This window comes from Dendropsophus ebraccatus, chromosome 7, assembly GCF_027789765.1.
Source record: "Dendropsophus ebraccatus isolate aDenEbr1 chromosome 7, aDenEbr1.pat, whole genome shotgun sequence".
Taxonomy (NCBI): Eukaryota; Metazoa; Chordata; class Amphibia; order Anura; family Hylidae; genus Dendropsophus; species Dendropsophus ebraccatus.
Window position 1 is genome coordinate 77,273,350 of NC_091460.1, and position 288,358 is coordinate 77,561,707.

Here is a 288,358-nt window from a genome sequence, read left to right on the forward strand (position 1 = left end):
GATTGTGGGAAAGTGTGTGCTCTGTTGCATGGCAACGACAGGGTCACAGTTTAGAGAGGAAACAAGTAAGTGATTAGACCCATGGGAAGAACAGTACAGGGATGTAAATTATTTTACTGTAGGTCAGCGCTTAAACTTTTTCTACTCAAGCCTCACCCAGCAGAGCAAAGTAATTCCTGGGCCTCACCAGCAATTACTTCTGTTAATACTGCCTCCCCAGCTGAGCCTCACCAACAGCTAGGGGGCGCCTCACAGGTCGAGAAGCAAAGATTTAGGGTTATGTCCCCTCTACGGGAACAGGACAGAATTTATTAGGAAAAAACGGACATTTATTGATAATGATGGCTGCAAATAATGATCATGATGATTATTTGCGGCCATCATTATTAATAGATGGTCGCCTTTTTCCAATAAAATCGTGTCATGGGAACATAGCCTAAAACAGTACATTTGCATTCCTTTATGTAGATGGATGTGGTAGACATCTGATTTTACAAATTTTGGAACATCCTCTTAAACTTAGGGAAAAAAAATTGGCCATATTTGATCTCAACACATCTGATCCTATGTTCCTGAGTAAGATAAACCACTGCCATAGGTGTCTGGCAGCAACTTACTGCATGCTTAGGTGAAGCAAAGGTGCATGACTATGGAGGAGTTAGTTAAAATAGATATCAACCCACATGTGGACAGCCACCTTCACTGTTTGGCTATGTACACACATTGTAAAATAAAGGTAAAGTACAGACGTAATGTTGAGGTAAAAATGCCATATTTTCAATATAATAATGTGCTGCATTGAAGTCAATGGGAAATGTGCAAACAGTGCACACTGTCGGAGGTCTCTTACTTTCCTCCATTCAGTCAGGTCTTCACTCTTCTGATACAGTCTGCCATAGGCAGAAGATCGCCGATGACACTGATCCCTGGTATGCTATGGCATAGCAGTGATCAGTGTGTTCAATCTAACGTATGTATGAAAGAGTCTTCTAAGGGGACTTAAAAAGTGTAAAAAAAAATTAATAAAAGTTTTAAAAAATGTCCCGAAGCCCCTCCCCCAATAAAAGTGAAAATCACCCCCCCTTCCCATCTTATACATAAAACACATAAAAATAATAAAGTTAATTAACATATAATACACCGTAGCAAGCGTAATTGTCCGATCTATTAAAATAAAACAATACTATTTCCCCACGGTGAACGGTTTGAACAAAAAGCGGTAGAAAAACAGAGATTGGTTTTTTTTTTATGACATTTTATGTATAAAAAAATTAATAAAAAGAGATCAATACGTTTGATCTAAAAAAAAATTTTTACTAATAAAAACTAAAGATAATGACGCAAAAAATAACACCCCATACAACCTCGAAGGTGAAAATATAAGAGTCACAATAGGGCCATTTTAAATATGCCTATTTGCAAAAAAAAAAAAGGTTTAACTGCTAATAAAAATAGTAAAATGTTATAAAACCTAGTAAACATGCATGTCGCAGAGTTCAGACTGACCCATAGAATAAAGAAAAAATGTCAGTTTTACTGTAAATTGCATTACGTAAACATGGAAGCTCCCCCAAAATTTGCGTAATCAAATTTTTTGACCCAAGTACACCTCATAAATGATATTTTGGCATTCTGTTATTCATTTTATGGCAGATTGAAAGATGCCATTACAAAGTACAGGCCCACACATGGCCCTGTAGGTGGAAAAATGAAAGAGTTATGGGTCTTAGAAGGTGAGGAGGAAAAAACCAAAATGCAAAAGTGACAATTGGCCCAGTTCTTAAGGACAAATAAGAACTTATTAGCACACTCATCTGATTAATTAAAAAAGGCAAGTGAAATATATTCTTATTTTTAGAGAAAACAGGCATTTCGGGTGATGCACTCGTCATTTATAAAATGTCACCAATAGATGGTACTGTAGCAGTAATGGTATTATACTTGCATAAATTAAGGATTTATACAGATGCACAAATAATCAGCCATTATTTCCCAACTGCTTGGCCTCCTTGCTCACCTGATCATACCATTTGTGATGTCTGATTATGGGGCTTCTTGAAGGACCAAGTTTATCATGATCTGAAGGGCAGCATTGGTTGGTATGTTATCGTGATTATTGCTATTGCTGCTTTCAGTCAGTGGTAGAAATGGAGGGAAATGTTGAAAAACAATGGTGGCATATTGATCATTTATAGCGTGATTTGCCTAGCTATCAGCAACTTTTGATATTAACATTTCTTTTAGGGTGAGCGCAAACTGTAAAGAACCCTTTGTCTGATTTGGAGCAGAACAGTCTTCAGAGCCCTCTGAGTTGGGAAAGTTTAATCTTGCTAAGGCTAGGTTCACACTGCGTTTTCAGCATCCGTTTTTTGCAAAAAACGCATGAAAAACGGATTGCAAAAAACGGATTCATTTGTGTGCATCCGTTTTTCCATTGACTTCCATTATAAAAAAAACGGATCCGTTTTTTTTGGCGGACCAAAACGGACCAAAAAATGTTGCTGACCCTATTTTTCTGGACGTTAAAAAAAACGGATCCGTTAAACGGATGCTGAAAACGCAGTGTGAACCTAGCCTAACCCTGTTTTTTCTACAACTGTTGAATATAGCCATCTCGTCTTTTCAATACCAGATTGAAGGAATTTTGCTGTACTGTATAAATGCAGTGTGGAACATTGTACAACTTTGTAATACTAGGTCATGTAGCATGTAATAAAGTAATAACAATTGGCAGTCATATACATATTGCAATTACATGCCACCATTGTGTTAGTGAAGTATATGCAGAATATACACAAAGCAGCAGCATCATGTGATTTTGGCATAATAAAGGTATGCCATTCTTACACATTGCTATCGTCTCTACTTAGTAATGATTGTGCAGTGAAATACTTTCACAATCCTTCTGAAAGTACATTATTTCTGTGGTCCCTAAAAGCTTTTGAAAGCTTCTAGGTACTAGCTGTTCCTTTACATTGGCAGTAAGACGCTTGGAGGTCAGAGCCCAATTAATCTGTACTGAGCAGCAAAACGCTATGTACTTAGGAGGATTACCTTTTGAAGCTTGCAGCTGATTAAAGGATAGAATTACATTTTTGTGAGATGCTGGTCCCCAGGAGTGGGTAAAATTTGTATTCATTTATTTTCACAGGCCTACAAACAGTCTTACATCTGATTCATTAGTCATTGCCAATTCAGCTCTGACCTGAAATAGATAAGATGTTACCTTTATAACTGACCCGGAGGCATCAGGCAGCTAAGTTACATTTTCTACAGTGCATTATAAAGAATCTAATAGTTTACTTAACTTATCTTTGTTGGAGTTAGGGTACTATTACACCAAGCAATTTTTCGACGACTACCGATTAACGATAAACGATCTTAAACGACCGCTATGGCAAACGACCTGAAATCGTTCGCCCAATTACATGGAACGATGATCGTTATTTATGATCGTTCTTGCGGTCGTTTAGTCATCGGTATTGTGTACATTTCAGCTGCGAATTCTTATTCCACCGAACAATATGCGAACATTGTGCGAACGATCAAACGATAAAAATAGGTCCGGATCCTATTAAACGATCAACAATTTCTCGTTGGTCGTTTAATCGTTGCCTGCTATTACATGAAACGATTATCGTTCAAATCCGAACGATTTAACGATTTTTAGAACGATAATCGCTCCGTGTAATACCAGCCTTAGGGCCTATTCATAACACTTTAAAGGGTTGTTATAATTTTGGAAATGCCCATCTGATTTTTTTTTTGTTTAAATGAATCTGTTGACAGATCCATAGGCTTTTATTGGGGCTTCTGTCATGGTCTGCATCACATCAGGGGTTCCGTTAGGAGCCTTTGTTGGAGATTCTATTATATACAGTGCTATGTTCACTGGTAGAATGACAAGACCATGATGTAACCCATTATAGGTCAGAGGGATCTGTCGAGTGCCGCTGTTGAAGGAGCAGAAAAACTGAATTAATAACGTAGATGTGAACCTAGCCTAAAAGAATCTAAAAAAAAATGTTCTGAAACAGCTAAACAGCTGGAAGGGATTTATCCCAGCTCCTTATTGTGTCAGAGCTTCCCTTTACAGGCAGGACATTTCAATGGGATCTAAAAATATGTGGACATAGCCGTACCAGATCTAGTCAGATCTTATTATTCCTGCTATTGAGCTGAAATCCCCTATAAACCCCTACTGTTCTAAGGCAGGTCTAGTCAGTTTTATTCTGGCTTCCTCTGTTATTACATCAGGTGCCGTACAGTGATTTAATGCGTTAGGCTATGTTTACACAACGTAAAAGTACGGCCGTTGTCACTTTTTATTTATTTTTTTTATATATAATGTACCAAAAAATCTGCAATCCTGGCACTTTTTTTCTTCTTTTCGTTTACGCCGTTCGCAATGACAATTGTTATATTTTAATAGAACAGACAATTACGCACGCTACTGTATAGAATGTTTATTTATTTTTATATGTTTTATTTATATTATAGGATAGGGAGGCGATTTTTAATTTTTATTGGGGGAGGGGCTTTAACTTTTTTTTTTTATACACATTTTAAGTCCCCCTGTAGGACTTTTACATGCAATCATTAGATTGCATACACTGATCATTGCCACTGATCACTGGTGCGCTTACACAGAGAGATTTATCTGACAGATTTTTTCAAGCCAAAGCCAGGAATGGATTTGAAAAGAGGATACATCCCAGTTTTTCCTTTATGACCTGTTATCTGTTTATAGTCTGATTCTGGCTTTGGCTTCAAAGATCTGTCAGATAAATCTTTCTGTGTAAATGCACCAAAAGGCATAGCATTGATAAGTGTTTTAGGCGCTCTGCTGATTGAGCCTGGCTGTGGCAGACTCATCAGCAGAGCGACGAACGGACCGAACAGAGAAAGGTAAAAGACCTCCAGTGGTCCGTGAAAGTGATCGATCACACTGCAGGGGTCCCGATCGATAAGTTACAGGAGCTGCTCCTGTCACTTACACTTAAATGCTTAAGGGGTTAATGACACTTAGGGGTTAATGACAGGCTGCAGCCTGTCATTAATGGTGAGGGCCCGGCTGCTGACTGCTGACCCCTACCTGCTATGAAGCGCGCTCCTGCTCCGGAGCGCTTTTCATAGCTCCCTAGAGACCCAGGACGTACAGTTACATCCAGGATCGTCTGGTGACAGACTTCCAGGATGTAACTGTACGTCCAGGGGTTAAAGAAGTTATCGAGGCTTAGAAAAACACAGATGCTTTCTTCCAGAAACACCACCACTCTTCTCATCAATTTGGTGTGATTTTGCAGCTCAGTTCCATTAAAGTGAATGGAGGTAAATTGTAATACCAAACACAAATTTGGGACAGGTGTTGTATTGTTTTTGCAAGAAAGCAGCTGTGTTTTCTTATCCTGGATAACCCCTTAGGCTATGTTCAGACACTGTATGAGACCGGCCGTTCCTTGACCCGGCTAGATCACGGAACGGCTGGTCTCAGAAAAGATCATCCCGGCCAGTACTGCAGTACCGGCCGGATGATCTTTAGCGCCACTGAGTTCTGATGCGGGCGCATCCATGCATGGCCGCATTAGAACTCTTCACTGCACACAATGGAGCATGCGGCTGGAGCCTCACACTCCATAGTGTGCACTGACAGGGTTTTCTGCGCTCGTTATTCGTTGAATAGCGGCCGCAGAAAACTGACAGAAAACGGAGTGTTAACTATGTGTATACACTCCCGCCGGGCTTCCCTCAGCCTGCAACACAAAATAAGTACCACAGAAATCACGGCCGTGATTATTAAAAACGTCCGTGATTGTAAAACGGCTGTGATTATTGTGGGACTTGCGTTGTGTGAACATAGCCTTAAGGTGCGTTCCCACATAGCAAGTTTTCAGGGGATTTCACAGAGTTGTACAGCAAATTGGTAACTGCAATACTTGGTAACATTATCGTCTATGGCCCTGCCTATGATGGCCATATTTAACTATTTAGAATAATTGACATGGGGGTTCCGCTCAGAATTTTCACCTGTTTTACTGAATGTGAATGTACCCATAGACTGGAATATTTCTTTGCTACTCCTCCCATAATTATATGTGTATCTCTGTAATGTCTCATTTTTGTCTACGAATGTATTCCCTAAGGCTATGTTCACACTGCGTATGTTTCCGTCTGTAGTGCGAACCGCGAATATACGCACATAGTTTTGAGGTTGATGCGTTCGCTTGAAAGTATATGATATACGCCCGCACAGTGCACACTACGTATGAGCTTACGGCCGGATCGTATACGGTGCCGTGAAAAATGAACAAGACCATTGTTTGAGGACGGAAATGTTCCAACTCACGGCCGTGGATTTCCATGCGGTCCCGTACGGAGTACTTATTTCAGCCAAATTGAACTTGATTTTTCGATCCAAAAGGTTCTGTGTGGTTTATTGGGCTGGGTGAAGATTTCCAAGTAAATGACCTGCCTCAGATCACTTTGAATCAAGCTAGGGAAGCATAACTCTACTAAGGCGTATGTTCACGGTTCGTACACATCCAGCCGCATGTCGATTTTTCCCACGCCCGTAGTTTCAGCCGCACATGTACGGCGGCGTACGAACTACGGACGGAAACATACGCAGTGTGAACATAGCCTAAATTTGTAAAGTGCTGCGTAACCTGTTGGCTCTATATATATATAAAAATTAATCATTATTATTATCCAACTTCCAACAGGTCAAAGAAGGTTGGAGAATGTTGAATTTAATAACTGTTACTTTTGTTCTCCCTGGAGTGGGCGACTTATATCCTTCTCCCTATTAAAAGAATGTGGACGATCAGACATAAGCTGTAGATGGTATATGTGCACTGTAAAACCAGTTTGAGGAAAGTGTGTGTGTGTTAACACATATTGGGTGAAGACAAAAAAGTGTGTTTCCACCATCCCCCATAAGCCCATCTTTACACAGCATTGTTTAATGCAATTTTTGTTCATTTTCTGCACTTTTGCAAAACTTGCCCACCATGATGTGCTGCCTAGTCAATGAACATTCAGATGGTTATTGGCAACATTTCAGTAATGTGTATGGAAGCCGTAAATATATCTGAACACATTATTCATTTACCATGTAATGTTTTTCGTGTTGATTTTTATATATTTTACTCATGCATGCATATACTGCAAGGGTCTTTCCATTTCCAGTACAATGACTTTAGCCAGTAGAGGGAGCCCCTTGAGCTTTGACTATTCCAGATCCCTCTATAAGCCTTTTGTCTTTGTGCTATGTTGCTGTGGTGTGGGGCTCGTGAGTTTATGTCTAGTCTTGTCATGGTCTTTTCCATAAGATACTAATTACGTGCACTATTTAGTTACGCTGTTTATTCTTTTATTATCACTAAGGAGAAAACATAGAGCTTACAGAGTCTATTTAGCCTGAGGAACATTTATACAATTCAGCTGCAGAGACATATAGGCAGTATAAATTCGAACCAGGCCAAATTTATTATAATGACTTTTATGGAGCCTTTTTGTCTAACTCTATATCACCTACTTACTTTACGGCAAAATGTTTGGTGCAGGTTTCGCACCCCATGTCGGACCACACCTGTTAAGTAAAACACAAACTGTGTCTAGAACAAAAAATTGGGCTAGGTTCACACACAGCTTCTTATTTTTAATGTTTTTCTCGCCTTACTACGCTGCCCCGGTGTCCTCCTAAATCATCTTCAGATCCCAGTGGAACATTCCAAACCTATACTTCGAAGACAGATGCGGAAAGGTAAGAATAGGCTATTTGTTATGTTCTTCCCAAGGGCAGCAGTATATTAAAAGTTTAATTTGAGCTGCATACTCTTTAAAGGCCCTTTTACATGAGCCGGTCATTGGCTGACAGAAACGCTAATTGTTCCATGTAAAAGGATCAGCAATCAGCTAAAAATTGGATGATCGCATCTTTTCTGCAACCAATAATGCCATTGCTAGATGGACGCACATCTTCTAGTGTAAACTGACTGACTATGATGAAATTACTGGCTGCACTTTAGATTGAGCCTTGTAAAGCTTTTGCAAACAAGTAGCCATCTCGCTGATTGGCGATCCTTTGCAGCCTCAGGTCAGGCCACGTGAAATGGTCCTAAACTACAAGTCTTTGGTTTATTATTGCTAATATATACAACCCCTGCAAAAATTATGGAATCATTACATTAAACAACCCTTCATGAAACAACCCGCAAACAATTAGGTAGTGACATATCGCAGATCAAGTAGAGGAGACTATTTTAGGGTTTACTCAATTATGAGGAAAAAATTATAGTATAATAAAATAAAAAGATAAATTCTAGGTTTATTGCTTGTCCTTGGGATTTTATCACAGTGTGAATTCTTTGAGGCATGGACATTGCTAACGATAAATGATTTTCTAGATCAAGCTTGTTCCAATGTCAAAGAATGGTTAGCAGATCAATCATGTAGCACAGAGCAATTCCTTGGACTATTTTTATCATAAACTATCAATTAGATTGAGATCTAGACTATGATGGTGAAGTTGTTGACTTGATATGCTATTCCTGAAGAAAAGCGTGTCTTCAACAAACCTATTTTCTACCAATGTAGTAAAAAAAATAAACATTTAAAATTTCTATATTCACCTGTGAACTGAGGTCATTATTGTAATTTTTCCTGGCCCTTTACCTGACATGTAACCCCATATCATAAATAAGAGAAGAATGATTATGTTTTCTTCCATCAATCATGTTGATATATTTTATTACAATGGCACCAGACAAGACTTCCCACATTATCTTCTTGGCCAATGCAGATTGGTAACTAATCACTGAATTTCTCTTTCCTTCAACCCTTCACACTACACGATTGCCTCTCTTTATTCCCCGGTAACCTAGTTTACTTCTCTTTAGGTGTTAGTGTTGGTTTTTGTCTGGCTTTTTGATATGTAAATTCCTTTTCATTCAGCCGATTTCTTACAGCTCTGTCAAAAACATTGATGCACCCATTTGTTTTTCATTTGTTTTGTTATGCACTTTCCACTTTCAATGCATATTGCCTTGAATTTTCTATCCAGATGTATGTTGTCTTCATTGGTCTACAATAAAACCTACAAAAAGGCACCACAATACCACAATATAAAAGCCAAAAAAAGGGAAGGCTGTGTGCTGATACTTGATTAATTTGTCACCTGAGGGCTGAGTCACTTAATAAATCTTGTTGATCGGCCCTCATTTATACAGCTCAGTAATGGTACTTTTACACGGGACGACTGATCGTTCGTTTTTGCACGATAACGGTCGAATTCGAACGATAAACATACGTGTAAACGCAGCGAACGATCAAACGACCAGCAAAAAATCGTTCATTTTGATCTTTCAACATGTTCTCAAATCATCGTTGATCGTTCGCCAAAAATTCGCAGATCGTTCCGTGTAAACATTCTTTCAGCGATTTCCCCTATGTGTGAGATAGGCTTAAACGATCGCAAAACGATCGCATAGCGAATTTTCCGTACGATGTATTGTTCCGTCTAAACGCTGATCGTTATAAAAAAAACATTGTTCATTCAAAATCGTTAATCGTGCGATCAGGCGAATTATCGCACCGTGTAAAAGTACCATAAGTCTGTGTATACACATACTGCTGTTTCTTTGCAGTACTGTTGTGGTACTGCCATGTTTTTTACTGAAATGATGCAGTATTGCATCAGTACACAACAGTAACAAAAAATTGCATTGTGTGAACACACCCTAAACACTAGATTACATAGTTACATAGTTAATACGGTTGAAAAAAGACACTTGTCCATCAAGTTTAACCAAGGAGGGGACGGATACAGGGAAGGGGGAGGGGTGATAGGTTCTATACATATGCATTTATATTATTTTGCTCTAAGAACTTGTCTAGGCCGGTTTTGAAGCCCTCTACTGTTGTTGCTGTGACCAGATCCTGTGGTAGACTGTTCCACAGATTCACAGTTCTCATGGTAAAGAAGACTTGTCGCCCCCGGAGATTGAACCTTTTTTTCTCCAGCCGGAGGCAGTGCCCCCTTGTCCTTTGAGGGGGTTTTACCTGGAACATCTTTTTCCCATATTTCTTGTAGGGGCCATTTATATATTTAAATAAATTAATCATATCGCCCCTTAAACGTCTCTTCTCCAGACTGAACAAATGTAATTCTTTTAATCTCTCCTCATAACTAAGATGCTCCATTCCCCTTATTAGTTTAGTTGCCCGTCTTTGTACCCTCTCCAGCTCTAGAACATCCTTTTTATGAATCGGATTCCAAAACTGGACTGCACACTCCAGATGAGGCCGCACCAAAGCTTTATAAAGCGGTAATATTATATCCCTGTCCCGTGAGTCCATGCCTGTTTTAATGCATGACAATATCCTGCTGGCCTTAGAAGCAGCTGACTGACATTGTGTGCTGTTCTGTAGTCTATTATCTACAAGTACACCCAGATCCTTCTCTCCCAGAGTAACTCCCCCCAGGACATATGATGCATGCGGGTTATTAGTACCCAGGTGCATAACTTTACATTTATCCACATTGAACCTCATTTGTTTGTGTTAAAGTGTACCTGTCTTGACATATACAGTAACCCCAGTAAATCTATAGGCAATGCTTGCCTAGTGTATGTTTTTAGTTTTGAATTTATTATTGCAGCTTCTGTGGGCCGTTTAGTGGCCCATGATGCTGCTCATGCTTCTGCATTTCCCTCTGAGCCGGTAAGCAGGCTTTTTTTATAAATTACATTGGCTGGGATGAGTTTACTCAGCTGATAAAGTGTACAGGGACGAGCATGGCCGCTGGCCAATCAGCATTCACATGCACTGAGCCAGTCTGTGTAGAGCAGAGGGATGGCTGGCATCACTTCCTGTATTTGGTCTTTCTTTTTGCTTTTGCTTTACCAAAGGGTCTTAATGTCTCAATTGCAGTAAGATACTTAGCAGATAATTTTTTAGTACTTTCATATTGAAAACAGGCAACAAATAAGAACATTGCAAAGATGTAGTATATCAACTCCCCTGCTGATTTAACATTATTTATTGGTAATGATATGGCCCATTTAATAAGCCATCAACCTTTTCTTTAATCAGACATCGCCCTCACACCCCTATTACACAGGGAAATGTTTGGCCAACGGCTAAGGATTTTTAAATGTTAGCATTGATCAGTCAGCTCGATCAGCAAACGCTCGTTGTTTGGAAAATCACTGGCGCTATTACACAGTGAGATATAAGCCTATATAATATAATAAGCCCATGTAATAAGGCCTTGAATCTTGGTAAGGTCCAGACAATGCAAGGAAAAAGAGCCATGCTGGTCGTGCTAAGGATTCAGCACTAGAGATGTTGTCTTTACACACCACAACAACTTCATCACAAAATTATACCTTAATAAGGTGTTACATAGTTAAAAAGACAAATAATTTTAAACAAAGCATCATTCACAAAGAAGCAGAAAACACAGGGCCAAAAATGTATTCATTGTACAGACAGTTTATAAAAGGACAAGTGTTACATTCAAGTACAGATAAAATGTAATTGAAACAATCTAACAATGAATTTGGCAAAACGTTTCATAAATTGTTACAAAATCAGATGGGACAAGAATACAAAAAGGTTCAAAAAGGATCAGCCCTTAAAGGTCCCCATACACTTAATACTTTTGTTGGCTGTACCCGCCGATCACGTCAATATAAAGTATATGGGGCTCTCTCACCAGTCCACAGACACATGATGGAGATGGCCATAGGGATCGGGCATAATGGAAAAATCACCCTGACCCCTTTGTTCTAGGAAAGATAAGCCGTAGGAAGAGCTCTTTCACTGTGGCCAACCCTCTCTCTATAGAGAACACAGGAATACTCAGTGACACCGAACATAACTGTATAGGGGGGGCAGGACAGGAGAGATAACTGACGGCTTAATAATCATTCAGCTGTCAGTTATTGAAGGTGTTCGGGAGGCGTTAAAATTTTTTGTACACTGCTCGGAAAAAATAAAAGGGACACTTAAAGGGAACCTGTCACCCCCTGTGCCAGGGCAGAGCCCGACCTCCTGTAAGAGACTCTTATACTTACCCCGGAGAACGAAGTCCCGCTCCTGGAACCGCTCCCGCTGCCGAGATATCGCCGTCAGAAGCCCGGCGCGTGCGCATCAGAGATGAGTCCGATGCCCATAGAGAATGACGGCTCTATTCATTCTCTATGGGCATCGGCAGTGGCGGATTACAATAAGGGCGGATTGGGCGGCCGCCAGAGGCTCCGGGGGGGCCCATGCCACGCCGCCCCCCCCCCCCCCTCGCCACTGCACTCTCTGTGACCGCAAGCATTGTTTTGCTTGCGGTTACAAGAGTCTGGCTCTTACTGTCCCCGGCTGATGCGCGCGCTGCCGGGGATAGGACGGGACACCCCCGGCAGCCGCGCATCAGAGAGCTCCCCGTGCGCCTGTGGCTTTGATAGGACGGGACACCACCGGCAGCCACGCATCACTCGGGGACAGACCAGGAGGCGAGAGGCTCGACGGGGGAATGGATGGCAGGTGAGTTGTGTTTTGTTTTTTGTGTTATCTGCAGTGCACGGGGGGGGGGGGAGAGGGGGTCATCTATAAGGGGGAAAGAGGGGGACCTTCTATATGGGGGGAAGAGGGGGCCATCTATATGGGGGGAAGAGGGGGACCATCTATAAGGGGGGGGAAGAGGGGGACCATCTATAAGGGGGGGGGAAGAGGGGGACCATCTATAAGGGGGAAGAGGGAAAAGGGGGACCATCTATAAGGGGGGGAAGAGGGGGACCATCTATAAGGGGGGAAGAGGGGGACCATCTATAAGGGGGGAAGAGGGGGCAATCTATAAGGGGGAAAGAGGGGGACCATCTATAAGTGGGGAAGAGAGGGTCAGCTATAAGGGGAGAAGAGGGGGACCATCTATAAGGGAGGAAGAGGGGGCCAGCTATAAAGGGGGAAGAGGGGGCCAGTTAACATCCTCTGTGCTGCTGTGACCTCCCCTATAGATCAGCACCCTCCTCTCCTGATATCCTCTGTGCTGCTGGGACATCTCCTACAGGATTAGCCCCCTCCTCTCCTGACATCCTCTGTGCTGCTGTGACCTCCCCTATAAGATCAGCACCCTCCTCTCCTGACATCCTCTGTGCTGCTGGGCCCCTGTGACCTCCCCTATAAGATCAGCCCCCTCCTCTCCTGACATCCTCTGAGCAGCTGTGACCTTGGGGGGGGGGGGCAACAGCAGGGGACCGGGTGAGGTGGAAAGATGTTTATTGGTGGCAACAACAGGAAACCAGGTGGCAATATGTTTATTGGGGGCAACAGCAGGGGAACAAGTGGCAATATGTTTTTGGGGGCAGTGGCGGTGGGGTGGACAATGCTTACTGGAGGTAGCAGCAAGGGACCAAACATTATGTTTATTGGGGCCAGCAGGGAGGGGAGGCAGGCAGTGTTTATTGGGGACAGCGTGGGGGGGGGCAGTAGCGGATTATAATGTGAGCGGTTTGGGCAGATTGACCAGGGGGGGCAGGTTGGGTGGACAGCCCGGGGCCCAGTGTACATTTAATCCGCCACTGGGCATCGGACTCATCTCTGGGCTTCCGAGAGTGACATCTCGGCAGCGGAAGCAGCTCCAGGAGCAGGACTTCGTTCTCCAGGGTAAGTATAAGGGTCTCTAGTGGGGGGTCGGCCGGGCTGTGCCCCGTCACAGGGGGTGACAGGTTCCCTTTAAAGATAACTAATCAGTACTACTGTGCTGTTATGATTCCCAGCAGTACAGTATAGATTGGAGAGCTCCTTGAGCATACCAGCAGCACCTGCAGTGGAAGCTTTACCTCGGGAAGAAAGGTGTTTTATTCCAGCGCGCAGAGCCAGGAGAGGGGCAGCAACTAGTCATCTGGGTGGGGTTCCACCCACTAGCAGTGTCGGGACCACTTATGGGTCTCTCTGTCAATCTTCCCCGCAGAGCACCCTGACAGGCACAAAGCTGTGACTTGTCACGGGCGGCTCCCTGCCCAGATGACTAGTTGCATGCCTCTCTCCCGACCTTGCGTGTCGGAAAAAAAAAATCTTTTTCCCTTGTAAAGCAACTCTGCAGACATGGCTGGTATGCTAGGGGAGCTGCATAATAGAGTGTGCAGCTGGGAACAGGTCTGTGAAATCAACGTGTCCAGTTATAAAGCAAAACTGACTGTGAATCAATTTTTCCTGATAGAATGATAGAAAATTAGCAAGGCAACCCCTAAAAAGGAGTAGTTCTGCAGGTGGTGACCACAGACCATTTCTCTGTTCTCAACCGTTTGGTTGTTGTTTTGGTTACTTTTCCATTTTGTCATTGCTCTCATAGAGGTGGCATGAGGTGGTGTCTACAACCCACAGAAGTTGCAAAGGTATTGCAGCTCATCCAGGATTGCACATCAATGCGACCTGTGATACAAAGGTTAGATGTATCTGTCAGCATAGTGTTCATAGCATGGAGCAGATACCAGGAGACAGACCAGTACATCAAGAGATGTGGAGTGGGCCATAAGAGGGCAACAACCCAGCAGCAGGACCTCTACCTCTACAGGAGGAGCAGTGCCAGAGCCCTGCAAATGACCTTCAGCAGGCCACTAATTTCTGTCAGAAACAGACTCCATGAGGGTGGTATGAGGGCCCGACATTCACACAAGTTGTTGCTAATAGCCCATACAGACCGTGCATGGTGATTAGTATTTGCCAGAGAACACCATGATTGGCAGATTCAACATTGGCACCCTGTGCTCTTTACGGATGAGAGCAGGTTCACACTGAGCACATGTGAGATGCCATGGAGAATTTTCTGCTGCCTGCAACATCCACCAGCATGACCAGTTTGGCAGTGGGTCAGTAATAGTGTGATGAGGCATTACTTTGGAGGGCCGCACAGCCCTTCATGTTCTAGTCAGAGGTACCCTGACTGCCGTTAGGTATTGAAATGAGATCCTCAGACCCCTTGTGAAAAAATATGCAGGTGCAGTGGGCCCTGGGTTCCCTCTGATGCATGACAATGCTAGGCCTCATGTGGCTGGAGTGTGTCAGCAGTTCCTGCATGATGAAGACTGTCCTGCCCTTTCCCCAGACCTGGATCTGATTGGTACAACATGTCTCATTCCATCCACCAATGCCACGTTACACCACAGACTGTCCAGGAGTTGACTGATGCTTTAATCCAGGTCCCTTAGGAGACCATCCACCGCCTCATCAGGTGAATGCGCAGACGTTGTGGGGAGGTCATACAGACACACAACTAAAGGCCCTAATCCACCAACAGATCTGACGACAGATTATCTGCCAAAGATTTGAAGCCAAACCCAGGAACAGACTATAATCAGAGAACAGGTCATAAAGGAAAGACTGGATTTCACCTCTTTTCAAATCCACTCCTGGGTTTGGCTTCAAATCTTTGGAAGATAATCTGTCATCAGATCTGTTGGTGGAATATGGCCTTATTAGCCTTATTTCCTTGTCTTCAGGCATTTCTACTGAAGTTGGATCATGCTGGTTTCATACATGGAAGTTTGTTTTTTTTTGAAAACTGCCACTGCAGCTTTTGTGCCAAAACCAGAAGAGGATCCAACAGGAACGAGAAGTATAATCCTCCCTTTATATTTTCCATTCCATTGGAATCCACTGGCTTGGCTTAAAAACTGCAATAGCAGTTTAAAAAAAAAAAAAAACAGCCATGTGTGAAACTGGCATCAGCCTGTATTTTGACTTTCCACTTTAATTTTGAGTATAATTTCAAATCCAGACTTCTATAGGATAATAATTTTGATTTACAGTGATTATTTTTATGCATTATCATTCTCAATCAATAAACATTTGTAACATTTCATTCATTGAGATCTAGGATGTGGTCTTTAATAGGCCCCGCCCCCTTTTCCCCTGGCAGGATTCACTAAGAGGCTGGCCGAGCGCCCGAACCTGCGCCCGGCTTCCAGCAGGTGTAGATTTGGATCATGATTTACGCCTGCGATAGCATTTTCATGCAGTGCTAGTATTTGTTTTACAAATGCTAATTACAAAATGATTCCACAATTTCCTCAATATTCAGTGATTCTCTAATGTTTCCCCCATAATGTGAAAAAACATATGATTCTCAAATAATTTACTTCTCTGTGCCAGACGTTTGTATCACAAAACTATTAAACATTGTTTGTGTCATATCTGTGATTCATGCTTTTGAGGCGAACATCGTATATGTCTGGTGGGCTAGGAAGCAAGCTAAGTGGAGTAACAAGCAGAGGAATGTAGAATATGTGACTATTATCAAGCACTGAGTCAATGCGGCAGGCAGGGCTAATGATGACCTGGACATGGCTCTGGATTTAAGAGAAAGGATCATTAACTCTCCATCCATCACTATGTTCCTATTGATCCATCTCTGAAAGGAGTGGGGTGTATTACCTTGGCTTTCCTGTGTAAGATGGAAGTTACCATATGTGTGTTTGGGTAAAAACTGCCATCTAAGTCACACAATTTAATAATCTTAAAGGGGTAGTGCGGCAGTAAAAAATTATTCACAGAATAACAAACATTACAAAGTTATACAACTTTGTAATGTATGTTATGTCTGTGAATGGCCCCCTTCCCCGTGTCCCACCACTCCCACCCGTGTACCCGGAAGTGTAGTGCATTATACATTACCTGATCCGTGCCGACACACGTCCGCCATCTTGTGCCAAACGTCATCTTCGGCTGGCCGCCCGAACACCTTCGATCTTCCCGAGTGCCGGCCGCGTCATCAGCTGCTCAGCCGCGATTGGCTGAGCATAACTGTGGCCTATAAAAACAGATATTCACCGACTCTAAACCTTATCAAATACTTGTTACAATTGTGTCTATTAGGGTCCATTTACACAGAAAGATTATCTGACAAAGATTTAAAGCCAAAGCCAGGAATAGATTTGAAAAGAGGAAAAATCTCAGGCTTTCCTTTATCACCTAATCTCTGTTTATCGTGTGTCACTGGCTTTGGCTTCAAATCTTTGGCAGATAATATGTCAGATAATCTTTCTGTGTAAATGGACCCTTATAGTGGGTTTACACAGACAGATTATCTGACAGATTTTTGCAACAAAAGCCAGGAACAGACTATAAACAGAGATCAGGTCATAAAGGAAAGACTGAGATTTTTCCCCTTTTCAAATCCATTCCTGGCTTTGGCTTCAAAAATCTGTCAGATAAATCTCTCTGTGTAAACACACCATTAATCTCAGTAATAACCAGCATGTAACACACATGATCATAAAGTGTAAAACAAAATAGCATGATAACATGTTCGCACACTGTAAAATTGACTGCGTTTTAGCCATAAAACAGTTATTACAGTTAGAAAATTGGTTAAAAATTTGCAGATTTTCCATTGTTGTCAATGGAAAATTGTCTATTAGTTCACATGATGGGAAAATTTTCAATGGTCATTAAACTATTTAGCACATCCTTCCCTTTTGGGCCATTTTGGGTATAAAATAAAATGGAAAATAATGTACTGGCTGTAGAAAGATAAAAAAGGTTAAAAAAAAAAAAAAAAAAAGCCAAAAGAACTTTTAAAAATTGGTAGATGTTTTTAACAATTTGTATAAAGTAGCTTGTATAAAAAGTCTTTTTTGCAACTATAAAAAACAGACAAAAAAAACTGTGTACATACAGCCTTAAATCTAAAATAGGGCTGGGTTTACACCACGTTGTGTGTTTACATTTCACTAATTTCTGCTTATATAGAATAGTACAATCTGTAATGTATATGTTCTGACTTTCATAGGTCTTGTTTTCTACTCTCCAAGTAGGCAGGAAGTGGCATGGCATTTGCAAGGTAAGGGTCCCTTTATACACAAATTATTTGGCAGATTTTTGCAGCCAAAGCCAGGAATGGATTTGAAAAGAAGAGAAATCTTAGTCTTTCCTTTATGACCTGTTCTCTGTTTATAATCTGTTCCTGTTTATAACTGCCATTATAAATCTGTTTATAATCCGCGCTTAATTTCCTGCTGATTGCGCTTGAAATTTCACCCTTAAAATATGAACAGAGCAATGTCCCATTGTGTTTGATGGGATTTCCGCTCTGTTAATCTTACGGCTGAATTTTTCCACAGAATTTTCTGGCGAGGATCCGCTTTCTGCCCAAATTATTGACATGTCAATTTTTTGGGTGGATTCCGCTAGATAAATCCTGTAGAAGTCAATTCTTTGGGCGGACGGCAGATTGAGCTTTAGAATATCATTGAGTCTATAGGACAGGCGCTTGAAGTTCCACCTGTCCCACAGACTCAATTTCCGCCTAAATTCCATAGTGTGCACATACCCGAAATCTGCTTGAATTCCGCTACAGCTGAATAAGCAAAGAATTTAAAGCCAAAAACTTTTCTCCTTAATTCTTTGCCTCAGTGTGAACATACCCTTTGGCTGCAAAAATCTGTCAGACATTGTCAGATAATCTGTGTGTAAGGGCCCTATTACACAGAGTAATAATCGTCCGAATCAGGTCAATTCGGCTGATTATCGCTCTGTGTCATAGAGACAATGATCAGCTGATGAAACGATCATCGGCTGATTGTTTCTTTAGGTCCACACCTAAAATCATCGACCACTGACAGCGCATTGCTGTCTGTAATAGTGATGTGCGGCCGACAGCTCATGACTGAATAAATTGTTCATACATTAACTCTCCATGCTCCTGGTCTCCTCCTGCCTTCTGCTCCCTTCCCAGCCCCGCATGTTGCAGCTTCTCTGAGCTGCCAGGCCACTCAGCCAATCATTGTCCGGGACCGACGCGGTCAGTGATCGGCTGAGCAGCCTGTCAGCTCAGAGAAGCTGCAGTGTGCATTGTTGGGAAGCAAGCAGAGGGCAGGAGAAGACCGGGAGCATGGAGAGTTAATGTATGAACAGTTTAGGACAAGGGCTGCACAAACATCACTAACGCAGCCCTTGGTAAACAATAATTGAGTTGTGTAATAGACTCAGTATATGATACTAGAAGATATAGATACACCCGTGGCTTTGTCAGTACAGTAGGGCAAACTTTGAAACTGTTTCCGAGCTCCTTGCATTATAATAAATAATCATGCTGGAAGCTCCGAGGTCCGGTACACAGAATATTATTTGTGCACGGACAGTATTTGGTGGACATGTCAATGCATCCAACCTCTGGAGCCACCGCTAATTAAATACCACACGCTTAATTTCGGATGTACCGGAGCATGCTCGAGATTCATTTATCCCTATAGACCAGACCACCATTTATTGTGTGTTCACACATTCTGGTTTTAATTGCAATTAATAAAAACAAAGCCAGGAATGGATTTGAAAAAGAAAGAAGTCTAGTCTTTTCTTTATTACCTGTCCTTCACTTATAATCTGTCCCTGGCTTTAGTATTATAATTGTAATTGAAAACATGACTGTGTGAACTTAGCCTAAATCTTCCCTGATGAGAGATGTCAGGGGATTTCAACATGCCTGATTTTTTTGTTCTAACACATGCATGTCACATGTGTAATGCTGGGTTTACACGAAACGATAATTGGCCCGATCGTACGATTAATGATGTCGGAGTAACGATTTTTTTTCATAACGATCAGCGTACACGGTACAATATATTGTATGGAAAAATCTTTTGCGATCGTTTTGCGGCCCCACGGTCAACCGCAGCCCCCTGCGCTGCCCCGATCGCCACCCCCGACGCCGCTCCGATCGCCACCCCCGACGCCGCTGCTCCGATCGCCCCCGCCGCCCCGGCCACGAGCATACGTTACCTGCTCCGCGTAGCAGGTCTTCGAAATCCCCGGCTCCCCTCTTCAGTGCATTGATTGGCTGAAGAGGTGAGCCGGGAATTTCAAACGGCTCCTCTTCAGCCAATCAGTGCTCCTCTTCAGCACTGATTGGCTGAAGAGGAGCCGTTTGAAATTCCCGACTCCCCTCTTCAGCCAATCAATGCAAGGCAGCACTGATTGGCTGAAGACGAGTCATTTGAAATTCCCGGCTCCCCTCTTCAGCCAATCAGTGCTGCCGTGCATTGATTGGCTGAAGAGGGGAGCCGGGAATTTCAAACGGCTCCTCTTCAGCCAATCAGTGCTGAAGAGGAGCCGTTTAAAATTCCCGGCTCACCTCTTCAGCCAATCACTAAAGAGGGGAGCCGGGGATTTCGAAGACCTGCTACGCGGAGCAGGTAACGTATGCTCGTGGCCGGGGCGGTGATGGGAGCGATCGGAGCAGCGGCGGCGGTCGGGGCGGCGGGGGTGGCGATAGAGCCGGCGCAGGGGGCTGCAGATGAGCGGGGGGCCGGGCTGCGGATGAGCGGGGGGCCAGGCTGCGAGCGGAGGGCCGGGCTGCGGGTGGCCGGACTTTCACGCGACAACTGTTTACACGTCCGTTTACACAGAAAGATTATCTGACAGATTATCTGCCAAAGATTTGAAGCCAAAGCCAGGAACGGACTATAAACAGAGATCAGGTCATAAAGGAAAGCCTGAGATTTCTTCTCTTTTCAAATCCATTCCTGGTTTTGGCTTCAAATCTTTGGCAGATAATCTGTCAGATAATCTTTCTGTGTAAACGCACCATTAGAACGGGGGTAATGCATGTTCTGGCATTGTTTAAATTGAGTGGATGGCCGCCATTTAATGGCAAATAACGTCTGTTTTTTTAAAATAGAGGCAATTATTTGCCATTAAATGACGGTCATCCACAAAATTTCAAATGTGTGAACATAGGGCGACATGTATCATCCGGCGTACGGATGATTTTCGGCAGAAAGTGCCGATTTGCGTATTTTTTTATTCGCAAATGGCCGATTTGCGAATAAAATATTCGCATATAGGCACTTTCTGCCGAGTACGCCGGGGGGCGGGGAGGGGGTGTGGAGGGGGCGTTACGGGGGGCGCAGACTCAGAGTCCGCGCGATTTATCATTTTTTCAGCGCAAATATACGTCGAAAACCTACTCCACCTTTCAGGTGGCGTAGGTTTTCGGCTGTGCGCACCGACGCGCACGGGATTTATGTAGAGGCGGTCCGCCTATACATAAATCTCCGTAGCGCCGGAGATGCGGGGACATTTATAAGTCCGGCGTAAAAAACGCCGGACTTAATAAATGTCCCCCATAGTCTTTCTGTGTTTTCAATCCACTCCTGGTTTGGGTTGCAAAATACTGACCAAAATACTGTGTGTGAACATAGCCTAAAGGGTTTTTTCAGGCAAAATAGACTGAGCTATACACAAATAGCTCATCAGTCATTAATAGGCCCTGTCTCCCTGACTACCAGTTGTTTGGCGCTCACACTAAACAGTCAGTGGGGCCAGAAGCAGTTGTCTCCATTCACTGTGTAGTGATCGGACCTGGTTACTGCAACTCAGCTGCTGTTCACTTAAAGGGGTTATCCAGCGTGGGGACACTTTTTTGGGGGGACCGGGGAGGAGCAGGCTGAAATAAAAGACGTCCACTTCCCGGCCGCTTCCTGGTGTCTGATGCCGCCCGAGACGCTACGTCTCAGGGCCGCTCAGCCACTCAATGAAGGAGGCGGGATCCGTTTGAAGTCCGCTCGGATCCCGCCTCCTTCACTGAGTGGCTGAGCGGCCCTGAGACGTAGCATCTCGGGCTGCGTCAGACACCAGGAAGCGGCCGGGAACCGGGCACTGGAGTGTCGTGATGCGGGACCCGGCGCTTGAACCGGGGAGGTAAGTGGACGTCTTTTATTTCAGCCATCTCCTCCCCGGTCCCCCCAAAAAAGTGCCCCCACGCTGGATAACCCCTTTAAGCTGCAGCTAAGTTAAAGGTCATCACTAGAGATGAGCGAATTTACATCATTAACAAAGTGCTTCCTTAGCTGGGCAGGCGGCTTATCAGCTGGCTGCCTTTGAACTGCATGCCACTCCGCTCTGGGTGCCTGGAAAAGCTGGACCTAGTCTTGGGAAACTGAGAGACATTTCCCAGGACTGGATCAAGCTTTTCCGAACACCTTCGCTTTGTTAATACTGTAAATTCAGCCATCTATAATCACCACTGCTATACAGTAAACAGAGCCAACTACTTAAGGTCCCATTCACTGTGTAGTACAGGCGTCAAACAGCTGATTGATGGGGGTGCAGTGTCGGCACCCTGTGGATCAGTCTCTTTTGCCTAGAAATTGTCACTTATCTATATATGTTTGAAGTCTGCCTGAACTAGTGTGAACTACGGTGTGCATTTCTATTGAAAACAATATCACATGTATTGCAGATGCATTTATTGACACATAATATATGCTAAAATGTATGAAGAAATGCTTCTGAAATACATGTGTACTACACGCTTATTTTACACATTTTTTCGTATTCAAATATAATTATTTGAAGCATATTTTTATGCATTAAATGCATTTATTTTTTTCTTAAAGTGAATGTACCACTTCGCTTACTGGTCAGTGCTAGCACATATTTCACAGGTTCCCGCAATCTGCAGTTTTTTAATGTGCACTTTGGCCCGCTTTATGCACTGGAGGCAGGCCCGACACCCCCATTGTACAGTTATTTCCTCCCCTCAGTGATCCGGCCAGACTTGATTGTGATGGAGGCACGTCATCAAAGGTAGGGGATATCAGTACACTGGGGGTGCTGGGCCAACTTCCAGCACATACAGTGGACTGAAGTGCACATAAAAAACCTGAGCGGAATTTGGCAGTTGTTTAAAAAATGGGGCGCACCACCGTGATGTACGTGCTGATGAACAGGTAGTATAAAAAAACCAGCCGCAAAATGGTCAAAAAAGGATGTTAGGTGAACATAGCCAAAGAATGCAGCCAAATACATTATGCATGTAATACTCATGAAAAGAAGTGACATGCTACCTCTTTGACTGGTGTTTGGACTAATTGGCCTTTGGGTGTGGCCTAATTGAAAAGTCCATTGAATTTAATAGTAAAAACGAAGAAAGAACAGTGACAAAAGAAACTGTGTGTGAACAACTAAAGACAAAAAAAAATAATGATCATGTTCATTATTTTGACGTCAGCGGTAAAAACATCCGTTATTCAATACATTGTGTGCACTGGATGTCCATCTTTCCATTGACTTCAATGCATTGCCATTGCAGTCAGTTAAATCGTGGCAATAACGGACGTTATTTTAAATTTCAAAACTGTCCGCCTTTTCTCTACTTTTGACGTTGTGTGAACATAGCCTATGTCTGTAAAAATTTAAAAATGAAAACAACATTTAAACAGTAAAGTGTTTTCCAATTGAGCTCAATATAATTCTATAGGAAATGTATCATGGATGTAAAATACGTGTACAGTGGTACCTTATAAGTAACTTGGTTTAAGAGCGTTTTGCTAGAAGAGCTCACAGTTTTTCAAAATTGTAACTTGGTTTAAGAGCGTTGCTTTGGTTTAAGAGCTCCCTGTACTGGGTGGGAGGGAGAGTGGAGAAGGGGCATGGTCTGCATAGCGGGATCTACAGCACTGTACTCTGACCCAGGAAGTCTTCCTCACCTTCCAAATCATAGCAGATCCACTTCAGGCTGGGGCTTGCATCAGGGGACAGGACTGTGGAGGTAATCTCTCCATAGCTGTAACCCCTGTCTCCCTAGACCAGGGGTGGGGAACCTTTTCCATGTCGAGGGCTGGTCGGGCCTTAATAAAATCATTCGAGGGCCGCACTCAATGTTATACCGTGCGCGGCAGTTAGTAGCGGGGGTTTGCAGCACCCGAACAAGGCAAAGTATTGTTCCCCTAATGCCCCTGCTATTGTAGTTAACCCTCTGTGATGCCCCTTGTACCTGATTTGAATCCTTAGTGATGCCCCTGGTAGCCTAGTTAACCCCCCAGCCATGTCCCTGGTGGCCTAGTTAACCCCCCCAGTCATGTCCCTGGTAGCCTAGTTAACTCCTCAGTCATGTCCCTGGTGGCCTAGTTAACCCCTCAGTCATGTCCCTGGTAGCCTAGTTAACTCCTCAGTCATGTCCCTGGTAGCCTAGTTAACTCCTCAGTCATGTCCCTGGTGGCCTAGTTAACCCCTCAGTCATGTCCCTGGTAGCCTAGTTAACTCCTCAGTCATGTCCCTGGTGGCCTAGTTAACCCCCCCAGTCATGTCCCTGGTAGCCTAGTTAACTCCTCAGTCATGTCCCTGGTGGCCTAGTTAACTCCTCAGTCATGTCCCTGGTGGCCTAGTTAACTCCTCGGTCATGTCCCTGGTGGCCTAGTTAACTCCTCAGTCATGTCCCTGGTAGCCTAGTTAACTCCTCAGTCATGTCCCTGGTGGCCTAGTTAACCTCCCCAGTCATGTCCCTGGTAGCCTAGTTAACCCCCCAGTCATGTCCCTGGTGGCCTAGTTAACCCCCCAGTCATGTCCCTTGTGGCCTAGTTAACCCCCCAGTCATGTCCCTGGTAGCCTAGTTAACCCCCAGTGTCTGCCCCAAATGAAAAAAATAAACATCCCACTCACCTTTCCTCCGCTCCCACGCTGTCCAGGTCCTCTTCTCCTTCCTCTCTTCTGTGCCGGTCTTCTCCTGCAGGCGGCGCGCAATGAAATGACGTCATCGCGCGCGGCCCGCAGGAGTCAGAAGACGTGCGCCGCTCTGCGCCGCGCTGGTGAGGCAGGAGCCGGCATACAACACATCTTCCTGTGTCTGTGCCAGCTCCTGCCTCACCAGCGCGGCGCACGTCACAGGAGGGCAGGAGTCAGAAGATGTACACCGCTCTGAGGGGAAGGAGCCGGCACTCACAGCATCCTCCTGGCAGCTGTCACAGACACAGGAGGATGCCGTGTGTGTCGGCTCCTTCTCCTCCAGAGCGGCGCATGTCACAGGGGAGCCGCGGGCCACATCCGGAGGTGTTAGGGGCCGGATGCGGCCCGCGGGCCGGAGGTTCCCCACCCCTGCCCTAGACAGACTGCTTCTATACTGTGCCCACATCTACCCTGCTCATTTCTTCATGCTCCCTGCAGTCTCTGTCAGCCCTTGGTCCTGTGACATTGGGGTTGCAGGGCCATTCCATGGCCTCCCTTCCCTGTTTGTGCACGCTTTGCAGGGTTAGCGGTCGCTGACCGACACAGTTTGGAATTAGTGTAGGGACCCATGTTAACCAGGAGACCGGCACGTGGTACATGGGGCAATATGGTTTAATCAAATTATATACCAACATAATGGCGTTGGTTTTTATATATATCGGAGTGGCATTATGTCATCCATAGGTGTGATGTGCAACAGCTCCTTTCTCTCCATGTCGGCTGCTATAATGTGCCTGCACTTACACTAAGCTATACACACTGCTGTTATAATGTGCCTGCACTTACATTCACTCATTACAGCCATTCACACTGCTGTATATAAAAGTTTTTGTCACTGTTCTCCTGCACAGCTCTGTGATTCTCACTTCCTGACTGGTTCATGCTGAACACACCCCTTCCCCATTGCTGTCATGTGACCACACAGACCTCCGACAGCCCTGCCTCTCTATTCTCTGCCTCTCTATTGTACTACGCTACTGCATTATGTAGATCTGCAGTTTCATGCTGTAACAACAAACTGTTGCTGTTTTTTCTGGTTTATGCACTTACTGTACATTATACATATTGTTCAGTAACTTATAATATAAAATAATCAGCTGTTTCTGATGTTTGTTTCACGTTATTCAAAGTAAAAAAAAAATCATTATTTTTGGGGTATGGAACCAATTTTCTGCATTTCAATAATTTCTTATGGGAAAATTTGCTTTGGTTTAATATCTGGATTACAAGCATGGTCCTGGAACCAATTATGTTCGTAATCCAAGGCACCACTGTATTTTGAGTTGTAATGTGAGTGTTTTATGCACAGTGATTACCTTATATAATATTATAATATTATGTACTGGGGCGGCAGCAGGCTGGTAAGATTTAGGCTGGGGAGGGCCTAAACCAATGGCTCTTCCCACCCTGGTGTTACCAGGCTGCTGTCGCTTGGTTTTTAACCCGGCTGGTTATAAAAATAGGGGGGACCCTATGCGGGTTTTTTTTTAAATAAATAATTTAAAAAAAACGCATAGGGTCCCCCCTATTTTTATAACCAGCCAGGGTTGGGAAGAGCCATTGGTTTAGGCCCTCCCCAGCCTAAATCTTACCAGCCTGCTGCCGCCCCAGTCCAGGAGCGCCAATTTTGACGCTTCGGGACCACTGGCACCCGGCTCTTCCCAGTACCTCTGGTGGCATTGGGTACTGGGGTAATAATGGGGGGTTAGTGTTAGCCATTTTATACCGGCTAACACTAGGCCCCAACTTAGTAATGGATTTCGTATATTAGACGGCTTCCACTACTAAGTCTATAAAGTAAAGAAATAAAGACAACACACAAGTGAAAAAAATCTTTTATTCAAATAAAAACACCCCAAACTCCTCATTGACCATTTTATTAAAAAAAAAAAAAAAAAAAAAAACAACCGCTGGTCATCGACGTAGTCCACGGAATCCGACGTAATCCCCAGGATACCGATATCTGAAAAACAAAAAGGGAGAAACACACAAAAAACACACAAACAGGAGCACAACACCCATCATTGTGAGCGGTGTTGTGCACCTTACAGTATGCAGCATCTTTACAGATCGCTGCTTACAGTCTGGCCCCCAAGGGGTTAAGGGAGGATGTATTGCATCCCCCTTAAACCCCTTGGGGGCCAGACTGATGTCAGACTGCACCCATCCCAGCAAGGAAGGGGTTAAGTGACCCCCCTTCCTTGCTGGGAGGGGTGCAGTGCTGGGGAGGGGGTGGGGAGAGCTCTATACTCACCCCGATGTGTCCTCTTCGCTGGCCCGCAGCACAATGAAGTCACTGTACTGCGGACCGGCTCATTATATGTGCGCTCAGCCGAACAGCCAATCAGCTGAGCGCACATATAATTCTAAATGTTTCTTCTAATAATGTTATTGTCATAACATAATTAGAAGAAACATTTGATGTTTTAATTAAAGTAAAGTGATGATTAGTACAGAATGCTCTATTACCGGGAATATGAATTAACGGCTTAATAGAGCTTTCTGTAATAATTAATATTTAATTAATAATAAAACACTTTTTTTTGTTGTAATAAAATCAGTTTCGTTGTTCAATAATTTAATTCTAACGAATCCATCATTGTGCAATTAAATATACTGTCAAAAAATAAATATATATATATAAATATACATTTATTTATATATATATATATATATATATATATATATATTTATTTTAACAGTATATTTAATTGCACAATGATGGATTCGTTAGAATTAAATTATTGAACAACGAAAGGGACTTTATTACAAAGAAAATGTGTTCTATTAATTTAATATATTAACTATTAGAGGCATCGGCATTCGGCATTATTGCCGGCTATTTTTGAAGTACTCCGTACGGACCGCCTGTCAATCCACGGCCGTGAATTTGCACAGTTCCAGCCGCAAACAATGGTCTTGTTCATTTTTTACGGGTCCGTTTACGATCGGGCCGTAGGCTCATACATAGTGTGCACTGTGCAGCCGTATATCGTATACTTTCCAGCGTACACATAAACTGGAAAAATACGGCCGATGATTTACAGCCCGCAATACAGACGCACAGATACATAGTGTGAACATAGCCTTAATGGATAACAACCAAAATACAACAAAATATATGCTGTTACATGGTGAGCTAGCAGTGTAGACAGTTTTTGTCACTGTTAGGTGTTTTATATATATATATATATATATATATGTTCCAATTTTCGCCATGTAACATCATATACAGTGGTACCTTGGTTTAAGAGCTCACAGTTTTTCAAAATTGTGACCTGGTTTAAGAGCATTGCTTTGGTTTAAGAGCTCCCTGTTCTGGGTGGGAGCACGAGTGGAGGAGGGACATGGTCTGCACAGCGTGGTCTACAGCCAAATCATAGCAGATCCACTTCAGGCTTGGGCTTACATCAGGGGAAAGGACTGTGGGGGTAATCTCTTCATAGCTGTAACCTCTCTCTCCCCGGACAGAGAGAGCTGCATGTATGTGCCCACATCTGCCCTGCTAATTCCTTCATGCTCCCTGCAGTCTCTGTCAGCCCTTGTGTTTCCCATCCGCTCCATTACTGTACAGTAACTTATATCACATATTCTGCTGTTTCTGAATGTTTGTTTCATCTGTTTTACATGTTATTCAGAATAATAAATCATTATATTTGAGGTGTGGAACTAATTGTCTGTATTTCTTTGGTTTCTTATGGGAAAATTTGCTTTGGTATAAGAGTGGATTTGGATTACAAACACAGTCCTGGAACGAATTGTGCTCGTAATCCAAGGCATCACTGTATTTAGTTTTATTTTTGTTCGCCATTAAAAGGTATCATATCTGCAAGACTGCTATTTTGGCAATTAACTTTTTTTATAACTGGCTTAGGGGGAATTCACACGTCCACAAAATACTGTCCATGCACGTGTCCACGTCTGTACAGCAGCACAAACTTTTTGGAGCTCCAAGCATCATAATAAATCATGATGCCGGGAGCTTTGAGGCCGATCTACAGAATACTGTCCATGCACAGGCAGTATTTTGCGGATGTGTGAATGCCCCCTAGCAAGGAACCAAACCCTTGTCCTTTCAACTAAAGTGTGAAAAAAGCCAAAAAGAAAAAAATGCATTTTTTTAATTTTTAAAATAAAATGTCAAGTGTGGTATCCTGATTTGGTCATGTTGGTATTTTAGCCAAAACCAGGAGTAAAGGTGTAAATTGTTTCCATTATAGTTTTTCGATTCCACTACTGGTTTTATTTAAAAATACAGTAAATTCAATTTGCTGCTTCTATAATATGTTTTTCTGTGTGCAAGTAGCCTAAGGACAAGTACAGGACAACTGATTTTCCAGGTCTGACTTTAGATCACTCCTGCTGGCAGCACAAATGATCCTGTTCACAACCTAATGTAAGTTCAAAGCAGGGGGGCTCTTCAGATATGTGCATATAAGCTCAGTGCTATTACAGGTTGTAGATATTTCCTGAGTCATCTTTACCTGGCCTATGAATAGTTGGAACCTTTCAGAAATGCTCCTGAATAAACCAGATAACTGTATTATACACCTATACAAATGATTTCACCGCTGTGTGTTTATAAATAAACGCTACGTGTTGTGTGCATATTGGTTTTCATTGTGTCTCTTGAGTGGAAACTAGGTCTGTCCTGGAGACAATGCACAGTGGGAGACTCAGGAACACTGTGAAGAGAAGGGTGTGTTTGTTAGGTGTGGACTTGAGGATGCAGACTCATATGCAGTTCAATGAAAATGTAAAGCTGAAATGCTAAAAAGGGAACAAGGTAGGATGCAAAAGAAATCTGCAAGGCTAAGGCTTTATTCACACGTCTGTTGCTCTGTCCGCAATTGCTGGCAAGCAATTGCAGACATAACATAAAACCAATGTTATTTAATAGCCCCGTTCACACGTCCGTACGTGTATACAGCGCCGCGATCCGCTACGCTAATGAAGTGGGAATATAGTGCTCCGTGAAGCATGGAGCACTACAGATGCACATTCGTAGAGCAGGCCGCGGTCGTCACGGGCTGATGTGTGAATCCAGCCTCAGGGCTCTATTACACAGGACAATTATGCTGAGAATTATCATTATATTGTTTAAATTTAAACAATAATCGCTTTGTGTAAATGCAGACAGCGATCAAATGAACGAGAAATTGTTCACTTTCCGTTTGGTTCTGACACCAAATTCATTGTTAATCATTTGCTAATCGCTCACCGTAATTTTACATTCATTTGCTGTATTTCCGCATTAGTTCATTGTAAGTATACAGCCTTTAAGAGTAAGGGCCATATTACACCAAAGGATTATCAGTCGTACTTAGCCTTTTACTGGTCGATAATCGTTTGGTGTAATAGAACATGTTTTAAGACAACCATCAGCCGACATTGTGCATGTTGTCTTAATACATGTTCTATTTAAATGACAATAGCGACAAGTCGGTGCTCACTTGCCTACTTATTATTGGCCTGTTTAATAAGGCCCTAAGCTAGTTTTTATGGGAAAAAGAAGAAGCATTTTTTTAGATAGCTATTGTAGATAAAAAAATTTTCTTTCTTTTTATTGGCTTGTAAAAAAACACCATGCATTTCAGGTATTTTTCATTGTGTTTTTTACTAATGTTTTGCTGGTGTTCAGCTTTTCCTGCCACTTTTAATGTTCTATAGAGAAGCATATACTTTTTTTTTATTCCCTTAAATGTTCTGTTTTAAGTTCTACAGGACTAGGGCTACACAGTGATTTTAGCCTTTTTTTCCATTTGTTATGTGATTCTTTGATTGTTTATTGTATTGTTCTTTGGAACAATCTTGCAAAAAAAGCCACACAAAAATGCAAGCGCACATTTGCTCTTTTATTTAATGTGTTCTTTTTACACCTATGGAGACAAATAGGAGGAAAATGCCACAAACAAGGTGACAAAAGGCCATAAGGTATAGCATGCTGCATTTTAGAAAAACTACCCAAAAGACGCCAGTCAAGGGAGAAAAAAAATCGCCACTATTAAAAATGCATTGTAGGTATAGTACTAAGGTGGTGAGAACAATGCCTTCCTAGAATAAAGAGACGCGTTCACCTAAGTGGGTTATGCACAAGGCACAACGTTTAGAAGGTAGAAGGTCTCTAGATAGCTGCAGCCTCTAATCCAGTTCAGTAAATTGGGAGAACCACCACAAGAAATCCAAAAGTACAAAAATGTAAAAAAAAAAAAAAAAAAAAAAAAAAAAAGATCAGTGAGGGCACTGCTATATAATCTTGATCTATTTTTTTACATTTGTACTTTTGGATTTCTTGTGGTGGTTCTCCCGCGCCATCACTGATCTTTACAAAAAAAAAACACATTGCGCCTGGTACCGTGATTAGTTACACTATGTGAGTTTTATCCAACAGATTAATTTAAAATCTTCCATAAATGATGGAAAAAGCGTGAATAAAACTGCCATTTCCAGAGAAAGCGCTAACCATTTAGAGAGACTCTCTGTCTGTTGGAGTACAGAAGAAATTCAGTTGTCCGGCTTTATGTATTTGGAGAGATAAGCTCCTGAACTTTCATGTGTTAGCTAAAATCAGTTAAACAAATGGTCTACAGTTACTGACTTTAAAGCAGAAAAAATGGACAAGTAAAGCTGGTCATACACCTTCTAGGCTATGTTCACACTGCGTATAAGTCCGGCCGCATTTCTTACGCCGCCGTACATGTGCGGCTGAAACTACGGGCGTGGAAAAATAGACATGCGGCCGGATGCGTACGAACCGCGAACATACGCCCGTAGTACAGTTATGCTTCCCTAGCTTGTTTGGAAGTGATCTGAGGCAGGTCATTTACTTGGATATCTTCACCCAGCCCAATAAAACACACAGAACCTTTTGGATCGAAAAATCAAGTTCAATTTGGCTGAAATAAGTACTCCGTACGGGACCGCATGGGAATCCACGGCCGTTTCAACATTTCCGTCCTCAAACAATGGTCTTATTCATTTTTCACGGCGCCGTATACGATCCGGCCGTAAGCCCATACGTAGTGTGCATTGTGCGGCCGTATATCGTATACTTTCAAGCGAACGCATCAACCTCAAAACTACGTGCGTATATTCGCGGTTCGCACTACGGCCCGAAACATACGCAGTGTGAACATAGCCTCAATAAGTGAGAGACAAACGATCTTTCGTCTGTCAGTTGTCTTTCCTGCCTGTTCACCCCATACACAGAAATGTTTGGCATGGCGGAGCTCTCTAGCCGCAACTTACCCCATAGAAAACAGAGACTTAGGGCCTCATTACACGGGACGATTATCGTTCAAACAATCGTTAGATTGTTCAGATTTGAATGATAATCGTTTAGTGTAACAATTATACCAATGAACTCCCAGATCATAACCAAAAACATCTTATATTTTATTCAACAAAAGAACATATAAAATACATAAAAACTAAAAGGAAACAACACTCCAGTACTTGATCATGTGACTTGCATGGTGGGTATCTATATATTACTTGTATTACAAGTAATATATAGATACCCACCATGGAAGTCACATGATCAAGTACAGGGGTGTTGTTTCCTTTTAGTTTTTAGGTATTTTATATGTTCTTTTGTTGAATAAAATATATGATGTTTTTGCCTATGATCTGGGAGTTCATTGGTATAATTGTTATAGATAGATCGCCTTAAGTGATGTATTTGGTGGACTAGATATATAAAATAGGCACAGCCCTATACATTTTTACTGTTTGTGTTGTCCACTGGAACTGCTGTATATAATCGTTTAGTGTAATAGCAGACAACGATTAAACAATCAACGAGAAACCGTTAATCATTTGAATTTGGACCTATTTTTATCATTGATTGTTCGCATGGAATAAGACGTCATTCGCAGTAGTGACGAACGCAATTGCGACGACAAGACGATCATAAGTAACAATCATCATTCCGTGTAATTGGTGAACGATTTCAGGTCATTCGCCATAGCTGTTGTTTGAGATTGTTTCTCGTCGAAAAATCGCTTTGTGTAATATTACCCTTAGACTGACAACTGAACCCACTACAAGCAATGGGTACGGCTGACTAAAGTGTAAGGTGTATGGGGACCTTAAAGGCCTATTCTGGTAAAAATTTACTTTTCCCCTATTAACAGAATAGGGGAAAAGCAGGAGATCGTAGGGGTCCGACCCCTGAACCCCCCGGCGATCTCCATATCGGACCCCGCTGGCTCTGTTATGAATAGAGCCCTGGGTTGGCTCACGACCCGCGGCTCTATTCATTCCTATGGAGTGACAAAAAGAGTACAGCACTCTTCCGGCGTACTCAGCTCTTTCATTTAAGGGTTTGAGAGATTTTGGCAAGGGCCAAATGAGTATGAACAAAAATTGTGGCAGAGCAGCTACAAAATGATAACGTAAGACCCACCAAAGAAGAAGGAGCAATAAACTGAGGATAGAGGCATGGGTGCCCAAAGCTTATTGATGCACAAGGGGAGCAAAGCTAGCTGTGTATATTCTAATCATCACAGTCATAGAGTTATTTCTATTAGGATAAAACTCTTTATAATAAAAAAATATATACAGTATACTATATACCACATGTCTCTCTCATTTCAGGTTTGTTCAGGAAATGTAGGAACGCATCCAAGACAGGAGGAGGATCAAGCTTTCCAAATGAGAAATGGGAAGAGAGCATATAGTTATGTCTTTTACAATCCTGAACAGACGTACACTATAAATTCTATACATGTACATACAAGTTTGTTTCCCTTCTATATAAGGACAGTAATGGTGTTGAATTAACATGAGGGAAATACTGTATTTTTTTCCCTATGGTTGGATTTTTTTTTTCTTACACAGCAATAGAAATGACTTGCATGAAGCCAACTCCCTGCTTGTGTCTGTGGACACGAGTGAGCAGGAAATGTGCTGGGTTTCAGTTTACACAATTGTAAGTCAATGAAGAGAGTAACACAAGCCTGGGGGGAGGAGTAAGGAACAAAGAAACAGGAAAAGCAGCTGTGAGCTCCACATTGGAGACATTCCCAGAGTTTGCAAACATCTTCACTAGAGTCGGGGCCAGACTTTTAAAATAAAATATGACATATTTCCCCACAACACATTAACTAATGCTTGAATATTACATGCTAGATAGAATAGGGGCTACTGTAGGTGAATTCTCTGTAAACACATTTTTTCTGCATTTCCCTTCTTTCTCTACTACTATTCCTATAGGAAGCATTCCTAATAATATTAGTTTCAGTAAATTACATGTAGGCTCCAGACTGAACAAGATAGAGGAGGTTTCTCCCTTGTCCGGGCCACATGAGACTACACTGCTTTCAGTTTATCACCATATGGTATGCACAGTCCAACAAACATTGGTCACATTGTATTCAACATGGTGAATTGTTTAGGCCCTGCACTGCAGAAAATGACATGTTTCCAGTACAAGTAGGACAAGCCTGCATTGGAAAGCTTCCTGTATTTCCATGTCATGATTCATCGTGCTGTGTCATTCATTCGGAAAACATTTAATGAGAATTGCTGTGGATATCATTGCAATCGCTGCAGTTGCAACTTTTGATTTTGAGATTTTGCGACAACATTTTAAACAAAGCAGGAAGCACCAGCTTGGGTTTTCCACTATTGTAACTTATCATCTGATCACAGTTAAAGGGTATAAACCCACACACCGTATATGCAGCGTATTTACTGCTGCGATACGCAGCAAACTCGCAACAGATTAGATCTAAATAACTGAACACAGCATCAAATCTGTACCAACAAATCTGCTGCGTATTTGTTGCGTATCTGCTACATATACGGTGTGTGGGTTTATACCCTAAGTCATAAACCTCTTATTGGTGGGGTCTGATGGCTGAACCCAACAAAAATGAGGTTTCCTTGATCTACGAGTGAATAGAGCAGAAGTGAAGTATTCTCTTACTATGGTACTTTCAGCACTCGGTTATCTTCAGCAGTCCCATAGTTAGTGCTACTCCATTCTTTCTGGAACAAGGGAATCCCATTCTGGTGATCAGTGGGAGTCCCAGCAGGGATACTTACCACTATTCTGTGGATAGATGATGTTAGAATTCTGAAATAACCCTGTAGGGTACAAACACACACACCGTATACGCAACAGATACGCAGCAAATATGCAGCAGATCTGCAGCAGATTTGATGGTGCAGATTTGACGCTGTGTTCAGTTATTTAGATCTAATCTGCTGCGTGTTTGTTGCGTGTTTGTTGCGTATTTGCTGCGTATCGCAGCAGTAAATACGCTGCGTATACGGTGTGTGTGTTTATACCCTTAATGTTAGTAAGAAATCAGTCCCATCCTATCCTTATTGTATTGGAAGTGTGATGCCATGAAGAATAGGATCATATAAACGCCTCAACATTCAAGGGCAATGGTCAGAAATATTACTGTAGTCATTCAGATCTTATTTTACGACCAATGGGAGGTCACAGTTTAAAAACGATCTATATATTTTCTATAGGACAGGTATGGTTGCACCGAACATGGGGTGCTGTCAAATGTTTTAAGTATAATACAAATCTTTTAAATGCATAGGACCTCATGCAAATGCAGGGAGTTTGCAAGACAGTCCCCACTCAGCCCTGTACTACAAAGACATAGAAGACTTTGTATGCCAGCGTACTATGCCCTATACCCCATTTAGCTGCAAAGACGTTTATCTTTACAGAGTGAGATAAATTAGGGCATTAGATACCAATGGAGCTACGTATCTCAGAGAGAACAATAAGATCAGAAGGGTTAACAAAATAACCATCCCTGATCATCTTCAGTTCTTAAAGACTGCCATACATTTTCAAAAACTGTTCAACGAACAGTCATCTTTCCTGACCTCCCCAGAGACATGACTGTCCAACATAGCTGAGCATTTCTGTGTCCCTTATGGGGTAAGCTGCAGTGAAACAGCTCTGGTGGTGGCTTATCTCTCCCTAAGCAATAGGGCTGGATGTTAAAAATTCAAACTGCCCAACCCTTCTCTACACCAACATCATCTGTCAGTGGAGAATCAGAAAGCTGCCATCCACCTTATACATATTTCCGTTCTTACCCATGTGGGCATTATTACCATTGATTAGGGCCCTATTACACAGACAGATTATTGAAGCCAAAGGCAGGAATGGATTTGTATAAAGGAGAAATCTCAGTTTTTCCTTTATGTCCTGTTCTCTGTTTAGTCTGTTCCTGGCTTTGGCTTCGGAAATCTGTCAGATAAATCTGTGTTATAGGGCCTTTAGAAAAAAACTATGCAAGCAATGTTTTCTTGGTTATTCCTGATAAACATGTAAATTATATTGTTTAATAAACTTTAGTTAAGGATAAATTTACGCATTGAAAAGCACACAAACAACGCTTCATGCGGATGTTTTCCATTATATTTAAAATGTAATAAATGGACTAAATGTGAGAAACACTAGTCATTCACCAGTCTTGCTAATATAGGGTGGGTTCACACTACGGAATTCTCGCGGATAAACTCTGTGGAATTCCGCCGGCTGTACGCGCGCCTTTTCGCCGGCTCCGTAGACACCATTCTATGGGCCGGCTGATTCCGCATTGACATGTCAATTCTTTCGGCGGAATGCAGAAGCAGCCGGCTCATAGAATGGTGTCTATGGAGCCGGCAGAAAGGCACAAGTCCATAAGCGCGTACAGCCGGCGGAATTCATCCGCGAGAATTCCGTAGTGTGAACCCACCCATAGGGTGGTCCTGATCTGGGGTCTCTCATCTATTACATCAGATCTCTTTGCTATGTATTCATGCACAGCAGCGCCCCCAGCCATCTGGTTGTGCAGGGAACTGCAGCCAGTATTTACTTGAATTGCCAGTGCTGTGGTTCCCCTTCATAGTGGGTTGTTGGGATCACCTCTGTACTGCAGCGCCTTGTATCTTAGGATCACTGGGGTCCCAGAGTCTATATTACTAGTTATAAATTGATAACATATGGTAAAGCCGTCTTCCCCAACCTGTGGCTCTCCAGCTGTTGAAGAACTACAACATCCATCCTGCCCTGACAACATTCAGCTGGACAGCTACTGAGCCGCCGGTTAGGGAACACTGCTTTAGGATATGCCATCATTTTATGAGGCAACAGATCCCAATTTTAGCCTCCATTGTCTTATACAAGGGAACTATTGCTTCATAATATGCGATTCATGAAGATTTGCTGATCTCTTTAGGAGATATACTGGCATGAAACAGGCTAGGGCTACATAGTGACTGGTCGCGTAACAAGATGACAATGTGGCACTGCGTCTTATGACGGTTGATGTGGCCATGGCGTGACTGGGACTCCTACAAGATGTAACTTGGATGGATTTCTGCATGCAGGCTGCATGTTTGCCAGATAAAGCTTTAATGCAAGCGCATGCTACGTCTATGTGACCTGGCTAGCAAATACCTTGGTGGTGTGACTTTAGGTGCGATAGGGCCCCTAAGGCCAAGAGCATATCGCACCTAAAGGCCCTATTCCACCAACAGATCTGACGACAGATTATCTGCCAAAGATTTGAAGCCAAACCCAGGAACAGACTATAAACAGAGAACAGGTCATAAGGGAAAGACTGGATTTCTCCTCTTTTCAAATCCACTCCTGGGTTTGGCTTCAAATCTTTGGCAGATAATCTGTCGTCAGATCTGTTGGTGGAATAGGGCCTTTAGGTGCGATAGGGCCCCTAAGGCCAAGAGCATATCGCACCTAAAGGCCCTATTCCACCAACAGATCTGACTACAGATTATCTGCCAAAGATTTGAAGCCAAACCCAGGAGTGGATTTGAAAAGAGGAGAAATCCAGTCTTTCCTTTATGACCTGTTCTGTTTATAGTCTATTCCTGGGTTTGGCTTCAAATCTTTGTCAGATCTGTTGGTGGAATAGGGCCTTTAGGTGCGATATGCTCTTGGCCTTAGGGGCCCTTTCTGGGTTTCACCAGAGCCCCCATATAGTGGGACGTGACCCCATGGCTGGACCCCACATATTGTCTGAAATTATTAACCAAAATCCCTCAATGTTACTTCGGCCAATATGAGGCAGATTATATCCTGCTGCATCTGCCCTCACTACAGCAGAGAGGAGGAAGGGACAAGATGGAGGTCATTATATATAGTAGCTGCGGTAAAAATATACCCGAGGGCAAAATCTCCTCCCCAGAGCTGAGGGGGCTCCTATAGTGGCTGCATGTCTTCTGCTTTGGGCTTATAATGGACATAAAACGCACTGGTTACCGCAGATATTACTGCGCTCACACACGCTCTGCGTTTGTTATATTCCTGTACCACATGTAAGACATCCGAGTGCCCGCCATAGCGGCAGGAAGTTGCCGTGGTGATCGCACATAGAGCGGCGGCGGCCCGTGTGATCAGGTCGCTATGGAGGCGCCGACAGCCGAATGATACCACGGCAGTCACTATAGGACGCAGGAGGCGCCGAGCCGCAGCACACGCTCTTTGTTTGGCCACAGCTTTTATCATTTGTAGTTTTTCGAAAAGCGCGGCCAAGTCCGACTCCAGCCAATCAGCAGCCGGATACATTACAACGTCCAATCATCGAAGCACCCGCGAATTTTCAAACCTACACGCACAGCCAATCAGATTAAGGGAGTCCGCCCCGGCTCCCTTTAACCGGTTTTAACTAGAGGAGACCTCGGCCGTTTCTGCTCCTCCTACAGCTAAGGGGATGTGGGCGGGATCAGGGGGAGAAACTTGCTAGTGTTTACTGCCAACCTTTTTGATGACGCATTAAACATTTTCATCCAATAGCGTTAGGGGGGGCGTATCCGCTGTGCTTCCGAAACGAACTGTGAGGCCAATCAGCGTGCGGGGGCGGGTGTAATTGCTGTGCTCAGCAGGTTGGGCTGAGAGGTACAAGTGTGGAAAACAAGAGTCTGTATTGCGTCCCAGTTAAAGCATTCGAGTGCAGGAACACACCCGGAGCAGTCACCCTCTACTGCCTCACAGCTCAGGTAAGTTGGCGCGCTTTTCTCTCTGTTCACCTTTCCTTGTGTTCCCCTTCTTCTCTTATCCCGACGTAACTTTATTGTACAATCCCCTCACAGTGTGACTTGCTATTACTGTGTAATTCCCTCACAGTGTGACTTGCTATTATTGTGTAATTCCCTCACAGTGTGACTTGCTATTATTGTGTAATTCCCTCACAGTGTGACTTGCTGTTATTGCCTCGTTTGTTGCTACTTTTTGCGCTTTCCCTCGCCCATGAATGACCCCGTGTCTTCTTCTGTGACTTTCACTGAGGGACATTTCTCCACTACGCAGTGCGCTGCCGGGCCTGGCTCTCGGCGCTGTGACGCCACTGGGCGGGAGCGCTCCTAAGGGCCGTGTGCCCGATCAGTAATGCGCAGTATTGAGGTCAGGGCCGTGTAGGGTTATGTGGCGGGTTGGTTGTCACGAGGCGGGAGGGGCGGGTCACGTGTCGTCCTCCCCCGGCGGCTCGCGCTGCCAGTCCCGTGCCGGCCGCCTGTAACTCCTCCGGGCCCGGAGCACGCTGCCCCCTCCCCCAGCGCTCGGTTGTATGGCGGGGAGCCGCTGCCATTTGGGCGGGAAGCCAGTGTTATGTGAGCGCGCCTCTGCTGGGGCAGCCATGCCTATTACAGGAACTTCCTAGTGCGGCTCCTCCCCCTTCCCGCCCTCACACTTTCCCGGGTTTTGTACTCGGTTACTGATCCCTCGTCTTCTCCTCATCCAGGTACAACATGGGTAAAGGAGATCCCAACAAGCCTCGGGGGAAGATGTCCTCCTATGCCTACTTCGTGCAGACCTGCAGGGAGGAGCACAAGAAGAAACACCCGGACTCCTCGGTCAACTTTGCTGAGTTCTCTAAGAAGTGCTCAGAGAGGTGGAAGGTGAGGATGGGGGGCCTGATGTGTAGCGCTGAGGATGGGGGGGCCTGATGTGTAGCGCTGAGGATGGGGGGGCCTGATGTGTAGCGCTGAGGATGGGGGGGCCTGATGTGTAGCGCTGAGGATGGGGGGGCCTGATGTGTAGCGCTGAGGATGGGGGGGCCTGATGTGTAGCGCTGAGGATGGGGGGGCCTGATGTGTAGGTCTCCAGGCCTGGGATACAACTGTGTCTGACTCTTATCACTTTGTATTTTCCTTCCTTAGACCATGTCTGGCAAGGAAAAGGGCAAGTTTGAAGATATGGCGAAGGGTGACAAAGCCCGCTACGAAAGGGAAATGAAGAACTACGTGCCACCAAAGGGCGATAAGAAGGTGGGCAAGAAGAAGAAGGATCCCAATGCACCAAAGCGACCACCGTAAGTATCCCATACAGTGTGAAATATGGCAGCCTGGGGTATGATAGAACTACAACTCCCGTAGTGCTGAATTTCTGCCTTAGGTTGGGGATCAATAACCTATAGCATCTGAAGGGTCCCTGGTAGTGGCCATATTGGACTGTATAATGTGCAACATAATCACTTGTGACCTATAAAAGTGCATCATAGCTGCCTTTCCTAGAACTGTGTGTGGTATATGTGGTTTCGGTTAATAAAGCAATCTTAACTTTTTTTTTTTTTTCTAATCACTTTGCAGCTCTGCCTTCTTCCTCTTCTGTTCAGAGCATCGACCCCAGATAAAGAGTGAAACTCCCGGTCTGTCAATCGGTGATACTGCAAAGAAACTGGGAGAGCTGTGGGCTGAGCAGACACCGAAGGACAAGCAGCCATACGAGCAGAAAGCTGCTAAACTAAAAGAGAAATATGAGAAGGTGGGTTTAACTTTTATTCCGTTGTAATTTAATGAAGTCATTATAGTTGACTATAGTAACACTGCGTGGAAACCTCATAGTAGAAGCCTACCTTGTGCAACTACTTTGCTGTAGGAAGGCATGACTGACTTGTAATAAACCTGAAGCCAGACGTTTCACAATCTCCTATCTTGTTGTAGGATGTTGCTGCATATCGGTCAAAAGGCAACAGTGATGCCGGAAAGAAAGTTCCTAGTAGGTCAGGAGGATCCAAAAAGAAGCCAGAGCCTGAAGATGATGATGACGAGGATGAAGAAGATGAAGACGAAGATGAGGAGGAAGAGGATGACGATGATGAGTGAATGCTTTGCCCCCTGTAAAATTTGTGTTGAAGCTTTGTTTTGTTTTTTTTGCTAAGAATGTGAACTCAAGTGCAGCTCATTTTGTTAGCTTGGTTATAAAAACTGTACAGAATTGTGTATAGGTAATGTGATTCTTTAGGGAAAACCTATATTTTATTATAAGGAGTAGTTGGAGGGCTGTTAGAGTTTAAAGCTTCTTATGTGGGATGTTTCTGCATATTTAAAGGTTTCTAAGGGTAGCCCAATGTTAGTTATGAGACCCTATATACTTTAGTCCTGTAGACCTGGTGCATTGTACTTTTTCTAACTTTTTTAGCAACTTTTTTTGTAATAAAATTATATATAATGTTAAGGTGTCTTATTTTATTTATGGTGGTTATGTAGATTATACACTAGCTACTAATCCAAAACTGGATCAGTGGCATTGCTTTGGGTTCAAAACACTAGCATTCAACATTACTTCTAACCTACGTGTAAACTGGGGATTTATGAGTGTGTAAACTGCCCACAACAGCCAATCACAGTTCAGCTTTTATTCTACTAGAGCTGAAAGCTGAGCTGTGATTGGTTGCTGGGGGCAATTTATACCAGGTGTATATTTACACACTTTCATAAATCTCCCCCCTTTTGTTTAACAGGCAGCTATCTCTGGTAGTTATTGCCAGGTAGGGTGGTTAACAAAAACAAACCAGTCCCCGGGTTGTATGGTATTGCATCTCAGCTGCACTACCATATGCAAGCAGGGCAAGAGTGGTGCTGGCAATAAATCCTGCCTAACAACTTAAGAGAGTCACTGTCAAAAGTGTTAATTGCAGCATGTCCCGCTGCCGTCAGTTGATCCAGACTGGCAGAGCTCAGAGGCCTTGCCATCCACTCCTCAGCTGCATCTCCTCATTGACTAATTCAAACAATGTAAGGCAGCGTTCACACATTGTGTGTTCTGCAGGTAAGGGTCCTTTTTACACAGATTATCTGCAAAAGATTTGAAGCCAAAGGCCAAAACAGACTAAACTGGGATCAGGTCATAAAGGAAAGCCTGAGATTCCTCCTATTCAAATCCATTCCTGGCTTTGGCTTCAAATCTTTAGCAGATAATCTTTCTGTGTAAACGGACTCTTAGGGCCCTATTCCACGGAACTATTATTGGCCGCTATGGACGATAATCATCCTGTGGAATAGATTGCAACGATCAGCTGACATCGCTCATATCGGCTGATCGTTGCAGTCGCTTGTTTTTCAACATGTTGAAAAACAAGCGACTGATATAGCAGCGATGTTGAATAGGAGCGTCAGCAGCAGACGCTGCTATATTCTATGGGCTGCCCGGACGATCAGCGATTCCCCTGGGAAGCTCCCCGCTGCCCCCTCCCTCACTCACCAGCTTGCTGCAGCCGCGTGGAATAGCGGCGGCAGAGAGCGGGGTACGAGGAGCAAACAAGTGCTGAGAGCGCTCGTTTGCTCCTCTTAACGACCCGTGGAATAGGGGCTTTACACATGGAATGCCTGTAATGGAGTTTCCCGCCCGGGCAGCATCTGAGATAAGATGCTAGCAGCGAGGGGACCTATATGAATATGCACAGTGCTGTAATGAAGTAGTGGTGCATACAGTTCCCCTGCTCCCAGCATTTTATTACTTGTTGGGATAAATGATCGGTTGAGGGGTGTCTGGCTGTATCTACTGATCATAACAGTGGAGCTCATTATAGAATCCATGGGGGATATTTATCAAACATGGTGAAAAGAGCAACTTGCTCAGTTGCCCCTAGCAACCAATCAGATTCCACCTTTCATTCCTCTCAGAGTCTTTGGAAAATGAAAAGTGGCACTGAGCAAGTTTCACTTTACACCATCTTTGATAAGTCTCCCCTATGTGGTCAATATTTCTTGACATACCTGATATGTCATTAGTTATTTCTCATGACAGGTACTATGTAAAGGGAAGGTCAGCTGCACTTAGGTTCCAAACTGCTGGTACGGTTAGGACATGGAGACACCCATTGTACCTTTTCATGTGTGTCTGTGATTCCCAAACTATTTTACAGTAAGAAGAAATGGATTCCTTCATCTTATAAAAATTCAGTCAACTTTATTTCAAATCTTTAAAATTAACTTATTTTACAGTAAGGCAGGTTTTACTCTGCGCTTTTGCAGTGTGCTAAAATATGCTTTTTGATTTTTTTTTTTTAAATATAATTCAAGTCAATGGAAAAAAACAAAACAAAAAAAAAACGATGCACACAAATGCATCAGGTTTTTTTTATTTGGGGGGGGGGGGCAGCATAAAATGGATGAAAATGCTGGTTTTCAAAAAAATGCGGTGTGAACCCAGCCTTAAAGTCGGAGGCTTGCCTGAGCTTCCAAGCGCTAACACCTGCTTACTCACCTGTTAAAGATGCAATTCTGGTATTTTTTGTATATATCCTGTATAGGATCATTAATTTTACAATTCTGCATGTGGTAACTTTTATTGTAAGACTGGGTGATCAAATCTCTTAATGACAACCAATTTTAACCCTTAGTGGCCAAGCTATTTTCCTACTTTCATTGCTGCTCTGTCAGTTTTGCTAATGAAGCCATACAAGGGCATGTTTTTTTCTTGAAAAAATTCAAGTGTTTTTGAATTTTGGGATTCGTGTAACTTATTTTTATTAACCCTTTTTTGGGCGGAAGGAGAAGCAAAAATTATTGTGTTAATTTGTTTTCCCTGAGACCCATTGGCATCACAACGTATGGGGTAAAATCGCCCCTGGGACTAAGGAATATTTTAATGAACATGATTTAGATACGTTTTAATCCCCTCCTACGGAAGTATAAATAGGCCCCGCCTCCCCACATCATCAGTCAAATAACAAGAACATAATAAAGGAGGGAGCCTTGTGATGCCAATGGGTCTCAGGGAAAACAAATTAACAATAATTTTTGCTTTCCTATCGTCCCATTGCAATCACAACGTATGGGGAACTAGCAAGATATCTAAATTCTAATTGTCCTAGAGACATCCAAGAGAGATAGATCCACATCATCTTGGGATTGACTTGTAGGAGAAAAAACTTGAAGTACCACCGGTTCATTTAGGTTTACAAATGAAGGTACTTTAGGTAGGAAGCCTGGGAGGAATCTGAGGATTACCTTGTCTTCTGCAAAAACAACATAAGGAGGAGCTGAACCAAGAGCCTGAAGCTCCCCTACCCGCTGATAGAGCTGCAATTTGGACTTTGATGGAATTTGGCATCAATCCCTTATCAAATCCTTACTGTAAAAACTCCAACACCTGGGGAGTAGAAGGCTTTAGAGTATTAATCTGCCTTGCAGAACACCATGATTGGAAAATGTTCTATATACGGGTATAGGATTTGTTTGTGGCATCGCTACTAGCATGAGATAGTGTATGCAATACTTTTTTAGAAAATTGTTCTGATCCTAATAGGATCCCCTCAGTCTCCATGCTGTGAAACTGAGACTGGCTAGGTCCTGGCAAAGATACTCCCCCTGTGAAATCAGGTTCGGATCCAATAGTAGTCTCCAGAACTTCCCCCTGCTCATATTCATGAGCAGGGTGAACCAGGCCCTCTTCGGCCAGTATGGTGTGATTATTATCACTGATGCCTGGTCCAACCTGATCTTCATGAGAACCCTCGGAATCATGAAGATTGGAGGAAAAATGTAGGCCAGTTGGAAATTCCATTGTATTGACATGGCATCCACGATCGACGGTCTGTCTGTTGTATACAGGGAACAAAAATTCCTCAGTTTGGCATTCTCTGCTGATGACATGAGATCTATCTAAGGGAAGTCCCCATCTCCGGGTTAATTGAATGAATACTGTTCTCGACAGAGACCATTCTCCCTGAACCGTCAATCCTCGACTCAACCGATCTGCCAGAGTGGTGTGGATGCCCCTGATGTGCATGGCCATTAATCTGGACACTCTGGGTTCCGCCCATCTGAAGATACATTCCACTTCTCTGAGAAGTAGAGATGATCTGGTACCTCCCTGCTTGTTGATGTATGCCACACAAGCAGTGTTGTCCGTCCTTATTCTCACTGCCTTCTGAGATAACATTGGAGAGAAATGTAGAAGAGCTAACGAAGTAAAAAAAGACTGATGATGTGGGGAGGCGGGGCCTATTTATACTTTCGTAGGAGGAGATTAAAAGCTTATCTAAATTATGTTCATTAAAATAGGGGGCGATTTTACCCCATACGTTGTGATGCCAATGGGACGATAGGGAAATGTCATTGTATTCTCAAGGTCACAACAATTACAGTGAAACCAAATTTTCTTTTTTTTTTTTCAACCATTACTGCTTTGGCACAAAAGAAACTATTATCCTAAAAAAAACTTAAAGGGACAGTGTCATGTTTTTGAATTTTTTTTAATAAAAGGTAGTAAGAAAAAGTAAGTGTGTTCTATTTTTATTTTATTTTTTTACATAGGGCTTAAGTGTTTTTTAATTACATTGATGTCTTCACAGGGGGCTGCCATGTTTATAGTGTCTGTGTGTGACGTCATTTCGCGACACACACACAGACACTATACGGCACCTCCAGAACATTGAAGTGAACCGACGGAGTCCGTCTGATCACTTGCACTGGAGGCTCCGTCACTGTACTGCGCATGTGCATGGACATGCGCAATACACAGCTGAAGTACATGGGGCAGGGTGGCGGCGCCATTTTCCTGAAGTCCCAGCCCGGCAAGAGGCACAAGAACGTGGGAGAAGAGAGACCGCACAGTGAGTTGGCAGGAGAACTGTGTGCAGCTCTCTCCCCTCCCCCAGTGTCAGACTGGCCCCCCTCCCACCCCACTCACCGTCCAGCAGACCGCAGGCCAGCCAGGGCCCATCCAGTACAGCTACAGGGCCGGAGTGAGCTTCGGGCACACACAGGCTGTAATACACCAGCCCAGAAGCTCCCAGCTGCAGCTCCTCGGTGCCCGGACTTCTCCCCTGTCTCCTTCTCACATGTCCTCCGCCGAACAGGAGGGAAGTCCGGGCACCGAGGAGCTGCAGCTGTGAGCTTCCGGGCCGGTGAATTACAGCCTGTCCGTGCCGGAAGCTCACTGCCGTCCTGTAACTTTACTATACCAGTCTTCCGCTGCCGCGGCTTATCCCTGTGTGCCCCGCTATTTCCCGTGCCCCCCCCAATTGCTCCTTCTGTCACCCCAGCCTCCCTCCCCCTGCAACATCAGCCTGTCCCCCATCACCCCAGCCTCTCTCCCCCGTCACCCCAGCCTCTCTCCCTCCTGTCACCCCAGCCTCTCTCCCTCCTGTCACCCCAGCCTCTCTCCCTCCTGCCACCCCAGCCTCTCTCCCCCCTGTCACCCCAGCCTCTCCCCCATCACCCCAGCCTTTCTCCCTCCTGTCACCCCAGCCTCTCTCCCTCCTGCCACCCCAGCCTCTCTCCCTCCTGCCACCCCAGCCTCCCTCCCCCCTGTCACCCCAGCCTCTATCCCCCCTGTCACCCCAGCCTCTATCCCCCTGTCACCCCAGCCTCTATCCCCCTGTCACCCCAGCCTCTATCCCTCCTGCCACCACAGCCTCCCTCCCCCCTGTCACCCCAGCATCTATCCCCCTGTCACCCCAGCCTTTCTCCCTCCTGTCACCCCAGCCCCTTTCCCTCCTGCCACCCCAGCCTCTCTCCCTCCTGCCACCCCAGCCTCTCTCCCCCCTGTCACCCCAGCCTCTATCCCCCTGTCACCCCAGCCTCTCTCCCTCCTGCCACCACAGCCTCCCTCCCCCCTGTCACCCCAGCATCTATCCCCCTGTCACCCCAGCCTCTCTCCCTCCTGCCACCCCAGCCTCTCTTCCCCCTGTCACCCCAGCATCTATTCCCCTGCCACCCCAGCCTCACTCCCTCCTGCCACCCCAGCCTCTCTCCCCCCTGTCACCCCAACATCTATCCCCCTGTCACCCCAGCCTCTCCCCTTCCTGTCACCCCAGCATCTATCCCCCTGTCACCCCAGCCTCTCTCCCTCCTGCCACCCCAGCCTCTCTCCCTCCTGCCACCCCAGCCTCTCTCCCTCCTGCCACCCCAGCCTCTCTCCCTTCTGCCAACCCAACGTCCCCCCGTCACCCCAGCCTCTCTCTCCCCTGCCACCCCACCCTCTCTCCCTCCTGCCACCTTAGCCTCTCTCCCTCCTGCCACCCCAGCCTCTCTCCCCCCTGTCACCCCAGCATCTATTCCCCTGCCACCCAGCCTCACTCCCTCCTGCCACCCCAGCCTCTCTCCCCCCTGTCACCCCAGCCTCTCTCTCCCCTGCCACCCCACCCTCTCTCCCTCCTGCCACCTTAGCCTCTCTCCCTCCTGCCACCACAGCCTCTCTCCCTCCTGCCACCCCAGCCTCTCTCCCTCCTGCCACCCCAGCCTCTCTCCCTCCTGTCACCCCAGCATCTATCTCCCTGTCACCCCAACCTCTCTCCCTCCTGCCACCCCAGCCTCTCTCCCTCCTGCCACCCCAGCCTCTCTCCCTCCTGCCACCCTAGCCTCTCTCCCTCCTGCCACCCCAGCCTCTCTTCCCCCTGTCTCCCCAGCATCTATCCCCCTGTCACCCCACTCTTTCTCCCTCCTGTCACCCCTGCCTCTCTCCCTCCTGCCACCCCAGCCCTTCTCCCCCCTGCCACATCAGCCTGTCTCTCCATCACCCCAGCCTCTCTCCCCCGTCACCCCAGCCTCTCTCCCTCCTGCCACCCCAGCCTCTCTCCCTTCTGCCACCCCAGCCTCTCTCCCTCCTGCCACCACAGCCTCTCTCCCCCGTCACCCCAGCCTCTCTCCCTTCTGCCACCCCAGCCTCTCTCCCTCCTGACACCACAGCCTCTCTCCCCCCTGTCACCCAAGCCTCTCTCCCTCCTGCCACCCCAGCCTCTCTCCCTCCTGCCACCCCAGCCTCTCTCCCCCCTGTCATCCCAGCATCTATCCCCCTGTCACCCCACTCTTTCTCCCTCCTGTCACCCCTGCCTCTCTCCCCCCTTCCACATCAGCCTGTGTTTCAATCACCTCAGACTCTCTCCCCCGTCACCCCAGCCTCTCTCCCTTCTGCCACCCCAGCCTCTCTCCCTCCTGCCACCACAGCCTCTATCCCCCGTCACCCCAGCCTCTCTCCCTTCTGCCACCCCAGCCTCTTTCCCTCCTGCCACCACAGCCTCTCTCCCCCCTGTCACCACAGCCTCTCTACCCCCTGTCACCCCAGCCTCTCTCCCTCCTGACACCCCAGCCTCTCTCCCCCTGCCACCCCAGCATCTATCCCCCTGCCACCCCAGCATCTATCCCCCTGTCACCCCAGCATCTATCCCCCTGTCACCCCAGCATCTATCCCCCTGTCACCCTAGCCTCTCTCCCTCCTGCCACCCCAGCCTCTCTCCCCCCTGTCATCCCAGCATCTATCCCCCTGTCACCCCACTTTTCTCCCTCCTGTCACCCCTGCCCCTCTCCCCCCTTCCACATCAGCCTGTCTCTCCATCACCCCAGCCTCTTTTTCCCGTCACCCCAGCCTCTCTCCCCCCTTCCACATCAGCCTGTCTCTCCCCCGTCACCCCAGCCCCTCTCCCCCCTGCCACATCAGACTGTCCCTCCATCACCCCAGCCTCTCCCTCCCCAATAGCCTGTACTCTCCTGTTTATGTATATATATATATATACTGTATGTATATATATATATATATATATATACTGTATGTATATATATATATATATATATATATATATATATATATATATATATATATATATACATACACACACACACACAGTGGTACCTTGGTTTAAGAGTGACTTGGTTTGAGAGATCACAGTTTTTCAAAATAGTGACTTGGTGTAAGAGCATTGCTTTGGTGTAAGAGCTCCCTGTACTGGATGGGAGCGTGAGTGAAGGAGGGGCATGGTCTGCATAGCGGGGTCTACAGCCCTGTACTCTGACCCAGTAAGTCTCCCTCACCTTCCATATCATAGCTGATCCACTTCAGGCTGGGGCTTACATCAGGGGACAGGACTGTGGAGGTAATCTCTTCATAGCTGTAACCCCTCTCTCCGCAGACAGAGTGCTGCTATACTGTGCCCACATCTGCCCTGCTCATTCCCTCATACTTCCTGCAGTCTCTGTCAGCCCTTGTGTTTCCCATTCTCTCCATTACTGTACAGTAACTTATAATATAACATATTCTGCTGTTTCTGAATGTTTGTTTCATCTGTTTTACATGTTATTCAGAATAATAAATCATTATTTTTGGGGTGTGGAACCAATTTTCTGCAGATCAGAGATTTCTTATGGGAAAATTTGCCTTGGTTTAAGAGTGGATTTGTATTACAAGCGCGGTCCCGGAACGAATTATGCTCGTAATCCAAGGCACCACTGTGTGTATATATATATATATATATATATATATACACACCTCCTACCTGTGTAATGTATGTACACTGCTGAAACCAGAGAGCAATAGCCTGTGTACATATATATATATATATATATATATATATATATATATATATATATATATACACATACACACACACACGCACACATATACACACACATCCTCTACCTGTGTAATGTATGACATGAGCTGTCTGTACGAGTGTAACAACAATACTATGTGCATGCGGGGGATGGGGGGTGAGAAGTGCGGGAGGTGTATGTGGGCAGGCGAACTTTATATGGTTCTGCAGCAAGTTGAGGTGTATTAGGTTCTGCAGCAGCTGAGGTGTATTATGAAAGAATAGGGACATGTTTCTTCTATCTGTACTGCTGTGCAGACAACAACAAAATGGCGCTGCCCTACAGTACACATAATATCACCTTTCCCCTCTTTGTTCTCCTGTGAAAAGAGGGGGGAGGTGATGATGTCACAGCAGTTGAGCAGAGACTGCCTCTTTTTTTCAGCAGCCGGGTTTCAGGCTGCTTTTACCAGCAGTTTCCTGCTGGAGCTCCCCCTGGTGGCCATCACTGGGAAATATGAAAAATTAGATTGTTAATTTTTCATATTTCCTTACATGTAAAAAAAATGAAAAACACATATAAATTAACAAAAAAATAAATAAATTCAGTTTTAACACTTTAAAAATTTTTTTTTTACTTGGCGACAGATTCCCTTTAAAGAACTACACATTCCAAGATCCATAGCATTGTTATTGTTCTTGTGACTGGGCTGGTGTTGGCTTATTTTTTTGCAGCAAGATGTTTAGTTTTTACTGATGTATTTTTCTTTATCGCGTGCACTCTGCTGTATAAATTATGGTATAGTTTAATAGCTTGGGTCCTTAAGGACAGCTGTCGTTTTGAGGCCAAATAATGGTTAATATTTTAAAAGATGATCGTCAAATGGCCAAATGAAGTGGGGTCCATAACCTGTGAAACAGCTGTAGCCTGCCCACATGACTTACAGGTTACTCACTTCCCTGCCCTGTTGTGCATGCCTTTTATTTTGGAATAAAGAACATTAAAGAAGTCCGGCGAAAATTTTTATTAAAGTATTGTATTGCCCCCCCCCCCCCCAAAAAAAAAAAAAAGTTATACGAATCTCCAATATACACTTATTACGTGAAATTCTTATAAAGTGCTTTTTTCCCTGCACTTACTACTGCATCAAGGTTTCACTTCCTGGATAAAATGGTGATGTCACGACCCGACTCCCAGAGCTGTGCGGGCTGTGGCTGCTGGAAAGGATGATGGCAGAGGGATGCTCAGTGTCCCTCCAGTGCCCTGCGTCCCTCAGTGTCCCTCTGCCATCATCCTCTCCAGCAGCCACAGCCCGCACGGCTCTGGGAGTCGGGTCATGACATCACCATTTTATCCAGGAAGTGAAGCCTTGATGCAGTAGGAAGTGCAGGGAAAAATCACTTATTGCATTTCCTATAATAAGTGTATAATGGTTATTTGTATAACTTTTGGGGGGCAATACAATACTTTAACCACTAGACGACCCAGGACGTAGGGTTACGTCATGGAAGTCTGTCACCAGACGACCCTGGACGTAACTGTACTGTAACTGCAGTGAGCAGCCGGGATCTCACCGGTAATGACACGCTGCAGCGAACGCCGCGACGTTTAAGTGTAAGTGACAGGGGGAGTCCCCTGTCACTTACCGATCGGGACCCCCGCAGTGTGACTGCGGGGGTCCCGATTGGTAAAACGGACTGCCGGAGGTCTCTCACCTGCCTCCGTGCGGTCCGATCGGCGATCTGCTACACTGAGCCTGCACAGGCAGGCTCAATGAGCAGATCACCGATAACACTGATCAATGCTATGCCTATGGCATAGCAATCATCAGTGTAGAAATCAAACTAGTGAATGTAAAAGTCCCCCAAAGGGACTTCAAATGTGTAAAAAAAAAAAAAAGTTCAAAACACTATTACACTACCCCAAAACCCCTCCCCCAATAAAAGTTGAAATAACCCCCCCATCCCATTATATAAATAAAACATATAAAAATAAATAAATAGATAAACATATAATATACCGTAGCGTGCGTAATTGTCCGATCTATTAAACTATAACAAGCGTCATTGTGAACGGCGTAGACGAAAAGAGGGTAAAAAGTGCGCGGATTACCGATTTTATGTTACATTATATATTTAAAAAAATCAATAAAAAGTGATCAAAATGTCCGATCTTCACAAATATGGTATTAATAAAAACTAGAGATCATACATAGTAACAGTAACATAGTAAATAAGGTTGAAAGAAGACAAGAGTCCATCAGGTTCAACCTAGGAGAATCCTACTGTGTTGATCCAGGAAGGCGAAAAACCCCTATGGGGCAGAAGACAACCGCCCCACCACAGGGAGAAACTCCCCCCCCCCCCCCCCGACTGCAATGGCAACAAGAACAATCCCCGGATCAACGTATCACCAGAAATCTAATGCCCATAACTTGTAATATTATATTGTTCAAGAAAAGTATCAAGGCCTCCCTTGAACTTATTTAATGAATCGGCCATGACAACCTCATGTGGCAGAGAGTTCCACAGTCTTACCGCTCGTACAGTAAAGAACCCGCGTCGATGATGATGATGAAATCTTCTTTCCTCTAGACGTAGAGGATGCCCCCTTGTCATTGTTACAGACCTAGGAGTAAAAAGACCACTACAAAGATCTCTGTACTGTCCATTCATATATTTGTACATTGTGATCAGATCGTCGCCCCTAAGACGTCTTTTTTCTAGCGTAAATAACCCCAAGCTTGATAACCTGTCCTGGTAATGTAACCCACCCATTCCCTTAATGACCTTTGTTGCCCTCCTCTGCACCCGCTCCAGTTCACCTATGTCCTTCTTATATACCGGTGCCCAAAACTGTACACAGTATTCCGTATGTGGTCTGACTAGTGATTTATAAAGAGGCAAAACTATGTTCTCATCTTTAGCATCTATACCTCTTTTGATGCATCCCATTATTTTATTAGCCTTGGCAGCTGCTGCCTGGCACTGATCACTAAAGTTGAGTTTACTGTCCACCAATACCCCCAGGTCCTTTTCGGAAGTAGTTTTACCCAGTGTTTTATTATTTAGCACATAACTGTACTTATTATTTCTATGGCCCAAATGCATAACCTTACATTTATCCACATTAAACTTCATTTGCCATTTCTCCGCCCAAGCCTCTAGCTTCTCCAAATCCCTCTGTAATATGATATTATCCTCCTCTGTACTGATTACTTTACCCAGTTTAGTATCATCTGCAAAAATGGAGATTCTACTCTGTAGCCCCTCTACAAGATCATTAATAAAAATATTAAAAAGAAGTGGACCCAACACTGACCCCTGTGGTACCCCACTAGTAACTAAAACCCAATCTGAATATTTTCCATCAATGACCACCCTCTGTTTTCTATCACACAACCAGTTACTTACCCATTTGCATAATTTTTCCCCAAGTCCCAGCATCCTCATTTTGTAGACCAACCTTTCATGCGGCACAGTATCAAATGCCTTTGAAAAGTCCAGATACACAACATCCACAGCCTCCCCCAGGTCCAGTCTATAACTTACCTCTTCATAGAAGCCGATCAGATTAGTCTGACAGGACCGATCCCTCATAAATCCATGCTGGTGCTGCGTCATAAGATTATTTTCATTAAGATACTTCAGTATAGCATCTCTTACAAACCCCTCAAATACTTTACCTACTATAGATGTTAGACTTACGGGCCTGTAGTTTCCAGGATCACTCCTTGACCCCTTCTTGAATATTGGTACCACATTAGCTATGCGCCAGTCCTGTGGAACAATCCCTGTTGTAATAGAATCTTTAAATAATAGGAATAACGGTCTGTCCAACACAGTATTTAATTCTTGCAAAACCCTAGGATGGATACCTTCTGGGCCCGGTGACTTATGGATTTTAATGTTTTTAAGGCGTTTCCCCACTTCTTGTTGTGTTAGGCAGGTGAGATTTATGGGAGGATTAACATTATCCCTAGTCATGTCGTCTGTTATGGGATTCTCCTCTGTGAATACAGTAGAGAAGAATGTATTTAGTAGATTGGCCTTTTCCTCTTCCCCCTCCACCATTACACCCAGATTATTTTTGAGGGGACCAACATTTTCGGTTTTAAGTCTTTTGTTATTTATATAGGTGAAGAACATTTTGGGATTCGTTTTACTTTCTGTGGCTATCCTTCTTTCTGTTGCTATTTTTGCTTCTTTTATTTGCGTTTTACACATTCTATTCTTCTGTCTATAGTTGCTCAATGCTTCCCCACTACCTTCTTGTTTTAGTAGTCTGAATGCTTGTTTCTTATCATTTATTGCACCCCTTACAGCTGTAGTTAACCACATTGGATTTCTCTTATTTCTACTACGTTTATTCCCATATGGCGGAAAAAATGACACACCAAACAGCCCCAAAGGTAAAAAAATAAAACTGTTATAAGTGTCACAATAGGCCCATTTTATTAATATTTAATTGCCAAAAAAAAGGATTTCATAAAAAAATATATATATAACATTAGAGAATCTGTGTAACCTGCATATGGTTGTGTTCGAACTGACCTATAGAGTAATAATATCATATCGCTTTTACCATATAGTGCATTACGTAGACACAGGAACCCCCCAAATGTTACCATATTGCATTCTTTTTTACGATTTCACCAATTTATATCTTCATAAATAATATATTTGGAATTCCATCATACATGTTATGGTAAAATGAAAGACACCATTACACAGTACAACTATTCCTGTACAAAACAAGCACTTACATGGCCTTGTAGATAGAAAACTGAAAGTGCTAGAGCTCTTAGAATGGGAGGAGGGAAAAACGAAAACACTAAGATCAAAATTTGCGCGGTCCACTGGGTAATTTTGGGCCTGGTCCCAAAGGGTTAATCATCACTGGTGAGTGCCACAATTTTTCCTTCATTCTTGCAAGTTTGGGATACAATACACTGCACTACCACTCAAGTGCAGTGTATTGTATATGTTAAGCTTCAGGAAGCCCGAGGTATTGCCATGGACACAGAACAGGAGGCGAACCTTATTGCTGGGCTTCTGTTTAGTAAGCATAACTGCATTAAATCATCTGAACCCCCCCGCCAATGTCATGATTTGATTGTGCAGTGTTGTCATTTGGCTGTTCTCCCTGAGTTCAGCAATCTGTTTCTCTTATGGCTCTACTAGGCATTGCTCCCACCTAGCCAGAATCCTGTTTCACACTGATGAGGGGCAACACCTCGAAACAGCTGTCTGTGGATGGTTACCTAGCCTTGGTTTATCCCTTGTCATTACACTGACTTATATGTCCACTTAATATGGTGGATTTGGTGGTTTCCTAACAGGAGCTGCCACTTGGCTGGGTCCTTCACGGAGGGATATCTGGCTAGTCCTGTGTTTTGAGACTCTTCAATGAGGCTCCACGGACTCCTCTTTTGCATACTCATGTTTCCCAGGGGGCAATGCACCTAGGACTTCACTGCATTGAGCGCTTTCATTAGCAGCCGGCAGTGTTGTCATTTGGCGGTTCTCCCTGAGTTCAGCAATCTGTTTCTCTTATGATTTGATTGTGGCATGTAACGGGTTAAACTACCTGGAGTAGTAGTTACAGCAGGAGCCAGGTTGTCATACTGACAGCTGATCTGCAGCAGGAGTGCAGCATAGGGCTATTTCCCTTAATTTAGTCGATCAGGCAGGCTTAAGGTGCGTTTAGACGAAACGATAATTGGCCCGATCGTACGATTAACGATGTCGGAGTACCGATTTTTGTTTCATAACGATCAGCGTTTAGACGGTACGATATATCGTACGGAAAAATCGTTTTGCGATCGCGCGCCTGCAGCCCGGCCCGCTCGCAGCCCGGCCCCTTGCGCCGGCTCGATCGCCACCCCCGCCACCGCTCTGATCACCGCCGCTCCGATCGCCCCCCCCCCCCACCGTTCCGATCGCCCCCCCGCTGCTCCGGTTGCCCCCCCGCCGCCACCGCTCCGATCGCCCCCACCGGCCCGCGAGCATACTTTACCTGCTCCGCAGCAGGTCTGCCGACATCCCCGACTCCGCTCTTCAGTGCACTGATTGGCTGAAGAGGGGAGTCGGGAATTTCAAACGCCTCCTCTTCAGCCAATCAGTGCTCCTCTTCAGCACTGATTGGCTGAAGAGGAGCCGTTTGAAATTCCCGGTTCCCCTCTTCAGCCAATCAATGCAAGGCAGCACTGATTGGCTGAAGAGGAGCCGTTTGAAATTTGCAATGTGCGACCAATGCGGTCGCACAGGGCTTCGGCCACCAGCCTGTCAGGGTGGAGCGCCATGGATGAGTAATCTACTTACCCATCCATGGCGCCCCCTGCAGGGCCCCCCCGTCCGCCGCTGCCCCCTCCGCCCGCTGCTGCGCTTCAGCAGGAGCAGCGGTACTGACAGAGAGAGAGCGCCATTGGCTCCCTCCCTGTCAGTCACTCTTGTGGCCGCACTTCCTGCGGTCACAAGAGGCAGCACTCTTCCTCTGGCGCCCGACGTCACTGGAGCGTCGGCGCGAGGGTAAGGGGAGTGCAGCCTCTTCAGTGCTGCAGTGCGGCCACAAGAGGGAAGAGAAGAGGAACGCGTGGACCCGGGTGAGTATAACTGATTTTTTTTTTTTGTTATATGGGAGGGGGAGCAGGAGCGAACGGGGGGGGGGGGGGGGGTGCACACAGCAAGGGGGCTATATTCTGTTGGGGAGAGCCCAGGGGGGTATATACTGTTGGGAAGAGCACAGCGGGCTATATACTGTTAGTGAGAGCAAAGGGGGGGGGGCTATATACTATTAAGGAGAGCCCGGGGGGGCCTATACACTATTGGGGAGAGCACAGGGGGACTATATACTGTTGGGGAGAGCACATGGGGGCTATATACTATTGGGGAGAGCACATGGGGGGCTATATACTGTTGGGGAGAGCACATGGGGGCTATATACTGTTGGGGAGAGCACATGGGGGCTATATACTGTTGGGGAGAGCACAGGGGGGGTTATATACTGTTGGGGAGAGCACATGGGGCTATTTACTACTGGGGAGCGCACAGGGGGGCTTTATACTACTGGGGAGTACACAGGGGGGCTATATACTACTGGGGATAGCACACAGGGGGCTATATACTACTGGGGCGAGCGCACAGGGGGGCTATATACTACTGGGGAGAGCGGACAGGGGGGCTATATACTACTGGGGAGAGCACACAGGGGGCTGTATACTTCTGGGGGAGTGCACAGAGGGGCTATAGACGACTGGGGAGCGCACAGGGGGCTATATACTACTGGGGAGTGCACGGGGGGCTATATACTACTGGGGATAGCGCACAGGGGGGCTATAATCTACTGGGGTAGCACACGGGGGGTCTATATACTACTGGGGAGAGCACACAGGGGGCTATAATCTACTGGGGGAGCACACGGGGGGTCTATATACTAATGGGGGGGCAGACAGGAGGGCTGTATATAACTGGAGGAGCACACAAGGGTCTATATACTACAGGGACACCTTAAAACTATGGAGGCCAGAGGGGTGTAACTATAGGGGTACGGAGGGGTGTAACTACTATATAGGGGTACAGGGGACCTAACTACTGTATGTGTTGGAGCCTAAAATATTTCTCTGGCAGATTCTGGAGAGAAGATTCACAGCCAGGAGAAGACTTCAAGGTGGCCCAGGCTGGATGGAGAGAAAAAGAAAAGGTAACAGACTCTGATCGGAGAAGACTCCCCCTGTGAGTCACTGGATGTAACTGCACTCTGTTATAGGGTCTGTAGTGATAGGGCTCATGGTGTGACGGTATTATGTAATGGTATCATTGGCGATATCTTTGTTTTGTTCAGTGCAGTTTTCATGTAATATGTAATCACTGTATGGTGGAAATAGTGTTATAAGGTAACTACTGTATGTATTGGGGCTCTTAATACAGTGTGGGGGTAAATTTAGTACATTATACCATGTGCCGAAAGGGAAGAGGAGGGCCTACACTTGAGGGCTGTGCACCGGGCCCACCAATGTATTAAAACGGCCCTGGTGGCAGATACACAGCACTTCCATGCCCCGCTGCGGCAGATACACAGCCACGGGGCACGAAGGTGCTGTGTATCTGCCACCGAGGCTCAGAGTGGACGGGCACGGGCAATTGCTAGGGAGAAGCAGAAGATGCAGCAGTGCTCACCCGGTGCTGGCGGTGTGAGCGCTGCTGCATAGGACAGGGCGGCTATGGACCAGACCTGACCACGGGCATGGGCAGCTGGAGGAGTGCAGGAACGCTCACCCCATCGGGACCGGGAAGGGTTGAGCGCTCCTGCATGGGACCAGGCAGCGGTGTGAGCGCTCAGGGGCTATGAGCGCTCGAGCAGCTAGTCAGACCGGTGCAGGAGGGGCCCTCTGCAGCGGGGTGAGCGGCAGAAGAGGAGCGCTCACCCCGCTGCATGGGACCGGGTGTATTAGGACCAGGCAGCACAAAGGGAGACAGGCAGTGGGGTGAGACAGAGGAACATTACAAGCACGGGGAGGGAAAGGCACTGATTCATCTACGTCTAATTCTATACTTCTACATGCGCCCCCTGCTGGTGCACACACTTGAGATGTGACGTCACATTTTTTTTGAGGAACTAACCTTATATAATACCATATAAAAAAATACATTTTGCTCGGAGTACCCCTTTAAGGTCCTAAAATTATTTTCCTATTCTGAGTGTTTGCTTGATTGCTTATAGGGAACAATGTAATACTATAGTATTACATTAGTCCTTCAGATTGACACTGCCTTAGTACATGACTGTTCCTCTATATTATTAGGCATTTACAATGTTTAAATGTGGGTAGTAATAATGCTTTTCCTGTAGCTAGATGCATTGCTTCTTGTAGCCTGATATGACACCTTCGGACAGAAAGGCCCCAGTAGCCAGGTATGGCTTTTACAGCCAGCTATGCCCCCTTCAGCCAGACATGACACATACAACCAAGTACCTCCCCATAGCCATATACCTCTCCTTGCAGCCACCTAACCCCCTTCCCCTTGTAGCCAGATACATGGCCATGGCAATGTACACACACCTTGTACAAAGCCAGATACATGTCCCCTAGTAGGTTGATACATTTTTACTTGCAGTCAGGGTTGTGCAGCAGTTGCTGTAGCAGGAAAGATGAGGGAGGACCAATTAGTGACGCTCCTGAGGCTGTGCGCCTTGAAAAAATCAAATTGATTCTCATATTCTGGGCAAATTAATCACCCAGAAGTGTAAACAAAAATGATATAGTCCTCTAAGTCACAGCAGCCCTATGTGATATGGTAAAGAAACATAATAAAATAACAATATAAAATGCTGATTTAATTAGAATGTATAAAACCACATATAATGATCATGGATTCTGCAATGCATTCTGGAACCTGTAGTAATTGGTGATGTCCGAACAGCAATAGGCAGAGTAGCTATAGATTAATAGGCAGCTATGTGCCACGGAGTTTGCTGGTTACAGTAGTTCAGATGCAGTCACCTAGTTGTGGCAGTTTGTGCTCCACAAGGTAGCAACCTTGTATCAATCAGCAACAATGAATGTTATGCTGGATAAACAGATAGCAATCCACTGATGTAGGAGTGAACCTGACACTCTGAAACACGTATGGCTAAACATTATGCTCCCACACATGTGTAAGAGCAAGTCCTATACACCCACACATGTGTAAGAGCAAGTCCTATACACCCACACATGTGTAAGAGCAAGTCCTATACACCCACACATGTGTAAGAGCAGGGCCGGCCTTAGGGTAGATGGCGCCCTGTGCGAAACTTTCTTTTGGCGCCCCCCCCCCCCCCCCGCCCCTGTTGATACCCCCTAATGGTGACATAGACTAAATCTCACAGCCTCCCATCCCTCCAGACAACCCCCCACAATAAAACCACAAACGGGACAGGAGGCTGTAGGATTTAGATACAATATACTAAATCCTACTACAACAAGCTCCACCCCTAAACCCCAGCCCCCCCAAACCCCCCTACCCCTATAGAAGTATCATCTATGTATGTATCTATCAATCATCTACCCCCCCCCCCCCCCCCCGTTATATATGTGACCTTTTAATCACTTTTTGAAATTTTCTCTGGGATGTGACTTCACTAAAAAACCAGCAAATTTGGACTTGGCCTATTTGGCAATTACACTGTTTACCGTGGGGGCAGTAGTTAGGCACTGTTTAGCTGTTGGGGTATGCTGGGGGTAGTAGTTATGCACTGTTTAGCTGTTGGGTATGCTGGGGGCAGTAGTTATGCTGGGGGCAGTAGTTATGTACTGTTTAGCTGTTGGGGTATGCTGGGGGCAGTAGTTATGTACTGTTTAGCTGTTTGGTATGATGGGGGCAGTAGTTATGCACTGTTTAGCTGTTGGGTATGCTGGGGGTAGTAGTTATGCACTGTTTAGCTGTTGGGGTATGCTGGGGGCAGTAGTTATGCACTGTTTAGCTGTTGGGGTATGCTGGGGGTAGTAGTTATGCACTGTTTAGCTGTTGGGTATGCTGGGGGTAGTAGTTATGCACTGTTTAGCTGTTGGGGTATGCTGGGGGCAGTAGTTATGCACTGTTTAGCTGTTGGGGTATGCTGGGGGTAGTAGTTATGCACTGTTTAGCTGTTGGGGTATGCTGGGGGCAGTAGTTATGTACTGTTTAGCTGTTGGGTATGCTGGGGGCAGTAGTTATGCACTGTTTAGCTGTTGGGTATGCTGGGGGTAGTAGTTATGCACTGTTTAGCTGTTGGGTATGCTGGGGGCAGTAGTTATGTACTGTTTAGCTGTTGGGGTATGCTGGGGGCAGTAGTTATGCACTGTTTAGCTGTTGGGGTATGCTGGGGGTAGTAGTTATGCACTGTTTAGCTGTTGGGTATGCTGGGGGCAGTAGTTATGTACTGTTTAGCTGTTGGGGTATGCTGGGGGCAGTAGTTATGCACTGTTTAGCTGTTGGGTATGCTGGGGGTAGTAGTTATGCACTGTTTAGCTGTTGGGGAATGCTGGGGGTAGTAGTTATGCACTGTTTAGCTGTTGGGGTATGCTGGGGCAGTAGTTATGCACTGTTTAGCTGTTGGGTATGCTGGGGGTAGTAGTTATGCACTGTTTAGCTGTTGGGTATGCTGGGGGCACTAGTTATGCACTGTTTAGCTGTTGGGGTATGCTGGGGGTAGTAGTTATGCACTGTTTAGCTGTTGGGGTATGCTGGGGGCAGTAGTTGTGCACTGTTTAGCTGTTGGGTATGCTGGGGCAGTAGTTATGCACTGTTTAGCTGTTGGGGTATGCTGGGGGCAGTAGTTGTGCACTGTTCAGCTGTTGGGGTATGTTGGGGGTAGTAGTTATGCACTGTTCAGCTGTTGGGGTATGCTGGGGGCAGTAGTTATGCACTGTTTAGCTGTTGGGTATGCTGGGGGCAGTAGTTATGCACTGTTTAGCTGTTGGGGTATGCCGGGGCAGTAGTTATGCACTGTTTAGCTGTTGGGTATGCTGGGGGGCAGTAGTTATGCACTGTTTAGCTGTTGGGGTATGCTGGGGGCAGTAGTTATGCACTGTTTAGCTGTTGGGGTATGCTGGGGGTAGTAGTTATGCACTGTTTAGCTGTTGGGGTATGCTGGGGGCAGTAGTTGTGCACTGTTTAGCTGTTGGGGTATGCTGGGGGCAGTAGTTGTGCACTGTTTAGCTGTTGGGGTATGCTGGGGGCAGTAGTTGTGCACTGTTTAGCTGTTGGGGTATGCTGGGGGCAGTAGTTATGCACTGTTTAGCTGTTGGGGTATGCTGGGGGTAGTAGTTATGCACTGTTTAGCTGTTGGGTATGCTGGGGGCAGTAGTTATGCACTGTTTAGCTGTTGGGGTATGCTGGGGGCAGTAGTTATGCACTGTTTAGCTGTTGGGGTATGCTGGGGGTATTAGTTATGCACTGTTTAGCTGTTGGGGTATGCTGGGGGCAGTAGTTATGCACTGTTTAGCTGTTGGGGTATGCTGGGGGTAGTAGTTATGCACTGTTTAGCTGTTGGGTATGCTGGGGGTAGTAGTTATGCACTGTTTAGCTGTTGGGGTATGCTGGGGGCAGTAGTTATGCACTGTTTAGCTGTTGGGGTATGCTGGGGGCAGTAGTTGTGCACTGTTTAGCTGTTGGGGTATGCTGGGGGCAGTAGTTATGTACTGTTTAGCTGTTGGGTATGCTGGGGGCAGTAGTTATGCACTGTTTAGCTGTTGGGTATGCTGGGGGCAGTAGTTATGCACTGTTTCAGCTGATATATAGATAGATAGAGATAGAAAGATAGAAGGGAAAGAGGTAGAGAGACAGAGGAGAGAGAATCATGAGACTTACAGCAGGGGCCCAGGATCCTGGAGGCTGCAGCATTGCTGAGGAGGAGGAGGGAGGACGCACATGGCTGGGCAGAGGTCACAGGTCACCACACTGATGGGACCTGAGCACCCTGCAGGCTGCAATGTGGCAAGAAAAAAGTCAGCCTCCCACATGTGGTGGGTGCCGGGGGCGGGGCTTGTCGACGGGGGCGGAGCTTACCGGGATCAACCCGGAACATTACTTTGCCAGGTCCCTAGCTCGTCTATCTTCTGGAGCGCCCAAACCAACTATGTAAGGAGGGCAGGCGGCCAGCTAGAGGGGCGCTCTGGCAGACAGACAGAACGTCTGTCTGCCAGACCAGTTAAGTGTGCAGCTGACTGCCGGAGCGCCCCCTAGCTGGCCAGGAGTGGTGCGCCCTGTGCAACCGCACAGCTCGCACACCCCAAAGGCCGGCCCTGTGTAAGAGCAAGTCCTATACACCCACACACGTGTAACAGCAAGTCCTATACACCCACACGTGTAACAGCAAGTCCTATACACTATTTTAACTCAACTTATGCCATTTTCTCCAAACTGCTGGTTATACCTGAATATTGCTGCATCAGACACTGACAGCAAGAGGACGGTGAGAGCATCCAGAGTGCGGCCGTGTGTGAATTGCTCCTGCCACTACACAAGGACGCATTGCCACAGACTGGCCCTGATCGCTTCTGCTGCTGTATCTCCATCGGGACGGGTGAGAGGTGTCACACACACCAGACGCTTTCCTTACTACTACACAACCTCCACCCTAGACAAATAAGCATGTGCCTGTAGAATGCACTTGGACTGGCACTGTATAGTACTACAGATCCCAGCAATCCCGATCATTCCAGTACTGGTATACTGACACACTACAGATCCCACTCATTTCAGTACCAGTATCCTGACAAACTTACTACAGATACTCACTAACTCATGTGTTAGGATTGGGACAGGGAGACACAAGGACAGGTGAGCCCTGAAGCTGGCACCCGCCCTGCTGTCCCTACCTGCTTGCCCCAGATGCTCTAGCAGCAAACAGACAAGTTAAAGGCAATCCCTGATCTTACTAAAGTGGATACACAGAACAATACACACACAATAAGGAAAAGTCAGAGAACCAAGTCAAAACCAGCCGAGCAATGAAGTACCAAGTTGTGTCCAAGGGGATAGTCAAATAGTCAAACCAGAGGTCAGGTAACCAGAATATGAAATGCAGGGAATGCTAGCTCAAGTATCACCAGACAAGCCAGGAACTCTCACAGGCGAGGCAGAGTAGACTGGGGAGGATACTTAGAGGCCCCAGACTCAAGATTACTGACAGCTGATTGACAGTGTCAGCTGTCAATCTACAATCAGCTAACACATACAACACCTATGCTGCTCAGCCAACATGAGAAGCAGTCCAGCTCCTATGCGCGCCATCGTCGCGCCCCTAGCAACCGGCCTGAGCGGTTATGTATGTATTGACCGCATGCATCGGCAGTGCCAGGAGCCGAACGCACGGCCCGAGTCGTAACATCATGTCTCCAGAGCAGTTTTTGGCACATCTTATTATTAAGAATCCTAGAAAAAATCTACAGTTTGTGATTTTCTATCTGTTATAGACTACCTATGGATTGCTATCTGTTTATCCAGCATAACATTCATTGTTGCTGATTGATACAAGGTTGCCACCTTGGGAAGCACAAACTGCCACAACTACGTGATTGCATATGAACTACTGTACACAGCAAGCTCTGTGGCACATAGCTGCATATTAGTCTATAGCTACTCTGCCTATTGCTGTTCGGACATCACCCATTACAGACTTAACCAGCAGTGCTGGTACCTTTACTCATTCATCCAAATATTTATTTATTTATTTTCCCCCCAGGACCCGGCTGCATTTTTACTAGTATCTTTGTCCTTTAATTGTACTTTATTGTTTCCATGATCATTATATGTGATTTTATACATTCTAATTAAATCAGCATTTTATATTATTATTTTGTTATGTTTCTTTACCATATTACATATTGTCCATATTTGCCCGCACATCTCCACAATTCTTTTCATCTCCATGCACATATTATTATCAAGCATCTTTTATCTTTGAGGTTAAGGCCCACAAAAAGGACTTTATCCGATATTATCTTACATGGGATATACTGTTTATGCCTTGTTTTTTTGCAGGTGGGATTGGCAGTGCCGGCTCGGATTCTCTGCCGTTTAGCATCATTTAATTGTGTTACTGCATCATTTTTGTGAAGACGCTGCAGTACTGCAATGAAACCCCAACATGTGTGAACCCAGCCCTAATTTCACTGTAGACTTTTGCAAAATCAGTGAAGTTGCTGTACCTGCTTCTGGCTGGTCAGAGATGGTGATGTGGATTGGCACATAAGCCAGTTTTCTTCACTTCCTGGTTGTCAATCAGCTACCAGTGTGGCAAAACCGCACAGATATGTTAATACATTATATAGACACATCTATATAACCTTTAATATAAAAACTGTTTTCCTTATGTGGAGTTCCCCTTTAAGGACCAGAGCACAGATCAGGGGCGTTGCTAGGGTCCTAAAACATCTGGAACATTGACCCTATGAGTTGCAAAGGCACAGAGAGCGCGTGGGCAGAGAGTGTGGCTGGGACGTACTCAGGGCCCTGGACACAGTGCAATCAGAATCTCGTAATCAACAAGATATGAGGCCAGAAAGTATACAAGGAGTGTGGTTGGACACTGTGTAGGCAGTGCACTGACAATAATTTTTATTGGTCACATAAACCCTTTTAAGGGCACACACTAAGTCTCCCCACACAATATAATGCCTCCTTTAGTGCTCTACACACAGTATGATACCCTCATAGTGCTCTGCTGCAATATCAAGTACCCTAATACATAGTTATGTTTTAACATTATTACCACAATAAAGTGATCACATATTGCCTACATACTGTTGCTGAAAAAAACGAAGACATTACCAATAATACCTGACAAACATTCAGTTTGATTTTTAGACAATTTTCTAGAACTGTAGAGTCACAGCTAAGAATTTGTTTGTAGATTTTTACTCCCCTATTACAGTCTATGGTGAAAACCTACAACAGACCTTAAAATCTTCACAGGTCCATATTTAGGCTATGTTCACACCTTGTAAGAGACCGGCTATTCCGTGTCAGCGCTGCTAATTTCTGATGCGGGCGCATCCGTGCACACCCACATCAGAACTCTTCACTGCACACAGTGAAGCGTGTGGCCGGAGTCGCACGCTCCATAGTGTGCACTTACAGGGTTTTCAGTGAATAGCTGCCGTCGAAAACTGACATGTCAGTTTCTCACGACGCAGTTAGGGATCCCGTCCGGAGTGTATACCATGTGTATACACTCCGGCCGGGATTTCCTCAGCCTGCAGCACAACGTAAGTTCCATACTAATCACGGCCATTGCAACAACGGCCGTGATTACCACAGCACTTACGTTGTGTGAACATGGCCTTACAATGTGTAGATGTGCTCTATACTCCAACTCCCCCTTCAGGAATATAGCCACATGTAGGGAGTGGATGTCAGACAACATAGTGCACTGCCTGTATTGGAGCCCTGTAGAACATGCCCTTCTCTGCCTGTGCATCTCTTATACAGGGGGTACTAACAGGATCTACAATAGCAATTATCATCAATCTAAGACTCTCCAGCTGTTGGAAAACTGAAACTCCCAGCATGCCCAGAGTTGTCCCTTTGCAAACTACTAGCTTTGTGACCACTGTACTACAGGTACAATAATGTTACACACGCAAAATAAAACGAAATCCAGCTTACCACTTCCAGTGAGTTTCACAGCACTGGCTCCTATTTCAACATGTGTAGTTAATAGATCCAACAGTGAGTCCAGTTCCCAGTAAGTGGTTTTAGAAACAGCTTTACCTCTTTACATCCTCCACCGTACACACATTGCGGCATGCCCCAAAATAGACGCCAATACGTTTCAGCTACATAATGCAGCCTTAATAATGGCCACCACTTTGCTGGAAGCTGGACTCCTTCATTAACTGTGGGAATAGTAACGTTTCACAGACGTCAGGGCAGATCTGTCTCCTAATGGACATTAGAGTAAGGACTTGGGATCTCGGCACATGGTCTGCTTGGTGCTCAGGAAGTACATATCGTCCACGTTGAGTCATACCCACTTTCCTCCTGTTCTGCCAGGGGCTCAGAGGAGCAGAGCAAGACAGGCCAAGACTTTTCAGTCTGCTGTGGGTATAGGCAGGCAATTATACCTAGTGACACCCCTGCAGGACATTCTGCTTTACTAGCTTTTTGCACTGATGAACCTCAGACTCACACCGTCCCGCAGCTTGCCGGCAGCCTCAGAATAAAGGTTATCAGTGGAGAAGCAGAGAGGATTAAAGACCAGAACACAGGACATCTGTGCCTTATCGGCTTCCGCACTAATAACCTCATACCTCCATAGTAAAGCTGCAGGACTTCGGTGTGCGTGCCCAATAGAGATGAGCAAACCGGGTTCGGGTTCGAATCGATTCGAACCCGAACGTTCGGTATTTGATTAGCTGGGGATGGTGAACTTGGATAAAGTTCTAAGGTTGTCTGGAAAACATGGATACAGCCAATGACTATATCCATGTTTTCCACATAGCCTTAGGGCTTTATCCAAGTTCAGCAGCCACCGCTAATCAAATGCCGAAAGTTCGGATTCGGATCGACTCGAGCATGCTCCAGGTTCGCTCATCTCTAGTGCCCAAGGTTCATCAGTGCAGGAAGCTAGTAAGACAGCCCTTCCTCCCATGTACCCCCTGGTCTAGGCAACTTTCCTGGTTGTGTCTTTCATGTCTTCAGTTCATATGAGGTGTACCCTTCATCTCTATCACCTGTTCCACAGACTCTGCCAGGCCTCCCCTTGTAATATGCATTACAATTAGAGATGAGCGAACCAGGTTCGGTTTCGAGTTGATCCGAACCCGATCGTTCGGCATTTGATTAGTGGTGGCTGCTGAATTTAGATAAAGCTCTAAGGTTGTCTGGAAAACATGGATACAGCCAATGACTATATCCATGTTTTCCACATAGCCTTAGGGCTTTATCCAAATTCAGCAGCCACCGCTAATCAAATGCCGAAAGTTCGGGTTCGGATAGACTTGAGCATGCTCGAGGTTCGCTCATCTTTAATTACAATATCCGCATTGACCTTCAAATCGAACAAAACTATAAGAACTGTCAACACATTCCAAAGTGCACAGTATTTTTTTTCTTGTGATACAGCTGTGTATGATCTAATTTTTTTGCGGGAAGGTATATTTGTAAATATCATTTAGTTTTACATATATTTGACTTTTGATCATCATTTATGTCATTTTTCCGAGGTGGATTGACAAGATACAACAATGCTGACTTTTTTTTTTTAACAGCATGCACCGTGCTGTATATATAAGAAATGTTTATTTATTTTTTATAAAAAGCGATAAACTCACATTTGCACCAATATGTCACCTATAAAAACTATAGATCATGGCACAAAAATGAGCTCCCAACCAGCCCTGTAAGTTAAAAAAAAAAGTGTTAGGCCCCATTCACACGTCCGTGTCAGTTTTTACTGTCAGGAAACCTCAAATGTCATCAGGAAAGTATCAGGATTTCCTGACAGTAATCTGTTTTTACCATCAGGAAACCATCAGGAAAAACCTTCAGGATTTCCTGATGAGAGAAAAAAAAGTGTTCTCAATATGGTCTAGTATGCCAACATACATCACAGGTACCCACACAGCCCCTAATGCACCTGGATGGCCACAGGCTGCAGAAGTACAACTCCCATCATGACCTGTCAGTAGGGAATGATGGGAGTTGTACTTCTGCAACCTGGATGGCCACAGGCTGCAGAAGTACAACTCCCATCATGACCTGTCAGCAGGGGTCGGGCGGCGGACAGCTGATGTCCGGCGGGGGCGGCGGGAGTATCGGGCCGCTGGCATCCCTGTCCCAATGTCCGTGCAGAGGGGAGGGGGTTGGGGTCGGGCGGCGGCTGATGTACGGTCAGGGGGGGGAGGGGGCAACGCAGCGCGGTGATCGGGCGGCGGGCAGCCCTGTGCCGATGCCCGTGCGTGGTGGGGAGGGGGAGGGGGGTGCCGGCGAGCTCTCAGTCATCCGGAATCTTGTTCCAGCTCACCTGTTCTGACCCAGCACTGTTACACACACAGTACTACAGATATGCATACATATTATTAGAATATACAGTGTGTGTGTGTGTGTGTGTGTGTGTGTGGGCGGGGGGGGGGGCTCTGTATCTTTAGTACCATGTGTGCAGCAGTTCTGGCTCTGAACAGCCTTACCCCTTTTAAAGAGACTAAATGGACATGGATCCAGTCTATTTCTTCTGTAAAGCATTAAGCAACTGCATTGAAACCATGTTTTGTCACTCTTGCTTTACGTGTCTGCAGTTTTCTTTAGTTAACCTCTTAAGGACGGAGCCCAAAATGGCTTTAAAGGGGTTATCCAGAGCTACAAAAACATGGCCACTTTTCCCCCTACTGTTGTCTCCAGTTCAGGTGTGGTTTGCAATTAAGCTTCATTTACTTCAATGGAACTGAGTTTCAAAACCCCACCCAAACTGGAGACAACAGTAGGGGGAAAGTGGTCATGTTTTTGTAGTGCTGGATAACCCCTTTAGGGACCGGAGCAAATTGCAGGAATATGACATGTGTCACTTTATCCATTAATAACTTTGGGATGCTTTTACCTATCCGGCTGATTCTGAGATTGTTTTCTCGTGACATGTTATACTTTATATTTCTGGAAAAATTGAATCGATACTTACAGCCTATCTTTTTAAAAAAAAACCAAATAATGTGAAAAATTGCATTTTTCTAACTTTGAAATTTTGTTTGGTTTTGCCACATAAATTAGATATTAAATGGCATTAGCAATATGTATACTTTATATTGGCGGCATTTATTAAACTTTTGTTCAATTGTTTAAGACAATAGAAAGCTTCAAAGTTTAGCAGCATTTTTCCAAATTTTCACAAGAATTTCAAAATCTGATTTTTTTAAGGGACCAGTTCATGTTTGAAGTGGATTTGAGGGGACTGTATTTTATGAAGTCCCACAAAGCACCCCATTTCAGAAACTGCATCCCCCAAACTGTTCAAAATCAATTCCAGAAAGTTTTTTTAACCCTTTAGGTGAGTCACAAAAATAAAAGCTAAGTGTGTGAGAAAATTTAAAATTTCAATTTTCTTTGCAGAAATTATATTGTGATCCAATATCTCGCATAATAGAAAACCTATTTCCAGAGAAATGCACCAACATTTTTATTGCCCCATTTCTGCAGTTTATAGAAATATATGATATGTGGCCCTATTGCACTATTTGACGCAACCACAAGCCTCAGATACAAAGGAGCGCCTAGTGAATTTTGAAGCCTCCTTACAAATGGCCAATTTTCAAAGTACCAATTCTGGTTGGCAGAGGCTCAGGCAGTGGCGTAGCTATAGGGGTCGCAGGGGTCACCATGGTGACCGGGCCCCTATGCTTTTTGGGCCCGCACGGCCCCCCTTGCCACTTGTCTCTGACCATCCCGAGAAGCTGCGGCCGCGCAGCTTCTCTGGATGCACAGATCGCTTTGATGTTCCGCCTGCACAGTGAGCAGGCGGAACATTAAAGCGAGCAGAATGCAGGAGCAGGACCTGTCAGCGTCCTGCTCCTGCATTCCCTCCCATAGGCTGCCGGCACTTCATACCAGCAGCCTATGGGACGCCGGGACGTGACCTCTCTGGCAGGCATAATGATGTGACATCATCACGCCTGCCGGAGGTCCCGTCCCTGCGGCTCGCAAGATGGAGCCAGAAGAGGAGGAGAGCTGCTTCCTGCACAGCGTGGATTAGGTGAGTAGAATGTTTGTTTTTTTAGGGGCACCTCTGGGGGCATTTTTAGTTCATAGGGGCACCTCTGGGGGCATTATTAGTTCATAGGGGGCACCTCTGGGGGCATTATTAGTTCATGGGGGCACCTCTGGGGCATTATTAGTTCATAGGGGGCACCTCTGGTGGCATTATTAATTCATGGGGGAACCTCTGGGGGCTTTATTAGTTCATGGGGGGACCTCTTGGGGCATAATTAGCTCATGGGGGAACCTCTGGGGGCATTATTAGTTCATGGGGGAACCTCTGGGGGCATTATTAGCTCATGGGGCACCTCTGGAGGCATTATTAGCTCATGGGGCACCTCTGGGGGCATTATGAGTTCATGGGGGCACCTCTGGGGGCATTATTAGTTCATGGGGGAACCTCTGGGGCATTATTAGTTCATGGGGGCACCTCTGGGGGCATTATTAGTTCATGGGGGCACCTCTGGGGGTATTATTAGTTCATAGCGGGCACCTCTGGGGGCTTTATTAGTTCATGGGGGAACCTCTGGGGGCATTATTAGTTCATGGGGGCACCTCTGGGGGCATTATTAGTTCATGGGGGCCACTATTAGTTCATGGGGGAACCTCTGGGGGCATTATTAGCTCATGGGGGCACAGCAGGGGGCATTATTAGCTCATGGGGGCATTATTAGCTCATGGGGGCCACCTCTGGGGTCATTATTAGCTCATGGGGGCACAGCAGGGGATCCTACATACAGGGGGCATCCCACATTCCTACTCGCTTTACCGCACATAACACCAAACAGCGCAGTTACTTTGGGAGCCTACAGGAGGGAGAAAGGAAAGGAAGTTGCTAGAATTGTGTGGAGCCTAAATGGTTTGTCTCGCAGGTTCCGAAAAGATGAAACGTATCTGGAAGGAATCATCATGGAGGACTGGACTGGATGGAGAGGAAAAGGGAAAGTGACGCCTCAGATCAAAGAAGACGTCACCTGTGAGTAACTGTATGACAGTTTTCCTATTTTGTAGAACATTATTTAGTAGGGGTGCCCCGAGCTAATTTTTTTTCCCAAGGGGTGCCCCGAGGTGGAAAAGGTTGGGAAGCACTGCACTAATCTGTCCTGCTGCGCCCGCTGGCTCATGCTGTCATCTGATTGGGCCTCTTACCTAATCAGATGACAGCAAGTACCAGCGCCCCCTCCTCCAGACATCTGCATTGGCGGCCCAAGCTGTGTCCTATGGCCGTACCTTTACGGTGTTGAGCTCCAGCTTGTGCTGCAATCCACCTCTCCTCAGCGTTGAGGCCCCTCCCCCAGGTCAGGTGACATCACTGTACAGCCAGCAAGTAACATCAGAGAGTACAGCAATGTTGTGATCCGGTGGGGGGGAGCCTCAACCCTGCGGGAACTACTTACACCAGTGGGGAGAGGAGAAATGGATTGCAGGTGACTACTACATTATCTGTACTCAGAGATATCACTGTATTATCTGTGCTGTTACATAGGACTGCAGGTGACATCTACTACATTATCTGTACTTAAGAGATATCATTGTGTTATCTGTGGTGTTATATAGGACTGCAGGTGACATCTACTACATTATCTGTACTCAGAGATACAACTGTGTTATCTGTGGTGTTACATAGGACTGCAGGTGACTACTACATTATCTGTACTCAGAGGGATACCACTGTGTTATCTGTGGTGTTACATAGGACTGCAGGTGACATCAGGTAACTTCTCCAGGTTGCAGAAGTTCAAACTTCATCGTGCCCTGCTGACAGTTTATTATGGGAGTTGTAGTTTTGCAGCATGTGGCTCTTCAGGTTGCAGCACTACAACCCCCATCGTTTCCAACTGGCAGTTCATGATGAGAGTTGTAGTTTTTCAGCTGGGGAGTCAAAGATTGGAATACAATGATTAGACAATGACAGAGTACAGTCCATTAATTTATAGGGGGCAGTAGTGCAGTACATGAGGTGGAGGCAGTGACAGTGCATTAGAACATGGTGGCACATTAGAGTAATTGGATATAACGTTAGATATAACTTTGCCTGATCGGGTGAGATGGGGGGGGCCATAAGCTAAAATTTTGCACCAGGGCCCATCAGCCTTTAGCTACGCCCCTGGGCTCAGGGGTGCCAAAACCTAACAAACACCCCTAAGGTGACACCATTTAGGAAACTACACCCCTCAAGAAATGTAACAAGGGCTATAGTGAGCATATGGTCCCCACTGGTGAGACACAATGTGCCGTGAAATTGAAAAATTTTATTTTTATAAACTAAAACCCTTAAATTTGTCAGGTTGACAAGGGGTTAAAAGGAAAAAAAAACAAAACATAAAACTTGTAGAGAAATTTCCCCCGAGTACAAAAATTGACATCCCGCTGCGTGTATGTAAGTTAACCCCCGTTGGCCGGAGTATGCATCACCTGCTCCCCACTCCGGCTTGATTCGGGGCTCCCGGCACCTGCTCATCCCACGCAGCCAATCAGTGTACTGCCCCCGCAGCAGCCACTGATTGGCTGAGCGTGACATCCTGCCGAGAACCCCTTAAGCAAACCGGAGCGGGAAGGAGGTTATGTATGCTCCGGCCAGCGGGGGGTTAACCTACATACATGCAGCAGGATGTTAAGCCCGCTGCGTATACTTATTCTCATAGGGATGTACTGACACTGGATCCGCAGTAGATTTCGCTGCCAATCCGCAACGTGAAATCTGCTGCGGATCCGGTTTGTGAAGGTATCTTTAGTGTGGGGGGGGGGGGGGGGGGTGTAGGTGTTATGCTTTTACACGTGTTAGTGTGTGTTTTATGTATTGTTTTTACGTTTTGTGCGTGTGTGGGGGGGGGGGGGGTAAAGAAAAAAAAAAAAACGGCAGAGGCAGGGGACACTATATCACCACCGATCCAGGGGAGAGGGTGACAGGAGAGGGTAAAAGGAGAGGGGATAGGTTGGCAGGAGAGGGTGGCAAGAGGAGAGGGTGGCAGGAAAAAAAAAGGGTGGCAGGAGAAAGGAGAGGGTGGCAGGAGAGAGTAGAGGGTGGCAGGAGAGGGGAGAGGGTGACAAGAGAGGAGAGAAATGCGGCAGCATGGAGGGGAGAGGGTGGCAGGAGAGGGGAGAAGGTAAGAGAAGAGAGTGGCAGCGGAGAGGGGATAGGTTGGCAGGAAATGGAAGAGGGTGGCAGGACAGAGGAGAGGGTGGCAGGAAAAAGGAAAGGGTGGCAGGACGGAGGGTGGGATGACAGAGGGTAGAAGGAGAAAAGAGAGGGTGGCAAGAGAGTAGAGGGCGGCAGGAGAGGGTGACAGGAAGGAGGTGAGAGGGTGGCAGGAGAGAGGAGAGGGTGGCAGGACAGAGAGGAGGAGGGTGGCAGGACAGAAGGGAGCAGCATGGCAGGACAAGAGGGGAGCAGCGTGGCAGGACGACAGAGGGGAGCAGCGTGGCAGGACGACAGAGGGGAGCAGCGTGGCATGACGACAGGGGAGCAGGATAGATGGACGAGAGGGGAGCAGGATGGATGGATGACAGGAGGAGAGGAGCAAGGTGGATGGTGAGGGGGGTGCTGGTGACAGGAGGGGGAGGCAGAGGAAATGCAGGGAGACTGCTAGAAGCACTCTAGCAGGATCCCCCTGCATCCACTGTGCCACCAACGACATCGGCGGCACGGGAGCACATGGGGGCAGCACGGGGACGGTGGGAACTGTTACCAGGCAATGTAATTCATGGATCCTTCCCTGCTCGCCTCAGGATCGGCGAGCAGGAAGGGATCAATGAATCACATTGCCAAGTTCACCAGAGATTGACCGGCCGGTGGCAACTGGCCAATTGGGCACCCCGCAGACCGGCAACTCACCCCCTCCAGGCATGATGGTGATTGGCAGTGTCACGGACGCGCCAATCAACGCTGAATTCCGGGTCAGCAGCATCACATGACCCAGAATTCACATGCATAGCCGTGATTGGCTATCTGCCAATGACGGCGATCTGCGTTACGTGGGGGAGGGGGGGGTGTCAAACTTCCCCCTTTGTGTAAAGGGAAGATGGCCTGCTGTAGAAAACGCGATTGTTTAAAGGACCCGCGTACGGGTACATCATGGGTCCTTAAGTGACAGGGATCCATGACGTATCGGTACGACATGGGTCCCCAAGAGGTTAAAGGAGAAGTCCGGCAAAAATTTTTATTAAAGTATTGTATTGACCCACAAAAGTTATACAAATCACCAAAATACACTTATTACGGGAAATACACAAAGTGCTTTTTTCACTGCACTTACTACTGCATCAAGGCTTCACTCCTGGATAAAATGGTGATGTCACGGCCCAACTCCCAGAGCTGTGTGGGCTGTGGCTGCTGGAGAGGATGATGGCAGAGGGATGCTCAGTGTCCCTCCAGTGCCCTTTGTCCCTCAGTGTCCCTCTGCCATCATCCTCTCCAGCAGCCACAGCCCGCACAGCTCTGGGAGTCGGGTCGTGACATCACCATGTTGTTCAGGAAGTGAAGCCTTGATGCAGTAGTAAGTGCAGGGGAAAAAAGCACTTCATGTGCATTTCCCGTAATGAGTGTATATTGGTGATTTGTATAACTTTTGGGGGGCAATACAATACTTTATCAAATATTTTCGTCGGCTTCTCCTTTAAGTCTGAAGCAAATATTCAGTTCACTACCCTAGCACTGCATCTTAAAAAGGCTTAAAGGGGTTGTCGATTACGTATTAGTTAATCCTTAATAAAAATATTCTGTAATAGTTGATAAGCCGAGTGGCAAAACTCACTGCTTGATCAGAGCAGGAACCAGGGCATAAACATCTCAGATGGCTCAGACATGAAAAAGCAATTAAATTATATACATACACACATATATGTAAATATATCATATACACACACATTTTATATATATATATATATATATATATATATATATATATATATATATATATATTTTTTTTTTTTTTTTTTTTTTTTTTTTCCCCCCTTTTTTCTTTTCTGGAGGGTAACAAAATTCTAAGGAAACAATCTTAGGTCTTAATAAATCTGGGCCTATCTGCTACGTAGTGAATGATATATGTTATGTACATAATCTTTTTATTTCATTGGGGATATAAAGCGGCTCACCCCATTATTATGTAAAAAAGCCCTCAATTTATTAACTTTTCCCATGAATATATGTTTCAATGAAAACAACAACAAAAAATTAGAATGTTTATTCTTGCACCTAGAAAAACAAGCAACCCCGAAATTAACAGGAATACCCCAATACCCACTGTAAAATGCATCAGTATCTGTACAATTTCTACAGAAACATACAGTGTATCAAAAATCTGCATAAATCAAACTGAAACATGAAGAAAATGCATAGTGGTGTTATCATCAAATTAAGCAAAAAAGCATGATCATTTTTCCAAACAGGAGATTATTAAAATAAAGTAGGGTTTTTGCAACCTCTGACACTCTTATGAAACTACAACTAGCACACAGTTTGTCAGGGCATGCTGGAAATTGTAGTTTCACAAACATTAGGCTATGAGCTGCAGACTAATGCAATACATAATTCACTCAGTGGATTTATGAGAATGGAGACTGTCTCAATATACAAATTTAATTCACAGATTGCTTTAATTGCACACAATACCCAAGTAACGTGGAACTACATTACCTGCACAATGTGTTCCTTTCATCTAGCAAGAATGTATAGTGCATTGTTTATGGAAAGAACACAAGGACATTCAGAGCCATAGTAAATATCTGATATTTTACCAACAAAACATGAAATTAGCATTCTATGACACTGCCTATCTCTTCATTTAAGCTCCGTCCATGCTGGTTCCTTACAGGCTCCAAATAAGTAGTGTTGGGCTAAATGATGGATTTTACAAAACCCATCCACATGGTGCAAAGTTTTTTAGCATCTAAACAAGTGGTGTGGATTTTAAAATTTTTGTTGATGAATATACTCTTTTTAATGTAAGGGGAGAAATCCATGGTGTATCAGCTTCAAAATCTGCATAATATTCTGCTGCATGTGGACTTACATCCTGGGTGTTTTGTAGAGCTTCATCCTCAGGGATGCATGTGGTCAACGCTGCTCAAGTTCAAAGGGATTTTGGTGCCAAAGGACTACTGAACAATACACATTTATATAAAATCCATCCTAATATTTGCCATTAATAATCATGCACTATTTGAATGACACAGTCATTAGTAAGTTAAGCCAGCACAGAAATGTGCAGTCATAGCAGTAGCCATTGTGTTAAATATGCGCCATCACAAAGGCTAGCCATGTTATCTCACCAGTCACACAAATCTTTAAAGATCTTTGGTTTTCTTGTTTGACATAAGACAAGATAATTATTGTATTGCTTTCAATCAACTATGTAGATTGGGGGTAAGGTAGTAGTCCCATGTATGCCGTATGATTCAATACAAGTTATATGCTTTAGTATCCCATGTTTCCTTGTAATCAGTGTCAGCTTTTGGATAAAATGTGTCTACAACACTGTTGTGGTTACACTGTCAACAGAGAATATTTTATAACTTATAATAAAGTGCACCTTCAAGCAGATTGTATCATCTGAAATACTTCTAAGGTGGCTGCTAATTCATTGGGGGGTCACAATCAGAGATGAGTGCAACTCCAGTCGAGTCCAAATGTTTGGCATTTAAATACCGGTGGCTGAGGAAGTTGGATGCAACCCTAGGGAGCTCTGGAAAACATGGATACAGCCTCTACTCACAATGCTTATTTACTCTATGTACAACTCCCATTCAGGTCAATTGATCCTTACACACAGCAAACAGACTGTGGCCTGTGGTGGAAAACAAAAAGTGTTCAATTTCTTTAGCAGTATATTGGCTTATTACGCCAAGTGGTAAGTGGAGGTACACTTTTACATTTTACAATTATTTGAATACAGGCTGGAGCAAAGAGTTTGGCAATTGTGGTGTTTTTAGCCCTGGCATCTGAGAACCTGTTCATATTCATAGAACAGTTTTAACAATTGTGTACAGTAAATGGTGAAACTGATTTTTTTTTTGTTTTTTTTACCGTGAAAAACCCCTTAATAAATAAATAAATTACAAGCACAATACATTGCCATGGATATTTACCTATTACATCTGACTTGCTAGCTGGATTTATTAAATATTACTTATTTACAAAGCAACAATATTGGATGGTACCGTTTCTGTTGGCACACAGTGGATCACTGTATTGTAATGGCCATTTCATTACATCTATAGAGGCATCATAAAATTCACTGTTACATGGAGATCAAACACACACACTGCAACTGCTGTAAGATCTCACTGTATAACATTAACTAGTTTTACAGATCTGAGCTACTGTGATTGTATATCATTAGACTGCCCTATTGTGATGATCCTGTTATTTGTGCTACAAAACATTATGTGACAAGGGAGTCGAAGTTACAAGGCAAACCTTTCCTATACACTAAATGTGTATATTGCTTGTGTTGAGACTGGCTTCGCTGCATAACAAGCACATATGGCAAAATGTGGACCAGGAACAATAAGAAATGAGATAAACGACAGGTACAATATTGAAGTACAATTACCTCTGACAATATAGCTGTTTTAGTACAAAATATAGCATAGGCCTGGAGTTACATAAAAAATGTTATTGGCAAAATATCTGGTGACATTCACAATACAGAAAAAAATTGACTGGACATGTTTTATTATCTTAAAGATATGGCTGTATATCATTGTGGAACTAAGGTGCTGGAATCCAATAGGATACAGCACATACTCTGCTCTACCCCCACCTTCATTGACTTGTCATGAGCAGAAGCATTTACCTTTGGAGAGTAGATGACTATTAGTCTGTCTACACCATTCATGCCTCCATCAGTTATCAGCAGCTTTTTCCTTCTAGGCAAAGTATACCTGTGTCTTTAGAATACACTAAGCAGCATTGCACCCCATCCCCAGAAACGTTAATAAGGATGTGACCTCAATGGGAGAAGCAGATAACAAATCAAATGAGAGAAAGCCATACAGCTGCTGTTACTCTAGGATTATTTGGACCGCTTCAGAACACTACAAGCAGCATGTGTCGCTTCGGGTAACCCAAGCTCTCCGCATATCATGATGTAATAGTTTGTGCATGGACAATTACAATGACTGATCCTGTGGTCACTCCAATGTATTTACCTAAGAGACAGTTTAACCTGAGATTAGTTGAAGCTCAAAACCTCAACCTTTCCAGTGTCATAAAACACCACAATAGGAATATGATATTCTATCACTAACCAGAACATTGTGCCACATCTGGTTTTTGCACTAATTGGAGTGTGAAGACACCTTCGGAGTGTGGGTAGTAGACTTGGCAAGGCTATGCCATTTACATAAACCAAAAATATAAAAAAAATTGCACCTTTAAAGGATGTCAATGATGACTGTTTACAGGTGATCCCAAGTGAGACTTGACTTATCCTCCTAAAAGAATCAGTATGAATGAATGAAGGTGCATTACAATAAGAATTATGGCCTTATCGTGTGGCTAGGGCACCTAGCCAATAGAAGGTTCTCTTAAACTCTCTATGCGTCCTTATATTCATTACTAACCCATTGGCTTCCACCGATAACACATGGTCATATATATCTACTATACACAGGAAATAAAGAGGCACTAAGATTTTTCAGATTTTCCCATTCAAAACAGCAGCACAGACAAATGCCACCATTGCAAAACAAATGGTGGCAGTGCTTTGGAAAAGAAAATGAAAAGAAAATTCAAATGGAGATCTAGATAATCACCGAGACACATAAATGATTTTCAAGTGTGTTTTAAAAACTACCTTCCAGCCCCTGAGTATAATCCCAAAAAATTATTGTCTTTAGCTTTGTTCCTACAAACAGAGCTAGAAGCACTTTTACAAACATTATCTTGAATCAAGATGATGTAAACGTGTAAAAAGTTTAAGGTAAAAGCAGTCTTGTAAACATTAACTGCAGGATGATCCCATTCTAATCCTGTAGGTCTTTCGTTCTCCTTCTTTATGTCTAGAAGGGGGATTGCTGCATACTGTTCTTAACTGCAACAAGTTCCAGGCTGTCTTCAGCCATGTTCATCTTTGCACGTTGGTTGGTCTTTACACACTAAGGATGTTGTTCATTTCCCACTTTTGTGATGATTTGCTGGAGTCACAGTCTGACAAGAACACTTTGTGAAGAACCTCTGAGCGATCCAAGCACTTTCCAGATGGGATATGGGTAAATCTGTTCATATTCTAGGGGACACAAAGATTTATTTTGGGGTCAGTTCTAACAACTTCCAATTAGAGCACTTCTGTTTTGTTTTATATTAGAAGCAAACATTTTCTTTATATCTACATATTGTGGAGCTTGAATTAGGTGATCTATAAGTGAGCCAGGAACAAGGCACATGTAATGTCTGGAGGACCCCCACAACAGTTAAAGGGGTTAGTCTGTGCCCCTAGTTGTGTGTGGTATCACTTGGACATGAGTGGCACTGTTTGTGGAATCCTATTCTGGATAACTCCTTTTAAGGCCCGGGTCGGGGACACGGGGGATGGGGGGGTTAGACGGGCTCTGTGACCGCGTTCCCAGTGACAGGTTTCCTTTAAAAAGCCTTATGCACCAGCTCATGCACACTGCATGGAGAAGAGAAGATTGCTTGTCCAACTGTTGGCATTACAAGCATCTGCTGTTTACACCTTGAGAGATGTGATACTAACCAACAAGTCTTTTTATACCCGTATAACAACTGGATCAGCCAGCAAACTAAAGTATTCACACAGGGCAATAATCATCCAAACAAACATTAGTTCCTGATCATCACCCTGTGTAAATGTACCTTAAGTGGTATGTTATACTTAAAATCATGCATTCACCTTACACTACTATGCTCTTCTTTCTGTTCTATACTAGCTAGTAGTACATCAGATGTCAGGCAGCTTGTGAAACCCAGCATAGCTTATAAGCTGGTCAAGACTTATTAGTCTAAATGTGATTCAACAAAAAGCTTTCTACTTAAAAAGGATGGTGACATACACTACAACAACTACGTTACCTTACTGGATATAGCACTAAGCTGTGAACAAACTGGTGGCTTAATATCAAGCCCTATTGGCCTCCACTGAGGTCTACTGTTTGACTGTATAAGTCAGTAATGGCTAAATACTAAATGTTTATTATTAAACCCAGACCTTTACTAACAGCATTTTAAACTATATTTAAACTATAATTTATTAATTTTTAATTAAGGAGGGCGGTTTGGGAGAGAACTAGGGGTGTTATTTTTACCCATCTAAAAGTTACCCATCTAAAAGTTACTGATCACACCGGGTCTCATTCTGGACACCTGTTATAACAGATTAATCGAGGTTAGTGCAGTAAGTCCTTCACCCACCTTAAAATATTGCCATTCCTTGTATTCATTCAGATTACAATGTGTGATCATAACTGCTGTGCCGTCCTGTCCTTTAGTCAGACACTGGTCATATTGCATCAACTGGTTGGCTTCATTAATCCGGAAAAGCTAAAAGGGCAAAACAACATTTTAGTAATCAGACACACATTAAAGTAAAATGGTGAAAATCTAGTATTACACATAACTACACATAATATATTTTTAACCTTATATAACCAATATATATTGAGATAATCATTATGAAGCAGTCTATAGGGAATTTCTTATTTAACGGATTTCACTAACATCTGCGCCATGTTTTCTTCACAGTCAAGGACAAGCCCTATAACACCTGCTGCTCAGTGCTTCAGACTGAGAACTAGATTTCACTTATTCCACTGGTGTACACGGACATTTAATTCTGTTACAGGGCTTTGTACAGTAATGACAAATAATGTCACGATTGATCAGTTAAATTTTTTACGATAAGGCATATTGTATAGAAAATATAGGTTTATAGATGCTTTGGAAGATGTAATTTAATTCTATAGATTTATCTTACCTGATTACCACCCATTCTGTGGCAGGGACCAAGTTCCACCAGGCCTCCATTTGTATGACCCATGCTGTCTATGCAATAATTGGAATCCAAGCCTCTTATCTATAATAAAATAAATGCAATTTGAACCTTTTTAATAATAATTTAGCAATTAAAATCGTAGCAAATAATATTTCAATGGTTTATTAGTTTCACACATTAGGAAAGCGAGTTAATATTACAATATAGAAAAGAATGTATGCTTTACGTCATATGATTCCAGTGTATACTATTGTACTATATATTATAGCTACCTGTCCATAAGTAACATAATAATATGTCTCTGCTACTTAAGGCCGTATTACACGGCCAAACATTTAATGAGAGCACTGATTTATTAGATTGGGCTCACTTACCAAGCCTATTAGAAGGCTTGATGATAGTGAGGCAAAGGCTGCGCGAATATTGTTAGTGAAGTCTGTGCAGCCCTTGCTGTATATAGTAAATGATAAAGGATATACTTTACCCCTCCACACTCCTTGGTGTCCCTCTAGCTTTTCCCCACTCACCACCACCACTTATGAAGCTTCTGAAGCAGTCTCTAAAGTGAAAGGCCGCTCAGCCAATCACTGAGCAAGATGGCACAGTGCTGTTTTCAGTGATTGGCTGAGTGGCCTGTCAGATGGCTTCAGATGTGCCAGCGCTGGGAAGCACGAAGAGGTAAGTATAATAGTATTTATTAGAAGTTACACATTTCTCAGCCATCAAATTTTAAACATATTAAAAGACAACAATGAGCCGATGATTGTTTCTTTTGCTGTTCGTTGTCTTCATTACACAGTGTGATAATCTGCCAAAGAATCGGCCTGATTCAGCATATCAGAATATCGCTCTATGTGATAGGGCCCTTACAGGAATGCATTTGCTGCTCACCAACTTTACGCACCTATACATATTACAAAAAAAGCAGGCTGAACCTGACAATTTGGATGGGATTTTTATCTTTGTTCCCTCTCTATGGGGGAGGGGGTAACTGTTAGAGGTTTACTTTTCTCTCCCCATTGAGGACACATGCTCAGGGGACCATTGGAAGGAGTATGTCATCCAAACAGTTTGTCTCACAGCAAAAAAGACGCATCCGTTTTGATCCGTTTTTTTTTTTTATATATATAATGGCAGTCAATAGAAAACGGAGGACACACAATTGCATCCGTTTTTTCCATAAAACGTATGTTAAACGGATTGCAAAAATGCAGTGTGAACCTAGCCTTACTAGCTGTTCCTGTAGGATTATTTTTATCTCATAACATACACCTAGTGTATATCACTCTAGACCTGTACATGGCACATGATGTAGTAATTTGTGCATAAATAATTATAACGATTAAAGAGTTTTAAAGGCTTTCCGTTACATATTTATAGGGGAATTCTATATCTATCTATCTATGGTGTAACACCTTTTGTTTAACAAATCCTATTGTTTACATATGGACGATGCAAAAGATAAAACAATCAATGGAATATCAGGAAAAGCCTCTGGACCAATAATTCTGAGATTTATGCTCATAATAATAATAATCATCTTTATTTATGTAGTGCCAGCATATTCTGCTCCAATTACAATTCAAAAGGCTTTTTAGTCATCACAAAAAATGATCTTGACGGTATTATATGCTAATCTCCTGACAGTGAAATCTTGTGAATAATACATTCCACTAGAGGTCAGAGCTAGAAAAGTCTTTTGCAACAAAGATTCTGCAAAGTGAACTGCCAAGGATTGTGCTTGTCATGTCCACAGGAGTAAATCAATAGATAAACCGCAGCTAATTGAACACCGGGACTGAACCCAAATAACGGATGTGTGGAGCACAACACTGGGTGTAGAGAAGGGGTAAACACCAACTGGTCAATTGCTTTCATGTAGGAAGAGGAATCTCAGAAAAATATTTACATTGTAGTGACTCTTTTAAAATCTGGGGCGACATGGGACAAAACAGAGAAAGTAAAATGTAATATCTTTAAACTGACTTCTTACAGCGCAAACAGTATAAGGCTGGGTTCACACTACGTATATTTCAGTCAGTATTGTGGTCCTCATATTGCAACCAAAACCAGGAGTGGATTAAAAACACAGAAAGGATCTGTTCACACAATGTTGAAAGTGAGTGGATGGCCGCCATATAACAGTAAATAACGGCCATTATTTCAATATAACACCCGTTGTTTTAAAATAACAGCAAATATTTGCCATTAAATGGCGGCCATCCACTCAATTTCAACATTATGTGAACAAAGCCTTTCTGTGTTTTTAATCCACTCCTGGTTTTGGTTGCAATATGAGGACCCCAATACTGACTGAAATATACGTAGTGTGAACCCAGCCTAAAATAGCACAGAACTGCTATATAAATGGTAATGTCACATTACCAATAAGGACTGAGTAGCAGCTATGTGACATGAAATATAAAATAATTCAACACCAAAGTTGGAGCACATGGAACCCATAAGCCAGTGCACTGTGCCAGTCTGTAGTTTTACCTAATAGGGCACAGTACAACTTTACCATACTGCTTTACAGGCTCTGTATGTTCACTTGAAGCAATACTTTTAACAGAGACAATGACACATGCTGCAATTTCTTTCCTGTTAGGTTCATAGGAAACTGGGCAGTAAAGAAAAAACAAAACAACAACTCTGTTTCTATTTGAAACTGAAGGGATATAGTAAAAGCCTAATGTACCTCTACGGTGGCCCTATTACAGCTCTAGAAATAATGGAACCATAATACAAAGACACTCTGAGATCTATCAGGTCAAGGTTATGCCGGACAAGAAGGATTTTACTATATAAAGTTACTGTATACATTTTTAAAGTTAATTTATAATGATTGTTAAAACAAATTATTGGAAATTCTCCTATCATATGTAGATAAATTCTATCATTGTATATTGAACAACGTTCTAAGACAATTGTGGCGTAGGGATATACCTTAAAGGCGTTATCCGGGTAACAAAAACAATATTCTAAACAATTCCCCTTCTCCATACCACCCTATGTCTAACATACATGTAAAACCTATCTTTCACCCTTTCCCTGTTTTTTTCTCATTCTTATTTGCTCTGGATGTCTAAAATCCTTTACTCTGGGTTCACTCTGCCCATGCTCAGCTCCCTCTTCCCCCTCCCTTTGTAATGACAGGACATGTAATCTCCTCTCTGGGGGGCAGGGATAGCTGTCTATTGACCCGAACCCCTGGAGACATCATCTGCATCATCTCCATGCACCTGTTTACTACTGAAAGTGCTGGTTCCATAGACTTACATGGGTCACTGAGCCTAGGTTTATGTAATATGAAAAGTTATAGTGCTATGTCTGCTTGCTGTCAGTGAATGCAGGCATATGTACCTGTCTTTGTGTCTCAGCTCTGCATATTGTAAGTGTTATAGATGTTCTTAGAGTCTGGATGGAACTAGAATGTTACACTACACTATGCACGTGTCAGCTGTGCTACATCAGCTTGTAAGGAATACATACTACTTGGGTGATGTGATGCAGAATCAGTAATAAAAAAACAGTCCTGTGTTTACTGTGCGATAGTAATGACGGAAGTGGACAGGAAAGAAAGCTAGTGGGGCGAGTACACAAATGGACCAATCAGTCCAACAGACCGCCAGTGAACAGGCATGCTGAATTTCTGAAGTGGTGCACACCTCTGCATAAATCCAGGAGCATGTCAGCTGCCCATACGCTCTTATTGAAATGTACCCCCGCCCCCAACCCCGACACACACACACACACACACACTCTTCATCTTCTCCAAACAATACAGTTGTGTGTTAGATGTAAAAATAATAAAATAAAATCTTGTTTGATCTTACATGGTACATGGAGCCATATGACCACTGTGTGAAGTATTGCATTCTTATGAGATCTTGTTCTCTTTATCATCACTTGGACTTGATCAGGACAAGGGTTTCCTTTTACTGACTGCATGTAAAAATCTAACATCAGGTACATAGCTATTTTTTTTGTACCTAAGCCGCTAGGCCCCAGCGCAGGGATCCGGTGGTGTGGTCTTTTTTTGAAACCCCACCAACTTCCCATTAGAATCAATGGAGCCACATCACAGAGGGGATATGGTCCCACTAGGGGGTGGTGGGCCTGCCCCCCAGTGCTCTGAATTGGGCCGGTGCTCGGGAGAAGACCTGCGGGACGGGAACTGGGCAGCGGTAAAAAAAAAAAAAAAAAGGACTGTGCCACTGGGATCAGCAGCGCTGCGAGGCTATGATAACAAAAAAAAAATGATGGTACATTCACTTTAAAAATGTATAAACTAGATAAAAACATATATATCTTAAATCGGAGTACGTAGTAAAAAGAAGCTTGATGCCTCTGAAGTGTCAGGATTAAACAAAAGAAATTATGTCAATGCATTATTACTTTAATATTGTTGCATGTTTGTTTTTAACGTGTTCTGTTTTACTTTGTTTGCACTTGTGTTCACATTAATGACCACCTGTTATAAAACACACCTCTACTGGTGTGACGTACGCCAGACCTGACAAAGCGCTACAGCAGCGAGAAAAAGTTTGTCTGATTGTCATTCGCTTTTCCACCTTTCCCCTTCCTTGCTCAAGTTTGCCGTGTGAATACAATTAAAGATTTCATCGGCTAATCTGTGGTGAGTGACCGCTTCTTTCTACTACGCACTCTGATTTGGTTCACATATCTGTTGGCGAGGAGCACCTCCACTAGCCTATTCCTACAGACTGTGTTAGTGGACTGTATTGGCCAGTTTCAGCCCTTACCGTCTGATTACTTCATTGTAGTGCCGGCTGTTCGCCTTTTTCATCTTATATATATCTTCTATACTACTAAAGTTACATGCAACAACTGAGAATTTTAAATTTAAAAACATCCACAACACCCTTCCACCTTTCCATTCAGAACAGAACTTTATAGTAGTTATCAGCTAATGGTTAAAATGCTGTCATAAAGTCAGCACACAGTCTGAAGGTGAAGGGGCAGCATGATTGTTGTGCTCTGCAACATGGGATGTTTACATCTGACCATACACATTTGACATATCAACCAACCTGTCACCATCCGACCATCAAACTGGTATTGTTGTCTCCTGACACTCACCCTACAGGTTAGTTATGTCAGGGGAGAGAAGGATGGGGGACCACCTGGTCTATCAAGTCTGCTTTTACATCATTCATATCCTTCTTATTTTTTAGTACGGATAAATGTATTTTTATTTCAGACAGGAACAGGTCTGATGTACCATAGTTCTGATAAAATGTGATTCCTCATAACAGGTTACAGACAATGTTTCAGAAAAGTAAGTAATAAGTAAGTAAGTAGTAAGAGCAGGGGAGAGACACTGGCCAAGGTGAGAGGGAATTGCGTCATTAGTGCAGGTGGTGGAGTAAGAGGAGGAGAGGAGTCTGGAGACTTCTTCCTCTGTCACTGGTTTGAAGGCTAAGAGGGATGAGGAGGAAATGTGTGAGGGAATGGGATCAACACTACTTGGGGACTGGGAGATTATGTCCTGAAGTATTTTATCTTGTTAACTTTATCATCTTGTCTTTGAAGTAGGAGGCCAAGTCTTCAGCACAAAGGTCAGTGGTAGGTGTCTGTATTTTGGGTTTAAGGAGAGAGTTAAGGGTGTTTTGGGTTATGGGACAGAGAAGAGATGACAGTGGTAAAGTAGGATTGCTTAGCAGAGTGAACAGCAGAGTAGTAGCTTCTGAGCTCAAACTTATAATATAGAAGCTCTTCTAATGTCTTGGATTTCCTCCACAGAAGTTCGGCCCACCTAGAGCACCATCGAAGAAAACAAGTTCTAGATGTGTGCCAGGGTTGTGGCTGTCTGTGTCAAAATGTTTGGGGTATGGGTGGTGCAAGTCTGTCCATGGTGGTTTTGATGGTGTCGTGGTAGTGTTCGACAGACAGATTAGGACAGAAGAGGGAGGGGGGGGGGGAGCAGCGATGACTGTACAGTGTCTAAGAATTGATTGGTGTCGATGGCACATAGGTTCCGGTATGTGAGTGAGGTCGGGGTGTCAAGAGGAGGACAAGAATTTGTGACCAAGAAGGGAAAGGGTTACGGTCTGAAAGCTCAATAGTAGAGTTAGTAAAGTGGGAAACTGGGCAAATTCTGGACCAGGTCCAGGATATTCCCGCCCATGTGGGTTAGAGAGTTAAGGCCCTATTACATACACAGATTTATCTGACAGATCATTGAAGCCAAAGCCAGGAACAGACTATAAACAGAGAACAGGTTTCAGGGCGTCTAGCTTTCTCCTCTTTACAAATCCATTCCTAGCATTGTCTTCAAAAATCTGTCAGATAAATCTGTGTTTGCTATAGGGCCTTTAGAATACTGAGGGAGGCCAAGGGAGGAGGTTAGCAGAAAAGTCAGGTAGAGAAGTGATCAAGAAACTTAAGTAGGTGAGCCAGAGGGGCAATAGATGACTGCAACTCTCAGGGAAAATAGACGGAAGGGACATATGATGTGAACCTCAAAATAGCAAAATAAGAGGGAGAGTACAGCGGGAATTACCTGGAAAGAGGAGCAGTCTGGGGAGAGAATACAACCACTCCTCTACTATGCTTGTTCTCAAGTCAAGGGGTATGGAAAAGGTGTAAGCCATCATAGGTCAGAGTGGCGGGTGAGGCTGTGTCCGACTCTTGTAGCCATGTTTACATGAGGAGAACAGCAGGGAGCATGGACAGGTATGTATACAGTTTCATTTTTTACACTTAAAGGCAAGGACTGCACAGACATTGCTAATGATGTCCGTGCAGCCCTTGCTGTAAGATTATAAAGCCGTGTAATAGGCTCAGAAAGACTGCCGATCTAGCATATCGACGCTTGCTTCCACTAGGCATCAGGCCTTGTAATATGGCCTTTAGTGTAAACAAGGCCCTGCGAGAATGAAAAGATTACACCCATAATCTCTGAATAAAAGCTGCATTTTATCAGAAACTCTGTTGCCTCTGACCCACTTACTTTAAAAGCTTTGTAACCAATGGGAAGACCACACTAAGGCGTGAAGGACTACAGCTGGTGCACAGGACAAACACTATGTAATGTAACTACCACATGTGATGAAAATCTGTTCCAAGCCTCTAATACTCTTTTAGTAGGATATGATAAAGTAATATTTTGATGCGGCTGTACTCACCTCTCCCCAATCCACATTTTTAGGTGGAAGTGGATAGTGTGCAGGTATATCATATGCTATCTCTTCCATGAACCATTTAAAGCTTTTGCAGTTGTGGTCCTCTCTGAATTTTTTCAGCTCACTTATGTCTCCATAAGCCAGAGCTTTTGTTTCAGGGCGGCTGGCGTAGAAATAGTCTTTGTATTCATCCCACCAAACTTCTACAACTCTAACATAGTTCTAAAAAAAAGAAGTGAATTATTTTAAAAGTGGCAGTGATATTAGGAAAATATATTATATTTATATATAATATATATATAATATATTATATAAATATATTCAGTACAAAGAAAAAAATATTAAAATAGGTATAATGCTGCAGTCCCCATTCCAGTGAAATCAAGGCTTTCTTCCAAATGGACACTGGGTCATCCCATTACTTCTTTAACATAAATGGCAACAAAGGCTGTTGTGATGGATTTCAGTGCTACTGAAGTGAATGAAGTTTTAATACCACATTCAACACGAGGACAGGTGTGGCGCTGTTTAAGAAGAAAGCAGCTACGTTTTTTTAATCTTGAAAGGGAGAGAGCATTGAGGCTAGAAAAGCAGTAGCACTTTAGTGATTCTTCTTAAAGGGGGACTCCAGGTAGAGGTTAAAAAAAAGAAACTTCTGCAGAAGCATAAATCATTACTTACCTATCTATTCCATTTTTGAAACAACAAAAAATCCATTTGTTTTGGGGGGTTTTGTTCTGTTTTGTGTTTCTGCACTTCCTGGTTTATCAGTTGTACACAGTACTACAGGTTCCAGAATGCAATGCTTTCCCTCAGCTGTTCATCACAGTCCTCCCCCCTGCCTATTTCCAGCCCCAAAGTGGCAGAACATCTAGGCTGTGTTCACACATTGCAGTTTCATTGTGTTACTGAATTATTTGCAGTAATTTATGATTTCATTGTGGTCCCACTCACACAGCACGCTGTATTCTCTACCTGTAACGCTGATATTGGATTAAAGTAAAGAATTTTGAATATTTTTTTCTTTTCATTTCCACGCACATATTATGATCTAGCATCTGTTATCCTTGAAGTTGAGCCCCACAATAAAGGCTCTGATCCTCTCTCCGTTTAGCATCATTTACTTGTGTTACTGCATCATTTTTGTGAATACGCTGCAGTATTGCAATGACACTCCAACATGTGTGAACACAGCCCTAATTTCACTGCACACTTCTGCACAATTAGAGAAAATCAGTGCAACAGCTGCTTCTGGCTGGTGAGAGATGGTGAATCACTCAGGGGATTGGGGGATCCAGCCAAGCCTCCTGGGACATCACACCCTGCCCCCTGTCTGCATCATCAGTCTGATCTCAGCAAACACACACAATGTGAGACAGAGGCATGGAAGATTTGTCTCCTAAGGGGGATAGCAGAAGGAGCAGGAGACAATGTGGATTTGCACAGGAGCCATTTTTTTTCACTTCCTGGATTTCTATCAGCTACCAGTGTGGCAGAACCGTACAGATACGGTAATACATTGTATAGACACATATATTTAACTTTTAATGTACTTTTATTAGAAAACAAGTTTTTCTTATCCGGAGTTCCCCTTTAAAGCTGCACACCCACCAGACTTGCCAGCAGGGGAGGGGCAAAATCAGTTCCAAAAATGTTGAAAAACAACACTATGCATCAAAAAGAGAAACAATGGAAACCAAAGCCCAGTCCCTAATATCATGTTTCTAAACATTTAAGCACAGCATTTTTAACAAATTTGGTTTTTGAATCATACAATAATATGAACAATGTGCAGAAAGTGTCTTTAAGCAAAACATTTTCCTGCCATATAACGCCTCCTACTTCCATGAAAAATATATATGACACTATGTGTATGGGCCACACCAGGAGCGTCTGATGTATTTCATACTAAGCCAGTGTTTGCAAGACCCTATACAATTACCTATGAGATCTCTGGAATGACAGGTTGTGGCAGGATAAATACCTCTGGCTCTTGTTTTTATAGGAAATAAATGTGGATTAAAGAGATGTCCAATTATCCTGCCACAACCTGCCATGTATCTCAAAACTATCTTCACTCTGCTGAACAAAGTGTAAAAGGGAACTACACAGGTCTTTAAACATATGCAATTCAGTCCTTTAAACATACCCCAACAGAAAAGTATGTATATATTGACCATGTAATAGAAGCACAGGCTGGGTCAGTCAGAACAACTATTTGTGAGCGTCTGATTTCATTGGACTAGAACAAAATGTCTGAGCGGAGAAAACCAATTAAGAGGCAGCGGCGGCTCCTCTGATCAGAATACAGAGAGAGAGCTGGGTATATTCTATTGGCATTTTATTCTGGGCTGTCTTCCATAAGGCCACCTAGTAACTTTTATACACTGCACCTTTTCTATAATATCCAGAAAATTTGCTAAACCTACACCAACCAGATCTATTAAGCGGGTTATCCGGCGGTCAGCCTTTTTTTATATATTGCTGCTGGTGTATATATTGCAGTGAAATGATAGAATCCAGGGATTCGATCAAATCACTAGAGATTTGATGAAATCCCGGGAAATGATTTCCCTAGGGATTTGATCAAATGCCTGACCCCTTTCAAGGAAATGATGGAATGAACAATCGAGGAGTCGCTCGGCTCTATATTTGGCGGCGGAGGTGGACGGGGGAGCAGAATGGCACACCTACAGGCAGGTATATGGCGGAGGGGGAAGACGGGAACTCCCAGCAGGCACAGCGGCAAAGGCAGACAGGGGAGCAGAGCGGCACACCTCCCTGGCAGGCATATGGCGGTGGGGCGGGCGGGGAGCACAGCAGCACGCCTCCCAGCAGGCATATGGCGGCGGGGCGGACGGGACCGGGGGCAGACAGGAAGCAGAGCGCCACACCTCCTGGCAGGCATAAGGCGTTGGGGTGTAGGCATGTTGCAGGGCAGGGCAGACAGGACCAGAGGCAGATGGGGAACAGAGCAGCACACCTCCCGGCAGGCATATAGCGTCGCAGGCAGACAGGGAGTGGAGCGAATAGACCGGGAGAGCAGGAGGCGTGTAGCAGGGGAAATGAGCGGAATGTGGAGCAGAGAGGCGGCGGAGGCACATGGGTAATTTCATAATTTCCCAGGATTTGATCAAATCCCTGATTCTATCATTTCACTGCAACATATATAAAACAACAGACAAATTATTGTTACCTGTCCTTGCTCCCTCAGTGTCCTGCCCTGGTGTCGCCTGTGTCCCCCGCTGACTGTAAAGCCTCCACTTCTGAGAAGAACTTAGGAGTTCAGCCAATCACTGGCCACAGGGCTGTGGGCTGTCACTCCCAAAGCAAGTTAGTCTCAGAAGTGGAGGCTCTGCAGTCAGCGGGCGACACTGGTGACACCAGACAGAGGGAGCATGGACAGGTAAGGATAATGGGGGAGATTTATGAAAGGGTGTAAATATACACTTGGTGTAAACTGGCCACAGCAAGTAATCACAGCTCAGCTTTCAGCTCTGGTAAAATATAGAAGGAGCTGTGATTGGCTGCTGTGGGCAGTTTACACCAGGTGTATATTTAAACCCTTTCATAAATCTCCCCCAATCTCCCCCAACCATGTTTATGGTTTTATATGCACCAGCAACAATATATTAAAAAAGGTTGACCTCTGGACAACCCAATTAATGTTAGAGGACAAGAATTATTATATATTTTCATGTGTCTTTTTATCCCAATTTTTTTTCTTAATTATTGCTGCAAAACAAGATTACATCAAAATTACATTTACCTTCAGTGTTGGTGATGATCCCACATAAACCGGTGGTGGGTTTCCCTGCCACCCATGCAAACGGTAGATGTGCCCTACACGTGAACAAGGTGTGAACAGTAACTTTCCTCCACACTGCCAGATCTATGAGAAAAAATGGAAAAGTCAACATATTATACTCTATGGAAATATACAATACTACAATACTTTAGTGCAGTAAATTTTACCTGAAAAACCATACATATATTTTTCCATTCACTCAGACCCAAATTCATCAAAGGTGGTGTAATTTTAGCCAACTTATATCTAGTCTAATTTATTGACTTATTTTGCCACAGATTTATGACTGCAGTTGACTTGATAAATTGTTCACAGCATACAATAACTTTTACATCAGTTAACAGTATATCCCTTTTATATTGGAGAGTGTGAGGAATAGGGATGCATGGTTTTCATTTGCAACTTTTTTAAAAAGCTGCATTTATTATTATTATTACTACTACTACTACTACTACTACTACTACTACTACTACTACTACTATTATTATTATTATTATTATTATTTACTTATTTATTTATAAAGCGCCCTTAATTCCAGAGCACTATACAAGCATTAGCGATAACAAACAGGAACAATACAAGAGCAAAACACCTTACATGAAGGCAAGTGGCAGACTGGTACATGGGGGTAGAGGACCTTGCCCGCAAGGGCTTACAATCTATTTCATTAATGTGTCTAAATCTTGGCCAGGCACCAAACACTTTTCACTCCTTTTTAATGTATTCTTGTCATTTCTCTTACTGTAGCTGGGTCATGTCACTAGCAGTCAGACCAACAGTAAATGACATGGCATATTTCATCTAGGAAGTGGTGTATCCTGGGTCAGCTGACTATGTGATGTCATCATCAACTATCATATCCCTTCTAGCAGCTCCTAGAACCCTTACCTCACGGCTCTATATGTATGTTGCGGTTATCTCTATGAGATCAGAATATACAGCAAATATATACCACCCCTGAGGCAAGTTGAGTTTTTTCTGCATTTCTGTCATGATTTTTTTCTAAAATTTCAGCTCAAGTAGGGTTATTGCACAAATAGTAGCAGAAACACAATCTTTACTGTGTTTTTAGAAAACTGTAACAAAAACACAATTGCAATGCAATGCGTGAACAAAGCTTGAAGACTTATATTCTTCATTAACCCTCTCAGTTGTGATTATAGGTAAATCACTTTTTCCTCATGGCAATATTTCTTAGAAGAAACAACACTTTGAATAAGAAAACACATCAATACTGCATATGGTGTGAACTGAGTCTCAGCAGTTCATCTGGCTAGACTCCAGCTACCCATTTAGGCAGGTCTGATTGGGTGAACTGCAGTGAGGAAGCTCCACCTCTTTCTCTCTGCAAAGCTAGAGGATTCATGGGAAATGTAGTCAGTATCAGGAAATTATAGGAATATAGTGGAAAAATAGGAATCAATAAGGCTGACTTATTGCCTGCCACATCAGCTAAACAGATAAAAACAAGGCATACACAAGAACCTCTACATTAATCTCTAACAATAAGCTATACACCACTTCCTAGAGTGCTTTGTTAGGCGGTTTACTCCCTAGCTTGATGTCTTTCCCATCTTGCATAGTTGCATAGTGGATAGATAATGGAGCTCGTCTTGTGCAGCGAGATGGGGATCACAGTCAGCATAACCTCAAGTTTTTCCCTGTTTGCTTTACAGATCGACAGGGGTCTGAGCACTCAGTTCATAACTGATCAAAACTTGTCTCTGGTGCATGTCAAGTGTTTTTCTTTTATTACTGACATATTAACAAACTGGTGCAAATGGCCCAATATTCTGGAACAAATGGATAACCAATAGCGATTAGCAAGTTTTGCCATGTCTTGTATAAGTAGTTCTGCTTTCCGTGTTCTCTGATTACCTCGAAAGGCCATATCAGACTTTTAAAGGGAATTGAAACACTTAAAAAGAATTTCAACTTTTCAGGACTAACTGAATTGAGGCCCATTTAGGAATAAGATTCCCTTAATCATCAGGTAGATTTTGTAACCTCTATTAATAAATATGTCATCTGGTAGACTAGACATTATTATGGTGTTAAATGTGTCAAATAAAAGCACAAAAACAATGATATATGTGTCCCACTGTCTTTTTATGTACACTACAATAGAAGTGAAAGGGGTTTTATAACAGTGTGGATTCGAGGTCACACTGCATGCGTTATCTCTTCATACATGCAGATTTTAAAGAGGTTATTTTATTAGACAAACCCCTAGCTATATGCCTTATTAGAGAGACTTTACAGAGAAAAGGCACAAAATTCAGAGGCTGACAGTGAAATACTATAAGAGCAGACCAACGAGCTAGGTCAATATCAGGGCTAACCATGAACAAGCTATGGTGAATATTTTAAGGGCATAATAATTTTTAGGCTGCATTCACACGTCCATATATTTTGCGGACCTACCGATGGTGAATAGCTGTCCTGGATTGTTTCCCAGCCCAGCATGATGTATCAACATCATGCCAGCAGCGGGGAAATGGTTTGAATCACTACACTACTCACTACTGAGAGTCAAACATTTTCCCTACTGCCGGCATGATATTGATACATTATGCTGGGTGGGGAAACAATCCCAGACAGCTATTCAGCGTCCGTAGGTCTGCAAAATATACATGTGTGTGAATGCTGCCTTAGTGCTAACATTTTCAACTTTATTAATTAAACAATAATAGAAAAATGCTGAGAGCAATCTCATTTTCAAGATTACTCAAATAAAATAATAGTTAATATATATAAATAAATATAAAAATTGATTTTTTTTTTTCAAATTTTTTTATTTTTTTTTTCATTTTAGAAAACAAAGGGCTGATATAATATCCATGATATGTATAACTTTCCTAAAATAAATAGTTTAGTCACTAACAAAAACAACTTTATAAGCTGACGTCAACAAACTGCAGAACAAGCAATCTACCCTAGCTGCTGTGCGGTACATCTTGTATAAATGACATGCTTCACAGCACAGCACTTGTTTCAGGCGTAGTCTTGAATTTAACTGATAAGTAAGAACCCAAGCAGCATAATTACAACATTGTTTTCCACGCCTCGCTGATACTCACAAGTGAAAGCCAAGTCACTAAGGACTGGCACCACCCATCACTAAGTTAATAATACAATAGTTTAGCTCCATCCTTAATGAATGTACAGATAATGGAGATTGTTTTAATTAACCCTGATACAATTCAGGCGTCTGGTGAAAAGGTGCCTATACACCATCAATAACTGCTGGCCAAATGATCATTCAGCCGAGAGTTCTCTCTCGCATCCTCTCCATAAACGTTATTGTTTGGCACAATTTGGATGCCAATATAAAATCTATAAAGACCTTTAGGCCAGAATTACAATAATATGCCCATATTGTGTCTGGGCCCAACTGCAGATTTACATACCCAAGCTTACAGCATCATAGATCCACTGTGGGGTAGTTACTTATGTTCTTTAAACAGATATACATGTCATACTGATCAGCGGCAGGAGCTTGGCTGATGCACATAGCTTGGCTCTTGTCATAACTGCTGGTTTAGGAGATAACTCCTGACAGTTTGACATCCTAGATCCTGGGGTCAGTAGTTGGATCCAGTGGTGTAAGTACCATCATCACAGCTGGGGTCTGCTGCATCAGGGGGCCTGATGGCCTCATCCTGCAATACACTGGGCCCACAAAAACAGCAACAGTTTGTTGCTGATGGCATGACATACAGATATGAAAATTGCTAAAAACAGCCCCACTAGCTGCCTACCATAGGGGACACTATCTATTGGGGGGGGGGGGGGGGAAGTAGACGAACAGGTGGATTACCTACAGTGGAAAGCCTATAACATTAGGGGATACTACATACTGGGAGGGAGCTAACTACTGGCAGGGGTTACATGGGGAGTACTACATATTGAGTACCTACAGCTATGAGAGTGGATGTCAATGTGCTCCACACATATTTTACACACTATATGAAGCACCTGTGGAATTGAATGGGTCTTTGAAGATACGTTTTAAAGTGTACACATCACTTCATGACTGCAGAAAGATATGCAGAAAAAAATCCTGCAGGTGCACTGTCCTCTTCTGTTGTGGGCGAAGGATGCATTTCCCGGAAGTGATGTAGACTGCATTGTAAGTGTATTACAATGCAGTTAACAGTGCTTCTGGAAGTTCCATACACTTAGGGGCGTAACTACCACTGTAGCAGCCATAGCGGTTGCTATGGGGCCTGCCGCATCAGGGGGCCCGATGGCCCGCTCCTGCAATAAACTGGGCCCCCTGAGGCATCATCATTTGCAGCACCAGGTGGCCCCCTGGGTCCTGTAAATGTCCCTTTAACTACAGAACTTGCAGTTTAGCAATAATGAGTATATTTGATGACTTAGTGGTCAGACAAGGAGGGCCCAATCAAAAGTTTGCTATGGGGCCCAGCCATTTCAAGTTACGCCCCTGCATACACTGCTCGTGTCATAAGAGGACCACCCACTTGCTGATGGCACATTACACAAACAAATAAATTTATGATTGTGTATATTTGATTTTGCGTATTTAAATTGGAAAGAATATATTGAACTTTAAAGCATACCACTATGGTACATCATATTTTTGTTTTTTCTAACATGTACAGACCGGCGCGGGTATGCCGGTGCCACGGTCCTTTTCCCAGTTCTCGTACACAGCACCGGTCTGCTTCTGAGCATTGGCCAGGCATAAAGCCCTAGAGGTGGGCTCACAGCCCCCGATGTGACCATCTCCCCTCTGTGATGCGGCTCCATTGATTCCAATGGAGCCCCTTCACAGAGAGGAGAGGGTTTAGTCACACTGGGGGCTGGCAGTCCCACCCCCAGTGCTTTATGCCTGACAGCTGCTCGGTAACATACCGAACATGGGAGCCGGCTGGTGTTGCCAAAAAAAAAATAAAAAAGGACCGGAATCCCCCCCACTGGCGGTGGTCTGTTCATGTAAAATGTCCTACTATGCAACATATATTTCCTATAACTAAGTAAAACATTCTTACATGAAAAGTGTAAATTATGGCTTTTCTTCTGCATTTTCATTCCCTCAGTGCAACATATTTTCTGCCTGCTATAGAGTTCTGTTACATGTCCCTCGTGTGCTGTCGGGATCCAGACAATAGAACAGCTTGCTATAATTTGCATACAGGAAGGATACTATTGTTAACTAATTACAACTTACAGCTAACAGTAGTTTAAGAATTCGTTTTTTTAAAACAGAACAAAATGCAAATAATTTGGTTTTAACACAAGGCTGAGTAGTATGTGAAAGAGACAGCAACAATTATAATTCCTGTAGGGAAAACATAATCAACACAAACAATTCTCTACTCACATTAAAATGACATTTGCATAGCTACAAAACTTGTCTGACACTCCACAGTCACAGGCAACCCAGAAAAGACTTTTGTTTCTGCCACTTACAACCAGTTTGATGCCTCTTTGATAAATGTGTGGAAAAAATAAGTGGTCACACTGGACAAGGCCCTAGCACTCACCCTGAGCAACTAAACTCTTCCAGGTCTGTTAAAGCGACTCTGTACCCACAATCTGACCCCCCAAACCACTTGTACCTTCAGATAGAAACATTTACTGCTGTTGGAGCTTTGCGCAGGTGTATTAACGATCCAGCCCATGTGCCGGGCTCACACAGCTGACGAATAGGAAGCAATCTGCCTGGAGCTTTCCTTATGATGAGGAGGGCGGGGATGAAGGACAGAGAGGATGTGCCAGCCTAATGCATATACAAATGTAAGCCCCGGCCGTTAGACACAGCGCTGCCGGATTAAAAGTTGTTTTTATGACAATAACTGCATCACCTGCCAAACGGACCCCAGGACAGATCTTGGATTAAAGGCAGCTATCCGAAGGTACAAGCGGTTTGGGGGGGGGGGGTCAGATTGTGGGTACAGAGTCGCTTTAAAGGGTTTATCCAGGGTTGGAAAAAGAAAGAAAGAAAACAGCAGCCGATTAAGGCCTATTATTGGCCATGACAGCCGATATTGGACGATAATTGTGTTATGTAATTTAGAGCCTTTAGAGGTTTTACTTCAATTTAACTGGCCTTCAAAACCACACCCAAATTAAGGACCCTTTATGGTGCCCTTTCTACAAAAAAAAAAGTGTACTTGTTTTTCTAAGCCTTATGAAACTGTTATACACAATGCCTTTTTACCACTGAGAAACTTTAAAATACAGCACCCTAACCCTATTGCTATCTGCTATCAGACATTATCATAGTCTGCTCTCTTTTACACCATTTTAGATGAATGAGCCCTTTTAAACTATTACAGTTTCCAGTTAAGATATCATTACAAAGATGGTAAATAAGGCCCAAAATGATTGCAGCTGGCTGGCATAATTTGGATCTGCATGGATGACTGTATATTGCCTGCTCGAGAGTTGGATCAGGTAAAAATATTTGTCTCCTGGAAAAAAACTTATAAAGTGATACGGTCACCCCTCCACCCTTACACTATGTGTGGTTCTCCACACCATCAACAAGTCTAGATGCTCTCTTGGGAGGGGGGCTAAACCGCAGTGAAGCCCTGCCTAGGTGACACAGTCCACTGATGAAATGAAGCGATTTTAGAGTATGAAGATGACACAGACAAGCTTTATACAGGCAAATATTGAATGTGCAGCATCTTAGTTTGTGGATAGTGTAGAGAACCCCACATACAGTAAGGGGGGTGACAGTATCACTTTAAGGCTATGTTCAACAGCCGTGATTTCCATGGTACTTACGCAGTGTTTCAGGCTGAAGGGATGCCGGCCAGAGTGTATACACATAGTGCTTACTCTGGCCGGGATCCCTAGCGGCGCCGTAAAAAAAACTGACATGTCAATGCACACTATGAAGCGAGCTGCTCTGGCCGCTTGCTTCATAGTGTGCTTTGGGGAGTTTTGATGCGGGCGCGCACGGATGCGCCCGCATCAGAACTATGCGGCAGGAAAGATCATCGGGCCGGTACTGCAGTACCGGCCGGGATGATCTTTGTAGAGACCTCATATTGCAACCAAAACCAGGAGTGGATTAAAAACACAGAAAGGCTCTGTCCACACAATGCTGAAATTGAGTGGATGGCCGCCATATAACGGTAAATAAGTGCCATTATTTCAATATAACAGCCGTTGTTTTAAAATAACAGCAAATATTTGCCATTAAATGGCGGCCATCCACTCAATTTCAATATTGTGTGAACAGAGCCTTTCTGTGTTTTTAATCAACTCCTGGTTTTGGTTGCAATATGAGGACCACAATACTGACTGAAATATACGTAGTGTGAACCCAGCCTAATAATGTCTAGCCTACAAGATGACATATTTATTAATAGAGGTTAGAAAATCTACCGGATGATTAGGGGAATTTTATTCCTAAATGGGCCTCAATTCAGTTAGTCCTGAAAAGTTGGAATTCTATTTAAGTGTTTCAATTCCCTTTAAAAGTCTGATATGGCCTTTCCAGGTAATCAGAGAACACGGAAAGCAGAACTACTTATACAAGACATGGCCAAAATTTGCTAATCGCTATTGGTTATCAACTTATCCTCTATGGTGCTAAAGATCATCCGGCTGGGATGATCTTTTCAGAGATCGGACGTTCCGTGGCACGGCCATGTTCACATAACGCATAACACAGACCGTTCTGTGACCTGGTTGAGTCACAGAATGCCCGGTGTTACTGAAGATCATCCCGGCCGGTACTGCAGTACCACACGGATGATCTTCACTTCTGCTGAATTCAGATGGAGGTGCATCAATGTGCGCCTGCATCATATTCCCTTCTGCACATAATGGAGCATGCGGCCAGACCCGCACGCTCCATTGTTTGAACTGACAGGTTCTCTGACATGTTAGTTTTTTGCGGGGCCGCTAGCGATCCCGGCAGGAGTGTATACTATGTGTATACACTCCGGCCGGGATTCCCTCTAGCTGCAGCACAATGTAAGTAAAGTATTAATCACGGCCGTGTTGCAAGTATGTCAACATTTTACTTATGTTGTGTAAACATCGCCTGACTGTGTATTTATGAGGTTCAAAAATGAAATAAAGTGTGTGTGTTAACTGCCGTAGTAAGTAGGCCAACTAGTGACTTCCCCTTAAACAAAACAACAAAAGCATCGACTGACCTCTCCAGCATCCTTGAACCAACCCAATGAACACTCAAAAAAACAAACATCTGGCAACGCTGGGCAATTTATTTTTTTAATTTTAACCAGTAAAGCTGGTTTGACGTCATGTTTGGGCTGTATGCCGCCATTGTACATTGGAATACCTTTTAAGGTTGTGTTCCCACACAGTATTTTTGCTCTGTATTTTGCAACCAAAACCAGGAGTGGATTGAAAACACAGAAAGGCTATGTTCACACACACTGCTGAAATTTAGTGGATGGCTGTCATTTAATGGCAAACAATGGCCGTTATTTAAAAACAATCACCATTGTTTTAAAATAACAGCAATTATTTGCCATTAAATGTCGGCCATTTACTCAACTTCAACAGTGAGTGAACATAACCTTTCTGTGTTTTCAATCCACTCCTGGTTTTGGTTGCAGAATACTGAACTAAATATTGAGCAAAAATACTGGTAAAGGTATTTTGACCTATGCTTTAGTGTGGCTATAGATGTATTTCTGAAGGTAACCTGATATACAGTACACCGTTGATCCACAGGCCAAATGTTATAAGACCTCAGCCTAAACAATAGGTTGCATACATATACAGAAAGTAAGCTAAATTAGTCTACAGTACCTTATAGGAAATTTCAAAGTTCTCTCCTCCCCAGATCTGAAGACCTGGATCATAAAGTCCCAACTCGAAGAAAAACTCTCTCTCAATAGCAAACAGTCCTCCAGCCATGGCAGGAGACCTAAATAATAAATGCATTGAATAAATAAGCTTTAGTACTGGGTTAGAAGAATGTCAAAATGATTTAGGGTACAAACCCACTTGACGTATTTGCTGCGTGAATCAGTCTTAAAAATAAGCAGGCAAAACGCAGGTTGGCTTTATACAATTGTTCTGCGTTAAAATACGCAATTGCGTATTTTTGAAGCGTGAAGCTTGTTGTTAGCAAAGCATCAGTTGTTAACAACCTGTGCGAAAAACGCATGTAGCTTCACGCTTCAAAAATACGCAATTGCGTATTTTAACGCAGAACAATTGTATAAAGCCAACCTGCGTTTTGCCTGCTTATTTTTAAGACTGATTCACGCAGCAAATACGTCAAGTGGGTTTGTACCCTTAATCAGGAGACCAGTCAAAGCAGTATAATTAAAGCAAGACAGAGGAAAAACCCGTAAGAATGAAGGAAAGACCGGTATGGAAGACAGGGCGGCAGCCATTAAACAAAGGGAAAGGTCTGGGTTGAGCAATGAGAGGTATTATATTGATCTGTAACCTATATACTCTTATGTTGTATACGGAACACACAGACCTGACTTCTATGTGTTAATTAAGTTACTCAGAGTTGAACAAATTATCCTTGTCTATCATGAACAATTAAACAGTATTTTATAAAGACAATTACAAAACTCTACCTGTTGGGTTTACGGATGAGTCTCTTTTTGCTTCTACAGTCAACAGTTGCCAAACTGAAATAGTGTGTATCTTTGACATGCAGCATGAGGAGGTGGTGTGAACAAAGTCCTGTTTATATGGATATGGGCTTTAATGAATAAAGGGGAAATATCGGCAGGTTAGACAAATCTAACCTGTTGATATGTCCCTATTGCACAGGAGAAGCCGAGGAGGAAAGTATGTCTCTTACCTTCCTCCTGGATTCCATTTCAGTACAGTTAGTACTGTGCTCCACGGTCCAGTAAGACCGTTCGGAGCACTGGGGCACCCAGTGGGGCCCTCCTTCGGCTAACTGCACCAGAAAGGCGCAGAGGAGTCATCTCCTGTGCAAAAGACAAATCCAACCTGCTGATATGTCCATCCTGCTGATAGTTCCCCTTTAAAGGATAAAGCATAGAAAGGTTTATAGCAACTTAGTGAACATCCCTGCATAAATAAGTGCATAAATAATGCTGGGAACTGTGGTATTTTACATTGGTAACCCAGCACAAAATAAGCACTAGAAAAGCAAAAAAAACAAGTTCTAAACAGAGCTGAGCAACATAATAATGAAAATGACTACTTTTGAGCTATAGCAGCTTTAATGGTAAGCATTCATTATTTGTATGTTTGAATAACCCTAATGTTTCATGACTTATGTTTATTTTCTAATAACGTGCAAAAAGAATTAGTATTCTATATTAGAGGTGGACTTTATGTTGATGATTCTATGTTAGTAAGTGGTTGAAGAACTCTGCCTTCTATGCTGACCTGTTCTGACACTTTTCATTAGAGCAATATGTAGAAAACCATCTATATTACAGCTCCTCTTTCTTTTGCACTACATTAACACTCACCTCCAGAATAGAATGGAAGAAAGAGCTTTGTATGATATCATAAAGGCATCAGATATGTGTTAGTAAAAGGCATAGGGGGTGAATGCCTAAACCAGTGCTTTATCTGCAGCAGAAAGCAGCTAAAAGTCACTGACTGAACATAACAAGGGGAGGTTAAAAGTTTTGTGCACACAGAATAAGAGGTAACAGTCCATGACTGGCAAAGAACACTGGCAGTGTATGCTGAGGGACTATTCACTGCTAGTAACTTTGTCAGTAATTGGGTCCCACTTAGCCAGAAGTAAATGCATATATCAGCATATGCATTAAAAAGTCATCATTACAGGTCACCAATAAGTTCAAGATACATCACAATACTGTATTATATCAGCAAATAGAAGCGATAGAAGGCATTCTACAGAATATGAACCCAAAAACTTTTACTTAATATCTATCTAGAACGTGGCTGATTTCCACTATTCCTACAAGTTACATTAGGTGGTAGGATATATGCTTTACAGACAAGCACATCATTAAACACTGGGGCAAACTTACTAATAGAAATGCACCAGATTGGGTGCACGTTCTGTACATCACATTTAGGCTATGTTCACACAACGTATATTTTTGTAAAACCACGTCCCATTATACAATGGCCGTGATTATTACAAAAATATACGTTACCTTTCTGTCTATGGGATCCCGATGCCGCAAACAACTGACATGTCATTTTTCTGCGGCCGCTATTCATTGAATAGCGGCCGTAGAAAACCATGTAAGTGCACACTATGGAGCGAGCGGATCCATCCGCTTGCTCCATAGCATGGTATAAAGTTCTGATGTGGGCGCACACGGATGCGCCGGATCAGAACACTGCAGGCCGAAGGATCATTTTTAGAGACCGGCCATTCCGTGACCCGGACGGTCTCTTAAGCTATGTGAACATAGCCTTATTATGTGTTGGAGACAGTTCTAACTCCAGCGCTCCCCCCATGTTTTATGCAAAGAGTGTAAAATATACAGTGGTGTTAGCTGCCCACAGCAACCAATCACAGCTCCGCTTTCAGCTCTGATAAAATGAAAGCTGAGCTGTGATTGGTTGTCATTAGCAGTTTACACTAGTGTATATTTTATACCCTTTGATAAATCTGGGCCCACATCTTTATTACATTTTTTTTGCTAAAAAAACAAACAAATAAATCAGAACAGCAACTTAGGCCCTTACAGAGAACCAGTGGACTAACCTTTATGTTTTGGCCTTTAATGGCTCCACTCACAGTCATGTTAAAGAAGAGTGCTGGCATTAGAAACTTGTTTTGTCTCCATATTGTGGAGGCAGCCATGCACTGCTAGTCCATGTGAGCTTAGTCAAAGGATGCAGCTTTGGAGGTGTGGCTTCAGCAAATAAGGGGGTGGCTTAAAATTTAACCAAAAATTGCACCAAAATTGTGTCAGAATAATCTTGTCTAAGCCTGAGAATTACAGTTTTAGTAAATCTGCCTCATTTTTTAATATTAAGATAACATTTGAATTTTAGTTTAACATCAAAGTGGATATACACTTAAGATCACCTTATAAAATGTTATAAAAACATCCAGAGAAGGACACCGGAGGGGGTTTGTAGCCAGACAACCTAAAAATTCCAAATCCAAATGTGGCGCTTGAAAATGAAGCCTTTTGTAATGTTTTACCTATGTGATATTTAAGAGGATGATCTTAGGTAGACTTCTACTTTAATGTAAGTCTTTTGGCCACTTCCGTGTTTGAAGTTATTTTTTTTTTCTATTCAGCAATCGCAATTTTCCACTATGGGTAACAGATGCTAGTTGACAATCACTACCATTGTAATGTCAAAAAAGTTGGGCATAAATGGTTTTCACACACCATTTGTTATGCTGGCCATATAGCTATTAGTCAAAAGATTGCCTCTTGCAATTGCTTATAGCTACTATTGAGCAACCCTACTAAACTGTTCAAGTTCGGCATCATTCTCTAAACTGAATCGCTTAGCATATGAGTCCCGGCAGCTGAAGAAGTTGGATGCTACCCTAGGGAGTTCAGGAAAACATGGATACAGCCGCTGGGAGTCTAATGCTGAGTGTTTAGGCTTGTAGAACGTTACCAAACTCAAACAGTTTGGCAAGTTCTCTTAATACTACTTATAGCTCAAGGAAACACATTATCAGGCATGTTGTCCAGTACTGCTTTTGATGGGCAATGTCTAGAACAACCAGCTGCCCCTATATAGATTAAATTGTGGTAACATTATGGTACCCATTATTTAATGTATATGGGCAGTTTTAGGCTTAGTTCACTCTATGTTTGAGACTTACATCAGATGCATGTGGTCTATATATACACCTCTCCAGTATTATATCACTTTACCCACAGGCTGTCATATATTTAAGAAGAAAAAAAGCATAAAAAAAAAGTATAAAAAATGAACACATATAGTAAAATAGAGATATAGGAGACCAATATAATGGAAAATGGCTGAGTGTAGAAATGCTTAAGACAAGGGAGTAACTCAGGAACACATTTAGCTTTTTTATGCTGTTAGTGATGGAAAATCAGCAGCAACAAGGATATCAGTCACATTCTAGACAAATATAAACTTAGGAATTTCAAAGTACAGGGACCGTAATAAAAGACCGGTGGCTAAGTGGGACTGTACAAGAAGGCTCAGAGATTAAACCAGACATGCTGTAACTTAATGTATCAGTACATTGTATGGAATGAAACCTGCAAGCTGTTTAGTGATTACCGATAAGGCTCAGTTTTTGTTTTTCTCATATCCTTTTCTTTTTTGGTCAAAGGCACACGCTTCCATAGCATACTCCAATCCCATGCTCCTCTAGCATACCCATCTTCATCACCTCCCCCTTGTGATAATAAATTGTAAGTGTTGCCATCTATGACATCTATCAGAGGCACAGTGCATGCGGTTCTGCGGAGTGGTGGTGATGCAGGATGAAGGATTGACACGAAGGACAAACATACGAACGGAACAAGATTGGCGGAGAAATGAGGGGAAAAAAACAGAAAAAATATTTAGACAAACATGAACATGAAAATGAAAATCACATTCTTTACCAATAAGGTTCAGTTCTATGCTTTCGTTTGGCCTTTTCTCTGTCGCTTAATGGAATTCGTTTCCATAGCATGCTCCAGTCCCAGGCCCCTCGAGCAAAACCATCACTATCGCCACCTTGCTGTGGCTCAATGGTATAAACATTGCCATCAATGTAATCTATTAGTGGGACAGTACAAGCAGTTCTGCCAGGATTCCAGGAGCGATAGCAAATTTACAACAAGAGAAGACACGCAAAATTAGAAATGTACAATCAATAAAGCAATATTATTAGACAATACCAAATGCTATGGAGAAACTAGCATATCAAGCTTAAATATTGGGTTGGCTACAAGTTAAGGGAGCCTGTGATTACTTTTATGCTGCTTAAACCAAGAGATATTGGCGCGCCCCCCTGGGGCTTTTCTCCGCTTCTCCTTACTTGACTAATAGGCATTGACCTTGTCGCTGGTGGAGCAGGCAGAACCAATGGGGACCACCACAATGACTCCTGGTTCAGACCACATCAAAATTTTAAAAAGACATAGTGCATATCATGCCCCAAAATTCAGCAAATCATATGCAATAAATCTGTTTACTTTTTTACTGTAACTGCTATAAAGGTAATCTATATACAATATAATGATATAAGAGAAAAAAAATCTACATAGAACATTTTGCAAATACAGTGGTACCTCGTACTATATCTGCCCTGAACTTAAAGGGAATCTGTCAGCTACAATTCACATCCCGAACTGCTGACACTGTTAGACAACTGTTAGGTAAAGGAGACAGATGGTACCTTTCATATAGCCACCTGTCCTTCCTGAACACAGGAAGTGCCAAGAGTCAAAGAGGCATTCCCAAGCTCCCAAGTAGACTTAGGTATGGGAGGTTGGAGTAAGGAGGCGTTATCGCTTGCTGCACTTCATGAGCTTGGGAAAGCCTCTTTGACTCTTCATACTATAGAATGAAAGCATTTATCTTTATCCTAAAATCACAGACATATATATGAAAGATACTGTGTGTCTCCTTGACCTTTCAGCTTTCTCACAGATTTCCTTTAAAATAATTCTGTTCTAAATTACTATAAAGAATTGGGTGTGACGGTCTCATTTATTTTACATGTATAGTACTGTACTGCAGTGATTACATTGTACATTTAATTTGTGGATGCTGGACTCAAACACATTTACATTACTTCTTATGGGAAAAAATTCTCAGTTCTCAAACTGCCCAGTACTCAACCAGCCTTCTGGAGCACACTGTGGTTGAGTACAGAGATACCACTGTATATTACATTTTCCACTAATCCTGAGTTACAATCTGTATCACAATTCAGAGCTGTAGTCACGGTTATAATGGTTAGTATTAGGGGCAGGCAATAAACAGTGTCTGAACGCCTATAATGTAGTGGGACAGTAAGTTATTTTCTGTACCAGGTTTCTATGGTGTAAAGACAACACTTTCCAGAAAGAAAATCATTAGAACAATAGTTTTCACTGACATTTGGTCATAAAAGAAACCTAGATTTTAGCTCTTAAACCTGGGGGAATTGTGAATACAGCTCTGGACTATAATACAGGCTGTAACTCAGGGTAAGTACAAGATGTGCATAGACACAAATTCAGAAACTTGCTCAGTTTTTAGGAAAAACAATTATATATGAAAGCTGAAAATGCTATTCAGATTAGGACATACACTATATATGACTGGGCCAATCTACAGCGTTACCTTATCTTAAAAATCAATACACTGCTCTAAATTATTAAAGTCTCTAGAAAAGCTGGAAGACCAAAATTGCCTATCTTACATCATCCAGATGAACCTGCCTCCTGACTGGTAACTGTGCCTAGCTCTGTGTAGAGGGAGGGATGGTTCTGCCGACATGTTCGACGTTTCAACATGTTGAAAAATCACGATCGGACCTCCCACAGCTCCCCGCGCCCATTCCCACTCGCTTCCTCCTCAATATCATGCTGTATAATATGGCCTTAAGTCTGTGACCGATAAAAACTTTTGAACTGTCACAGGTACATGACAGGGACACTTTCACTTTTTAATGCCCTCATATAAAAACTAGATTGGCAACAGATATCTAAATGGTTAGACAGAGGGCCTTTGACTTTATGGTGGGTGATATAATAGATCTGGTAAACAGAAGACTCCTATCGCATAAATAACTGCTTTATGTCCACTAACTGTGCTGCGTCTACAGGTCTCTCTTCATGTGTAAATGACAGGTGTGCTTTAAGAAATAATCTTTCAATGCAATGCAGATCCTTACAGCATAAACAGTGATTTTGAAGGCCTTTTGTTTAATCTAATGTTACAACCTGCATGGAAATTAACTTCTATACAAATTTCAGCAATGAATGCACGTTCAGCATAAATGGGAAAATGCAAAAGTAATCACAGCACATCCATGGAAATAGAACATTTTCCAAGAAATCTACAGCCCACACTGTAACAGTAATTAAATCTCGTATGCAAAAAATCTAAATTAAATTTCATAGCTAAAACAGAAATGCACCGGTTCCTATTCAGAGATTACCTTCATTTCATTTTTTATTTGACTCCCATTTAACTCTATTCTCCTTCAATGTGTAATATGTGAAGTTAAAAGCTTCCTTTGTGTCAGCCAGAATTTGGCACTAGAAGGACACCTATAGCTTATTTTAGGATTATCAGATGCACAGCAGATATTAACAGACCATGAAAGTCATGTAAGTAGAGAGGTCCACAGCAGCCCATAGGGGTGTTGCTTCCCTTGTCTAACCAGGGGCAGAGTTATCGAAAAAGATAAACTGTTCTTGTTGCCAATAGTCATCACAGCGCGACTTTTATTCTAAACTGCAAGGTCTTAAAATAGAAAACCTAACCATGCTCCTTTAGAAAACAATAATAGGAGCCCATTTTTTTTTTATTTCTTACAGGGGTATTTCTACAGTTTAAAAAAAACTGTACACAGACCAGTCAGTGTCCTCTGCCATAAGTGCTGTGATGGGACAGCATATATTATGCATGTGCAGCTGCAGCAAACAGTGGTCACTTCCTGCATGTATGGCTAATATCCCTTAGGACCAGCGATTGGATGCAGCATCATATCCGCAGTGCATGTGATGTCATCGTAGGCCTGCAGGCGATAACTCTTCCTGTTCGTATGGCTTAAGACCAATGACTGGTTGCAGCATTGTAGAATTGGCGCTCTTCTGAGCCTGATTTATCATGATTTAAGCCTGCTAGCAGGCGTAAATCATGTAAAAAATTTACACCTGCTCCGGAGCAGGTGTAGACCTCTGCGTCTGCTGTGCAGTGGGCCTAAATGCCCTATTCCACTGGCTGCTCGCTCGCTTGCTCCTCGTTCCCCACTTGCTGCCGCCGCTATTCAACGCGGCGGCAGCGAGCGGGTGAGTGCGGGAGGGGCGTCTGGGAGCTGCGGGGGGGGGGCTGCCCGGGTGATGGCTGATCGTCCGGGCAGCCCATAGGCTTGTTGAAAAACAAGCGACTGCAACGATCAGCCGACATGAACGATGTCGGCTGATCGTTGCACTCTATTCCACGGGAGGATTATCGTCCGTAGCGGCCGATATCGGCCGAATACGGACGATAATCGTTCCGTGGAATAGGGCCTTAAGGACCCTATAACTACGGTCACATTTCTGAGTGAATATATGAATATTTTAGCTGTAGCTGATAATCATGAATCATGCTGAATTCCTGATCCTTGACACTGACCCACTTCCCTAGCACAGGACATCAGAAGAATGAGCAGAAAGGTATTTGCCTGTCAATTTGGTGGCGAAATTAGCCTGTACTACAGAGCTAGAAAGATGTATAAGTAAAGTCTGTTGAAATTTCCAAGGATCACCCAATACAAAGTGTGTATACACAGTAAACAGTTTCCCAAAATGCTAAAGCTTTTTACATACAGTGTGTGCCCCTCAGAGACTTATATTTAGCCAAGCATGCATTTTTATCTAGGGACAGTCAAGCTATACTCAGTGAACTACTTGTATATAGCAAGTCCGCAGAAACCTGCTGTATTGAACACCATATATATTGACTCACTATAACAATATTCAGCAGCACATGCTATGCATTAAAAATTGTCAGCCCTGTAATGAACCCCCTCTCTTGTAAAGTGTTAGGGCCTTAATAAATTATAGATCAAATATAGATCTAAATTATATAATCTAATAGATTATAGTGTGAAAAATCATTATATTGTTTGAATTTAAGCTATAATCTTTCCGTGTGTATGCAGGCAATGATCAAACGACTAATGAAAATTACACATCGTTAGTTTGTGATTACGACTTTCGTATACTAGAGTACGTGAACAATCATAATTACGATCATAATTGCGATCACAACCAACGACAATCGGTCCTTGAATTATGGTGAATGATTTCAGGTCATTCCCAAAAGCACTTGTTTGCAATGGTTTATTGTTAATCAGAGAAAAGGAAAATCACTTTGTCTAATAAGGACCCTACCCCCTCAAGTCTGCAACATGACCATTGCCAGTAATTACAATAAAATTGTTAGAACACATTCAGAGAATACCTTTGCAGACTGTATACGTTACCTGTCATTGGCTATGGGTGCTACTAAAGGAGCATACCAATTGATCCCCACTTCACAGTGTGCATCTAGGTAAATTAAAACCTACAAAAAATTACACATAAGAAAAATATTTTACAGCACTGTTAAGAAAAAAAACCATTTAACAAAAAAAAAACCTCAAAACAAAACATATATCAGACGTAATACCAGGCCATTTCACAGCAGACAGATATATTCTATAGTACTACAATAATTTATTTTTGTATTGAATTGCATGGTAAATAAGTAGAGACACTTGCATGTATCATAAGTGTGATGAGAACTCTTACAAACCATATGGCTACACAGGCTGCCTACTGAGAAAAGGGAAGTAGTGCTTTCATGTGACTAGACGCAAGACATTTATGATACTAGATGAGGGAGATGTGCTTTGAAGTCTGAAGCTATTTCCTTTCAATCTAACTTCAGGTGTCAGCAAAGCTTCTATTAGTGACATTGGTATGGTAGAGTTGACCAGCATGGTGCATGGTCACCAATGCATCACACTATACTAACACAGTAAAGAGCTCTTTGCTGAAAAACCATCATCTTTAAAGCACAACAAAGATGACCTCTAGATCCACGTTCACCAAGCACAATGTAGCGGTGGCCAGAGAAACAATTTCATCTGCACATGTTATTGTATACAGTAAGAAATACTCTGTTAGGCTGGGTTCACACTACTTTTTCTTTATCCGTTTTCTTTATCCGTTTTTTTTTTGTAAAAAACAGATGGAAAAAAAACGGATGCATGTGTGCGCATCCGTTTTGGTCAGTTTTTCCATTGAATTCCATTATTAAAAAAAGGATCAAAATGGATACTTTTTTTTAATGGACACAAAAATGAGGTCAACTAAGTTTTTGTGTAGGTTAAAAGAAACGGATAAGTTTTGATCTTTTTTTCTAATGGAATTCAATAGAAAAACGGATCAAAATAGAAGAACACAAATGCATCAGTTTTTTTGCAAAAAAAAAAAAAAAAACGGATGAAAAAAACGCAGTGTGAACCCAGCCTTAATTGTATCTGCCAGCAAGAGCCAAAAGCAGAATCACCAAGAGCAGCTCTCTAGTAACATGGCTGTGGCTAGTACTATGACCCAGCAGCCCATATCGCAGTGTACATGGCGTGACAATCTATCACAGGATAAAATATTACTACTTACTTGTCCTAGTTTAGCTTTATAGGCACCAATGCTTCTTGCTTGTATAAGTCCCTCTCTACGTTCATTCCGAAATACCTTTACCAGACCATTCCACTGCTTGATATAATCGTCCAGCCTTCCCTTTAAATGTTCTAGAAGAAATAAGCAGAATCATAGCAATGTCTTTCTATGGTGCAGTTCCCTGAATTCTGAAGAATGATATCCTGGTCTGTTGGCAGGAGAGTCACAGGCATAGCTACTGGCACATGGCGGGCACATTAATGCTTGACTGCATTTCATCCGCGATGCTATTTGCACAAAACACTGATAACATTGTGTGTCTGATGGCTTATTCCTAGATGCAATGAGAATTTACATAATCCTCACATGATGGTTTAATAGCAATTGACAACTGTGATAATTTCACATGTGATATGCTGTGCGTGCATTGACTGAGATAGTAAATGGTTGAATAGTTAAAAGATGTGCACAAATTCACAGCCATTTTTGTCCCAATAAATATAACATCTAGCAACTCTGCATTAAGTTTTAATTAAAATATTGGATCTACGGCTTCTATGCAGGTTACACTTCACCATGGTAACAGACTGTAAACACATCCTGCGTAGTGTAATCCTGCAGTCTATCAGTCTCATACTTTCTTCCATTTCCCCCTTCTTTATGCTAGCACACAGGAGCACAGAACAGGTAGAAGGGAATTTAATTGCTGCAGCAGAGTACAGAGAGTCTGTTTGCCGTCTGTTACCATGGGGACACAGTCTGCATATTGGTTGTACAAACAAAACAATAAGGCACTGTTAATTATCACCTATTGCAAAGTCACTTCACCTGTCACATTAGATGCATTGAAATATTAAAAAAGTTTTTTGTGAATATGCCTTTGGATAGGCCATCAATATCAGACTGGTGGCAGATCAACTTCCAGCACTCGAATGGGTCACATTGCTGATACTCTAGCAAGAAAAACTGCAATACCAGGTACAGCCACTTCCAAATGTATGGAGCTGTGCCAGGCAAGGCAAGGAGACCACAGCACTTGCATAAGGGTCATCGCCCCTTTAAGGAGTTATCCAGCGCTACAATAACATGGCCACTTTTCCCCTCTTGTCTCCAGATTGGGTGGGGTTTCAAACTCCGTTCCATTGAAGTAAATGGAGCTTAATTGCAAACCACACCTGAACTGGAGACAAGAGAGGGGAAAAGTTGCCATGTTTTTGTAGCGCTGGATAACCCCTTTAAGTAAGTTTAGCTGGGATTTAGTTGGATCCCCACGGATCCTATGTTTTTTTTTAATCAAGAAGATCTTTATTAAGGTTTTTTCAGTTTTAGACAGACAACAACAGCAGGGGTGGAGAACAGACACAGAGTCCACCCCCGGAAGAGACCACATACACAAATAAACAAATAAAACAAGAACAAAGAACCGTTTGGCAATGTCCCATACAGTGCATCATAAAGTCCATCCTTTAAAAAAGGAGCATCACGAGGAAAGAACGTGGTCGTAATTGGCCTCCATAACTGTGGATGCAGATTAGTCTAATGCTCAGCCATCTAACAATCAACAGAGACAGTTCACCTGCCCAATGTTACTCCATCCGGAGGCGAGGGCGGGGCCCTGCCCCTAGTAAGCGATGCAGGCGCTAGTCCTGGCGTATCAAGCCACCGTGCCCAGATCTTTTCAAATTTCTTCAGAGCTTCCCTTTTCTCATAAGCATATTTCTCATTGGCTATGAGCCAATTTACCTTAGCTATAAATGAGGATAGAGTTGGGGGAGTCTGGTATAGCCAGGATGGGCTATCAACTTCCTGGCCATATAGAGCATACGGGCTACGGCTAGTTTCTCAGAAGCTGTAAGGACAATGTCTTCGACATAGCCCAAGATACAAACCAGGGGGGATTGCTCTATCTGAATAGTGAACACCTTCTGAATGGTAGAGGCGACCTCTCGCCAGTATCTAGTCAATTTAGGACATCGCCAAAACATATGCAGGAGCCCCCCCTCATCCCTCCGACATCTTCCTTAAACAGGAAGGCAGGGGTCCTATAGACACGGTGCAATAAATATAACTGCGATAAGCGATGCTGCTCACCCACAGACAACTGGGGGGTCATTCTCAAAACCTCCTTTCAGAGATCATCCCTAACGGGCCCAAATTAGCCTCCCATTTTTCTTTTATAGTTAGAGGATGTTGTTCTAAGAATTTTTTATGGATATGAAGGTATAAAATAGAAATGAGACCTGAAGCTGACTTAGAGGTGCCAAAAATATGTAGGGGTGGAACAGGAACCCGTTCCCGTGTGAGAACTTCCCCCTCCCCCTCACAAGCGTGGCGCAACTGTAAGTATTTGTAGAACTGGGTTCTTGGTATAGGGTATTCCTCTCCCAATTGCTGAAAACTCTTCAACTGCCCGTTGTTATACAGCTGTCCCACTCTCCGGAGGCCCCAAGATTTCCACTGGGAGAAACCTTCCAGGAAGAAAAGCTCTCCCAGCCAATACATATCCCGGATCTTCCACCAAACCCTGTGATATAGATGTAGAGTGGGGTGGCCCGCCGCAGCGGTAGAAAATCTCTTTGCCTCTAAGACCTCAAATAGCCGAGGGGATCTAAAGTGTAGTTGTAGCAATATTGCCGTAGGGTCTGAAATGGTATCAGTTCCCCATCCTAGAAGATGTTGAAGCTGAGAGGCCAAGAAATATATCACCGCGTTGGGTACCGCTAAGCCTCCCGCTTTTTTTGCCTTCTGTAGAGTCTCCAGTTTAATACGGGGGTGCTGGGAGCCCCATATCAGATCCCGGAACAAACTATGTACCTTATGAAAAAAATTGCAGGGGAACCCATAGGGGGGAAGTTGTGAAGCACCACGGATCCCATGTTGATGGTCTATCCTAGATCATCATAATAAAAGTTACTTTCTTGTAAAAAAAGCACCACCCCTTTCCCAGGTTGTGTGTGGTATTGCTGTTTAGCTTCATTCACTTAAAGGGGAAGTCCGGGAAAAATAATTTTAAGATATGTTATTGCCCAACAAAAGTTATGAAAATTACTAATAGACACTATTTTATGGGAAACACACCTATAGTGCATTTTTCCTGCACTTACTACAGCATGATGTGTTCAGGTGTCTGTAAAGTTGGTGATGTCACGTCACATAAACTGCCGACATCCGCAGCAACGGTGGGACAGACTGGACCAGCAGGAGTGGGCAGTTTATGTCATGTGACATCACCAACTTTACGGAGACCTGAATATGCAATGCTGTAGTAAGTGCAGGAAATATGCACTATAGGTGCGTTTCCCATAATAAGTGTCTATTAGTAATTTTCATGACTTTTGGAATCGACCTACAAAACCACACCAAACTGAGGACAGGAGTGGTCCGGTTTCTAGAAGACAGAAGTCATGCTATTCTAAGCCTGGATAAACCCTTTGAAGGGGTATTCCCCCCCAAATTATTTTTGCATTAATACGTTGCCCACCCGTAGCTTTCCATCTTTCCAATATAAAGTTATTATGGATTCTGCACAGTTTTGCTGTTATCCAGGTGTATTCACCCCCACCGAATGCATAGAATCATAAAACCTCAGTCCAACCCGACACGCTCCCTGCTCCTGGCCCGCACCCTCCGAGACGGCATCACGTGTCCTCCTTCTCTTCAATGGGCCAGGTTAGCACTACTAACCCGGCTCATTGAAGTGAGGGAGAACAGTGAGACGCTGACTGCTGCTGCAGCTGATCACAGTCTCCCTATCTGCCTCCCCTCCACAGAGTGTGCTCGCCCTCGCCCGCCCTGCACCCTGTATCCCCCACCCGAAGCGTACCCACTCTCTTCTCACCTGGTGGCCGCTCCTGTGAGGGCAGCCCCCCCTCCCCTTAGTACAGCAGGTGCCCCCCCCCAATCCCCCCCCCCCCCGGTGGCCGTTCGATATCAGCCCCCTCACCTTCCCCCCTCAGACCCGATGGCCGACAACCCCCCCCCCCCACACACACACACACCTGACTGGGTGGCCGTCCGGCCGCCTCCTGCGGCACCCCTGTACCCCCCACCCCGCGTCTGACGTTTGGTTGCGGCACCAATTCCCCCCTCCCGCATCTGACCCGGCATCTTACCGGGTGCCCTGGGTGTCCGTTCGGATGGCTCCCGCGGCTCCCCCACCACCACCATCCGACCCAGTGGCCGTCCGGCCGCCTTCCATGGCAGCCCCGTACCCCCGTTCCGCATCCGATCACGCCAACAACAGTGCCGCCCCCCCCCCCCCCCCCCCCCCGCATCTGACCGGGTGCCCTCCCATGGCATCTGATTGCGGCAACCCACTGACACCCGTCGCCTCCCCGTATCTGACACAGTGGCCGCCCGCAGCACCACAACCGCTCACCTGGGCACACTCTGCAAACTCACTCAGCTCTGCTACTCACCATCTCAGCACAGCTACTTCACCATCTCAGCACAGCTACTTCACCATCTCAGCACAGCTACTTCACCATCTCAGCACAGCTACTTCACCATCATCAGGCAGAAGCATTGCATGATGGGAAATGTAGTTTCTTATCTTGATTATAGACCATCTTTTAGAAAAATGTGTAACTCACGAACGGCAGCAGCTAGAAAGATGGGAGATGGCTCAAAATACTCAGGGGGACTTGGCGAGTAAGGCCAGCTAGGTTTGGGAGCATTACATTTTTTTAGCTCTTGGGGGGGAATACCCCTTTAATCATTCACAGTAGGGCTGGGCGATATGGCCAAAAAATAAAGCTGGGTTCACACTACGTATATTTCAGTCAGTATTGTGGTCCTCATATTGCAACCAAAACAAGGAGTGGATTAAAAACACAGAAAGAATCTGTTCACACAATGTTGAAATTGAGTGGATGGCCGCCATATAACAGTAAAGAACTGCTATTATTTCAATATAACAGCCATTGTTTTAAAATAACAGCAAATATTTGCCATTAAATGGCAGCCATCCACTCAATTTCAACATTGTGTGAACAGATCCTTTCTGTGTTTTCAATCCACTCCTGGTTTTGGTTGCAATATGAGGACCACAATACCAATACTGACAGAAATATACGTAGTGTGAACCCAGCCTAAATCTTGATTTTTTTTAATTTTTTTTGCTAATTATGATGGGTGTAGTAGCAGAGGCTTGGTGGATGAGGGGTGTAGTAATTGTAGAGGTATAGAAGATGAGGAGTGTAGTTGTACATAAGGGGAGTAGCAGTAGTGGGAGTATTAGTATCAGGAGTGGGAGTAGTAGTAGCATTATAGGGGCACTCTTCTTTATTTTATGGGGTCTCTTCAGTATAAGGGCTCCTCTCTATGTTATGGGAGCACTTTTCAGTATAGGGGCACTGCTCTCTGTTATGGGGACACTCCTCAGTATGGGGGCAACTATATTATGAGGGAACTCTTCAGTATGGGGGCTCCTCATTATGTTATAGTGTCTCTCTTCAGTATGGGGGCTACTATAGTGAATTGATCTATGCGATGTCCCCCACAGTCCCCTGACAAACGGTGCTGTGACATCAGCACTGCCCTTTACACCTGTCAGCTGAGCCCTCCTCACACATACCACATCATGGCAGCACTGCTCCCGGCCAAGCCCCTTCCCCTAATTCTCACCATCTTGCTGCCTGCTCTGTGGAGCGCCTCTACCCATGCTAAGGCCTTTGTCCCTGCCCAGTCGTGGTTCAGTGACCGGACTAGCGGTAATCTCGTGAGTGGGGGCAGTCGGCCCAGCAGGCGGCACGCTGACCTTCAGGAGGAGCAGCTTGCTGTTCCTGGCTCTGTTCAAACTGGAGGCTGCCAGTAACCGCACACGCAGGCTCTGCGCGCCACTGCTCCCCCTGCAGGTCACAGCGCATTTTTTTTTCTTTGAAAATCGAATTTACAATTTTCAAACAAATTTAAATCGATTCTAGAATTCTAGGCGAATTATTTCAATTAACTTGATTAATCGCCCAGCCCTAATTCACAGTAGTTAAGACTATGTTGTACTGCAAGGAAAAGAAGCTAAATGTTATCCACATGTCCCAAACAAGCCTTAAAGGGGTAGTGCGGCAGTAAAAAATTATTCACAGAATAACAGACATTACAAAGTTATACAACTTTGTAATGTATGTTATGTCTGTGAATGGCCCCCTTCCCCATGTCCCACCACCCCCACCCGTGTACCCAGAAGTGTAGTGCATTATACATACCTGATCCGTGCCGACACGCGTCTGCCATCTTGTGCCAAACGTCATCTTCGGCCGGCCGGCCCGAACACCTTCGATCTTCCCGAGTGCCGGCCGCGTCATCAGCTGCTCAGCCGCGATTGGCTGAGCATAACTGTGCTCGGCCAATCGTGGCTCAGTGGCTGATGACGCGACCGGCACTCGGGAAGATCGGAGGTGTTCGGGCCGGCCGGCCGAAGATGACGTTTGGCACAAGATGGCGGACGCGTGTCGGCACGGATCAGGTATGTATAATGCACTACACTTCCGGGTACACGGGTGGGGGTGGTGGGACACGGGGAAGGGGGCCATTCACAGACATAACATACATTACAAAGTTGTATAACTTTGTAAAGTGTGTTATTCTGTGAATAATTTTTTACCGCCGCACTACCCCTTTAACTTCTGAGAATGAAATAATTGTTGTTATAAAAGAAGAGAAGGTGGGAGCTACTACAAGTCTCTAAATGGGATGCTGCCAATGTCCTTAAACCAGAACATATACCAAACAAGACAGAAAGACAAAGAATGGCGCACCCGCAATGTAATAATGAATAAATCTGATATCTTTATTTTCAAAACACATAAACAAAACAGCAAATGGACATACACTTAAAAACACCTAAAAACCCAATCCGGGTAAACCATCACAGGGAATACTCGTAATAATATAAGTTTCCCTCTAGCCGCAGCCCCAGTGGCAAATAAATATCAGGCCCTGTATCCTGTCTAAACAATAGAATCGGAGACCCTGACTATTCAAAGTGCATATATCCTAAAGTGCACGTGCTCACAAAGATAACATGAACTAATTCATAAACAAATAAACTATCATATATGGAGTATCAAATACTGAAAATCATGAAAATCCCCCCCCCAAGAAAGTGACCAAGTGCATGAACTATCCTATCATTTCAAAAAGTCAGGGTCAAAGCCATACAGAAAAATCCCATATCACCCAGGGCTCTGAGATGGGGCTCCGGTCTGTAACCCTACGCGTATCGTCACCTCACGTGACTTCGTCAGGGGTAATGGTTCAACATTCAATACATCATTTTATACCCATTTGCCCAAAAAAACCTTTAATAAAATTACATACAGGTGTCCATTACCATGTCCACTGAGGGAGAGCGTCCACCGGCCCCCATCATGGCGGATAGCGGCGTGCGTATCACACGGTGCGCATGACCGGAAGTGCGTTCCACCACGTTATCTCCGGAACTCAACTTTGCGTTCCATCCGGAATCACATGTCTGCACATGTGTTCACCGTATAGTGGTCATGTGATTTGGTGGAACGCATGTGCAGACATGTGATTCCGGATGGAACGCAAAGTTGAGTTCCGGAGATAACGTGGTGGAACGCACTTCCGGTCATGCGCACCGTGTGATACGCACGCCGCTATCCGCCATGATGGGGGCCGGTGGACGCTCTCCCTCAGTGGACATGGTAATGGACACCTGTATGTAATTTTATTAAAGGTTTTTTTTGGGCAAATGGGTATAAAATGATGTATTGAATGTTGAACCATTACCCCTGACGAAGTCACGTGAGGTGACGATACGCGTAGGGTTACAGACCGGAGCCCCATCTCAGAGCCCTGGGTGATATGTGATTTTTCTGTATGGCTTTGACCCTGACTTTTTGAAATGATAGGATAGTTCATGCACTTGGTCACTTTCTTGGGGGGGGGGGATTTTCATGATTTTCAGTATTTGATACTCCATATATGATAGTTTATTTGTTTATGAATTAGTTCATGTTATCTTTGTGAGCACGTGCACTTTAGGATATATGCACTTTGAATAGTCAGGGTCTCCGATTCTATTGTTTAGACAGGATACAGGGCCTGATATTTATTTGCCACTGGGGCTGCGGCTAGAGGGAAACTTATATTATTACGAGTATTCCCTGTGATGGTTTACCCGGATTGGGTTTTTAGGTGTTTTTAAGTGTATGTCCATTTGCTGTTTTGTTTATGTGTTTTGAAAATAAAGATATCAGATTTATTCATTATTACATTGCGGGTGCGCCATTCTTTGTCTTTCTGTCTTGTTTGGTATATGAAATAATTGTTGTGTCACAATAAAGCCTAAAAAGTGAAAGGAACTTTCAAAAGTTTGTCAACCTCACTACCAGCAACTGAGAGCAACACTAAACGGCCAGCATGACATCTGGCTTCTGTGGTAAGAAGGCATCAAACCACAAGATGTAAGCAGGGCCTGAACAACACAGGCGACAAATTCAGCAGCAACTTGCTCAGGCAAATGTCTTAAGGTTAGCAAATGGTAAAAAAAACAATGCATGGAATTTTTATTTTAGGGTGCGTTCACACGTACAGGATTCACAGCAGATTTAATGCTGTGTTTAAAGATTTAAATCAAATCTGCTGCAGGTCCGCATCATCAAATCCGCTGCGATACGGTACGTGCGAAGCTACCCTTAAAGAGAAAGTTTGAGGTGTATAAAAATCACACTTTTGTTTTTTAATCTGTCATTTTACAAATACTGTTTAAGCCATTTTGTTCTGGTAACGCAATACTATCATATGTAAACAGCACAGACATAGGTAAAGTTTGTTTCTATGGTGTCTCATGTCGCAGCCATGTTATGAGCTCAGGGCCCGCGACGGCACCATAGAAATCAGATTGTCAGTGGATTGTTAGGAGATTTTCTTGCACCATGCCATCAGCTTTAGACCAGACCTCACCTTTGTTACTATAGTCATCAATCATGACAATCTCGGCCAGGTATCTTCTAGGGGTCCTCTTGATAACACTGTGGACAGTCCTCATAAGTGTTGACCAGCCTTCATTATGAAAAACAATGATCACACTGGATGTGAGCAAGTTCTCATCATAATTCCAGTACTTGCACCTAGAAAGCAAAGTTACTACAGTTATTAACAGTGAAATGGTCTGTGATAATAATAAAAAAAACAGAATCACAAGAAAAAAACAGAATCACAAGAAAAAAACAGAATCACAAAAAAAAATAAAATAAATCTAGTTCTTCTGCAGCCGACACAATGTATAAAGCCAGCCATAAACAAAAGGTAGCTGTGGGCAGACAATCACTCAGCTGACTGCTTTTAGCCCAACTACTCCATGGAGATGCATGTTCATCTTGGCCTGTTGTTATTACATTAGGGGAAAGAAGATATGCAGCTGCCAGACAACTCTGGCGTCGCTTATCTATCAGGGAATCAAAGTCCTGACAGGTTAGGATCCATGGGGATTAATAATAGGAAAAGACTGGACATCCTGCAATACATCAGATACTAGATTGCTACATGATTTATTAAACTTCATTTTGTTTACCACCACGGCTTTTTACACAATATTATTCTGTATTTAAACACGGTTGTCAGCTTTTTGTTCCCACATAATTTGCACGTTTTCTAAATAAAGAATATTTCTATGTATCTGAATGTGGTAGAAGGATAAAGGATTATCTCAGAAATGGTAACATGGAAGTACAGAGAACACAGATAAAGAAAAAACTATACTCTCACAGCGACAAAATGATTAGAGTACTGCCGAGCGGAGACCCTCCTAATAGAGCCGGGAGAGCAGAGAGCACACAATTATCTCGCCTGCACACTCTCTTACGGTTTCCACTCAAAGGCTTCTTCTCTCATTCAGTGCATTAAAGGAAAACTTTTAACTCCTATATGAAAGAGTAAATATAAAAAGTTCCCTGTAGATTAAGTGTAGCATATTACAGATGTGTAAGTGCCAGCAATCTTTATCCACGCTGTTTGTCAGGCCTGAATTGCCTCCTGGTTTTGTCCTCTGTGCCCTTCCCAATAGGACATTTGCAGTCATTTATGGTCTTGAACGGTGTAGATCAAAGCTAGATTGCTGCGAGTTACTGCATGTGTCCTCTGACGCTCAATAAGATACTGTCCTTCAACACTGCTGTCTACCAGCTTCTTCTTGAAGAGATGTGAATAAGTGGATCTTTATCTTAAAACCTAATAGAGGAGGCCTCGTGACATTGCACTTGTAGGTGCCAAGTTGCTTACTGACATACAATATATTTTCTTAAAGGTAATGTGTCATCAGACCAATTGAATAGATAAAATTTTTACGGTAAAACATTTTTTTTAAGCATGTTTAGTGAGTTTTCTAGATTTTTATAAAATCATCCAGAAATCTTTTCTGTCTGGCCACTAAGCTCAATAATAATAAGCTGATACTTTCTGATGCTTTTCAGCACTTTAGTCTTCACCATTACATGAAGGAAAACAATCGGAGATAAAATTAGGCTGGGCTCACACTACATTTTTTCTCTTCCGTTTTTGCAAAAAACGGATGAAAAAATGGATGGAAAAACAGAGGATCCGTTTTTTCCATTTACTTCCATTAAAAAAAGAAACAGATCAAACTGCATCCATTTCTTTTAACTTACAAAGAGTTTTGATGCTCATTTTGTCTCATGGGATAAACAGCCTTGGCCATGAAGCATGTCTAGAAAAGTTTTCCATTGGAGCATGCCTAGAAAAGATTTCCATTGAAGTCAATAAGTACCCTCCATTTTATTCTTCCCTAAGTCCATGTAGCTGCTGTAAAGTGTATCCTCCCCCACCGCAGATGCTGCAGTCAATAGCAACAGTGGCATTGAGGTGGCTATTTGTCAAGTGCTGCTTCTATCAAAGCCGCGATTAGCACCCCAGTAATGCATCTACTGATGGCCATATTTCTGTATTTCTATTGGTGACAGATATTGGATTTGGCCATATTTGATGTGTTGAATTTCGGAAGGGTGGCCAATAGCATTCAGGACATCCAGATGGAATTATGCCAATCACATTTAAGGTATCATAAAATATTCACATCCAACCAATGCAGTAACCCTATAATGCAACACGTTTGTTATTACCAGCACTGACACCATGATAGATTTCTGTAAGCAGGAAAGGGGAGTTGCATTCCAGAACAATGAACACTAGGATCAGAGAGTCAGATACCACACAAAAGAAGCACATGTGAGCCCCTTCCCGGGAGCATCGTGTTCTACTTTGTAGTAATTATATATATATATATATATATATATATATTTTTTTTTTTTTTTTTTTTTTTTTTTCCAGGTCTGCTGTATATGTATACAGAAAATATACATGTGTGTGACTGCATAGTAAAGCCAGGTTCAGCACTGGTATAATACATTGGCATTTGTTGCTCAGTGACATTTAGTGAGCCATAAAGTGCATATCAAATGACTGCAAAATACAAAAATAACCCCACACAGCACAGCGAAAATATGAAGTCAATGAACAGCAACAGCAAATGTATCACAGTAAGAGCAAAACTGCATATAAATAACCCTAGATTCAGGAAAACATTGCTTGTAATCACACCGAGGCCACTACAACTGAGAACAGTGACTCAAAGCATTCGTGCACATTGCAAATACTCTGACAAAGACCAGAAAACATCTGCTCTCCATTGTATTTCTAAGGAGGGAGGAGGGGCGCGTAGAGGAAGCTGACAGCCAATGCCTTGAAGAAAAGAGAGAAGGAAAAAAAAGCCGATACAGAGGGAAGAAAGACAGCAACAAATGTTTGATTCTAATAGCAGCCATAAAAGCAGCCCCTTGAAAATTAATCTGGCAGAAACGCCTGGTATCTGGAAGCATCTGAATGCAATCTATTAGCCTGTTTTAAACTCAATGACTCTTGAGCTGGCTTTTAGTAGCCATAATGCAAACTAGGAGCACATCCCATCGCATTACATGTACTCCAGTGTTACAGATCCTGAAGGGACAAGCCCTTACAAAATGCAAATTAAATGGCAGAAAAATGTTCTGCATTTCCCAGTAGAACCTAAATGTGTCTGTAACGCACATGACAGATCCCGGCACAGTCTAGGCTCCTTTCTCTGCTTTTATGTCATCTAAAATTCAGTAGAGAGAGAATCAGCGGATGATTCTCAGAGTCAAAGAAAACCCTTACATGTGCTGAAAAATAAAGATGAGGCTTAAAACACTATTTTATGTATTATATAGCAGCATACATTGCAATAACATGCCTAACTGTCTAGCCGCTGACAACTCAACCATATTTCAACTAACTGTACCCGCTTGACCTTTCTAACTTAAAGGGATATTTCCATTTCAAATACATCCTTTTAGCAAACTTCCTTCCTTCTTCTGATATGCTTCAATTGTTGACAGTTTATTGTCAAGGTTACCGACCACCACTCTGCTCCAAAAGCAGCGGTCAGACTGATAGAGCTGTCAAAAATGGGAAGGACAGAATGGGCATATCAGGGTAAGAAAAAAAAGTTTGATAAATGAATGTATTCACAAAATATTAAACTTGATGAACCCTATGACATTAACTATATTAGTTGAAAAGAATAGCAAAACAAAAAAAACCCACAAAAGAATGCCAAAATAAGCCCCCAACAACATGGTAAGTTCACAACACTAAGCATCGGCCTCTCTGTGTGTCTATGACACTATTGCTAAATAGACAACCACAGCAAGATATTTCTATAAAAATGTTATTCCAGGCAGCGCGTAGAGGGAATGCATTTTTTCACAGCAGAGTTTACAAGCCGATTTCTCTGCACACACATATACATACATTAGGCTCAGTTTCATGACTAGCATTTTCCAGTAAGTCTGTAGCATACAGTAGGTTACAGGGGTGTTCAGAGAAAATACAAGCAAATGCTGTATGGAAAGTATAAATTCTATGTAAGTTATGTCATTAGATTACCAGGTAAGATTACTGTCCATTAGACTACCAGATTAGATTACCAGGTAAGAATACTGTCCATTAGATTACCAGGTTCCATTACTGTCCATTAGATTACCAGGTTAGATTAGGACCAGTTAACACTAGGTAAAAGCGGCGGAATTCTGAGCCCCCTGCAGCGGAATCTCGTGTGCCTCAGTGTCACACTGTCTCTATGGCATGGTTCACGCGCCTCCGCTTCAGTCGCTCTCCGCTCAATTGACAATTGACAAGTCAATTCTTTGAGAGGAGAGTGGCAGGAGCAGAGGCTCGCAAGCCATCCCATAGAGACACTGAGACAGGCGGGATTCCGCCGCTTTTACTCAGTGTGAACATACCCTTACTGTCCATTAGATTATCGGGTAAGATTACTGTCCATTAGACTACCCAGTTAGATTATTGGAAACAAATTACTGATCTCAGGGGACCAGCCAACGATAACACTGTTGGCTGCCGGTTGAAGGGCTCAATGCAGTGAAATCCTAGGTGCATTGCTCCCTAGGAAACACAAACATGCAAAAAAAAAAAAAAAAAGAGCCCGTGGAGCCTCATTTAAGACTCTCAAAACAAGGGACTAGCCAGATATCCCTCCAGGAAGGGCCCAGCCAAGGGGTGGCTCCTTCAGGGTAACCACCAAAAACCACCATATTAAGTGGCCCTATAAGTCAATGTAATGACAAGAGAAAAACAAAGGATAGGTATTCATTCACAGACAGCTGTTTCGGGGTATTGCCTCTCATTAATGGGAAGCAGAATTCTAGCTAAGTGGGAGCAATGCCTAGTAAAGCCATACTGCTTTTTGCATACTCAGGTTAGAATACTGTCCATTGGACTATAAAATTAGATTACAATCCATAGTGGTGCGTTTACACGAAACGATAATTGGCCCGATCGTACGATTAACGATGTCGGAGTAACGATTTTTTTTTCATAACGATCAGCGTTTATACGGTACAATATATCGTACGGAAAATTCGTTTTGCAATCATTTTGCGAACGCTTAAGCCTATCTCACACATTGGTTAAATCGGCGAACGACTGTTCACACGGAGCGATTTGCGTTTTTTTTTTTGCGAACGACGAACGACGATTTGATAACATGTTGAAAGATAAAAATGAGCGATGTATCGTTCGTCGTTTGATCGGTCGTTGCGTTTACACGTACGATTAACGTTCGAATTCGATCGTTATCGCGCAAATTCGCATGATAATCGTTACGTGTAAACGCACCATTAGACTACTAGGTTAGATTACTGTCTATTAGACTACTAGGTTACATTACTGTCCATTAGATTACCAGGTAAGAATACTTTACATTAGATTATCAGGTTCGATTACTGTCCATTAGATTACCAGATCTAATTAAATTTTAATAGGTCCTACTGTACTGAACTCTCAAGATTTGTTATGTCTCTATTAGTCCCCTCCATCAGCATTAAAAAGGAATAAATATCATATTTATTGTATAGTTAAAAAATTAAAAGGGTACCCTGGAATTTGTTTTTCTCTCTAGGGGTAGCTTCACACACACACACCGTGTCGCAGTGGAATTTCTGCTGCTGCAGATTTGATGTAAATAAATGAACACAGCATCAAATCTGCTGCAGATCTGCTGTAGATCCTGTACGTGTGAACACACCCTAAGGCTATGTTCACACTACGTAAAAGTACGGCCGTTGTTGCCATTGGCAACAACAGCCGTACTTTGTAGGCCTGTGAACACTGCCTATTGATCGATGGGATCCCGGCCGGAGTGTATACACATTGTATACGCTCCGGCCAGGATTCCGTGCGGCGCCGCAAATAACTGACATGTCAGTTTTCTGCAGCCACAATTCAGTGAAATGCGGCCATAGGAAACCCTGTCAGTTCACACAATTGTGTGCTATGGGAAGTTCTGATGTGGGCACGCGCTGATGCGCCCGCATCAGAACCCTGAGGCCGGAAAGACCATCCGGCCGGTAAGTACCGGCGGGATGATCTTGGCAGAGATGATCTTGGCAACTTGTCTGGTCTCTTACAAAGCGTGAACATAGCGCATTCAGTCTGGGGAAAATTATTAAAGTATTGTATTGTCCCCCAAAAGTTGTACAAGTCCCCAATATACACTTATTACGGGAAATGCTTATAAAAGTGCTTCTTTCCCTGCACTTACTACTGCATCAAGGCTTCACTTCCTGGATAAAATGATGATGTCACGATCCGACTCCCAGAGCTGTGCGGGCTGTGGCTGCTGGAGAGATGCTCAGTGTCCCTCAGAGTCCCCCCTGCCATCATCCTCTCCAGCAGCCACAGCCCGCAAATCTCTGGGAGTCGGGTCGTGACATCATCATTTTATCCAGGAAGTGAAGCCTTAATGCAGTAGTAAGTGCAGGGAAATGTGCATTTATGTGCATGTGCATAATAAGTGTATAATGGCGATTTGTATAACTTTTGGGAGGCAATACAATACTTGTCCTTTAAATGTGCTCGGTTACTTCAGTCTCTCCCCGACTATCTCTTTGTCTGCCCCTTACCACACTGCACTTTCTTGTGTCATTGTCACGCAAGGACCTACCCACTTAGCCAGTCGGGGTCCCCTACTGAGCTGGGTGGTAATAGACACACATGCTCAGGTTTCTGTGCAGTGATCCACAGTTTACTGCTTATTAAAGTGCATCTGTTCAACAATGCCAGAGCCAGAGGTTTCCCTTCCAAAGGAGGCCTTCAATGTAAAGTGTAAAATACAGTGCGAAAGGAGAACCTATACCCAGCAGCACAGAACAGAAGCCAAATCTAGAGGGAACACATTAGAGCCCTTAACTTAGGGCCTTATTACACGGGACGATTATTGTTTGAAAAATCGTTAGATCGTTCAGATTTGAACGATAATCGTTTAGTGTAATCGCAGACAACGATTAAATGATCAAAGAGAAATCGTTAGTCGTTTGAGACGTTGTTTAGTCGTTCGTAGTAGCAACGAACGCAATAGAAACGACAAGACAACTGCAAGAACAATCATAAGTAACGATTATCGTTCCGTGTAGTTGGGTGAACGATTTCAGGTCGTTCGCCATAATCGGTCGTTTGAGATTGTTTTTCGGCAAAAAATCGCTTAGTGTAATAGTACCCTTACAGTGGCCCCGGGATACAATATTCTCAACGTACAATGGTTCTTTCTGGACCACCGTAACTTGAGACCAGACTCAACATACAATGCTACAGACAGTCTGGATCTGCAGAACATGTGCATAACTAGAAATGGACCAATAAAAGTGGCCATTTTACTAGTAAAACCTCAGTATTACTGAAGTGCATGCAGTGATTGTCTGTCTAATATTTCCCCTCTATAATACAGTGTGAAACTACATGTCCTGTACTGCTCTTTACCTGTACCAGGATGAGTTGCTCCTTTAGGCACCAGGGGAGGACGGCTTCCGCACTGTACAGAACCCTAAAAATGCTTCAGTCCCCAACACAGCTTCAAGTAGCGGTTCCTCATTGTTGTATGTAAGGACTTGCGTTATCCAGATTTGTTTTCTGCTTATTTTTCTTTAAATCTTCATTTTTTCCCCATCTTGGGGGCTTTAGAACCAATTACCAGTTTTCTATACAGTTTTGGTCTCAAGATACAATATTTTAAATATATAGGCACCCTAGAACCTATTACCATTGTAACTTGAGGGATCACTATGATAAAAAAAGGCATTTTTGATGACTGGAAATACTGTAAATTACCTTAATAAAGTTTAATTACTTTAATGGATATCTGAAGCTGCAGTTATTACAACCCATTTCTATAATGAATAACTTATAATAGCAAGGAATATTAACTTTATAAGCTTGGCAGAGATCACGTTCAATAAATCTGAGCGGCAAAAAAAAAAAAAAAAATCACCAACAGAACAGAATGGCATATTTCTGTTTATATGATGGCAACATAACTTTAGGCAAAGGAGGGAAGGGAGTCCTCAAAGAGGAAAAACTATATGGTAATCATTACTTGTGCTTCTTTATTATACTAGGGAAGATGTAAGAGGCTCACAGAGGGGGGGGGGGGGGGGGGCTATATAACATGCATATATATATTAACAGGTTGTATGGACAAGGGTTGTCTTCATGAGACAATGTGCAGTAAATCTAACATGAGTCGTATTATGCTGAATATAAAAAATCCAGCTAGCAGCAGCCTGTAGAATTTTTTACACCTTAATTTATATCGTAACAAGATACAGTGGTACCTTGGTTTAAGAGTAACTTGGTTTAAGAGCATTTTGCAAGAAGAGCTCACAGTTTTTCAAAATTGTGACTTGGTTTAAGAGCATTGCTTTGGTTTAAGAGCTCCTGGTATTGGGTGGGAGTGTGAGTGGGGGAGGGGCATGGCCTGCATAGCAGGGTCTACAGCCCTGTACTCTGACCCAGGAAGTCTCTCTCACCTTCCAATTTATAGCAGATCCACTTCAGGCTGGGGCTTGCATCAGGGGACAGGACTGTGGGGGGTAATCTCTTTATAGCTGTAACCCCTCTCTCCCCGGACAGAGAGTGTTGCTATACTTTGTCCACATCTGCCCTGCTCATTCCTTCATACTCCCTGCAGTCTCTGTCAGTCCTTGTGTTTCCCATCCTCTCCATTCCTGCTATAATGTTCCTGCACTCACACTTAGCTATACACACTGCTGCTATAATGTGCTTGCACTCACACTCAGCTATACACACTGCTGCTATAATGTGCTTGCACTCACACTCAGCTATACACACTGCTGCTATAATGTGCTTGCACTCACACTCAGCTATACACACTGCTGCTATAATGTGCTTGCACTCACACTCAGCTATACACACTGCTGCTATAATGATTATAAAATGATTTTGGGGTGTGGAACCAATTGTCTACATTTCAATGATTTCTTATGGGAAAATTTGCTTTGGTATAAGAGTGGATTTGGATTACAAGCACGGTCCTGGAACGAATTATGCTCGCAATCCAAGGCACCACTGTATTTAAGAGTTCTGTATGGGGAAAAAAAACGCAACCTTTGATTCTAATAGTGTATATTTGGCCATTTACAGTGAAGAGAAAATGAGGCATGCCACAGTTTCAAACCCACAGCATAAACTCTACGTAAGGATTTGTATCCCAGTTTTGTCCTTTGCAGCTAAAGAAGGTTTTCAGCTTTTATGTAACTATACTCATCAGTTTTTTCATCCCTTTTTGCAAAAAACTGATGCATTTGTGTGCATCCATTTTTATCCGTTTTTCCATTGACTTCCCAAAAAAGTATCAAAACGCATCCATTTTAACATACACAAAAATAGCTATATTTTTGTGTACATTAAAAAAAAAAAAAAAAACGGATGCGTTTTAATACTTTTTTTTAATAAAGGAAGTCAATGGAAAAATTTATCAAAATGGATTTGCACGAATGCATTTGTTTTTTACCCGTTTTTGCAAAAACAGATTGCAAAAACGTAGTGTGAACCCAGCCTAACTTCTCTGGCCGTTGTCAGTAAATGATGGCATTCTCATTTATATTCAGTCTGAACAGCAACCAAGACAATGTGTCACTCATTCAGGTGGACAACTCATGACAAGCTAGCTGTGAGTAGCACGCAAAGAACGCAGAAACCTGGAATTAAGTATTACCAAGTTACACTCTCTTCATTAGCTTTAACTACATATAAGGCTCTCCACACTAGTAATATGATATACTTCCATCATGCTACTGTTGCCCCTCACAGGTAAACTAATGTAGTTTGCTTAGGATCAAGTTGGAAACCTGTCAAATCCATTTAAAAAGTCAATGGGTCCTGCTAGAATCCATTATAAAATATAATCCCAGAAATCCACAATGTTTTTGACTGTAAGCTTAGTAAGAAATAAGAACATGGGAAATGGCATACAGGTATGCCGGTCTAACATAAATCCCTGCCCCATGATGGATTTACAAAGAGGCGCAGGCCTCTCAGTAAACTTTCCAATCCATATGAGGCAAACCAATCACAATTAGACTACATTTAGTTGATTGAAGGGGTAAGCAAAAATCTTTTTTGCTCAACTCAACTGCTTTCAGAAAAGTTATATAGAATTGTAATTTTCAGTACTTAGCTGCTGTATGCAGCAGGAAATGTTTTCTTTCCAGTCTGACACAGTGCTTTTTGCTGTCACCTCTGTCCCAGACAGGAACTGTCCAGAGCAGGAAAGGTTTTCTATGGGGGTTTTCTATGGGGCAGCAGAGAGCAGAGAGTGTAAGATAAAGGAAAACTACACTTTCTGTAGGACATACAGAAGCTGATAAGTATGGGAAGACGAGATTTTTAAATAGAAGTAAATTACAAATCTATATAACTTTCTTAAACCAGTTGATTTAAAAGTAAAAGATTTTCACAGGATAACACTTGATGTGATGTATGCTAATATACTTTTTTGATGGTATTTCATTGTATACCTGCAGTAATGTCCACAATGTATATACTAATGTATTTTGCTTAGTAAACCTCACCCAAATTCACACAAGTGGGTCTAAGGTGCCTCTACTCTTATTCATATATAAGTATACACAATTTACGTCATAAGTTTACTGCTTTGCTCACTGGGGATACACCAAACTATTACCAGTTGTGGTTTCTTGTATTGTATTTCTATACTGGAGTTATGTGTGTACTTCAAACAAAAGATCAATGTGCAGATCACTTGCACAGACAAGCACTGAAAATCGTGTTTTACTGGACTAGCCACAGGGTGCATATTGCTGGATGTTGCCATCTAGTGGCAGTACTTGTAACTACTCTGCAATTACTGGATGGAGATCTATCTATCTATCTATCTATCTATCTATCTATCTATCTATATGTGTGTGTGTCTTCTTATTAGTTGAACTAATGTAACTGGCAAACCTTCTTTACCTTACATGGTATGGCATAAAATTAATAATAAAAAAAATAAAAGGAGAAAGCATTTTGATGTTGTATGATACGCCCACTGAAGGCCCTTTTTATGTCATTTTATTTGCTTATGTTGCTGGTACACACTAGCAACCTGCAAAAAAAAGGTTTGTGACATGACCTGGGATATGATCCTAATGGGCCCTGGACCAAACTATCCTTCAATCTATCTCCCAAATGAATACTGGTCTCTGTGCTAGACTAAAAGGTGTGGTAGACGACATATGCAGTATTTTCCAAATATATCAAAGGATGTAAATTAGATGCTGGTGTATTACCCACAGCTGAGCTGTGATTGGTTGCTGTGGGCAGTTTACACAAGTGTCTATTCTATACCCTTTGATAAATCTGGGCCTATACGTTAAGGAAATGGACTGACCATAGTCACTATTAGACTATGTTCAATCCATTAGAGTCAACAAGTCTGTTGGGAACATGCTGCACTATATGTGTGCTATTTTGACAGGTCACAGAGATATGCCTGCAATGTGTGACCAAAACATCATGTGGATGGCCCCTAGCCTTACTGTAACAGAAACCAATTCTCTGTATACTAAAGGTCCCCATACACTATATACTTTTGTAGCCCAAATAGGGGTCGGCCTTGATTGAAAATTACTTCCCAACTCCTTTGTCCTCAAAGAGATAAGCCACCATCAGGGCAGTCTGTCTGCAGCTTATTCCTGCCCATAAAGAACACATGAATACTCACTTGTACTCGGCCCAACATTGTTTCATCTGCATGAATATTAGTAAATATGAGGACTCAATCATGGGACCTCCCCCTTTGCCCATGTTTGTCCTTGTCCACCCCTGTGTTTATGTGTGTCACTGTTAACTAGTCTATAGCTCGTTCAGATGTTTTTGCCGCCTGGGGTACCAAGCATTGCTTCACGCCCTACTTATCTCCTCCATTATGGTATCCACCAGAAGTGGTCTTTTATTTTGCTCCCTGTTATTATGTTATCGTTTGTTTAACTTCAAGAGTTATGTAACTATTACTATTACCACTCTTTTTGACTGCACTCCTCCTGCGAGGGGAGTTCAAATTCTTGCATATGTTTGATTGTTAACGTACATGTTTCAAAATCAATAAAACACACAATTGATAAAAAAAAAAAATATGAGGACTCAATCACAGGGCAATAGGAAAACCTACTTTCCTAGATTGCTTGCAGTTTATCTTTAGCTCCTATTTTCATGAAAACCTATGACCTACAAATAAATCACTTTAGTGCTTCTATGTACATCTGTGTAAATGTAGACATACCTGTATTAGATATTTCCTAGGGCAAACAATATGGGTTATATTTGTCCAAGTGAGCAAATGATATTTGGTCTGGCCTCTAGTGTGTAAGCTAAACCTTGGGACATGCAGCTGTAAGCAGATGGGTCAGACGCTTGCTTTCTGTTACAACCCGTTTCTAGTCCCATGTTATCTTTTTAGACGGAAACAAACATGGTCAGTCTGGTAGTTTTCCTCTAGAATAATTGACAATACTAAGCTTTAATCTGAGCAATTACACCACAAAACTAGGTCACATAATCTCTGCAGCTTCATGTAGTGAGCCTGACATGAGCACAAGAGAAAAGTCTGTCAGGACTGAATGGAGCGTTTACAGCAAGAGCACAGGCAATCTACATTCTCCTGCTCACTGCTCTGTATTGTTATAGGAGCATATGTAACTATGTATGCTGTACATCCTTTGGACACACAACTTTCTTTGTATAACAAAATAAAATTCATGAGTAAATGAGGTGCACGTGCGGGTTACAATTTACATTACGTGCCACGTTTACCCTAACCACATGTCATATCACATCATATATCTAGATTAAAGCTGTAATGTCCAGAGTACCCTACAGTAATCTCCATAGTACCCTACAGGAAAGCACAGTTGAGCAATACATTTATGTATCTTCAAGCTCAGACCAACAATACTTATAGTACTAATGCTGTCTCACTGTTTTTGTTACGGAAGACCCTTCTGTATCTCAGATCCTGGCCCTGGCAATGTATGTTCCTGAAGGACAAAGAGCGTGGCGATCCCTCACTGCTGCCAACCGTGCTGCAAAAAGTAATTAACAATTGTATTCAGCATATGTCAATGCCATGTAGTGCTAACAATGTGCCAATATGTAACTCTGCTACCACCACCATAAATAGCTAAACAGGCTGCCAACGTCCCTCATTGCATAGGTGAAGGGTGTCTGACGGGTCACTGACTGCAGGAATCTGGGTTCCGTTTGCCCCAGGATAAAGGAAGAAGAGGTCGGCCATGAGCGCTGAAGCACTGAAGAACACAAGTAACACAAGTACAATTCTTCATCCCTGCCAGATCCATATAGTTGAGTGAAGTGCCGACATACATCTAACACATGCTCCACTCAACCAGAGGGATCACAGGACACCCATCTGCATGACCAATACAGGCCCCACCAATGATCAGGCACCTATCAACTATTCATAGCATAACTAATGCCTGCTATTTGTGGGAAAACCAATTTTAACCAAGAATCTGAATGACACCAACCCCACTATTATAAATAACCAAATAGGCCTGACAAATAACGTATTGCCTGCATTGACAGGTGACCTATTCCTGCTATGAGTCACATATCAATCATTTGAATTAATAAACCTCATATTTCTAGAAAAACAAGAACAATCATACAGAAATTGTCACCTTCATGTCTCATGGGATTATATACAATAAACGCTCAGCAGAAAATATCGCCTCCCTGTAAGTAGGTGCAGCTATCGCTAGTAATTACTGTGACCTGAAATCCTGGGAGAGGAAGATTAATGGCGCTAATTACACATAATGCCTTATATTCCTGACCTACATTAATACAAATATCATTACAGAGAATAACCTCTTCCTAGCCTGTCAGAGAAAGGCTGCAGCCATCTTATTGCCTTCCCTCTGTGAATGTCCACAGGCACTGATATATGGACAGGGTGACCTTCATTTTATCAGCAGTAAATTCACGATTACACTAAATAAATTCCCACGTTCTTTAGTCACGTATAAATGTTTAAAGTAATACACCTACATATAATACAATTTATCGGTTTTAAATTAAATAAAGCATACTACCGAGTGCAGCAAGTGATGAACACAACAGATCTTGTATTCCAGGCAATTATATCCATTCCAGAGAACATGCAATTCTGTTATACAAAATACTTAAACTATAGTTCTGGAACTACAGGACTGACACTTAGAAGTGGCTGAGGTGTATGGCTAAAATCATCTGCTCTTTAAAAGGCAGACTGTCCACACATCTTTGCTTATGAAACAGGAAAAGTGCTTGAAAGATTATCCTTCTTGTGTGTTTTTATTTTCACTTTTATTTTTGCCTGAGCTGCTTGAAAAAGCAATTAGAGACACATGGACCATAAGAAGCAATAGTCTGGAATTGACTTACTTCTATGGAGGAGTTTTCTAGGTATGCTCTGTGACCTCTACAGGGAGGGGGAGGAGAGAAGCTGTGATCATCTATATACTGGTGTAACCTTTCATTGTCATCTTGGATTTGATGATAGTGAGGAGACTGCTGACATGTGATCTCAGAAGAGATACAAAACAAAAAGTATTAGCTGATTATTAATATGAAAAGTGGAATATTTCAGGATAAAAAAAATGTAATGGCATAGAAAATAAAAACAAAACAAAAATAATTTGTTTTAAAACAAAGACGGTCCCAAAGACTTGGCTTGGGAGTCTGTCTTAGTCATGTGACAAGGGGATGTGAGAAAACATCTGCTGACTCATTGTAGGTAACAGTAGGGGTCCGAACAATCAGATCCAAAGTAATGAAACCTTTAACATGGGAGGTTCGGTCACGAAGCCCCAAGCGGACGTTTCGGCATGAAACCACACTCAAGTGACACGTCGCTTCTTTTCAGTGTGTCTTGCCCACTCCCACTAAAGTCAATGGGAGAAAGATTAACACATTAAGGACATGGAACGTGGAGCGCATTTTCCACATGTAGAACATCACTGTTTATGTCAGTGTGAAGATAAAAGTGCTGTTCATAGGTATAAACTCCAAACACATACTTTTAATCAGCCATTGAAGAGTCCTGGAGACCCGGCCCAGCTGATAAAGTGCCACTGTTCTCTATTAACATAGCTTCCCTTGATTTTACATCAGCTGCTCAGCACTGTCCCTGATTTAATAAGGAACAATTAGCATTACTGGCATTTGAAAAAAACTTTTGCCGTGTCACGCAGACATATAAAAAAAATTTTGATTAGAAAGGATCCCCCACTGTGCTTCACTCCCTGGCTCAGTGCTCCTCTGACTTCTGTAAATGAGACAAAGTAAGTACCAGCCAGGGAGAGAGGCACTCAGGCGTGTGCTTCTCCCAGCTATGTCTAGAGATCATGGAGGTCTCGACCCTGACTGATTAAAACTGTTACCATGTGTGCGTGACATCTTAAAAATTGTTTTAAATGAAAGTAATGCCTTAAGGCCTGTAGAACTGTGAGTGATAACACCTGCAAGGACACTGCAATGACTAACTTTAGTAGTCGCTTCCTGGCATCTGCTCACGTTTAGGAGACCACTGTAATTAAGCTGAATATATTAAAATGCATAGCCTGAGAAAATGTCACAGGGACATCTATTTCTAGGTTACTTTGATGTCGGTGTCATTTTCTATTTTGGAACAGTGTCATCCACCATCATATACTCTGCTTTGACTAGGGACTAGGTAGCTGCTGTAACTTGCTGCCAACTAAAGTTATGATTTTCCCATGTACACATTTTGTAGGTATGTAGGATATGAGAACACTTTAATAAAATACTAAACACAACTTGAACAATCAGTGGGGTAAAAAAAAAAGGTTCCCAGATACATGAATGTAGAGATGACTATGCTGTTTGTTCCAATCTGAAAGCCATTAGTGATGCTGCTTTCTCTGACACAACAGTTAGCTAGCAGCATCACAGGCCAGCTCTCCAAGGGTGTATGGAGGAGGCTGCTGGTGACATGCACTATAAATAGACCAGAAAAATGGCTAACCAGTCACACGGCGGTAATTATAAGGAGGCATGGGGAGATGGGCACATTAACCACTCCAATACTGTCTGTACACATTTACATAGGTGGCACCCTGAGGACATTGCATCTACTTATATTAGGATAAAAAAATCAATTCAGATGAATGACATGAAGGTGTTGTATCCTAGACCTGCTGAGCAAGCTATAAATAGGTAAGACAGTCACAGCATAGGGGCCCGCTGCTGATTCAGCTCAGAGACAGGCAGTCAACAGGAACTGGAGTGCGGAGGGCAGGCTTATTATATAGTATATGGATACCATACACACTGCAGAATACAGGCTTATCATATAGAATATGTATACTGTACACACTGCAGAGGATAGGCTTATTATATAGTATATTTATATTGTACACACTGCAGAGGATAGGATTATATAGTATATGTATACTGTACACACTGCAGAGGATAGGATTATATAGTATATGTATACTGTACACACTGCAGAGGACAGGTTTTTTATATAGTATATGGATACCATACACACTGCAGAGGATAGGATTATATAGTATATGTACACTGTACACACTGCAGAGGACAGGTGTATTATATAGTATATGGATACCATACACACTGCAGAGGACAGGCTTATTATATAGTATATAGATACCATACCCACTGCAGAGGACAGGTTTATTATATAGTATATGGATACCATACACAATGCAGAGGACAGGCTTATTATATAGTATATGTATACTGTACACACTGCAGAATACAGGCTTATTATATAGTATATGGATACCATACACACTGCAGAGGACAGGCTTATTATATAGTATATAGATACCATACACACTGCAGAGGACAGGCTTATTATATAGTATATAGATACCATACACACTGCAGAGGATAGGCTTATTATATAGTATATAGATACCATACCCACTGCAGAGGATAGGCTTATTATATAGTATATGGATACCATACACACTGCAGAGGATAGGCTTATTATATAGTATATGGATACCATATACACTGGAGAGGACAGGCTTATTATATAGTATATAGATACCATACACACTGCAGAGGACAGGCTTATTATATAGTATATGCAGTGGCGTAGCCACCGTGGTCGCGGGGGTCGCCGCCGCGACCGGGCCCGCCACAAAGGGGGGCCCGCGGGGCCCTCAGGGCCCCGCAAGGCCCTCCCTTTCGATCACTCTTGTGACCGCAAGCATTGTTTTGCTTGCGGTCACAAGAGTCCGACTCTGTCTTCCCCCGGCTGCTGCGCAGCTGCCGGGGATGTTGCATCTTATCCCCGGCAGCGCACGCATCCCAGAGCTCCCTGCGCGCCTTGGGCCCTGACTTCCGGTTCCGGCGCGCAGGGAGCTCTGGGATGCGCGCGCTGCCGGGGATAAGACGCGAGACCCCCGGCAGCCGCGCAGCAGCCGGGGACAGACCGAAGGAGTGAGGATCAACGTGGGAGCGCGTTGTCAGGTGAGTTAAGTTTTGTTTTTTATCAGCCTGTACGGGTGGGGGGAAAGGGGACCATCTATAAGGGAGGAGGGGGTGTGAAGTAGACCATCTATAAGGGAGGAGGGGGGGGAAGGGGACCATCTATAAGGGAGGAGGGGGGGTGAAGTAGACCATCTATAAGGGAGGAGGGGGGGGGGGGGAGGGGACCATCTATAAGGGAGAAGGGGGTGTGAAGTAGACCATCTATAAGGGAGGAGGGGGGGGAAGGGGACCATCTATAAGGGAGGAGGGGGGGTGAAGGGGACCATCTATAAGGGAGGAGGGGGGGGGGTGAAGGGGACCATCTATAAGGGAGGAGGGGGGGTGAAGGGGACCATCTATAAGGGAGGAGGGGGAGGGGGTGAAGGGGACCATCTATAAGGGAGGAGGGGGGGTGAAGGGGACCATCTATAAGGGAGGAGGAGGGGGGGTGAAGTAGACCATCTATAAGGGAGGAGGGGGGGGGGTGAAGGGGACCATCTATAAGGGAGGAGGGGGGGTGAAGGGGACCATCTATAAGGGAGGAGGGGGGGTGAAGGGGACCATCTATAAGGGAGGAGGGGGGGTGAAGGGGACCATCTATAAGGGAGGAGGGGGGGGGTGAAGGGGACCATCTATAAGGGAGGAGGGGGGGTGAAGGGGACCATCTATAAGGAAGGAGGGGGGGTGAAGGAGACCATCTATAAGGGAGGAGGGGGGGTGAAGGGGACCATCTATAAGGGAGGAGGGGGGGGGGGTGAAGGGGACCATCTATAAGGGAGGAGGGGGGGGTGAAGGGGACCATCTATAAGGCAGGGGGGGTGAAGGGGACCATCTATAATGGAGGGGGGGGGGGGGGGTGAAGGGGACCATCTATAAGGGAGGGGGGGTGAAGGGGACCATCTATAAGAGAGGGGGGGTGAAGGGGACCATCTATAAGGGAGGGGGGAGAGGGGGCCATCTATAAGGGAGGGTGGGGGGAGAGGGGGCCATCCATAAGGGAGGGTGAGGAGAGAGGGGGCCATCTATAAGGGAGGGGTAAAGGGGGCCATCTATATGGAGGGGGGAGAGGAGGCCATCTATAAGGGAGGGTGGGGGGAGAGGGGGGCATCTATAAGGGAGGGTGGGGGGGAGAGGGGGCCATCTATAAGGAGGGCAACATGGGGGGAGAGGGGCCATCTATTTGGGGGGGGCAACATAGGGGGGAGAGGGAATACACAGAGGGGGGCATATATTATTAGGGGGTCACATAGAGTCAGGGCTACCCACTAAATGAGGGTGTAAAGGGGACAGTACAGATGTGCAGTGTGTATATAGATGAGGATGGTGCCAGAGTGAGGAGACTAATATGTCTGTCTGGCAGATTCTGTGGATTCGTGGCTCGGAGAAGTTCTCATAACGGCCCAGGGCAAATGGAGAAGAAGATGAAAAGGGAAGAACTCCGATCAGAGAAGACGTCCCCCTGTGAGTCACCTGATATATCTGCACTGTAATGTATATGGTGTATAGAGCCTGTGTAGAGCTGGGGCCACCTCTATATGACTGGATGAGGTGATTTAGTGTACTGGATTTGGTCAGTAACAATATGGTGGTGATGGTAGTGGTTGTGGTGTGGCAGTAATGTTTCCTTCCTATATACTGGTATTACTGGTAATATTGGTCTCAGTATACAGGATTTGGTCAGTAACAGTATGGCGGTAATATGTACGGTGATAATACTTTCTCTTCCAATATGCTGGTGTTAGTGGTAATATCTGTCTTGGTGTGTGTATATATATATATATATATATATATATATATATATATATATATACACACACCAATAGCATCACTTGGTCGTGAAAGGAGGGGGGGGGGGGCCCAAGTTGGCCTCTCGCACCAGGGCCCAGGAGACATTAGCTACGCCCCTGAGTATATGGATACCATACACACTGCATAGAATAGGCTTATTTTATAGTATATAGATACCATACACACTGCAGAGGACAGGCTTATTATATAGTATATAGATACCATACCCACTGCAGAGGACAGGCTTATTATATAGTATATAGATACCATACCCACTGCAGAGGACAGGCTTATTATATAGTATATAGATACCATACACACTGCAAAGGATAGGCTTATTATATAGTATATAGATACCGTACACACTGCAGAATACAGGCTTATTATATAGTATATGGATACCATACACACTGCAGGGGACAGGCTTATTATATAGTATATGGATACCATACACACTGTAGAGGACAGGCTTATTATATAGTATATGGGTACCGTACACACTGCAGAGGATAGGCTTATTATATAGTATATGGATACCATTCACACTGCAGAGGATAGGATTATTATATAGTATATAGATACCATATACACTGGAGAGGACAGGCTTATTATATAGTAAATGGATACCGTACACACTGCAGGGGACAGGCTTATTATATAGTATATGGATACCATACACACTGTAGAGGACAGGCTTATTATATAGTATATGGATACCATTCACACTGCAGAGGATAGGCTTATTATATAGTATATAGATACCGTACACACTGCGGAGGACAGGCTTATTATATAGTATATGGATACCATACACACTGCAGGGGACAGGCTTATTATGTAGTATATGGATGACCATACACACTGCAGAGGACAGGCTTATTATATAGTATATAGATACCATACACACTGTAGAGGACAGGCTTATTATATAGTATATGGATACCATTCACACTGCAGAGGATAGGCTTATTATATAGTATATGGATACCATACACACTGCAGAGGATAGGCTTATTATATAGTATATGGATACCATATACACTGCAGAGGACAGGCTTATTATATAGTATATGGATACCGTACACACTGCAGGGGACAGGCTTATTATATAGTATATGGATACCATACACACTGCAGAGGACAGGCCTATTATATAGTATATGGATACCGTACACACTGCAGGGGACAGGCCTATTATATAGTATATGGATACCATACACACTGTAGAGGACAGGCTTATTATATAGTATATGGATACCGTTCACACTGCAGAGGATAGGCTTATTATATAGTATATGGATACCATACACACTGCAGAGGATAGGCTTATTATATAGTATATGGATACCGTACACACTGCAGAGGATAGGCTTATTATAAAGTATATGTATACTGTAGTAGTGAATAGGCTCTCAGGAAGTAAGCTCTTAAAGAGGATGTACCACCAGGTACATCCTCTTTAATCTGAGCTGACGGATCGAACGGCCGGTGCTCAAGCCCTGGAGGCTGGCCGGGCTCCCCCAGTAGGAGGGAATTCCCTTCCCTGTATGACACGGCTCCATTCATTCTAAGGGAGCCGCGTCATACAGGGGAGGGAATTCCCTCCCACTGGCGGCGGGCATAGAACGGCGCCGTGCACGGGAACTGGGTCGCGGTCCAAAAACCGGGGTTCCAGTAGTTTTCTGCCTCATGCAGGGATGATTGATCCGGCTCTGCGCTGTGCCATTTGTAAGGTTGGAGTTGTAAATACATGCAATAAAATTATTATTTGGCTCGGTTATGCTTTTAGACGCGTTTCAGGAGTCTACTCGCTCCTTTCCTCAGTAAAATGTGGATTACTAAGGAAAGAGCGATTAGACTTTATTAACGACAGGACAGAGCGGCCTCTTGTGACCGCTGCGGCCCTCTCTGTCAGTGCTGCTCCTGCACGGTAACCATGAGTGCTTGTTACGAGCGCTCATAGTTACTGTGCAGAGGGGAGCAATGCAGCTCAGTATACAGGTATACTGAGCTGCAGCAGGGGTCCGGACAGCTGGTTTGCCAGTTGAGGACCCCTGCTATAAAAGTATATATACAGTATACTGTTCACACTGCAGAGGACAGGTTTATTATATAGTGTATACGAATACTGTACACGCTGCAAAGGACAGGCTTAGGCTGGGTTCACACTGCGTTTTTGCAATCCGTTTAACGGATCAGTTTTTTTTAACGGACAAAAAAAAATAGTGTCAGCAACGTTTTTGTGTCCGTCAAAAAAAAAACAGATCCGTTTTGATCCATTTTTTAATAATGGAAGTCAATGGAAAAACGGATCAAAACGGATGCACAAAACTGCATCCGTTTTTGCAATCCGTTTTTCATCCTTTTAAAAAAAAAAAAACGAATGAAAAAAACGGATTGCAAAAACGCAGTGTGAACCCAGCCTTATTATAAAGTATACGAGTACTGTACAGTGCAAAGGAATTGCAAAAGATATCAGAAAAAAAATAACACTTATTGGTGGTCAGTCACCTACATTAAAACAGCACTGGATATTGTAGGGCAAGTGTGAACAGAGCCTAAGTAAAGCTGTCAAGTTTATGGCCAGTGTCACAATAGAACTACTTCCTTTGTAGTATTAAATGGATGCCGTATATCAGAAACCAAGAGTGCGGATGTGTAAGACGCCTGAGAAGCACTCACACATCACATGGCAGAGGTCACCGAGCGCTTGTGTTGTAATCCACCTCACAAATTGCCTCATAAATATTTAGTGAGCAGAACTTAATGGCTCCGTGTCATTACTGCTCCTGTGCTTCCAACACAAATTGTCCTGCGTTCATGAAAGAAACATGAAAATGTATAAACAATACTCAGTCCAACATTTCTACAAGCCTGAAACAGACGCAGCTAATTTGTTGGAAAAATAAAATCTCAGTAAATTTAAGACTTTGTGCAGAAGTGTAACTAGGTTTTCCCTTACCTACCACAAAGAATCAATTTGTTGTTCTTCCTCCACCCAACCACCCCACTGTGTCTTAGCTCTCACTGCTGTTGATACCCACTACTACTACATACAATTCCCAAGGGTAAAGGGCTCTCGCCTTTAGCAGCAAATTGAGCTGAAGTGAACTGCTCTGTACCAACCTCACCTCCACACATTCTGGTGGCTGACGACCACTACCTTTCATGGACTCTCCTCCTTCAGTGTGGCCTCAAATAAAACAGAGAACGTAAACCCCACAGCACTAGACATCAGTTCCACTAAGTTTGCCAGCAAGAAGTATGATAACGCACCTGTCAAAACAATTATCAACTTCTAATGGTTACTGGGGCAACAGAAGTTTTCTTACATGGACAGACACTTAACTCTTCTGGTGTGATTAGGTGCATGGGTGGATGGAGTCATCTGCTGTTAGCATCAGCAGCAGCAGCTCTCTATAGCAAAATTATCAATAACTGGTTGAATATTCATTCATGCACTCAATGATTATTCAACCATCAACCTACTATTATCTAATGTGTATGACCCCTATAATTTTACCCAGGACACATGCCTAGTTTGCCCACATGTCTAGGCCCTAGCATTGTTCTGCTGTTTAAGCCATGTTGTTAAAAAGTTCTGCCATTTTCAGTCTGCAACTAGGATAGCAGACCGCCATATCAGCTCCAATAAGCATAGTCATTCTGCTTTTCAAGACTACTGCGGAACAAAAAGTATGTATGACAATGTCTTAGATCTCCAAAGTACGAGAGGAGACAGCACTTCCAATAAATGTTCTAACAAAGCTTTGCTGTGTGGATTAAATACACGTTTTCTATTGGAAGTGCTGTCTCCTCTCGTATTTGTATTTCTAGACAGATGGTTGTCCAGTCCGGTGAGGCGGGCATCTGGTTTATTTTCTACCTGCTATATTAACCCCTTAAGGACAGAGACAAATTTTATGAATATGACCTGTGTCACTTTATTCATTAATAACTTCGGGATGCTTTTACCTATCCGGACGATTCTGAGATTGTTTTCTCGTGACATATTGTACCTTACATTTCTGGTAAAATGGAGTCGATACTCATAACGAATCTTTATGAAAAACACCAAAATAACGTGAAAAATTGTGAAAAAAATGCATTTTTCAAACTTTGAAACCTTTCTGCTTATACAGAAAATGGTTATGCCACATAAATTATATATTAAATAGCATTAGCAACATGTCTACTTTATGTTGGCGGCATTTATTAAACTATATTTCATTTTTTTTAGACAATAGGAAGCTTAAAACATTAGCAGCAATTTTCCAAATTTTCTGTAAAATTTCAAAATCAGATATTTTTAGGGACCTGTTCAGGTTCAAAGTGTATTTGAGGGGCCTGTATGTTAGAAAGCCCCACAAAGCACCCAATTTCAGAAACTGCACCCCCCCAAACTCTGCAAAAGCACATCCAGAAAGTTTTTTAACCCTTTAGGGGAGTCACAGAAATAAAAGCGAAGTGTGTAAGAAATTTGAAAATTTTTATTTTCTGTGCAGAGATTTTATTGTAATCCAATATCTTTCATAATGATAAACCCATTACCAGAGAAATGCACCCCAATATTGATTGCCCCGTTTCTGCAGTTTATAGAAATACCCCATATGTGGCCCTATTGCGCTATTTGACGCAACCACAAGCCTCAGATATAAGGGAGCGCCTAGTGAATTTCAACGCCTCCGTTATATTTGGTCATTTTTGACCGTACCACTTCAGGTTGGCAGAGGCTCTGGGGTGCCAAAACCTAAAAAACACCCCTAAAAGGGACACCATTTAGAAAACTGCACCCCTCAAGGAATGTAACAAGGGGTGCGGTGAGCATTTGGACCCCACAGGTGCTTCGCAGATTTTCAGAACAATGTGGTGTAAAAAAGGAAAAATTCTATTTTTTACACTAAAATGTTGTTATAGCATTCATTTTTACAAGGGGATAAAAGAAAAAAAAAACACCAAACATGTAGCGCAGTTTCTCCCGAGTACAGAAATACCCCACATGTGGACATAAAGTGCCAAGCGGGCGCAGGACGAGCCTCCAAAGGGAAGGAGCGCCAATTGGCCTTTGCAAGCTGGATTTTACTGGAATGGATTTCAAGGGCCACGTCGCATTCACAGAGCCCTCGTGCTGCCAAAACACTGTAAACCCCCCACAAGTGACCCCATTCTGGAAACTACACCCCTCAAGGAATCTAACAAGGGGTTCAGTGAGCATATGGACCCCACTGGTGACGGGCACAAATGTGGAACAATGTGACGTGAAAGGGAAAAATTTCATTTTTTCACTTTCACGGCACAAATGTGTCCGTCATTAGGGGTCCATATCCTCACTGCACAGCTTGTTAGATTCCTTGAGGGGTGTAGTTTCCAGAATGGGGTCACTTGTGGGGGGTTTCCAGTGTTTTGGCAGCACGAGGGCTCTGTAAATGCGACATGGCGTTCATCATCCATTCTGGCCAAATCCAGCCTTCAAAATCCAAATGGCGCTCCTTCCCTTCGGAGGCTTGCCCTGCGCCCCCATGGCGCTTTATGTCCACATGTGGGGTATTTACGGACTCAGGGGGAATTGCTCTACACATTTTGTGTGTTTTTTTTCTCTTTTAACCCCTTGTGAAAATGAAAAATTTAAGGCTAAACCAACATTATAGTGTAAAAAATTTAATATTTCATTTTCACGCCATATTGTTCCACATTTGTGCCCGTCACCAGTGGGGTCCTTATGCTCACTACACCCCTTGTTACATTCCCTGAGGGGTGTAGTTTCCATAATGGGGTCACTTGTGGGGGGTTCAACTGTCTTGGCAACACAGGGGCCTTTTAAATGCAACATGGCCCCTCAAAATCCATTCCAGCCAAATCCAGCCTCAAAAAGCCAAATGGCCCTCCTTCCCTTTGGAGGCTTACCCTGCATCCGCATGGCGCTTTATGTCCACATGTCGGGTATTTCCATACTCAGGGGAAATTGCTTTACACATTTAGTTTTTTTTTTATCTTTTAACCCCTTGTGAAAATGAAAAAATCAAGACAAGATCAATGATTTAGTGTAAAAATTAAACATTTTTTACACTAAATGTCGGTCTAGCCTTGATTTTTTCCTTTTCCACAAGGGGTTAAAAAATAAAGTGAACACAAAACATGTAGGGTAATTTCCCCTGAGTACGAAAATACCCCACATGTGGACATAATGTGCCATATGGGCACAGGGCAAACCACCAAAGGGACAGAGCGCCATTTAGAGGCTGGAATGGAGGATGGAGGCCATGTCGCAATTACAAAGCTCCTGTGCTGCCAGGACAGTAGAAACCCCCCACAAGTGACCCCATTATGGAAACTACACCCCATAAGGAATCCAACAAGGGGTACAGTGAGCATATGGACCCCACTGGTGACGGGCACATAAGTGGAACATGTGCCATGAAAATAAAAAATACAATTTTTTCATTTTCACGGCCCAAATGTGGCCGTCACCAGGTGGCCATATCCCCACTGCCCCCCTCGTTAGATTCCTTATGGGGTGTAGTTTCTTGAATGGGGTCACTTGTGGGGGGTTTCTACTGTCCTGGCCGCACAGAGGCTTTGTAATTGCATCATGGCATCCTCTAATGGGAATGGCGGCCATACCTATTTAGCTGGGGAAAAGGGACCATTCTAATTTATTTGGGGGTATTAGGCCAATTATTAGTTTATAAGGTTGAAAATGACAGGTGTCCATGAAATTCAACCTGTGTTGATCCAGAGGAAGGCAAAAAACCCTCGTGAGGCAGACGACAGTAGCCTCATCACTGGGAAAAAATTCCTTCCCGACTCCATAATGGCAATCAGAATAATCCCTGGATCAACGTGACCCCTGAAATAGGAATAAGGGACAGAATTTAGATAATGTAGAACCCCAATGACGTGTGTTACGCCTTGAAGCGATCCAGTATGCAGAGGCCGGGGTGATCAGGACAGGCGTCACACTGGAAAATGGCGTCCTTCCTGATCCCCCTGTTACGCCACAGTCTGCACTTCTTCTGGGGTCTCCCTTTCTCCAGTGTGGGGGACGTCACCTGGAAAATGTTGTCCTGGTGCGATACGGGGTCCTTCATATCCAGAAGCGCTGGGTTCGCTCCATGGCTGCTAAATATTAGGGCTTTATTACTACTTCTGATATTTACGGATCGTGCCGCAAGCTACAGTAGCTCGGGCAGCGAGGGACCAGAAGAGGGGGTGCTGGTATAAAAGTTATCCCCGTACAGGTGGTAACCTTTGTCTAGCAGTGGGAAGATCAGTTCCCAAACGATCTCCCCACTAACTCGGAGGATGGGGGGGGGGCATCCGGGGCTGGATTTGTGTGTCCCTTCCTTTATACACTCTAAGGGTACGTGCACACTGCGGAATGGCGAAGGATAACCCTTTGTGCATTCCGCAGCTGGCACCCGCCAGCGGACTGATGGAGGCGCGCGTTTCCGCTCGTGTCAAACTCCATTATATGCACGGGCGGATTCTGCCCTCTGTCCAATGTGTTCATTCTTTGGACGGACAACGGAATCCGCCCGTGCATAGAATGGAGTCTATGACACAGGTGGAGACGCTCGCCTCCATCAGTCCGCCGACGGGTGCCAGCTGCGGAATGCACAAAGGGTTATCCTTCGCCATTCCGCAGTGTGCACGTACCCTGGATCTGTAAGTGTACCCTGAGGTACTCTCACAGAGTGTGTAAAATTTCACGCCATACAATCACCTCTAATTGGGACGGTACTGGCGGAAAAGACGTGTCTGGGGGGCAGCGTACGCTACGCTACCCCCAGACACGTCACTGGATGATGAGGATGATGAGGATGAATGGAGGAAAGAAGGATTCCCCCATTCATCCTCACTGGCTGTTTCGGTGTCGGAGGCAATAATAACGTATGCGTCTGACACCGAAAACACCTTGGGGGCAATCTTTATACGGGGATTGGTATATGGGGTATGTAAATGTGTAGTGGTGTAGTGTAAAACTTTATTTCTTGTAGTGTAGTTTAGTGTTTTTTACGTGTTTTTTGACAGTAAGAAAAAATATCCCTTCGCCAAGAAAGGAGCTGCTGATAAATGCCGCACTTATGTGCGGCACTTATCAGCAGCCAGTGGCGGTAGGATATAGGGGGGAAAAACGCCCCTACGCCAAAAAGGAGGAGTTGCTGATCAGCGGCGCACTTACGTGCGATGCTGATCAGCACTCAGCGACGTTAGGGCGCAAAAAAAGATAAGAAAAATCTTTTTAACCCAAAGCAACTGATCAGTGAATGATATTCACTGATCAGCCGCTAGGGGGCAGTAGAGCGATGCTGCCGGAGATTGCCGAGACCCGCCGAACCCGAGGACCCGAGCGTTTCCGACCGAACCCGGAAGTGAAGCGAAGAAGACGGGAGGACGGCGCGGACCGCAGATCGTCGCTCTGGACGCCCAGATCAGGTGAGTATGGTACACCTGCACCACACACACCTGTTCTGCACCCCTCAGCTACCTAGCTGAGGGGTGCAGAACGCGACAAAACTGTTTTTTTTACAGTTTGATCGCCATGATGGCTATCACGGCGATCGTGGGGGTGGCATCGGCGCCATCTTTGGTGGGGACACTAATGGCGATTGGTGCGGTCTCGGACAGCACCAATCGCCATTGCTTTCCGGGTCACTGATGACCCGGAAAGCTGTTTTCAGCTGCTATATGCTGATCTGTATAATCACCCACCGTGCCAACGAGCAGAGATGGCCTGCTATACATTATAGCAGGCCATCTTCCCCGACCGCTGTGTGTGAACACACAGCGGTCGGGGAAACATCGGGCGTAAGTATATGCCCGTTTGCGTTAAAGCCCACCCTGCGGGGGCGTATACTTACGCCCGATGTCGTTAAGGGGTTAAAGGATTAATGTCTTAGATTTGCCATTCAAAATTCAGCCCCTCATCTTGCTATATATATAAAAATGGATGGGGGCATTTTTTTAGGTTAGAATGCCTTACACCTGAGCATGACCTTAAAATGCATTAGAAACATTTTTTTTACTCCCTGTAGCATCCCTTGTCAACCCTGCATCCAATATGGGAGGGCTTTACTTTGATGTCAGTCTTTACTTCCACCATCCGGGTCCACAAAGAAAAGAGATAGCGAAATGGTCATTGTGAAGTCACCAGAGATATACATTTATTGTCTCCAGGCTAAACAGACGACGCCGACGTACTGCGCATGTGTGGACTCCGGAAGATGACGGCGCTGCGTGCGGATGACGTCAGCGCGCCGCCGACGTGAAAAGCAAGCCTCCAGGTCACGTGGATGGAAGGCAGACCTCAAGCACTCCCCTCTGGGCGTGATTACAGCCATTACAGACGCCCAGGACCTGTGACTGATCCTGCCCACCTTGACTAAATCCGCCCACCGTGACTACTTGCCAGAGATTTACATACAGCTCGGGACTTCTTCAAAGTAAGATTACTGACTGATGGAGGGGGGCACGGAGGTTACAGGGGGATGTTTAGGAAACGTGCTGGGTGATGTGCCAGCACGTTTCCTTATCTTAAGATAGATTTTCGGCGTGATTGGTTCCCTTTAAAGTGTCACTGTCGTTTATACTTTCAAAATCTAAATCAACTTTAGATGTGATGTAAAGCAAGTTTGCTATTTACATTCTGTTCTAACTCTTTTTTTTCAGAGAGTCTAAACACAGGAACTAAAAAAAAAAAAAAAAAAAATAATGAATATAAATTGCAAACTTGCTTTATATCACATCTCGTGTTCATTTGGATTTTAAAAGTTATAATGACAAGTACACGTTAAGGTTTCATCCACTATGGTGAAAATACATTTTTGCAATGGTTGCTACATAACAGTTCCAGATAATCCCTTGCTATCCCCTCCCAAAAAAACACATTAAAAGTTGGCTGTAGTTTTGTACCCTTGCAGAACTATTTGCCTATGACCTGTTACTTGGCGGCATACTTCTTTAGTCTGATGCTAATGTGTTTATGATAAATGTACCACAGAGTCTGCCATCACGGAGGGAGGCACATGGGTGTTACGTCTTCCAGTCTGGCACACCCTCATTCATATGCACTGCACAAGTTTGTCATCTGGTTGGTATTTGCTGACCTGCCTATAGAAACTGGAACTCTTCCTTCCAGAGATGAGAGGGATGAAATTTTTCTTCCAGAAAATGCAACAACAACAAGGAGTCCTTTATACCAAAGGGAAAAGCTATAAAACAGAATGTACTATGTAATAACAGCAGGGAGATCTATTATCCAGTGGTGAATCATGCTGGACTCTCACAGCCAGGTGCCAGGCTTGTACTCAAGCTTATGTTGAATACAAAAGAAAAGGTCATAAAATAAATCTACTCTCTCTCAGAAAGTTCTTAAAAGGGGTTGGCAAGCTTCACACATTTTGTAAAACTCCATTTTTGTCTACAGTAAGGCACTTACCCATAGAGCGCCTTCACTGGAGGCCTTTTCTTAATTACCATGCCGCACCTGTACCCCCACTGTGTTTTCAGGCTGCCTCTTCTCTAGCTTTTATTCAATTTGAAGGAGGCAGCGGCCTGAAGATATAGCGGCACCAGTAGAGTAGGACTGGAGATCCGGTGGAGTGTGGGATGCCAGATCACATAGCAGCTCTGATGGTATATATGCACTGCTTGTGTGATCTGGAAATTGACAGCACAGATATATCCAAATCTGTGGTATCAGTTTAACTTTTGCTATCACCCACACATCTACTGTTTTTTGCCACAGTCTAAAAGATGTGATCAGCTGAGGATCGGTCATTTTCCCACACCTCGGCTGATCACTGTTACACAGGCCAATTATTGGCTAAAGGACCATTTCTGGACAACAATTGACCGTGTAAAAGATAATTTATACTGCACTCAAGGAGGGCATGCACTATAGATTATGCAGAGTGGCATGTATTGCAATACGCTTCCTCAAAGGAAGTCATGTATGAGCACAGAGGGGCTGCCCACCATGACAGGGGGATCAGCAAGGTCAGAGCAGCAGCATAATAAATAAAACAGGCCTGCAGTGAAGGCACTCTCTGCAACTAAGTGCATCACCATAAACATGGAGGTCCAAATACTGGGACCACCCAGCAATCAGCTAGTTATCGCCAATCCTGTGGATAGGAGGACATAACGTATGATGTTGGGATAACTCTTCAAAGCAAAATAAGGCTTGCTGCCACAATACTTTGTTTCTTTGTAAAACAGGAAACAGTTTACCATGTGGTAAGTGTATTTTTTTTTGTTTACTTTATACTGCTTATAAAGCAGTATAGCAATTCTAGCTGCATATTTCTGTCACTGATCATTCTCTTCAGGAACTCATCTCTTACTTTCCTTCGTGAATTCTTACCTTTTCCGGTTAGAAATATGCAGAATTGGTCATGTATATGCACACTAAGAAACCTATTATTACAAGTTTGTTGAGCTAAAATCCCCAGCCAATAGCTGTGTATCATCTGAAAGCGCCTTTTGCTTATACATTTTACGAATGCATAATTGCACTTTGGCATTCAGATTCACTACATACTCTTCTCATGCAGACCAGAGCTGGCAGCCAAAGCGTGTAAGAAGTATGTAGAGAGGGAATTCCAGCCAGAGAAGGGAAGGCCCTGCATGCCTAGTAGCCAGGGACTGTGATAGCAGGAGTAATTACCGCCAGCTTATTTCATTAAGCGGTATCAGACATGCAATTATTGTAGTGATGTAATTAAACAACTCATCATATTGCTGCTGAAAGCACAAGCTCTACGGTCGAGCTGTTCTGGGCAATCTTCTTAGCCAAGATGCGATTGTCTGGAATATTAAAACTTCGGTTTAGAAGACACTCAGTTCAATTTATGGACTTAAAAGGGATTGATTTGATGGAAAAACTCAAAGAAGTTTTCTTTGATTTATGCAAAGATAAACCTTTTTATAGCACAACTTTTTTGATGCTTGTGATATAAATTTTACACACCAAATACACAAATAAATAAAGCAGAAAAAAATAATGTTTTCATAGTATTATGTTAGTGTACTAACTTACCCATTATATAACTTGTGTATGGCATTTTTTACCAGATTGTAGCTCTGCAGGCTCAATCTTGAATTTTCAGTTGGAGGACGTTAAAGAGCAGAACTGTGCAGTGTAATCTGTGAATCTAGCAATGGATTAAATGGAAAATTATGTGTCTCTTTCTACCTCTGTCTCACAGCTTACTACTTCCTTCTCTGTAGACTTTTATGGCAGCATGGAACCCCTTCCTCATTTGCCAATAGTCCACTTAGTCTCTGAAGACTTTCGATTAAGTTCACAAAAGATTGGTGACCATTTAAACTTCCAATAATTGTTACTTTTCCCCCAGAGTAAAGTTGCATAGTTACAGCAATATGGCTCAACCATTTCACTGATCTGTGAAGCTTATAATGTTCAGATAACAGTTACAGAGGACACATACAGAGATCAAATTATTTGGTTCAATAGCTGAATTACTAGACCTGCTAGAAGTGAGTAGGAGACTACGCCAACTTCAGCAGCCTATGCTTATAGTGCCCACCCTGATCCCTTTCATTAACCCTTGCCCCAACATGGTGTCCTTTATCTCCAGAACATACATTACCACCTTTCATTATGTTATCTTTTCCTCCAAGGAAAAGTATCCATTACAATACAGAGGGTATACTTCAAGTGAAGGAGAGACAGCAGGGCCCAGGTAGTAATCTGCCCAAACCTAGCTAAGGTCTTTAGAAAATAGTGCACTTCTGAGCTATACTATACTTAATGGAATCTCCCAAATACTACCAGAGCAGAAGGGTTTATTATCCTTTTGCATCATCAAATTTGCGATAAGAATACGGCCAAGACCAGGTGCCAATTTCTTCAACAACATTGCGTGGCTACTGGTGAAGAAATAGTGGCATGGTTTTGGTTGTATTTGTGGTTGCAAATGTGGTAATGTGCTCTACAAAATAAAAGTCTTTCATACATATTGTTCAACTTGCTTTAGGTACTGTGTTTATGTACTAATAATATAATATGTTACACAGTTTCACCAGGATAGGTATTGCATCAAAAGAGGAGTAATGCAAAGTAATGCAGGAAACTTATGTAACCTTCCCTTCGTTTAGCAGAATCAGAATATAATCAGGTCAAATACTATTGTGTCTTGTAAGGACAAAAACTGGCATACATGTGCATACAGCAACAATAAATGTGAAGACATCTAGGTTAAATTAATACCCAAAGCTTTCTAATTCTAATGTGCAAAGAAAGGATGCTTTTAGGAAAAAAGCCAAAAATATTATAAAAGTCTTCCACAGATCACAAACAAAATGCAATTGAGGATGACAAGGAAGGATTTTGCTAACAATAAAGTAATCTTCTGCTCTCAGGTGCAGTACATATAAATCCTCCACATACACACTGGTTACTCGGATTTGCTACAGTCGGCCTACATTTAATTACTAGTGCTGGCACACTGACAAGGCTGGATCCTAACCGGGCAAGCAGTGCAGATTAGGCCTTGTCTTCTAATTCTTACAATCGGTCATAACCAGTGTGCAGATTTTCTACTGGGATCCTACAGTATGAAGAATACTTTACAGAACAATGTATGAGGAATACCCTACAGAACAATGCATAAGGAATCCCTACAGTATGAGGACTACATGAGGAATTCCCTCGGAATTGAAGTTCTGCTGCAGCTTCTGCACACATGGCTTATAGTGAATGTACCAATCGGTACATCACTTTTTTTCTTTTTTTTTTTAATACAGTAGCAGATCGGAAATTTGTCACTGTTTGCCCTAGGGTAAAACTGACTTGTTATGCATGTTCCTCAAGTTGTTACGATTACAACGATATGTAACTTGTGTAACTTTTATTTTATTTGATGGCTTTTAACCCTTAGAGGACCGGGCCAATTTAAATTTTTGCATTTTCGTTTTTCCCTTCTTGTGCTTAAAAGGCCGTAGCACTTGCAGTTTTTCACTTAGAAACCCACATGAGCCCTTATTGATTGCGCCACTAATTGTACTTTGCAATGACCGGCGGAATTTTTGCATAAAGGACACTGCAAAACCAGAAAAAAAATTAAATGTGTGGTTAAATTGATTTATTATTATTATTTATTTTATCTGATGTTTTTTTAAAAATTCGAACCATTGTTAACAAATACAGTGGTACCTCGGTTCTCGAACTTAATTGGTTCTGGAAGGCAGTTTGAGAACTGAGCAGTGTCTTCCCATAGGAAATAATGTAAATGGGTTTAATTGGTTCCAGCAGCCACCAATAATTACCTACAGTACCCATATATTACATTGTATAGTGCCCAGTATAATCCCTACAGGACAGGACAGCACTATATACTGTACAGAATACTACACACAAGAAACATTCAACTTAACCCGCAATTATAGTACAGTAGTCACTAACTCTTCACTCATCCTTTACTGTATAGAGACCCCCCCCCCCCTCCCCCGCATCCCAGCACTGTAAGGGATGGGAGTGCACTGAGGGTACTACTACTGTACTGCATATGTACTCCAGCAGTTTTATACAGTACTGTACAGGATGGGAGATGGTGGTGCACTGACTGTACTACTACTGTACTACATATGCACTCCAGCAATCCTATATAGTACTGTACTGTATATGAAGCCTCACCAGTGCTAAACTCACCCATGTACAACCCACCATCCATGCTCACAAAAACGTTCAGATACAGAGTACTTCAAGACTGGTTGCCCGAAAACTGTTTGAGAACCGAGCAAGAGTTTGAGAACCAAAGCAGACTTTCCCTGAAAATACAGTTTGAGAACCAAGGTACCACTGTATATGTTCCTTAAAATCGCTATATTCCCATGCTTATAGTGCTTTTATCCTTTGGTCGATGGGTCTGTGTGAGGTTGCGCCAAGATCTGTACTTTTTATTGGTACCGTGATTGCGCATACACGACTTTTTGATCGCTTTTTATTACAATTTATCTGGATTTGATGCAACCAAAAATAGAATGCACAATTTTTCACTTTGGAATTTTTTGGGCGCTTACGCCATTTACTGTGAGAGATCGGGAATGACATAAATTAATAGTTTGGGCGATAACGCACGCGGCGACACCAAACATGTTTATTTATTTATAAAATGGGGAAAGGGGGGTGATTCAAACTTTTATTAGGGGAAGGGGATTTTTTATCAATAAAAAAAAAACTTTTTTCTTTTAAATTACACACACATACTAGAAGTCCCCCTGGGGGACTTTTAGTTTTACTATTCTGATCTCTCGTTGAGATCTATGCAGTATAGTTATACTGCATAGATCAATGAGATAGGCATTCTATTGCTTTCAGCTGCTGCAGCCAAAAGCAATAGAGTGCCGAGCCGGGATCAGCGCCATTACGGTGCAGACCCCGGCCGCCAATAGATGTGGGGATTGCTCCTCCGCGACCACATCGCGGGGGGCCATCCCCCCCACTAGACACCAGGGAAGTGGCAAAGGTGCATTTTAAATGCAGCTGTCAGCTTTGACAGCTGCAGTTAAAAGGCTAATTAATGGGCACGGGGATTGGAACGTGCCCACTAATAGCCGCGGTTCCAGGGCTACAGATAGCACCCAGGACTGCTGCGGTTCAGAGCGGGGTCGCTGTGTGACCCCTCTCTGAACGTCCCCACCCGCATGAGGACGTACAGGTACGCCCTCATGCGGGAAGTGGTTAAACAAACATTTCTGGACCATTGTAACTTGAGATCAGACTCAACACACTATGCTATAGACATGCAGGATTTGTGGCACATTTGAATAACAAGATGATAGATCAATACAAATGGCCATTTCACTGGTAAAACCGCAGTATTAGTGAAGTGCAAGCAGTAATTGGCTGTCTAGTATTTCCTCTACAATACTACATGTCCTGTACTGCTCTTTTCCTGCGCCAGGATGAGCTGCTCCTTTGGGCACCAGGTTGACAGCAGCTTCACTTTATTTTTCTGGGACCCTGTCTGCACTATACAGGACCCTGAAATTGTTTTGCTCGTCTACATAGAAAGTAATTAACAGTGTCTAGTAGCTCTTACTGACTGTTGTATGTAAGGACTTGCCTTACCCATATTAGTTATCTGCTTATTATTCTTTAAAGCGACTCTGTACCCACAATCTGACCCCCCCAAACCGCTTGTACCTTCGAATAGCTGCTTTTAATCCAAGATCTGTCGTGGGGTCCGTTTGGCAGGTGATGCAGTTATTGTCCTAAAAAACAACTTTTAAACTTGCAGCCCTGTGCCCAACGAGCGTGGCCTAGATTGTGTATGCATTAGGTTAGCACAACCTCTCTGTCCCTCCTCATCATTAGGAATGCTCCAGGCAGATTGTCTCCTATTCCCCACCTGTGTTAGCCCGGCACATGGGCTGGATCGTTAAGGCACCTGTGCAATGTTCAGATAGGAGAAAATGTTCCAGTGGCATTCCTAATGATGAAGAGGGTGGGAAGGAGGGACGGAGGGATGGTGCAAAGTTAGGGCACAGATATTCTAAGCCACACCCGTTGGGCACGGGGTTGCAAGTTTAAAAGTTGTTTTTTAGGACAATAACTGCATCACCTGCCGAACGGACCCCAGACAGATCTTGGATTAAAAGCAGCTATCCGAAGGTACAAGTGGTTTGGGGGGGGGGGGGGGGGTATAGAGTCGCTTTAAATCTCCATTATTTTCTCATTTTAGGATGAAAGTTTCAGAACCAATTAACAGTTTTCATTAGAATTATGGTCTCAAGATACCATATTTTCAACATACAATTGTCGTCCTGGAACCTATAATATTGTAACTTGAGGGACCACTGTATATGGAAGCTCAAAGCTGTAAATGTACATTAGTGGCATAGCACAACTCACAGCAATGGCCAGGACTGGGAACATTCTCATTCCAGCCAATAAACCTCTGATCCTGTACTCGACAGACCACAAGGACCATCCAGAGATAAATCTCCCCCATAACTCTAAGAATTTTATCAAACATGGTGTAAAGTGAAACTGACTCAGTTGCCCCTAGCAGCCAATCAGATTCCACTTTTCATTCCTCACAGACTCTTAGGAAAATGAAAAGTGGAATCTGATTGGTTGCTAGGGGCAACTGAGCCAGTTTCACTTTACACCATGTTTGATAAATTTCCCACTATATTCATACTCAAAACACATTATGCATTATTGCCCATGCATCATCATGACCATACCTTGCACTCAGTAGACTTTCTCCAATGTTCAGAGAAATGTTGTTATAAAACTGTCATATGCAAACTAAGTACAAATGGTCATGGGGTGAAAACTAGGGCACAGCTAGTCATGGGGTAGAGACTGGGGAACAACTAGTCATAAGGGTAGAAACTGGGGCATAATTAGTATCGAAGCTTGATTAACAAGTAAGGGGAGTGTATATATAATTGCCCTTCTCTATGCCCAGAGCAAGCACAGATTCTATTTACAAAACTTTTTTGCTTTATTTGTACTGAGAGGTTATAACAAGGGATAGTATAAGTCATTGTGTTGGAATTCTGCACGTGCTGGAGTAGCAATTGACAGTACTTTCATACAGCACTAACGCAGCACTGCAGCCCCTTAAAGGAACATTGCACTGAAACATAACTTTCCATACTTATTATCTATTAAGTCTCCTTCCCCCAGTTATGAGCTGCTCCTTTGGAGACGGCTGATGTAAACAAGTCCCTATCTGCAACTTTGTAATTTTAGGAGAATAATCAAGAGTGTGTTCATCAGCAACTTGAACTCAGACTAACCCTTCCAGCATTACAAAGAACCTACAAAGTTGCAGATAAAGCATGCCAGTGACTTGTTTACATCAGGCACCTGGAAGGGAGGGGGAAGGAGGGCAAGACGGAGAGAAAAGCTCAAACGCAGTTTTTTTGTGTCTTCAGCAAAAAGCAGCAGCTCAGAACTGAGGGAAGGAGACTGAAAATATAATAAGTCTGGAATAAACAGTCTCACTATGGGAAGCAACATATGAAAAGTTATGTTTGAGTGGAATACCCCTTTAACCCTTTGAGGACCAGGCCCAAAATGACCCAGTGGACTGCACAAATCTAAGAGCTCTAGCACTTTCAGTTTTCTATCTACAGGGCCATGTAATGGCTTGTTTGTTACAGGAATAGTTGTACTTTGTAATGGCGTCTTTCATTTTACCATAACATGTATGATGGAATCCCAAATATATTATTTATGAAGATAAAATAGGTGAAATCGTAAAAAAGAATGCAATATGGTAACGTTTGGGGGGGGGTTCCTGTGTCTACGTAATGCACTATATGGTAAAAGCGACATGATACTATTGCTCTATAGGTCAGTCCGAACACAACCATATGCAGGTTACACAGATTCTCTAATGTTATATATATTTTTTTAATGAAATCCTTTTTTTGGCAATTAAATATTAATAAAATGGGCCTATTGTTACGCTTATAACAGTTTTATTTTTTCACCTACGGGGCTGTATGGGGTGTCACTTTTTCCGCCATGATCTCTAGTTTTTATTAATACCATATTTGTGAAGATCTGACGTTTTGATCACTTTTTATTAATTTTTTTTTTATATATAATGTAACATAAAATCGGTAATCCTCTTTTCTTGTACGCCGTTCACCGTTTGCAATGACGCCTGTTATATTTTAATAGATCGGACAATTACGCACGCTACGGTATATTATATACTGCCCCATAATGCGCCCCATAGCTTTATTTCAGGGCAGTAAAAATGTATTTTCTTGTGCAATTACACAGGAAGTCTCTCAGAGTTCAGAAAGAATCTGCAGGAAGCTTTTTTCCCCTAGTGGCTGCGCTCCTTTAACCCAAATCATGCCAATCAGAGATAATATGTTTAGTAACAAGTCCAACAGGTCTGAGCTTAATGGTTTTTAAACACTCTATCATGTCTATGACCTGAACACACGTCAGATGCAGAAACTGCCAATAATACTACATGATCTGTTCAAGGGAATGTGGTGATATCTTAACTGTAATCACAAGTATTCAAAGAAGAGATCAAGTCAAAATAACTTTTTAGGACGTCCCACATAAGAAGATCGCCCTGCAGATCAAATTAAATGGTCTTAACAAATTGCGTGGTGCCACTTGCATTAACATCATAGCTTATTGCTCATTGGCAGTGGTGTTGTAAGGATCCTTCTAGACCTACAGATTTGTCGGCTCTGGGGGCCACAAACAAATGCAGATCAGAGAGATTAATGCTCGTTTGCTGTGAATTTACGGTGATTGAGGAATCAAATCCTTGTGACAATTGAAGGACCATGAGGTGGACACAGCAATGGCGGAGCATGACATCTGGCCACAAAAAAAAAAAAAAAAAAAAAAACACACACTAGACAACCCAACATAGCTTTTCTATACAAGCAATGATTATTCACAATACTTTTCCTGCCTTCAGCTATGCAGCAAAAATTTCCATTGGTCAGAACAATTTTAGTATCATAAATTATTACCTATAGTTCACTGATGATTTTGATGACCTTTCCTTAGGGATGTTTTCTATACTCATTACCATGCAACTATGTTGTGCATTCTTGCACATAAACCACACCATCACTTTACATAACAAAATGACCTCATCGTGTAGAATTACATTGAAAATGCAAAAAAACAGAAGCTCTGCAGAAAACGCTTACAGCAAAAACCAGCCAGGCAGCATTCCCATCTGTCCCCCCAGGAGGGCATAATCTACTACCAGGAACAATGTGACTGTGATGGAGTCTGTGCAAGCGTTTACTGCTGTTTTCACAGGAGAAGCACTGGCATAACACAGGAATAGTGATATATTGTACTGCAAGCATACATTTATCTACCAGATTTTACACACGTGCTAGCAGCTCTGAATGACCCTATACAGTCACCATAGAAGGACAGATATACATACAGTTTTTGGTGTGATTGTGTTTCTGTTTCTAATACACAGTTCTAAAGGTCTTAAAACCACTTCCTATTAAAAACCATGCTACTATATGTTTGGTGTACAGTGGTAACTTTACCTCTACTTACCACTTCCTTATTTACTCCCATCACATGCAAGTGTGTATTATAGCTGCCTGAAGACTAATATTTAGACTATGTACTTGCCTTTAATATGGCATAACATCAGAATATGACACCTGTAGAAGCATATGGGAAATTTAAGGCACCTTCATATGCCTTTGATTTTATATTGCAGAAAGTAACAGCAGCCCACACCAGATGCGGTATGTATAGAGGTGTTCTCCCCTAGAAGAATTGTTTTTAGGGGGAAAAACAGCTTTGTACATAACGTCCAAGACAGGGAATTTTACGGCTAGTTCTAGTTGACCATTGACTCTTATATTTTATTGCTATGCGAAAATCTGTTAAGTTGTGCTTATCCTCATCTGCTCATTTGGATTTCTATTCGCATACAAGCTGAAAATTACATGCAGATAGACACAACAGGCAGGTCTAAAGGTTAGATCAATCGGGTTCTGAGTGTTCCGACCCCCATTTATCTTTAGATATGGCCAGAAACATTATAAATTTATAGAGATAGCAATACAGAGATCACAGGGAGCTGGGGCTAAAGTGCTCAGCCTTTACATCTAGACATCGGTGGGGGTCTCTGACTTTTGACCTGTATTTGGGACAAGTTGGGTGCATATTGCACTTAGAGGGGGTCCAGGAATATAATAATCTATACTTTCAGTCCCCATGCCCCTGCAGCTCAGTATCACAAGCTCCCTCTCACTCTCTGGTCTCCCAATTTTCCCGTGTAACCATGACCTGACGAAAAAGACCCGCTCAGGAAGTCTGTGACTGTAATGGTGTCCCACCCCAGTCACTGACCGACTGAGCGGGCATACCTGAGCTGGATTATGACGTTGCAGGAATGGGAGCTTTAGGAGGCCATCTGGGGCCTGTCAGCAGTGATGCAGCTCTGCAGGGTGCATCGGGACAGGCAAGTATAAATTCTTTATTATGTTCTTGCATCCCCCTGCCCTGTTGGCCCTGGATTTTTCGTTTTGTCCAGACTTCTCTTTTAAGTGAACAGGGCAAGAAACTGTAGCCGTCCATGCAATAATTACAAAACAAAATAATACCTGCTAACTGTTTTGAGGGCCATGATGACCTTACAGGGGCCACTATAATTAATGAGTGAACTTGCCAAACATTCAGGTTCAGCTGAACCTGAACGCTTGGCATCTGACTCCCAGTGGCTGGGTGCAGCACCAGTGATACTTTTTTCTACAGAAGAAATCTCTTTGCCGGCTACACTTCTCTTGCTGTCATGTACACCAGAATCCTGCCGGAGCAGAATCCACTCAGTGTGAGCAGAGATATTAAGCACTCCATTTAGTGCATGGTGTATTAGATCAGGTTTATCAAGGGGCATTCCTCACACCAAGCCTTTTGTGCCTACTTTCTTGAAATCCATGCATATGCAGCTTAGTAGGGTTTGTAGCAATTGACTTCTCTTTGGCTGCAGTTGTTCTCCAAGCCCCGTTTCTCTGCATGCCTCCTTGCTGATTTAATCACTTGTATTCAATGTGAACACCTCTTTTGAAGTGACTTTTGTGTTTGAGAATCTAGCAAACAAACAAAGTCTGTGTGTAGTACTTCTAAAAGAAGAGTGCTAAGTGAAGGTGAGGGAAGAGGGTGCTCAGGGCAAAGTACTTGCACAACGCACACAGCATGTCAGACCTGGAGAAGTAGTAACTTCTTTGGTGTAATGTATAATGAAAGAAGCATGTATTTTTGTGTAACAATCTATTCTACATTGTCTACAGGCAACAGCTTTGATTTGTAACTCTTGCAGTCTATTATTCCAGTGCAGCTGGTTCCTTGCAAAAGAGATGTTACTGTTTCTATTGTAAATCATAAATCATGCAGCCATTGATCTGACTGTTTTCGACAGTAGCTGTATGATAATTCTAAAGCAAAAATATTTCCTAATGCAAAGAAGGTTTATTCAATGTGAAATACTGCCAGGGTTTATTTTTGTGCAAGGAATAAAACATGTGCATTTACATATGCCCCTTACAATGCCAGCCACATACAGGTAAACTGCTTCAAGCCAGGACGCTATAATAACCTGATGACTTCTTTTGGAAAAGGGCAGGGGATGTTTCTAACTAGATTACACGGGCTTTGTGTACTTTCTTATGATAAACTGAACAATAATATACAGCTTTGTGGGAGAAATGAGTAGAATCAGTCAGTTACTGGCCTAAATATCTGCTCATTCAGGTTTAGGGTACTATTACACCAACAGATCTGACGAAAGATTATCTGCCAAAGATCTGAAGCCAAACCCAGGAGTGGATGTCAAAAGATAAGAAATCCAGTCTTTCCTTTATAACCTGTTCTCTGTTTATAGTCTGTTCCTGGGTTTGGCTTCAAATCTTTGGCAGATAATCTTTCGTCAGATCTGTTGGTGTAATAGTACCCTTAGGGTCTATTCACACATCCTGTTCCTGTCCGCAATTGCGGATCCACAAAAAAATAGGACCAATGTATTTTAATGGACCCATACACACATCCGTGTTGTGTACTGGGCTGCAATCCGTTCCGCAAAATAAAAAAAAAAGGACAGGCCCTAGTACGGACAGTAACTGACACACCCAATACAACTCTATGGGGTCCGTATTTTACGGATGCAATACGGATGAAAATTTGCGGATTGCTTACGGATTCAAAATTGCGTATTGGAAAATATACTGACGTGTGAATAGACCCTAAGGAGTCCAGCTGGTGGTCCTGGTAATTGACAGCCTCTCTCATGTCACTAAGCATAGAGATATTCCTGAGTAAGACCACCCACTGGACTTCTAAACATCTGCTTATTGAAAACGAGTCCAGTGGGTGATTCTGACCAGTGATTTACAGCTATCTCTATGTACAGTCATACTAGGAAGATTGTCAAGTAATACTGCCCACTAGATTTCTATGTTTTTAATGAGCAAAGATCCAGATCTTCAACCTTACTATGTAACTAGATCAATATCTTACCAACTCTACTGAATCTTTTCCCACAAAGCTGTACATTGGTCTGCTCAGCCACTTCTGCTCCTATAGACTGGAAGGCATTTTAACAGGAAAGACTTAGATAAAGGGCATATGAAATGTAATGTTACTACCAATGGGTTTAATATGTCACCGGCATTGCATTTACCATAAAACAGATGTCAACTTGAAGGCATATGACTTTTCTGCTAGAAGTCTGGTGCAATGGCTTTTGTGGGTTACAGCTTGAACCCACAAAGGTCATATGGGAAATCCCAAGTGGTCTTGATTTATAAACTCATTGACAGACATGGGAGTTCCCCAACCACAACACAAAATATGTTAACCCCTTAGTGACCGCCGATACGGCTTTTTACGGCGGTCACTAAGGGTCCTTATTCTGCTGCCATCAGCTTTTTACGGCGATGGCAGAGAATAAGGCTGCGGGGCCGGGACGGCCCCCACCCCCTCCCCCCGGCTACCGGAGGTAGCTGAGGGGTTGGGGCAGTGTGTGGGGTCCGTCCCGGCCCCCCCGGCTACCGGAGGTAGCTGAGAGGTTGGGGCAGTGTGTGGGGTCCGTCCCGGCCCCCCTCCTAACCGACGATCGCCGCTATTAACGTTATAGCGGCGGCCGTCGGTAAAGGGGATTACCGGTGCTGCCGCCGCCTTTCATCTCCCCCCGCCGTGAATCTACGGCGGGGGGAGATGAAATAAGTGTCCCCCAGACCTCAGATCAGCCCCCCCTAGTAGGGCGATCACTAACCCCCCCCCGGCAGCCATCATTTCCAAGATGGCCGCCGCCATCGCTGTGAACCGACTAATGTCGGTTCACAGCGATGGAAAAGTTAAAATGAATGAAAGCCCCATGCTCTCCGCCACCGGAGGTAGCGGAGAGCATGGGGCAGTCATCGGGGACCCCCCTGTTGGGTCCCGGTACAAGCGATCAGTGGTATATACTATATACCGCTGATCGCTTGTACCATGTGCTCCTGGCACTTTTTATCCCCTGTCACCATGAATGATTGGTGACAGGGGATAAAAAGTGATGTCCCCCCACCCCCCCCTGTCACCCCCGTCCCCCAGTCACCCCCCCTTCTCCATATACTCACCTGATCCTGGAGCTCCGTCCTCCTCGACGTCCTGGCTGGTTATGACAACTCTGAAAATTTTAAGTGACAGAGACCAATTTGGTCTCTGTCACTGAACTATGATTACTGAGATAGAAAATATCACAGTAATCATAGTAATACAGTGAAAATGAATATGTAAAGTACAAAAAGTGACAAACATACAAAAAATAAAACACACACTTTTTATTATAGTAATAATTGCAGTTTACTCCCAAATTATCCCTAACCCCTCCCCAGATTACCCGTATTCACCGCACGTTGCCCGTAACCACCGCACGTTGCCCGTAACCACCGCACGTTGCCCGTAACCACCGCACGTTGCCCGTAACCACCGCAAATTGCCAGTGACCCCCTCCCGATTGCCCGTAACCACCCCAAATTACATGTACCCACCCCAGATTACCTATAAGCACTTCAGTTTATCAGTAACAATCCCAGATTGTCTGTAACCCTTCCAGGTTGCACATAACCCCCCCAGGTTCCCCGTAATCATGCCAGATTACATGTAACCCCCCCAGATTGCACGTAACCACCGCGCGTTGCCTCTGACCACGCCACGATGCCTCTGACCACGCCACGATGCCTCTGACCACCGCACGTTGCCTCTGACCACCGAACGTCGCCTCTGACCACCACACGTCGCCTCTGACCACGCCACGGCACATCTGACCACCCCAAATTGCCAATGACCCCCTCCAGATTGCGGTGCCCATGCCAGATTACAGGTATCCACCCCAGATTGCCTATAAGAACTTCAGTTTATCCGTAACCACCCCACATTGCCCGTAACCACCGCACGTTGCCCGTATCCACCCCAGATTGTCTGTAAGCACTGCAGGTTGCCCGTAACCACCCCACGTTGCTCGTATCCACCCCAGATTGTCTGTAAGCACTGCAGGTTGCCCGTAACCACCCCACGTTGCCCGTAACCACCCCAGATTGTCTGTAAGCACTGCAGGTTGCCCGTAACCACCCCACGTTGCCCGTATCCACCCCAGATTGTCTGTAAGCACTGCAGGTTGCCCGTAACCACCCCACGTTGCCTGTAACCAGCCCACGTTGCCTGTAACCACCCCACGTTGCCGTAACCACAGCAGGTTGCCCGTGACCACCTCAGGTTGCCCATAACCACCCCTGGTTGCCCGTAACCACCCCACATTACCTGTAATCTCATTTTTTTTATTTTATTTTAGTAACTGCGCTATTCTAATAACTATTACTAGCTGTGGTTTTGCTCCTGTAAATTGGCGCTCCTTCCCTTCCGAGCCCTGCTGTGTGCCCATACAGTGGTTTATGCCCACATATGGGGCACCGTTGTACTTAGGAGAACCTGCGTTACAGATTTTGGGGTACATTTTCTCTCCTGTTCCTCGTCAAATTGAGAAATTTCAAACTAAACCAACATATTATTGGAAAAATTCGAGTTTTTCATTTTTACTGGCCAATTTTGAATACTTTCCTCTAATACCTGTGGGGTAAAAATGGTCACCACACCCCAAGATGAATTCTTTGAGGGGTGCACTTTCCAAAATGGGGTGACTTTTGGGGGGAATCTATTCTGCTGACACTACAGGGGCTCTGCAGACGCACCTGGCGCTCAGAAACTTCTTCAGAAAAATCTGCACTGAAAATGCTAATTGGCGCTCCTTCCCTTCTGAGCCCGGCTGTGTGCCCATGCAGTGGTTTATGCCCACATATGGGGTACCGTTCTACTCAGGAGAACCTGCTTTACATATATTGGGGTGACATTTCTCTCCTGTTCCTCGTGAAATTGAGAAATTTCAAACTAAAGGAACATATTATTGGAAAAAATCGAGTTTTTCATTTTTACTGTCTACTTTTGAATACTTTCCTCAAAGACCTGTGAGGTCAAAATGCTCACCACACCCCAAAATAAATTCTTGGAGGGGTGCACTTTCCAAAATGGGGTGACTTATTGGGAGATTTTACTCTGCGGACACTACAGGGGCTCTGCAAACGCACCTGGTGCTCGGAAACTTCTTCAGCAAAATCTGCATTGAAAAAGCTAATTGGTGCTCCTTTCCTTCTGAGCCCTCCTGTGTGCCCATGCAGTGGTTTATGCCCACATATGAGGTACCTTTTCACTTAGGAGAACCTGCGTTACAAATTTTGGGGTACTTTTTTCCTCTTGTTCCTCATAAAATTGAGAAATTTCAAACTAAAAGAACATAATATTGGAAAAATTTGAGTTTTCCATTTTTACTGTCTACTTTTGAATACTTTCCTCTAATACCTGTGGGATCAAAATGGTCACCACACACCAAGATGAATACTTTGAGGGGTGCACTTTCCAAAATGGAGTGACTTATGGCGAGATTTTACTCCGCTGGCACTACAGGGGCACTGCAAACGCACCTGTCGCTCGGAAACTTCTGCAGCAAAATCTGCATTGAAAAAGCTAATTGGCGCTCCTTCCCTTCTGAGCCCTCCTGTGTGCCCATACAGTGGTTTACGCCCACATATGGGGTACCATTGTACTCAGGAGAACCTGCGTTACAAATTTTGGGGTACTTTTTTCCTCTTGTTCCTCGTGAAATTGAGAAATTTCAAACTATACGAACATATTATTGGAAGAATTCGAGTTTTTCATTTTTACTGTCTTCTTTTGAATACTTTCCTGTAATACCTGTGGGGTCAAAATGGTCACCACACACCAAGATGAATTCTTTGAGGGGTGCACTTTCCAAAATGGGGTGACTTATGGGGGGTTTTCTCTCTGCTGACACTACAGGGGCACTGCAAACGCACCTGGCGCTCAGAAACTTCTTCAGCAAAATTTGCATTGGAAAAGCTAATTGGCGCTCCCTTCCTTCTGAGCCCTGCTGTGTGCACATACAGTGGTTTACGCCCACATATGGGGTACCGTTGTACTCAAGAGAACCTGCATTACAAATTTTGGGGTGCTTTTTGTCTCATATTCCTTTTGAAAATGAGAAACTTTAATCTAAACGTATATATTATTGGAAAATTTAAATTTTCAATTTTTTTACTGCCTAATTGTGAATACTTTCCTCCAGCCCCTGTAGGGTTAAAATGCTCATTATACACCTAGATTAATTCTTTAAGGTGTGTAGTTTCCAAAATGGGGTCACTTATGGGGGTTTTCAGGATACCAGACTTCTAAATCCATGTAAAAAAAGAACTGGTCCCTAAAAAAATCAGTTTCACGAAAATGTGATAATTTGCTGATAAATTTCTAAGCCCCATAACACCCTAAAAAAGTAAAATATGTTTACCAAATTATGCCAGAATAAAGAAGACATATTGGTAATGTGACTTAGTAACTAATTTATGTGCTACGACTTTCTTTTTTTAGAAGCAGAGAATTTCAAAGTTCATAAAATGCAAATTTTTTTAATTTTTCATGATATTTTGATGTTTTTCACAAAAAACACACAAAGTAGTGACCAAATTTTACCACTAACATAAAGTGCCATATGTCACGAAAAAACAATCTTAGAATCGCTAGCATACGTTAAAGCATCACTGAGCTATAAGAGCATAAAGTGAGACAGGTCAGATTTTGAAAAATTAGCCTGGTCATTAAGGCCCAAACTAGCTGCAGCACGAAGGGGTTAAAAATGGACAGTGACACTGCTCATGACAAAAAAACAAACAACTTATTCATTAACTCTACGAAACCAAAGAAGTTTGAGGTTAAAACAAAAGAAAAAGCTTACTCTTCATGACGCAAGTCGTTGATTGTTCGGTCCAATGAGATCATATCACTGGCAACCATGTTAAATCCAAATTCTTTAATGCTGGCTTGGATGGATTCTTTGTAGTCTGAACCCAAGCTGAATGGCTTTCCTCCTTCTCCTGGTCCACCCACCACACCCTGGGGTTCTGGTTCTTTAGGTTCGAAGTTGCCCAAAACTCCTTGACGGAGCACTGGCATTGGATACACATGCTTCTGTGGCTTAAAGGTAAGGAACTGTCTCTGCATAAAGTTTTGTTGATTATTAACCTTCCCATTCAGGCGGTCTTGATCATTTTGGATCTTGTTCTTTCTACGGATGGACTCAAGGTCTACTTCTACACCCTCCACACGGGGCCATGGCACAACGGGCTGAAATTCATTTCTGGGGGCTAAATTATTTTCTACTTTTCCAGGCTGAGGGAAATTAGCATTTTCTTCCTGCAAAAATAATAAAAGAAATATGTTACTGAAAAAAAAAATCTAGTCATACAGTGTCATAGTCACCGCTGCCGCCCTACAAGATGGTTGTAAAGGTAAGTATGGGATGTACAGTATGTGCTTATTTTGTAAATATTACTTAGAAAGAAAAAAAAAAGGTCACACAATTTATGAGACTTTCAGGGAAATTAAAAGTCATAAAGGCTTTCAAATTGAAGAGCAGACCGAGCCACTTTAGAGATTATACTAGGAAATAGCATAATTAGCAGTGTACTAATACGGTATTATCGGAGCTGCTCTCTACCATTGGGAGCAATTTGATAATGGCCTCTAAGAATTACCCATGCTACTAGGGAAGCTGGAACTGTCATTAAAATAAGTCTTCCTAGGATCCTCTTAACACACAAATTGTTATGAAGCCAGTCAGCGCAACGTAACAGCACAGAGAAATCTCAATATAGTAGAGGCCTTTTTGCCAAAGTCCTACAGTGAAAGTGGTTTACTTAACTGTCTAATAATTCACTAAAAATATATTTTTTTTATAATATATATATATATATATATATATATATATATATATATATATACACACACATACAGTGGTACCTCGGTTCTCGAACTTAATTGGTTCCGGAAGGCAGTTTGAGAACCAAGCAGTTTGAAAACATAGCAGTGTCTTCCCATAGGAAATAATGTAAATGTGATTAATTGGTTCCAGCAGCCACCAATAATTACCTACAATACTCATTTATTACACTGATAAGTGCTCAGTATAATCACTACAGTAGAGTACAGCACTATACTGTACAGGACATTAAACATAAGAAATGTTCATCAGAACCAGCAATTATAGTACAGTAATCACCAACTCCTCACCCATCCTTTACTGTATAGCATCCCCCCCATCCAAGCACTGTAATGTATGGGAGATGGTGGTGCACTGCCTGTACTACTACTGCACTGTATATGCACTCCAGCAGTCTTATACAGCACTGTACTGTATGTGAAGCCTCACCACTGCTTAACTCGCGAGGTACAACACACCATCCACGCTCGCAAAAACATTCGAAAAACGTTCGAAAACCGAGCAAAGTTCGAATTCCAAACACTACTTCTGGGTAAATTTTCGTTCGAATACCAAGCAGTTCGAGTTCCAAAGCGTTCGTAAACCGAGGTATTACTGTATGTATATATATATATATATATATATATATATATATATATATATATATATATTTTTTTATTATTATTATTATTCCACTGCCATCCAAGTGCCCTCATTGGAAGTGGTGCCACTGCACTGGTTTTCTGTAGCAGCGAGTGGGTAATCTCAACTTGCCAAGCAGGGGATACAGGAAGGGTGGAAGTATTACAAGTAAGCTTTTTTAATGTTCTCCTTTAGGCAGGTTCCAGTCTCCACTTAATTTTTTTAAAATCTAGGAAAACCTGTTTAGCAACTAAAGAACTGTAATTATCTGCTATAAGTATGCACTTCCGGGTACACAGGTGGGTGGGGGAGGGGGGACACGGGGAAGGGGGCCATTCACAGACATAACATACATTACAAAGTTGTATAACTTTGTAATGTGTGTTATTCTGTGAATAATTCTTTACCGCCGCACTACCCCTTTAAAAAGTATGCCTTTTTTCAAGATTCCTTTAAGTTGGCTACACTGAAAATGCAGTGTGAACCCATCCTTAAAAAAAACAAAACAAAAGAAAAAACTTGTGCCAATGCCTAGCACCATGAACTTATGCCAATGGACACAGCATGTTTTATAGGGAATAGGTAAGTTAACCATATATGTTGGGAGATTTCCTGGAGTATACACTGAATGAACACCACATGCATGATGTGAACATAGCCAAACACATGGTTATCTCCTGTATAAGAATGTTCTTTGACTTTCTAGTGGAATGTGTAAAATACAAGTTGCCAAGAAAAAATCGTCACTAGTGTAAATCTGATTAGATTACAAGTAAAGAAGACGTGCAACTGGAGCTTGTTAAGCTGTAATGATCATATACCCAGAGTGCAAGGTTCCTGGAGGCGCCTTTGTAGCAACCACGTAGTAACACTTGTAAACAAACCTATGGGGAACGAGCTATGGTTAATAGCAGACACTGACCCCGAACAGCAGGTGCTTGAATAGCAGGTCTCCGCACAGAACTGTGATAGCAGGCTGGTAATATGCTGTAAAACACACCCAACTGTGCTATCATAGGGAAATGTTTGAACAGCTCGAGTGTAGTTAAGCACAAAGCAATTGATCTGAGGACCTTAAAGAGGAGACGAACAAAGTGCAATTATTTTCAGATAGTAGCAAAGCTCTGAAGTATACTTATTACTCATCGAAAGTCACTCATTAAAAAGTACTTGATTCTGCAGCAGCCATGATTAATATTAGCTGATTGAGTCCTGACTGGAATAAATATATATGCACCCCCTCTAAAATCCCAAAAAGAACAGACTCTGCATAGTTTTGGGTTACACCTGGTGATCAAACATAACAAAAAGATTCCATGTGGAACTAGTCTCTGGGGCAAATGAAAGTGAATGTTGAGGTCACTTAGGACAGGACAATAGTCATAGCTATGCAATAGAAACAAAAAGGCCCCGGTGGCAATTGGCACAGGAATGGTGCAGCATTCAACAAGATTTGTTTTTAAGAGCCTTGCAAACCAATTTAAATTGTGTAACAGGCTTACAACTGACCATACACTAGAGACAGCTGAGGTGGCAGACCACCATGTACACTGACCCCCCGCACAAGAAGTTCTGTAGTTCTAAAAAAAAAAAAAAAAATTCTGAAAAAAATATGTTACTCTCCTCCATTTTGTGCCAATACATCATAGAATGTGTCATGGCACTGGGCGGTTTGCTAGACTCAGCATCACATATTCCTTTTTAGCCATTGACAGTGCTCTTTAGGGCCTTCACATGGTCCCATGGAGCCAAAAGAATCACAAAAAATTTATCCTGCTGTGTAACAGTAGTACAGTGTTCTGGGAAGAAGAAATGGACCATCTGTGCTCTATGGAAGGAGAGAACAGTGACCACTACTCCCACCATTATTTCTACCCATCCAGCAATGCAGATTGATGAATGTCTGTGGTGGCTGCCTCTATCATGTTAGAGCAGAGGCAGCAGTATCTGGGGATATGGTGAGGAATCACATAAGGAAATGATGGCTGGGTGGTGTTTGTGTGGTTCTTTAGTCAGATTAGCTAATGGTCACTGGGGGTAGGGAATGAGGGAGGTATTATAAGAAGTTGGCGCAGTGGAATGGGGCGGGCTCTGGCACACAGAGAATGCTGGTCTATGTAGTTCAGCAGGTCCCTTACTCAAATGATCCAAATCAGTAAGTAAAGAAAAGATGGGTGAACAGTCCACAGTGGCCCCAAAACGTAGCAGATCACCGCAAAATTTGACAGGGGGACTTTTTGCATAGAGTTGAATAGCCTCTTTACGCTCTTCACGTCCACGATCCATATATATATATATATATATAATGAACATATATATATATATATATATATATATATATATATATATATATATACACATACACACACACACACATTCCTGCCGTGAAGGGGCTTTAAATGAAAGCAGTCCCGTACACATCAGTGTGGCCGATGCCGGAGCTAATGACAGGCAGCCACTGTCACACAGCTGCCTGTCATTAACCCCCTTAAAACACTGCAATGCATAGTGGTCATGGCATTTAAGGTAGTCCGTGACAGGACAAGCACCTGTCACTGATCGGGACCCCCGCAGCATTATCACTTGCACTGACAGGCGGGGGTAAGCCACTTACCTCCTTCCTGTCGGATCTTCAATCTGTGCATAGTCTGCTCTCAGGCAGACTCTATGCACAGATCGCTGATAATAATAATCAATGCTTTGCTATGGCATAGCATTCATCAGTATATGCAATCAGAGCACTGCAAAAAAATGACACCCTTACCAGCCCTGTAGGTGGAAAAATAAAAGCGTTATGACTCTTAGAAGACAAGGAAGAACATTGCTTCAATTTGACCTGGACAACCTTCGGTCATGAAGGAGTTAAAGGACAACTCCGGCGGAAAATTTTTTTTGGCTTATTTAACACACATTACAAAGTTATATAACTTTGCAATGTGGTTAAATACCCGGTCTGGCTCCCTTCCCCCACTTTCCGACTCCCGACCCCCACCCCGGAAGTTAAAGAATGTATACATTACCTATTACGGTCGTCACGGTCCTCTTCTCCCGGGCAGCATCTGGTGACGGGTGACGTCAGAGCTGGGGGGCGGTCCGGGTCTTCTTCCTCTTCGGCGTCTTCATTGAGAGTGAATGGGAGAGAAAAGGCTGCTGGTGCACATGCGCACCAGCAGCCTTTTCATTGGCTGGAGCGCATCACATGGCTTCCAGCTTGCTCAGCCCTGATTGGCTGAGCTTGCTGGAAGCCATGTGATGCGCTCCAGCCAGCAAGCGCACTGGCAGCCTTTTCTCTCTCATGGACCCGGAAGCAAGAGACATCGCTGGACGGTGGACACAGGTGACATACACTCTAATGCATGGCTCCTATGTTGACAGCATCTTTAGACACACAGATAATAAAAATGTGCTTTTGTCCACACCACATATTTATCCTGTTAAATCCCATCAGGAGACAGGACATTAATGATTTAGGGATGGTACTAGATCTTCATTTAAAGGAGAAGTCCAAGGAAACAAAAAAATATTCAGTGCTGGCAGGGGGTGGGGAGGAAAAGAACCTATATTTACTGTTCCCTGTGCTCTGCAGTGCAACATGCCCCTCCCGCACCCCTGCCGGCATTCTCCATCCCCTGCTTCATCACAATCTGGCTGATGGATTGCCCGCTCAGCTGGTCAGTGGCCGGGGTGAGACACTGCTGCAGTCACTGACTGCCTGAGCGGGTTGTGACGTACCAAGAAAAAGGAGAGAAAATGGCAACCCCTGCCCGCACTGTCATTATCTTTGCTGGGACTCAAATCTATCTATTACCTGCTATTGCTATAAACAGTATCTAGTAAAGGGTCTGTAGCATGCCCAAATTTTCTCACTTATGGCTATCTTGATAAATTCAATAAAGCCAAAAACTACTATAGTAGATTAACCATTTTACTTTCTTTCCTGTATAATTCTTTGTTTCATAAGGGCTCGTTCCCACTGAGGAAAGGTAGCGGAATTCCGCAACGGAATTGTCCGCCGCGGAATGCCGTTAGCCTCCCGCTCATAATGGGAGTCTATGGGAGGCGCGCGCTCCTGCCCTGTCCGCGCTGAAGAATGAACATGTTCATTCTTCAGCGCGGACAGGGCAGGAGCGCGCGCCTCCCATAGACTCCCATTATGAGCGGGAGGCTAACGGCATTCCGCGGCGGACAATTCCGTCGCGGAATTCCGCTACCTTTCCTCAGTGGGAACGAGCCCTAAGACTCCTTTTTGTTTTTGAAAGGGAAAGCACAAATAAGGTCACAGTATTAAAAAATAAAAATATATAAATAAGGTTGTCCTCAGCACAAGGTTTTAAATCCTGCAAAGCAAATAACTTTGAAACAGCTTTTGAGAACTAAAAAGTACTGAATGATTTTTCATAGCATAAAAATACCCAGTTAGAGTTTTCAAATGTGAAGCAATTTGCCGTTTAAGCTTTAAGAAAGCTGTCCAGAACTATTTTATGAGCGCCTGCGTGCACAAAAAGCTTCCATATATTCTTCCACCTGCATTGTTCCATTTATAGGTTTAACTAAAAACATTTTATTGCAGACAATAATAGAGACCAACTGCAGTGAGCAGGAGGGATGCAAGATTTACAATGCGCTGCTATCTGGCATCTCAGCGCTGAAAGGAAGACATCCTTAATTAAACTTAGGGGAAATTAAGTCTTACAATAAAAAACCCAGAATAATAAATATTTAAATAAAAGTCATAACAGATTGCAATGGGAAGACAACTTAGTAATTGTTTATTTGAATATATTAATTATTAACATTACTATTAATCACAAAAGACTGTGGTTTACTTTCGTTAAAGGGTTTATCCAGCGCTACAAAAACATGGCCGCAGAGCAAGCAGAGAGCACCCCCATACACAGAGCCAAGCAGAGAGCTCCACCATACACAGATACAGGCAGAGAGCTCCCCCATACACAGAGCCAAGCAGAGAGCTCCCCCATACACAGAGCCAAGCAGAAAGCACCCCCATACACAGAGCCAAGCAGAGAGCACCCCATACACAGAGCCAAGCAGAGAGCACCCCATACACAGAGCCAAGCAGAGAGCTCCCCCGTACACAGAGCCAAGCAGAGCGCTCCCCCATACACAGAGCCAAGCAGAGAGCTCACCCATGCACAGAGCCAAGCAGAGAGCTCCCCCATACACAGAGCCAAGCAGAGAGCTCCCCCATGCACAGAGCCAAGCAGAGAGCTCCCCATACACAGAGCCAAGCAGAGAGCTCCCCCATGCACAGAGCCAAGCAGAGAGCTCCCCCATACACAGAGACAAGTAGAAAGCTCATTCATACACAGAACCAAGCAGGGAGCACCCCCATATACAGAGCTAAGCAGAGTACCCCAATACACCTATACACTGAGTAAACCAGAGGGCTCCCCCTACACATTGTCAAACGGAGAGCTACAGCAATAGACAGAGACTTCCCCTATATACAGAGATAAGCATACTGCTCATATACACCATGTCATCCACAGAGTGACTCTAATAAATAATGTCAACCTAGTCTCTATTTACAATGTATCTATGTACATTGTTATATAACTATTTTATTGCATAGCCCCCAAACATTTGGCATATACTATCCTTTCTTTAATACACTTACTGATGTAGCAAAAAAAAAAAGAAAAAAGTTTCAAGTGTATTTCTTCACTGTAAATGGGAGACTACAGTATCTAGCCATTTTCCTAGAAGCTGTAGATTTTATTTCTTTTCCCTGTAATTATACAAATTATGTGGAAAAAAAAACAAAAACAAAACATGGCCGCTTTCTTTCAGAGACAGACCCACTCTTGTCTCCAGCTTGGGTGGGGTTTTGCTGCTCAGTTCTATTGAAAGGGAGAGAAAAGAAGGGAGCGGGGGCACCTCCTGGTGCAATAAAAGATAGCAAGAGTGTCTAACACAGAAGGAATGTGTAACACTCACCTAGAAGAGTTGTGCTAAATTATAGGCACAACTCTATATCAGGCATAGTAGAATGAACACCGTAGCTCCTGCCGGGGTACGTCCAAGGGAGTCGTACGATAAGTGGTATAGTGTGTCGGCCGCAGCAGGCTTTAGGACCATGTGAAATCCCGGCTTGTATAGGGAGCTGGTGTCCGATAGACCACAGATTGGAGTGGTTACTTCATAGAAAGGAGTTTTATTAAAATGCAACAACGTGTTTCGGCCGCCAAATGTAAGGTGGCCTTGAGAATGGTGGCCCATAGAGGATGGTGGCCGCCTGCTGCCGCTGCTCCTATTCCACGAGGTGACAGCAGCAGATTGCTGCTATCACAGTCGTTTGTTTTTTAACATGGTTGAAAGACAAACGACTGCAACGATCAGCCGACATGAACAATGTTGGCTGATCATTGCCTTCTATTCCACTGGACGATTATCGGCCGTTTACCGCCGATAATTGTCCTTGGAATAGGGCCTTTAGTTGGTTGTTGTTGTATCTGTTGTCTGAACCTACTTCGGTGTGAACTTTAACATAGATGTTTGTAACTGATTGTTCTTTATTACTTCGCTTCATTCTTGTACAAAACTTTTTTTGGACATACAGTCCTTGTTTCTTCTCTTTCTATGTCTGTTATATTGAAAATAAAAACTAATGATAAAAAGGGGTACTGTCACTTTAAAAATATCCAGGAAACAGGTCAAAAGTTTTGATCAGTCAGGGTCTTTGTGTTCAGATCCCACAGATTGAGCTGGAAGAAGCGCTCAGCTAAGCACTTCACTTCCCGACTTTCTGTCTGTTTCCATCTCACTACAGGAGATCTCTGTTGTAAGTCTTTGGAGACCAATTTATGACATGTCAAATGTACTTTAAAGTGAGAGGGACACTCATCTTCATTAATCTAAGGAGGTATTTTCATACACTACCGTTCAAAAGTTTGGGGTCACATTGAAATGTCTTTATTTTTGAAGGAAAAGCACTGTACTTTTCAATGAAGATAACTTTAAACTAGTCCTAACTTTAAAGAAATACACTCTATACATTGCTAATGTGGTAAATGACTATTCTAGCTGCAAATGTCTGGTTTTTGGTGCAATATCTGCATAGGTGTATAGAGGCCCATTTCCAGCAACTTTCACTCCAGTGTTCTAATGGTACAATGTGTTTGCTCATTGGCTCAGAAGGCTAATTGATGATTAGAAAACCCTTGTGCAATCATGTTCACACATCTGAAAACAGTCTAGCTAGTTACAGAAGCTACAAAACTGACCTTTCTTTGAGCAGATTGTGTTTCTGGAGCATCACATTTGTGGGGTCAATTAAACGCTCAAAATGGCCAGAAAAAGAGAGAATTTTTCATCTGAAACTCGACAGTCTATTCTTGTTCTTAGAAATTAAGGCTATTCCATGCGAGAAATTGCTAAGAAATTGAAGATTTCCTACAACGGTGTGTACTACTCCCTTCAGAGGACAGCACAAACAGGCTCTAACCAGAATAGAAGAAGAAGTGGGAGGCCGTGTTGCACAACTAAGCAAGAAGATAAGCACATTAGAGTCTCTAGTTTGAGAAACAGACGCCTCACAGGTCCCCAACTGGCATCTTCATTAAATAGTACCCGCAAAATACCAGTGTCAGCATCTACAGTGAAGAGGCGGCTGCGGGATTTTGGGCTTCAGGGCAGAGTGGCAAAGAAAAAGCCATATCTGAGACTGGCCAATAAAAGAAAAAGATTAAGATGGGCAAAAGAACACAGACATTTGACAGAGGAAGACTGGAATAAAGTGTTGTGGACGGATGAATCCAAGTTTGAGGTGTTTGGATCACAAAGAAGAACGTTTGTGAGACGCAGAACAAATGAAAAGATGCTGGAAAAATGCCTGATGCCATCTGTTAACCCTTTGAGGACCAGGCCCAAAATGACCCAGTGGACCGCGCAAATTTTGATCTTATTTTTTTTCGTTTTTACCTCTCCCCTTTCTAAGAGCTCCAGCACTTTCAGTTTTCTATCTACAAGCCATGTAAGTGCTTGTTTTTTACAGGAATAGTTGTACTTTGTAATGGCGTCATTCATTTTACCATAACATGTATGATGGAATTCCAAATATATTATTTATGAAGATATAAATAGGTGAAATCGTAAAAAAGAATGCAATATGGTAACGTTTGGGGGGTTCCTGTGTCTACGTAATACACTATATGGTAACAGCGACATGATACTATTATTCTATAGGTCAGTCCGAACACAACCATATGCAGGTTACACAGATTCTCTAATGTTATATATGTATTTTTTTTTATGAAATCCTTTTTTTTGGCAATTAAATATTAATAAAATGGGCCTATTGTGACGCTTATAACGGTTTTATTTTTTCACCTATGGGGCTGTATGGGGTGTAATTTTTTCCACCATGATCTCTAGTTTTTATTAATACCATATTTGTGAAGATCGGACATTTTGATCACTTTTTATTGATTTTTTTTAATATATAATGTAACATAAAATCGGTAATCTGCACACTTTTTTCCCTCTTTTCGTGTACGCCGTTTACCGATCACAATGACGCTTGTTATATTTTAATAGATCGGACAATTACGCACGCTACGGTATATTATATGTTTATCTATTTATTTATTTTTATATGTTTTATTTATATAATAGGATAGGGGGGTTATTTCAACTTTTATTGGGGGAGGGGTTTTGGGGTAGTGTGTTAGTGTTTGGAACTTTTTTTTTTTTTTACACATTTGAAGTCCCTTTGGGGGACTTTTACATACACTAGTTTGATTTCTACACTGATGATTGCTATGCCATAGGCATAGCATTGATCAGTGTTATCGGCGATCTGCTCATTGAGCCTGCATGTGCAGGCTCAGTCTAGCAGATCGCCGATCGGACAGCACGGAGGCAGATGAGAGACCTCCGGCGGTCCGTTTCAACGATCGGGACCCCCGCAGTCACACTGCAAGGGTCCCGATCGGCAAGTGACAGGGGACTCCCCCTATCACACTTAAACGATCGCGGCGTTTAAGGGGTTAATAACACGCGGCAGCGCGATCGCAGCCGGCCCCCACCTCCTATGAAGCGCGCTCCGCTCCGGAGCGCGCTTCATAGCGGGAGAAACACCCAGGACGTAGAGTTAAGTCATGGGTCGTCTGGGGACAGACTTCCATGACGTAACCCTACGTCCAGGGTCATCTAGGGGTTAAGCATGGTGGAGGTAATGTGATGGTCTGGGGTTGCTTTGGTGCTGGTAAGGTGGGAGATTTGTACAGGGTAAAAGGGATTCTGAATAAGGAAGGCTATCACTCAATTTTGCAACGCCATGCCATACCCAGTGGACAGCGCTTGATTGGAGCCAATTTCATCCTACAACAGGACAATGACCCTAAACACACCTCCAAATTGTGCAAGAACTATTTACAGCAGAAGCAGGCAGCTGGTATTCTATCGGTAATGGAGTGGCCAGCGCAGACACCAGATCTGAACCCCATTGAGCTGTTGTGGGAGCAGCTTGACCACATGGTACGCCAGAAGTGCCCATCCAACCAATCCAACTTGTGGGAGCTGCTTCTAGAAGCGTGGGGTGCAATTTCTCCAGCTTACCTCAACAGATTAATAGCTAGAATGCCAAAGGTGTGCAATGCTGTAATTGCTGCTAAAGGTGGATTCTTTGACGAAAGCAAAGTTTGATGTAAAAACAATTATCATTGTCAAATCATTATTTCTAACCTTGTCAATGTCTTGAATATTTTCTATTCATTTCACAAAGTATGGTGGTGAATAAGTGTGACTTTTCATGGAAAACACAAAATTGTTTGGGTGACCCCAAACTTTTGAATGGTAGTGTACGTCTCCCACTGATGAAATTGGAAATATTCAGAAAAGGAACACCAGTAACAAATCAAACAAGCCAATACTAAGATCAAGCCCATAAAGCAGACAGCTTTAAGGGAGTAAAGAAAAAATGACAGCATTAAACCTTCTTATCTGAGCGCAGCAGATCTGTACATACTCAGACCCTGCTGGAGACATGAATGTAACTGTGCAGAGTTCTAAAAGGCAGTTTGTCGGCATTCAGCAGAAAAATCGCCAGTGTGGGCGAGAGGGTCCTCGGCTGATTCTGCATCCACATGCTACCATCACTTGCAGCTGCCGGCTCCTTACAAATGAACACTAATGAGTTCATCACTAACCTACTGTGAATACAGCAAGTCAGGAGGTTTAGAGAATAAATGCTTGAAGCACTAGATAAAGCAGTATAGCATCTACTACACAGAAAGCCCTGTTGTGTTGTCAGGTATATGCAGCAAACAAACAGACAAGCTTGGTTGTGTTGGTTCAGCACCTTTTAACTCATCTCCAGCAGCCGACAGCACATTATCATTTTACATGATAGTCAAAATGTTTATTATACCTTAAAATCAGCATGCAAAAAAATTAGTGACTTTTTGCAGTCTCTGCCACCTGTCCTATATGACTGTAAATCTACACTATACAAGGGATTTATCCAGACTGGTGTATCAGTTCGCTGGTCTTAAAGGGAATGTACTATCAGACCCGGGCTGAAGCACTGGAGGCGGGCCGACCCACCCCCAGTGGAAGGAAACCTCCGCCCCTCTATGATGCGGCTCCATTCATTTTAATGGAGCTGTGTCATAGAGGGGCGGAGGTTTTCTCCCACTGGGGATGGGTCGGGTCGGCCCGCGTCCAGTGCTTCAGCCCGGGTCTGATGGTACATTCCCTTTAAGGGCCTTTTACAAGGTAAAAGCAAGGTGAAAACACCTGATCCTTGGCTGAAAGCATCTTTTTAAGAAACTTTAAAATTTATTGTTAACTCTGCATTTTCCTGTACAGATGTGCAGCAGATAAAGGGAAAATTAAAGCACATATGCATATATCGATTAATTGTGCCATGTAAAGGTGCTGCAAACGACTGCCAATATCGTTGATCTGCATGTTTGTGTCCTTGCACACGTGTAAAAGGACCCTTAGCTAAATCTCCACCCTAATGGTGTGTTTACACGAAACGATAATTCGGCTGATTGTACAATTAACGATGTCGGAGTAACAATTTTTTTTTTCATAACGATCAGCGTTTAGACGGTACGATATATCGTACGGAAAATCGTTTTGCGATCGCTTAAGCCTATCTCACACATTGGTTAAATCGGCGAACGACTGTTCACACGGAACGATCTGCGAATTTTTTGCGAACGACGATTTGATAACATGTTGAAAGATCAAAATGAACGATTTCTCATTCGTCGTTTGATCGTTCTCTGCGTTTACACGTAGGATTATCGTTCGAATTCGATCGTTATCGCGCAAATTCGCACGATAATCGTTACGAGTAAATGCACCTTTATGGTCTGCAAGCAGGTGTAACTCATGATGAACCAGGAGCGAGAGGAGACCTCACCAGGCTGCACCCCTGCCTGCCCACCAGGTGAGCAGAACATGTATTACTGGCTAATAGTACACTCGGTCAGGGAAGGGGAAGACACAGACAGTGGAGTCTGTACTAGACCCCACCTACTGCCCCTGCCTGCTTGCCACTATCAACCCCATGCGGCTGCGGACAACTGGGCGACAGTCCCTGACTTATCATATATGCCAACACCAGGGGCGTAACTAGAAATGGCTGGGCCCCATAGCAAACTTTTGATTGGGGCCCCCCCCTCCTCGACCAACCACTATGCCATCAACACACCCAGCTCTACACAGGTTCTATACACCATATAAATTACACTGCAGTTATATTAAGTGACTCACAGGGGACGCCTTCTCTCAGAGTTGTTTCCTTTTCATTTTCTTCTCCATCTGTCCTGGGCCATTATAAGAACTCCGAGCCACGAATCCACAGAATCTGCCAGACAGACAAATTAGGCTCTGTGTAGACAGTTTATAGATTGCCCCTTGTTCAGTCCTCCATATAGATGGCCCCATGTGCATCTACTATAGTAGAGATCCCGCTCTGTGTAATCCATTTATAGTAGATGACACCCTCTGTGCATCACCTATATCAGAGGTAGGGAATCTCTGCTCTCCAGCTTCTGCAAAACTACAACTCCCATCATGTATGGACAGTCAAAAATAAAGCTGTAGTTTTGCAATAGCTGGAGAGCCAAGGTTCCCTATCCCTGCCCTACAGTATATGGTCCCCTCTGTGTAGTCCTCTTAGATGACCCCTCTGTGTCAACCCCCCCAGTGTAGTTCCCCTTATAGATGCCCCCTAGTCCCCTTCATAAATGGCCCCTCTGCGTAGTTCCCCTTTTAGATGGCCCACATTCCCCAGAAAGGTAGCCCCAGTGTTGTCCATCCCCGTCCCGCATATAGGTAGCCCCCAGTGTTGTCCATCCCGGTCCCGCATATAGGTAGCCCCCAGTGTTGTCCATCCCCCATATAGGTAGCCCCCAGTGTTGTGCATTCCCATCCCCCATATAGCCCCCAGTATTGTGCATCCCCCATATAGCCCCCAGTATTGTGCATCCCCCATATAGCCCCCAGTATTGTGCATCCCCCATATAGCCCCCAGTATTGTGCATCCCCCCATATAGCCCCCAGTATTGTGCATCCCCCATATAGCCCCCAGTATTGTGCATCCCCCATATAGCCCCCAGTATTGTGCATCCCCCCATATAGCCCCCAGTATTGTGCATCCCCATATAGCCCCCAGTATTGTGCATCCCCCATATAGCCCCCAGTATTGTGCATCCCCCATATAGCCCCCAGTATTGTGCATCCCCCATATAGCCCCCAGTATTGTGCATCCCCCATATAGCCCCCAGTGTTGTCCATCCTTAGCCCCCAGTATTGTGCATCCCCATCCCCACATAGCCCCCAGTATTGTGCATCCCCTTCCCCACATAGCCCCCAGTATTGTGCATCCCCTTCCCCACATAGCCCCCAGTATTGTGCATCCCCTTCCCCACATAGCCCCCAGTATTGTGCATCCCCTTCCCCACATAGCCCCCAGTATTGTGCATCCCCTTCCCCACATAGCCCCCAGTATTGTGCATCCCCTTCCCCACATAGCCCCCAGTATTGTGCATCCCCTTCCCCACATAGCCCGCAGTGTTGTGCATCCCCTTCCCCACATAGCCCCCAGTATTGTGCATCCCCTTCCCCACATAGCCCCCAGTATTGTGCATCCCCTTCCCCACATAGACCCCAGTATTGTGCATCCCCTTCCCCACATAGCCCGCAGTGTTGTGCATCCCCTTCCCCACATAGCCCCCAGTATTGTGCATCCCCTTCCCCACATAGCCCCCAGTATTGTGCATCCCCTTCCCCACATAGCCCCCAGTATTGTGCATCCCCTTCCCCACATAGCCCGCAGTGTTGTCCATCCTTAGCCCCCAGTATTGTGCATCCCCTCCCCCACATAGCCCCCAGTATTGTGCATCCCCTTCCCCACATAGCCCCCAGTATTGTGCATCCCCAGCCCCCACATAGCCCCCAGTATTATGCATCCCCTCCCCCACATAGCCCCCAGTATTGTGCATCCCCTTCCCCACATAGCCCCCAGTATTGTGCATCCCCAGCCCCCACATAGCCCCCAGTATTATGCATCCCCTCCCCCACATAGCCCCCAGTATTGTGCATCCCTTTCCCCACATAGCCCCCAGTATTGTGCATCCCCAGCCCCCACATAGCCCCCAGTATTGTGCATCCCCTTCCCCACATAGCCCGCAGTGTTGCTCCTCTGATTAAAAAAACAAACAAACAAACAAACAAACACATAACTCACCTAACCCCACGCTCCCCCGTCGGTCGCCGGTCTCCTCTTCTCTCTGCCTCAGCCCGATGAGCAGCCCGATGAGCAGCCCTCTGGTGAAGTCCCGGCAGCGTCATCGCTGAGCGCTCAGTGTGCGCCGCGGCGGCTGGGACTTCCGGTTTGTGTTCTTAGTACCGGAAGTCCCAGCCGCGGCGGCGCACACTGAGTGCTCAGCGATGACGCTGCCAGGACTTCACCAAAGAGCTGCTCATTGGGTGGGACACTCTTGTGATCGCAAGCAGAATGCTTGCTTGCGGTCACAAGAATGATTGACAGAGCGGGAAGCCTATGGCTTCTCGCGCTGTCAGTCAGAACACTGAACACCCGGGAGGCCCGCTCGGCCGCCGGGTGTTGCAAGCGTTCATCTTCGGGGGGCCAAGGCCACGGGCCCCCTGATGTTAGGGGCCCCGTAGCAGCCGCTACGGCTGCTACGGCGGTAGTTCCGCCCCTGGCCAACACAAAAGAGACAGAACAGAGAACAAGTAGGGATGGTCAAACAGGCTGAGGACACAATTACCTGGCAGTAAAGGTACAGAAATAAGATCCAGAAAATGGTCAGCTTACGAAGCCAAAAGGTCAGGGCAGGTGGAAAACCAGCAAAGTCAGGATACGAATGCAGAGGTCAGATAAAGCTAGAGAACGAACAATGAATCAATAGCGGCCGCACAAAACTGACATGTCAATTTTTTTCTGCGGCCGCAAGGAATCCCAGCCGGAGTGTATACACTCTGGCTGGAATTCCATTGAAATCAATGCAATGTATATTTTTAATAAATCACAGCCGGTGTTGCAATTTGCAACAATGGCCATGCTTAATTGAAAATATACATTGTGTGAACGTGTGAACTTAGCCTTAGGCTGGGTTCACACTACGTATATTTCAGGCTGTATTTGGTCCTCTAGTCAGGTCCTCATAGCAACCAAAACCAGGAGTGGATTGAAAACACAGAAAGGCTCTGTTCACACAATGTTGAAATTGAGTGGATGGCCGTCATATAACGGTAAATAACTGCCATTATTTCAATATAACAGCCGTTGTTTTAAAATAACAGCAAAAATTTGCCATTAAATGACGGCCATCCACTCAATTACAACATTATGTGAACATAGCCTTTCTGTGTTTTCAATCCACTCCTGGTTTTGGTTGCTATACAGCCTCACAAATACAGCCTCAAATATACTGTGTGTGAACCCAGCCTTAAAGTGCACCTCTAGCATCACAAAACTTCTAATGTGTCATTGTGAAATATCAAAAGCCTTGAATGGTGAAGCCTGAGTAGGAGACCCCCACCAAATTGCTACAATTAATGGACCGAAGTGTGCAGCTCAGTGCTTTAATCATTTGGTTGTGTTTGAGTATGCTTAGCACCCTATTAGGGATGCCTTTTCATGGACCAGTAGAAAAAGATACAGCTAAAGAGGCACAGTGTACATGAGTGCTTCTGCCCCTTTCAGTGATTGGTGGGGGTCTTAATATCCTCATTGAAATTCGGTATGTATGTTCCTGACCTCTAGTCAGAGGTTGTACTCTGCCAATGTAATATAATCTGTGAGATTTTTCTGTCATTTGACTCCCATTTAAATAGGTTTTCCCAGTACACCTTTAATTGCCATTTTGTAAAAATACTACTTTAAGTATCTCATAATAATCCTGAGTTATAAAATAAATTATAGCCCAGGGCTGTATTCACAATTCTATAGGTTTCAGAGCTGTAATCTTCCAGGACAATGTATGCACACAAATTATTTAATATTTAGCTTTCTTAGATTTGAAACTTTTACACAAATAAAACTTTTGACATGTCACAGGGGCAGTGGTCAGGGACCCAAGGATTAGGAGAATGAGTAGGGAGAAGCATGTGGTAGCACATTTCAATTCTAAATATTTGTATATTTTTTGTTAAGCACATATTGATTTATATGGGTTTGCAAGTGTAACAGGTGCAGCATGCCTTTTCCAACCCACAAGGTATGCAGGCATTTTCTCTCAGTTCCTCCACTGCTGCATGGCTGTCTGTTCCACTAATACTCAACATATATATTATTATATTTTTATTGCAAAGTATATGAGAAAAATGGACACTGATATTCAGTGAAAAAGTATACTAAAAGCAAATCAGATTTAGATGGGCTGTGCTCACTTTTTGCATCTCCACACTTTTTCTGTACGTAGCACAAATCTAATTTTATAGAAAGGAGTTATACTAAAATTAACTAGAAAAGAACGGCTTGGTGACAAGCTGCAAAATCCCTTCTCAGCAGCCTTATCAATCTGCATATTTGTATATCTCTTGATTCATGGCCAAATACACTCCACAGAATTAGAGGTACCGCTCCAAGAAAATTCACTTACTCAGGAATGATTATACTGTACTTCATATTTATATATGAATTTAACCTTACTCAACTCACATAGCAAAGTGACATATAGTAAAATGCAAGTCAAATTCTTAAAGAGGTATTACCACCTCAAACATTTATGGAACATCTATAGCATGTGCCATGTATGTTTGATAGATGCAGGTACCCTCTTGGGATTCCACAAATCTACAGAACAAGGGCCCTCTGGTCCTGTTCAGAGTAGTTGTGGCTGCTGGGGGTGGCCAGGATGCTAAAAACATCCGAGCCAGCTATTTTAAACCAATAGCATTTCTTGGCATTACATTCACTTTCAGTGGCTGCAAGCAAGATGGTGCCAGAGGGCTCTCATTATTGAGGTAGTTGGAACCTGCATATGTCAAACATTATTACCATATAAGTTTAGTATGGTAATACCCGTTTAAGAGGCATAAAGGAAGTCATAGTTGTGAGTTTTCTCCATACTTTACTTCCCTTACGGGGCAGAAGAGCATAGCAAAAGATCATCTATAGGCTAGTTTTATACATGTGTAATACAGACGCATTTTTGCAAGCATATTATAGATGTGGCCCAAGTTTCCAGCTTATTCACAAGGTTTTTCTAATGATTTTGCTTCCAGGTCATAAGATCGTCAGTAAGTATCGGGAAACCTGCAACTGCAATACAGACAAAAAAATATTCTGCACATTTGAAGCGGCTATAAAAGAGTTCTCTGCCTTAGATAATTTCTATCACTTGGAAGGGTCCCTTGATAATAAGCTGATCATTAAAGCGACTCTGGGGGGGTCAGATTGTGGGTACAAACTGCTTGTACCTTTGGATAGCTGCTTTTAATCCAAGATATGTCCTGGGGTCTGTTCGGCAGGTGAAGCAGTTATTGTCCTATAAAAAATGACTTTTAAACTTGCAGTCCTGTGTCACTGCGTGGCCTAGAGTGGCTGTGCCCTAGGATTGAGACACACCTCTGTGCCTCCTCCCTGCTATCCTCACCATTAGGAACGCTCCAGGCAGCATTTCTCCTATTCATCACCTGTCTGAACACCGTACAAGTGCCTTAACGATCCAACACATGTGCAGTGTTCACACAGGTGATGAATAGGAGAAATCCTGCCTGGGGCATTCCTTATGGTGAAGAGGGCAAGGAGGAGAGACAGAGAGGCATTGCAAGCCTAGAGCATGGGTACTCTAGTTCAAGCCAATGTGACACAGGGCTGCAAGTTTAAAAGTTGTTTTTAGGACAATAACTGCATCACCTGCCAAACGGACCACAGGACAGATCTTGGAGTAAAAGCAGCTATCTGATGGTACAAGTGGTCTTGGGGGGGGGGGGGGGGGGGGGGGCAGATTGTGGGTCGCCTTAAAGTGTTCCTCTGTTGGACCTCAACCAATAGCTGAAAGATGTGGAAAAATACAGTAGTAAGTATTCTGTTTCCCCTCACTGTTGCTAGAGGGGAAATCAAACATTACTAAGTGCTCATTCGCGTTAATGTGTTTGTCTGTGATATACAGGACACATCCTCAGAACAAGAGACACTCTTTGTAGCTGCTCTCCATTCTGGCCAAGAAATGGGGATCCTAAACAGAGGACCCCTTCGATCAACTTATTATCCCCTAATGGGTTGTATCCAAATGGGTTTTCTAAAGCAAAATATTTTCTTTGTTTTCCGATCCAGCAACTATTAATTTCATTTGGATAGTTTAAGTGACTCTGTATCCAAAATCTGCCCTCCCCAAACCGCTTGTACTATCAGATATCTGCTTTTAATCCAAGATCTGTCCTGGAGTCCGTTCAGCAGGTGATGCAGTTGTTGTCCTTAAAAAAAACTATTTTTAAACTTGCAGCCCTGTGCCAAATTGGCGTGGCCTAGAGTGTCTGTGCATTAGGTTTGCACCGCCCCTCCTCCCCACCCTCTTTATCATTAGGAAGGCTCCAGGCAGGTATCCTCCTATTCATCACCTGTAAGAACACTGCACATGTGTTGGATCGTTAAGGCACCTGTGCAGTTTTCAGACAAGTGATGAATAGAAAAAACCTGCCCTGGGGCATTCCTAATAGTGAAGAGGGTTGGGAGGAGAGATGGAGAGGCGGTGCAGGGTTAGGGCATAAGCCACACCAATTCGACACAGGGCTGCAAGTTTAAAAGTTGTTTTTTAGGACAATAACTGCGTTACCTGCCGAATGGACCCCAGGACAGATCTTGGAATAAAAGCAGCTATGTAAAGGTACAAGCAGTTTGGGGAGGGAAAATTGTGGGTACAGAGTCGCTTTAAGAATTAAAATTTCCATGTGACTACCTTATCCCAACCATGTAAATTTTTCAAACACAAAAACAAGTTAGGGTGTGTTCACAGTGAGGAATAGGCGAAGAATTGAAAAGGAAATTTTCCTGGGGAGTTGGCGCAGAATTTGAGCGAAAAGCAGAAATTCAGTGCCCTAGTGACTTCTATGGGATTTCTCTAGAAAAATTTGCCCAAAGACTTGACATGTCAATTCTTCTGGGAGAAAGCGGATCCACGGCGGAACATTGTGCTTGTAAATTCCGCTTATTCCTCAGTGTGAAAAGCGTGAACCTAAAAGCAGCTCACATCTGAGCTTCCAGAATAACTGTTAATTGGGATTTGGGAAAAAATGGCTACATTTAGGTGTCTGAATAACTAAAATGTTTTACTTACAATTAAAAAGGATTAAAATAAATAAATAAATAACCAGTAAATATTAAATCCCTTTCTTCCAAGGTCCTGTATATTGGTTTCTGGGAAAAAAAACTGTAAAAACCATTATGGTCATCATAATTATAGTCACCCAGCTTTTCTGGAGTTCTGAAATGAAATGCATATATTAAGCATGTTCTAGCAAACAAAAAAATCCTATTAGTTCCATAAATCCAGAAATCACGATCTAAGTCACGCAGCAGATCTTACAGGCAGTCTTCAAATCTCTCACTCAAACCAACATTCTAGCACACAAAGGAAAATGTCTAGACTTTTTATGACCTACAGGTCGTGTCCAAGTGGAGCTGCTGTCATTCACTTGCTGGGTTCATTTGGCTATGATCAGGATCCTTTCATCCTCAAGCTGCACAGTAACATCCACTGGAATATTTGCTCAAATAAATGCATAACCATTAAATTAAAGTCATCGCCTTCAACCTTAAGGTTCTGTTCACATTTACCGTACATTTCTGTTGGAGGTATGAGTTAAGAGTATTCCCTTACATATACTATATACCGATCATGTAAGCCACTATATACTGCATGTTACTTTTTTTTTACTGTGCTCTTTATAGGAAAGTGAAACAGATTACACTTTCCTATACAGTGACACATAGCAGCCCAGTCTATGCCAAATTTACTTCTTTTGCCATGGGACCCTATAGAGAGCACTGGAAGCTTTTCATATACATGTGCTGAATTTTAAATAAAAATAGAGACTGGACAGTTATTACTTGAATTAAAAAAAAGTTATAAAAAGCGTGTTTAACCCCTAATGCTAAAGGTCATTGATTCCTCCTAGCCTCTAAGAGCTATAACACTTTTATTTTTCCACCTACAAGGCTGGTTGGGGTTTAATTTATTGCACCATGATCTCTAGTTTTTCTTTGTATTATATTGGATAATCATATTCATCATATTAAAAAATGGTATTTGCTTTTTATTAATTTTTTTCCTTGGTGTTTATTTTTCTTTTGTTTCGTTTTTTTTTTTTTTTTTTTTTTTTTTTTTTAAAGCTGTGCAATGTCTACAGAGTTTTCCCCCCTGCTCAAAATAGAGGTGCATCTTGATGTTCACAGATGTGCAGTAAACTATAAAGACAGAATTTTGTTTAACAATTAGACCTTGTGTCTCTTAAAAGCGGTGTTCCCCCCAAGAGCTATAAAAATGTAATGCTCCCAAACCTAGCTGGCCTTACTCACCAAGTCCTCCTGAGTATTTTGATTGTGAGGGGCGGAGCTTGTTGCGGGCGATCGTAGGGGGCGGAGCTTGCAGCAGGCAATCCCAGGGGAAGGGGGGCCGCGGGTGAGTGCGGAGGCTATGCCGCGGGTGGGTGAGGGATGCCAGGGGTGATTGGTTGTAGGGAGGGGCGGGACTGTGTGCTGCGGGTGAGTGCTGGATGGTGCGCCGGGAGGCTCTGGACACAGGGGGTGAGCTCTGGGCTGGGGGTGACTGGGTGGCTGCTGTTAGAGAGGGAGACAGTGACAGCTGCGCTGATCACTGTCGCCCTCTCTAACAGCAGCCACCTTATCAGTGTTCTCAGTCACTTCACTGTGCTGGGACTGAGGACACGTGATGCCGTCTCGGAGGGTGAGGGCCAAGAGCAGGGAGCGTGTCGGGTTGGACTGAGGTCTGATGATTCTATGCAATCTGTGGGGGTGAATGCAGCTGGATAACAGCAAAACCAGAATCCATAATACACTGATATTGGAAAGATGGAAAGCTACGGATGGGCAACATATTAATGCAAAAATAATTTTTGGGGGAATACCCCTTTAAGGCAAGCATACAATTTCAGTAACTGTTTGCTGAAGTTTTGTTCTCCCTACACACAAAAGTATTTACTATTTATGAGTTCTCAAGTGAGAGAAAATAGATAGACCGCTGTCAAACAGATCATCTATCTAAAAACATATAGATGGGGCAACAATAACATGAGGGGATCAGAAAAAGCCCATGTCTTTGTCTCTTAAATTAATGTGAGTTTTTACACATCCCTAGGTGACATCATTAATAAACCAGCCCCAGGGAAAACTGATCTGTTTTATTGAGGTCAAGATGACAAGGCCCAGGTCAGACATGTAAAATGCTATAATGGATATTTTGAATGTATTATAGAGAGAGATAAGATGTGTTACACCTGATTCCTATGAACAGATGCTGCAAGGTCTTCCTAGTGCATGTTTACAGTGACTGACAAACAGATCACAGTGCTTATTCTTCTTACAACATGCAAGGACTGACACAAATGGCTCATGAGTACCATTCTTGCTTGCAGCAACATCAGATACTGACAAAAAGCAAATTGTCAGAACCCTTCATTACACCCGGTAAAGCAATGTTGTTCTACATCTGGTCTTATGTACTCTAAGCCTTAAAGCAACCTTGAAAGTATGAAAAGTAAGATATGCTTTCTAATAACATAAACCCACGGGTAGACACATTATTGTCAATCATCTCCCAAAATCACTGACTTGTGGATATCAACGGAAATAAACTCAAAATGCTGGCACCAGTGGTGCGCCCAAAGGTGGATTAACTATCCAGATACTAAAACTTGTCCTAGTTCTGTATCTTCTGGTTGCCCTTCCTGATTGTGCAGTACTAGAAGTTCCAGAATGCATGACTTTCCCTCAGCTCCCTCAGGTGTTGCAGAACATCTAGGCTGTGTTAAAACATTTTTTTCCCAGACTTTTTTTTTGTAACTGAATTATTTATTTAATTGCAGTTAGGAATGGTCCGAACCTGCCGAGGTTCGGGTTCATATGAACCTGAACTCTCGCCATCAGATTCCCTCTGTCTGCCCGCTCCGTGCAGCGGGTGGATACAGCGGGAGGACCGCCTGGAAAACTGGGATACAGCCTATGGCTATGGCTGTATCCCAGTTTTCCAGGCGGTCCTCCTGCTGTATCCATCCTCTCCACAGAGCGGGCAGACAGGGGGAAGCATTGCCGAGAGTTCGGGTTCGTACGAACCGGAACCAGGTTTGGACCATTACTAATTGCAGTACTTTATCATTTGCAGAACAGCATCATGTCATTGTGGTCCTGCTCACACAGCACGCTATATACCTGTTACACCACACAGCACATTGTATTCTCTACCTGTAACACCACACAGCACACTGTATTCTCTACCTGTAACACCACACAGCATGCTGTATTCTCTACCTGTAACACCACACAGCACCCTGTATTCTCTACCTGTAACACCACAAAGCACACTGTATTCTCTACCTGTAACACCACACATCGCTGTATTCTCTACCTGTAAAGCCCCACAGCACTGTATTCTCTACCTGTAACACCACACAGCACGCTGTATTCTCTACCTGTAACACCACACAGCACACTGTATTCTCTACCTGTAACACCACACAGCACCCTGTATTCTCTACCTTTAACACCGCACAGCACAATGTGTTCTCTACCTGTAACACCACACAGCACGCTGTATTCTCTACCTGTAACACCACACAGCACACTGTATTCTCTACCAGTAACACCACACAGCACGCTGTATTCTCTACCTGTAACACCACACAGCGCACTGTATTCTCTCCCTGTAACACCACACAGCACACTGTATTCTCTACCTGTAACACCACACAGCACACTGTATTCTCTACCTGTAACACCACACAGCACGCTGTATTCTCTACCTGACACAGCACACTGTATTCTCTACCTGTAACACCACACAGCACACTGTATTCTCTATCTGTACCACACAGCACCCTGTAGTCTCTACCTGTAACACCGCACAGCACAATGTATTCTCTACCTGTAACACCACACAGCACGCTGTATTCTCTACCTGTAACACCGCACAGCACAATGTATTCTCTACCTGTAACACCACACAGCACGCTGTATTCTCTACCTATCACAGCACACTGTATTCTCTACCTGTAACACCACACAGCACGCTGTATTCTCTACCTGCAACACCACACAGTGCACTGTAATCTCTACCTGTAGAACCACACCGCACTGTGTATTCCCTATTTGTAACACCATGAAAAAAGGGTCAAATCTGCCCCCTCTCCGTGGCATGAGCCTGGGGCACATTTTCATGTATGTCCCCCATAGTATCATTACACTTTGACCTCTACCATTATAGCCACATGGTGACTAATATCACCGTACCATTACTAGAATCCAATATACCAAATCCAGTAATACTAGTATATAACAAAACCTTATTGCCACACCGTGAATACCACCATTACCACCACATAGCGACTAAGACCAGCATACTATTACTAAATAAAATCCACTGTACAAAGACAATTATTGCCCTATACCAGGGGTGGTCAATTAATTTATCCATGGAGCCACAAGAGAAATTTAAAATGGTTTTCAAGGGCCAGACAGAAACGTGGGGACAGCAGCGAGACAGATGCGTGTGTCAGAGCAAATTCATAGGTATGCTAACTAGGCCGTGAATAATATGTGGGGAGGGGATCCCCTGTATGATACAGTAACACCCCCCCCCCCCCCAATGCTTTTTAGTGCCTAGTGAACAGTATACAGGGAGGGCATCCTGAAGGATACAGGGATAAAGGACACAAGGCCCTAAACAGTATATGGGAAAGGGGGGTACTGTAAATAAAGAAAAACCCTACCCAACCCTGATGTCTAGTGGACAGGTCTGCCCACCCGCGGCCACATGTTCTGCCCCCTGCTATATGGGCTCCACACACCTGCTGCCCTAGATTGCTCCCCTGTTTGTTTACCTGGTCTTGCCAGGCGTGGACGGTCCTTCTGTCATGCAAGGAACGGCAGTCCTGCAAAAGGGGGTGGCATGTCGTTGTCGTCTTCTCCAGGTGGTGGGCGGTCCCAGCTCCTTGTTTCATCAGTGGAGCAGGGAAGCTGCTGTTGTTTGATCTGCTCCACTAAAAAGGGAATTAGCTGCACAGAGGCTACACCGATAAGGGCCAACACCACCTTCCTCCTCCGCCATGGCCCTATGTGGTGGGCGGCAGACATCGGACTATGGTGCCTAGTGGCAAATACGGCCCTGCACTCAAGATTACTATTGGGATCTTTAAAGGGAACCTGTCACCCCCCGTGCCGGGGTGACAGGCTCCCGACCCCCCGTTAGAGCCCCCTATACTCACCTGATCCCGCCGGGTCCCGCTTCTGGAGGTGGTCGGGTGATGAAGATCTCAGCCGCTGCAGCCCGGCGCGCGCGCTGAGAGATGAGTCCAACGCTCATAGAGAATGACGGAGCGCTGGACTCTCCTGTCATTCTCTATGGGTGTTGGACTCATCTCTCAGCGCGCCGGGCTGCAGCGGCTGAGATCTTCATCACCCGACCACCTTCAGAAGCGGGACCCGGCGGGATCAGGTGAGTATAGGGGGCTCTAACGGGGGGTCGGGAGCCTGTCACCCCGGCACGGGGGGTGACAGGTTCCCTTTAAAACATAAGTTCTTGGCCCTGAATCTGTTTTGAGCACAGCAGATATTATGGAAAACATTGCAAATATAACCATGGCTTGCTGTTAAATGATTCCTACACATGCCTCCCACTTGTGAAAATATATCCATCTGCTACCTTTAGAACTGCATGGGTTCATAGGCACAAGAAGAAAAGAAAGCTAAAAAAAAATAATCTGAATATCAATAAGCCATGCATATATTGATAGCTGAGGCAACGTGCAGCACATGTCGGTTTCAAGCCCATTCCACTCGCAGATCCCATTTCAGCGGCAATCAATTTCAGCGACCCCAGAAGGTGCAGCCACATCTGATTGGTTAAAGTGAAATGAGAATGACCGTATCACTCATGTAGCTGTCTGCAGAGCTGCTCCATGGATTAAAATGAAGACAAATTTCCTCACACTGGGGAAAGTTATAGGAAAAACAAACCAGGCCTATTCTTAACGTACAGCCACTTTAAAAACAGGCTGTGCTGCAACTTATATACTAAGGCAAAGTAGATGTATGTTATCCACATAGAGGAGGCATTCTTTTAAATAGAATATATCTTTAATGAATGAATTAAATCAAAAGAAAAGTAGATGTTCTATAATACAGCCAGGTAACGGGCATACGTTCTATAGAGGCGTGATTTATAGATTAGTAAACAGACAGTCGTAACAGCGGCTTATATTGCAGAATTACAACCATAAATCTCTTTGAGATCCTGCAATAAATGGGCAGATGAAAGGCAAATGAGGTTAAGAGCCTGATTTTCAATCTTCATAAAGTTGTATTACCACCGTTACTCAGTGGACAATTCACGGAAGACCAGGGGGGAAAAAAGGAGAAGCGTAAACATGGCAAAAAGATGCTTTACGTTAGATTATTTTTTTAAAAAATCTATCAGCCACACTTAACCTTTACATTAATGCAGGGGCGTAGCTAGAGGTTCAGCATAAGGGGGGCGAGTGAGTCTGAGTGGGCCCCCAACCGATTATGTTACCCATAGGGAACCTCAACAGACGACACTGCTTTCCAAATAATAAAGGGAATATTCTACTACATTACTAGAATAGGAATTGAGAGCAGTGTAAAAGGCTTCTACATTTCACATATATGGCCATGTAAAATTTAAAGGTGTTATGTAAGATTAGAGAACCATAGCTGCTTTGTTCCAGAAACAGCACCACCCCTGTCCTCAGTTTGTGTGTGGTATTGCAGCTCACTTCCACTGACGAGAATGGGGCCAAACTGTAATTCCACACATGTCAATTCTTTGGTTGGACAGCTGAATTTGCCGGAGCATATAATAGAGCCTATGAAGCAGGTGGGGAGTGAAGCGGGAGCGCACAGGGATGAGTGGCGGATTTCGCCCATAATTTTCTGACAGAATTACTCTGTGCGCATTTACCCTAACAGGGGTGTCAAACTCACTGCCCTCCAGCTGTTGCAGAACCACAATTCCCATCATGCCTGGACAGCCAAAGATAATTGTTTATTTACACAGAGAGATTTATCTGACAGATTTTTGAAGCCAAAGACAGGAACAGACTATACACAGGAAATAGGTTATAAAGGAAAGAAAGACGGAGATTTCTCTTCTTCCCAAATCCATTCCTGGCTTTGGCTTCAAAAATATGTCAGATAAATCTCTTCCAAGTTAGTTGTAGTTTTGAAACAGCTGTAGGGCCACAGTTTGGAGCCTGTGCTCTTTATGTTTAATGAATAATCTCTACTATATAAACAAGATATTACTAATAATACTAGCATATACAGGACAAATAATACTGTTACACCATGACCACTACCCTCACCATACACTGGCGCTATATTGTCACTGAATAACATCCACAATATAATGCCCAATATTCTCCCTAAGAAGTGACCGTATTGAGGTAGATCAAGGTGTATGCAGGTTCTGCATCATGCCTTGAGAAAGCGACATACAGGCGTGAAACGTTGGTGGGGAGAGAGTGTCCTCTCATTGTCCTGTGAAGCATGTTTTGTATCGAATAAAGGTGAAGTTTTATGGTGAAGGGCCGCTGAAATGGTCTCTTCCTTTGCATCTATCATACATGATGCTGGGAAGCTGTGTAACCTCTATCATACAAGATGGTGGGAAGCTATGTAAGGGTATGTTCATATGACGTTTTTGTCCACTTGTCGGGAATCAGTAAGAAAAGGATGCTGCCGTGCAGTCCGACGTGCGGCCGACGGCCACATTGACTTAAATGAGCAGGATGGAGTCATTATGTGACAACGTTCTGCTCATTTACCGGACGTACACGGCTTTTGTGCAGGACTCAAAAGCGTAGTCGACATGCGGACAAAAACGTCATATGAACATACCCTAACCTCTATCATACAAGATGGTGGGAAGCGGTGCAACCTCCATCATACATGATGCTGGGAAGCTGTGTCACCTCAAACTGGCAGCACTATCAGATCTCACCTGCTGCTGTACAGCTCCTCTCTCCTCCTCAGGCTCTGTTTATTAAGGCACTATCTGGTTACTCTGATTATTCTCCCCTGTTTATTCTGGCACTCTACTCTGGTTACTATCCGACCCGCGGGTAGCGCCGGGGCGGGGCTTATTTTCACGGGGGCGGAGCCTTCGGACCAACCCGGGACATTCGTTTTCGGCAAAACTTACTGATGCCAACTCCCCAGGCGCTGTGGATAAGACCCGCTCTGTACAGTGCAAGATTCCCCTCACTCACTCACTAACTCAGACACACACCTACTCACTTCACCAGTTCCCCAGCTCTTCTCAAGCTGAGCCGTCCTTTTCCAGCTTCCGGTGCAGGCAGCCAGCCTAACTTGCAGAGGCTGCCTGCACAGGAAGCGATCTCTGCTCCAGCGGGACATTCCCTTTAGCTGTGCGTGCGTCTTAAAGGCATACGCACAGCTAAAGATCACTCAGGCCCTGTGATCTGGAGGCTTCTGTCAGTGGGCCCCCAGCCTTGGTGGGCCCGAGGGCGGCGGCCCACCCTGCCCCCCGCTAATTTCGCTACTGCATCAATGATAATCCATAATCGATTGCTGAAGCTGCATTCTGGAAGACCGCCAAGCCAATGCTGTGTTAAATGGGTTCTATACTTGGTAAAATAAATTTTATCCATTGTGCACTGTTTTTCTAAGTATCTGAATAGGGGCCAGCAATGCAAACAATTAATGTATTCATTCTGGTTGCCATGTCTACATTCAGGGACACATCTATAACTCTATGGAAATTGTTTCTTGTTTCCCAGAATGCATGTGTCTGAGAGATTGCAAACATTGCATGAAATCTGACATACTGGTATTCTGCCATCCATATTGGCACTGCTAAGGAGTTAGGACAGGGCTGTACTATTGTCAGGATTGATGGATTGTAACCAGTACATATGGCCATAACTGAGGGCTATTGCAAACTATATAACAAGGCGTGACAGACATGTGGCCACAAGCTGGGATTTACTGTTGAAGAGTTTAGCAGACACACCGTAAGGAACAAGTGTACTTTGTAATGGCCTCTTTCAATCTAGCATAAAATAAATGACAAAACCCCCAAAATATCATTTATTGGGTTGAAATTGGGAAAGAAATGCAATTCTGCAAATTTTGGGGAGTTTCCGTGTTCACGTAATGCACTTAATAGATATGTTTATTGTCTAGGTCGGTCTGAATACAGCGATATGCATTTTACATAGCTTTTCTAATGTTTTACTGTTTTTATTAACAGTTAAACTTTTTTTTTGCAAAGAGGTATATTTAAATAGCCTTATTGTGACACTTATAACGCTTTTATTCTTTCACCTACAGGGCTGTATGGGGTGTAATTTTTTTGTGCCATGATCTCTAGTTTTTATTTTTACCATATTTGTATACATTGGACTTATTAACCCCTTGCCTCCGCAGCCTGTTTTGGCCTTAATGACCAGGCTCATTTTTCAAAATCTGACCTGTCTCACTTTATGCGCTTATAGCTCAGTGATGCTTTAACGTATGCTAGCGATTCTGAGATTGTTTTTTTTGTCACATATGGCACTTTATATTAGTGGCAAAATTTGGTCACTACTTTGTGTGTTTTTTGTGAAAAACATCAAAATATCATGAAAAATTTTAAAATTTTGCATTTTATGAACTTCTGAAATTCTCTGCTTCTAAAAAAGGAAGTCATAGCACATAAATTAGTTACTAAATCACATTACCAATATGTCCTCTTTATTCTGGCATAATTTGGGAAACATATTTTACTTTTTTAGGCTGTTATGGGGCTTAGAAATTTATTAGCAAATTATCACATTTTGTGAAAGTTTCCAAAACTGATTTTTTTTTAGGGACCAGTTCTTTTTTTAAGTTGATTTAGGAGGCTTGTATGCTGTAAAACCCCATAAGTGACCCCATTTTGGAAACTAGACACCTTAAAGAATTAATCTAGGGGTATAATGAGCATTTTAACCCTACAGGGGCTGGAGGAAAGTATTCACAATTAGGCCTTAAAGAAATCGAAAATTTTAATTTTCCAATAATATATATGTTTAGATTAAAGTTTCTCCTTTCCAAAAGGAACAAGAGAGAATCTGCACCCCACAATTTGTAACACAGGTTCTCTTGAGTACAACGGTACCCCATATGTGGGCGTAAACCACTGTATGGGCACACAGCGGGGCTCAGAAGGGAAGGAGCGCCAATTAGCATTTTCAGTGCAGATTTTGCTGAAGAAGTTTCTGAGCGCCAGGTGCGTTTGCAGCGCCCCTGTAGTGCCCGTAGAAGAGAACCCCCCCAAAAGTCACCCCATTTTGGAAAGTACACCCCTCAAAGAATTCATCTTGGGGTGTGGTGACCATTTTGACCCCACAGGTATTAGAGGAAAGTATTTAAAATTAGACAGTAAAAATGAAAAACTCGAATTTTTCCAATAATATGTTCGTTTAGTTTAAAATTTCTCAATTTCACAAGGAACATGAGAGAATCCGCACCCCAAAATTTGTAACGCAGGTTCTCCTGAGTACAACGGTACCCCATATGGGGGCATAAACCACTGTATGGGCACACAGGAGGGCTCAGAAGGAAGGGAGCGCCAATTAGCATTTTCAGTTCAGATTTTGCTGAAGAAGTTTCTGAGCCCCAGGTGCGTTTGCAGAGCCCCTGTAGTGTCCGCAGAAGAGAACCCCCCCATAAGTCACCCCATTTTGGAAAGTGCACCCCTCAAAGAATTCATCTTGGGGTGTGGTGACCATTTTGACCCCACAGGTATTAGAGGAAAGTATTCAAAATAAGACAGTAAAATTGAAAAACTTGAATTTTTCCAATAATATGTTTGTTTAGTTTGAAATTTCTCAATTTCACGAGGAACAGGAGAGAAGCTGCATGCCCAAATCTGTAACGCAGGTTCCCCTGAGTAGAACGGTACCCCATATGTGGGCATAAACCACTGTATGGGCACCCACCCGGGCTCAGAAGGGAAGGAGCGCCAATTAGCATTTTCAGTGCAGATTTTTCCGAAGAAGTTTCTGAGCGCCAGGTGCGTTTGCAGTGCCCCTGTAGTGTCAGCAGAAGAGAACCCCCCCAAAAGTCACCCCATTTAGGAAAGTACACCGTTCAAATTCATCTTGGGGTGCAGTGAGCGGTTTGACCCCACAGGTATTAGAGGAAAGTATTCAAAATAAGACAGTAAAAATGAAAAACTCGAATTTTTCCAATATATGTTCGTTTAGTTTAAAATTTCTCAATTTCACGAGGAATGGGAGAAAAAATGTACCCCAAAATCTGTAACGCAGGTTCTCCTGAGTACAACGGTACCCCATATGTGGGCATAAACCACTGTATGGGCACACAGCAGGGCTCAGAAGGAAGGGAGCGCCAATTTGCTGGAGCAAAACCGCAGCTAGTAATGGTTATTAGAATAGCGCAGTTACTAAAATACAAAAAAAAAATTAGATTACAGGTAATGTGGGGTGGTTACGGATAATCTGTGGTGGTTACGGGCAACCTGCGGTGGTTACGGGCAACGAGGGGTGGTAACGGGCAACGTGGGGTGGTTACGGATAAACTGAAGTGCTTATAGGTAATCTGGGATGGGAACCTGTAACGTGCGGTGGTCGGGGGCAACGTGCGGTGGTCGGGGGCAACGTGCGGTGGTCGGGGGCAACGTGCGGTGGTCGGGGGCAACGTGCGGTGGTCGGAGGCAACGTGCGGTGGTCGGAGGCAACGTGCGGTGGTCGGGGGCAACGTGCGGTGGTCGGGGGCAACGTGCGGTGGTCGGGGGCAACGTGCGGTGGTCGGGGGCAACGTGCGGTGGTCGGGGGCAACGTGCGGTGGTCAGAGGCAACGTGCGGTGGTCAGAGGCAACGTGCGGTGGTCAGAGGCAACGTGTGGTGGTCAGAGGCAATCTGGGGGGAATTACATGTGATTAGGGGCAACCTGGGGGGGTTACAGACAATCTGCGGTGGTTACGGGCAACATGGGGTGGTTACAGACAATCTGGGGTGGTTACGGATAAACGGAAGTGCTTATAGGTAATCAGGGGTGGGTACATGTAATTTTGGGTGGTTACGGCAATCTGGAGGGGGTCACTGGCAACGTGTGTGAGTTAGAGGCAACGTGCAGTGGTTACGTGCAATATGCGGGGTTACGGGCAATCGGGGCTGATTACGGACCATCTGGAGGGGCTCACTGGCAATTTGGGGTGGTTACAGGCAACGTGCGGTGGTTATGGGCAACGTGCGGTGGTTATGGGCAACATGCGGTGGTTATAGGCAACATGCGGTGGTTATAGGCAACATGCGGTGGTTATAGGCAATGTCCGGTGGTTATAGGCAACGTGCAGTGGTTAGTGGCAACGTGCGGTGGTTAGTGGCAACGTGCAGTGGTTATGGGCAACGTGCGGTGGTTAGTGGCAACGTGCGGTGGTTATGGGCAGCGTGCGGTGGTTATGGGCAACGTGCGGTGGTTAGTGGCAACGTGCGGTGGTTATGGGCAACGTGCGGTGGTTATAGGCAACATGCGGTGGTTATAGGCAATGTCCGGTGGTTATAGGCAACGTGCGGTGGTTAGTGGCAACGTGCGGTGGTTAGTGGCAACGTGCGGTGGTTAGTGGCAACGTGCGGTGGTTATGGGCAGCGTGCGATGGTTATGGGCAACGTGCGGTGGTTATGGGCAACGTGCGGTGATTACGGGCAATCTGGGGTGGATACGGGCAATCTGGGGCGGATATGGGCAACCTGCGGTGGTTACGGGTAATTTGGGGGGGCTAGGGGTAATCTGGGAGTAAACTGCAATTATTAGTATAATAAAAAGTGTGTGTTTTATTTTTTTGTATGTTTTTCACTTTTTGTACTTTATACATTAATTTTCACTGTATTACTATGATTACTGTGATATTTTCTATCACAGTAATCATAGTTCAGTGACAGAGACCAAATTGGTCTCTGTCACTTTAAATTTTCAGAGCTAACTGCTTCTGGAGCGCATGCGCACTTCAGAATCAGCCTGGACGTCGAGGAGGACGGAGCTCCGTGGATCAGGTAACGTATGTGGGGAAGGGGGGGTGACTGGGGGACGGGGGTGACTGGGGGGGTGGGGGGCGACTTGGGGGGGGGCACGGTGACACTTTTTATCCCCTGTCACCAATGATTTATGGTGACAGGGGATAAAAAGTGCTGATCAGCACTGGGAACAGGCAATCGGCGGTATATAGTATATACCGCCGATCGCCTGCTCCGGGACCACACGGGGGGGTCCCCGATCACTGCCCCATGCTCTCCGCTACCTCCGGTGGCGGAGAGCATGGGGCTTTGATCACTTATTCATTTCCATCCCTGCGAACAAACATCGTTTGTTAGCAGGGATGGGGGCGGCCATCTTGGATCTGATGGCCGCCCGGGGAGGGTGATCGGGGGGCTGATCTGGGGTCTGAGGGGATAGATGAAAACTATCGGCGGCGCCAGTAATGCCCGATACCGGCGGATCGCCGCTAAAGAGGTAGTAGCGGCGATCCGCCGGTATCGGAGGACGAGGGGAGGGGGCCGGGGGACACACTGTTAGTGGCGGTGGGGGGAGGCAGCGTTCTGCAGCCTCCCCCCGCCGCCCGATCGGCGGGGGACACTGAATCTCCCCATAGACGCTGCGGTCGCATTGACCGCGGCGTTTATGGGGTTAACTGCCCGGGGGGGAGCGCGGCTCCCCTCCGGGCAGTGGCAGCAGGAGGATGCTGTGTGACACAGCCTCCTCCTGCTGCCCGATCTCACCCAGGGACAGAGGGGGGAGGCAGGGAAAGCATGACGTCCAGGGACGTCATGATGCATTCTGCCACTGCTTTTCATGACGTCCCTGGACGTCATATTGGGGGAAGGGGTTAATCCCTTCAAGACAGAGCCCTTTGATGCACAAAAGTCCGGGTCAAATTAATGCAATAGCGCTTTTTTTTTCCACCTACAGGGCTGGTTGGGGTGTCATTTTTGGCGCCATGATCTCTAGTTTTTATTAATATCATATTGGTGTAACAAAAAATTTTTGATTGCTCTTTATGAATTTTTTTGGGAAATATAATTTAATAAAATCAGCAATCCTGGTGCGTTTTTTTTGTTTCTGTTTATGCTGTTCACTGTGCGGAAACAATAATGTTATATTTTAATAGATCAGACAATTCTGCTACGATATGTAATATGTTTATTTATTTATTTATTTATATTTTTTATAATGGGCAAGGGGGTCTTTTAAACTTTTATTGGGAGGGGGTTATAAGGTTTTTTTTAATACTTTTAAAAACTTTATTACACTTTTTATTTTAAACACTTTTAACACTGTAATATATGCAATCATTAGATTGCATATACTGATCTATGCTATGCCACTGCATAGCATAGATCGGTGTTATCGGCGATCTATGTATAGAGCCTGCCTGAGAGCAGACTCTATACATAGATCGCGGATCCAACAGAACGGAGGTAAGGAGCTTACCCCTGCCTGTCAGCACAAGGCTGCGGGGGTCCCGATCACAACAGTGCAACAGCAGTTGACAAAGGCACATCGCCGAAACGCGTTCCGCTGTTGCACTGTTCACACTTATGGTTTATGGAACCGAAATAAACTAAAATTATATGATGATCTAGTGGTGAGTTGCCGGGATTTCTACTTTTGATTCCTCTGTCCAATGTCTATGTTCTTTTGCCCATCTTAATCTTTTCCTTTTATTGGCCAGTCTCAGATAAGGCTTTTTCTTTGCCACTCTGCCCTGAAGCCCAAAATCCCGCAGCCGCCTCTTCACTGTAGATGTTGACACTGGTGTTTTACGGGTACTATTTAACGAAAATGCCAGTTGGGGACCTGTGAGGCGTCTGTTTCTCAAACTAGAGACTCTAATGTGCTTATCTTCTTGCTTAGTTGTGCAACGCGGCCTCCCACTTCTTCTTCTACTCTGGTTAGAGCCTGTTTGTGCTGTCCTCTGAAGGGAGTAGTACACACCGTTGTAGGAAATCTTCAATTTCTTAGCAATTTCTCGCATGGAATAGCCTTAATTTCTAAGAACAAGAATAGACTGTCGAGTTTCAGATGAAAGTTCTCTTTTTCTGGCCATTTTGAGCGTTTAATTGACCCCACAAATGTGATGCTCCAGAAACACAATCTGCTCAAAGGAAGGTCAGTTTTGTAGCTTCTGTAACGAGCTAGACTGTTTTCAGATGTGTGAACATGATTGCACAAGGGTTTTCTAATCATCAATTAGCCTTCTGAGCCAATGAGCAAACACATTGTACCTTTAGAACACTGGAGTGATAGTTGCTGGAAATGGGCCTCTATACACCTATGCAGATATTGCACCATAAACCAGACATTTGCAGCTAGAATAGTCATTTGCCACATTAGCAATGTATAGAGTGTATTTGTTTAAAGATAGGACTAGTTTAAAGTTATCTTCATTGAAAAGTACAGTGCTTTTCCTTAAAAAATAAAGACATTTCAATGTGACCCCAAACCTTTGAACGGTAGTGTACATGTTACTGACGCAAAGGGGTTAATCACTTTTTTATATATATGTAAAATGTAATTAAAAAAATCAGCAATCCTGGCGGGGTTTTTTACCGCTTTTTGTTCATGCAGTTTGCCATGCAGGAATATTATTGTTTTATTTTAATAGATTGGACAATTTCGACATATATAACTATACGGCATATAATATGGTAATTAATTTAATTATTTTTGTGTTTTATTTATAAAATCAGAAGGGGATAATTCAAAGTCAGATGTCAGGGTAAAGAAGAACTCTACTGTTGGTTTGTAACCAGCACATCCACAACTGGAGACTGCGCACACAGAATCATATCTATAGCTAGAATATATGCACTATGCAATTTGAACCTATAAAAGTTAGCTAGTGATTTATTCTGTCAGTATACTACCTTTGCAGATAACATCAGTTGACATTTACCCCATGCCATTTTTTTCTTGAAAACACAAAACATTTTATTAGTTTTCCAAAGATAGCAACAAAGCACAACCAGCAATTTTACATGGTAGGATAGTTTACAGGAAGGATGCCCGTAATAGACACATAACATAGTGCATCATGGCATGCAATCACAATAATAATATAGCAAAAACCAAGGATAGCCAGCCTGTGTAGCACTGCTTACTTGTGGGTGATTAAAGGGGTACTCCAGCCCGGGGGTATTTCTCAGCTATGGCCGGGGGTGGGGTGGTTATGGACGGCGGAGGTCACTTACCTACCCCGTTACAGCGCCGGGTCCCGGATCGCGCCGCCGGGTACACCTGTCCCGCAGCCGCGAACTCCGGCTCGCACTGAGTTCGAGGCTATTCTGCAAAGGGCGCAGTACAGCCTGAATGGGAGCGGCTGTACTGCGCATGTGCGGTGGCTTAAGAACATAGGTGCGCCGACGTCGGAGCTACTGGGTGATTTGAATCACGCCCAGAGGGGCGTGATTACCGCCGAAGAACGCCCAGGGGACCCGGACTGACTGTGACTACCATCTAGCCGAACACCGCCAAGGTGACTACCTGATGTAATTTGCATACCGGGCGCCAGTTTTATAAAGTTACTTTATGGATTACACGGGGAGGCAGGGAGTATATAGAAACATGTATGGAAAGTGTGCTGTGGGCTCTAACAGCACATTTAAAAAGCTATATATGCGTTTTTGAGCTGATTGGTTCCCTTTAACCGGGTTTTTCTTTCAAATAAACTGGTGTCAGAAAGTTATATAGATTTATAATTTACTTCTATTTAAAAATCTCAAGTCTTTCAATATCCTGCAGGAAATGTTTTGTGTTTTTTTTACATTAAGACACAGTGCTCTCTGCTGACATCTCGGGCCGAGACAGGAACTGTCCAGAGCAGGAGAGGTTTTCTTTGGGGATTCCCATAGAAAGCCTCTGATTGCCCAGACCTCACCGACATTCAAATGCTGCGGCATAGCAAGGGTTAAAGGCCGCACGATTGTGGCAGCCCGTCAATAACAGTGAAGACCCTGCTGCTGATAGCAGCAGGTCCTCACTCTATGAAGTGAGCTCAGCTCCCGAGCTCGCTTCATAGAACCTCAGGACCTATTGGCGTACAGGTACGTCATGGATCCTTAAGGGGTAAACTTGTTGGATGGATAATAAATGAATAAAGAGTAAAAATTTTTTTGCATTTGTGTTTTGATTCTTTGGGTGGGACAAATGGGTGTTTCATTAGTTTTCACCCATATAGTATAGGAGCAACATTTACAGTTGTTCCTTTTGAAAATTGTAGGTGTAGTGAAAAAAGACAAAAGTTCATCAAGTTCAACCTATAATCCTTATTTTACTGATCCCCTATGTTTGTGCCGTAGGACCTTGTTTTGGTTTATGGCATCTAATATACCCTTGTGATACTACTATAACACTTAAAAATCATTAACTGTAACTACATTTGTAACTGGAAACATCCTTCTATAAATAGCCACTTATATAGAGTACTACAGTCTGGCAAACACCTTTTGTTTTAAGTAAAATCTTCAACTGGTTTATGAATTATACAATGATGCTAAGAAACAAAATCACATGAATAGAACAGTGTCTTATTATTGTGAAAAGAATGAGCATTGTACTGACTTTTGCATTTGCATATTGCATTGGTGCATCTCAAAACGGATGGAGCCTGGAGAAGTCTGCACAAACACTCCCCTATGTGCCCATCCACATGCACCAACTACCAAAAAAACAACAAACAGCCAATAGATTCCCACCATACAAATTACAATTGTAGTATTACAAATGTGGTATATCCCTTAGGTTAGCGAATTGTTTACCCCACAATTCCTAAAGCACATAAGCAGATATAATGTATATTTACACAGCCTTGAATAAAAAAAATTTTTTTACAAAAATATATTTATTAAAAAAAATTATATATATGTATTTCCTAAGTATGATAATATTACAGATTTTTAAATTACCTAGAAAAAAAAAAACCTTAAAAGGTTTTGGTTTTTTTTTTGCCAATTTTCCACTGTTACTATTTTAAGTTGTTTAAGTCTAATATAAAAAAAAAGTAAGGGTCCATACATGCTGCACTGTAAGGAGCGCCGTGGCGGCCACCGGGTCAGCTGCAAGGGGGGGGAATCGATCTGCGCTGAAAGAAAGGAGCATCGCGGGTGGCCACCGGGTGAGCTGCGGGGGGTGGGGGATAGGGGGCAAAGACTGTGGGTACGCTCCGGGTGGCCGGGTGGTGAGGATACACAGTGCTGCTGAGCGCCAGGGTGATGGGGGATACACAGTGGGGTTAGATCAGGGGGGTTGGGGGGGCTGCTGTCAGAGAGGCAGACAGCTGCTGCTGTCAGCGTCTCACTGTCCTCCCTCTCTTCCGTGGACTGGGTTAGAAGCGCTAACCCAGCCAATTTAAGAGATGGAGGACACGTGATGCCGTCTCGGAGGGTGCGGGCCAGAAGCAGGGAGCGTGTCGGGTTGGACTGAGAGCTGATGATTCTATGCAATCCGTGGGGGTGGATGCATCTAGATAACAGCAGAACTGTGCAGAATCCTTAATAACTTTATATTGGAAAGATGGAAAGCTACGGGTGGGCAATGTATTAATGCAAAAATTATTTTGGGGGGAATACCCCTTTAATGGGTATAACATATAATAACATATAATGGCTATTAACTCGCGGAAAGCCAGAAATCATGTTCAGTGTAGGGAGGTGGAAAATACAAACTCCTCAAGAGTCTGTTACCTTATAAAAAGTATGTACACAACCACATTAGCTTTCTGCAGCAACCCATCTAAACATTTTTGTTAAAGGCGTTATCCAGCCTCCCAACCGACAAAGAGCGGAGTGACGGCTCTGTCGGGCAGCACTGGATCTCAAAGGTGGAGAAGAGACCAGGGCTTGGACAGCATTGCAGTTCCAGATAGAAATGTTGTTGGCAGCAGATTCTTTAATTTTATTAGGGTATGTTCACACTGAGCAGGCAGAAATTCAGAGCGGAATCCATGCTGCAGGCACTGCTCGAAATCCTGCCTCAATGTGATGTCTCACGCACCTCTGTGGAGATAAAGATATTACATTGAGACAGTGAGGCAGGCAAAATTTCGGGCAGAGTCTGCAGCGTGGGTTCCGCTCGGAATTTCCACCTGTGGCTCTGGGGCCTGAATTCTGCTTGCATTCCACTTAAATTCCACTACTATTCTGCCAGAGCAGAATAGAAGAGGAATTTCAAGCAGAAATAGAAGTAAATTACAAAGTCTATGTAACTTTCTGAAAATAGTAGATTTGAAAGAAAAAGATTTTCGCTGGATAATCCCATTAAACCTTCCTTTCTCAAAATCCTTGTATAAACAGATAACCAATGAAAGTCCTATAGCATTCATCTTTAAAGGGAACCAATCACGAAAAAAAACGTCCATAAAGCTAAGGAAACATGCTGGTACATCAGCCAGCACGCTTCCTAAACATCCCCCTGTACCCCCCGTGATCCCCTCTATTAGTCAGTATTCGTACTTTGATTAAGTCCTGCGCTGTATGTAAATCTCCGCCAAGTAGTCACGGTGGGCGGATTTTGTCATTGTCCTGGGCGGCAGGAGGCGCAGCGTCCTGAAGACGTCAGCACGCCACCGACGTGGAACGCAGGCCCCGGCTGACGTAAGTGGAACACACGACTTTCAATCACGCCCCTGTGGGCGTGATTACAGCGTCTCCTGCCGCCCAGGACAATGACTAAATCCGCCCACCGTGACTACTTGGCGGAGATTTGCATACAGCGCGGGACTTAATCAAAGTACAAATACTGACTAATAGAGGGGATCACGGGGGGTACAGGGGGATGTTTAGGAAGCGTGCTGGCTGATGTACCAGCACGTTTCCTTAGCTTTATGGAGTTTTTTTCGTGATTGGTTCCCTTTAAGTGGTTCCCCCAAAGCATAATCAAAAATCTGCTTCCTTGAGTGCTATGCCTGCCAAATTTCACATTCGCCATTGTTAAACTCCCATTAATGTTTCTTTTGGCTCTGTACAGTGTGAATGACCCCTGGAGGTATGTACTATATTACAACATATTTGATGTCTAAATTATAAGGAGTATACACTTCTAACTTTCCAACTAAAGACTCATTATATAAATATATATTACCCAAGAACAAGCAGTTCTGCTAACCACAGCCATTTTTCTATTTACTTGACATCTTTCTAATGCAGGCACAGTTGCGATTGAGGTAACAAATATGTTTTAAAATTGAAAGTACATAAAAATTACATTAAAAAACATCACTTTTGTTGAACCTATAAACACAGACTGTCCATGTCCAGTGTCCAACTAATTTGGTTAAAGGGGTATTCTAGCATCAATTTGTTTTTATATGTTGCTGGGGGAGGGATCAAAACAACAAGTCATATTCACTTTTCCTCTGCATCTCCCACCTGCTCACACAGCCAATCACCAATTGAGATGGGCCACTAATGCATCCAGTGATTGGTTGACAGGTAAGTCCTCCTAAAAGACATGACTTATGGTGTGTTTACACAGAGAGATTTATCTGACAGATTTTTGAAGCCAAAACCAGGAATGGAATTGAGAAGGGGTGAAATCTCAGTCTTTCCTTTATAACCTGTTCTCTCTTTATAGTCTGTTCCTGGCTTTGGCTTCAAAGATCTGTCAGATAAATCTCTCTGTGTAAATGCAGGAATACTCCTTTAGGCTACAAACCCACTTGGCGGGTCTGCAGTGAGTCTCCTTGCTGCGTTTTTGCAGCGAGACTCGCTGCAGATCCCAGCCCTATACTTTCATTAGCAGAGAAACTCGCAGCAGGGATGTACATTCCTGCTGCGATTTTGTCTGCAGCCCTCCCCATTAACCCCCTAGCCGCCGGACATTATACATTACCGGGTCCCCGTTCCTGCTTGCTTCGGGGCTCCCGGTGTCTTCACGGCCCACCCGGCCAATCAGTGCGCTGCGGCAGGGCAGCGCACTGATTGGCCAGGCAGAACGTGCCGGGAGCCGCCGAAGCAAGCAGGAGTGGGGACCTGGTAATGTATATCCTGCCCGCCCCCCCTGCAGCCCCGATCGCCCCCGGCCGCATGATCGCCCCCCGCACCCCCCGGCCGCAGGATCGCCCCCCGCACCCCCCCGGCCGCACAATCGCCCCCGGCACCCCCCGGCCGCACAATCGCCCCCGGCCGCACGATCGCCCCCTGCAGCCCGTGCGGCCGGGGGTGCGGGGGGCGATCACGCGGCCGAGGGCGATTGTGCGGCCGGGGGGTGCGGGGGGCGATCGTGCGGCCGGGGGGTGCGGGGGGCGATCCTGCGGCCGGGGGCGATCGGGGGGGCGGGCAGGATATACATTACCAGGTCCCCGCTCCTGCTTGCTTCGGCGGCTCCCGGCACGTTCCGCCGGGCCAATCAGTGCACTGCCCCGCCGCAGCGCACTGATTGGCCGGGCGGGCCGCGAAGACACCGGGAGCCCCGAAGCAAGTAGGGACGGAGACACGGTCATGTATAATGTCCGGTGGCTAGGGGGTTAATGGGGAGGGCTGCAGACAAAATCGCCTCAGGGATGTACATCTCTGCTGCGAGTTTCTCTGCTAATGAAAGTATAGGGCTGGGATCTGCAGCGAGTCTCGCTGCAAAAACGCAACAAGGAGACTCGTTGCAGATCCGGCAAGTGGGTTTGTACCCTTAACATGTTTTGAACAATACTATAGCTAGAAGAAGCCTTACACCAGTTTTGCTCAAGTGTAATACAGACACATCCGTATTACAGCCATTAGTCCAGGGACCTGAATGAAAAGAATCATAGATTACAATGATTCTGACAGTTTGGAGTATCAGACCTTTGGCAGGGCCAGGGCTTGGGGCTAGAATAAGTACCTCTATTTGCTTTATGGACAGGAAACCAGGGCTGTGGAGTCGGTAACCCCCGCTACCAAATCCTGATTTTTATCAGGGACCGACTCAGACTTCAGCTTGTTCATAAATGGCCAGACACCAGGGGAGTTATTAATCACAATGGTGTAAAGTAGATCTGGCTCAGCAGCTTTAAGCGACTCTGTACCCACAATCTGACCCCCCCCCCCCAAACCACTTGTACCTTTAGATAGCTGCTTTTAATCCAAGATCTGTCCTGCGGTCCGTTTGGCAGGTGAGGCAGTTATTGCCCCAAAAAACAACTCTTTAACTGGCAGCCCCGTACCCTACAGGCGTGGCCTAGATTGCGTATGCATTAGGCTGGCACACCCTCTCCATCCCTCCTCATCATTAGGAATGCTCCAGGCAGATTGCCTTCTATTCCCCACCTGTGTCAGCACGGCACATGGGCCGGATCGTTAAGGCACCTGTGCAATGTTCAGACAGGAGGAAATGTTCCAGAGGCATTCCTAATGATAAGGAGGGTGGGGAGGAGGGAAGGAGGGGTGGTGCAAAGTTAGGGCACAGATACGCCCATTGGGCACAGGGCTGCAAGTTTAAAAGTTGTTTTTTAGGACAATAACTGCATCACCTGCCGAACGGACCCCAGGACAGATCTTGGATTAAAAGCAGCTATCCGAAGGTACAAGTGGTTTGGGCGGGTCAGATTGTGGGTACAGAGTCGCTTTCCCTGTAATGTCCTACATGATCCTGGGGAGACTTGAGTGAATAAGGAAAAGACATAAAGCAGATTCTACTCTTTGTGTGTGCAGTGGATACAGCCAGTCTCCAGCCACCTGAACAACTCAGAACTAGAGAAGATGGAGCAGGGGGGAATAGAGGGGTCAGACAAAGTCATATAGAGAGGTTGCCCAGAATACACCTTTAAATTCTGCCTCTCCCTAACACACGCAGCCTGCTGCAACCGTTGCACACACATACACGCAGCCCGTTGCAGCCATAACACACAGATACACACACTGCCTGCTGTAGCCGTAGCACACACACATAGCCTGCTTCAGCCATCAAACACTGAAGAAAAATACACAAATCTTCTCCCAGAGAGAAAACACCACACTGGAGGACAGAGGTTACTGCTACACTACTAATGGCTTCTCCTCCTCCTACCTCCAAACTACCAAATAGTGACCTCCAACTTTTCCCGACCACCCCTATTATTACGGATACATGGAGGAAACTAAATGTATGTGAGAAAGGGTTTGTTTTTCCGGTTTTTATAAATAAGAGGCTTAGACTGATAGAACATAAACTATATTGATGAGGAACATTTATAATATATATATGAAAAAACTCAATTATAAAATTTTGAAAGACTTTTTAAAGCTGGAGTTGGAGTCAGTAATATTCTGACTCCAGCCAAAACTACCTCCAACTCCTACTCCACAGCCCTAGGTTAAAGTTTTCTAAAATTCAGTAACTTCACTTATAATACACATCTTCAACAATAGATTCACTATTATTGATAAGCCATACTCAACAGACATAATAATACTGACAAAAAAGTGTATTTCTTTCCTTTTAAACAATGGACAGCATGACAGGACAATTGTATGTCAATGGAATATATTAGCCACCATTGGTATCCATCGTCTAATGGATAAGGCAAAGAGTTATAAACAGAAGTTACAGAAAGAACATAGATGTGAACAGAGCCGTACAGACCTAATCGCGCTCTCAGCTGAAAAGTGGAAACAACTTGCACTAGTCTAGGTAATGTTCCATACCTCTGCAGCAGCACAATATAATTTCCATTACAGCACAGATAGAACCTTTATAAACCGCTATTACATTAGGTTGTCATCAGACAAATATATACGGGGTGGGTTTGGGGACATGGGCTAGAGAGGCATTTCAGTGTACACTAAAAAAAAAAAAAACAAAAACAATTTGTTTTGATCCTCTTTTTATAATCGAAGTCAATGGAAAAACAGATCCAAACTAATTTTTGCATCCTTTTTTCCCCCCACAAAACGTATACGTTTAAAAAAAATGCAGTGTGAACCCAACCTTACTATACAAATTACAGTGGTACCTTGGTTTAAGAGTAACTTGGATTGAGAGTGTTTTGCAAGAAGAGCTCACAGTTTTTCAAAATTGTAACTTGGTTTAAGAGCATTGCTTTGGTGTAAGAGCTCCCTGTACTGGGTGGGAGCGGAGGAGGGGCATAGCCTGTATAGCGGGGTCTACAGCACTGTAATCTGACCAAGGAAGTCTCCCTCACCTTCCAAATCATAGCAGATCCACTTCAGGCTGGGGCTTGCATCAGAGGACAGGACTGTGGAGGTAATCTCTCCATAGCTGTAACCCTTCTCTCCCCGGACAGAGAGTGCTGCATGTATGTGCCCACATCTGCCCTGCTCATTCCTTCATGCTCCCTGCAGTCTCTGTCAGTCCTAGTTTTTGCCATCGTCTCCATTCCTGTACAGTAACTTATAATATCACATATTTAGCTGTTTCTAAATGTTTGTTTCATCTGTCTACATGTTAGTCAGAAAAAAAATCCTTATTTTTGGGGTGTAAAACCAATTATCTGAATTTCAGTGATTTCCTAGGGAAAATTTGCTTTGGTTTAAGAGTGGATTTGAATTACAAGCGTGGCCCCGGAACGAATTATGCTAGTAATCCAAGGCACCACTGTACTGCCACTTACAATGCTAGATATAATAGGAGAAAAAAAAACATTATGTTATTTCAATTCTTAACCCCAAAGTTCTTCTTGTTTTGTCCCCCCAATCGGTTTTCCTGTTTAATTGGCCACCACTGTAAAGGAAGGTCAGTCATGCAAAACAGACCTAAGTCTAAGTGGCATACAGGGAGAAATGTAGTCAAGAAAGAACAGCTCAAAGATGACACAGGTTTATGACCTGATATTTCAAAGGAAACAAATCCTTCATTATAAAGTCATATTAAATTGATACTGCATGCATGAATTCTAGCATGAGATTTTTTTTACTTTACCTTTGCAGTACAGAAATACAACTTCTCAGCAACCCAGCAACTACCCACGTGTGGATATGTCACATTTCTCCAAATTAAGGTCTCAGTACTGATACTGCTGACCTGAAGGCATAGGAGAACATACAGAATGATTCTATATTAAAGAGGATGTACCACCAGGTACATCCTCTTTAAGCTAAACCCACGGATCGAACGGGGCTGTCACAGGGAAGCCGGTGCCCGGTCCGTTTTTAGGACCGTGGCCCGATTCACGTGCACAGCGCCGTTCTATGCACCGGCTCAAGCACTGGAGGTAGGCCGGGCTGCCCCCAGTGGAAGGGAATTCCATCCCCTGTATGACGCAGCTCCATTCATTCTAACGGAGCCGCGTCATACAGGGGAGGAAATTCCCTCCCACTGGGGGTGGGCCGGCCCACCTCCAGTGCTTGAGCACCGGCCGGTTCCGGTGCATAGAACGGCGCTGTGCATAGGAAACGGGCCTGTCTGAAAAACGGACCGCGGCACTGGCTTCCCCGTGATGGCGCCATTCGATCCGTGGGTTTAGCTTAAAGAGGATGTATCTGGTGGTACATCCTCTTTAAGGAAAGCTCTACCGGACTCTGTGGGGCAGATTTATTACTTTTCAAAAAGTGGGCACAGCGCAATATAAAAGGGGTATGGCCAAGGCAGCCTGCAAGTAACCGTGCATAAATCATAGCGGAAATACTATTTCCCAGTGTAGTGAAGGCCATTGCAGCACCGGAAGATTTATTAAGGGGCCAGCACCCCTTAATATGTCTTTCAAAGTAATCGTCAGCAGCATTATGCACCAGAGTAAATTCTCCCCTATTTTAAACATTTCCTATCCTTGCACGATGAAAAGTCAAATCGAAGCAGGGTCACAGGGAAATTAAAGCTTTTATTCTGGAAGTGCAGATGGATATATGAAAGGTACCATGTGTCTCCTAGACCTAACAGCTATCTAACAGTGTCAGCAGTATAAATCTTGGGGGAGGAGGATATTTTTGACAACACTTTACAGAAATGTTAAAGTTGCTCTTTATGTAACAGGCATGCACAAGGACAGCTAAACCCATACCAAATAACTCCTCAGATCTCAAGTTTTTCAGCCTTAGGGCGTGGGATACTGAAGTTACCTGCAGCAATATCTGAACATTCTGAAGTTCTAACTACAGTTCAGTTTATTTACATTACAGCTCCTAGTCAATAGTGTTTGCATAGCCCAGAAAGCAAGACTAGATGTAGAAAAAGGAGGAGATCTCTCATGAGAAGGCTGCAGTAAGGAGCCTGATAAAGGGAAAAGGAAGCTTTTTCTCTGATACATTACAAAAAGTTAATTATAATAACTTATACTATTATTCATGCATGCAAAGTTTGTTGAAATGACAGGGTCTATTTAAACTAAACAGTTTTTTCTTACACAACACTGATAAAGTTAATGGTCCATGCCAGATACTTGGAGAGACAAAACAGACATAACCTACAAGCATATAGTAGGTTATAGAGTGAACATATGACACCTATCATATAATCTACCTGTAGGGGGCTTCACAACACAATATATGCCCTGATTAGGACATGGTGCTCTGTTCCATGACTACAGTACATCATTGCCCCAGTCTCCTACAGTTATAAAAAGCTGTAATTTGCTGTGAATAGGGGGGCAGTCAGCAGGATAGCAAGATTGCTTTGTATACAGGGGTAAGGGGAATGCTGTTAGACAGTTTTTAGGCTAGCATGTTTTGTAAACATATACCACAAAAACACACTTTACGTGATGAGAGGGATAGAGGACTATAACACATTATGGCTTGGGCTATATTGAACATTTTGGTACTATTATTACGCAGAGCACAAAATGCTATGTTTGCAACACATAGCAATGTGTGAACACAGCCTAGACTGTATGTAATCTTGTGGACAAATTATATCCTGATGTCTCCAAATTATTCCTACTGGCTTCACCATCTTTGTGCTCAATGTTTTGCTCAAAGCACAAGGTTCAAGTTGGAAGGTGTATAGCAACAATCTTCAAAATATACATCCCAAACTAATAAAAAGTGGCAGCATAAAAGCATTTTTAGACCCAGATACAAATAGCTTACATGACACTTTGATTAGACAAGTCACAAAACTTTCAAGAAAAAGGTTAAAACTTTAAAATACTGCTTTCCACCAAGATGACACAGAGAGAATGGAATACCGCCTACAAGAGCCTCCTGCAATGTCATTTACTGCATTTTGAGCAATAGAAAACAGACAGGAATAGCAGAAGTGGGTGCTGAGGCCTGTCATAAGATAGTGGTGTGTTACATAAGGACACATGTAAAGCTAGGTTCACACTGCTTTTCACTGTCTCCATTACAATACCTTTAAATTTGCCACACACAAAAACGTGGTCAACCACTCTTTAAAAAGTATAATTTAACAGAAGCAACCCTTTATGTATTTTTCCCTTTCCACTATAAAATGTATAGATGTTTAACAGATACAAAAATGAAATGGGAACTTAGGCTAAGATGCTTATTAAGTGTGAGTATTAAAGGGGCATTCCTGATAGCATATTGCTACACAATATTGTTACCTCATCCCCTGGATGCTTTTGAGCCCAGAATCGATGCTCCGAGACACCCACATTTCCCATTTTAACAATCTTTCATTGTCCCTTCACTTCGTGTCTAAGGAGTAGGTGTGCGCAGCTCAAATCGTACATGTTCCAGCTTCCTCCTCTTCTGTTCACACCTCGCCACCTAGGGCCCTATTACACGGGACGATTATCGTTACATTGTTTGAATTTAAATGATAATCGTTCTGTGTAATTGCAGGCAACTATTAATAAATCGTTTGTGTGTCATTCATCGTTGCTTTGGATCTGAAATCATTGTTAATCGTTTGCTGTAATTCCACATTCGTTCGCTCAAGTTCCGCATTTGTTCACTACTCGTTCAGTGTAATTGCACATTGTTCATTGTTTTGCTGGTATCAGATGGAGTAAACGATCGTAATAACGATCGCAGTAATTATCGTAACTAACGACTATTGTTCTGTGTAATATGGTAGACGATTTCAGGTTAACGATAAACAATCTCGTTTGCGACAGTTTATCATTAGTCGTTAAAAATTGCTTTGTCTATTAGGACTCTAAGGGTCCATTTAAACATAAAGATTATCGGACAGATTATCTGGCAAAGATTTGAAGCCAAAGCCAGGAATGTATTTGAAAAGAGGAGAAATCTCAGGGTTTCCTTTATGACCTGATCTCTGTTTATAGTCTGTTTCTGGCTTTGGCTTCAAATCTTTGGCAGATAATCTGTCAGATAATCTTTCTATGTAAATGGACCCTCACTGTGTCTTCACTTCTCTGCATCCCATCCACTCACTGAAAAACACAGAGGAGGGAGTTGCCGTACTGCTGCAAAAACACCCACAGGAGTGACACAAATGAGATGTGGCACCCACAGACGAGCAGTGGGTTGTGACAAAATCGTTTGGTACAGGATTGCAGCCAGAAAGGGGGATGAAAGTAGCAATTTAAAAGTAATATAAGCAATCACAAAGTTATATAAGTTTGGGGTGCCAACAGGAATTTTGAAAATCATCTTTGGCTGAAGTTCTTCTTAACATAAAAAAAGTTACAATCGATAAATAGAAAATACAAAACAGAACAAGTTTCAGTAGCTGAACAAAATGAAGGTGACAAAATCCCTTTAAGTTCTTTTGGAAAAGGTTTTCCCACTCCGACTAGATAGGCTTAGACACAGAGTTTCTCATAGATGTAAAGCCAAATGCACAGTATCAACAATTACCCTACTATTTCAGGTACGGGTGGGTTCAGAAATACATAACTTTTTCCTCTATGGAGTATGCTACAATTCTGTTGTTATTCCTTGCTGTGCAAACTAGAAATCTGTGAAAATTCTACAAGATAGTAGTAATGAGCACTAAGTATCTATTACAAATCCGTCATGTCTGAATGTGGCTCAAGAGTGTTTACACAGGCATATAAATTGCCCGTAACAAGTGCCAATTGTTGATACAGGAAGTCGAACAGCGCTTGTCTACTTTCAATTTAAATTGTCAATTATCAGGGAGGTTATAAACATATGATCCTAAGAACCCCTACTCTCATAGACATCCTTTGTTTGTCCATTATACAGGCCCTGTTTACACAGGAAAAAAAATGTGATGCTGAAAATTATTTTACAACTATATAAAAGATGCCATCAGCTGTCAAACAAGTGTTTGCTCATCTGTCGACTGATCACTGGGATGTTTACACTGGGCAATGAACAAAGCATTCCTAGCAGCATGTACAGTGGTACCTTGGTTTAAGGGTAACTTGGTTTAAGAGCATTTTGGTTTAAGAGCTCACAGTTTTTCAAAATTGTGACTTGGTTTAAGAGCATTGCTTTGGTTTAAGAGCTTCCTGTACTTGGTGGGAGGGCGAGTGGGGGAGCGGCAGGGTCTGCATAGCGGAGTCTACAGCACTGTACTCTGACCCAGGAAGTCTCCCTCACTTTCCAAATCATGGCAGATCCACTTCAGGCTGGGGCTTACATCAGGGGACAGGACTGTGGAGGTAATCTCTCCATATCTGTAACCCCTCTCTCCAGGGCCGGCGTTAGGGGGGGGCAAGCAGGGCAATTGCCCAGGGCCCCCTACCGCAGTTCCAGTGGAGAGGAGAGCACAGACAGTGTCCTCCAGCGTCTGGGAGTGATCCCTGGCTGCTGCTATCAGGGGTCACGCAGAGGCTGCAGGACGCTGGGCTCGGTGTCTGCTCCATGTGTGTGTAGCTCCCCCTCCCTCCAGCTCCTCTCACTGCACGTGACTTCCTGCTCTGGTGTGGAGCTGTCGGGACAATGGAGGAGAGGGCTGCCGGGTGAGGATGACAACCTGCTGCTGCAAGGAACATGAGGGGGATTCACCACTACAACCAGCATGCTAGAGGGAGTAAGTATTCTGTACATGTAGTGTGTAATGTGTATGAATGTAGGTGTATAATGCATGAATGCAGTGTGTGTTACATGTCCTGTGTATAGTGTGTGGACTGGATGGTTTGTATCTGTATAATGTGTTTTCATGGGTGTGTGAGTGTGTGTGTGTGTGTGTATATATATATATATATATATATATATATATATATATATATATATATATATATATATATATATATATAATGGTGTGTGTGTATAAGCACTGCTGACTCCAAGTGTTGAGGTGAATAGACTGTATATAGGAGCTGCAGCCATTCTCCGGCCTCATCAGTCCTATGTATACGCTGCAGCTCCTATGTATAGTGTATGATGACATCACTAAGGCAATACGGTGTATTTTATTGAGAAAAAAATAAGGTGGTATTCAGTCCTTAGGTGGTGGTCACTGTATGGTGGTAATATTGGTCTGTATATAGTGTCATTATGCAGTGGTCACTCTTTGGCATTAATATTGGTCTGTATATAGCGTATATATATATATATACTCATTACTGCCATAGATTGACTACCACATAATGACACTATATACAGACCAATATTACCGCCATACAGTGACCACCACATAATGACTCTATATACACACTATATACAGACCAAAAGTACAGACATAGAGTCATTGCCACATAATATTGGTCTGTATATAGTGTGTATATAGAGTCATTATACAGGGGTCAGTCTATGGCAGTAATTTTGGTCTGTATATAGAGTCATTATGCAGTGGTCACTCTATGGCGGTAATATTGGTCTGTATATAGTGTCATTATGCAGTGGTCACTCTTTGGCATTAATATTGGTCTGTATATAGCGTATATATAGAGTCATTATTGCCATAGATTGACTACCACATAATGACACTATATACAGTACAGCCACAGTACAGTATATATAGTACAGCCATAGAGTTATCGCCACATAATATTGGTCTGCATACAGTGTATATAGAGTCATTATACAGGGGTCAGTCTATGGCAGTAATATTGGTCTGTATATAGAGTCATTATGCAGTGGTCACTCTATGGCGGTAATATTGGTCTGTATATAGAGTGTATATAAAGTCATTATACAGGGGTCAGCCTATGGCAATAATATTGGTCTGTATATAGCGTATATATAGAGTCATTACTGCCATAGATTGACTGCCACATAATGACTCTATATATACACTATATACAGACCAATAGTACAGCCATAGGGTGGCAGCCACATAATATTGGTCTGTATAAAGCGTATATAGTCATTTATTATACAGTGGTCAGTCTATAGCGGTAATATTGGTCTGTATATAGTGTATATAGAGTCATTATGCGGTGGTCACTCTATGGTGGTAATATTGGTCTGTATATAGTGTATATAGAGTCATTATGGGGCGGTCACTTTTATGGTGGTAATATTGGCCTATATATAGTGTGTTTTCTTCAATAACGGTATGGAGGTAATATTTGGTCCTGATTATAGTGATTTTTTTTTTATTTATTTTTTTTAAAGCAATTCATATAAATAGTTCTTGTATTTACACCACTAGCGGCAGTCCTGGCATGTAGGGGCAGTCCTGGCATTTAGCAGCATTCCTGGCATTTAGCGGCAGTCCTGGCATGTAGTGGCAGTCCCAGAATGTAACGGCGGTCCTGACATGTAGCGGCGGTCCTGACATGTAGAGGCAGTCCCGACATGTAGCGGCGGTCCCGACATGTAGTGGCGGTCCCGACATGTAGCGGCGGTCCCGACATGTAGCGGTAGTCCTGACATGTAGCGGCAGTCCCGGCATGTAAACTTCTGAACTGAGTAAGGGCCCTAATACATGGAGCGAAAATTGTCCGAATCAGGACGCTATCGCTCTGTGAGGACACTGGGGAACATGATCAGGTAGTATATATCACAGACAAGGCCTGAGGACACCGGGGAACATGATCAGGTAGTATATATCACAGACATGGCCTGAGGACACCGGGGAACGTGATCAGGTAGTATATATATCTTTATTGTTTACTATATACTGCAAGGATTGCACACACATCACTAATGATATACTGTATATATACACATAGGGGGAGATTTATCAAACATGGTGTAAAGTGAAACTGGCTCAGTTGCCCCTAGCAACTTATCAGATTCCACCTTTCATTACTCAGATTCTAAGTAGGTGGAATCTGATTGGTTGCTAGGGGCAACTGAGCCAATTCTTCTTTACACCAGTTTGATAAATCTCCTCCATAGCTTTTGCTGTAGTAGGCTCTCTAAGCGAGCTCCATTCTACCAGATTGCCGCTCACTTCTGCAGAATATCAGGCCGTGTAATACGGCCTTAAAAGTGGCCGTATGCTTCCAATAACTGCTGGCTGAACATTCCTTCAGCTGACAATTCTCTCTCCCATCTGGTCCCGTCCTCCCCATACACAGAAATTTGGCACATCTGAGTTTTCCTGTGTTTTCTATGATAGGGTAAAGCCATAGCCATACAGATCTGATGGCGGCTTATCTCTCTTAGAACAAAGAGGTTGGGCATTGATTTTCCATCAAGCTCGATCCCCTATGTCCACTGATATCATCTGTCAGAGGACTGTCCAGAGAGCCCCATACACCTTACACTGATGGCCGAACCCACCAGGAGCAACAGGTACCACCAACAAAAGAGTAAATGTATTGTATTGTTGCTAAAATATTTCAGCATTTGGGGCCCCATCTTTAACTTTGCCCAGGGCCACATCTAGTCTAAAACCGGCCCTGCCTCTCTCCCTGGACAGAGAGTGCTGCATGTATGTGCCCACATCTGCCCTGCTCATTCCTTCATGCTCCCTGCAGTCTCTGTCAGTCCTTGTGTTTCCCATCCTCTTTATTACTGTACAGTAACTTATAATATCACATATTCTGCTGTTTCTGAATGTTTGTTTCATTTGTTTTACATGTTATTCAGAATAATAAATCATTATTTTGGGGTGTGGGGAATTTTCTGCATTACTATGATTTCTTATGGGAAAATTTGCTTTGGTTTAAGAGTAGATTTGAATTACAAGCACCGTCCCGGAACGAATTATACTTGTAATCCAAGGCACCACTGTATATGGTTTCCCCTAGACATACCTATTGCGTGGCATTTTTTTGCACCTGCACCTTTTTGTGTCCTCCATAATTATTTTTGTGGTGTTAACCTGCTCCCCCCCCCCCCCCAGAATAATGTGTATTTTTCCTCCTTACAAGTCATAATTCTTTGATGCGATTCTTGAATTTCTAGTCATCTGATTAGCTTGAGTGAAAAGGGCCGTCACAAGGCTGCCAAGCTAGATCTGCTGGGTGAAATAATACCTAGTCTGTGGCTCATTGCCCTTGCAGATCTGCATAATCATCAATAACAATTTAACTAAAAGGTAAATCATCTAAATGCACAAAATAAGACCCTTAAGGGTAGCTTCACACATACGGTATCGCAGTGGATTTTCTGCTGCAGATACACAGCAGATCTTCAGCAGATCCGCAGTCGATTTGATCTAAATAACTGAACACCGCATCAAATCTGCACAATCAAATCTGCTGCAGATCCGATGTGTGTGAAGGCACCCTAAGGGTACAAACACACACGGCATATACGCTGCGTATTTACTGCTGCAATACGCAGCAGATTAGATCTAAATAACTGAACACAGCATCAAATCTGCTGTGTATTTGCTGCGTATACGCTGTGTGTGTTTGTACCCTAAAGGAGATGTCCAGAGAAAATAAAAATTAAAGTGGCACTACCCCCATGCCTACTTACTAGGCGGTGGGTGCTTCCCTGCCACAGACTACCAGGCACAGCGTCAGAGAGCTATGCCTGGCAGCTACAAGGTACTGGGGGCGGTTTACAGAACACCAGCGACATGACCAGTTCCTTATGATAGATGTTCTAATTGAAATCTCCCTAAATGGTAAAAACTATGTAGTGCCCTTTAAGAGTAAACATGATGGGGTAAATGCTTTTAGATCTTGGGGTACTCTAGGTTTCAACATAAGCTCTGTTTTCTCAGACAAGCAGATTATTTCACCAAATACTTTACAGCTAACACCAGAAGGCTTATAGATTTAGAGATATTGTAAAATACTCCTCTTCCAGAACTGAATAATCAGAAAGGAAGCGATGAATGTTTGCATTACACGTGTACCAAACCAACACCACAGGTTAGGGGTGTGTATTGTTCTTAACCATTTCCAAACCAAACACTTTCTAAGCTACCTCTGAAATACACACTATACGTGCCTAACAAAGCCACATACTATTGCATCCAGTAGTAGCTTTCATTATTTGTTATAAATGACAACACAACCAATAAATGCAAAAAAAATATGGCACAATCGCATGTATCTATCCATCATAAGTTAAAGATATCTGAAGGATTATCACTTTACATTAAAGCTCCCAGAAGAAAATAAATACGGCACTTGAGAAGTCTCAGAAATACCAGTCAGCAGCAGAAAATACTTGCTGAAATTGCCCAAAATGTTATTCGTGCGTCCAAACAACATCACAAGACCACTTCACTAGCTCCAATTCAGCGCTGACTCAGCAGAGTTATCCAGATCAGATTAACATGAAACATAAAGCATTAGTGTTAACCATAAATGTGAAGCTTTACTTTTTTTTCTCCAGAATGCATTAGGGAACTGCTGAATGGCAATCCCATAGTACATGTATCCTCCTACTCTGAATTACATGAATATTATCATGAAGCTCCCTAATGTGAAGTCAAGAAACACTGCGATGATTGAATATTATGTTATTAGTTATATGCTTATAACTCACGCACAAACACCCTCACAAACCCTCTGTACAGAGACGCCACCTGAATCTGTTACTTCAAAATGGAATTTTGCAATGAAGGAGACGTACATTGAGAGGTTCTGCAGCAGCTGTGAGATGTACCGCATACTGGGAAACCCAGCTACTACCAATATAGTCCAGGTTCCATTCCTCTAACATTTTTCCCAGGAAGCCTTGGGACATCACTTGATCACACTGATATACTTGAAACCTATAGCAGAAAAAAAAAGACAAAGTGCAAAAAACTCCCTACCCAGCAATAATCGTAAAAAGTAGCATTATTACAGTGTACTGCACTATACACATCAGGGACACAACTATTCTTGAGAAAACTGCCTAGCACTATTATTTTTAGGATAGTTGTATGTGTGACACCATTATTTTTGATTTACAGTATTTAAAGTCCCTCTGCAACACAGCATAGAGCAGTAGGGGAAAAGTGGCAACAACAAGCAAAGAATTGGTTGCTGTAGAGCAGGGGTACTCAACAACTTTTAGTTAAGGTCCACTTACCGGGGTCTATTGTCAGGTGAAGGTCCGAGATGAACATCAGTAGGAAACGTGTTTTGTTACTTTTCACAAACGTTGTTCAACTATTTACATACAGAATTGCTGCTTATTATGCTACGTTTACACGGAACGATTATCGGGTGAATTTTCGCGATAACGATCAAATTCGAACGATAATCGTACGTGTAAATGCGGCGAATGATCGATAAATCGTTCATTTTGATCTTTTAACATGTTCTTAAATCGTCTTAAATTCGCCGATCGTCCAGTGTAAACAGTCGTTCACTGATTTTACCTATGTGTGAGATAGGCTTAAGCGATCGCAAAACGAATTTTCTGTACGATATATTGTTCCATCTAAACGCTGATTGTTATAAAAAAAAAATCGTTACTTCGAAATCGTTAATCGTACGATCGGGCCAATAATCGCCTCGTGTAAACTTAGCATTTTTCTCTCTCACCAGCCCTTTGAAATTAGGTACAAAGTGGGTGACTGCCCTAGTAGTATATAGCCCCCCCTGTGAGCTCTACCCCAGTAGTATATAGCCCCCCCTGTGCTCTCTCCCCCAGTAGTATATAGCCCCCCTGTGAGCTCCCCCCTATAGTATATAGTGCCCCTGTTCTCTCTCCCCCAGTAGTATATAGCCCCCTGTGCACTTTCCCCCTGTAGTATATAGCTTCTCTGTGCACTCTCCCCCTGTAGTATATAGCCCCCCTGTGCTCTCTCCCCCAGTAGTATATAGCCCCCCTGTGCTCTCTCCCCCTGTAGTATATAGCCCCCTGTGAGCTCCCCCTGTTGTATATAGCCCCCTGTTGCTCCCCCAGTAGTATATAGCCCCCCTGTTGCTCCCCCAGTAGTATATAGCCCCCCTGTTGCTCCCCCAGTAGTATATAGCCCCCCTGTGTGCTCTCCCCAGTAGTATAAAGTCCCCCTGTGCGCTCTCCCCCAGTAGTATATAGCCCCCTGTGCGCTCCCCCAGTAATATATAGCCCCCCCTGTGCACTCTCCCCCAGTAGTATATAGCCCCCTGTGTGCTCTCCCCTGTAGTATATAGCCCCCTGTGCGCTCTCCCCCTCCAATATGGCCCCCCTGTGCTCTCCCCTGTAGTATATAGCCCCTGTGCGCTCTCCCTTTCCAATATGGCCCCCCTGTGTGCTCTCCCCCTCCCATATGGCCCCCCTGTGCGCTCTGCCCCTCCCATGTGGCCCCCCTGTGTGCTCTCCCCCTCCCATATAGCCCCTCGCTGCACTCCCCCCTGTAGTATATAGCCCCCTGTGCGCTCTCCACCTCCCATATAGCCCCTCTGTGCGCTTTCCCCTATATAGCCCCCCTGTGCACTGTTCCCCCCCCATATAGCCCCCTGTGCACTCTCCCCCTCCCATATAACCCCCCTGTGCTCTCCCCTCCCATATAGCCCCCCTGTGCGCTCTCCCACTCCCATATAGCCCCCCTGTGCGCTCTCCCCCCTCTCATATAGCCCCTCTGTGCGCTCTCCCCCCTCTCATATAGCCCCCCTGTGTGCTCTCCCCCCTCCCATATAGCCCCCTTGTACATGTTGTCCAGACAAAAAAAAACCCCACAACTCACCTAGCACCTCACTCCCCTGCTGCGGCTGTCTTCTTATTTACTTCTGTCGGCCCGGCCCCCGGCTGATACGCGCTCTCTGGGGATGTCCCGGGGATTTCCCAGCAGAGCGTGCACCAGTGACCTCAGTGTACGCCGCCGGCCTGCTCTACCGGAAGTACAGGACGGCGGTGTACACTGAGGTCACTGGTGCGCGCTCTGCAGGGGAATCCCCGGGACGTCCCCAGAGAGCGCGTATCAGCCGGGGGCCAGGCCGACACAGCCCCCAGCTCCACAGGCGTACTGAAATATAAGGACAGTATGCCTATGGGGAGGGAGGCAGTGTGGTGGGGGAGTGGGAGACATCGGGGCCGCTGGATCCAGGCGGTTGTCGAGTCTGGCCAGGGGTCTGGACAGCTGGGCTCCGCGGTCTGGGCTCGGACCGCGGTCCGCCAGTTACGGACCCCTGCAGTAGAGGAATAATACATTTGTGTGGGTAAAGAAAAGGTAGGAAGGGTGCTGAAAAATGAGGAGCCAAAGATGACTGGACAGCAAGTTATGCAGATAAAAGTTGTAGCTGGAAGAAGTTGTCACGGCAGCCTGGGCCAGATGGAATTGAGAAACGTGAACAAGTACAATTAGAAAGGATTTCACGGGATGGAACTCTGCAGGGCACTGATGTAGAAATGGCATCTTACAGTATTTAATGTTGTTTGTATAGTGTTATTTCAGTAACAGAATAGTAATTTTATTAATCAGCCAGTAAGTAATGATAGTGGTCATGGTGTGTATTATTAGTCACTACAGTGACGATCCACTTGCCACCTACTACAGATCCTATTTTACAAAGGAAGTCTCCCTTTAAGGGTGCGTTCACACGTACAGAATCTGCAGCAGATCAGCAGCAGATTTGATTCCGTGTTCAGTCATTTAGTTACATTGATATCTGAAGCATCAAATCTGCTGTGGATAATGTACATGTGAATGCACCCTAAAAGTAAAAACAGCATCCCCTTCTACTTGTCGCACAGGCAGCAAAGTAATACTGTAAGCTGCCCCTGATATGCACAGTACTGATATTACCAGAGTGGCTAACACAAAGCTGTTTTGCCTACAATATCAATCAATTTCCGTCCCTGCCACTTTAGAATGAAGAAACGGTTCTGCATCTATTTTTACCCTACATACATTTTTAAACCTGCGTTGTCTTCTGCAAGTACAGAAAAGCTTTTGTCAAGGAGTAATGGTGTGTTTAATTAAACAAGCAAGGGTGAACACACGAGAAGCCAGAAGACGGTCTTTGCATATTTTTAATTTACCCTTTCTAGTGACGCGTGCTTATATTAGATAATGGAGGGAATAAAAAAAAAAAAAAGAAAAATGAATTTTGTGAAAAGGAAATAATTTCACCTTTTCACAATTCATTGATGAATTAACCTGTTAGGCATAATGAAAAATGAGGAATCTTTTTAGTGAAAACTAATTTTTTCTCTGCAGTCAATTTAGGTGAAATAGTTTTTATGAAAAACCTTGAACGGTGTTTGTTATGCCTCAGATAAAGTTTGCCAGGAAAATGCCAACTTGCCGTATTTGTGAATGCTTTTAATTTTTGCTTTGTGAATGATATTTTTCTGGGACATAGACAAAGTAGAATAAATGAGTTTATAATAAAGAGTTTCCAAATTTTTCACTTTGCGTAACTGAGATTTATTTATTCCCTGTAATTGCAGATTGAGGGTACAAACACACACAGCAGATACGCAGCAGATTTGATGCTGTGTTCAGTTATTTAGATCTAATCTGCTGCGTATCTGCTGCGTATCGCAGCAGTAAATACGCAGCTTATATGCTGTGTGTGTTTGTACCCTAAGGACTGGTCCCCCCCCCCATGCTGCCTATGGTTCTAAGAGATGCTCTCATATCTGATTTTCAAGTAAGATTTCTAATAATCCGCCATTCCAGCTTGTAATTTCCAATTTTTTGTTTGACTTGTCAGGTCTACTTTCTCCTTCATTTTATTAGGTATCTCACATGCAGAATATTCATATTTTACAGTGCACGCATGTGTTGAAAAGCAAGGGCCAAATTTTCATAATGTCCCACCTGCTGCCCTTCTTTCAAAACAGTAAATAAATTAGTTTTCAATTAATAGATTCCTGATTTTTCATTATGTGTAATAGACTTTAATTTATGAGTGAACTATGAAAAAGTGAGAATCATTTCCTTTTCATAAAACACAACTCACACTTAATTCAGTGCCCACATTCCAATTAAAATCAAATGATGTCCATCCTGCTGATACTACAGTATCGAATATGTAGTAAGACAGCGGCCACTGTTTGATATGGCCGTGTCAAACAACAGCCTGTGTGAACATGACCTAAGGATGTGTTTCCACATATGTGTTTGGACTTCGATCCAAACACTGTGGAAATAATGTCCCCCATTCCAGTAACTATGCAATGTTAAGTGCTCCCGCAAAGCCACGCAATGTTGCCAGGAGTATCAAAAATATTGCACGGCTGCTAGAATGGGGGGCATGGTTTCCACAGCATTCGGATCCCAATCCAAACGAATATGTGGAAGTTATAATCACAGTTATAATCTGTGTTGCATATGCCTTGATCAGAGTACTCCATGCAGGTGGCCTGTGTTTAGCCAGATCCGATCAGTAGCAGCCTTGTCACATAGGCCACTAGCACAGCTGTAGGCAAACCCTTCCTTTCATGGTTGTCAAACCTGTCCTAGAAGACACCCTGCAGTTAGAGGGCCTCTAAATACGCAGATCATCATGTTAAAAAAAAAAGAAAGTCTTAGCATAATTGCAGATTTTGGGATGGTTACATACTGGACAAATCCTATTTAAATACGTAGTCTAATCTGCACAACGCCTCTTGGAACTGTCAAAAGAGGCTATCAATAGATCAAACCACGTCACCAGAGGTGTGCAGCAACATAATAGCATGACACAACCTTATTGTTACACATTCACATTGTGTAGAACAACTCATGTACAGTTTCATGTAACAGGTGGCTTCCCAGCAAAGGAGACAGGTGAACAGATATGACATAATCTGGGTGCAGACACGCCAACTTTGCTAACACCAAAACCATGATAAAGTATTACCTAGTGACCACCCCATCACACATACCTCATCCGCAGCAGATCAGACCTAAATAACTGAACACAGCATCGAATCATCTGCAGATCCTGTAGATGTGAACGCACCCTCAGGATAGACAAATCCCAAGGCCTGGTAATCAGCATGTCTAGAAATTCACTGCTGGCTACTACCCTGCTAACCTACTGTAGTATTAGCTTTTTACAGCATGTTCACACAACCATTAGGTTTCCCTACTTTTTTGTGATGTGGCAAACGCCTATTTTTTTCACAACAAATATATGGGTCTAAAGCTGGACATACACATAAAAGGGTGTGTCTGATGGTGTGCCCTGATGGTATGTGACTACTACAGCAACCACTAGCCTCTGTGGTCATGTGCCATACTTACTGGTAGGACATGGGGGTGCAGTAGTCAGATGTTGGTAAGAAACACCATTGCTATTAGTAGCAAACACAAGGGACTACCCTGTACAAAGTTTTCTTTCAATTCTTGGTCAACCCCAGAAGGTGGGCATACATCAATAACTGACAGGCGAGTGTTCCAGTGTTTTCTATGAGAAGGAGTCAGCCACAATGAGAGAGCTCTTGCTGCAGCTTATCTTTCCCGATTTTCCATCAAGGGAGAGCCCCATACACCTTAAAATGATGGCAGTATTACATGGCCTGATGCGCCAGGTAAGCAAGTGCCGATCTGATAGGTCAACAATTGCTTACAGAGCCTATTACATATGCAAAACAAGAGTCCGTGGAGTCTCGGTTGCGAGTCTCAAAACACGAGATAGCCAGATATCTCTAGCCTGTTACCACGGGGTGCCTCCATGATGGGGAGAGCACCACACCACCCTGATAAATAGCCCCTTAAGTCCCACTCGGTTGCGAGTATTGGAACACAAAAAGGGAAATACCAGGGTGGCCCCTTTTTGTCAATGTCTTACTCAAGGTACGAGTATTGCGATCATAACAAGGGCTTGCCAGGGCAGGGGCTGCATGGACATTGTTAATGATGTTCTGCACGTTCTGTGTTTTGCACGGAACACGGACATGGAATGCATGTAACTGACTTCAAACTAGTAAAGAAAAAAAAAAAAAGTGTCTAATTGAATGATTATGCCATAGGCCCAGTTCACACTAAACAAAAAAGGCAGAACTCACTTCTTTGAGCGGAGAGCGGCGTGAGTGGACACACGTGTGCCCTCTCATTCACTCACTGCAAGACACTGAGCACAGCGGGATTCCACAGCGGAGAGCTCCGCAGCGGAATTCCGAAGTTTTTTCTCAGTGTGAACTGGGCCATACACATCTAGTTTTAGCCAAAAAAAAAAGTCATAGGAACGCAACATGACAACTCACTCTTCAACAGTCATTGATTCATGTACAATTCTAAAACGATAATTAATCAAAATGAGTTGGTATAGATGGCGTTCATCTTAGCCTGCATTCACACCATGTTTTAGGCTTCCGCCATGGTGGTAGCTTTTAAAAACATAAATAGGCATATCAGGCTCTACGGTGCCATTCTGCTTTGATGGGATTTTGATGAGTCGTCGATGTAGGAATTAACCCAAAAATGTTATGCGAATGGACATATATGTAAAATGCCAATTTGGCCCTGCCCAGGGAACCTCTAGAGAAAAATGTGGATTTGTAAATTACTTCTGTTCCAGTACTTATCAACTGCTGTATGTCCTGCAGGAAGTGGAGTTCTCTTTTTAGTCTGACACAGTGCTCTCTGCTGCCACCTCTGCACTGGACAGTTCCTGAATGCGACATCAGGGAGTACAGTGTCAGGCTGGTAAAAACTGCAGCACTACCTGCAGGGCACACAGCAGCTGATAACTACTGGAAGGCCTGAGTTTTATTTAAATAGAAGTAATTTACTTTCTGACACCAGTTTATTTAAAAACATGTTTCTCCTCAATAGGCTGTTCTCCACAACCACTGTTTACAACATAGATAACTGCAATAATAGTTTTTGTTTAGATGGGTCGCATGAATTTCCCCCACAATGGAAACCATCATTCTGCCTAGTTACAAACAGTAATTACTGCTACAACTGACAGCTTTCACTTGGATGAGAAGAAAAATTACTTTTGGAGACAAGACACATTCAGGTGAAAAAGGATTGAATGAAAATGACTGACCCTTTCAATAACTACTATAAACACAGAATAATACCTAGCACTGTTACATGAATAGGGATCCTGTAGCCTTGTTATTACAGGGCTTTTATTTTACTGCTAAATAAAGGGAGAAGATAGCACCATTGTAGGCTACAACTGGAGCTGTACATATACACGTATATGAACTATTATTTTGACACAATGCAAAGATGTACCGAGAACTCTGGGCAGGAGGTGACATATCCGCACCTCAAGATGAACTCGTAATTGGGAACTGACTCTAAAGAAAGTGGAAATTCACTTGGGAATGATTTGCTGGCATGCTATGGAGAGACATGTCAGAATAGATCACTGGAGTCCGTCAGCTCAGACCTTCAAGTTTCATGACTATACAGCTTCCAAACCCCTTTGGTGCCACTTGGAGATTTCTGTCACTGAAAATCTCTGACAAAACAGTCTAAACAAAAGGACCATTCAAGTCAATGGCAATCTGCCTGGAAAGGCATGTCGGAGACTTTAAGTAGGAAACTGCAGAGCAATTGTATAGAGTACCGTAATAAAGACCCTATATTGTAGAAGTCGGTAGTGCAGCTATGATATATTATTTATGTACTGCCATAGCTGATGTCACTGCACAATCAGGGGGCAACAAGCTGCAGCAGCCCACAGGTGCCCACAATGCATATTCCCCATCATTACAATCCTGCTTCCACACACTGCTGTCTAGACATAATCTATAACAATTAGAGATGAGCGAACCGGGTTCGGGTTCGAGTCCATCCGAAGTCGAACGATCGGCATTTGATTAGCTGGGGCTGCTGAACTTGGATAAAGCTCTAAGGTTGTCTGGAAAACATGGATACAGCCAATGACTATATCCATGTTTTCCACATAGCCTTAGGGCTTTATCACATGATTGCATTGTTCCTAGCATTACTCAGGCCACTGAAAAGAAACATTTCGACACATGGGGCACATCAAATTTAGTCCTATAAACATCCACGTGCAGGAAAAAGTGTAGACCGGAAGTTTTGGTTTCTGTGGAAACATCTTAAGGGTCTTTGAGTTTGGAAGTTCCAACCCAAACTTCCATCAGCAGCTTCATGTGCACACAGACGTAAAAGTGTCACTGTCGTATTTATTTATTTTTTTTGCAGAAATCAATAGCCCAGGCGATTTAAAAAAAAACTTTGTAATTGGTTTTATTAGGCAAATATGCCATTATCTGCATTCAAAAAGACTTTCCCCAGCCCCCCCCCCCCCCTCTCTCTCTCATTCACTGCTCATTTTTAGGAAATCTCGACTCTTTTACATCAGTCGTGCCCTGTGTAACCTATGGAGAGGGGAGGGGGGAGGAGGGAGATTAGAGCACAAAGGATTACACAGCAAGACCTGTGTGAAAGCCAGTATTTAGAGGTCAGTGCTGACTTCAGAGGAGATAGCCCAGTGATGTCGCTGTAAATTAACCCTTTTGTTGCTCTGTTTTGGTGCCTCATCTCCCTCAACTCCTTCCCTCTCAATAATAGAACCATGAAGACGGGGGGGGGGGGGGGGGGTTGTTGTTCAAACTGCTTTTTCATGATAAAAATGCATTTTTCGGCTAATAAACCCAAGTACAAAGTTTCTTAAAAAATTTAAACAGTGACACTTTAAAAGACTGAGCTGTCACATGTAGACTCTAGATCTCTATAAAGGGGTTGTCCAGCGCTACAAAAACATGGCCACTCTCTTCTAGAGACAGCCCCACTCTTGTCTCCAGTTTGGGTTGGATTTTGTAAGGGTCCATTTACACAGAAAGATTATCTGACAGATTATCTGCCTAAGATTTGAAGCCAAAGCCAGGAATGGATTTGAAAAGAGGAGAAATCTCAGGCTTTCCTTTATGACCTGTTCTCTGTTTATAGTCTGTCCCTGGCTTTGGCTTCAAATCTTTGGCAGATAATCTTTCTGTGTAAATAGACCCTAATGCTGCGTTTACACGAAACGATTATCATTTGAATTTTCGCGATAACGATCGCATTTGTTTCAATGGGATGCCTTGCACGCCTCTCTGCTCAAAGAATTGACATGTCAATTCTTTGAGCAGAAAGCCGAGGTGCGTGAGGCATCCACTGAAACAGATATCGGGCGAGATTCCAAGCGGAGTCCGTGGGTGGACGGGCCCTAAGGTGTATGGGAAGCTTAAGATTACAACCTATCCATGGATCACAAGCATCTGGCCAGTGGGGGGTCACGGAAACCTCCCACTGACAATGAGAACTGGCGATAAGGACCCCTGCCACTGTCATCAGTGGACGTCCCCACCACTGATCAGATACTCATCCTGTGGCTACTTTTACCATTTCATCAAAAAAATATCTGTGAATGTACAGTGCAATGCATGGTGCAACGTACTAGCCAAGAGGTCAACTGCGATTTTATTGTAGTAGAAGATATATACGTTAGAGAGAAGCATAAGAAATACAACTGGGCCATTTTCAGAATATATCTCATGTCTGAGCTCCACCTCAGGCAGCAGATATATCCGGAAATGGACCAAATGTTATCACTATTATGGCACCTGCATGGGTGGGGGACGCGGCAGCACCAACCTCTGACATCACGTCCGCTTCTGTATAGTGCAGTTTCCCATCTACCATTGAAGTCAACTGGACAAAGGTTGGTTAAGGTGACATAGTGTGGTTTTTGACACAACCACGTGAGCGCGCCCTGACACTACATTTGTCCCCAGACTCCTGGCAACACGTCACACTAGATGTCTGCATTGTTTTCTGACAGGTTGCCACGGTATACACTTCCCTGAGGTAGAAAGGGGATGTGAACTAATCCCAATATTGTTGCTAGGACCATTGTATAGTGACAATTCCCATGAGTAGAAATGACGACATATATAACCCCCCCCCCTCCTCCTCCCCTGCAGTCCTTCAGATCGATTTGTAAATGACAGCAGAGAAGTCCCTTTAAGAAGCCTCCATGACAGTATAGAAAACACACACACACACACCATGCATTAGCAATAGAGGAACTTGAACAGCAACTTGGCACAATTCCTGAACTCCAGTGTCACAGCAGATAATGCACCGGCCCCGTGTACGCTAACGGGAACACTAACGTTATGGCGGATGAATACACAGATTTTCAGGTTACAGTACTGCCTAGAGGTCTATGGGCGGAGCGATATCCCAGCGGAATTTCGGTTCGGTTCTGGAGCGGCAGATAGCTGTGAGGTACGGGGAGGACGACATGACTAAGCGCGCCTCCCCCTCCCTCACCACCGCTGGGAGATGTGACGGTTTGTCCGTTGGGGGGCACCCGCTACCCAGAACCCCACGGGGCAACCAACTCGAGGCGCCTCCCTCCCGCTCCGTCCCCGGACCTAGAGCACGTAAAGCAGAGCTCCGCCAGCCCCGGGTGCGATGCTGCGCCATACGCCGCCGCCGTGCCCACAGTGAAATGAATCCCCCTCCTCACACCGAGGGACCCGGCCTGGCGGTGCAGCAGGCCCCTCTGGTAATGGAGGTCGGGGGAAGGGAGAGGAAGGACGGCAAGTAGTAAGGCACAGACACAGCTCCACAATACCGGACACAGCAGCACAACACATAAGCCGCTACTCACCCGGGCCAGCTGGGAGTGCGGGGGCTCTGTCCGGCCGGAGGACACGGAGGACCAGAGGATGAGCAGAGCCAGGAAAGTGGCCAGCACCAGCAGGCTGCGGAGGAGGAAGCCGGGCTTCAGCCTCATGGCTGTGCTCCTAGCAGGGAAGGAGAGAAGCAGTCACCGTGCAGTCACTGGCTGGGAGAAAGTGTGAGGGGTGTGCTGTGTACGCGGACTTCTTATGACATGGTACACACAGCGCGGCGGTGACTGCCCTCACAGAGCGCACACAGCTGCCCTCCTGCTGCTGCTGCTGCTGGATCCTAGCACGGGATGAGGCGTGAGGCGGCACATCCCTGCTGCTGCTGCACACTTCTCATACACACAGGTGTGAGCTCCTCTCCTCCTCAGCAGTGTGGGCTCTACTCTCCTCCCTCCTCTCCTGTGCACTGTCCCTGGCTCCTTCCTCCTCTCCTGTCCCGCTGCTGCCCCCTGCCTCACCCCGCCTCTGCCAGACATCAAACTTTTCTGCCGTCCTCCTGAGGTGTGGTGACTGTCACCTCATGTGCTGGGACACATCATGCCTCCTCATACAGCCATCAGCCCTGGCACTGGTATAGCGCAGGCCCCTTTATTTAGATGGTTACCACGGCCCATCTCATCTTCCCTTGTAGGATAGATATATGTATGTTCTCATTAACATCTGCTGGAAGATTATGCCAAACATCTACTCTTTTAGGGAAGAGTATATAATATAGCAAAAGCTGAAAACATGCAACCTGCATGGTGGTACACAGGAACAATGTGGCAATGTTCAACACTTCAGTGCTTCTAGAGAACAATACTTCCACAGTATGACAGGTCATAGAATACAAAGAAAAGGTTAAAAGCAAGCGGATGGAACTGTATTTCTAGGCCTTATTACACAGATCTGTATACAACTGTGTGCAAGAAGTCTAAAGGTCCCCAAACACATTGGAAAGGTAGAGAAGGATCAGAATTAGCAGTGGCTACCAAACCCTCCCTCCATCAGAATACATGAATGACCAGCTTGTCCATTCATATCTATGGAAGGTTTGAGCAACATAGTCCTCCACCATAACATTATTTGGCTTACAACAATTGTATTTGTACCTTAAAAGGATTTTCCAGGCTAAAATGTACCGATAAGCTATCCACAGTAACTGATTGTCGCTCCCCTACACAGTGCGATATGTAGCTGTGGCGATGTGTAACAGCAGCTTGGGTCTCTCTCAAAGGAATAATGTGGCACCGAACAGTTAAGCAGCATGGCAGACAGTTGTTAGAACTCTGGTGAAAGGTTACTGATGTGGATAGCTCATCAGTACATTTTGTCCAGAAAACCCATTAAAGGGTTTATCCAGCTCTACAAAGACATGGCCACTTTCTTCCAGAGACAGCACCACTCTTGTCTTCAGGTGTGGTTTGCAATTAAACTGAACCTGGAAAAAAGGATCGTATACTTATCCCCGCCTGCCAGTTCTGCTCCCAATGCCGGTCTCGTTGCGGAGAAATCACAGCTCGATCGGAAGGAAGGGGTAAGTTTATGATTCGTGATGAGCGAACGTGCTCGTCCGAGCTTGGTACTCGTTTGAGTATTGGGGTACGTGATGGTACTCGTTACTCGGATAAGCATCTTGCGATACTCGAGAAAATCTCATCATCCGTTTCCTGTAAATTTGGGCGCTATTTCTCAGCCAATAAACATGCAGGAGACTCTCATACATCCTGAGATGACGTGGAACCCATACATGTCGACAGCAGCGATTGGTTGGCCAGATCAGATAACCCTGCCATATAAAATGCGCAGCCAGCAGTACTCGCTTCAGACGTATGCTGGAAGAGATTAGGGACAGAGCTGCTGCTGGTCAGGGAGAGCGTTAGGGGGGGAATTAGCATTCCAGTAGGCAGGGAATACTCGCAAAACAACCAAACAGCTCTTGTAAGGGCTTCAAATCGTTTTTAAATTGTATTACTACAGACTGCTGGCTGGGACTTGCAGTGCAGCTACCACGATTTCAGCAGCACACTGTGGTGATCGGCTGCTGGCAGATGGGGGGCATTAGGGCGGGTTCACACTACGGAATTCTCGCGGACAATGTCCGCGGAATTCCGTCAGCTATCCGCCCGCACAGAAAACGCGCTTTTCCGCCGGCTCCATAGACACCATTCTATGGGCCGGCGTATTCCGCGATCCGCTAAAAGAAGTGACATGACACTTCTTTCAGCGTATAGCGGAATACGCCGACCCATAGAATGGTGTCTATGGGGCCGGCGAAAAAGCACGTGCCCGTGCAGGTGGACAGCTGACGGAATTCCGCGGACATTGTCCGCGAGTATTCCGTAGTGTGAACCCGCCCTTAGGTGTTGCACACAGAGCTCTAAGAAGTGCTCAGTACTATTTTATTGGGCCCTCTACTATATTTTCTGATTTCTGTATTTCTTACACAAGGCATATCTAAGTTCACTACTGCTTACACAGGGTAAAGGGGGTGTCAAAGAGTGTATATAGGTGCATCCACCAACAGATTGTATCTCACATCCCACCAAAAACTATTGGGACCACTAGTATATTTCCAGATTTCTGTCTTTCTTACTCAAGCCATATTTAAAGGGGTAGTGCGGCGCTAAGAAATTATTCACAAAATAACACATATTACAAAGTTATACAACTTTGTAATGTATGTTATGTATGGGAATCGCCCCCTTCCCCATGTTCCCCCACCTCTGCACGTGGACCCGGAAGTGTAGTATACCATACATACCTGACGCGCGTCGTCCCCGACCTTCTGTCAACGGCGTAATCTTAGGGAGGCCGGCCAAATCGCATAACGGTGCATAACTCAGCCGATGACGCGGCAGAGGGGGGCCGGCATCAGGGACGGCTGCAGCGATTCGGCCTTCCAAAGATTATGTAGTTGACAGAAGATCGGGGACGACGCCCGTCAGGTATGTATGGTATACTACACTTCCGGGTCCACGTGCAGAGGTGGGGGAATACGGGGAAGGGGGCGATTCACATACAAAACATACATTACAAAGTTGTATAACTTTGTAATGTGTGTTATTTTGTGAATAATTTCTTAGTGCCGCACTACCCCTTTAAGGTCACTACTGCTTGCAGGGTGTAAAGGGGGTGTCACAGAGTGTATTGGTGCAGCCACCACTAGATTATATCTCACAGCCCCCCCAAAAAACTATTGGGACCACTAGTATATTTCCAGATTTCTGTATTTCTTACTCAAGAGAACTCAGGTTCCCTGTGTTCTTATTGCCATGGTGTGTCAGGCTAAGTTTTTTGGTGGTCCATATGCCTACCTCTGTTTTAACCAGGCTGTTGCCCAGAATTTGGCATAATGGTGCGATTAGGCAGCCTCAGAGGCATCCATACATGCTGCCCCTGCTGTTTCCTGTCCATTTCCGTGGTGTTTCCATCATTTTCTGAGGTTGACAGGTTTTCACATGACCTTCCCTCTTCTGAACTTGGGTCCCCTGCAAAAATGGTCGAGTTTCCCATTGACTTCAATGGGGTTCGTTACTCGAAACGAGCACTCGAGTATCGTGAGATATTCGTCTCGAGTAACGAGCACCCGAGCATTTTAGAACTCGCTCATCACTATTTATGATCCTTTATCCAGAGGCAGGATGGGTTCTGCCCCAGATGAGAGGTTCCCTTTAAGGTCCATTCAATTCAATGGAACTAAGTTGCAAAACTTACACCCAAACTGGAGACAAGAGTGGTGCTGTCTCTGTAAATAAGTGGCTTTGTTTCCTTTAACGGCTGTAGACCACTGTCCTAACACCCAAAGCCACAGTTTGGGGACACCCTGGCTTAAAGTGGCCATACACCTTTAATAGCTGTTTGCCACCCATTCCTTTGGCCTACAGCTCTCTTACCTTATATCTTTTAAATTGTACCTTATACAGGCATGGCAAAATGTTAAAGGGGTATTCCACTGAAATATGACTTTCTTAAACTAATAATGCATTCCATACTATGGTTTAAGGATATGGTTTTAGGATTAAACACATTCAGTTTATGGGAGACAAAGAGAGAAGCTCTTAGGGTATAAACCCACACACCGTATACGCAGTGTATTTACTGCTGCGATACGCAGCAAATACGCAGCAGATTAGATCTAAATAACTGAACACAACATCAAATCTGTACCAACAAATCTGCTGCGTATTTGTTGCGTATCTGCTGCGTATACGGTGTGTGGGTTTGTACCCTTACACAGTTTTTTGTGTCTTTAGCAGAAAGCAGCAGCTCAGAACTGCGGGAAGGAGACTGATAGATATGCTTGAGCAGAATACCCCTTGTATGTTACCAATGGAGAGAGGAAAGGTGTAAGCCAATGCTAAACAGCTCTAGCAGCGACTTATCAGTGTTTCAGCAGTCAGGCAGTTGAAATGCAACAATCTCCACCCCTCTCTCCTCTTCTCAGCTGTTAGGCCCCCACACACTTTAGACATTTAGATATGAGGTTTCTGTTAGAAGGTATCACAGCATTCAGTGACTGCTAGACAGCCTCTCAATAACGGATTGGATTTTGAGGTTCTGGGAATACTGCTTTTCTGCTGTTATGGCAAAGTGCTGGATCAGAGCTACAGCTTATAAGGCTATGTTCACACACCGTATATTTGCGTAAAACTAGGCCTTGATTTATACGGAAATATACGTCCATTGCTGCCTAGGAATCCCAGTCGGAGCGTATACACATAGTGCAGCCGCAGAAAACCATGTCAGTGCACACTATGGAGCGAGCGGCTCTGGCTGCTCGCTCCATAGTGTGCTGTGGGGAGTTCTGATGCGGGCGCGAACGGATGCGCCCAGCATCAGAACACCGGCCGAAAAGATCATCCGGCCTGTACTGCAGTACCGGCCAGGATGATCTTTTCAGAGACCGGCCGTTCCGTGTTACGGAACGGATAGCCTAAAGCAGATGTGGGCATTGTGAAGCCCGCTATAGTTATCCGGTTTTTCATTGACTTTCATTATAAAAAAAAAACTGATAAAAATTCATCAGTTTTTTTGTGTACACTAAAAAGGTGGTCAACCTTAAAACTGATGTGTTTTGATCATGGAAGTCAATGGAAAATGGATGCACACAGATACATCCATTTTTACATCTGTTTTTTTTTCTGCTAAGAACGGATGGCAAAAACACAGTGGGAACCCAACCTAACTAATTTTCCTCGGCCTGCGTCTGCTTTCAGCATCTCTAGAAGCTGCTTGACCGCTGCTGCTATACCGTTTAGTCCGCTTACTGTTGTGTGAGTAGGCCGAACATAAGAAACAGAATAGAGCAGCAGGACCTGTCAGCATCCTGCTCTTCTAATCATTGTCATAGGCTGCAGCCTATGAGGAGACGGGATGTGATCTCACCAGCAGGCACAATGATGTCATGCCATTGTGCCTGCTGCAGGATCCATCTTGTGGCTCACAGACTGGAGTGAGAAGATTGAGTCCTGCTGCATTCCTGGAATAGGTGAGTATCATGTGTTTTTTTTTGTATGTTTGAAGCATTAGTATTATGTGTGGAGGGCTGTATACATTAGAGGGCAATGTTACTATTGGTGGGGGCCTGTATACAAGAGGAGGGGTCATCATTACTATAGGTGGGGAGCTGTATGCAGCAGGGGGTAATATTACTGTGGATGGGGGCCTGTATACAAATAGGGTGGTCATCATTGCTATCAGTAAGTGGCTGTATACAGCAGGGGGCAAAATTACTGTAGGTGGGGAGCTGTACACAACAGGGGGCATTATTACTATGGGTGCTGAGGTGGCCAATTACCTGTGCCGTGAAACGGCATTGCAAGCAAGCGCTGATTGCTGGTTTGCAGCAGTTTATGACTGGACATTGACTCATCTAATGGTGCGTTTACATGGAATGATTATTGTTAGAATTTTTTGCAATAACAATCGCATTTGAGTAAACGTAGCAAGCGATAAAGTGACGAGCGAGAAATCGTTCATTGCGATCTTTCAACATGTTCCCAAATTGTCGTTGGTCGTTTGCTAAAAATTCACTGATTGCTTTGTGTAAACAGTCTTTCGAAGATTCACCCTATGTGTGAGATGGGCTTAATGGATCTTAAAAACGATCCCAATAATGATTTTTCTAACGATTTATTCGTCTAAACACTGATCGTTATAAAAACCAAATTGTTGCTTCAAAATTGTTAAACGATCAATTGGGCAAATTATCGCTTCGTGTAAACAGACCATAAAACAGTGTTCCTCAACTCCAGTCCTCAAGGCCAACAAACAGGTCATGTTTTGAGGACATGCCATGCAAAGAACACCTCTGGCAATGCATGATACATTGACTAACTATATCACCTGTGAGAGCCTCAAAACAGGACCTGTTGATGGGTTGTGAGGACTGGAGTTAGGGAATACTACCTCCCTCCTTCTCTCTCCCTATCTCTCTCTCTCTCTCTCTTTTTCTCTCTCTCCCCCTCCCTCTCTCTCTGTCTTTGTTAAAACCATGTGTATTTGTTACTCAATTGTTATCAGCTAGTTAGACAGTTAGGCTTCAATAGAAAAATGACCAGGATATGTACCAGGAAGTCCACATACTGGATATCTACGTGGCTGCCAGATCTCAAAAGGAATTTTCCACCTGTAATCACCCCACCCAGGTGAAAGAACATGTGCTAGCTTTCTTCTTACATTTGTAACCTTGTACAACATTCCTGTGAACAAACATCTGCATTGGTAACACATTTGTATGGTTTTTTTTTATTGTACACTTTATTGCTTTTTAGGGTTATGTTTATATATTATATGGGTGTATTTAGATGTATTATAAGTTATCATTGGAAAGCACTGGCTGACATTGGTGAAACTATGTTCACACATGTTGCAGTTTTATTGCAGTACTATTGCTCTACTGCAGCATCTTTACAGAAATTATGAAATGCTGCAAAGAAACAATTCAGTACTGCAATGAAATGATGCCCTACCGAAATAAAAATGCGATGTGTGAACACAGCCTAGTGTTAACCCCTTAAAGTGACTGTACCACCAGGCCCAGGCTGAAGCACTGGAGGCGAGCCGACCCACCCTCTAGTGGGAAGAAACTCCAGCCCCTCCATGACGTGACTCCATTAGAATTAATGGAACCCTATCATAGAGGGGCTAGGGTTTCCTCCCACTGGGGGTGGGTTGGCCCGCCTCCAGTGCTTCAGCCTGGGCCTGTTGGTACAGTCACTTTAAAGACCAGGCCTGAAATGGCCTTAAAGTGACTGTACCACCAGGCCCAGGCTGAAGCACTGGAGGCGGGGTGACCCACCCTTAGTGGGAGGAAACCCCCTCCGCTCTATGATAGGGTTCCACTGTTTCTAATGGAGTCACGTCATGGAGGGGCTGGGGTTTCTTCCCACTAAGGGTGGGTCGGCCGACCTCCAGTGCTTCAGCCTGGGCCTGGTGGTACAGTCACTTTAAGGACCAGGCCGATTGTCACTTTTGCATTTTCGTTTTTTCCTCCTTGTCTTCTAAGACCCATTACTCTTTCATTTTTTTCATATTTTAATCTGCTATAAAATGAATGACGGAACCCCAAAATATTTATGGGGTGAACTTGGGTCAAAAAATGTGATTCCGCAAATGGGGGGGTTCCATGTTTACGTAATGCACTTTACGGTAAAACTGGCATTTTTTCTTTATTCTGTAGGTCAGTCTGGACACAGCGATATGCATGTTTACTAGGTTTTCTAATGTTTTACTATTTTTATTAGCAGTAAAAAAAATTTTTTTGCAAATAGGTATATTTAAAATGGCCCTATTGTGACTCTTAAGATGCCTTCACACATATTGCTGCGTATTTCTCACACAAAACTCGCATCAAACTCACATGAAAGTAGCTGCGTTTTTTGTGGTGTTAAACTCGCCTGTGGAAATCATGTGACAATCAAAACTCACATGTAGAAGACTTCCGGTTCCGGCGCCATGCTGTAGAGACACGCCTCAGCCTCGCTCCGCTCCCGGGTCCCGTCTGACTGAAGCCCGCACACCTGCAACCGATCAGAGGGACGATTCGGGGGGCTCCCCTTATTCCCCCCTCTACAATGGACCGATTTTTACAAAACAAGGGCAAACAGCTTTTCTGCTGGAGGCAGAAAATCGTGGCGCTTGGACAGGGGGGATTCCAACATGGCGGCGTCTCGGAGGTGGCCAAATGGATCACCCCTGGCCTGCACGAATCGGTGACTACAGCAATCACCAGCACATTACAAAAGGTACAGAGGGAGCTAGTGGCACGGGGGGGAGACTAGCAGCGGTTGAAAAGAGGCTGCATGTCATGGAGGACAAGGAGGACTCTGTGTCAGCAAAGATCCTTGCTGTGGAAACTGAAAATAGGCGGCTTTGGGATAAAGTGGAGGATCTAGAGAACAGATCCAGGAGGAACAACCTCCGGATCGTGGGGGTCTTGGAATCGGTGTGCCAAAGAGACCTCCTTAACCTGTGTGAAACCGTCATTCCTGGTCTGTTGGGGATCACTCATCCATGTAAGGTTGAAAGAGCTCACAGGTTGGGGCTGGATCTTCGACAGGGCCCGGATAAGGAGGTACCGCCAGGACTGACTCAGAAGGAAAGGCTGCGTCATGTTATTGTCAAGTTTCTTGATTTTACTGACAAAGTCCTCATCCAGTGGGCCTTCCGCAATAAGAGAGATGGTCTTTTGCTTGAGGGTCGGAGGCTACTTATATTCGGTGATTTTTCAGTGGAGGTCTCCAGGAGACGGAAGTTATTCTCCCCATTATGTACAGCCCTCTTTCGTCAGCAGATACGATTTGCCCTTCTGTATCCAGCATCACTGAGGGTATTCCACGAGGATGGATCCTACTCCAATTTCACAACTGTGGATGAAGCCACGGAGGTCCTCAAGGACTACCTGCGTCCAGGGACACCAAGATCTCATAACGACTCCCCTCGACGAGAGAGCCCCCCCCCCCATTCACCAGCCCCACATTTGCCTCCGATGATTGGGGCTTGCCAGGATTCGAATGCTTCTATACCGGATCCATGGCATCTTCCTCCTAAGGAGCAAAGAACTAAAGAGGCCGTAGAGGCACCAGCCTGAAGATAGTGCCCCTGGTATTCTTCATATGACACTATGCCCAGTTACCACTTACCAGTTTAAAGAAGCTAGGATGGCAACCAAGCAGTCTGGCATTCCTTAGGGACATGGACTGGTGATGGTTGAACTGCTGGCTAATTTGGTTCACATTCTTCCTGACGAAAATATTCGTCCCAGATGTTTTGCTCTTATTTCAGTTGTTACCATCTGCTGCTAGCGGTCTGTGGTTGCCTCCTATATATATATATGGTCCACTTGTCTAATGTTTTTTCCTGTCTCATATCCCTGGTTTCCTCCCGTGTTCCCTGTTCCCCTGAATGCCCCCTTATACCCTAATGTACCTTCCTAGCTTACATCGTCCATCTCCCATTCCTTGTCTTTGCCCCTCTCTTCCTTTCTCCCCCTTCCATCCTTCCCTCTCCCCTTACCCTTCCTCTTTTTCCTTCCCCTCATTCCCCCCTCCGCTTTCTCATCTAAACCCTTCCCCTTCCTGTTCTTTTCCTCTTCTTTCCCTTCTCCCTCCCGAATATTCTGCTCAGTATCTTCTCCCTCTTTTCCTGAAGCGAATATTGTGATAACTAGCGATTTTCCTACTCCTCTGGCATATTGCCAAGCCCTTATATAGGGGGCGGAGGGTGGTTTGGAAAGTAGTGAATTGGCTGAGGAACAGCCTCCTACAGCTTGGAATCAAGCAAAGTCCCTAACCCTGTGCTTTCAGGGTCTGAGGCCACTAATCACCCTGAGTGGGGTAAATTGGTTATGTTAACTGAGGTATTTGTTAAAGTTTTGGGTTCTTAGGAAGGGGGGTGGGGGGGGAGGGATGCTCACGGTCTGTCTCGCAGGTTTGGGGGAGGGGTGCTGAGGAAATGCAATTTTTTTTTCTCTGGTCTGTATTATTTCATGGAATATAAAGGGGCTCCGGTCCCCTCATAAGAGAAACATGGTATTGTGGCATCTGAAAAAGTTTTTCTCCTGTCTTTTTACAAGAAACACATTTAGAGACTTCAGACTTTTTCAGAATGCGCAAACACTGGGTGGGTCAGGTTTTTGGTTCGGCAGCGGTGGATAGAAAGACTGGGGTACTGTTTCTGGTAAATAAGGCTTTTAATTGTGAAATACTGGACGAGTGGTCGGATGATGAAGGGAGGATATGCACACTTCATATCAAAACACCAGGGGAAGAATTTCTTGCAGTAAATGTTTATGGCCCTAATGATACTAACTGCCTTCTTTTCCTCTTTGTCCACCCTAGTTCTTCAGCACCGGGTTCCCAGGGTGGACCGAATTGAGATTTTAGATCTTGTTATATCTGATCATGCCCCATTGGCCCTCACACTACATGATATCCATACAAAGGGCTCGGATTTCTTGTGGAAATTTCCAGTGGGTCTCACTAGAGATGAGAATTTTAAGGCCTTGTTAAAGGATTGGTGGCTGGAGTATGCCACGCACAACTCCGCACATATGTCCAATCCCCAACTATTTTGGGACACGGCGAAATCAGTGCTTCAAGGCCGTATAATGGCGTATGTAGCCTCTCTTAAAAAGAAAATACAAGTGCAGCTAGCGACCTATAGTGCGGAGTTGCGCAGTACATACACAGCTTTTACATGGCACCCATCTCAGGGAACCAAGAATGCCTGGTCGTCAGCCAAAGCTTCCTATGAATACTGGCTGGAAATGAGATAAAACCTATACAGATCTCATTTTGATGCACTCCTTTTTAGATACGGTAATAAACCAGGGAGACTGATGGCGAGGTTGGCCAGGGGCCCACATGCCGCTCACCACATACAGTCCTTGAAGGATAAAAGGGGTGTGGTTCACCAAGACCCTTTCAAGGTTAATGATATTCTGAGGGATTTCTGTGGAGACCTCTATAAAGACTCAACTGCCCCGGTTAGGGATTGGCTAAACGGCTCTGGCTACCCTCTCTGACTGACGAAGACAAGGAACTACTAAATGCCCCCTTCTCATTAGAAGAAATAGGGAAAGTACTTAAGGAACTAAAGCCGAATAAGGGGCCTGGCCCAGACGGTTATACTGGGGATTTTTACAAGCTCCTAATAGGCGAGATAGGCCCTACCCTCCTGACCTTATACAACTCCTTTCAGCAAAGCTCTCCGGTTTCTCGGGATATGAATACCGCCATTATCCGGGTCCTACCCAAACCAGGGAAGGATTTGTTGAGTCCAGGAGGTTACCAGCCTATCTCGCTTATAAACATAGATCTTAAAATAGCCTCCAAGGTGATGGCAGATCGCCTGGCACAGATTTTGCCGCACCTTATCTCCCACAACCAAGTAGGCTTTGTAAAGGGCAGGTCGGCGGTCACAAATGTTAGGAAAGTTATCTCAGTCCTAGATGAAGTCCAACAGCACCCCAGGCTCCACCCCTCCCCCGCCATATTATCCATAGATGCTGAAAAAGCTTTCGATAATGTGCGGTGGGTGTGGCAAGTCATGCAGCAAATGGGCTTTAAGGGAGTTTTTATGAATTTCCTTAAATCGCTCTATTCTCCCCAGGCTAGGGTGGGTACCCCAGGGTTCCTGTCTTCTTCCTTCTCTCCGGAGAAGGGAACCAGGCAAGGATGTCCCCTATTGCCCTTGTTATTCAACCTAGCGATTGAACCCCTTTCTAGAGTACTAGCCAATCATCCGGATCTACATGGGATTAAAGTGGGGGGGCGTCCCCGTTCGGACCGCGCTGTTTGCGGATGATCTCCTGTTGTTCTTGGAAACACCGCAAACAGACCTACGATTGGTTTTTAATATTATAGAGGATTTTGGTATCCTCTCCGGATTTAAAGTGAACGTGGCAAAAAGTACAGTTTTGGACCTTTCCAGGGGTTCGGGGGGACTCCTTGCATCCGGGCTGGATGTTCCAGTGTCCATTACCCGCACACAAATTAAGTATTTAGGGATTAATGTGGGGAGAGAGCCAGGCTCTTTATATAGGTTGAACTTCCCGCCACTTTTCCAGTCTATTCTTCAGAGGTTGACCCAATGGAAATCTTTGCCGATTTCTTTTATGCCCAGATGCCACCTCATTAAGATGATTGCATTTTCCTGCCTACTGTATCCTATGCAGACCATCCCGGTCCTAATCAAGCATCAGGACATAAAACAAATTAAGTCGGCATTTACAAAATTTATATGGGGGGGGGGGGGAAACGCCCTCGTATAGCCCTCAACAAACTGGTCTTGTTTCGGGATCAGGGGGGACTGAACCTCCCGGACATCCGGCGCTATAACCTGGCATGTCTGCTCAAGCATGGGATAGACTGGATGAGGGGTAGAGGTGCTTTCACTAATGTGAAGTTGGAGGAGGCGATGGCAACCCCCTGGCCACTTCCGGCTTTATTATATACTAAACTGCCGGCTATCCCACCTCACATCAAGAGATGTACGCTGTTGCGTGATACTATTATAGCATGGAAGACATGCCTAAAAGATATGAAATTACCTTATGCAATCAGCAGAGGTATGCCAATTTGGTCTCACCCTGAGCTGCGGAAGGAGGCGAGTAGGTTTTCCCAGGAATGGATGCAAAAGGGCATCACTAAAGTCTCCCACATCCTCCACGATCATGAACATAGATATCTTGGGTTCGCTGAATTACAGGCAAAATACTCTCTGGGCTCGGGCCATTTTTTTGTTATGCAACCAGGTGGCACGATGCAGGGATTTAAGTTCCTTCTTCAAGTCAAACTTTGTAGAAGATGTTATTAGAGTTGAAGCGCCTATACACTCTTTATCTTACCTTTATTGGGCCCTTAGACAGCAAGTCACCAAGCTTGAGACGTGGCATGTTTTTAAGTACTGGGAGTCCTATTTTGATAAAGAAGACCTCACTAAACTAAACTATAATAGATGGTTGGTTGGAGTTTTTCTTTGATGTAATTGTTTTGATGTACCATGCTGTTGTTTTCATTTTATTACTTACTGTGTCGCCTCCAGCCTACGTTGGGCTGGTTGGCATATACTGTCAACTTACCATGACGATGGGATTTTCCATCCATCGTGTTTGTATCATAAAAATGTTTAAAAAATTGAATAAAAATATTTAAAAAAAAAACTTCACATGTAAAAATCGCACCAAACACGCAGTGAGAATACACATACATTGACTTGTTAGCAATCAGCATCACTGTGGATTTATGTGCGAGAAACTCGCACTGATACGGTACGTGTGAAGGCACCCTCATAGCGCTTTTATTTTTTCACCTACAAGGTCATATGGGTCATCATTTTTTGTGCCATGATCTCTTGTTTTTATTAGTAACTAGAGATGAGTTGCATGCTCGAGTTCATCCGAACCCGAGCGTTCGGCATTTGATTAGTGGTGGCTGCTGAAGTTGGATAAAGCCCTAAGGCTATGTGGAAAACATGGATATAGTCATTGGCTGTATCCATGTTTTCCAGACAACATTAGAGCTTTATCCAACTTCAGCAGCCCCGCTAACCAAATGCCAAACGCTCGGGTTCGCTCATCTCTATTAGTAACATTTGTTCCTGGCTCAGACGTATTGATTGCTTTTTGTTAATTTTTTTATATATAAAATGTAATTTAAAAAAAGCAATCTCTGCGGGGGTTTTTTTTACCACTTTTTGTTCACGCCGTTCACCATGCGAGAATAATATTGTTTTATATTAATCAATCAGACGATCACGCATGCTACAGTATAGTATATTTTAATTAACTTTATTATTTTTATGTTTTTTATGTATAAAATAGGAAGGGGGGGGGGTAATTGTCACTTTTATTTATTATTTTTTAAAACTTTATAGATTTATTTTTTTTTTTTACATTTGTTAAGTCCCATTAGGGGACTTTTACATTAATACGTTTGATTACATACACTGATCACTGCTATGCCATAACATAGCTGTGATCAGTGTTATGTGTGATCTTCTGATACAGCCTGCGGTCACAGCGTTTAAGGGGTCAATGGCGGGTGGCTGCGCAATGGTGGCGGCCGCCATTGAGGGTGAGGGCCTGGCTGCAGACAGCAGCCGATCCTCACCCGCTATAGAGCGAGCTCAGCTCATGAGCCCGCTCCATAGCCTGTGACCCCGTCAGAGAGTACATTTATGCCCTCCTGCATTAAGGCAGAGCCTGCAGGGGCGCAAATGTACGCCCTCGGTCGTTAAGGGGTTAAGGACACAGTGCGTTGCTAGGGGTGTTCAGAGGGGGGCTGCGTGGTGACCCTGCTCTGAACCTCTGCGATCTTGTGTGCTATCTGCAGTTCAGGACCGCGGCAATTAGCGGGCACGGTCCGATTGCCGTGCCTGCTAATTAGCCATTTAAATGCAGCTGTCAATCTATTGCTCTGCAATCTATTACATATCATAAAGACGTAGAAATATTGCGGCACTTACCACGTTTGTAGTAAATCCATAGTTCCTTTATTGTTTAAAAACTAATCATCGTAACAGCAGGTGGGACGCCTGCTGTCACGATGATTAGTTTTTAAACAATAAAGGAACTATGGATTTACTACAAACGTGGTGAGTTCTGCAATATTTCTACATCTATATGTTTACAGTTGAACCTCTTCAATTTACCTGCTGAGCACCGCACTTTATGTTCATTAAGTCCCACTCACCTGTGAAGGTCTATTCCTGGTGTGGAGTAATCTCCTAAAAAGTGTCTGCTGTGCCGGTACTGTGACTTTGTTGTTATCTATTACATATCGTGGTAATCGTACTAACTTGAGGAACATGTATAACATGTCAGTTTTACCCTAGGGCGAGTGTCGTAAGCACAAAACCTCCCCAAATAAAAAAAAAAAATTGTGTTTTATTTTCAATTTCACCACATATTTTTTTTCTGGTTTCACGGCATACTTTATGCAAAAATTTAGCCTGTCATTGCAAAGTACAATTAGTGGCACAAAAAACAAGGGCTCATGTGGGTCTCTAGGTGAAAAAATGCAACTGCTATGGCCTTTTAGGGTACAAACACACTGGGCGTATCCCCAGCAGATTTATCTCTGTGGATCTGTGCCCTGTACACTCTATGGGCAGACAAACTAGTATGTTAGCAGCCCACCCCGTTAACCCCCGGCTGACTGGAGCGTATACATCACCTTCTCCAGGCTTCGGCTTGTTTCGGGGGTTCCTGGCATGTCCCACTCGGCCAATCTGTGCACTGCCCCGCCGCAGCGCACTGAGCCCCGAAGCTGGAGTGGGGAGCCGGTGAAGCATACGCTCCGGCCGGCCGGGGGTTAACATACTCGCAGCAGGATGTCCATCCCGCTGCGAGTTTGTTTGCCCATAGAGTGTACAGGGCACAGATCCGCAGTGGGTACACCCGATGTGTTTGTACCCCAAAAGGCCATAGCACTTGCACTTTTTCACCTAAAGACTACATTAGGCTTTATTTTTTTGCACCACTAATTGAACTTTGCAATGACAGGCTTAATTTTTGCATGAAGTATGCTGTAAAACCTGATAAAAATTAAATGTGTGATGAAATTTAAAATAAAGCGCAATTTTTTTATTTGGGAAGGTTTTGTGTTTACGCAGCTTGCCCTAGGGTAAAACTGACATGTTATACATGTTCCTTAAGTTAGTACAGTTACAATGATATGTAATAGATTGCAAAGCAATAGATTGACAGCTGCATTTAAATGGCTAATTAGCGGGCATGGCAATCTGACAATGCCCGCTAATCGCCGCAGTCCCGGGCTGCAGATAGCACCCTGGATCACGGCGGTTCAGAGCTGGGTCGCACCCCCCCCCCCTTTGAACACCCTTAGCAATGCCAGGACGTACATTTAAACCCTGTGTCTTTAAGATTTTAACATTAGCCTTTGTTCACACATTGCAGTTTTATTGTGGTACTGCATCACTACTATACAGGGCAGCAGAAAAGGGGAACAACTACTATAGGGGGACTATACAGTGTGCCATCCTCTACAGGGGGTCATCCACTGGGGCTGCACTGCGGGCCATAATATTGGTCTTTGTATATGTATGGTGACAATATTTGCTCTTGGTGTTATTTGGTAGCTGTATGACTATTAAATGGTAAAAAAGAGAAGATCCACAGCGTCCAAAAAGAGGTTTGTTGTCTTTATTATGAGGCATATAAAAAGTTACAAAAGATAAAAATGTAGGCCCTCATGTTTCGGGGAAGCACACCCCCTTGATCACAGCAGTACAGACTTTTACAGAATCACAGGTATACACACTCACCAGCCACTTTATTAGGTACACCATGCTAGTAACGGGTTGGACCCCCTTTTGCCTTCAGAACTGCCTCAATTCTTCGTGGCATAGATTCAACAAGGTGCTGAAAGCATTCCTCAGAGATTTTGGTCCATATTGACATGATGGCATCACACAGTTGCCGCAGATTTGTCGGCTGCACATCCATAATGCGAATCTCCCGTTCCACCACATCCCAAAGATGCTCTATTGGATTGAGATCTGGTGACTGTGGAGGCCATTTGAGTACAGTGAACTCATTGTCATGTTCAAGCAGAAATCGAGACTCATCAGACCAGGCAACGTTTTTCCAATCTTCTACTGTCCAATTTCGATGAGCTTGTGCAAATTGTAGCCTCAGTTTCCTGATCTTAGCTGAAAGGAGTGGCACCCGGTGTGGTCTTCTGCTGCTGTAGCCCATCTGCCTCAAAGTTCGACATACTGTGCGTTCAGAGATGCTCTTCTGCCTACCTTGGTTGTAACGGTTGGCTATTTGAGTCACTGTTGCCTTTCTATCAGCTCGAACCAGTCTGCCCATTCTCCTCTGACCTCTGGCATCAACAAGGCATTTCCGCCCACAGAACTGCCGCTCACTGGATGTTTTTTCTTTTTCGGACCATTTTCTGTAAACCCTAGAGATGGTTGTGCGTGAAAATCCCAGTAGATCAGCAGTTTCTGAAATACTCAGACCAGCCCTTCTGGCACCAACAACCATGCCACGTTCAAAGGCACTCAAATCACCTTTCTTCCCCATACTGATGCTCGGTTTGAACTGCAGGAGATTGTCTTGACCATGTCTACATGCCTAAATGCACTGAGTTGCCGCCATGTGATTGGCTGATTAGAAATTAAGTGGTAACGTGCAGTTGGACAGGTGTATCTAATAAAGTGGCCGGTGAGTGTATATGCCAAACATCTAGATGCAGTGGGGAAGGGAACGCCCCGTGGGTGGGTGTGATTACATATGTGATTAGGCACAATTGCTAAATGCTGTACATAACACATGACGACTAGTGTGCACAATGCATATCAGACAGACAAGAGAGAAACATGAAAAAAACGGAAAAAAAAACCCTGAAAAAAAACATGAAGGGGAAAAGAAAAAAAAAATAACTTCCCCCCGCCCCCCCCCCCCCCCTTTTATATGAAAAAAAAGGAAAAAAAAAAAATCATGATTATCAGTATAGATATGATAGGTCCGTTTTAAAGTTTAAACCTTTGGGTGTCCTGGTTTCTAAGCGTAGAATCCAAAAAGCCTCTCGCTTACGTAGGAGACGGACCCAATCTGTTGGTTTAAACACTTGTTGTATAGGAAAGAAATATAGTGTATGTTCGCTGCACCCTACTATGGATGTGGAAGGTATTAGAGGATGTATACTCCGAGTGCACTACTATTCTAACGCCCAAGAATACTGTAAAATAAAATCGTGTGTAGGCTCTCTAGGAGTGAATCCTATAGATCTAATATTTGTGGAGGCGAAGAGATATTTATCTTAAACTATATCACAATTTATAAAATAAAAGTACATGAATTTTATAGGAATAAACATAATCTTATAGATAGATCAACAAACAATTCATTACATAAAATAAAATACATAATAAAATTTACTAAAAATAGAGCGTCAGCGCAGAGCCCTTGCGCCGGCTGTTCTATCAATAAATATTGCAGTTTGTATATAGATACAATGCCTTTGTGGCGTTTAAATTCTCTGGCCTCTTGCCCTGCTGATTTAAAGCCAGATAATAATAGATGCAATATCATAATATTGTTGCAATGTTTCAATAGGGCTTAGTTTGTATGCCCCTTATCCAGTTGTGGGTTACGCTGTGTCCACATATGTGTCTCAGTTCAGTCATACATTATATTGTGTCCCACGTATATGTCTCAATTCCATAGATCTCACTTTGTATACATAAGGAAAAAGTGCCGATCTGTTACGTGTGAAGTACGAGTAAATGCGATGTGGTGAGTGTTTGTAATTATCGTAGCTGATACTGTATACAAACTGTATCGGTGTATATACCACCTCTCACCCAATATCCAGTAGTCAGTAGCCGTATGAAGGATGAGTTGGTCGGGCTTTGGAGCGTGTCTCTCTCCGGTCTCCGCTGTTCTACCTTATCGGCATGTGCAGGATACACAGGAGGCTGTCACTGTGTCTGCATGGTGTAGAGCGCGCGCTCCTTTGAATCTCTGGCAACGGTTCCAGCATTTGCAGGGTAGAGGCTGAGAGAAAAGGTGAATATGTGCCAAATATATTTTATCGATTCAGTTATCTTTTCAGACGTGTTTCAGGAGTATGCCCGCTCCTTTCCTCAGTGAAGAATAGATAACTTTGTACATATAGTGATAGTTTGATCTTTTATCTCTTTTTTGGTAATTTCTAAAACATGTACTGGATTTTCCAGGATTTTTTCTCCATGTTTTCATTTGGTCGCCTTCAGATGAACTTGTATGTTTCTTTGTATATATTTTCTTTTTTCTTATTGTATATAAATTAGATTCCGTTGTGGAATTCCATTATGTGTTTGTCTGTTCACATGATTATGTTATATGTTCATTTGGAGAACACATATAAGTTAAAACCGCCTATATATTTTAGACTATGGGATATTTATGGTACTTTATAAGGACTGTGAAGAGTTAAGGAATATAGGTAAACATTCATAGTTAGTTATAACAATATGTATTATAGTATTTATAAAAACGCAATAATGTAGATTAAAAACCGCACATACAGTCTGAATTGTGTCATAGTTCGAATCTATTCTAATCATGTAAGAAAAAGAAATGGATGGGATCTTGGTATACTGGTTATGACAATAGATATAAGATGGAGATAGAATAGAAATAGAGTAAAAAACTGGAAAAAATATATAAAGTAAAATACAATATAAAATAATAAAAATGAAAATAAAGATAAAAATAAAAAATAAAGATAAAAATAAACATACAAATAAATGAAAAATAAATACAAATGAAAATAATAAAAGCAATAGGTGGTGAATGGGAAGTTAATAATGAGATTTGTATTGACATTTACGTATAGTTGTGTTATGTTAGAATTATGTATGTTATTTTGGATATGTGTGTGTAGTATATAAAACTGTGCGCTAAACTATATAATAAGATGTAACGCTCGTGCAATTATGAGTTATAAAACAAAATATTGTACTAAATGTTCTAAACGCTATGGTATGAATAAAACGTACATATGGTCTGAATTGTGTTATAGTTTGAACTTACTATTAATAATGTATGACAACAAAGAAGAAATAGGATATTAGTACATTAGTTACCAACTATTCCCCTGATCATACAGGTAAGTCAAAGATAAAGTAATGTACAATGAAATGAAGAAATAAAGTTACAATGAGAGGACAGGAGGCTGATCAGGGGGGGCCCAGGCACTGATAAACAGTCGGGCACTGTGCCGCCCATCAGTCTACCTCCAGCCTATCCTGCACTACCTCTATATAGCTGTAAGTTGGAATGACGAAGGAGGAAAGGGAAGACAAGGAAAGTGCAATGATAAAATCAAAGTTAGACCAGGTTGAAGGAAATGGATATCCCAGTAAACATAATATAATTACCCTTAGTGTATGAGGGACAGAATCAGTTTTTCATTAATGCATAGCATATATATGTTTTTTATGTTTTTTACAGATATGTGTTATAGGTTATATGAAAGGGATGGAGAACACTGATAAACAGTCTGGCACTGTACCGTCTGTCGATTGGACTCCAATCCCCTTACACAAGGAAACATTACAGCACTAAAAATGACCATCACAAGAAAACAAAGATCTCTAATTCAGCGTTTAGACCAGGGGTGGGGAACCTCCGGCCCGCGGGCCGCATCCGGCCCCTGAGACCTCCCGATGCGGCCCGCAGCCCGCAGCTCCCCTGTGATGCGTGCCGCTCTGGAGGAGGAAGGAGCCGGCATACACAGCATCCTCCGGTGTCTGTGACAGCTGCCGGACACAGGAGGATGCTGTCTATGCCGGCTTCTTCCCCAGCAGAGCGGCGCGTGTCTTCAGTCTGTGGGCCGCGCGATGACGTCATTTCATCGCGCGCCGCCTGCAGGAGAAAGACCGGCACAGAGGACCTGGGACAGAAGAGGACATGGGCAGCGTGGGAGCGGAGGTAAGGTGAGTGGGATGTTTATTTTTTTTATTTGGGGGTTAACTAGGCCACCAGGGACATGCCTGATGGGGGTTAACTAGGCCACCAGGGACATGCCTGATGGGGGTTAACTAGGCCACCTGGGACATGACTGATGGGGGTTAACTAGGCCACCTGGGACATGACTGATGGGGGTTAACTAGGCTACCAGGGACATGCCTGATGGGGGTTAACTAGGCCACCAGGGACATGACTGATGGGGGTTAACTAGGCCACCTGGGACATGACTGATGGGGGTTAACTAGGCTACCAGGGACATGACTGATGGGGGTTAACTAGGCCTACCAGAGGCATCACTGGGGGGTTAACTAGGCTACCAGGGACATGACTTGGGGGTTAACTAGACTACAAGGGGCATCACTGGGGGGTTAACTACAATAGCAGGGGCATCACTGGGGGTTAACTACAATAGCAGGGGAACTAGGGGAACAATACTTTGCCTTGCCCTGGGTGCTGCAAACCCACGCTACTAACTGCCGCACACGGTATGCGGCCCTCGAATGATTTTATTAATGCCCGACCGGCCCTCGACATGGAAAAGGTTCCCCACCCCTGGTTTAGACCGTGTAGTATAAGGGTCTGGAAATCAAAAATGTAACGAGATTCTTGTCTAGACATCTTGGATATGAAGTTTCCCCCTCTTCAATCTGTTTCTATTTTCTGTATAGCTGTATATGTGGTGCCTCTGAGTTTGCTATGGGGAAATTCTTTGTAATGGGCTGAAAGTGTGTGTTTCTCATACCCTCTTTTGATGTTATAGAAATGTTCAGCTACTCTTTTCTTTAAACCTCTTGATGTCCTCCCTATGTACTGTTTGTGACATGGACATTCAATCATATAGATGATATTTTCAGAGTTGCATGATAAGGTTTCTCTTATTCTGTGTTCTTTGCCATTAGCTGTTGAGGTTATTTTCTCTGTTCTTCTGTGGAACTGTGTAGCTTTGCAATTGCCACACAGTCCACATCTGGAAAAACCTTTGATTTCAGGGCAGATGGTGGGTTGTATACTATTGATTTTCTTTCTCAATGTAGGTGCTATCTGCAGTCCTAAGTTTGAGGCTTTAGAGTATACTACAGGGGGTTTGTGAGGTATGAGGGGGCCAATTGTCTTATCTCTTAGATGGTGCCAATGTTTGTTGATAATTTTACTAATATGTCTGTGATTGATGTTGAATGGAAGGATGAGTTTGGCTTCTTGCTGTTTGTTATCTGTTGTAGTTTCAGTGTTGCTTGATTCTAAAAAGAAAGAAGATCTGTCTAGATTTCTGGCTTTGTCAAGGGCCTCTTCCAAAGCTGTTTCTGGGTAATGTTTTTCTCTAAATTGGTCTTTTAGTTTTACTGCTTCCTCCTCGAACTGGCTCTCTAGGGTACAGTTTCTTTTGAGTCTCCTAAATTGTCCAAATGGTACATTAAGTAACCATTGGGGTAGATGACAACTATCAAAAAGTATGAAGCCATTTTTGGAGGTTGGTTTGTGAAATGTATTACATTGTAGTTTGAGAATGTGTGGTGATTTGTAGGATTGGCTGTAATGTGATGTGAATGATAAGTTGTACTGATTGTGATTGATGTGACTGACGAATTGTGTGAGATCAGATTCTGACCCTCTCCAAAAAATAAGTACGTCATCTATATATCTTTTCCATAGCACCAGGTCTGCTCCCAGGAGGGGTTTGATGTACTGTTCCTCCAAGTAGGCCATGAATAAATTGGCGTAACTGGGAGCAAACCTGGTGCCCATAGCTGTTCCTGAAGTTTGGAGGTAATAGTTCCCATCAAAGAAGAAGAAATTATGGGTGAGTATGTATTCTATGGATGCTAATATGAATTCTACTTGATCTGCTCTCAATGTTTCATCTTTTTCCAGAAAAAATCTGACTGCCGAAATTCCCTGACTATGATTGATGCATGTGTACAATGAGCTGACATCCAGGGTGGCCAAGGTCCACTCAGGATACCATTCTTGATTCTCTACTAATTTGATCACTTCTGTAGTGTCTTTAAAGTAGGAATTAGTCTTCTTTACAAATGGCTGGAGGAATCTATCGATATATTGGGACATTTTGCAGGATATAGAGCCTATTCCTGAAATTATTGGTCGTCCGGGAGGGTTTATTGGGTCTTTATGAATTTTTCGTTAATAATAAAAAACGGGGATACGATTGTCGGTACCTAAAATAAAATTGTATTCTGTGTCTGTTAGTACACCTTTATCTAATGCTGCTGTCAGGACCAGTCACACCAAACACACAGAGACAGTGAGCCCTGAGCTCAGCCCCTCTCATTGTCCCTACCTAATTGCCGCAATCTGCCCTAAAATGGCAGCGGACAACTTGGCGGCGATCCCTGGCCTGGATACTTGAAACAATAGATAAGGCAAAACGAACAAACACAATAAGAATGGTCAGCAATCCGGGTCACAACGGTCTGGCAGCAAAGTTACAAAATCAGGATCCAAAAGAGTACTTGAATACTACAGGCAATAAGGTCGGGGGCAGGCAGCAAGCAAGCGAGGTCAAAAGAAACTAAGCAGGAGTCAGGAGAAAACAAGACACAAGCAGGCAGAGACTAAGTCACTAACCGGCAAGGCACACGCAGAAGCTGAAATCTTAAATAGGACACCAGGAACCAAGTCCAGAAGATGATAGGAGGGACCAGCTGTCAATCACTGAGGCAAAGGCAGGTTAACCGTTACATGACCAGAGGAAACTTAGCAGCACAGACATGGGTGGGGCAGGGAAAACAATTAGCAGACCAGAAGGAATAAGACACAGTTCAGACAGGGCAAAAACAAGGCAAACTAAACACAGAATAAATGGAAGATTATGGCCAAAATCGCAGTCTTTGGCGCAGAGGTCTAATCTTCGCAGCAGAGGGTGGCACTGATGCCTTTTCAGGTGCGATCATGACAGCTGCTTTGCATAATGTATGTAATTGCTTGGAATACTGTTCGATGGGATTGTGTGTGAGTATTCTGTAAGTGTTCGTATCAGAAAGTTGGCGTATGCATTAATTTTTGTATTTATCCGTATCTAGTAAGACCGTACCCCCTCCTTTATCTGCAGGTCTGATTGTTATACTTAGATCTTGTTGGAGATCCTTTAATGCCTGTATTTCTTTTGGGGAGATGTTATTCATATAACGTTTAGGTTGGAAGGAGCGTAGTTCTTTCTCTACATTACATTGGAAAGTGCTTATTTCTTTACTAATCTCTTGTCTAGGAAAAAATTTAGAGTTAAGTTTTAATTCAGTGTGTTTGTATGTCGTATCTTTCGTCTCAGTCCGGTTCAAGGGATTTTTTTATATAGTATTTTTTTAGGCATAGCTTTCGGACATATTTCTCTATACCTACATATACGCTAAATTTATCCAGTTTTTGGGTGGGGGCAAACTTAAGCCCTTTGTTTAACAGGGAGATATGTTGTGGCATAAGATGTTTCGAGCTCAAATTAATTATCGAGGTCGAATCTATGCTATCTTCCCCATCTTGTTTTTCTGTGCTGGATTTGTTTCTCCGTCTCCTTCTAGTTCTCTTTTTCTTGTCTTCACTGTTAGGTCCATCATAGGAGGGGGGAGGTCACCTGTGTGTGAGTAAATGGGAGAGGATGAATTTGACTGTCTGTCATGGTTTGTTGCTTCTGTGTCTCTGAGTGATGTATGGGTGTCTGTTGGTAATGTTGAGATTGTGGATTCCCTTTGTTGTGTGTGTATGTATGACGTGTTTGGTAGCGGGTCTGATGCGATTGGTGGAAGTGAGGTGGTGGATACCTGTGATAGTGTGATGGGTGGTGATGTTGGTTGTATTGTCTGTTGGGTGAGTCTTGGTAGTGTGGTCTGGTGGATGGATTGGTGTGGTGGGGTATTTGTTTGTGTTTCTATTTGTATTGGTAGGTGGATGTGTTGTGTTGGAATTGTTTGGGCTTTGCTCCTAATGCTAAAAAAGGAGTAGAGGAGTTATAGTGGTGTGAGGTGTGTCTATTGTATTTATAAGTGGGAGAATTTTGGTTGAGTGAAGTGTATCTATTGTGTGTACTAATGTTAGGATGGAGTGCTTGTGTGTGTGTCTGTGTCTGAGTCTTCTCAGATTTGGTCTGTCCCCATAAATTTTTTTTAGTTTTCCTTTGTATTATTTCTTTCTCGGTGGAGTCTACTCTCTTACATATACTGTTTTGATATTTTTGAAATTCTTCATTTTTCTCAAAACTATCGTTTCTCTTAGCTTTTCTATTGCTTGATCGAACTCTTTAATAATCTCCTTTCTTCTTGAGATTACTAATTGTACTGGGGCTTTTGATTGTGCTTTAAAAAAGTCTTCCCATTGTTTATTAAAATTGTCCCCTTGTAGGTCTCCAGCTGCAACTTTATATGATGAGAGACCTTTTGGAATGATTCCCTGTTCCAATAATTGACTGAGGGTTTTTACTTCCTATAGTTGTCTCAGTCTTTTTAGTAGGAGATCTTCCTATGTTCTAAATGTATCTGACATAAAATTGTCTTCTATTTTGTCTTTATTAGTCTTTAGTGTAGATTGGTTAGTGTTGTTTCCTGTTGGAAATTTAAAATCTTCTATGTTCTTGTGTTTTTCATCTAAAAACTTCCGTAGGTCCATATTTGTGGGGGAGCTAAACAGGAGTGGCGTCAATACTTAGAAAAGAAATATAGTGTATGTTCGCTGCACCTTGTTCTATAGGGATGACTCAAAGAGAGCAGCACTCCCCCTGGTGGACATCAAAAAAGTGTCGAGTTAACCCTGACATGGCTTTGCGGGAGCTAAAACGTGATGCGGCTGATGCATCAGCAATATGTTCAGCAATCCTTTGTTGGAAAGCCAGAACAGAACCTATAATCTCAGAGACAGAAATACCTCAAGTACGTCTCCATCACCAGTAACCCTAACCTTTTCCACACCCTATAGCTCACAGTTCAGACAAATAGAGCATACACTACGTAAATACATTCCCCTATTATTTCAGGATGGAAAATGTAAAGCCATTCTATCTGCAGGCGTTCGGTGTGTGGCCAGGAGGGGTAGGACAATAGGGAACATCCTTTCATCTACAGTTATCCATGAACACGAAGTACAAAAGGAAAACTGGTCGACTGTTCGAGGATCCCATAAATGCTCCATGCCCAGATGCAGACTGTGCGGTCATATCCAGAAGAGTCTCACGTTCCAGTCGGTAAGCACAGGCCAAGTTTTCAACATATCTTCTTTTCTCAATTGCAACACTTCTTATGTTGTTTATCTTGCCTGGTGCTCTGATTGGAGCGGCGGCGGGGGTGGCGAGCGGGGCGCCGCAGGGGGCTGTGGTTGACCATGTGGCCGGGCTGCGGATGAGTGGAGGGCCGGGCTGCAAGCGGGCGGCCGGGCTTCGGGCGTGCGATCGCAAAACGATTTTTCCGTACGATGTATCGTACCGTCTAAACGCTGATCGTTATGAAAAAAAATCGTTATTCCGACATCGTTAATCGTACGATCGGGCCAATTACTGTTTCGTGTAAACGCACCATTATATACAGCATTTAGCAATTGTGCCTAATCACATATGTAACCACACTCACCCACGCAATTATTTTTCTTTGAAGAAATATATGTTCTTAAAATCGCTCTATTCCCATGCTTATAGCGCTTTTATCCTTTGGTCTATGGGGCTGTGTGAGGTGCCATTTTTTGCGCCATGATGTTTACTTTCTATCAGTACCTTGATGGCACATATGTGACTTTTTGATCGCTTTTTATTTTTTACAAGTTTTCTGCATTTAATGCGACCAAAAATGCGCAATTTTGCACTTTGGGATTTTTTGGCGCTTACGCCGTTTACTGTACAAGATCTAGAATGTGATAAATTAATATTTTGGGTGATTACGCACGCGGTGATACCAAACATGTTTATTTATTTATTTTTAGTTATAAAATGGGAAAAGGGGGGTGATTCTGACTTTTATTAGGGGAGGGGGCTTTTTATTAACAAAACTTTTTTTACTCATATACTAGAAGCCCCTCTGGGGGACTTCTAGTATATGCGCACTGATCTCTCATTGAGATCTATGCTGTATAGTTATACAGCATAGATCGATGAGATCAGTGTTCTATTGCTTTTGGCTTCTGCAGCCAAAGGCAATAAAATGCCGAGCCGGGATCAGCGCCATTACGGCGCAGACCCCGGCCGGCACCAGACACGGAGTTCGCTTCTCCGTTACAACATCACGGGGGGGCAATCTCCCCACTAGACACCAGGGAATCGGCTGCAGTAAGTCTTCAGATGCAGCTGTCAACTTTGAGGGTGGGCTCATACTGAGGAATTATCGCGGATAATATCAGTGGAATTCCGTCGGCTGTCCGCGTGCACGGAATGTCACTTCTTTCGGCAGATAGCGTAATATGCCGGCCCATAGAATGGTGTCTATGGAGCCGGCGGAAAGGCGCGCGGACAGACAGCAGAATTCCGCTGAGTTTATCCACGAGAATTCCTAAGTATGAACCCACCCTTAATTAGCGGGCACGGCGATCGGACTGTGCCCGCTAATAGCTGCGGTCCCGGGCTACTTGCCACACCCGGGACCGCGGCTGTTCAGAGCGGGGTTGCCGCGCGGCCCCGCTCTGAACTCCCCCACCCACGCGAGGACGTACAGTTACTTCCTCGTGCGAGAAGGGGTTAAGGCCTCTCGTGCTGCAACAGTTCCCTGGAATGGCCTACCCAACACTCACAGTTTCATGTGTGCCCTAAAGACTCATCTCTTCAGGCATGCTTATAACATTCCCTAAATTTTGTTGTCCTCTCACCTTCTACTCTATATCGTTGATGGTTCCATGCATTTTTCACTTTTTACCTGTACTCAGAGGTTGGCGGGTGACTTGCTCTCCTCTTACCCATAGGCACTTTCTAATTCTATGCACAATGGCTGGACCATGGGCAAATGATGCTCTTACCGCATTTTGTGTTACTCCCAGTCGTTCTAGTTTGTAAGCTCTTGCAAGAAGGTCTCTGACTTTTTGTATCTTCATTTGTTTTCATTATTTAATCATGTTATGTGTAAATGTAACCCTTGTATTGTGTGTGAAAAAAGCGCTGCGGAATCTGTTGGCGCTATACAAATAAACATTATTAGAAAGCACATATGTGGACATACATTGGTGTAATCTATTTTAAGGTACAGAAACAGCTGTAGAAAATGCAGTTAAAATGTAAAATTATGTTTTTAGTGGTACACCTTTTGAGTACATGTGATGTTTTGATAGTGAAAAGCTATGTTTTTAGGAGGTGGAATTAACAAAATAATGTCATTTTGGTTAGTTTTTTAAATTATTTTTTTGCTGCGTTAATTGATAATTAATGTAATGTATAAAAAATGATTTATATACAGTGGTACCTTGGTTTAAGAGTAACTTGGATTGAGAGCGTTTTCCAACAAGAGCTTACAGTTTTTCAAAATTGTGACTTGGTTTAAGAGGTCCCTGTAGTGGATGGGAGCGTGAATGGGGGAGGGACATTGTCTGCACAGTGGGGAACACAGAACTGTACTCAGGGCCGGCCTTAGGGTAGATGGCGCCCTGTGCGAAACCGTCTTCTGGCACCCCCCCCCCCCAGGACACCATAATAATATATAATATATATACACACACACACACAGGGACGGAGCTGCTGCTGTCCCTGTGGCTGTGCTGTTTCTGCAACAAAGTAGCTGTCCTTTCCAATTTTAGACAACCCTATTAAAGGAGTTATCCAGGATTAAAAAAAACATGGCTACTATCTTTCATAAACTGCTCCTTCCCAGTCCTCAGGTTGTGTGTGGTATTACAACCCAGTTCCATTGGTGTGAATAGAGACAAACTGTAATACCACATACAACTAAAAAATAATAATACATTAACATACGACAATACTCAATACTAGACTCACAGGGGGCGTTTTCTCTGTATGAATGGCAGGTGATGTTTTGGCAGGCCCTTTTTCTTTTCTTCTTGTTTAGACCATCATGGAGACTTTTCCTGGTGACACCTCGACTCCGCAGAATCTGCCAGAGAAACATATTAGGCTCCTCTCTAATGCAGCACCATCCTCATCGCCATACAAATCCTCATCGGTATCAGTTCACACAGTAACAGAGACCACTCTGTGCCCCCATATAACCAGTGTGTCCAATACATGCCCCCAAATAGTAGTCGGCCCCCTCTGTGCCTCCATATAAGCAGTATGCCCAATACATGCCCCCAAATAGTAGTCAGGCTGAGCTGTGCCCCCATATAAGCAGTATGCCCAATACATGCCTCCAAATAGTAGTCAGGCTGCACTGTGCCCCCATATAAGCAGTATGCCAAATACATGCCACCAAACAGTAGTCAGGCCCCCTCTGTGCCTCCATATAAGCAGTATGCCCAATACATGCCCCCAAATAGTAGTCAGGCTGAGCTGTGCCCCCATATAAGCAGTATGCCCAATACATGCCACCAAACAGTAGTCAGGCCCCCTCTGTGCCCCCATATAATGCACAAGCACACTTATTTGTCACTTGAGCACCAGAATGTCAGAGCAAGAGCGATCTCCTGAGATAGATCATAGAGAGAGGGAATTGGCAGTATCGGAGAAGGAAAGAAGGACAGGGAAAAGATGGAAATAAGAGGAAATTTGGGGAAAGATGTCAAATGGCGGTTAGCCATTACAAACAATAGGAGAGAGATGAGAGGAGGGGGATGAGGACGGGTGGCCGGGAGCTATACAGAGAGGAGACGGGGGTAGCTGTAGATAGGTAGGTGTAGGTAGATAGTTATAGGTAGGTAGCTGTAAGAAGATAGCTGTAGGAAGGTAGTTATAGGTAGCTGTAGGTAGGTAGTTATCGGTAGCTGTAGGTAGATAGTTATAGATAGGTAGCTGTAGGTAGTTCTGGGTATCTGCAGGTAGGTAGTTATCTGTAGCTGTAGGTAGATAGTTATAGATAGTGAGCTGTAGGTAGTTGTGGGTATCTGCAGGTAGGTAGTTATAGGTAACTGTAGGTAGTTGTGGGTAGCTGCAGGTAGGTAGTTATAAGTAGTTGTGGGTAGCTGCAGGTAGGTAGTTATAGGTAGCTGTAGGTAGATAGTTATAGGTAGGTAGTTGTAGGTAGTTAGTTATAGGTAGTTGTTGGTAGGTAGTTGTAGGTAGTTAGTTATAGGTAGTTGTGGGTAGCTCTAGTTAGTTATAGGTAACTGTAGGTAGGTACTTGTGGGTAGCTGTAGGTAGGGAGTTGCCACCCCATCCCCTCCCCATGTAGGCACTAACAAACACACATACAAAAAAAAAACAGACACTTTAACTCACCTGGCTCCCCGCCGCGCGTTTCCTCTCCTTAGCTCGGCGGGCGTCGCTCCAGTGATGTCACTCATCCGTCGGGACGCACGAGACGCTGGCGATCAGCCATAGAGGCGCCCGGGCAGAGAGGCAGCTCTGTATACTTATCTTTGGTGTAGAAAGGAACGGTACGCTGTATGTCTGTAGGAGCGCCGTTAGAAACCACTGTATGAGCAGGGTGCCGGGCGGCCAGCAGGGCGAGCGATCGGGGCCGACAGACATACACAACATGCATTATGTGACAGTGTCGTGCTGTGTATGTCTGTCGGCCCCGATCGCTCGCCCTGCTGGCCGCCCGGCACCCTGCTCTTACAGTGGTTTCTAACGGCGCTCCTGCAGACATACAGTGATCTTTTCTACACCAAAGATAGGTATGCAGAGCTGCCTCTCTGCCCGGGCGCCTCTATGGCTGATCGCCCTGCGCCTTCGTCCTCCTATAGTGTGCCTGCGCTCCTTCAGACAGAGACAGCACACATTTCTATAGCTAAATGTGCAGCTGTCACTGTCTGCCAGAGCGCCCCCCTGCTGGCCGGGAGTTATGCGCCCTGTGCAACCGCACAGGTCGCACATCCCAAAGGCCGGCCCTGACTGTACTCTGACCCAGGAAGTCTCCTTCACCTTCCAAATCATGGCAGATCCACTTCAGGCTGGGGCTTGCATCAGGGGACAGGACTGTGGAGGTGATCTCTCCATAGCTGTAACCCCTCTCTCCCCGGACAGAGTGTGCTGCTATACTGTGCCTTCATATATCCTGCTCATTCCTTCATGCTCCCTGCAGTCTCTGCAGTCAGTCCCGATTGGTCCCTGGTGAACACACCTCCCTTCCCCATTGCTGTCATGTGACCACACAGACCTCTGACAGCAGCCCTGCTTCTCTATTCTAGCCTGTTGTACTACACTACTGCATTATGGGGATCTGCAGTTCCATCCTATATCTACAAACTGCTGAAGTTTTTTCAGGTTTATGCCTTTACGATACATTATACACTACATGCTGATTGCTATATTGTACAGTAACTTATAATATGACATTTCCAGCTTTCCAAATGTTTGTTTCATTAGTTTTACCTGTTGTTCAGAATATAAAATCATTATTTTTGGGGTGTGGAACCAATTTTCTGCATTTCAATAATTTTTTATGGGAACATTTACTTTGGTTTAAGAGTGGATTTGGATTACAAGCACGGTCCCAGAACGAATTATATATTATATAAGTATATAAGTTGCTCACAGCCAGACGAAGTGCCAAGCAGGCGAGAAACAATTGTAGCTGTCATGAGTACACCTGCTTAACATCTTCCCCCTCCCAGCTCAAGCCGTCGGTGTATGAATCAATAAATCCACTACTTTCCTGACCGGTGAGTGCGGAATTCTTTCTCTCCACACTTCGATATTATATAAGTATATTTATTTAAAATATATTTATTTATTTAACTTTTTTATTTTTATGTGTTTTTTTTCTTTAACTTTCTCATATATAAAATGCGTTACAGCACATGATCAGTGCTCAGGGTTTCAGAGGGAGCAGATCTCCCTCCGGATGCCCCATAGATGCTGCGGTCCCATGGGATTAACTGCCCGGGGGGGGGGGGGAGCGCGGCTCCCCTACGGGCAGTGGCAGCAAGAGGAGTCTGTGTGACACAGCTCCCTCCTGCTGCCCGATTGCCTCTAGGGACAGCGGGGGGAGGCAGGGAAAGAATGACGTTCCGGGAACGTCATTTTGCAGGAACTACCTGCATTCCATGACGTTCCTGGAATGTTGGCAAGGGGTTAAACTTAAAGGGGTTGGCCACTTTATAGTAAAATAGGTCAGTACAGGTCAGTACAGTATTAGTAAGTGTGCTCACTATATATACTGACAGCAGCTCTTTGTGTACATCATAGAGCTAAAATCAGACTTCCCTTGACCAGGCTGCCCTTCTCTGTTTTGTTTCAGTCCATAAAATGGGCGAAATAGAGAAGCATGTGACTATGCCCTGTCCCCTTTGTCCTCCATAGACATATACAGGCTCAGTGGTGGACACTGGGGGGCGGGGCCTGGTCACATGCTCCTCCATGTCAGCCATCTTATGGACCAAAACACCACAGAGCAGGGCAGCACAGCCTGGAGGAGGGGAGTCTGATATTAGCTCTATGAGGTACACAGGGAGCTGCTGTCAGTATATACAGTGAGTACAGTTACTAATACTGTACACTGAACTATTTTACTATAAAGTGGCCAACCCCTTTAATGGCTGAAAGTATAAGCCAAAAAAAATTAAGACTGAAAAACTGCTGTTGTGTTTGTTTTTTTTTGGTCCATTTTTTCAACAGTTTACAGCCCAAAATACTATGTGGGAGTAAATCCTCAAACACAGACTTTAGTACCTATGCCAGAGATATATACAGTAAGACCTAATTCAAAGATTACTGATTGCAGAAGAATTTAATTCAGGTAAAGTTTAACTTGCCCAATTGAAAGCTGAGATCTGCTTTTCAGTGAAATACATGTATAATGCACTACTAATGTTAGTGCATAATTTATTATATAAATAAATGGATAAAGCTTTACTGGTTTCAAAAGGCTATAATCATTAATCTCTCTTCTTAAAGAGTGTACTTTGCATTCAAGATCCTTTTCTATTCCATATCTAAACAGAAGAAGACAAATCATGGCATGCTTTATTGTATGCTGTATTAGGGCCATTTTAGATAAGGCAACTGATGCAATTGTACAATGCCAATCTTGTAGATTGTCACTCTTTTAAACAACTGTTATTGCCAGGGCAAGTTATCAAAGATTTGCTGCATAGAGGTTGTCTCATGAAGGCATGCCTGTCCATATGACCCATTATGACATATAGGTATCTTAAAGGGGGGGCACGAGTAAGGCTCCTATTCCACGGGCCGATGGGGGCCTAATCAATAATGTAAACGAGCGCCCATCTGCTAGCTCGGCGCTTGTTTACTGGGCCTATGTAAAAACCCCAAAACAGAGTAAACAAAAAATAGGTGCACCCACAAAATTTCACAAAAAGACATATAACTTTAATTCAATGGTAATTCTTCATATACAGATAACAAAAAAGCTGGACAAAAAACACTTAAAACCCATAAAGGGCAAAATATACAGAGTGCGGATAAAAACGGGGTCAAAAACAGGCAAAATATAACATTGCTATAGAAAAGTATTGCACATCCTTATTTTTCCTCTATAAAGTGCACATACAAAAGACCAAAAATGTATAAATCCATGATTAGTAAAAACATCGCACAATTGAAAAATTCACACACACACACACATATAAGTAAATATATATATATATATATATATATATATATATTTAAATTTTTGAAGAAATTTATCTTCTACATAAATATGTAGAAGATAATTCAGCAGCACTTCAGAATCAACAAGTGGTGCCAGCGGATCAAATCCCGACCAAGGACGTAGTAAATATGTAGTAGATAGTCCACAGCACTCAGGTAGTATTGTGAAAAAAGTGGTGTTTTATTCCATCAAAATCTTCAACAAATCAGTGCAGCACACAAAATACCACTACGCAACGTTTCAGCGAACAAACTTTACCATCTTCAAGCACGGTATGTGAACATAACAGTTGGTGTATATATACAGGTGTACAAAAGTCTTACATAGTGATCATTGGTTCTCAAGAGTGTCCATCATGTGTTATAGGTAACTGGGATAATCACCTCAGTTAACCCCATATATTCCCAATTTCAGTGGTAGGGAGTTGTTTTCCACAAGTCCAACTCAAAAACACCCAAAGTGTTAGTGTGTAATAAAACATGATTAATAAGCTTGTTCAGATATCAAAGTCCATTCTCAATAAATATACAAATTCATATTGTGGCATGGATAAGTCACTTTATCGGTAAGACAAGACCTGCTGCAACTCTATTTCTTGAGTGAATCCACTGGTAAAACAACCCCCACATTCAGCACGATGCATAGGCTTTTAATGGAGCTCTCACCGCTCCATGTGAACAGACTCGTATCTGCGCTCGGTTGTACTGGAGTCAGGAACGAATGGAGAGACCCCTTCCTAGAAGTCTGCTCCTCCGGTGGGACATCCACTCGCTCAAAACGCGGGTGTAAGCTGCAGTGTGCACAGCGCATCACCCTACCCCGAACTACGCTAGCCCCTCTGAGCGTTGCAGCAACCTCGCATTGGTCACTTGGTCTGAATACCAGCAGAGGGAGAATCAGCTCATCAAGGTCATATTTAACAGGTAGAGAAATCCAGGTTCGTCTTACTGTTCGTGACAGTTCCAGCCACTACATAAAGCATGATCTGAAAGATATAACAAAGACAATTTTAGTACAATTATTTTAACACTAGAACAATTATTTTTTTTAAAAAAACAAATTGTTAATTTCACTATTAACCTACTCAAAACACTGTTCATAGCCCTGCAGGGATGGGCAAATCGATCTTCCTTGTAATAATCACTTAAACATACTGGGATGCACTTTGTATTCAACATTAAGTCCAGCCGCACTAAGTGCTTGCAATTCATGTATTCACATTAATTCTCTCTTCTTTAACAAAATTTTTCTATTACCTCCTCTTTTGGGTTGCATCACCTGATCCAATATGATACATCTGAGATCACGTTCAACATGCCCTGCTTGTACAAAATGACTGGACACAGGTAAATGTAGACATTGTTTGTGGACAGAGACATAATAAAATGTATACAACCTAATCTGAGGTGCATGTCAAAAAATGTTGTATATGATATGTCTTGGCAGTCACAGGGTGTGCAAATTCATTAGTTTTAATTACATTTCTGCAATTAATACAGTTTAAGGCTGGGTTCACACTACGTATATTTCAGTCAAAGTATTGCAACCAAAACCAGGAGTGGATTAAAAACACAGAAAGGATCTGTTCACACAATGTTGAAATAACGGCCATTATTTCAATACAACAGCCGTTGTTTTAAAATAACAGCAAATATTTGCCATTAAATGGCAGCCATCCACTCAATTGCAACATTGTGTGGACAGAGCCTTTCTGTGTTTTTAATCCACTCCTTGTTTTGGTTGCAATATGAGGACCACAATACTGACTGAAATATACGTAGTGTGAACCCAGCCTGAACATGGAAAGCACCCAATTTTTTTGTGCCGAAATAGCTTTGTGTATCACTTCTTTTCCTAGTGACATCAGTCCTTACCAATCGGTCCTTCGGGTTTTCACATCTCCTATATAAAGGTAAAGGAGGATTTTTTAGTTCTTCTATTGTGCTGTAACAGTCTCTAATGATATGCCAATGTCAATAAATAATCCTGTTGATCTGTGGTGAAAAGTGATTGTAATTGCTGACAAAGGGAACCCTGTTCAATAGTTTTTTTTAGGTCTTTTTACTAACAGGTCATTCCTCTGAAGTGTCTTAACTTTAGAGGTACACCCTTGCACAAGTGTTTGGGGGTAACCTCTATTATGGAATTAATTCTCCATTCTATTTAAGACAACCTCTAATTCTGCTTCATCCTCAATGATTCTCCTAGCCCGAATCATCTGCGAAAAAAGGTAAAGAGGCAATCATTCTATTCGGATGACAACTCTGGTAATGTAATATGTTATTACAGTCAGTTGGTTTCCTGTATAACCCAGCTTTTAAGCCATGATATACCCTACGTATGTCTACATCAAGATAGTGAATCGTGGAATGATCATATGTGACAGTGAATTTAATTGTTTCATCAACTTGATTTAAATAAGCAACAAATTCCAATAGGGAGCTGTGTTACCCTGCCGCACCATGAAGATATCATCTTTGTAGCGCCACCAGACAAGCACTTGGCTATACCTGGGGGCCACATAGATGAACTCTTCTTCCAACTTTGTCATGACCAAATTTGTGTAGGTAGGTGCCACATTGGAACCCATCGCTACCCCACGCAATTTGAGGTACAATTGTTCATCAAAGGCAAAATAGTTATTAGTCAAAACCATCTCTAATAACCGCAGAAGAAAGTCATTAGTCTTTGGCGTATGACCCAATTCACACAGTGCGTTTCCTACAGCTCTCATCTCCCTCTCATGATCTATGGACGTGTAGAGGCTTGTAATATCTAAAGTCACAAGAAGTGATTGCTCTGGCAATGTGATCCACTGTATTTTATTAAGAAAGTTTGTGGAGTGATGTAGGTAAGATTGGTAGTTAAGGCACAATCTTACCAACATGACTCCACAAACTTTCTTAATAAAATACGGGGGATCACATTGCCAGAGCAATCACTTTTTGTGACTTTAGATATTATAAGCCTCTACAAGTCCATAGATTATGAGAAGGGGATGAGAGCTGTAGGAAACGCACTGTGTGAATTGGGTCATACGCCAAAGACTAATGACTTTCTTCTGCGGTTATTAGAGATGGTTTTGACTAATAACTATTTTGCCTTTGATGAACAATTGTACCTCCAATTGCGTGGGGTAGCGATGGGTGTCAATGTGGCACCCACCTACACAGATTTGGTCATGACGAAGTTGAAAGAAGAGTTCATCTATGTGGCCCCCAGGTATAGCCAAGTGCTTGCCTGGTGGCGCTACATAGATGATATCTTCATGGTGTGGCAGGGTAACACAAATACCCTATTGGAATTTGATTTAAATCAAGATCAAGATGAAATAATTAAATTCACTGTCACATATGATCATTCCACGATTCACTATCTTGATGTAGACATACGTAGGGTATATCATGGCTTAAAAGCTGGGTTATACAGGAAACCAACTGACTGTAATAACTTATTACATTACCAGAGTTGTCATCCAAATAGAATGATTGCCTCTTTACCTTTTTCGCAGATGATTCGGGCTAGGAGAATCATTGAGGATGAAGCAGAATTGGAGGTTGCCTTAACCCTTTAAGGACATGGCCCATTTTCGTTTTTACGTTTTCGGTTTTTCCTCCTTGTGTTTAAAAGGTCATAGCACTTGCATTTTTCCACCTAGAAACCCACATGACCCCTTATTTTTTGCGTCACTAATTGTACTTTGCAATTACAGGCTGAATTTTTGCATAAAGTACACTGCGAAACCAGAAAAAAATTCGAAGTGTGGTGAAATTGAAAAAAAAAACGCATTTCTTTTATTTGGGGGAAATGTGTTTTTACGCCATTCACCCTGGGGTAAAACTGACTTGTTATGCATGTTCCTCAAGTCGTTACGATTAAAACGATATATAACATGTATAACTTATATTGTATCTGATGGCCTGTAAAAAATTCAAACCGTTGTTAACCAATATACGTTCCTTAAAATCGCTCCATTCCCAGGCTTATAGCGCTTTTATCCTTTGGTCTATGGGGCTGTGCGAGGTGTCATTTTTTGCGCCATGATTTGATCTTTCTATCGGTACCTTGATTGCCCATATACGTCTTTTTGATCGCTTTTTATTACATTTTTTCTGGATTTGATGCGACCAAAAATGCGCAATTTTGCACTTTGGGATTTTTTTGCGCTGACGCCGTTTACCGTACGAGATCAGGAATGTGATTAATTAATAGTTCGGGCGATTACGCACGCGGCGATAGCAAACATGTTTATTTATTTATTTATTTGTTTACTTTTATTTAAAACCTGGGAAAAGGGGGGTGATTCAGACTTTTATTAGGGGAGGGGGCTTTTTACTATTAACAACACTTTTTTTTTTTTTTTTACACATATACTAGAAGCCCCCCTGGGGGACTTCTAGTATATACACTTGGATCTCTCATTGAGATCTCTGCAGCATAGATATGCTGCAGAGATCCATGAAATCGGCACTCGTTTGCTTTCGGCTGCTGCAGCCGGAAGTAAACGAGTGCCGAGCCGAGGACGGCGCCATCTTGGACGCGTCCCCGGCCGGCATCAGTAACGGAGATCGCTCCTCCGGGACAAGGTCCCGGAGGAGCGATCTCCCCCACTAGACACCAGGGAAACGTTGCCTCCGGTAATCGGAGGCAGCTGTCAACTTTGACAGCTGCCTCCGATTAGCTAATTAGCGGGCACGGCGATCAGACCGTGCCCGCTAATAGCGGCGGTCCCGGGCTACACGCGGCACCCGGGATCGCGGCACTTCAAAGCGGGGCCGCCGCGCGGCCCCGCTTTGAAGTGCAAGTGAGGACATAGGACGTACCGGTACGTCCTATGTCCTTAAGAGGTTAAAGAGTCACTGTCGTATTTTTTTTTTTTTGCAGAAATCAATAGTCCAGGCGATTTTAAGAAACTTTGTAATTGGGTTTATTAGCCAAATATGCCATTATCTGCATTTAAAAAGCCCTTTCCCAGGTCCCACCTCCTTCCTCTTTTTCATCCACTCCAAAAAATCTGAAAATTGTGACTTGTTGCAGGAGTCGTACCCTGTCTGCTCTAGGGAGAGGGGAGGGGGGAGGAGGAAGGAGGGAGTTAGCCGGCAGCAGAAAGCAGATAACAGAGGATTACAGGCACGGAGCTGGGTGACAGCTGTAATCTGAGCTCAGACAGGTCACTGGTGATGGTCAGAACAGATAACGGGTGAGGGATTTGTAGATTAACTCTTTGTTGTCCTGTTTTGGTCTTTTCTTTAGCTCTCTCCATAGGAGAACAATGAAGACAGGGGGGAGAGCTTCAAACTGCTTTTTAATGATAAAAATGCATTTTTCGGATAATAAACCCAATTACAAAGTTTCTTAAAATCGCATGGACTATTGATTTCTGCAAAAAAAAATTTCACGACAGTGACACTTTAAATAGAATGGAGATTGAATTCCATTATAGAGGTTACCCCCAAACACTTGTGCAAGGGTGTACCTCTAAAGTTAAGACACTACAGAGGAATGAACTGCTAGTAAAAAGACCTAAAAAACAATTGAATAGGGTTCCCTTTGTCAGCACTTACAATCAATTTTCACCACAGATCAACAGGATTATTTATTGACATTGGCATATCATTAGAGACTGTTACAGCACAATAGAAGAACTACAAAAATCCTCCTTTACCTTCATAAAGAAGATGTGGAAACCTGAAGGACCGATTGGTAAGGACTGATGTCACTAGGAAAAGAAGTGATACACAAAGCTATTTCGGCACAAAAAAAATTGTGTACTTTCCATGGTTAGGCTGGGTTCACACTACGTATATTTCAGTCAGTATATTTCAGTCAGTATTGCAACCAAAACCAGGAGTGGATTAAAAACACAGAAAGGATCTGTTCACACAATGTTGTAATTGAGTGGATGGCCGCCATTTAATGGCAAATATTTGCTGTTATTTTAGAACAACGGCTGTTATATTGAAATACTGGCAGTTATTTACCGTTATATGGCGGCCATCCACTCAATTTCAACATTGTGTGAACAGATCCTTTGTGTTTTTAATCCACTCCTGGTTTTGGTTGCAATATGAGGACCACAATAACTGACTGAAATATACGTAGTGTGAACCCAGCCATAAACTGTATTAAAGGACAACTCCCACAAAAAATTTTTTTTGCTCATTTAACACACATTACAAAGTTATATAACTTTGTAATGTGGTTAAATACCCGGCCTGGCCCCCTTCCCCCACTTTCGGACCCCCGACCCCCCACCCCGGAAGTTAAGGAATGTATACATTACCTATTACGATCGTCACAGTCCTCTTCTCCGGGGGGGCATCTGGTGACGACGACGTCAGAGCCGAGGGGCGGTCCGGGTCTTCTTCCTCCTCGGCGTCTTCATGCAAAGTGAATGGGGATGAAAAGGCTGCTGGTGCACATGCGCACCAGCAGCCTTTTCATTGGCTGGAGCGCATCACATGGCTTCCAGCTTGCTCAGCCCTGATTGGCTGAGCTTGCTGGAAGCCATGTGATGCGCTCCAGCCAATGAAAAGGCTGCCGGTGCGCAAGCGCACTGGCAGCCTTTTCCATCCCCTGGACCCGGAAGTTGGAGACATCGCTGGATGGCGGAAGGCAGCGACGGAGAGGCGGACGGCGGGTGAATCGAGTGGCGATCGTCACCGGAGAGATGGTGAGTATGGTGTCTGTGTGTGTCTGTGTTTTTTTTTTTTTTGGGGTCCCGCGGGAGTTGTCCTTTAATTGCAGAAATGTAATTAAAACTGATGAATTTGCACACCCTGTGACTGACAAGACATATCATATACAACATTTTTGACATGCACCTCAGATTGTTGTATACATTTTATTATGTCCCTGCAAGAAGAGGCGCTCAATCCGCAAACAATGTCTAGATTTACCTGTGTCCAGTCATTTTGTACAAGCAGGGCATGTTGAACGTGATTTCAGATGTACAAAACACAACAATCACTGAACTCAGGGAGGGCAGTGAAAAATTCCAATGGAGTACTCATTTACAAGTCTCCATTGATTGTCCCATACAAAATTTGAATATGCAAAAAAAAGGGTCCGTGGAGCCTTAGTTACGAGTCTCAAAACACGGGAATAGCCAGATATCCCTCTCTCCAGAGAAGGAAGCCCATTGCCAAGGGGTGCCTCCTAGTGGGGAGAGCACCAAACCACCCTGATACGTAGTCCCTCAGGTCTAACTCTGTGGCGATGGGCTTCCTTCTCTGGAGAGAGGGATATCTGGCTATTCCCGTGTTTTGAGACTCGTAACTGAGGCTCCACGGACCCCTTTTTTGCAAATTTAAATTTTGTATGGGACAATCAATGGAGAGTCGTAAATGAGTACTCCATTGGAATTTTTCACTGTTCTCCCTGAGTTCAGTGATTGTTGTGTTTTGTTGGTCTATTTATCATTGCCCCAGTAGCCAGAATCCTGCTCCACACTGACGAGGGGCAAATACCCCGAAACTGCAGTCTGTGGATGGATGCCTAGCCTTGGTAACCCTTGTCTTATGTCGTTATACTCGCCACAGAGTTAGACTTTGACTTACAGGGTGAGGACCTGAGGGACTACGTATCAGGGTGGTTTGGTGCTCCCCCCACTAGGAGGCACCCCTTGGCAATGGGCTTTCTTCTCTGGAGAGAAGGATATCTGGCTATTCCTGTGTTTTGAGACTCGTAACTGAGGCTCCACGGACCCCTTTTTTTGCATATTGTGATTTCAGATGTATCATATTGGATCAGGTGATGCAACCCAAAAGAGGATGTAATAGAAAAATTTTGTTAAAGAAGAGAGAATAAGGGTAGCTTCACACGTATCGCTGTGTTTTTAACGCTGCGCGTTTGGTGCGGTTTTTACATGCAAGTTTTGATTTTCACATGTATCCCTTAATGTGGATACATGAATTGCAAGCACTTAGTGCGGCTGGAGTTAATGTTGAATACAAAGTGCACCCCAGTATGTTTAAGTGATTATTACAAGGAAGATCGGTTTGCCCATCCCTGCAGGGCTATGAACAGTGTTTTGAGTAGGTTAATAGTGAAATTAACAATTTGTTGTTTTTTTTTTAAATAATTGTTCTAGTGTTAAAATAATTGTACTAAAATTATCTGTTATATCTTTCAGATCATGCTTTATGTAGTGGCTGGAACTGTCACGAACAGTAAGACGAACCTGGATTTCTCTACCTGTTAAATATGACCTTGATGAGCTGATTCTCCCTCTGCTGGTATTTAGACCAAGTGACCAATGCGAGGTTGCGGCAACGCCCGGAGGCGTTAGCGTGGTTCGGGGTAGGGTGATGCGCTGTGCACACTGCGGCTTACACCCGCGGTTTGAGCGAGTGGATGTCCCACCGGAGGAGCAGACTTCTAGGAAGGGGTCTCTCCATTCGTTCCCAACTCCAGTACAACCGAGCGCGGATACGAGTCTGTTCACATGGAGCGTTGACAGCTCCATTAACCCCTTAACGACATCGGGCGTAAGTATACGCCCCCGCAGGGTGGGCTTTAACGCAAACGGGCGTATACTTACGCCCGATGTTTCCCCGATCGTTGTGTGTTCACACACAGCGGTCAGGGAAGATGGCCTGCTATAATGTATAGCAGGCCATCTCTGCTCGTCGGCACGGGGGGTGATTAACCCCTCCCGTGCCGACGATCGCTGCTATATGCTGATCTATACAGATCAGCATATAGCAGCTGAAAACAGCTTTCCGGGTCATCGGTGACCCGGAAAGCAATGCCGATTGGTGCTGTCCGAGACAGCACCAATCACCATTAGTGTCCCCACCAAAGATGGCGCAGATGCCACCCCCACGATCGCCGTGATAGGCCGGCCAGTACCGGCCGGCCCATCATGGCGATCAAACTGTAAAAAAACTCAGCTACCTAGAACAGGTGTGTGTGGTGCAGGTGTACCATACTCACCTGATCTGGGCGTCCGGAGCGACGATCTGCGGTCCGCGCCGTGATCGCGTCTTCTTCGGGTCACTTCCGGGTTCGGTCGTCCAGCGTCGGAAATCTTCGTAATCGCTCGGGTCCTCGTGTTCAGCAGGCCTCGGTAATCTCCGGCAGCGTCGCTTTACCGCCCCCTAGCGGCTGATCAGTGAATATCATTCACTGATCAGTCGCTTTGGGTTAAAAAGATTTTTTTTTTTTTCCATTTTTTTTTTCATTTTTTTGCGCCGCTGATCAGCAACTCCTCCTTTTTGGCGTAGGGGCGTTTTTCCCCCCTATATCCTACCGCCACTGGCTGCTGATAAGTGCCGCACATAAGTGCGGCATTTAGCAGCAGCTCCTTTCTTGGCAAAGGGATATTTTTTCTTACTGTCAAAAAAACACGTAAAAAACACTACACTACATGAAATAAAGTTTTACACTACACCACTACACATTTACATACCCCATATACCAATCCCTGTATAAAGATGGCCCCCAAGGTGTTTTCGATGTCAGAGGCATACGCTATTATTGCCTCCGACACCGAAACAGCCAGTGAGGATGAGTGGGGGGATCCTTCTTTCCTCCATTCATCCTCATCATCCAGTGACGTGTCTGGGGGTAGCGTAGCGTACGCTGCCCCCCAGACACGTCTTTTCTGCCAGTACCGTCCCAATAAGAGATCACGGTATGGCGTGAAATTCTACACACTCTGTGAGAGTACCTCAGGGTACACTTACAGATTTAGGGTACGTGCACACTGCGGAATGGCGAAGGATAACCCTTTGTGCATTCCGCAGCTGGCTCCCGCCGGCAGACTGATGCGGGCGCGCGTCTCCACCTGTGTCATAGACTCTATTCTATGCACAGGCGGATTCCGTCGTCCGTCCAAAGAATGAACACATTGGACAGAGGGCAGAATCCGCCCGTGCATATAATGGAGTGTAACACGAGCGGAGACGCGCGCCTCCATCAGCCCGCCGGCGGGTGCCAGCTGCGGAATGCATAAAGGGTTATCCTCCGCCATTCCTCAGTGTGCACGTACCCTTAGAGTGTATGAAGGAAGGGACACCCAAATCCAGCCCCCAGATTGCCCCCCCCCATCCTCCGAGTTAGTGGGGAGATCGTTCGGGAACTGATCTTCCCACTGCTGGATAAAGGTTACCACCTGTACGGGGATAACTATTATACCAGCACCCCCTCTTCCCGTCCCTCGCTGCCCGAGCTACTGTAGCTTGCGGCACGATCCGTAAATATCAGAAGCAGTAATAAAGCCCTAATATTTAGCAGCCATGGAGCGGACCCAGCGCTTCTGGATATGAAGGACCCCGTATCGCACCAGGACAACATTTTCCAGGTGACATCCCCCACACTGGAAAACAGGAGACCCCAGAAGAAGTGCAGAGTGTGGCGTAACAGGGGGATCATGAGGGACACCATTTTCCAGTGTGACACCTGTCCTGATCGCCCCGGCCTCTGCATACTGGATCGCTTCAAGGCGTACCACACGTCACTGGGGTTCTACATTTTCTTAATTCTGTCCCTTATTCCTATTTCAGGGGTCACGTTGATCCAGGGATTATTCTGATCGCCATTATGGAGTCGGGAAGGAGTTTTTCCCCTGTGATGAGGCTACTGTCGTCTGCCTTATGAGAGTTTTTTTTTGCCTTCCTCTGGATCAACACAGGTTGAATTTGATGGACACCTGTCTTTTCAACCTTATAAACTAATAATTGGCCTAATACCCCCAAATAAATTAGAATGGTCCCTTTTCCCCAGCTAAATAGGTATGGCCGCCATTCCCATTAGAGGATGCCATGATGCAATTATAAACCTTCTGTGATGCCAGGGCAGTAGAAACCCCCCACAAGTGACCCCATTCTGGAAACTACACCCCATAAGGAATCTAACGAGGGGGGCAGCGGGGATATGGCCCTATGGTGACGGGCACATTTGGGCCGTAAAAATGAAAAAGTTGTATTTTTTATTTTCATGGCACATGTTCCACTTATGTGACCATCACCAGTGGGGTCCATATGCTCAATGTACCCCTTGTTGGATTCCTTATGGGGTGTAGTTTTCAGAATGGGGTAACTTGTGGGGGGTTTCTACTGTCCTGGCAGCACAGGAGCTTTGTAATTGCGACATGGCCTCCATCCTCCATTCAAGCCTCTAAATGGCGCTCTGTCCCTTTGGTGGCTTGCCCTCTGCCCATATGGCACATTATATCCACATGTGGGGTATTTTCGTACTCAGTGGAAATTACCCTACACGTTTTGTGTTCACTTTCTTTTTTAACCCCTTGTGGAAAAGGAAAAAATCAAGGCTAGACCAACATTTAGTGTAAAAAATGTTTAATTTTTACACTAAATCATTGATCTTGTCTTGATTGTTTCATTTTCACAAGGGGTTTAAAGATAAAAAAAACACTAAATGTGTAGAGCAATTTCCCCTGAGTATGGAAATACCCAACATGTGGGTGCAGGGTAAGCCTCCAAAGGGAAGGAGCGCCATTTGGCTTTTTGAGGCTGGATTTGGCTGGAATGGATTTCGAGGGGCCATGTTGCATTTAAAAGGCCCCTGTGTCGCCAAGACAGTTGAACCCCCCCACAAGTGACCCCATTATGGAAACTGCACCCCTTAGGGAATGTAACAAGGGGTGTAGTGAGCATATGGACCCCACTGGTGACGGGCACAAATGTGGAACAATATGGCGTGAAAATGAAATATTACATTTTTTACACTATAATGTTGGTTTAGCCTTAAATATATAAGGCGTATAGAGGATAAAAGAGAAAAAAAAACACACAAAATGTGTAGAGCAATTTCCCCCTTAGTCCGTAAATACCCCACATGTGGACATAAAGCGCCATGTGGGCGCAGGGCAAGCCTCCGAAGGGAAGGAGCGCCATTTGGATTTTGAAGGCTGGATTTGGCCAGAATGGATGATGAACGCCATGTCGCATTTACAGAGCCCTCGTGCTGCCAAGACAGTGAAAACCCCCCACAAGTGACCCCATTCTGGAAACTACACCCCTCAAGGAATCTAACAAGGGGTGCAGTGAGGATATGGACCACTTGATGACAGCCACATTTGTGCCGTGAAAGTGAAAAAATTAAATTTTTCCCTTTCACGTCACATTGTTCCACATTTGTGCCCGTCACCAGTGGGGTCCATATGCTCACTGAACCCCTTGTTAGATTCCTTGAGGGGTGTAGTTTCCAGAATCTGGTCACTTGTGGGGGGTTTCCAGTGTTTTGGCAGCACGAGGGCTCTGTGAATGCGACGTGGCCCTTGAAATCCATTCCAGTAAAATTCAGCTTGCAAAGGCCAATTGGCGCTCCTTCCCTTTGGAGGCTCGTCCTGCGCCCGCTTGGCACTTTATGTCCACATGTGGGGTATTTCCGTACTCGGGAGAAACTGCGCTACATGTTTGGTGTTTTTTTTTCTTTTATCCCCTTGTAAAAATGAAAAATGAATGCTAGAACAACATTTTAGTGTAAAAAATAGAATTTTTCCTTTTTTACACCACATTGTTCTGAAAATCTGCGAAGCACCTGTGGGGTCCAAATGCTCACCGCACCCCTTGTTACATTCCTTGAGGGGTGCAGTTTTCTAAATGGTGTCCCTTTAGGGGTGTTTTTTAGGTTTTGGCACCCCAGAGCCTCTGCCAACCTGAAGTGGTACGGTCAAAAATGACCAAATATAACGGAGGCGTTGAAATTCACTAGGCGCTCCCTTATATCTGAGGCTTGTGGTTGCCTCAAATAGCGCAATAGGGCCACATATGGGGTATTTCTATAAACTGCAGAAACGGGGCAATCAATATTGGGGTGCATTTCTCTGCTAATAGGTTTATCATTATGAAAGATATTGGATTACAATAAAATCTCTGCAAAGAAAATAAAAATTTTCAAATTTCTTACACACTTCGCTTTTTTTTCTATGACTCCCCTAAAGGGTTAAAAAACTTTCTGGATGTTCTTTTGCAGAGTTTAGGGGGTGCAGTTTCTGAAATGGGGTGCTTTGTGGGGCTTTCTAACATACAGGCCCCTCAAATACACTTTGAACCTGAACAGGTCCCTAAAAATATCTGATTTTGAAATTTTACAGAAAATTTGGAAATTTGCTGCTAATGTTTTAAGCTTCCTATTGTCTAAAAAAAATGAAATATAGTTTAATAAATGCCGCCAACATAAAGTAGACATGTTGCTAATGCTATTTAATATATAATTTATGTGGTATAACCATTTTCTGTATAAGCAGAAAGGTTTCAAAGTTTGAAAAATTCATTTTTTCACAATTTTTCACGTTATTTTGGTGTTTTTCATAAAGATTCGTTATGAGTATCGACTCCATTTTACCAGAAATGTAAAGTACAATATGTCACGAGAAAACAATCTCAGAATCAGCCGGATAGGTAAAAGCATCCCGAAGTTATTGATGAATAAAGTGACACTGGTCATATTCATAAAATTTGTCTCTGTCCTTAAGGCCATTTCAGGCTCTGTCCTTAAGGGGTTAAAAGCTTATGCATCGTGCAGAATGTGGGAGATGTTTTACCCGTGGATTCACTCAAGAAATAGAGTTGCAGCAGGTCTTGTCTTACCGATACAATGACTTATCCATGCCACTATATGAATTTGTATATTTATTGAGAATGGACTTTGATATCTGAACAAGCTTATTAATCACGTTTTATTACACACTAACACTTTGGGTGTTTTTGAGTTGGACTTGCTATACGTGTGGAAAACAACTCCCTACCACTAAAATTGGGAATATATTGGGTTAACTGAGGTGATTATCCCAGTTACCTTTAACACATGATGGACACTCTTATGTTCACATACCGTGCTTGAAGATGGCAAAGTTTGTTCCCCGAAACGTTGCGCCTTGGTATTTTGTGTGCTGCGCTGATTTGTTGAAGATTTTGGTGAAATGAGGTAAGTATAAGGGTCTCTAACGGGGGGTCGGGAACCTGTCACCCCGACACGGGGGGTGACAGGTTCCATTTAAGCTTTTATGATACACTTCAGTTATTGCCCTTTTATACTTTGCTATTGTTGTTATGGCTTGTTCTGCTGCATTATGTTTCCTGTTGAGGTGTGTCTGCTTACCATGTGACAGACTGATTGTGTCTGGTTTCCTTCTGTATGTTTTTTATTATATGAAAAAAGTCTAAATAAATTCTTTGAAAAAAAAAATGCTTTATAACTCATCTACCTGGTGTCTAGTGGGTCGGATCTCCCCCCACGAAGTTACATATTGTTGTAATCATACTAATGTGAGGAACATAGATAACATGTCAGTTTTACCATAGGGCGAACAGCGTAAATGCGAAACTCCCTGAAATCAAAACAAATTCCTTTTTTTTTCAATTTGACAGCGCAAATTATTTTTTTCCGGTTTCGCAGCATATTTTATAGGAAAATAATGCCTGTCATTTCAAAGTACAATTGGTTTTGCAAATAGTTAGGGCTCATATGGGTCTCTAGGTGAAAAAATGCAAGCGCTATGGCCTTTTAAACATAAAGTGGAAAAAGCAAAAGTGCAAAAACGAAAATTTGCTTTGACCTTAAGGGCTTAATCACCAATACTTTCACTAGTTCACAAAAAAATGAAACAGGTAAGAATTAGATGGCAAAAAGCAATATCAAAATATCACATAATGAAAATATCTCCCAGGACCCTGTAGGCTACTCCGGATTAAACCCCGCGTGTATCGTCACTCCCAAATGGTGACTTCATCAGGGGACGCAGCGGTCCTGGCCAGTGATTGGTTGAGCGGTCTGTCAGCTAAGACTGGCCACACCGAAGCTGCTGCTGTGCGCGGCACCGAGTGGAAGAAGGAATGCAGGAGAAGCCCGCCGCGCATCGCTATTCCACGCAGCAATGCGCGGTAAGTGCCTGATTATTTTAGGTTCTGATTATTCCACAGAGCAATTATCGGGCCAATTCGGCTGATTATCACTCCCTGAAATAGGCCCCTAAGAGCCACATTATGTTATTGGTTGCCTTAAGACAACTGTTAAAAAAAAAAAAAATATATATATATATATATATATATATATATATAAATAAATTTTCTTTGTACATTTATGGGAAAGGGCTTTACAAAAAAATTTTATACCTATTTGCTCCTGTTCACACAGAAACTACTAAATTCTTACACCCTTGTAAAGCTTCATTCCATTAAGCCTTTGTTCAGTGTAACTCTTCTTTGAGCATAACATGCTGCAGTCTGCTGTTGCTCTGTGTGTACGTAGCTTAATATGGCACTTTCAGTTTCCTGATATGAAAGATGGCAGCTGTCACACATGAGCAGAAATGACTCCAGACCAACACTTAGTGCCTCCTAAAATGTATTATGCCATGCACTATATTATTGAGGAGAATTAGAACCTACTGTCCATTTACTTTTTTATTGACCTTCTCTGAGCTTGGAAAGGTTGAGAGCCACACTGCAGAGCAGACATGAATACTAACATTTTTTTTTACAGCCAAACTGTTCCAAGACTGCAATAAACAATACTTTCCCCTTCATATATTCTTTTGTAAGATTGTTTTTCTTCTATATGTAGTGGTAACATCTTCAGTGCAATAGGGACTGACAATCTGAAGAATAAACATAAGTTACTGACTTTTCTGGCACTAACTGAATGTTGGTTTTTGATATTTCCAGGAAGAGAAAAGGAACTCTCTATTGTGTATTTAGATGTACTTGGACTCCTGCCAGAGCTGAATCCGAAAGATTGTGTATGACAAAAAAAAAAGATTAATAGAAATAGTATTTAACACATGAAACCAAGTAAACAATCATTTTTAAAGCAAAATTTCATTTCATTCACCTGACTATATAGTATATAACAACTGCATGATAACTAATTTCTTATATTGTTTTTTAATCTTGTATCTAATCACTTAATTCTTGCTGATGTAGAAATCATCTTGTCATTGTTCATGCTTGTGTGTACACCAAACAGCCATTGTGAGAAAGCAGGGAGTCAGTGTAATGCAAAGGAAGAGGGACAGGACAGCAGCCTGATTCTACCTAGCTTGTCTAAATGGACAGTCCTAGAGCCCTATTGATGGCATCTTTTTAAGTTGACCATAAAATCATTGTTAATCGTTTGCTAATCTTCCGCGTGTGTACATATCATTCTGTGTGTTATGGTGAACAATTTCAGGTTGTTCCCAAAAGTTATTGTTTGCAGTTGGTAATTGTTAAAAATCACTTAAGGTTGTATTGCACAAAGCGATTATCGGCTGTATTTGTTGAAAGACAAATGACTAAGGGTCCATTTACACAGAAAGATTATCTGACAGATTATCTGCCAAAGATTTGAAGCCAAAGCCAGAAACAGACTATAAACAGAGATCAGGTCGTAAAGGAAAGCCTGAGATTTCTCCTCTTTTCAAATCCATTCCTGGCTTTGGCTTCAAATCTTTGGCAGATAATCTGTCAGATAATCTTTCTGTGTAAATGGACCCTAGGATAGCAATGATCTGCTGCCGTCACTCCAGGCAATAGGCGCGGCAGCAGCAGACCGCCGATATCTCCTATGGGCTCCCCGCGGCCCCTCCGGTGGGTGGTGGTGGGGCTCTAAAGGTAGTCAGCCCATAGGAGATAGGGGCTGTCACTCCTATTACATGGAGCAACGGCAGCAGATTGTTGCTATGTAGTAATTTGTCTTTTAAAATACTGAAAGACAACGATTATCCATAGCCGACATTGTGCATGTTAGCTGATCGTTGCCTTTTATCACATGAAGCGATTATTATCCATAATGGCTGATAATCAGCCATGTACAACTGATAATCGCTTTGTGTAATAGGGCCTTAAGAGAAAATGGTCTACAGCAGAGAGAAGAGGGGCTTACATCACCCATTAAAGTCTATGGAGGAGGTAGGGGAATGAGTGAGCAGGAAATGCTAAGAAACAGCCTGTGCAGTTTGCAGACTTGGCCAGAGAAATGCTGGATTCACATCCTAGGATGCTTATTTGTGGTCTGGGAACTTTTGAAGGTTTGCACCAGTGAGATAGGATTGCAGGATCTTGTTTTTTGTTTGTATATAGTGTATATGAGGCAGCACAGAGGCTAGGCTGCATCCACATTGCAGTTGAGCATATGGAAAGCAGGCACACAAAGATTGAATTTGCAGGGGCAGTAGCTTTGATAACCTTGGGGGAAAATGGAAAAATACCATATACTAGTGATAAAATTACCAGTTAAATCCTACTCCTCATATACATACACAGGGCAGTTTATCCTGAAAAGTCACCTGAAGTGACAGTTACACTTATGTTCATAAACAGGTATTTTGAATATTTCAAATTGTCTATTTTACTGAACCAAAAAGAAATAAATAAATTACCAAAAACAGTAAAAACTGCAAAAACAAACGTAAATCTGGGTGTGAACAGTCATTCCCCCTTTTTAATAAAGTGATGGTGTCACTAAGTAAAGAAGGCATAGTTTGAAGTGTACCACATACTTGTATTTAAAGAAGTACAAATGGGCATATATTTTTTTTAAATCCCCCCACCCCCACCTCCCTAACCCAACCCAATCCGGACGGCAGATGTGAGATTAAAAAAAGAAAAGGGAAAAATATTTTGGAACATTTCTTTAAGCTTTAGGCCCACTCTTTCCAAATGAACAAGTGCTTACGGATTCCATCCTTTTTGTTTTTATACCTCAAAAATTCATACTGCATGATCTGGGAGACTAAGTTCTTCCAGGCCTCCAACGCTGGCGGTTGTCGTGACTGCCACCCCCTCATAATAAACAACCTAGCACAAATAAACTAATGAATAAGACTTTATTCTTTGGAATATCCCAGGACCCATCCAAAACCCCAATTTCCGCTACCCTCAGAATGTTCTGCTTAGATATAAGGGGATATATTAGGGGAGTATCAAATACCGCTTTCTGAAACCCCTGGATTTTATTACAAACCCAAATTATATGGAAAAAGTCTGCATTGTCACAACCACATCTGGGACAATTCGCCGATTCTCTTATCCCCATCTTAAACAATACTGAGGGTGAGTAATAATTGCGATGAAGAATTCTAAATTGAACCAGTTTGTGAGCTTCGTTCATAGAGACATTGTCCATATTAGCACATATGTTTCGCCACGCCTCTTCTTCCAAGTTACCAACTTCCTGTTCCCACTTTACCTTCTTACTATCTAGGGCACCATATTTAATTTAATTAACCAAGAATTTATAAATCAACAGGAGACCTCTTCTAGCCGTACTCATACCCTGTATGACTAATAATATTTTGTGCTCACTTACCTCTAAATAGCTTGCAGCATGTGATGCTTTACACGCGTGCTCTAATTGTAAAAAACAAACTGTGTTTATCTTCTAACCCATAACTTTCCTTAGCATCTTGGAAAGTCATGAGCTTACCATTCTGAAATAACTGCGACACCAAATTAATCCCTTAACGTGCCAAAATTTCCAGTTGTGAATCTTCATAAATTCCAACAAGTGGAAATTGTTCCATAGTGGTGAAAAACACAAACTACCTACTACCGTGTTTCCCCGAAAGTAAGACCCTGTCTTACATTAATTTTACTCCCAAAAGTCCCACCCTGCCTTACTTTCGGGGGAGGCCTTACATTGGGAAAAAAAATGAAAAAAATATTTTTTTTAACAATAAAATTAACATTTATTAACGCTCCTCCATATTCCTCTCCTGTATACATCCCCATTCATTTCCCCCTTATTCCTCTTTGATCCTTTGGATTTCTCATGCTTCCTCCCACTCCTCCTTATTCCTTTCCTATCCTTCTTCTTATTCATTCCCCTCCATTTCCCCTGTTCCTTCTCATTCCACAGACACACATACACACCTTACCTTTCTTCTGTCTCAACGCGATTCCTCTGCGGTACCGGGCTGACGAGGTGACGTTCGGCCAATCAGCTGCGAGCCGGCTGACTGGCCAATCGCAGCTCGAGCTGACTGGCCAATCGCAGCTCGAGCAGCAGGATGCGCCGCAGGCCATTTACTGAAGGCGGAATACGGGCGGCTCCTGGATGGAGCGAGGTACCGTAGCAGTTCCTGTACTTTCCCCAGGGACCCCACCCATATGCGGCCTTACATTCCCCCCTCCCAGCTACCCTGCTCTACAATCGGGGGGTGCCCTACATTGGCGGACCCCCCCGAAACCCTCACCCTGCCTTACTTTCGGGGGGGTCCTACTTTCGGGGAAACACGGTATACCACACCTTTGTTTGGTGTATGACCATACTTTGTCATATAAATTACATGAATTCTAGCTACGCCTCTGGTGAAGAGGCTCACAGCAGGCTGGGGTAGGGGAGGAGAGTAGTGTGTGCTGTAAGGAGGTGCCGTGTCTCTGCAAACATGATGTTATCTCAGCGTGAGCAGGCAGAGGAAAGACAAGTGACTTGTGACAAGGAAGTCACCTGTTCTCCCTCAGTCTGCTCACACCTGAGATGTCATCATGTTTGCAGTGACACACAGCAGCAGCAGCAGCTCTAGGACTTTCAGTGTAGCTGAGAGACGCTGCAGCCAATGGAAAGAGCCTCACAGGTCAGGTGGGGGGAGGAGGCAGGGCTACAGAGGTAATGGATAGCAGGGCCGTTACGTCAGGGCCCCAGGGGGAAGTGGGCGGGGAGCTTCTTACACGCCCCGAAGTTCAGACCCAGCCTATAGAGAAAACATCATGCATACGTCACGGCCCCAAGATGGCGCCCGTGACGTGACGACAGCACTTTAGGAAGAACTACAATACTTCCTGCAGCAGTAAGTGCAGGAAAAAACACCCTTTATTCACAGAACCCCTGAGTAGTGTCTATTAGTCATTTGTATAACTTTTGTGGGGCAATACAGTACTTTAATATAAGTTTTGGCCGGAATACCCCTTTAATGTTCAACTCGCAGAAATCAATAACATTGGGCCATACCTTAATGCCCAGGTATTCCAACAGCTTAATGATATCTTGCACTGTCTTATTACGCATAAAGCAGGGGGTGCTCCTCACCTATCAACCGGGGAATGACCCTTTTGATTCTTTTAGCCAAAACTTTTGCAAAAAGCTGAACATCCATATTAACCATTAGAGGACTGGGCCAATTTAAATTTTTGCTTTTTCGCTTTTTCCTCCTTGTGCTTAAAAGGCCATAGCACGTGCATTTTTTCACCTAGAAACCCACATGAGCCCTTATTTTTGCGCCACTAATTGTACTTCGCACTGACAGGCTGAATTTGTTCATAAAGTACACTGCAAAAGCAGGAAAAAATTAAATGTGTGGGGAAATTGAAAGAATAAACAAAAACTATTTTTTTTTAATTTGGAGGGTTTTTGTTTTTACGCAGTTCGCCCTAGGGTAAAATTGTCTTGTTATATATGTTCCCCAAGTTGTTACGATTACAACAAAATGTAACATGTCTAACTTTTATTTTATTTGATGGCATTGTTAACAAATATATGTTCCTTAAAATTGCTCTATTCCCATGCTTATAGCCCTTTTATCCTTTGGTCTATGGGGCAGTGTGAGGTGTCATTTTTTGCGCCATGATGTGTACTTTCTATCGATACCTTGATTGTGCATATGCGACTTTTTGATCGCTTTTCATTACAATTTTTCTGGATTTAATGCAACCAAAAATGCGCAATTTTACACTTTGGGATTTTTGGGCGCTTACGCTGTTTACTGTGCGAGACCAGGAATGTGATAAATTCATATTTTGGGCGATTACGCACGCGCTGATACCAAACATGTTTATTTATTTATTTATATTTATAACATGGGAAAAGTGGGTGATTCAGTTAGAAAATAACGGGCTGTGTGGTGTTACAGGTAGAGAATAGAACATGCTGTGTGGTGTTACAGGTAGAGAATAGAGCGTGCTGTGTGGTGTTATAGGTAGAATAGAGCGTGCTGTGTGGTGTTACAGGTAGAGAATAGAACATGCTGTGTGGTGTTACAGGTAGAGAATAGAGCGTGCTGTGTGGTGTTATAGGTAGAATAGAGCGTGCTGTGTGGGTGGGACCACAATGAAATCATAAATTACTGCAAATAATCCAGTAACACAATGAAACTACAATTTGTGAACACAGCCTAGATGTTCTGCAACAGCTTTGGGCGGGGAATAGGCAGGGTGGAGGGCTGTGATGAACAGCTGAGGGAAAGCATTGCATTCTGGAACCTGTAGTACTGTATACAACTGATAAACCAGGAAGTACAGAAACACAAAGCAGAACAAAACCCCTCAAAACAAATGGATTTTTGGTAGTTTCAAAAATGGAATAGATAGGTAAGTAATGCTTTATGCTTCTGCAGAAGTTTAATTTTATTTAACATCTACCTGGAGTTCCCCTTTAATTAGCGGGCACGGTGATCGTACCATGCCCGCTAATAGCCACGGTCCCGGGCACCTGGGACCGCGGCGGTTGAGAGCGGGGCCGGTGCGCGGCCCCACTCTGAACACCACTAGGCGGCCCAGGACGTACGGGTACGCCCAGGGTTGTCTAGGAGTTAAGAAGCAATATGGGGCGGTATGATTCAACCAGCTTCAAGTCCTTCTCTTTTTTTCCCAACAAAATAATATGAGCTTCTCTCATGTACTGAGGTACCATCCCCCCTTTACAGGATTCATTCAGTACCTCGACAAGTGTGGGCAGTACAACGGCGGAATATTTCCTGTATATCTGAAAAGGTAACCCATCTGGGCCAGGAGAGGTGTTCCGTAATATCGAGGCCAGGGCCCCGCACTTGGCGCCCACAGCTAGGGGGCGCCCTGTGGCGCCCGACAGTTCCCGGCCCGCACCCCCCGCATCATCAGGGCTAAGTTCCAGATCCCCTGGCAAACCTTTAGCTGTGCGTACGCCTTTAAGACGCACGCACTGCTAAAGGGAACAGCGCAGGGGCACAGACATAGAGGCTTCCTGTGCAGGGTGGTAGGAGCAGCATAGTAACAAGTGTTGGACAGTCAATTCATAGTCAGCTCCGTCAGGTCTGTGCCTTTCCTAGCATCACCCAGTGAAGAGAGACTGCAAAATGTAAAGCAGACAGAGCATGGAAAACCCCCATGAATCGCAGACACAGACCCTCATGAAAACAACTACAAATGCCCCTTGGTACAGCCCGGTCCAATAGCCTGTCTTCAGCTTACCCAGCCCACAGGGGAGCACCAAATCCAGGACCGATACCACGCCAGCACGTCCTGCCAGACTCCATCACTGCCTGCGGGTCTTTTATACTCACTCCTGCCCCACACTGTAAGGGGGGAGGGAGAACAAGTACACTGCCGTCCCTCGTCCAGCAGCGTCCCCCGCAGCCGCCAGCGGGCCCCCATAGTGCATGCTGGATCTGGCCTCCATACTGCGAGGGGGGGAGGAGGAGGACACACGCGAACTTCACATACACAACCACTGGCCGGCAGCGCCATCCCCGACAGCCCGATGAATCGCCAGCGAACCTCCACAGTGCCTTGCCAGGACCCCCACTCCAACTCCGACACCAGGGATCTTGCCACTCCATCTCCGGCAGGACAGTAAGTCATTTGGCATCCGAATCAGCGGCACTCAGAGGGGCAGCTCAGGGTCCTCATAGAGCAGGGAGAGAGAGCAGTGTGTGCGGCTACGCCGACATGCCGCTAGCCGCGCCCCACCAGGTCACATCCACAAATGTGCAGTTTTTAGTAAAGTAAGGTTTCCCTATGCATTTCATTGCTTCATAGTTTCCTCTCTGAATTGTGAGCCTGCTGGTGCCATGCAACAGTGCAAACACTTTCCGACAATCCCCAGTTTCTTGCTTATGAAGTGATAACCCACTGCCAGTACTAACGTGACTGATTATGTGACTGTGATTGAAGTGAGCATGAGTGACCCAAGAAAGTGAA

General features: G+C 43.7%; 2 protein-coding genes across 3 annotated transcripts; one reads left to right on the plus strand and one right to left on the minus strand.

Annotated features, from left to right (window-relative positions):
* Positions 1–38,360: 38,360 nt before the first annotated feature.
* On the plus strand, positions 38,361–40,936 carry HMGB2 (high mobility group box 2). Its single transcript, XM_069977812.1, has 5 exons — positions 38,361–38,481; positions 39,222–39,378; positions 39,640–39,791; positions 40,069–40,243; positions 40,423–40,936. The coding sequence occupies exons 2-5, from the start codon at positions 39,229–39,231 to the stop codon at positions 40,582–40,584; spliced, it is 639 nt and encodes a 212-aa protein (XP_069833913.1). The 5' UTR covers positions 38,361–38,481; positions 39,222–39,228; the 3' UTR covers positions 40,585–40,936.
* A 33,456-nt stretch (positions 40,937–74,392) lies between these two features.
* Positions 74,393–232,831, minus strand: GALNT7 (polypeptide N-acetylgalactosaminyltransferase 7). 2 transcript variants are annotated; one of them, XM_069977814.1, is made up of 12 exons: positions 232,385–232,831; positions 166,413–166,870; positions 119,314–119,480; positions 110,386–110,516; positions 109,206–109,285; positions 104,638–104,820; positions 99,902–100,019; positions 91,094–91,216; positions 87,328–87,546; positions 80,159–80,257; positions 79,597–79,725; positions 74,393–78,454 (listed from the first exon to the last, which is right to left on the minus strand). In XM_069977814.1, the coding sequence occupies exons 1-12, from the start codon at positions 232,508–232,510 to the stop codon at positions 78,317–78,319; spliced, it is 1,971 nt and encodes a 656-aa protein (XP_069833915.1). In that variant the 5' UTR covers positions 232,511–232,831; the 3' UTR covers positions 74,393–78,316. The 2 variants fall into 2 exon arrangements, with proteins under 2 accessions (XP_069833915.1, XP_069833914.1); XM_069977813.1 differs by lacking the exon at positions 104,638–104,820 and adding an exon at positions 104,309–104,491 and having other exon boundaries at positions 232,385–232,829.
* Positions 232,832–288,358: the final 55,527 nt, after the last annotated feature.

Bases quoted from the DNA above. Each gene is read 5' to 3' on its own strand.
- GALNT7 (XM_069977814.1), bottom strand. From the start codon at position 232,510: ATGAGGCTGAAGCCCGGCTTCCTCCTCCGCAGCCTGCTGGTGCTGGCC. The intron at 166,871-232,384 runs GTGAGTAGCGGC...TTATTTTTGCAG, and splicing joins CGCACTCCCAGCTGGCCCGG to GAAGAAAATGCTAATTTCCC. The intron at 119,481-166,412 runs GTAAGCTTTTTC...TTTGCTTTCTAG, and splicing joins AACGACTTGCGTCATGAAGA to GTGCAAGTACTGGAATTATG.
- HMGB2 (XM_069977812.1), top strand. From the start codon at position 39,229: ATGGGTAAAGGAGATCCCAACAAGCCTCGGGGGAAGATGTCCTCCTAT. The intron at 39,379-39,639 runs GTGAGGATGGGG...TTCCTTCCTTAG, and splicing joins AGTGCTCAGAGAGGTGGAAG to ACCATGTCTGGCAAGGAAAA. The intron at 40,244-40,422 runs GTGGGTTTAACT...ATCTTGTTGTAG, and splicing joins TAAAAGAGAAATATGAGAAG to GATGTTGCTGCATATCGGTC.